We start from the raw sequence: 254900 nt of genomic DNA on the forward strand, positions 1-254900 counted from the left end.
TATTAATTTAAAAGGGTACTGTAATTCTATTCTATAAATCAAAAAACTTATTTAGTTGTTCAAATTGGTCTCTAAAATGCCTTAAAACGTCAGTATTGGACATCTATTTTTTTAATTTGAGGGCCCTCGGACACCCCTTTAGCTTGGGGGGGGGGATGTTCCAGACCCCCGGTCCCGATTTTTCCTTAAGAAAAGTTGGCAACCCTGGTCAGAGGTCGCTGGAAATATGCCCTTTATTTTAAATTTGTCTCTTAGGGTAGGATTATAGGAATGTAAGCCTGTAGGGAAAATATATAACACTAGAGCCAGGGTCACAATAATAATCTTTATTCATAAATGAAACTTGGGTACAATAAATGTTTACAAATTTTCTATTTATAAAACAGAATATTGAATTATTTTTTCTTATTTGTATACAATTCTAGAACTTCGTTACTTTGATAAAAATTTGTTTGAAGCCGGCAGATTCAAGTTTCCAAAAATTAATTCCTTGTCAGCGAAATATTCACTCATCAAATCACATCTAGATTCCTGATTGTAAAATGAATAAGAATGATAGGCCTAGAATATTGATCTCCAAATAAATTTAAATGACATTTTTTGTTATAAATTATTAAGTCTGAAGATTTTATCAATGCCAGATTTTTGGCAGAACTCAATATCTTTTAAATAATTTATAACGAAAAATGTCATTCAAATTTATTTAAAAGATATTGAGTTCTGCCAAAAATCTGGCATTGATAAAATCTTCAGACTCAGACAAGCCTAATTTAAAAAAATTGAAATTCTCAAATCAGAACTTCATTACATTTTTTATTGGTGCTTTTCACTCATTAATGTTTCTAGCAATTAAATGACTGATATTAACTCATATAACATGTTATTAGTAAAATAGCTTAATATTTACTGAGTTAATAGGCTACCCAATTACTTTCTACTCAATTTTGAAAAAGGATATCACATTCCCGATTATGAAAATAATTTTATATGAGATAGTTATAGATTTCCCTATGCTGTGCATGATCGTTGAATTCGTAAGTAGCCTACCTTCTTAAAAATATTTAAATACTAAATCTTAATAAATAAAATTAAATCCACTAGGCTATTCAATATAGTAGTTAGAAGTGTATACAAATAATATGGCCCCAGAAGAGAAATACTCGCTCTTAAAATGGGTTTTAAGATGTGATGAATTCAAACCTAAATAATACAAATAAATAACAAAACTATAATATTGTACTGTACATTATTAATATTTCAAGATCATAAATACCAGCATCTGATGAGAAGTTACCATTGTACAACTACAATAATATCACTATATTTATTCAGTCTTGAACAAAAATATTTAAGATAACACAATTATCTAAGTTACGATTCTATTTTTAAAAGAAATGACAATGGAGTTCCAGGTGGCGACACTTTTATAACATAATAGAGATTCAAAAATATCCATTATCAATGGAACTTATAAATTCCAAGCTAGGTACCACTATATTATGAGAGATATGTTTGTGGAAACAGTAAAAAGTTCACGATCTATCAATTGCCTATGAGTCCTATAAACGAGAATACTTTAGTGACATTGAATTTTGGCAATAGTTATGTTTAATAGTTTAGAAGTTAAATACTTTAACATTGAAGTGACATTGCAGAGGCTCCAAAATTATAAAATGATTATTCTATATATTATTATACATTGTTCAACACCAACTATGCCATGCTATTGTGATCAGTTTGCATTGATTCTGAACCAGAGTGCTTAGCCGTTCTTACACTTACCGACTATCGGCTGACACTCAGAGTAATTGTCCTCAGATTGACTGAGAATCAACTGTTGGTGAAAATTAATCAATTGGAGGACAATAATTCTGAGTGTTGGTCAATAAAAAATGTCGGCCGTCAATCGGTAAGCGTAAAACCGCCCATTGTCGTTACGAACTGTTCACAACAGACAAGATCCATTAAGATTTGAGTTCACTCATCAACTTGGATGAGATTTAATATCATGATTGACGGGTTCTTGAACTGCATCTCAATCGTGAGGAGAAACGTTTTTTAATACTCTATTAATAGCATTAGTCTAGTGTCACGTTTCTGAGCCATTTATCCTGTTATCGATTTCTTTATCAAATTTCGATGTTTCTAGATGCTCTTTTGGCGAATTTATGTCAACGTATGTGTAGCGAGCTGCCAATAATGTAAATAGTCCCATAACTAGTACCATTAAACCAGCGAACAGGAAAAATTCATTTGCCTGAAAAAAATTAAAACAGAGATAGGGATTAAAAATGGAAAGTTTCTATAAAATGGCATGATAGATATCACAGGTCACAGATGAGGTTTTTAATTCAATTGCTTCTTTCATCCCCCCTCCACAACACAATTACAAGACAGAAAGAAAATCTATCTGCTCGGATAAAGCAGAGAAGTCATGGGCATCATTTTTAGAGGAAACGTTTACAAGAGTTGCTTTATATTCCACATAATAATTTGAACTTGATACTTTTCTGTAATCCAAGGTGGTGATTGCCTATACCACGTTAATCTAACAGTGATTACTTTCCGTACTCTCTCAGGAAAAAGTAGTTCCTTGGTATTAAGTTTAGCGTAGACGGATAATAAAAGGTTACATAAACTACATATTTTCTCTTTGGTTTTAGGCAGTAGAATACTACTTTAGATAGTAGGTGGAATAAATATCAATTGATTTGAGTATAACTTACCCTGCTTTCAAGACCAATTTTAGCGACCAGGATTACAATGCAACTTCCCAAAGATGTTGTCAAAAGCCATGCAGCAGTCAAGACGGACTTCATTGCCTCTGGTGCCTGAATAACACGGATAAAGAAAATTATTGATAAAATTAATTTTCAATAATAAATTTCTGAATCAAGATACAATTTAAATCTATTTTTGATCAAGAAATCCTTTACAGTATGCTATATACGAGTATATCATCGATCCTAAAATAAGAGATATACTAGTAGATAAACTGTCAGTCCCGGCTGAAGTATATCATAGATCATATAATAAGAGATAATTCTAGTAGTTAAATTGTCGGTCCTGGCTGAAAAGACCCATTGACGGCTTGAATTATATATTCAGACGAGATGGGACCTTCCCGCAAGGGACTCTCTACCAACAAAAACCATACGAATCTACTTTTTCACAAGTAGATACTTAGATATTAAGTCAGTTTTCTTCAGCAGTCAGGACTATCAACAAAAATACGTAAATTCCTTTTCCCCGCCCTGTGTAAGTTGTTCATTCACTATAGAATGATTAATATTATAGTTTTTGAATTAATCGCTCAAGATGTATGTGATGAAACAAAACCTTTTCATTTCAGTTTACTAATTATAAAAAATCTTCACCTGAAGCCATTCTTGAATTTGTATGATGGTACTTGTGGATTTTTGAAAGTGGAAAATGTTGACAATTTCATCACTTAACCACTATCAGTGCCTATTAAAGTATCTGGTACTTGGTACCTGAGTACCTAAGATTACCTGAACTCTTGGTAATATAATCTATTATATTCAAGCACTATATTAATTAATTTTCATTTAAAAATTATTTTTAAATTACTGGCTTATAAACCTTATATGAAATTCAAATTGTGATAAAGATCTACTCTAAGAAGTTATTCCTATTCAATATAATTATTGAACTTATTTCAATATTATTTATGAATTATTTATTACCTGAGTGAATGCAAATTTCAGGCCTGTGATAGAGAACATGATTTCAGCAGCGGTTACAATGATATATTGGGGTATCTGCCAGAGAATGTGCACATTATTGGGCTCTGTGATTGTGATCAAACTCAGTTTCTGAAAAACAAAATGAATATCAGTCAATTGTTGTTGAATTAAAATATTCTTCTTCTGAAATTACAATGTACTCTCATGTTGAAAATAATATGAGTGCCTTGGTATAGTAAAGATGTTAGTACCCATTCAGGGGAAACTAATTTCTGTTTTTAATTCAGCGAAATTATAAACCCTTTGTCAAGAAGTTTTTGTCATCTTGGAACAACTATTGTTTTTCCGATTGTTTGCTGGTTCATGCACACTAAAGTATTTACTTATGCTTGTACTGTGATAATGAGATGGTAAAATAATCTAAAATTCGCTTGGTGAGAGTTAAGTCTAAATACTATTCCATCTTTAGACTATCAGAGTTTGTTAGCGCCTTATCTGTCTGTGATATCGCAGTCAAAATAATAAAATGAACTTCCTGAGACAAATGTATAAATAGTATATACGACAAATATGTATATATAACTAATTAAGTAACTGGGATAATTAAATCCACGCCAAATGTAAATGAACAATCAAAATAATAATTATCTGAGATAAATTTTGAATAAATAGATTATAGAATTTGAATAAATAATAATAGTTGGAGTTAGCTTGGCTCATTCATGGAAACTTGAGATTGGAATAATTTTCAAGAAGATATAAAAGTAATATCCTCATCAATGACAGAATGATGAAAATACTCAACATTGAAATACGTTCTCAAATACTTGAGAGTACCCCTGAGGACAATCTAACAAATCTAGCCTAATCTAGTACAATATTCCAATGAAATTGAAATTATTCATACTTACATATTGTCCATTTGTTTCAACCAATAGAAGAGAGTAGACACCCCCAGCATTCAAAGTTATATCTTCCAATTGCTTTCCAGCTACGTACACCTTGAAGCTGTAATGCAAAAATTTAGTTGAAAAAAAAACTTCGACAAAAAGTTGATCTTCAGTTATGGCCTAAAATTGTGAAATTCCATAGTGAAGTCTTTTTGAAAATAATGAATTCATTTTAGTTAGCATATAGATCTTCTAGCTGAGATATATGTCTGAACTCAGTATATATGTATCTAGGGGCTTTATACATTATGCATATTCTGTCTGGAAAGTAACGACAATTATACTTTTTCCGACGCCATTGTACATTCCAGAGTGATGCGGCGATGGGAGACTAGTTGTTTGGAGTATTGTGAACACAGTCGACTTCACGCCAGTTAGCTCCATCCTGCCGGAGAGTTGTTAGAGGCATTTTTGTGACGCGTCAGAGTTCAAAATACAGTGCTCACTCAAGCAACGCAGTTTGAAGAGGGCCCAGGCTTTCAAGGAAATGTTATCATTGGAGATGAGTCTTTGCGTGTTCGAGTACGAAACATTTCCATTCTTCAAAAGCATTTACTTTTCGTCGTTGTCACACTTCTTTCACGAGAGAGAGCCGCATTTTTAACGCTGACGCATCACAAAATGCCTGTAACAACTCTCTGGCAGGGTGGAGCCAACTGACGCGAAGTCGGCTTTGTTCACAATACCCTAAACTACTAGTTTCCTTCTTGCTTGAACGTATCACCTTCCTTATTTACTGAGGAGAAAGAGAGTGGGCGAAGAGAAATTCACAGGTGATCGGGTAAATATTTTTAAGTATGATGGTAAAACTGATCAGTCTGGGAGCCTCTGAAAACTAGGAGAGCGATCATTCTAATCCTAGCTGTCAGAGTGTTAACTGTTTCTTGACATTTTCTTTCAATTTCCAATAATTTTTTCGTTTGGGGGTACATTCTCATTCTCTCCAGGAGATTGATTGTCCAAGTGAATCGGACATCTTTTGAAGTTACTTTAAATGTAGGCTAAGAGTAATATTTAGGAGTAAAGTCCCCCTTTACAGTAATAGCTTTTGAGAATGGGATAGCTTTGTATTAATAAATGACGATTGATTCCCTCTATACTTTGGATCTTCAATACCCCTTTTGGGTGAGTATTTTTATTATTGTCATTGAATATAATTTATCATTTTTGATTTGTGTATGTTAATAATATTATTTCCTCATAGGAAGCGGTGAATTGTATTTATTTGATGATCTACCTAGATCATCAATTGAATACAATCCTATTAGATATTGGTAATTATTATGTTTCTAATTCTGTTGTAAATTTGTCATCAGGTTTCTGTATCGGGCTGAGAATTTCCATTGTAAAAGGGCCGGCGACTTCTTCCAACCATGGATGGAATCGTACGTCATTGAACGCTGATGAGGAGAGAACAAGACAAATCCCTTTTGGATCTGTCGCCACGACGCCTGAACATTCCTGGAGGACGACTAATCATCTTCACCCTTTATCCATCTCCGCCAGGGACTCCGGACATCGCGACGACAACTACAAGATGAGTACTTGATCTTTCCCCACCAGAATTCAATGTGTCCCTTAAATTTTGGTCTCTTAAAGATGTAAATTTGGTCTCTTAAAGACAAAGATAATCTTTAATTGAAGAAAGTATTTATTGTAAAGTGTTGTTTGAATTTAAATATTCAATATAGAGGCAATCAATCGTCAAATGATTTTTATTTCGGATTCCTCACCACTGGAATGGTACTAGAAATTTCACTAACCCCTCCACCATCGGGGTCTCGCATGATTTCCAAACTTAATTATAGTTGTCTGAGAATTTAGGTTCTCAAAAGACACTATAAAATTGGTTGCAGAGCGTGGTTAATTAGTGAATTTTCTGGTCCTATATTTTTGTGTTGGAATTGGAAATTTAAATTTGAAATGGGAAAATTGAATTCTGATGGAATATTATTAAATTAATGAAATTTTAAAGTGATTTAATGAGTAGCTGTTTCCAGACTATCAGGTTCCATTAATTTATCTAAAGTAGAAAAAATTTTAGTGATATTGAATTATCAAGCTTTTCAATTGTGTAGAAGTAATAAGTATTAATAATTAGTAGATTTGATTATAATAGGATAACATGGCGGTTACACTGGAGATAGTGAAAACGGCATTAACAAGTAACCGTGTAATTAATTCATTTTTGTCTCATAAAATTAACCCAGATGTATTAGTAAAAGATGAACTTCTGTTCGAATTGGAAATCCTAGGTTTAGATAGATCGGAAATGCAAAGTCAGACAGTTGATTGTCTGAGAACTTTGTTAGACAAAAGATCGCTGACCTCACTGAACGTAGACAAGTGTCTATGAAACGTTAAGATCTCATAGCACAATAAAGGAAATTAGCTCTCGAATTCTATATTTATTGGAAGAACTTGAATCAATGTCGGAACTGACTAGAAAAGAAATTGTGAAATTAGAATAGAAGACTCTTCATTTCATTTCAGTGATTGAACAATCTTTGAACGCCTTTCCAACAATAACATAAGATAGACAAGGAAAATCAATGACCTTGTTGTATGAAATGATAAATATGTTGCCTTCTATCATTGCTCGTACTGTAGATTTGCAAAGTAAACAAGTTAAGAGTAGGCCTCCTTCTCCAGCTAATATGAAATCTGCACGTATTGCATTCCCTTCTCATGACCACACAAAATGGGATGTACCACTCGGTTGGTTACCTCTAGCATTTAATTGTAGCTTCCATGAAAGTAGTAAGTATACTCCTTATGAGTTGATATTCAGGCATAAACCAACTCACCCATTCACGAATATATGGGTAATAGATGAAATACTGCCCAGAAATTCAGTGAAAATACGAGAAAAATTGTGGAAACAAGCTCATGAAAACCTCTTAAAATCGCAGAGTAAAGCGAAGGAAGATTTGACTACAAAGAAGTAGAATCCCTTTCAAAACTAATGATAGAGTTTTCCTAAAAGCTAATCCATTAGTAGAGCTGTTGATAAAATTTCGGCAAAGTTAGCACAAAGATGGTCTGGCCCATTCATAATAAAAGAATGGACTTCACCTGTATCTGTAAAGTTATTTTCCATGGATGGAAATACATTCATACGACGTGCACATGTATCACAATTGAAATTAGATAAGAGCATTATTACAGGAGACACATAAGAAATCAGGTGGACGCATCTGAATTTCGTGACTGTGGTATCATGTCTTTGAAGTTGTAATAATTGAAAGTCGACTATAAACAAGAGAGAAATTTCCTAGGTAGTAATATAAGTTCATGGCCATGATTATAGTGATAAGAATATTAGGAAGATATGGGTAAAATAGGATAAATAAGTAGAATTATTAAATTAAGCGTAATTGGAGTATAACCTTATATAATATCAAGTTTTTATATATAATCAATTAAACTATATCGTTGTGAATAAGGCATAATCAGTTTATTATTGTGTACTCAAGTATGATTATTCAGTTAGGTTGTAGTATTTTATTCAGGTACTATAGTGTTCATTGGCAATATAGAAATAGGATAGTAGTGTTAATGTGTAACTAGATTAAGTATTGAATGAAAAGCTTGATATATCGATAATTCTCAGAGTAGGCTAGTTCATTGTTCTAGTAAGGTTTCATGATGATTTTGTTGATATTATGATACCGTTAGATGAGTAATTTGTGTAATGTTGACTTCGAACGGCTAGCTCCGTTCAGAGAGAATAGGATCCAGACAGAGTCAATCCAATTTTCTCTGACTGCATTCGACGTAAGTTACTCTCGCACACTCTCTCTCACAACCTTCATGACTTGTAGTACGGTAGTAGTAAGTGTTGCTCGGAAAACCAGTCAACGACGCTAGATTGCGCTGGGCCCGCGCTTTTCTTCGTTCGACTGACTCCGAATGCTGTGGATTCTCCCCACACCCTTTCAATTGGCGCGCTCACCTTTCAAAATTTTGGTAGTTTTTTTCATTGGCGTCCAACTTCCTTTAAGGGGGGAGAATCTGTACCAAAATTTTGAGTTATTAAATGGAATTTATTCTATCTTAAGTTAGTAGTTTTCAGTTCCCATGAAGATAGTGAATTTATTCTTGTTCATTGGCAACTTAGCCAGCATTTCTAAAATCGTTATAATTATGATCAGAATCTTATTAAAGTCCTTGATTCCCACGATCCCACTTGGAATTATCTATTCTCACGACAGATCTAGACGCCAGAAGTATGCTGAATCAATCCCATAGTTCTAAACTTGCAAAAGGGAAATAACTTTTCTCTCCTAGTTTCCTTCTTGCTTGAACGTATCACCTTCCTTATTTACTGAGGAGAAAGAGAGTGGGCGAAGAGAAATTCACAGGCGATCGGGTAAATATTTTAAGTAATTATGGTAGAACTGATCAGTCTGGAAGCCTCTGAAAACTAGGAGAGCGATCATTCTAATTCCAGCTGTCAGAGTGTTAACTGTTTCTTGACATTTTCTTTCAATTTCCAATAATGTTTTCGTTTGGGGGTACATTCTCATTCTCTCCAGGAGATTGATTGTCCAAGTGAATCGGACATCTTTGAAGTTACTTTAAATGTAGGCTAAGAGTAATATTTAGGAGTAAAGTCCCCCTTTACAGTAATAGCTTTTGAGAAGGGATAGCTTTGTATTAATAAATGACGATTGATTCCCTCTATAATTGGATCTTCAATACCCCTTTTGGGTGAGTATTTTATTATTGTCATTGAATATACTTTATCATTATTTGTGAAGTGATTTATTTATGTTAATAATATTATTTATTTCCTCATAGGAAGCGGTGAATTGTATTTATTTGATGATCTACCTAGATCATCAATTGAATACAATCCTATTAGATATTGGTAATTATTATGTTTCTAATTCTGTTGTAAATTTGTCATCAGGTTTCTGTATCGGGCTGAGAATTTCCATTGTAAAAGGGCTGGCGACTTCTTCCAACCATGGATGGAATCGTACGTCATTGAACGCTGATGAGGAGAGAACAAGACTAACTCCCTTTTGGATCTGTCGCCACGACGCCTGAACATTCCTGGAGGACGACTAATCATCTTCACCCTTATCCATCTCCGCCAGGGACTCCGGACATCGCGACGACAACTACAAGATGAGTACTTGATCTTTCCCCACCAGAATTCAATGTGTCCCTTAAATTTTGGTCTCTTAAAGACGTAAATTTGGTCTCTTAAAGACAAAGATAATCTTTAATTGAAGAAAGTATTTATTGTAAAGTGTTGTTTGAATTTAAATATTTAATATAGAGGCAATCAATCGTCAAATGATTTTCATTTCGGATTCCTCACCACTGGAATGGTACTAGAAATTTCACTAACCCCTCCACCATCGGGGTCTCGCATGATTTCCAAACTTAATTATAGTTGTCTGAGAATTTAGGTTCTCAAAAGACACTATAAGAGTTAAGTCTAAATACTATTCCATCTTTAGACTATCAGAGTTTGTTAGCGCCTTATCTGTCTGTGATATTGCAGTCAAAATAATAAAATGAACTTCCTGAGACAAATGTATAAATAGGTAGTATATACGACAAATATGTATATATAAGTAATTAAGTAACTGGGATAATTAAATCCACGCCAAATGTAAATGAACAATCAAAATAATAATTATCTGAGATAAATTTTGAATAAATAGATTATAGAATTTGAATAAATAATAATAGTTGGAGGTAGCTTGGCTCATTCATGGAAACTTGAGATTGGAATAATTTTCAAGAAAATATAAAAGTAATATCCTCATCAATGACAGAATGATGAAGATACTCAACATTGAAATACGTTCTCAAATACTTGAGAGTACCCGTGAGGACAATCTAACAAATCTAGCCTAATCTAGTACAATATTCCAATGAAATTGAAATTATTCATACTTACATATTGTCCATTTGTTTCAACCAATAGAAGAGAGTAGACACCCCCAGCATTCAAAGTTATATCTTCCAATTGCTTTCCAGCTACGTACACCTTGAAGCTGTAATGCAAAAATTTAATTTAAAAAAAAAAACTTCGACAAAAAGTTGATCTTTAGTTATTGCCTAAAATAATTGTGAAATTCCATAGTGAAGTTTTTTTTCATAGTGAAAATAATGAATTCATTTTAGTTAGCATATAGATCTTCTAGCTGAGATATATGTCTGAACTCAGTATATGTATCTACGGGCTTTATACATGATGCATATTTTCTATGGAAAGTGATCATGATATTTTTCCTACAGATACCTAGAAAAGTGACCATTTCTGCACTGATTGCAGGCCGCAAAGAATCACTTTTCCACTCTAGTGCGCAAAGTATTACTTTGCGTATTCCAGATTTGCAGCATGACAACACAAAATAGGTAGTAGGTTATATGGAGCACCAGTGCAGGAAAATCAAAATTAAGTTGGTAACACTGACTGTGGTCCACGTTATAATATGGCAGTGGAGAACGGCGTTGCCTTGCCATTATGTGCCTACATTAATTTAATTATTTTTATTCAATATTAAATAAATTAAGGTTTTTATTGATAATAAAAATACACAGAAAAACATTTTACGGATTTCAGGTATTTTACCCATAATTACCCACTTTTCATATTCAATGGTAACTGTAGGAAAAATTAATGTGAAATATGTGCGCAAAGTTTGTTTGCTGCACTCAAGAAACCATTACTCAGTAAACGTTTCTTTTGGTGCAGCAAACTGTCACTTTGCACACTAGTTGCACAAATAACTATTTCCTACAGATACCTTGAAAAGTGGCCATTTCTGCACTGATTGCAGGCTGCAAAGAATCACTTTTCCGCTCTAGTGCGCAAAGTATTACTTTGCATACTCCAGATTTGCAGCATGACAACGCAAAATAGTTAGTAGGTTATATGGAGCACCAGTGCAGGAAAATAAAAATTAAGTTGGTAACAATGTCTGTGGTTAGATAAGAATCATCAATGGCTATATGGCTACATATTTATGATAGAATCCCAATCTAGAAATCCAAAACAATAATAATGTTTATCCAAATCATAATTAAATAATAACTTCTCATCATTTAATAATAAATAATGTTTCTTTTCTATTGACAGTAATAATTATTTCAACTCCAAGCAATGAGAATGTAGCAAACAGCATTATGAAATTCGAATTTTCAGGTTAAATAATTACCGTTCGAAATCCATGTCAATAAAATTAATAAAATAACATTGGAATATACTACAATAAAATATTTTCTGTTGTCTATGTTATTTTATAAACATTTTTTAGTTTACTCATAGTATTTTTCGGTAATTTTAGTTAACCATAAATATAAATATCTGAATAATGTTTCTAGCTGAATGAACCGAAGTTATATAGGTACGATTCTTCCCGCTAGGTCGCGCGCTTGTCGGTTCAGCCATCCCAATGAGCTGTTGGAATGTATTTTGAATGCAAATTTTTTGTTCTATCTGTATTTTTTTTGATTCTTGAATGAATAAAAATGAGAACTTTGGCTGAGACAACTTTTACAAGACAAACATTATCATCTGAAAACCATTGTAAAATCATCTGTGCCCATATGGAGCCATACCGAGTTTCAAAGCTTCATCTTAAATACATCTGGAATTAAAAAAATTAATATTGATCTTTAAATGGTGAAAAGTGGTCATGCATGCAGTACGAAAAAATTAATTTCTCTGTTATTCTTCGACCAATCTTAATAAATTAGGTATCATTGGAATCGTGAAAAAATTTGCTAACTTTTTTGTCTCTTGTAAATTTTTTGTAAAATGGACGGTTTCCGAGATATTCGCCATCAAAAATTTAAAATGGCCGCCATTTTGAAAAATTTCAACGAAAAATTTTTTTTTATTTTTTATAGTTGAGTCTTTATAGCATAAATATTCATGCCAAATTTCAGATCAATACAACATTTCGTTCTTGAGATAAAAATGTTTAAGTGAAAAAAACAAAATGGCAGCTATAAGGATAACCGCTGAGTTTTGGACACTTCAAATATGACATTTGTAGTCTCCTAGCATCCAGGTACAATACCCTAAAATTCTCGACACTACTTCTGAAACACCCTGTATATCCTACCGTGCTTATAATTAGCAGGTGTTTCAACAAAAACGAATTTGTAAAATAATCAATTATGATTTCAATATTTGAATATTATACACTTATTAAAAATGAAATCTGACGGCTAGATTTATCAAATTAAAAATTTGTCTTTGTAGAATATTTGATAATTATTTAAAAAAATAGTTTTGATTTTTTGTCAATATATTCATTCATTGTAAATTTACTTGAAAAAGTTGACTTGTTATGGAACTCATTCCACTTTTCATAATTTTTTTACATATACTTACTTGGGCGATTCTCCATTCAATTCCTTGACAGGAATAGCAATTTTGTCGCTTTCTAACTGAAGGGTTTCTGTTATTTCAGCATTAACCAAAGTGAGCTCAGTTGTTTCTGATACACTATAAAGAATCCTGAAAATTTGAACCAGCAATTTTGAAAAGTCATAAATCAATAGTAAGCTAATAATTATGCGAATGAGATTTAGGAAAGCTTAATCTTGAAGAAACATCAAGACAATAATACTGTTTTATACAATGATAAGAATACAATGCTAAGTTTTATACAATTTGTATGAATTTTTATACATCCGACCCCTATATGTTGTAAGCCTGACACTGTGTGGCATACCCGATATCCAGTACGGTGTACCGTATTATGTACTATAGTGAGGTCCACGTTATAATGGCAGTGTTTGATTAGCGATGGTATTGCTATCCTTGTCTATAATTCAACAAAGCGGATAGCGCTATCTCCTCGCTTTGCTCTGTTGCCAGATCGTCTTTTAACAATGTAGAATTAATAATTAGGTAATTGACAAAATATTTCATCTTAGTTATGAAAATTCATTATGAAAAACAACTTCTTCAGTTTTTAAATATCATAATTCAAAATTTTTGGTTTAGTCTTTAGTTTTGAAGTGGAAATTGGACTTTTTGAAGTGAAAGTGAAATCTTAACCTTATTCTTTTTTGAAACTTTTATTTGTAAAAATTTGGGAGAAGACAACAGGCATAGCCCAAAACTGTCTTCTCCCAAATTTTTACAAATAAAAGTTTCAAAAAAGAATAAGGTTAAGATTTCACTTTCACTTCAAAAAGTCCAATTTCCACTTCAAAACTAAAGACTATCATATTATATTTATTATAATTATGATCTGTAATGACAATGGAATAAATAAATAAATAATTTCTTGCTTAATAAAATATAATTTATCATTTTAAACGAGAATGAACAGTTGATATTACATCAATAAACCTGTATCAGCTACCGTCTATAGAAGGCATTGACAAGACAGAGGATTGGCAACGTTGATCTCCTATCTTTCTCCACTGCCATTATAACGTGGACCTCACAATAGAGTATACGAATATTTCATTTATGGTAGAGTAAAATTATTGTATCGATCATGTGCAATTGAACATACACCATGAATATATGAATAAATATAAAGGCGGAATGTTTGTACAGATAAATAGGAGATATTAAGGTACTTATTATCAGTAGAACAAATCAATTGAAATTATTGGTGTCTGAAAGAGATACCATGGTAGGTTCCTATTGAACGGTAAGTCTTTCAAACCAATACGTTTTGACGCTCACCTGACAATTGGATTGGACTTCTTCGATTTTTGTACCCTATCGTAGCCAGGAACCTGATAGAAATTGTAATTGGAATCATTCCTTTCGACTATTAGGTAGGACAGCGACTGAAAACAAAAAATACACCATTTTTGTACTTCCGATCAATTTCTTCCAAAACAGGCTCCATTTCGGCATAATTTCCACAAAATTTACTAGGAGAAAGAATTTTTAATAGATTGAATCATGATATGAATGAGGCTAGATATTTCTATACACACATAACGTTGTAAACAAACGTCTGCCACCGATTTCGATGTAATTCTTTACATTAGGCTTCTTCGGCTCTTACGTTAGGCTTCTCATTTTTTACATTGAATTTGTTGTGTATGTTTCTTTGTTCAAATAAACAACCAGTTCGTTGCAAATTTCGTTTATTGACCGAGCGAAGTGAGGTCTAAGATTCAAGTCTACGGTTTTGCATTTCTCTTTATGTTTATATGCTCCGCATTTACGGCGAAACGCAGCAATAGATTTTCATGAAATTCGACAGGTATGTTCCTTTTTGAATTTCGCATCGACGTATAAGGTTTTTTGAAATTTTGTAGTTTAAGGATAATATAAAAGGAAAAGGAGTCTCCTTCGAACGCCAATATTACCGTAGAAATCGGACTATAGAATTATTTATCATAAATAAGCTGTCGAGTGGATTATTAATTGCATGCAATAACGCATGCAATTAATATCTCAATGAAACTTGGTAAAAATCAGCTGTCGTGTGGACTATTAATTGCATTCAATGAGGCTTGCAATTAATAACTCGAAATAGCATAGTATTTTCTCCCGACTTTTCTGTGCTTTCTACTCGGTAAGCTTATAGTAGCATAGTTGTTGTTTACAACAAATTATTAGCGTTGTCGAGATAACAACCCAAACAGCCATTAATTGTTTACACACCAATATCTCGCCGACATGACAGGACAGGACATAATTTACTGACAGTATTAGAGGAGGCTGTGGTTTATAACTGCGCGAGGTCTACTGTTCACAGAACTACTAATCTACAGAACTACAGAATCTACATCAACAACATTATTAACTCCAATGTAGTAGGAAGGATGCTGCTCTTTGCGGACGATACAGCTGTCTACTTTGAGGGTGAAAGTTGGCAGGAAGTTTTCAAAACAGCATCCAGAGGTGTGCTGCAGCTGAAGGATTGGTTCGATGGAAATATTCTAAGCATGAACATCTCTAAAACTAAAGTAATGCCAGTTTACCTGCAAAAGAATAGAGCACCTCCCACTAATCTGAAGCTTAGACTGCACAATTGCTGTCGAGATGTGTCCAACATAGAATGTAGTTGTCAGACAATTGAAGCAGTCTCAGAGTATAAGTATTTGGGGATTATTGTAGACAGTAAGCTTAGCTGGCTTCCTCACGTGAACTACCTTAGACGGAAGTTGAGGAGCATGATATTATTAGCATGTCCTATTCCACCCTCTAGGTTTCCTAATAATTGAGTATTGCTACAACGCGGACTAGCTACAGTCGGATATGGGTCGGGGTCAGTAGCCGTACTGACAGGTGGAGTTACCGGACCTACACTTCTCCCTCTATCCTGATTCTTTACCCTCTGCTTCTTTCGCGAGATTTTTACTTTCAGGGGAAGAGTGTTTACCCGTGGCGTTACTGGCCGATTCGGCCCTCGGCCTTTGGAATACAAGGTGGGTGTTAAGGGATATCAAGACAACCCTACACAAGGGGACGGATCTGACTATCAGATCCCTACCAATAATTCTATTTATAAAGGTAGTACGCAATCTGAACCAACTGCGAATTGACGGCGAGCAAGCTGTACCTGCAAGCCCGGGATGTGGTTTTTCTATGGGGTTTAAGGTGAGAGCTATGTAGTAAAGGTATGACGGAACTATGGAGTTATTAGTAGTATTCAAGGTATAGTTAAATAGGGCACGGTATAGGGTGTAAGCTATAGAGAATAGGGTGCAGGGTATGAGGTATACGGTATAAGGTATAGGGAACAGAGAATCAATAATAAGATTATTATTCTCTACAGCAAATAAATATCTGCTCAATAATCCGCAATCTGAGAATTGCGCTCTAGCTCTCAGCAAGCTGGACCTGCTAGCTAAATACAGTATATCAATTTCAATTATGTGGTAATTAAAGTTTAGAGGATAAGGTTTTAGGTGTAGGATTTCTGAATCGCGAGCCTGCAGCTGCGAAAGGATTTTCAGCAATTCTGAAACTGCTAAATAGGATTTCCGCGCTAATCTGATGACTGCGCGCCGGTTATTAAGGGCCAATCTGTGACTGCCCTTGAGGTATGGGAATCACTCTCAATCGTCCGAAACGCTTTTAAATTAATAGTCAGTATGTCGACTATTATGAGAGGATAGAAAAGATTTTTCACAGACACAGTCTGTAGAATAATATCGGGAAGACAACAGTCTGTCGTTGTCAGGGTAGGAAAGGATTCTTCCAGGATTTTCCACAAGGAAAATATCGAGTCAGAGACTCCTAATTCAGAAAAAGATTTCAATAGACTTTTCCAAGTAATTGCCAGTCTAAGGACTACCACAAGATCGATCTCTAATTTGCAACTGAGATCACGGGAAAATTCGTGAATTTTCCACAGGGAAAACCAGCAAATAATATTTGCTATTGAAGAAGACAGGTTTCTAAGAATTTTAGAAAGGATTCGCGGGTCTGAGAACCCGCGACTAGGACGATCTCGAATCTGGAACTGAGATCAGGAAGGATTTTAACACAGGAAGAATTAAGAGAAAGAAAGAGAAAGGATGCCGCAGTCTAGAAACTTCGGCGAGGAAGTCCTCAAGCTGTACCTGAGAGCTAGAAGGATTTTAGAATAGGGAAAGTGAAGAGAAAGTAGGAGAAAGGATGTCGCAGTCTAGAAACTTCGACAAGGACGAACTCAAGCTGCACCTGAGTTCTCTAGGAAAAGGATTGGACTTTTCCTACTTGGAATTACAGCAAGTCAGAAACTGCTAAGCGAATTTAAAATACAGGGCCACTCTATAGTATGAAAACTAAGCAAGGAAAATTTACCATAAATGATAATAATCTCTCTACAAGGATAAAAATTATTCGAGAAAACTTTTCTCAACAGGAACAGGGATTTTCCCCCAAGAATAAAAATTAATTGAGTAAAACTATACTCAAAAAGGACAGGGATTTCCCTACAAGAGTAAAAATTCAATGGAGAAAAATTACTCTTTAAACTAAAGGCCACCTTACTACAGAGAAGGAAAAATATACGGACTACCAGTCCTGACATACGATTTACCTGAATCGACGTGGATACTGATACGGTGAATAGCGAACAGATTCCCACTTCCTGTATTATAATTAAAAACGTCGTGAAGCGACAGAGTTGAGGCTTAAGAATTAAGTACTCAAAAATAACCCGCTATAAGAGCCTAGTTAAATTCCCCACTCAACTATTTGTAGCACAAACTTGAGATCCCTTACAGGTTTCAAAACCAAGGATAACTCGTTCACCCCCAGTGATACGAATTTAGGAAAAAAATAACCAACAAGAAAGAAAATCCCCCAGGAGAATTCACCTTCAAATACAGTCGGCAATTCGACATACAATATTCCATTCACTAAAATACAGAATAGAATATTAACCCTCTAGTATACCACTATTAGGAGCGCCGCTCGGAACGCAGCCGTACACGAACCCGTTCACCGAACAACTGCTTCTCTCCCAGGTCTTCTTGAAGCTGCACCGGGTCGCTGAAAATTAGGAGGCCGGGGGAAAAGAGCTTCCCGACCAATGAGAGTCTGAAAAGACGATCACGCCACTGGTCATGTGACAGGGTTTGACTCAGCTGCTCCTGATGCTAAGGGTGCAGCTAATGATGACAATGATACTAATTGCTACACTAAATCAGGCCGGTAAACAATATTTCTATTCCAGAAATTTCATGAAGAACGATACCAACCCGACTCGGTAGCCGCTTATTGTTCTGATGATACGGATGCTGCTAATGCAATACAAAATAGAGAGTGGTAAACAAGATCTGGAAATATCTGGTTATGATGGATCCGCTACTGATGATGACAGCAGTTGACAGCGATGGTGATAATGCATATACACAACTACAAATCTAACAAAATATATCCGGCAGTCGATCCAATTCTAATTCTAAAACAGAATAAATTCGCTAATTTCACACTAGACGACGGCTCTCTATCCGTCACAAAAATTCACTTTGTGACAATATATGTATTCTCACGTTTAAAAGGAGTCCTCAACACCAAAGAACTAAGAATTGTTTATTTCGCATTTGTCCAATCAGTCCTGCTCTACGGGAAAAATGCCTGGGGAGGGGTATATGAGACACATTTAAAAAGCCTATCAGTCACACAGAGAGCTATTGTAAAAGCTGGGTTGGGCCTGGAGAGGAGGTACCCATCTGATATTGTTTACGATTCTCTTAAAGTATTTAATATTAGAAAGCTCCATATCAGGTCTATTCTTTTGTACGCATTTAAAAACAATATTACTTCTACCAACATCATAAATCATGAATATGCTACAAGAAGTGCCCTACGGCTACAGTCAGGACTGCCCAGGAACCTTCGCTCAGTGTGTGACAGGAACGTCTCCTACCTAATACATATCATTCTGAGGAATTGCCCTACAGGAATAAATAACCCTTTAGGTTATTCTGTATCACAATATAAAAGAGCCCTGGCTGATTGGCTATCTGGTCTAAGCCAGGGGGATTGCGGGCGTCTGCTTCGATCTGTTTATGTTTGACGTATCCTTGTGTGAATTGGATGGCTTTATGCATGGGGGAGCATTTTAATTAAAATCAAAAAATTAATAAATAAAAATAATAGCCTAATAATAAAAAATAAAATAAAAACAAGAAAAAAATATTTTAAAAAAATAATAAAAAAAATTTAAAAAAAACCCGCACATTCTATCAAGGCTTAGTTCATAATCATAAACTTTCTCAGTTGCATCATCTGTCGCTGGGTTCCGTTATGCATGAGGCTGTCCAGTTGGACCTGCACATAGATTATAATTATAGTTTCCTTAAAAAAATCTCTTAAACCTTAGTGAGTCCTTTAGCAGCTATCGTAGTGACTCCTGTAGTTCTCCTTCTCTTCTGTTATCCTCCGCGCGCGCGCGTGTGTGTACGTGTGTGTGTGTGTGTGTGTGTGTGTGTGTGTGTGTGTGTGTGTGTGTGTGTGTATGTGAGTTCTTGAATTTTAATTTACTAATTTTGTTTAAAGATAAAATTATATAATATGTGGATGGTTCTTATAATCATTGTTACTGAGTTATTAGTATCATTATTATTATAATCAATAAATTCAACTACTGATTTATAACAAGCTGTTTTCTATTAGGTAAGATTCGATGTATTCTCTTTTTTTATTTTTGCTAGTAACGTTTATATTATTGTATTACTTTATGATTGGCTACCTACTGTAACATCGACCCAAATACAGACCCTAGAGGTCCATATGGGCGATTATTGAAGTGATTGTAATACTTGTTTTTTTTTTGAATAAATAAATAATTTGAATTTGAATTTACTAGTTAATTTTCTTATTACACCATGACAAAAAATAGTACATATACGTACAACTATAGTATAGGTGTGTTGAAAAAAAAGCTTTTGAACTAAAAAAAGATCAGTACCTACCGATGACTCAGCAGCATGAATTTTCCTTCTGAGCACTTGGGGACTCTTTGAGCAGCTAATATCTATATTGACGTCATAATTGAGTGAAGTGATGACAGGAAAATGTTGAAGCTGAAACGCTTGCAGAGAATCAATCCTTGCATCCAGAAGCGAGCTGTTCTGTGAATGCAGAGTGACTGGGCAGTTCAAGCCATTGAATACACGTATCTGACCTTCGCCCTTTTCTGGAAGAATAGCATACGATTCCTGAAAGTCAAAAAGATTTCAGTTTCACTCAAATTTCAGCATTATTCATACAACACAGTTCCCAGTACACCATATTTTACTCAGTCACATCTAAAGAATATTCAAATGAAGTAAATAATGTAGGCACTTGAGTAGAAACACTTCACTTGGATATTTACTTGAAATCCGCCATTTTAGTATATTATATAACTGAATAACATTTCTGATTGGTGGTTAAAAAGCAACCTTTAGAACAAGCCCAAAATTATGTTCAATAACTTCTCGAAGTAACGAGTCCTCATCAACAAAACCAGCACTAGGTTCATGATTAGTAGTAAGGTTTTGTAAGGTTTCATACCTTGGTATCATACAAAGGTAGTCAGATTTTCATCAAGTCATACCTTGTTTTAGAAATAATTTCTGATTTTCATAGATTCCGGTCAAAATTTTGTATGACATGATAGTTAATCATTCAATTACAATACTATTCTTATAAGAAAGTGAAGGTATAATTCTTAAATATATTGAATATTGAAAGTTGTTCATATTGAGACTTCAACTACAACACATGATAAATCTATATTTTGTGGATAACTGAAACTCACAATCAGGTAACTTATCAGTAGTGGTTCTCAGTTCATTAACTTCGTCTCTAAACTTAATATTTTCTTCGTTAAAATGAATTATTTTTATATGCAAGTGATCATGGAATTAAACAGGAACATATTTGGAATGATTATTGATCTAATCCAGATATTATGATCATGAATTGGAAAATATATTCCAATTCTATAAGTGATCACTTGACAAAGGCTGTCATGAATGATTCTCTCAGAATCCTTTTCATACTCACTTCGAGCTTCAGTTCAATGACTCCGGATATTATGAAAGAAACAGCTATCAGCAATCCTCCCGCTATCATTCTCTGAAGAGGTTTATTCAATGCATTCATTTTGTTGAAAATAGGGTAGATGATGGCCTCGAACATTGGAATCATAAATAGTACCAGGAATGGGTTGACTATTTGCATTTGTTCAGGTTTTATGGTACCAAGCCATCCAAGAGATCCATCCATTTGTGTGGCTTGGAATGTCCATCTAGAGCCCTGTAATAAGAATAATTTTCAGATTTTTAATTAAAGAACATTGATATAGATTTCCGAATTTCAATTTTCATGTTTTCCATGAATTTTAGTCGAACAAGTAGGAATATAGACTGGAAACTACACTGTTCTCAATAATAATAATATTGTGAACATGATTTAGCATTCTCTATTGAAAAATAAATAATGTATTTGGAATAAAAATAGAGCAGCTCAATTTTTTTGACAAATTATTGAACAATTTGTTGTCAAAAAAATAAAATCCAACCAGGTATTTCAAATAATTATACTAATTATTACTACTATATTATGGGTTTGTTTTGTTGTTTTTCGAAGTTACAATGTAACTGTTAATAGAGCTGGAATCCTTCAAATTTTCCCATCAGTTGTTAACTTTGTCTTTTGATTAAATTCTCCCGACTTGGAATCAAACTGAAACAAAGTTACTTGGCATTGAATCACTGTCCTAGATTTGCTTAAACGATTTATTAGCAGGCCACATATGAATATGTAATAGGTCAACATGACAAAATTTAAATAATGACCGTGACAATGAAAAGTTTATTGACTCCCAAGAATTGAAAGGCTTCATTCATATTTATGTGAGTCAAAACTGATTCAGTTTGAGTACAGAACTGTACTTATAATTTTTTATTGAGTCTGCAAACTAGCAGAGCCGTGTTTCATCATGTATTCGTTTTTTGAATGTCTTTAATGACTCTATTCTCAATTGATGCTTCAATGAATATCATTTGTGTGTTCGAAGTTTGTAGATGAATAGAGTTGGCATACATATGTCGATAACTATAGCTTTCACGCATAATATGATTATTTTTAGAAGCTATTAACCTTAATCATTGGCTGATTCACTTACAAAGGGTGAGTGAGACACTGATTTTATTCATGAAAGATTTAACTAGAAACTTGCCTGTTGATCAAATAGTGCCCAGAACAATGGAAGAGGAATAAATAGAAGCAGCACCCGCAATACTGATTTAATGTCTTCGATTAAGGATCTATCAAATTTATTGTCTGCATAGTCCAGCCAATGTTCTTTCTTATTACATTTCCCAGAAGCTTTGTTTATTACTGCAGTCTGAAAACAAATTTGATTAGTTTGAAAGTACGTTCAGAATGGCTTTATAATAAGCTAAATATTTTAGATGTTCCAATACAATACTTTTTCTAGAATTTAAATCAACTGATGAAATTGATGAACATCAAACACATTGATCAACGAGTTCTTGAATTTTTATATCATGCGTGTATTTCGTTTCATAATTCACTTAATTTAATTTAATGAAATATAATTTCATTGTATTTGTATATAAAAAATAAATTTCGCATTAAATAGTACAATGAAGAAATTAAAATTAGTGTTAGCGGTTGATTTCAATTCTAAAAAGTATCAAAACACATTCTTTTATTGATAACTCAATAAGCTTTCTTTAGTTATTTTATCACTATCCACACACAATTATTTCATTTCATCTTGGGAGATAACTAATCTATATAATTTTCAATTCACTCATTCAATTGAAGTTGAGGTAATTTGAGTACAAAAAATATTCTGCTGAATAGACTGAGTAAGATCATGCTAAGATTAATTTGAAAATTAATTTACTTATTTACTTACATAGACACATTTCATAACATCGACAACGATATTTCCTTCAGGTTTCTTTATTACATAGAATCGCTTTCCAAAAACGAAAATAGCTGAAAAACGTACAAATATTAAACATTACATTTTAAATTCTTCTGCAATACCCGTAAATAACTATAGAAAAAATGAATTCATAAAAAGGTTCTCCTTCAATGAAATATTTCTATAAAGATGTATAAGGAACAAAGTCTACTCAAATTACTCTCTAAAGCAGTAAATTCATAAAATAATATACTAGAAAGTGAATTTCCGCACTTGATAATTTCCAAAGTAACAAAACATAGAAAAAGAGCCATAGAGGCATGGCTGAACTTGAATTATTTCCAATCGTTGACTTTTATATAATAGTCAATTTCATATTATAAATAACATGTTTGAACACTACATACACTAAATTCAAGTTTATATATTACTCTGATTAAGCTGATTTTACGACTCACACTGGCGCACAAGGAATCTTCCTTTTGCCGGTGTTCATGCCTCACCTACTGTACTCATGCATGTGAGCATAAATTAAATCTTCATTTAATAATAATTATTTATAATATCAAGTATTAGGATATCATTCCGTTATTATTTCTAATTAGATTTCTAATTAATGAACATTTCCTTAATTTTAATGTATGTATTTTAGTTAAGTGCAGTAGCATAATATTTATACACTTATTTATTTTTTGCATTTCGTTTTTTGGCAAAATAAAATTATTCATTCATTCAAATCTTTCTCAGTCTGATGGTGTGAAGCGCACATAAGCTCTAGGTTTGTGCGTTGGTAATGAAAAGGATGCTTATGAGAGATGGATGGACGAAGTTCCAGATGGCTTTCAAACAACGGGGAATTGATTTGCAAGTCATTCATGGATGGCCACATCTATCGGAAATACCAAACTCCCGTTGCTCTTACATTCTAATAAATCGGACGTCATGCTAACCGCATTCGAGTTATTTTAGATTTATTCAAAATTATTTATTTCAAAAAATGTCATCTCTTCCACGTACTTTGAACTGTTCAACAAGCGTGGAAAAATAGTTATTTGTTCACTGTCTATTCCGGGTGAAATATAATGCCGCATCCACATGTTGGCCCAATGCGTACGAATGAAGACCAGCGTCAGAGTGTGGATGGGTGGTTTGCCAGCGCTGGCATTCATTGGCCATCGCTCCATTTTTTGTCGAGCGAAGAGAGACCAGTGAAGGCCAACGCTGGCAAACCACCCATCCACACTATGTCAATCAATACGTGCTATTCCCTGCTTTGTCGTCTGCTTTGCTGGGTTTTCTGTGTAATTGATTAGCTGTAGGCCTAATTGTTATTAATTATTATTTTCATTGTTTTTTATTGTGTAATTTTAGTTGATATTTTTAATTTCTATGATGGAAATGCTTGCTACCAATGGCCTTGATGGGACATTGGTCACATTGCATTGTGGATGTCAAGACCAACGTATCAGTGTCCGTGTATTATTAGATCTCATGAGAAGAATATTTCCACTGAACATATCGGTTCTCATTTGAACTGGAGCCAGAAAACAAACTGGAGAAATCTCAAATGGTATTTCCAGTAGCCATCGCCATATAATGGAAATAGTCCTATTGAAACTAATAGGATGAATATTTTTGCTGAACCGTACACAGACATGATAAGACATGAAGCGGGGGTTATGTTACTGATATGTAGGAATCCACATACAGTTGTGAGGCCCATTGACGGGTCAAATAGTAAATTCAGACTAGGTGGAACCTTTATATGTTTTGTTAGTATAAACAAAATGTTAAAAAACACAACTGTTATGGTGTATGTTGTCTTTTTTCTTAAAAAAAGAGTACTGATATTTGTATTTGTATTTATGTTGTATGTTGTTTACCAGTTGCTAGGAGCATGAGCAACGCGGGAAGCGCAAAAGCGAGCGGATAGCAGGAATCTGCGCCGAGACAGTGCACGTTGAAGCGAAGAGTGGGCGTGACGTAGGTGGCGATCAGGCTGCCCGCGTTGATAGAGAAGTAGAAGAGGGAGAAGAAGCGTTGCAGCTGCTCCTCTTGCTCGGGAAGTTTGAATTGGTCGCCGCCAAACGCAGACACGCACGGCTTGATGCCTCCCGAGCCCACCGCTATCGACAGCAGACCCAGCAAGCTGAACAACCTGTGACATTCATTTATACAATTATTGAATATTACACAACTTTCAGAAAAGTACCACCGACTTAAGCCCAAAACGGTTCCGATTCTAATTTATACAAGAGTCCAAATGAAGCTAGGTATTTGAGGGAATTGAAGGATTTCATTCCTATCCTATCCATATAGCTTGAGAGGCATGCGTCTGCTATTGGATCAACGAGGATATTGAATTACAAGGATAGATTGAAAAGATTTTCAGACCTAACCATGAAGATGAAATTTCTGGTTAAGAAGATCTGGATAATTGATCATTTATTCATCGCCAAAAAATACAGATTAACTGGCTGTCAAATAGTATAAAGTGGACAATGGAGTATCTTTTTGTCATATTTTAATACTTACTGAAATTTCAGCCATTTTGGACGCGTAGTTTTTATGTTAGCCCACAGTCGTTTGAGCAAGTAGATGATGGATGTCGGTGCCGCGTCTGCTAACGTCAGACCAAAAGATGTTCAATTCCAACTCCTTGAAATTCCAATGATTTTTCAGTTATGGATGGTGGGAAACGCATCCAAATATCTATGTTGTAGAAAATTGGTGCCAGGGCCTGTGTTGTAGATTATTCGTGCCTTACTTACTTCGACTTACTTAAACCACTGTAACTTAAAATGAATATTACCGTACGCGTCCAAAATGGCTGAAAGTTTAGTGAGTAACTATTGAATATGACCAAAAAGATACTCCAAATCTTAGAATAGAATAGAATAGAATAAGTTTTAATGTAACCGCTTCTGAGGTCTTCAGAAGCATTACCTCCGTCACAATGTACAGCAAATGTCACACATACAATACAATAATTGAAAATATACTATTCTAAAAGAACTACAATATCATGATATATTAATATCATGTCCAAACAAAGAAAGATATTAAAAAATATATATTCAAATATAAGATATTCTGGTCTTGAAATATAATGCAGTCACACAAATAAAAACGAACAAACAGAAATGAAAAGTAGCAGTAGTTGATACAGTATTTACTTAATGTAGGTACCTCAACATAATATTAATAATTTTACAAAGTCCTAGCCAGTTCATAGAACTCCTGGAAAGTGTAAATGGGGTTACTGATTAGAAATATCTTCAGCCTCTGCTTGAAAACTAGATTTGGCAAACCTCTAAATTGTTCAGAGAGCATATTAAAAAGATTCACACCAATGAATAGAAATGTTTTTTGCGTGCTAGAATACTCGTAGCGGCTGGTGATCAAATTATTCCTGCCTCTAGTCTGATGCTCATGGGATACTCCGTGCTCAACAAAACCATTCAAATTCTCCCTCACATAGGTCAGACACTAAAGAACAAAAATAGAGGGAAATGTTAGTATTTCTAATTCTTTGAAGCTCTCTTTGCATTGAGCGCGTTTTGGCAGACCACAAATAAGCCTGATTGCCTTTCTTTGAATACGAAATAGTTTTGAGCTATATGCCTTTGACCTCCACAGTACAGCACCATAAGACAGGTGTGACTGAATGTGAGCAAAGTAAACTACCTTTAGAACATCAACACTGACACAAGTCCTTAACTTTCTTAATATAAATATTCCTCTATTAAGCTTTCCAGCAGTTTTATCAATGTGCCTGGACCAACTCAAACAGTTGTCCAGAGTGAATCCCAGAAATTTGGGTCCTTTTCCGCATCTACCACCATTAAAGAGATCTACCTTATATTAAAGAGAAGTTGTTATCTTAATGTGAGTTAGATACTTTTTTATGTTCTTTTTTGGTCGGAAACTTTTGATATTCCCTTGTATTATTTTCAGTACTGTACTCGATAGAATGATTACTATTATGTATTTATACAGCTCTCCTGTAGGCCTGTTGTGGTTTTATGCAAGGTCTAGTATTTTAAAAAAAGTTCTGGGAAATATGAATTTCCAAAACCCAATGCGATAGTGTTTCCCTACGTGTTTGTCTTTGTTTTCCCACTTTGTGAAATTATTTCTATAAAAAATACAGTACCAGTATTTATATCTTGAATTGACACCTAACAAGACAACTTTTCACTTACCGCATAGGCAGGCCAAAATATGGAGTGGACGAGAATGCAAGCAGGATATTTCCAAATGCATATACTATTGACAGGTAAGTGATAGTTCTGCAACGAATAAAAACGTGACAAAATTTATTGAATCAGATCAATTGATTGAGTTAGAAGGTCTACGAAGCATAAGAAAACTTCACAACAAGCTATTCAATCAAAATGGTCACACATTTAGAGTTAAACAGATTCAAACAAGTATTGAAGACACACTTTCTGATGAAATCTTATTACAAATTGAAAGATTTTTTTTTAAAACCCTTGACTAATCTTTGCTGACCTTTGCTGATCTTTGCTGATGAGTATTTTATTGCTCATCATATAATGTTGTCTTGATTGTATTAAATTGATTCTATCTTTGAATTATACAGAGTGTTTACGACGAACTGCCTACCAATACTAGGGCATTGTTCCTGGGTAAGAAACATATCTAAATATCATATTTAAATTGTTCGCAAGTCATTAGTTACTCACACAGCGGCCATTTTGCTTTTATCACTTTTTTCTAAATAATGATTAAACATACGGAACTGAAATTTTGCACGATTATTTATAATAACTATAGAAAGCTAGAAAAAAATTATGATAATTTTTCAAATTCATGAAACAAAATGGCGGTCATTTAAAATTTTGTTTCTTAAATAATTCAGAAACTGTTGGTTTTACAAAAACTTTACAAGAATAACTTTTTTTAGTACATTTAATTGCCTATCAATTGGTATAATATTTTTTAATATTGGACCAATATTGACTGAGATATGGCAGCCTTCGTGATAGGTGACACTGAAAGTTTGTTGCAGTGCAAACCAAGTCATGCTGATAGAGTCGCCTCAATGATGCAACAATCTCTATTTGCATTGCATGTTAATTGTAAGCGATTTTAGGTCATTTCAAACAATAAAATAACATTACATAACCCTCTAAACGTGGGTCACCAACCACTAAAGCTGCCATATCTCAGTTAATATTGGTCCAATCTTCAAGTTGCTTACACAGATTTGTAATAGGACTAATTCTATTTTGATGAAATTAACACAATATCAACTACTATTTATTTGTGAAAAAATTACAGATCATACAAAGATTACAAATATATGACACATTATATTGTATTATATATAATACTGTATATGAGAAGATAACATATTGTGTTTTAATTTCATTATGGGACAATTCTATAACAACTCTGATAACAGTGTTCAGAATTTTGTATATGAGCCAGCACAAGATATCAGTGGACTGCAATTCTTCACACATCTTTGAGTCACGTCTATCATTCTAATAATGAAACTGCCGTATCAATATTAACTAATATACTTGATAAGACATAGCAATTTTCAAATAATGTATCACAAGAAATGTGTAGTAAATGAAATCAAAATTGGTCATAAACTTACTTGAATTTCCCAATAAATGAGTCAGCTAGAATCGCACCGAATAGAGGAAAGAAATATGACATCATAATGAAGATGTGATAGATTATTGTGGACGTGTTGTGATCGTAGTTCAAGATCTGATGGAGGTAGAGGGAAAGGACAGCTGAAACAATATTAACATGATCAACGAAAACACAAAATAATTGAATTATCCTAACTCAATGCCTTCTACTTCATAATGAATAAATAGATTATGAGAAGATTGATTTGCTACTGGAATTACTTTGCTAATTGAATTTGTAACAATAAATTTTGAAATTATTAAAATCAATCAGAATCAGTCTTCATCATGCACTATCATGATTTAAACGTAGAAAAGATTAGGCCAATGATAATTTTATTCAGAAATTGATTGATGAGATGAATAGTAAAAGTAGGTATTGAAAAAAGTTAATACAATGAGTTGTTAGAGTAAACCGTGTAAATTAATATTCATTTTCTTTATAAGGACTAGTCGTATTTAAAAATCAAAGAACCCTTTTTCCAACTTAATTTTATTTCTCACTTGAAAATTACACTATAAGTAGAAACATAATTATTGTAAGAAATAAAATAAAGTTGAAAAAAAGTTTTTTTAAATTTTTAGTGTGAATTGGTGTACGGTAACGTACCAGAAGAACAAAATGAATATTTCTGTAATCAACTCACCTTTCATTCCATAGAATGTGAATCTTTCACAGAACTCATTTCCAATAATGAAAGCTACAGATTTGGGGTATGCAACATCCTGAAAACAAATTGAATGCTTATTAATTACTACAAAAGTTTGAGATAATCACATGCTTCCTCCAGAGCAATAAGGTAGACAAACTCAAATTGAATATGTAGAATCACTGATCAACAATATTGTCATATCATACAATCAAAAGAAAATTTCTGTTTCACCTCGACATGTACATCTATAGTATAAGTGTCTCAATAATACTCTTTCTTATAATTGCTTATATCTAATCTTTTTTGTTACGGAGTCAATTTCTCTGGTTTAAACTACTCAACTACAGTATTTTTAGTCAAAGCACTTTATTAAAATCCATCAAGTTAGATCACCTTTTCTGATTGTATTCTATGAATATTTCACCAATCACCATTATACAGTAAAGAGTAGATCAAGCTTCAGTCCACAATGTTCAGTCATGTCCATCAAGAAAACTGATAGCCTATATTTTTCCAAAATTATTCTCTAAAATAAATACTTCCTTGAATAAATTGACTGATGAAATTGGAGATACAGGAAAGGATTAAGTTGGTAGCCTATTCCCAAGACACGGAGAAACTCCCTCAAGAAAAACTATTCAGCATCATTATCTGTAAATCTGACGTTTCAACGTTTTTACTCATCCAATAGGCTGACCGTCTTGAAAAGCCTTTGGTTATTTCATATTCATTTGTAAAAATACTTTATTCGATTCCCAGTTCAAATGATTAAAAAACAGTATAATTCCTCAAAACCATTAACTTTGTTTCAGGAAATTGATATTTTCTTGTTGGCACAACCATTGCCAATTTTTAGCATTTTTCGAATAAGAATAATACATGGTTCAAAGCTTCAACCTATTTTTTCAATCACTATCATGTCAATCCTTCAATCAGTTTTCAGATGCATCTTTCTGCAAAACTTGAATTCAAACCTTGTTTTTAAGAGTCTTTATCAAGACAATAGTTGTTTCTGGATTATTGAATTTTAGACAATAAGAGAAGACTGAGCCAAACGATTCTTTGTGAAAAATGCGAAATAATATAATTCTTGGTAAATTGGACTAATGAGCATTTGATTGGGTCAAAGACGTCAGGCGTGACCTATTACTTCCATATTTTTCGCATCCAACAACTCGTAATTTGATACGATTGAATACAAGGTTACCACCCAACATGGTGAACTCAAAACTCTGAAATACAGGTACAAATTATTATGTGCGTAATCCTTGAATTTGACCTAGAAAATCGAATTTGTGCTTCGCTTCGCTGAATCTTCAAGATCAAGTGCGGTGAAATTAATGCAAATTACAACTTGTTCAGTGTATCGCATTAGAGTATTGATTAATCGTTCTGACTAACCCAAAGGATCGACATGAATTAAAGGCTCTGCAGCTCTATTCATGTAAGGAGGGAACTGGTTTTTTATTGTTCCCAAGGTGATGATAGCTTTTATTAGTTCATTTGCTTTGCAAAAATAAGCCCTACTATTAGGAGTGAAAAACACTAGGCACAAATTCAGTATATACCGAAACTCTATAATTCGTAGTTGTCGGGACCAGCGTTTACTACAGATTATGGAGGATAATAAATAAATATTTTATTGGACATAAATATAATTATGAATTATAAATATAATTCATAGTGGAGGAGGAGATTATGGATGTTGATGAAGCAATCTTGCAAATAATAATCATAGAATGCCAAGTATTGGAATAGCAATAAATAATAAAAATAATATGAAAATACTTATAAAGTTCAAATTTGAGATTTCAAATGGAAAATGTTCAAAATTATTGACAGATATTGAAATATTCAGAGAAAGCAATTTTTATTGTCCGAGTTCAAAACTTTTGATTGCATATCACTCATTTATAGTAGACTAGCACACAGCACTACTAATAAGTTACTAAAGTTCACATTAACGAATTCCTCACGCTGACATACAATTCTGTACTAAATTGAACCGAATACTTTGTAAATAGACAATAATTCTGTCTGGCAGTCTATGTAATTTCCGGTTGATGACCTTATGTCTGGAGAATTAGTGATAGCAAAGTAAACTGTAATTATCTTCCCCTTTCTTGGTGTATGAAAAAATTAATGTAATAGCTACATTGTAATATGGCCGAAACGTACTGTACTTGTTTTTATTGATTGGTCAATAGAAGTATTTCTATTAATCAACAAAGTACAAATATTGAGCTCTCGTATAAAAAACTACAAATTATAGAAGACGACCATAAAGGGGCGCTCGATTTTACTACGAGTTATTATCGAGGGGACCGAAATACATTGATTTACGAATTTTGGAGGTTTATCGAGGGACCGAGCTTCCACTAAGAATAATTATAGAGGTCCGAATTATCGAGGTTCCACTGAAGTGTGAAAATGAGAAGCCCTTCAAGTGGTTAGTGGTTAGTCCTTCAACCATATACAGTTGAACACCTCAACCATATACAGTTGAACACCTCTGTATAACGAAGTTGATTATCCCGAGAAAAAATTCGCTGCAGAGAGGTATTCGTTATTGAGAGGTTGCTCTGCAAAGAAAACTGCCACAATCTTATGGATCTTATAATATATCAAGGGCGGTAATTAATGATGTGGGCGGTAGATAGTGCCTTATTGGCCAAACATTCGAAGAATATACCACTCTCATCAACATTGAGATCGTCTTTCGGTTCATAATATTATATAAAACTTTTCTGAGAATATTTTCTTTCTAGAATTCACAAGAGGGTACATAACAACACTAGCACTTTCACTCCATATCACTTTTTGGACGATATCATGCCGTTTTTTGATTTTTTCTAACCAGTCGTTTGCCTTAGAGCTACTGTATCCCAATGATACTGAAATTTCTAAAGCCTTTGATTAAATTCCCTGACAATGGAAGATTTTTCTCGTTCATTACAGTCACCCATTTTATCACCGGTTATCAGTATCATCAAATATACAAATTTACAATGTTGCAATTCATTAGCAACACTTAGTTTTAGAATCTGACAACGATTTTTTAGAAATTGAATGAAACGGAGTACAGTAACTTAACCAGCAAAATTGAAATGAGTAACAAAAGCAAATGGTGGGAGGATGGAAAAATACAGCATTCCCGTTCCTTTATCTACGAATGGCGAGTTCTAACAATTGAAATGTGTGGCAAAAGCAAGGATAAGAAAGTCCAGTCGTTCAACTGTCTGGTCTACGAATGACAAGTTCTTGGAAGTCTATTTCCAGTAGCTTGCATTCAATTTGTGACATGTGTTTCATCCTCTACTGACTGTCTACCTACTGTTGATCCTCTTCCTACTTGAATTGCCATTCATTTCTAGTCCTATAGTCCATTATTATTGACCTTTCTTCTGAAACTAAAGAATTCTTTGAAAATGACTCTCTGCTGCTTCCTATACACACTACATTTTGTATGTTGAAGTCAAGAGAAAACTTTGTTGTTGAGAGGTCCGAAGTTCGTTAAATAGAGGTAAATAAGCAGCCAAAACTCTAAAATGTCATGGGACGAGGTAAAAATTCGTTGTGTAGAGGATTTTGTTAAGTGGAGGTTCGTTATAGAGAGGTTCGACTGTAGTAACTTTTTTGGAATCATATCCATACAAGGTCTGATCTTTGACCTTACAATAGCTTTACATTAAATGATTCAAAAACACCGCTACAGGCTATACCGGTACACTCTCACCTCTCAGCTTAGATATAAATGAGCTTACACCCATTCAGCATTAGACAAGAGCAAAAAACCAAAAAAAATATTCTTGTCTCTGTGGATGACCTCGATCGAGAACATTCAACTAGCTATTAATTTTTTTAAAACGTTTTACTTTCGGTCTTTCTGTTGCTATTCTCTCCAAGCGACCTAAGGAGACTACACCAGCATTGTTCTCTCTGCAAATTTCAAGTCGTGTTGGAATGCCGGCTCAATATACACCGCCAACTTGGACAAAAACAAAACAAACAAGATGACTGCGCCCTGTGCTATTTAACAGAGTCCATCACGATCTCAAAATACATCATTATTTGAACGTGAGATTTCATACGTGAGTCACTCGTATATGTTTTTAAGAATGTCAGGTGACGACAAAATAGTCTTTCATTATCAGATCCTCCGTTTGTTTATATGCTGTACCGGTAACGGTATTGAATAATCTGTAAGTCAAGTTCAAAAGTATATATATTTTTATGGTGCTTTCACATTCAGTGGAAAAAATAAATTATCTATCATAAAAAAATGTTATACAGGCTCCCTAGCCCTAGCTATTAATTTTCGCTGACTACGTGATGTCAACCCGGTAAAAACGTTTAATAACTACATTCATGTTTTATTATTCAATTTAAATATGAATTCAACTTATATATTAAGTGTGCACTCACATTTAGTGGAAAAAATGAATGATCTATCATCAAATATTATACAGAGTGTTTCAGAAGTAGTGTCGAACATTTTAGGGTATTGTTCCTAGATGATAGGAGTCTACAAATGTCGTATTTGAAGTGTCCAAAACTCAGCGGTTATCCTTATAGCTGCCATTTTGTTTTTTCACTCAAGAATTGTTATCTCAAGAACGAAATGATGTAGGCCTATTGATCTGCAATTTGGCATGAATATTTATGCTATAAAGACTCAACTTTAAAAAATAAAATAAAAAATTTCGATGCAAATTTTCAAAATGGCGGCCATTTTAAAATTTTTGATTGCAAATTTCACGAAAACCGTTCACTTTACAGAAAATTTACAAGAGACAAAAAAGTTAGCAAATTTTATCAAGATTTCAAGGATACCTCATTTATTAATATTGATCAATAACAGAGAAATTGATCATTTTCGTATTGCATGCATGATCATGAACAAACAAGATCATCTGAAAAACATTGTAAAATCAGCTGGATGGCTATATGGAGCCATACCGAGTTTTAAAGCTTCATCTTAAATACAATAATTGGAATTAGAAATTTTATATTGATGTTTAAATTGTGAAAAGTGGTCATGCATGCAATACGAAAATAATTAATTTCTCTGTTATTCTACGACCAATTTTAACAAATGAGGTATCCTTGAATTCTTGATAAAATTTGCTACCTTTTTTTTGTAAATTTTCTATAAAGTGAACGGTTTTCGTGAAATTTGCAATCAAAAATTTAAAATGGCCGCCATTTTGAAAATTTACATAGAAAATTTTTCATTTTATTTTTTAAAGTTGAGTCTTTATAGCATGAATATTCATGCCAAATTTCAGATCAAAATATCATTTCTTTCTTGAGATAAAAATTCCTAAGTGAAGAAGCAAAATGGCAGCTATAAGGATAACGGCTCAGTTTTGGACACTTCAAATAGGACATTTGTGGTCTCCTATCATCCAGGAACAATACCCTAAAATGTTCGACACTACTTCTGAAACACTCTGTATAGGCTCCCTAGCCCTAGCTACCAATTTTCGCTGACTACATGATGTCAAAACTGTAAGAACGTTAATCGTATCTACATTCGTGTTTGATTATTCGATTTAAATATGAATTCAACTTATATTTTATCGGAAGATGGCTTGAATTTGAGAGACAATAATAATATAATAGCAAGCAGTTTCGACTTTATATAACAAAACTCTAGTCAAAATATTGTACAAGTAGTACCTATAGCACCAAATCGTGTTAGTTGTGAAGTTGTAGATTACCATAGCTGACGTGACTATTAATTATCAAGGACATCAAACTTATCAATAGGTGTATATATGCTGTCAAAAATATCTGCTTCAATTTTCAACTTTAAAAATAACATCGATTTTCATTTTCATGGAATGATGATCTCAAAAATGAAAAATATTTTATTTCAGAGTGTTCTGTAATTTTATGACTGATGAATTTGAGGATAAAGAGAGGACACTTTCAAATGCCATGTGGCATGCATTGTAGAAAAGATAGGGTACAAAAAAACAGTCTATATAAACTCAATTTACAGGGATTTGTCATTTTTTCATGAAAGCTATTAAGGCTGTGCAAAGCCTAAAAATAAACTTATTACTGTATCAAAGTTTTTCGATTTGTATACTATCAAGCTATCAAAATGGAAGTTTTCTCAGGAAATCATTTTTTTCTGATCATTACTTTTTGAGATATGAGCGCCTAAAGTTTTAATTTTTGGGACAGAACATTTCAAATTCGGTAAGAGATAAATCCATGAGATTTAGAGGATAGATTCTTCATGGTATTGTTGATATAGTAAAATAAAAATTTTCTGAAACTATCAATTTTTGAGAAAGTTATTCAATTTACCAAAAATAACGTAGTTATTTTTGGTCATTTTTAGTAAATTGAATAACTTTCTCAAAAAATGATATTTTCAGAAAATTTTTATTTTACTAGATTAACTATACCATGAAGAATCTATCCTCGGAATCTCATGGATTTATCTCTTACCGAATTTGAATTGTTCTGTCCCAAAAATTTAAACATAAGGTGCTCATATCTCAAAAAGTAATGATCAGAGAAAAAATGTTTTCCTGAGAAAACTTCTTCATTTTGATAGCTTGATAGTATACTAATCGAAAAACTAATCGGAGAATCTATCCTCGGAATCTCATGGATTTATCTCTTACCGAATTTGAATTGTTCTGTCCCAAAAATTTAAACATTAGGTGCACATATCTCAAAAAGTAATGATCAGAGAAAAAATGTTTTCCTGAGAAAACTTCTTCATTTTGATAGCTTGATAGTATACTAATTGAAGAATCTATCCTCGGAATCTCATGGATTTATCTCTTACCGAATTTGAATTGTTCTGTCCCAAAAATTTAAACATTAGGTGCACATATCTCAAAAAGTAATGATCAGAGAAAAAATGTTTTCCTGAGAAAACTTCTTCATTTTGATAGCTTGATAGTATGCTAATCGAAGAATCTATCCTCGGAATCTCATGGATTTATCTCTTACCGAATTTTAATTGTTCTGTCCCAAAAATTTAAACATTAGGTGCACATATCTCAAAAAGTAATGATCAGAGAAAAAATGTTTTCCTGAGAAAACTTCTTCATTTTGATAGCTTGATAGTATACTAATCGAAAAACTAATCGAAGAATCTATCCTCCGAATCTCATGGATTTATCTCTTACCGAATTTGAATTGTTCTGTCCCAAAAATTTAAACATTAGGTGCACATATCTCAAAAAGTAATGATCAGAGAAAAAATGTTTTCCTGAGAAAACTTCTTCATTTTGATAGCTTGATAGTATACTAATCGAAGAATCTATCCTCGGAATCTCATGGATTTATCTCTTACCGAATTTGAATTGTTCTGTCCCAACAATTTAAACATTAGGTGCACATATCTCAAAAAGTAATGATCAGAGAAAAAATGTTTTCCTGAGAAAACTTCTTCATTTTGATAGCTTGATAGTATACTAATCGAAAAACTAATTGAAGAATCTATCATTGTAATATGGCCGTACAGTACTTGTTTTTATTGATTGGTCAATAGAAGTATTTCTATTAATCAACAAAGTAAAAATATTGAGCTCTCGTATGAAAAACTACAAATTATAGAAGACGACCATAAAGGGGCGATCGATTTTACTACGAGTTATCGAGGGGACCGAAATACATCGATTTACGAATTTTGGAGGTTTATCGAGGGACCGAGCTTCCACTAAGAATATTATAGAGGTCCGAATTATCGAGGTTCTACTGAAGTGTGAAAATGAGAAGCCCTTCAAGTCGTTAGTGGTTAGTCCTTCAACCATATATGTAGTAACTTTTTTGGAATCATATCCATACAAGGTCTGATCTTTGACCTTACAATAGCTTTAAATTACGTGGTTCAAAAGTACCGCTACAGGCTATATCGGTACACTCTCATCTCTCAGCTTAGATATAAATGAGCTTACACCCATTCAGCATTAGACATGAGCAAAAAACCAAAAACAATATTCTTGTCTCTGTGGATGACCTCGATCGAGAACATTCAACTAGCTATTAATTTTTTTAAAACGTTTTACTTTCGGTCTTTCAGTTGCTATTCTCTCCAAGCGACCTAAGGAGACTACACCAGCATTGTTCTCTCTGCAAATTTCAAGTCGTGTTGGAATGCCGGCTCAATATACACCGCCAACTTGGACAAAAACAAAACAAACAAGATGACTGCGCCCTGTGCTATTTAACAGAGTCCATCACGATCTCAAAATACATCATTATTTGAACGTGAGATTTCATACGTGAGTCACTCGTATATGTTTTTAAGAATGACAGGTGACGACAAATAGTCTTTCATTATCAGATCCTCCGTTTGTTTATATGATGTACCGGTAACGGTATTGAATAATCTGTAAGTCAAGTTCAAAAGTATATATATTTTCATGGTGCTTTCACATTCAGTGGAAAAAATAAATTATCTATCATCAAAAAATGTTATAGAGGCTCCCTAGCCCTAGCTATTAGTTTTCGCTGACTACGTGATGTCAACCCGGTAAGAACTAAGAACGTTAATAACTACATTCATGTTTTATTATTCAATTTAAATATGAATTTAACTTATATATTAAGTGTGCACTCACATTTAGAGGAAAAAATGAATGATCTATCATCAAATATTATACAGAGTGTTTCAGAAGTAGTGTCGAACATTTTAGGGTATTGTTCCTAGATGATAGGAGTCTACAAATGTCGTAGGCTATTTGAAGTGTCCAAAACTCAGCGGTTATCCTTATAGCTGCCATTTTGTTTTTTTCACTCAAGAATTGTTATCTCAAGAACGAAATGATGTAGGCCTATTGATCTGAAATTTGGCATGAATATTTATGCTATAAAGACTCAACTTTAAAAAATAAAATAATAAATTTCGATGCAAATTTTCAAAATGGCGGCCATTTTAAATTTTTGATTGCAAACTTCATGAAAACCGTTCACTTTACAGAAAATTTACAAGAGACAAAAAAGTTAGCAAATTTTATCAAGATTTCAAGGATACCTCATTATTTATTAATATTGATCAGAGAATAACAGAGAAATTGATCATTTTCGTATTGCATGCATGATCATGAACAAACAAATCATCTGAAAAACATTGTAAAATCAGCTGGATGGCTATATGGAGCCATACCGAGTTTTAAAGCTTCATCTTAAATACAATTGGAATTAAAAATTTTATATTGATGTTTAAATTGTGAAAAGTGGTCATGCATGCAATACGAAAATAATTAATTTCTCTGTTATTCTTTGACCAATCTTAACAAATGAGGTATACTTGAAATCTTGATAAAATTTGCTACCTTTTTTTTAAATTTTCTATAAAGTGAACGGTTTTCGTGAAATTTGCAATAAAAAATTTAAAATGGCCGCCATTTTGAAAATTTACATAAAAAATTTTTCATTTTATTTTTTAAAGTTGAGTCTTTATAGCATAAATATTCATGCCAAATTTCAGATCAATACATCATTTCTTTCTTGAGATAAAAATTCCTAAGTGAAGAAGCAAAATGGCAGCTGTAAGGATAACCGCTCAGTTTTGGACACTTCAAATAGGACATTTGTAGTCTCCTATCATCCAGGAGCAATACCCTAAAATGTTCGACACTACTTCTGAAACACTCTGTATAGGCTCCCTAGCCCTAGCTACCAATTTTCGCTGACTACATGATGTCAAAACGGTAAGAACGTTAATCGTATCTACATTCGTGTTTGATTATTCGATTTAAATATGAATTCAACTTATATTTTATCGGAAGATGGCTTGAATTTGAGAGACAATAATAATATAATAGCAAGCAGTTTCGACTTTATAGAACAAAACTCTAGTCAAAATATTGTACAATAGCTGTACAGTACCTATAGCACCAAATCGTGTTAGTTGTGAAGTTGTAGATTACCATAGCTGACGTGACCATTATCAAGGACATCAAACTTATCAATAGGTGTATATTGTATGCTGTCAAAAATATCTGCTTCAATTTTCAACTTTAAAAATAACATCGATTTTCATTTTCATGGAATGATGATCTCAAAAATGAAAAATATTTTATTTCAGAGTGTTTTGTAATTTTATGGCTGATGAATTTGAATTTAAGGATAAAGAGAGGACACTTTCAAATGCCATGTGGCATACATTGCAGAAAAGATAGGGTACAGAAAACAGTCTATATGAACTCAATCTACAGGCATTTGTCATTTTTTCATGAAAGCTATTAACTCAGTAAATATTATCAACTCAAGTTATGAAAAGATTCACTATAATATATTCTGCACCTTCGATTCAAGTAGACTTACTGCACTTTCTTAGTCTGAATGGAGATCCAAATCATTATTGTTAATAATTTGATTGTATGGTAAGGGATGTTGTGATATTTCTCTATAATTGGATGAATAAGATGTTGTCAATACGACTATATATGTTCAAAATCAATTTAAATTACAGAACCAGGTTCTAATAATTTTTCTCAGATTTCAATTGATTGTTATAATATTTCCATGTACTACATGCTTTTAATACGGAATTTTATTTAAATAGTATTTCAAATATTGAAATAATGCACTCAAGTCACAACAGCGACTTATCAGCGTCATGACAGCGTCACAACAGAGACGTCAGGGACACTGATATCACTTTGAGGTCATTATTATATGTATTAAGAGATTGAGAACTTCATATTTATTGGCCCATGCATCTGTGATGACATATAGACGTATAACTCATCAATCAACACATCTGCAAAGCCTTTGACGTTGGCGAATATTATGACGCCATCCTTTAATAGGCCTATTGACATTAGAATGTCACTGACTAAAAATGTGGTACCTGTAAACTTTAAAAGTAGTGGAATTTGATTCGAATTATAATTCCTAATAAAGCTGGAAAAATTTTAATTATTCGAAAGGCATACGGTAACCCATAAGAAGTCAAACGAAGATTTTTCGAAGGGATTGCTTGATATCACAAAATAATATTTATACAGTGTTTGAAATTACAAACAATTCAACTTAGGCCTACATATAGTATGAATATTCATGAAAATAACTTGAACAATAATAATTATTATGAGCGTAACAAGGCCAAAAGTGTGTCGATATTACTCAACAACAATAGAGAAGCAATAATTCTATTTCATTGTTTTTATTAATCCAAACAAGAAGAATTTGTTTAGCTCAAAAAGAGACCATAGAAGTTTGAAATCAGCAGAGAAATAAGTTTAGATAAACTGCAAAATTTTCACTAATACTTTGTTCTGTAAGTGATTCTAAGGCTTCGTTTCTGTTATCTATTTGGTTGAAAAATTGTATATCTGAATTAAATATATACTTCTCATGTCAAACGCAATAATTTCTAGTGTAGTTGATAGAGAGATTAACTTGAAGTTTTCCTCGGTTAGTTACTTCATTTTAAAAAACGGCAAATCAATGTCCGAAAGAAAATGTATAACGAGTTTCTTTTCTATCGTAAAATCTATAATTTACGAGATAAAAGCAAGAAGACGTAAGCTGGATTCAGAGAAACTTCATAAATCGTGCGATAAGCGGTTGAAATACTTTTAATCTACTGGTGAATGTGGTTGTAACGAATTTTTGTCATATGTCACTATATATGACAATATTTAATGATAATTCACCATAAGTATAATCTATCAGGAATTGCAATGAACTGAAATTAATATTTAAGTTCATTGGTACCTCTGGATAACCACATTTTCAAAGCGCATTATGTCTTGGGAGAAGCATCTTGATAGTCACTTTAATACCTGATGAGACATGTAGATTGTTAATAAATTACTTATATACTAGTCAGATTTCTATTGCTAATGATGAAAAGTGATTAAATTAGAACTGTTTGTGATGTCAAGCCATTCCAAAGTAATTGGATTTTGTCTAAGTAGTTGATGACAAGATTTTGTAAACAAGAGAAACTCTTTCAATTTAGCATGAATTGGGTTTTGGCGCTATTATCCCGGGTCCCGGAAAACCAATTACAAAAGCTAACTATAATAACTTAAACAGCTTGAATGGAAACTAAATGATTTTCCTTATTGAAGTTCTGGTTTGAACTTTAAAATAATCCACAAGGCTCAAAATGATGAGCCTTTCCTTTCAAAACACTGATAAGACGCACAGTATTGAAACATTAGAAAAAAATTATGAATAATTTTGTCATTTCAATTGATTTTACTAAAAACTGGACAGAGAATAACACTGGATCAATAATTTGTTGTATAGTCGACTATTATAGTATACATATCTGTATATGGTCAGCAGCAACAAAATAATTCGGTTATTGATTTCGATAGACTATTGATTTATATTATTGATATTATATTATTGATTTTTGAATCAATCAGAACGACTCACCTTCTCCAAATATTCCGATTTTTTCTTCACATTTTTGTCTGTCACATTCTTCCCAAGCAAAGATGTCAACTGTTCAGCATTTGCAGATGGAGGATGGTTCCGAGTTTCATTCATTTCAGTTGGTTCCATCTTAAAAATAAAAGCATTATAAATCTATAAAATACATGAATATAAATAATAATTGGTTCCTTGAACTAATTCTATGATTAGTAATATTAAAATGTCTGATATATTGGAAAGTATTAAATGACAGTTACATAAAAATATATGTGGTAACTAGGAATGATTCAAATCTGAAAAATGTTTTTACTGTATGTTGTAAAAAAGGGTGAATCTTGAAACACCTATTCAATAGATTTGTATAATTAGGGCCTAGCCACATGAAGTGTTTTCTCAGGCGTTTTTGCACTGGCGGCGGACTAGTCGGCAGAGCAGGCGAAGCTCTCTGATTGGCTGATTATTTATCAGCCGATTTCCGAACGCCAACCAGCCTGAAACACCTAAAAAACGCTTCATGTGGCTTAGCCCTCATTGTCCATAGTGGTTTATATTTCCGGTCATCAACTTTGAAGATCAAGGATCAGATAGATATTACTTTATATAAGCGTTATTTATTTTTTCTTATTGGCATGCTTCAGAAATTCAACTTAAGGGGCAGAGCTTTACACACTTAAAAATATCGGTCTTCAAAACATGTTCAATATAAATTTGATTTGAAGATTTTTTAAAATGATTCATAATAACTGCTGGTGACGAATAATGTCAGTTCATGTTTTTAATAAATTGAAGGTGGAGAATACCTACGTCAAATGGAAGTCAATTTGAATCAATTAATATTGGTTCCTTTGTAGAGTAGATTAGCTTTAAATATTGGTAAGACATAGGTTTAAATAATTATATTTGGTGGACTTTCCAATTGAAAGATTTCCTCAATAATAAGGTGACATAATTTAATTTTATTGAAGCAATTACCACATTTTATATTTAATAGATAGGACAATATTGGGAATTACTTTCTACAGTTTTCGAATACGAATTGAAAATCATTCAAGATCACAATAATTATAACTATTATGATCTATTATAATGTCCTCATATAAGTGTAATATATTATACATGACTATGTAAATAAACAAATAATTGCCCTATTTTTGATTTTATGATTGTTTTTTATTATTTCACGATCAAAGATACTAAACTACAGTTTCAGTTTTATAAAATATAGTACCAATAAGTAGATAGATAGTTCGTTATTGTAAGAGAGATAATCAAAGCAGTTCTTTTCGGACAATTGAATCATCACTATAGAGAAGACCATCGATGTCTTGTTCCAAAAATATATCTATTTGTATTATTTATTGATTGACATGATTTGAAATGAAGATGAAAAATTGAAACGCATTCAATTTTCCGACACGAAATGTGTAATGTTGCCTACACCATGTTTTGTAAACACTTCCATTGTCAATGTCCTTGAACCAAAAACCTAATTCAATCAATTTTGCATTAACTGTATTTTGTTGGATAGGTTAAGAAGTGAATACCGTAGTAGGCCTACAACACAATGATCTATTGATTAGGGTGTGACTCAAAATTTGATAGTTACATTTCTTCAGTATGTTCGTGGCAATGAACTTGAGAATAATATAATAAAATTTTGATGTCACACTGATGAAGGTGGAAGATTCAACTTTAGTTCATAATAAAACTTTTGGAAAATGGTTTTGATGCAATTTTTAAACAAGATTTAAATTTGGAATCAATATTACAGCAATGATAATAAATAAATTTGAGCTACTTTCTTGTAGACAGTGTATGATTTAGTGCGTAGGGACTATAGTCGAATGGTAGGGAGAGCTGTCAACAGCTGGGACCCTTAATAGTGGGAGAGAATCCAAGTAACAAGTTATACGGTCCGGACCTTAAGGTGAGTACAGATTTACGCGCCGCGAACATGAGCAATTCACTTTTAATTAGCTGATGCCAAGCTTTTTATATCTGTATCTTACCGTTTATGTAAAAATACAGATATAGTCAGCTGATTAAAAGTGAATTGCTCATGTTCACGGCGCGTATTATCTGTACGCACCTTTAGATAGCAGGCTTATAGGGATTTACATAGCAGGAAACTACAGATAGCACTCAAAGTTACAGTAGTTCACAAACTATTATCATGAAGAAATTCAATATAGCTCATATTGCTCTAGTTGATTATAGTTTCATGCATGTGGATGGAAAGTGTGACTGCTTATAGTTCATATCCTTGAACAATGCTCCAGCAGCTTTTTCTAGAGCATTCCCCAAAATTTTCCAATTCTGATCAACGGGAGTAGACAGGGACAGGGGAACACACCTCCCTGATGTTTGGAAAAAGGTTTTATCCCCCCCAAATTGTGAGTTCAAGTACTCGAGTAGAAATAGGTTTGGTTGGAATAGTGCTTTATTGGAGCCAAAACTAAAGCATTCTATCTTGTTATCTAATAATGAGTGGACCTACTACAAAATTATAATTTTTTAAACAATTGAATGACTAATGAAATTCTACTAAATTCCATTTTATTTATTATTTAATCAAAAGCCCGTAGACCTACACAATTTTTAGGGGAAAATCGAAGTAATAAGTGGCATAATGGAAACCAAAAAAACTTGAATGGAATGTTTGTCTTCAAGTGAAAATTGCGTGAAATTGAAGGTGCATTTTCAACATTTTCCGGGGTGGAACCCCCGTACCCCTTTTGGTGGGGGGTATTCTGTACTACTCACCCCCCCCCCCGGTGTCACCCCAAAGTTTAGGTACTTTCTACTCCAATACTATGAGCGCTATATTATGATTATCATTTTTCTGAATAACGCCACTGGTTCTTACCACATTTTCTAGCATATCGTTATAACACGTTTAGAAGTGTATGTTCTTCTGAATAACAAGCTAGGATACTGTAGCTTACTGTAACAGACGGACATTAATTTCGCTGCATCTGAATATCCTGTCTACATTTCCTGAGGGCAAGGAAGTAATCAACTTTGTCGTTATCTAAAAAAGTCTGTTAGTTTGAATTTACAACAAATTCTAAGGAAACTGCTGAAGCGATAACAGCCTCATGGAAGTGATTACTAATTGTTTAAAGTGGATGTTCAAAACTGAACTATATTATCATTCACGCAATCTGAATACGAAAAATACCATGAAATATGGTTCCCGCGTCATTGGAATCAACTGAAATAATTATGGAGTAATTAAAAAGTTTGAAACTATCTTCTTTTTTTCATACAGTAGTTTCAGTGAAGTACAGGCGACTTATGACCGCGCCTTAGAGGTGACTGTTTATATTATTGAAAAATCCTATGTTTAGCAATTCTTCATGGCCAAATTAATGGAGTAGTTTAATAATGGTTTCAATCAGAATTGTTCAATTATTATAATCACAAATTACAATACAAAGTGTTCCCTGGGAGAATAATAATTTTATCATGACGTTTGGTATGAATTATAAAAATAGGATTAAACGAAAAAAATGACAAAAATGTTGATCGAATATATTTATATTTATGGAGAGGAAATAGAAGACAATTTTATAAAAAATCATGATTCCACATTGCAAGATAAGTCAATTGAATATAACTATATAGATGTTTAGGCCTACATCTATAGCCTATACAGTAATTATTTTTCTCTATTTCTACCTACACTGTGATCATAATTGTTCTATTCACTTATCAAGTGATCAATTCAATCAAATTTCTATTTCTCGATAAATCTTGATAACTGATGACATGATTGGATCTTAATCTTGTTCATTTGTCATTATTCGTGTTATGTAAATCAACAACACAATTAAAAAGACTGGATTCAAGTTTAATTTCTTTACAGAAAATAGGCTATATAATTAAATAGAGGCCCAGTCAATATTTGATTAGAGTAGTTGTTGGAATGTAATTGAAAGAAAATTATCTTCAAATTGATTGAGTAAATGATTGTATAAGAGTAGCCTAACATTAATAATGGTTAAACAAAGTGACTGATTTCTTTTCAATAAAATTTAAAAGGTATAAAATTAATAATCTTGAAGGTAGCCTAGCTTATTTATTGAAACTTGGCTAAAATCTTTTTTTTTGCGTGAGAATATTAATTAAATGATTTTACACAATATTAATAATTCAAGTACATAGCCCTATTGAAATATTTTTCAAGATAAACAATATATTTATATTTTTTAATATTAGTTTTTGGAATACTGTTCAATTCTGATTGGTATTTAATTAAACTTGATTGGTCCTATATCTTTCGAGAAAAAGGGAGATCTTCCATACAAACTTATGGTCATAATAAGCTTTTTGTAGAGAACACTTTCAAGAAAGGGTGTCGGAAGTTCTCGATTATACTTCATAGTTGAAATATCGAGCACGCACCTGAACATCTCAACACGCTTACATTTATTTTGAAAAAGAATGTGTTCATCAGACCGAACACGAATTGGAAAAGTTTGATCAATAATGTCGAAACACTTTCCATATTCTTCGCACAAATGTGCATATTAAGCTGTATCTTTTCTATAGTATATACAAGTCCTTATTTCTTTGTAGCCTACGTAGCTTTGCTAAAACATTGCTTTTATTCTCTTACCTGAAAATTTGTTTTTCTGTGAATATTATTTCCTACCCTGATAGGAACCATCTTTCCATTTTTACACTATTTTTCACATCTTATAAATTCCTTCAAGTATTGAGAATAAGAAAAATAACAATTCAAATAATTTACTGTAGAATAAACCGATAAAAATCGATAAGTATTGAGAATTTAAAAGAGAGCAAATTAATTCATTTTATTTTTAAAAAATGCGATATGTAATTTATGTAAAAAGTGGCATTTGTTCAAAACTTTCTACCATAGCAGCAGGATTGATTAATAATGATATAAAAATGGTTTTAAACATTATTAAAATTCATTGACTGACAGTAAAGAGAATATTAGGCTAAAAGAAATATTTTGGAAATTCTTTACTGTACTATACCAAATTAGTGAAACCTTTCTTTCTTCAGTAAGCTTGGATGGAATATTAATTTCTCAATTCATTGAAAATCGTTAAAACTTTCAATATAAATAAAATAAAGTAGCCTACAAAATATTCTTTACACTCAAGTACTAAAAACCACGCAGGATTCAAAATTTCAATGTTCATTTGTAATTTCATACGATTGTTATCAAGACAAACATTATGACTATTCATCAAAATGAAATTGTGAATTTGTCATCAACATTATCATTATAATTTCCCAAGAGTTCATCATGCAGTATGTTAGGATTGCATTATGACCAAATTTTAATGTTGAACTATATTCTAATGAGAAACGAAATAGTATTTTCACAAGCTAGGTACTTAAAAAGGTGAAGACCACTAATTTAAAGAACTAATTGGAGAAATCGATCTTACCTTAAATGATTGCAGTGAACACGTGGGTAAGATGATCGGCTTGTGAGTCACAAATAGTTCACCATTCGGCTTTTCAACACAGACTGAAAAAAGAGGCTAAGAAGAGAGGAACAGGGCAAAGGGCTCGGCTAAACTTGATCGTGTATGAGGACATGCTCACTAAAAATAGGAAGCTCCGATAAATGCGTTGCAAGCGTAAGCAACGGAATCACCAACCCCCTAAACTACGATTGTTATCCTATGAGTAAGACCAAAGACAAAATAATATTTTATTCTTATAGTCAAGTATAAAGTCATGAAGAATAAATCTTTTCTCCATGGTATCACTGTTGCGTTTCTTCTCTGGGCAGGTTTCTAAATTGATTATTCAATTTAAAGAAATTAACTTTCCCTATTCGAACATTATCTTTACACATGAGTCATTAAATCTGCGAAAGTGTTTTGAATAATTGAAACTTGATAACTAAATTACAAATCACTGTAACACCTTTGGAAGGCATTCAATACTGGTTGACCTGTTCAAAATCAATTGAATAGTGCAATAAAACAATCAAAATTTACCTTCTTAGTCCACCACTTTCACTTTCATGAGAAGCATATTTTATAACAGTGTTAGGCTTCTTGAAAAATCAATTAAAATGCACAACTGGTATCGTATAACATATACTGTGCTGTTGTTGTTTGAGAAGAAAGTAAGGCTAGACGCCCACCAATTAGTCAAGACAAGACAAGACATGATCAGACACGTTTAGTCACAATACTTTACATAGTTGCTTATGAAGACATGTCTAATTGCAATGACTAATCGGTGTGAGTTGCGTCATAAGCAACTATGTGAAGTATTGTGACTAAACGTGTATGATCATGTCTTGCCTTGTCTTGACTAACTGGTCTGCGCCTAGCCTAAGTATGATAGTTCATCAAATTCACAAAAGCAGCAAGTACGTCACTGAAAATGATATTCTTTTTTGTGAAAGTATAATATATTTTGGTACAGTATAAGGGACTTGTCTATATTATTGACTATATAATTGACTATGTCTATATTATTGTATTTTCAAACTAGTAACAAAAGTTTATCACTTACGATACCGTACTAGAAAAGAAAATATTCAAAAGTTTTAACTGAAATAACTAATACCCTATGAAAATGTTTTTATCCGAGCAAAAATTGAAAATGCCTGTACATAAAACTGTAGGTGTTTCAATATAGCATTGCAAAAAATAAATACAGTGCATATGACCCTACATGGACCAGCAATTTCCAATTAATTTTTATCAAATAAAAATTGTAACACAAACTGTTTTAACAAATTTGTTTGAGTAGCTACCTTTCCCACCCTCAAACAAAAATTTCTCAGCCTTCCCCAAACTCTTAAAATATTTCTTGAATACACTACTGTAAAATTAATGATCTATAAAAATAAGAAGGTGTTATTGAATGACGAAATAGTAATTCGTATAATTTAACACAATAAGTTCGTAACAGGGTAGCTCCATTTACAGACTATTTTTTATTAATTCTGAGAGCCGTATCTTCATAGGACTTTGTATCAAATCTTTTGTATCAGAGGAGAGATTTCTTGTTTGGGAAGCCACGTTGTAACAGAAGGCTGATGCAACATCGACACTGACCTGCCTTACTCTCACTCTACTCTTACTAGATTCTAGTACTTAGAATCTAGAAATTACTCTATCAATGATTTTATTACTGTAAATATTGTAAATATATGACTGTACTTTTCCAAGTCCTAGAGCTGGACCCGGCTGACGTGATTTTTTTCTTTCAACAAAAATAAATTGACAAGGAAAAGGATTTGATAAAATAATAGGCCTAATTTATCGCTTTTTGATGAAATATAGAAATATTATAAGTTATTCTACCTTCACATCTCTTTCTTAACAGAGTCAGTTCCTCGGGAACCAATTTAACTTGATCCACATTTTTTTGAAATAAATAAGGATTTGAAGTAAAAGCTCCAATACTTCAGCATTTATCTCATGTAGGCCTATAACAGTTGATCTCTATGGTAGCAATCTTTGGAATGAAAACCATTAATTCTATAATAGTCCAGGCAATGAATGCTCAAAAAAGGGTATAGAGGGAAAAGTTGGGAAGACAATTTTTGACCCCGCAGTTCTGTTTAGGGTAGTAAGGAGGTAAACATATCAAAAGTCCCCACCCCTACCCCTTGTGTAAGGGGGTGGAGGTGGTTTGAAGGTACCATTTTTGGTTTCTCGCATAAATCAAAAACTATTTATCTTGAGGACTTGACTATCATATAACTAATTAAAGCTTACATAATTTCCTACAATATTAATTTTACAACTTTTTTTATATCTCCTCTAGTTTTCTAGAGATATCCGCTCTTGAAGGTGTGACATTTTTGAAAAAAACACACGTATGTCACCGATTTTTTTCTATTTTTGCTCTTATAACTTTTTAAAAATCGACGGGGAAAATACATGCTGATTATGAGCTTATGAGGCATCAAATTCTCTTCAATTTTATGTATAATTACATGCTTTTACGAATTTACCTACATCTTTTGTAACAGCTTTAGTGTTGAGTGTGAAATCTCCATTCCAAATCTCCAACAATAGACCAATTGACAAAGGTATTTGTAGGGAATGTTTAAAAAAAAAATTGACTTTGCAGCTTTGTTGAGACTAGTTAGGAAACATATCAAAAGTCCCCATTCCTAACTCATGTGCTAAGGGGATGAGGGTGGTTTAAGAGTTGCATTTTTCAGCGTTTTGCTCATACCTTTCACGATCATATCTTGAGAACAATTATGGGTTCAACCGACATAACTTAGAATTAAAAAAAAGAAGCTTGATAAATTTTCTACACTTTTTGTTCAATGGAATTTTGTGATATTTCAAAATCACTATTATTATTAAGGACAAAGCCTAGTTATAATAGAGCGATACGTAAAGTAACTCATTTATTGAATTATGTAATTTGTTGAAACACAATGCTTTCAAGTATTGAACATTCTCTAAGAACAAAAATTCAGTTGAATGTGTCAATATTGACCAACTGCTTTTATGTGATAAGACAACCGTTCTTTAGTAAACAGAATCAACTTCACTTGGATTTGATATTTTCCTGTTTCATTTTTACGTTTAGGTAACACAACTATATTAAAGCTTAGTACGGTATTATGATTCTGAGTAAGGAAAATACAACTTCAACTTTAGCTAGTTTAATTGAGAGATCAAATTGTAAGGAAAATTCTAGCCATTTCCAAAATGTATCAAGATTAATTATTAAGGTCATTGTTGTTTGAGTCAAAGGTGTTCGTAAGATCCTAAGCTCTAGTTGCGCAAGACTCGACAAGAGCCCCGCCCACGTATATAAAATTTCCTCAATTTCATTGTTAAAGCAGAATGTCACTGTCATCAAGTCTAACGATTTTTACATTATTTCGTGGCCTTGTCGTAGAGTGATAAATGCTCACGTTTATGTGTAAGTTAGGTCAGTGAATTCATTCTTAGTTTGAAACAAATGAATTTCCTTATCCTATGAATCGGAATACTTAGAACGTAATAATAATATTGATCCTATGTGTTATCACGTCATAAATCTCTAATAGTGGATAAATGACAAATGCTAAGTACACCCATTAGAAGGGTAACCGTATAAACCAGCTCTACTATTATCACCTGTTAATATCTTAAAAAAAATACTTCTCTGTGGTTAGGAGCCCACCTAAAACTCTCAAGTCAACAATGTATCCCTCATTCCTCAACAACCAGCGCTAGCACTCAGCTTCATGTGGGCATCACACAAAAATAAGAGGAGGCTAATAACATAATCTTGTATTTTGTGTAATATTGAGAACTTGTATTTTGTGAAATTTGATACATTTGCGAAGACTAAGTGGATTGCTCCAGTTCGACTACTTAGTAAAGAAGATAGAGTTACAATAATTACTAGCTGTAAATGGAAATCAATAATGCATTTGTCCCCTTCTTCTGAGTGTACGAATAATAAGACATGACAGGCCTTCTTCTGAGTATATTAAGAACAAGATATAGCACGTATTCTGTATTTTAATATGAGGTTCAATCAAAATGAGATTGAGGCTAAATGAAATTTATCGGTACTTTTTCAATCACCAAGATATTCATTTGAATAAAAAACCAATGTTTTATACAAATTAATGAAAACAACAAATTAATGAGTTCCAGAGGATGGTATCGGAGATATCGTTTCAAAGATAAGCCACACTGGCAATCAAAATCGAACAAGGTTTGTGAAATGAAAAATCAATTTCAGGAAAAATAAAATGATTTTTAATATTTAAGCTTTACAGTATAGCTGCCAATTTTTACACACTCATAATAAATGAGAGAGAAAATAAAGCAACTGCGTTTGAGAGGAAAGTACATGCTATAATGTATGATATCCTTCAATAAACACTGGAACAAGATATTAAAAATTCGACAAAAATAGTAGAAAATCAATGATGACGACAATGATGTAACGATATAACGATAATCTGTGAGCAAAATCAAGCTAGCACAACCACACATGTGTTGTATGACTGTACAATGATGGTTGAAGCAAGAGTGTCAAAAAACAAAAGTAACATTTTGGTAAGAGTCATCGAGTTAAACATGAACAACAAAATGTATAAAAACTTAACACACATCTCCTCCTAATGTGACCAAGCGTCGAATTGTCACTGCACTCTTCAAGAAGTTACCAAGGATAACAATGAAATAAATAATACAAAATCTGTAACATCCACATCCTGTAGATACAATCATTTGTAGTAAACCTTAAAATCTACCGGATCACTATACATTCCCGAAACATGATTTTAGCAGTCATTTCTCAACTCTTTTCTCTGGCAATCGTCAAGAATAAACACACGTTCCTGTGTTTCAAAAAGATCCATCAGTTCACAATTTTTTCCTGTACAAATCTATTATTTAAAAAACCTAACAATTTGTTAATACACATCCATTAGATATTTTATCGTCCCAAAGGGGAGCCACTGAAATTGAATGATGTTGGTACTGTTTGCTGAACGAAAGCGTATCCTGAAATAAGAAAAATAAATAGTTTAAAACCCCAACTTTAACAGATCTGGAAAGGATATTATATTCTACAACTTCTTGTTGATACATAACCGTATTTAGAATCTAGACTATCTTTAAAAAAGAAAGCCTATTGAAATTAGAAAAACATTTTTATTGGTTTCTTGTTACAATCTTATTTTAAACAGAGCGCGAATCCAAATAAGATTATAGAAATAATTAGAAATCAGTTATGGATAAATTGTAAAACAACCGTTCGTATACGATATAATTTATTTATAATCGTGACGAAGTTTAGCATTTAGATCTCCAGAGTTTTCTTCTCAGCATTTTAAAATCTTCAATGTTAGAATTAATCTAGGCTTGTTTAGCAGAATCTGAAATTAAGATTTTTCAAGTTAAATAGCAATTTTAATCATAATTTCAAGAATAGTTAAGAAGAAGAAAACAATATTATGTTTAGAGATCAAGTAGAATTTCGTTTTCTATAAAAATCAATAGAATATATCCAAACTCATAACTTATAATATCTATTTTGTAAGATATATTTTGAAATCTTTAGAAAAATTTTAAATAAAGATGATTAAAATATTTTTCAAACATTCATCACAAATATCCTGATATTGATCTAATGAATAAACTCTCATTTTCAAAAATTGTCTCGTCTTCCCCTGAACATCAAAACATTATAACAACCGGCATTTTCTCCAGTTAGCCTGCATCCATCTTAACATGAACGGCTGTCACTTCAACACCTTTCATCAAGCCTCGAAACTATCGTTGTAATATAAGCTCATAATAAATCAACACACATCCAACATATTTCGTATAATATATATTTGGACAGTATTTTTTTTGTGATAATTAAGAAATGTTAACAAACTGATAAGTAAGAAATAAACAAGTGAGAAAGTAAGAAAGAACAAAGTGATAAATAAGAAATGTTAACATCATTCAATTTGAACTCAAACAAAATAAGGGAGAAAATCAGTTTTGGGTTTATGTTGATTCTCTTCCAATCATTGATCTATACTCTGAAAACTGTGACACCAGACTTGAACCAGCCAGGTCACTCGCTATCATTTTTGATTTGATTTTGTGCTTGCGTATTCAACGCTCACATTCTAGAATCTAAATAAATAAATATAACTTAATAGTACATTAAATCCAATGGGCCATTCTATATATATTTAATGTTTCATTAGAGTTTTAGGTTATTTTTTAGGTTTCATTAGGTTTACTTTTTGTGTAGTTGAGAAGTTGATATTGTGGTAATTATTCATATTGAATGAAAGACTAAGAAATTGTCAAAAAAAACACTGTTGACCGGTTTCGGTTATTACACCATTGTCAATCTCTGATAAACTAAAACTAAATACAAGAGCAGCAGAATTTATACTAGTAGGCGAGTACTGCTATTGGTCGAGGGCATGAACGCCTGCCATTGGCCTAGCTAGACAGTCTCCTCCCCCCTCAACGGTGTGACAAAATGGCGGCTTAAGCAACAGAATCGCCATGATAATAAAATTTACTTTTTAGTACAAAATAAAAACCAAGAAAACAAATGTGGAAGATAATAATACAAATATGTAAATGGAAAAACTATTGACTAATGTATGCTTACATGTTTATGATAAAACTAAATTCGTAGTGTTGTACTGGTTGAAATGAATCTGGTCATTTTGACTTTTGGTCACTGACCATCTGGTCAGTGGTTTTTTGACAATTTCTTAGTCTTTTTCATTCAATATTCATTAGGTTTGGTCCTAGAAACCAATATAATTGTATTAAATAATTTATACACATACAGAATTTGATGGCAATTTCAATTCCATTCCGTTGAATCAGGAACAAAGAACTGTAGGACTACATATTTTTGGGATAGAAATATCCTTTGTTGTTCCTTTCCTCAATCATTCGTAAAATATGTGTAGGCCTCCATTGTTCATTATCGTATAATTTGTGTAGGCCTCTGTTAATCCTCTGCCAATTATTCGTATGATTTGTGTAGGCCTCTGTTGCTTCTTTCCCAATAAATTATTCATATAATTTGTGAAGCCCAATCATTGAACAAAAATGTTAATAAGTTGGATTGCACTCACCGCCACTCTGTCCTATCCTCTTGCTCTCGGCTGCTGCTTTCCTCTGATCGGCGAGAACGATCACTTCTTTGAGTGCCTCCTGTTGTTCAGCAGTCAAATGTCCGGTCAGTGCTGCGTACCATGCAGGGTCGTTCACTTGGAGAGCTGCAATAAGCCATGACAATAAATTATTAGTATTTCATGAAGCAACATTTCAAAAGCCGTACTAATAAAATTGAGCTGATTATTCACCTTCAGAAGATTTCTATAGATAAGATGAATGAATCAACTTTATAAGTTCTCAAGTTCAGTTTCCAGTTAATAAAATGCATTGTTTACCATATCAAGAAGGCTGAATTCTACAGAGAATTTTCTATTTCCTATTTGTTTACAACCCAGCAGTAAATTTAAATTTAGGTTGTATAGCTACTCATTGGCAGTCATTTGTCGTTCGTGATCTACGATCTACATAGCTTTACGGCAATGGAAGATAAAAAGCGATACAGAAATTTCTCTAATGATGAGATACAATAACTATTGAATTAAGTTAGTGCCATATTATTTTAGATTGTAAGAAAAGTGATGTTATGCATAAATCTACTATGGTTTCCCCCCGATAATTAAAACCTTCCAGATGCAAAATATCTCAGTGTTATTAAAAACATGTCTTCTGCTGAATGATCACTGTTCAAAGTTGTCTTTTATTTGATCAAATACTAAATTGGCAGTTGCATTACTCAAGCAAAAACGTTTGAAAAAGTCTTCATCATCCCAGAAATTGAAATGACTTGTTCTTTGCCTAATTTTACTCATTACCACCAATTCTTAATCGTCATCTCATCAATCTCATTGAAAACGTCTATCAATTCCTCTATAATAATTATTTTCATGATCAACTAATAATTCACTATAACCTGAATATGATTGTCTACAGCAGAATAAAAAACAATCGTCGAAAAATAATGTTTCTTCAGATGTTTCCGTATCAAATCTTCACGGATGTCAGTTAATCCATATTATTTGGTTTGCACCTCATGCTTTGTTAGTTTAAACTGATACTGTACAAACTAAATTTTACTTCAATCAAAAAATCCAGACTTGGTTTAAACTTCAAATTAAATTTACACTGTGCAAAAGGCCCTTACGCTGTAGAACTTCCTTGAATGCAACACGTACTTCTCATTAATCAAACAATTGGCGAAAAAAAACTTCAATAGCTTTATACGAGACATTTAAGAGCTATCATTTAATGATCTTTCTTGAACGCAACGTACTAATCAATTGGTTTTAAACAAGAAATGATAGTGACTATCAATATTATTCTGAAGAACCTCCTTGAATCAACCGCGATCAACTCATTAATGACTTTATATAAGAAATGATAGAATGGCTTTAAACAAGTAATGCAAAGTCTGACTAGCCTACATTTACTCTGAAGAACTTCCTTGAATGCGACTAACTATTCAATGGCTCAATACAAGAAATGCTAAGAGTGACTAGCCTTACTCTGGAGAGCCTCCGTGAAAGCAACCAACTCATAAATGTCTTTAAATACAATAAATAATAAGGCTAGGCGCACACCAGTTAGTCAAGACAAGACAAGACAAGACATGACCAGACACTTTCAGTCACAATACTTCACATAGTTGCTGCTTATGAAGACATGTCTAATTGCAATGACTAATCAGTGTGAGTTGCGTCATAAGTAACAATGTGAAGTATTGTGACTAAACGAGTCTGATCATGTCTTCTCTTGCCTTGACTAACTGGTGTACACCTAGCCTAAGAGTGACTAGTGGCTTTATTCAAGTAATGTTAAGAGTGACTATAGTGAGGTCCACATTATAATGGCAGTGAAGAAAGATAGGAGAAAAACGTTGCCAAGTCTCTCCATTTTGCCACTGACTGTACTACACAGCTGTTACTCAATATTTATCCCATTAAATTTGATCAAATAATAATAATTATCATTTCCTTAATAAAATAATCAATTTAATGTCAAATTAATCAAGAATATATATTGTTTCATAATTTGATTAAAAAATTTGCTTCCATAACTGAGATCAGATTTTATTTTTATACAAACCTGAAATGGCGGCTAATTTAAAAAGCTGTGATATACCTATCTGATTCAAAACAACAGAAATCAAGTTATTACGTAGGCATTCTATTCTAATTTCTTTTAAAAATAGAAATTTTATTAAAAATAATTTAAATGGAAATAGTTCTGAAACAACCTTTCAATATTATTTATACCGGTACGAGTAGGTCTAACCTATACGTGTAGCCTAACTAAAGCATGGATGGAGTCTAGGATGGTTAGTTATCAACTTTTATAATGTCAATCCAGGTATTTTAATTTGTGTTTCTCATACAGTAATGTCTAAAAATTATTCAATTGTTTTAAAAATACATTTTAAATCAATTATACGACTTGTTTACTAGAGTATTTTGATAGAATGGTGAAAAAAATGGCGGCTCAGAACTGTTTGTCTACTTTTGTACAGTAACTGTCAAAAGTAACAATAAAATATTCTGGCAAACAGACAACATTGCAAAGCTAGAGAGAGATAGCGTTATCTGTTTTGTTGTATGATAGAAAAGGACAGCAACAGTATTGTCAATTCTACACTGCCATTATAACGTGGACCTCACTATAGACCTAATCTGGAGAACGTCCTTGAGTGCGACGTACTAATTAATGACTTTATACAAGAAATGATAGTAAAAAAAGACTAAGAAATTGTCTCAGTTTGTAATACCGATAACATTTTTTTGATGATTCAATTCACATAAGGTGCATATCTTTTTCATTTAATATGAATAATTACCACAATATCAACTACTCAACTACACAAAAAATGATAGTCACTTATGAATCGATTATGAAGAAAGATGAGTGTATATCTATGTCGTGATGATCTATCACTTACTCTGGAGAACCTCCTTGAAAGCGACGTACTCATCAATGGCACAGTCATCGTCATCGAGGGGCGTGGTATAGCTCTCCAGCGCCGTCTCCTCGGTCGGCTCATAGTCGGCATCGTCATCGTCATCCTCGTCATCGTCGGGCAGGTCCTGAATGGTGGCCGTGATGCTGAACTGGCTGTTCTGCGCCTTCTTGCTCTTCGTCACCTGCGACTGCAGTGCTTGCAGGTAGTCTTGGTTTTCAAAGTCGATGTCGTCTTCGTCGCTCGACAGCACTTCTGAAAAATTAACAAGTTATCATCTTATACAGGATGTCCCACGAAAGGTGTAACAGCCGAAGACCATGGATTTTAAATTGAATATGCAACAAAAAATGTCCAGTAAAATTTTCTTATATCGACCTTAGTTTTCGAGATATATAGATTTTTCGATATTGAAAAAAAGTCAATAACTAGAAAACTATCAGTCAAAATCTCATTCCAAGAACATGGTTGGAAAGAGGAAGAAATTTCCAATAAGATTCATATAATTTGTTCCCTTGTTCAACATTATTCAACTTTTTATGAGCGTTCAAAGTTGAAAAAAGTACATTCGTCGAGTTCAAAGCCGAATTTCAAATAGTTTGAACACTCATAAAAAGTTCAAAAACGTGAAATAAAGGAACAAATTATAAGAATATTATTGGAAATTTCTTCCTCTTTCCAACTATGTCCTTGGAATGAGATTTTGACTAATAGTTTTCTAGTTATTGACGTTTTTCAAAAATATCGAAAAATCGAAATATCTCGAAAACTAAGGTCGACATAAGAAAATTTTACTGGACATTTATTGTTGCAAATTTAATTTAGAATCTATAGTCTTTGGCTGTTACGCCTTTCGTGGGACTCCCTGTATATTTCATGTCTATAATATCAATTGATTGGTAGTATAATGTATTATTATTAGCTGAACAAGTAAGTCCCTCTTATAGTTGAAATACCGATAACATTATTTTCTTGATTCAATTCACATAAGTTGCATATTAGATTCTGAAATTCTTAAATTATAAGTAACGTGTACAGATATAGCTTCAAATGGGGCTCTAAGGCAAAGTAAGAAGACAGTCTACTGTCTACTAACGTTGGCTCTAAGGCACTACCTCCTTAAACAAAGCTATAGTGCATGACCGGTGGTTGATGATAACGTCAGCACAGGTAGTACTACTACATCAATAAAAACACTAGCTGATATAAAACAACTGGAATCAACAACTTTTAATTGGTGTTGGAGCCCTACCTGTGCTGACGTCACCAGAATGCACTATGGCTTTGTTTACGGAGGTAGTGTCTAAGGTAACTTTATTTAGGCAAATATTCTATTATCATTATCAGTCGTAAAGCTCTCGAAGAAGAGATGGAATCACAAATCATTACTGTATGACATTAACACTAATTTACAAAGTTTCAAAATTGAATGTGCAAGTGCAAGCTTGGTTATGCATGACCAAGCGTGGAGATGAGAAACTAAATCTGGGAAGAGCAATAGGAATACTCTCACACTGAACGCGTGCACTTGCTGGTTGCGTTCAGTGTGAACAGTTACATGAAAGTTCAATGGCACTATCCAGATTTTATTTTTTTTTCGGCTCATGCGACGTTCAATAAAATATTGGACTGTTGAGATTAAATAAATATGAAATAAGTTTTTAATAGGTAGTTGAAAAAATGAAATAAATTTAATGTATCACACAAAATTGTTTCATGGTAACATTTTAGTTATCACAAATGCAGAGTTTGTATGAAATTTTATTTGGCATAGTGTCTGGCCAGAGGAGTCTCTACAACAGCATCTGGAATTTGTCTATGCAAAAATATAGTTCAGTCAAGCTATTCATTTATAATTATTGCATTTCATTTATAATGTTCATTTTGAGCGGAGATTTCTACAGTAATTTACCTTAGGTAAGACGTCAAATCAATCTTGAAAATATATTATTATGAATAAATAGCATTATTTAGATAGTTCTTTTCAACTAATTTATTCAAGGATCTTAAAGAATATCAATTACCTTCATCAATGTCAGACTCTTCTTCATCTTCCTCATCTTCATCCCCTTCTTGAGCTTTGGCTAGAAAAATAAACATTCAAAATTCAATACAAATAAATAGAATAAACTGAATGTATTATAAATAATTTCAAAATTTGTATAAGATGAAACCTCAATAAACTATACTGCCTCACAAACAAGACTGTTTTAGAGTGATTTAAAATAATAACATGAAATCAGGAAGAAGACAAACACAACAGAAAGGCCCGGTTGCACAAAAGCCGGTTAGGTTATATTTTAACCGCGGTTAATTTCATGAAAACCAATCAGAAAAGGCGTTTTTGAAAAGACGACTTCTGATTGGTTCTCGTGGAATTAATTAAGATTAAAACTTGACCGGCTTTTGTGCAACCGGCACAAAGTATACCGGCATAATATTCAAACATTCAATGAAGTTGTATTTTCTATTCATAGTGTATGTCAACGATGTCATCAAATATCATGGTATGTAGCCAAATATAATGGCATACTATCACTAAATATTATACAGTATTTCACACTAAATATAAATAAATTCAACTATTTTTGCGGCCTCTGCACAGCCAATATAGGAAGAATCATACAGAAAGAATAATTAAAAAAATTATACTGAAGTGAATAATTTCATAACTTGAAACTTTGGATACAAATAGCCGGTCAACATTGATCGACGGGCGTACATGGAAGAATAACTTTTACATTTACAACTTGAATCAAGAGATAATTTTCAACTTGAAACCTGTCTGGTATTGCATACATTATAATGCTGATAATTACCTGTGTAAGCTCTTTTAAGGCCATCGAAGAGAAGAATTAAAGAAGGAACTATTTCTGAGACGCATTCGTTAACAGCTTTTGGCCTTTGAGGCGACATTGTGAGTAATGTACATAGGCCAAGAACACACAGTTTCCTATCATGTAATCTGAAAAAGAAGAACGACTATGTTATTTAAGTGAATTTAATAAAGTGATAAGTGAAATAAAGTGAATCTAAAGGATGTTACATCTGTTAAATTACAATTGAAATATAGCCTATAAGGAGTAATTTTAAATATTGCGTTGGTGATACAAATGTACAGATAATTCATATCGTTTCTTGTCCATAAATATTATATTTAGGTAAAACATTCGCAATGGTAAAAGCTGAATAAATAATAATTTGCTACCAAAAAATTGATTGAAACATCTTTCCCAAACACAAAGACTTCACGAATCAACTTTTAGATCTAAATGATGAAAGATCTTCCATAACTCTACTATTCACGATGTACAAACGGTGATTGCCCAATATAAATTTAGCCCTAAAATAATGGTTTCTTCGAAAGCAATTCAATAACAACGAACAGCGCTCGCTACCTTGCTACCCCACAACAATTATCGCAAAAAAGCTATCGATTGTTTGCCGCATCTACATGTTGGCCCAATTAAGGCCAATGTCGTCCAGCGCCAGTTTGTGGATGGGTGGTTTGCCAGCGCTGGTGAAATCTTATGGAAGCAACCAATCTAGTTCTCACAGATATCAGAAGTAAACAAAGACATCAAGTTAACACATATACTTTTGTTTCGAGTAAGCTGCGGCGAATTTCTATCGCGTTGCGTATGTTGCATCATTGTATACATCAACAGTGGAAACCATACCAAGAAGCTATCCATCTGAATTTTTTGAATTGATTGCAATAACTTAGCTTCTTAACTTTGGGAAAACGTGATTAGCATACATACCCTAAAAAGCAGTCAGTGTCGTGAATCCACTGCTTGATGAAGTGCGACGCCAACGACTCGGTGGAGGGCACCGACAGCTGTAGTTTGTCCATGGTCTCGAAGAGCAGGTGGGGATTGTAGTAGAGCGCGGCAATCACCACCTGAAGGCACATCGTCCGCAACTCCGACGTCTTCACTTCTCGCATCAGCCTTTGCAGCACCAGCTCCACAAACGACGGAATACACTGAAAACATACAGCATATTCACTACCATATCCACTTTGCACAATTAAAATTCATTCATAACGTAAACAAAATTTGATTGAAATATAAAAAATCTAAAACAATAAGTGAACAAATCTAAACTTGCATTCTCTGAAGTTTATATTATAAACTTGTTTATTTGTTTTTGATATGAAGGCATTTTACATTTTCTTGTATTGAGCTTATTGAGAATAAAACTTCATTCATTCTGATACGATGAACTAACTCTTTATACCTGCAACGATTCCAAGTTGTCAAGAATACAATTTTATCTGATTGAAAGTTTCACAAAGTATAGTTGAGTCTATGAGTTAACTGGAATGAGTTAGTCAATTGTTATTGGTACTCAAGAAACAAACATTCATCCTAAATTAAATCTAAAGCACAGTGACCTTCATGTAATACCAAATCCTCCAGATTATGACTGTATCAACTTGAGTGGTGTAGTGGTGATGAATTAAATTGTAATGCCAAAGTAAGAGTTGCTACTTGCTAGGTTAATTTAATAAGTTTATGTATAAAACTATATACAAATATATAAATAACAAGCGCTTACATGGTAAAATTTTCAATTTTTAGGCTCAACATTTTCAAAAATTTAATTTTGAGCCTACAATTTTCAAGACATTCAAAATAATTTTTAAATATAGAATTCAATTTCCAAGTGTGATTTATTATTTACAGCTTTTCTCATAACCTTTTCAAATTTAAAATTACCAATTAAATGATAGTCAGTGTTTTGCAAGTGACAATTTTTGGTATGACAAATCTTTGATCAAATAATCGAAATAGATTCAAGAAATGAAGATGTCAACTATTAATTCTGTTTCCTCTTTCCATTTAGTTCTTTTCTATCAAATAAACTTGTAGTGAGAGTGAGTACCTGGTCAATGAGTCCCTTGCACTGCAGTATGATGACTTCGAGCAGCTTGGCGGCATGACACTCGGGGTCTTCGCCGGCGTCGGCGCTGAGTATCTGCTTGCACATGTTGAACATGGCCAGCAGGTAGTTCTCGTTGGACAGGAATGCCGGTGTGTCCACTGTCACGTAGTTGTGCAGCGCTGGCATCATGTCCGTGAAGTAATCCAAACCGTCTTTTTGGAACACCTACAAATCAAAATTCAACGTTAGTTTCAATGAATAATATCAGAACCGTATCTTTCTACAACCGCTGGTACAGTTCTTCTTTACGAACCGTAAACTCATCATAAAACAGCTGTTTTGTGAGGAGCGAGCAAGAATCTATTTTACGCTCTCCAGCTGTTTACGCTCGCTAACCGCCAGCGCATGCGCAGTAGGCTACATTTTTGTGTAAGTTAGATTTTAAGGTTATCATCATCCCAACTCAACAATGAATTCAGCAATGAACTTGAGCGATGACGAATTAAATATACTGTTTATTGTATTGGTATCCAATACTGCAGTTGTAGAAAAAATTTGAATGTAATTCGAGCGGGAAGCTTCTTTATCGCTCTCGTCAAAATTAACATGCTCCGCTACGCGTCGCGTGGTAACTATTTTGACTCGAGCGATAAAGTCACGTTTTACGCTCTTAATACATAAATAACTATTTTGGAACACCTACAAATTGAAACTTCAAGTAAGTTTCGAATAACAATTGAATAAAACATATTTGTTCAAGTTATTTAGTTCAAGTAAAGTAATAATATCGACTAAGTGAAACTAGTTGATTGGAGCTACATTTATGAACCTGCCAACAATTTTAATTGCCAATTAGTAGGAAGTATATATCTCGATTTGATTCAGTATTACAATACTTATTTATACTTCAAGTAGCAAAGTGAGATTTTAAAAAAAAGAACACTTTTGATGAAAATATTTTTCAAAATTGATGAAAATATTATTTCAAATTTCCCTTCATAGTATTGCTTGTTCAAACTTCAAACATAATCTAAAGGCCAAAGAACTAGTGCTTTGGAATTCTGTGTCAGTTTATTGTAAATGATGCCCATATGAGCATTTTGCTTGTGCGAGGGTGATCTGATGAGATTATCAAACGTTCATGCCTCCGACGGGATTCGAACCCACGACCAGGTAGCGCTAGCCGACTGAAGGATGTATTAGATGGACTTTAGACAGTAGGTGGAGGAAAAAGTATCGATCTATTCGAATCACTATTCCAATTCTACCAAAAAAAAATCAAAATTTTCAATATCTTTGCATATTTTCAGATATCTTAGATTTGATACTATACAGGAAATGTAAAATAAGTATGAGGCTTGCAAAACTTTTCTAGGTTTGAGAAAAAATGAGAAAAAGCTATAGTCAGGTCCACGTTATAATGGCAATGTTTAATTAGCAATAGTATTACTATTCTTGTCTATCATTCAACCAACCGGAGAGCGCTATCTCTTTCTCGCTTTGCTCTGTTGCCAGATTGTTTTTTTACAATGTAGAAATATAAGTAATTGACAAAATATTTAATCTTGATTATGAAAATTCATGACAAAATCATTGAAAAATATAATTGATTACTTTTAACGAGAATGAACAGTTAATATTAATCAATAAACCGGTATCAGTTACCCTCCATAGAAGGCATTGAGAAGACTGAGGATCGGAAACGCTGTTCTCCTATCTTTCTCCACTGCCATTATAACGTGGACCTCACTATGGTTCATCTCTCAAAACATGTCTCAAGATATTTATGATTCATGTTTATAGATAAAGGAACATTAAAAATTGTATGATAGTATGAGTGTTGTATGAGATACTTCTTGTCACATCGACAATAAATTTATGAAGAATCTTCTAATTCATTTTTGTTTGAACTGTCATTCGCGCTCAAATAATTAAATCTACATTTTAAGGGCATACTTTGACTAAACAAAACATTACATACCGTGTACATTAGTTCCAGAACTCTCCACATGTCGGGAGAAATTTTTTTACTAGTTAAATCACAGACTAGACAGAGAGCCTCCTCGTAGAATTCCATAACACTCTGGGAGAAAATGTGACCAACGACTTGAAGAACTGTGGGCTCGAGTTGTGCTATGATGTCGGGTTGTTCTTCCATAACAGTGAGTAGAGTTTCGATTGTGCTGAGCAGTCCCATGGCGGTGATCGCCTTCTCGTCACTTCCTTCGTCGGTTTCGATCACTTGACTGAACGTTGTCGCCTACAAAATACAATCAATATCAGTCATCAAGTCCAACACTCAGATAGGATAAAAGATAGGTTCTGAACTTTCTATGAATAGGAATTATGGTGTGTGCATAGTTTAAACACTGGTGTTGGAAATAGAATATTGTCAAGTACAACTTTTTTGATTGGAAGATGAATAAACTTTACTAGAAGAGTTTGAGTTTTAAAAGAAAACACAATTTCTAATCTTAATTATATCTGAAAATACTAAGCTTTTAGTTATTAGTAATTTATTAGTTGAATTTTTTTTTAACAAAATAAAATTTTAAAATTCATTACTCACCAGGTGTTGACAGATTTCTACAGCAATTGGAGTGAGTTGTTCACTGTATATACAAACAATTTTCTGCATGACACCAGTCAAGTCATCATTTTCAGTTTCACGAATTATCTTCAGCAGTTCCAATGTTATCGGTTTGATCTAGAATAAAAAAATTTGAATGATTAATAAGTGAATATATGTTTACTAATAATAGAATTAAGTTTGTTTTTCGGTTTAAAATTATTTCTTTGATATGTGAATCTTTTCTATTAAAGTAATAATAATGTGAAATATTTGTTCTATTTTTGGTTTTGAAGCGTCTTAATTTGAAAATCTACTTTGTGAACATATTATCAAGGATTGAAAATTTTGTGAAGTAAAGAACTAAACGATTTAACCTATTTCGGAATATGTATAACCCTATCTAAATTTGGGAGAGGTATAGCACAAGGTTACCTATTTTTCTCTCCCTGTCATTTTGATGATGTGCTTATTGGATGAATTAATAACAGCATTAAAATGATAGCTTCCTTGACTTTCAAGGCTTTCAGAAAGCAATTTCAATGGAAATATGATAAATTTAACCCTTAAAATGAAAATTGATTTGGTATTTGACGGGGCAAGCTTCATAGACCCTATTTGGTAGTCGGAGAGCAACATCTGAACGGCGATGGCCGCCTCGACCTTGACAGGCAGGTCTTGGTCGTTGAGCAGCGCGTTCACCGTTCGGCGGATCGCCTCCACCAGGATCTCCTCCTGCTTGAACTTGATCTCGCTGAAGTAGTGCAGCACCCAACAAGCCTGCAACATACATCACAATTAAACTAACATACTTTAGGTCTGTACAGAGGCGTTCACACTAGTCAAGTGAACTTGAGTTCAAGTTTTGTATAGAATTAATGTATTTTGCACACTTGTAGTTAAGTTTACAAGCTTAAATCCTCTCCTTCCTCAAGTTTTTTAGATGATGAACATGTTTGTCTTATGAATTCAACTTGAATTTTGAAGGTACAATCCAACCTACAAATGGAAAAATGAGAACATGAAAAAATAAAAACAGTTGTCAATGTAGAATGTATAAAAACAACTAAATGGAAAAGTAAGAAAGATACATTGAGATGAATTAGACTTTTCAATTCATAATCAGCCAATATACTTTTGAGGTTATGAAAACTTGCATCCAATTAAACTATACTGCTGACTTCTAGTTTTCAATATCACACATTTAATTAAAACTTAAAGAAACTTGAACTAAAGTAAACTTGTCTGATGTAAACCCTACTTTATGAAAAGTTCTGGAAATGGTATACTGAGAGTATGGAGATTGGAAGGATCCCCAGAGCCCCGGTAAATCTCTTGATTGACTTTTCTTTCTTCAAGGTTTAGACACAAATATATCTGTTCCGACAACAAACATACTACTCCTATCGCTTTCTAGGTTTGCCAATACTTCATTCTTCTGGTTTATAAGAGTAAATTCGGGGTTATTAAGCTACTCTTATAAACCAGAAGGATGAAGAAGTAATGTCAAACCTAGAAAGTGATGGGAGTAGAATGTTTGGAGTCGGAACAGGTATATTTGTGTCTAAATCTTGAATGAAGAAAACTCAAGAGTTTTACCGGCTTTTTTAGGGCCGGTTTCCGAGCTCGAGATCTATAAGTTCTGGACTTACAGAGTCCAAGACTTAGATAAGCCCTTGGGTCTAAATCGACTTTCTGAGTCACGATTTTATCTTCTAAACTCCGGGGTCTATTAAGTTTTCGACTTATTTGAGTCCGGGACTTTAACGCAGTAAACATGAGGGAAATTCACAATATTTTGCTGTTGTATTGTTGGCATTATAGCAAAACGAAAAAAGCTGATTGCAGCAGGATAATTCAAATGAGCATGCTCTCTAAATTATTTCGTAAAAATAAAAATACGTTTCCATTTCTTTGTAGGCCTATTCAAAGCAAAACCTAACTTTTTGAAAGATAGATGAATAAACATTTTATTTTACATTATGCTATTATTGATCCTAGCCATTGATTTTGGAATAAAAATCTCATTAGGCTATTGAGTTTGAAAACGTATGTTTTGAAAAAAATGGAATAATAATTTATTATTGTTATATTATTAATATATTGAATATGACATTGATTAAAAACATTCAGATTGGAATATAAATTCCAAGGCAAATCCTGGTATTATTTTTCTTGAACATTTTTAGGTTATGTCACAGACGTGAAATAAGGTTAGTTTTTTACGCATAATTCGAATACAATTTTATTCCAAAATAAACTTGCAAACTATAAATTATGAATTTAGATGGACTAATCCTAATAATTTAGGTATTCCATGACATTTATTTGGCTTTTTATCTACTCCAAAACAATAACTGAATTGTGTTTGCTCAGTTAAGTCTAGAACTTGAATTTAAACCCTACCCCAGTCGAGGGTTTAAAATCACGCTGTTTCAAGTCCTGGACTTAACGATTTTTGATAAATCCTTGACTCGGAAAGAGGCGAGAATCTAATTCAAGTCCTGGACTTATAAACCCTTCACTCAGAAAGCGAAATTGTAAACTCCAGGGTCTAACGTGATCTCTAAACTCCAGAGTCTATTCAAGTCCTCGACTACGTTAACGCTTTGACTCGGAAAGCCAATTTTCTGACTCCAGATTTTAAAGCCAGTTAAAGTCTAGAACTTAGCTAAATCCCGAGCTCGAAAACCGGCCCTTAGAGTCGGCATGGCAGAATCTCTCCGATTGGGTGGCCCTAGGTCAAGGCAAAACAGGAACGTTTCTTGGAATGGTGTTACAGTCAAATATGGTGACAGTCGTGTTGAATATGAAATCATTATTATTACAGGAAAAACTTTTTCTAATTGCACTGATTAGATAAGCACCGTCCTCTCGTTTCTCCGGTTGAAAACCCCTTATTTATCAAAGTCACATTAGTTAGATATATGACATGTGCAACTTTTATAAAATATTTTCGAACAACTATTTAAAAAGTTCACAACACATAGAATACGCTGTATGGGAAAATAAATATTTACCCTAGCTCGCATATGACCACGAGGGCTGTCGAACTCAGGAAAGACGTACTGGCACAACAATTTGTCCATTTGATCCTTGTACAGTTTCTTCTTCAATAGTACATCAGCCAATGCTCCAACCTGAAATTCCAACACAATTATGTTATTAGTTTTCAACTTTTTCAATCCATGTTTCTCAACTTATGCCGTTATAATTCATTGCAGGAACGGCAGATAACTACCAAGGTGTTGTGGTTAGTGTATCAGTAAAAATATACTGCGAAAATGAACCTAGTGAAAATATAAGTAGCATAATTCTATTGTATACGATTTATATTGTATACATCACAATAACTCTTCTGAAAAATATAACAATTGTTTCAAATAAAACAGGTTATTTTGGAATTAATGCTATTGCCTCAATATTATCACATTGTTTCTTAATCACATGGATAATTAGGGCTTAAATGAGAGCTTTTATAAACGTCCAAAATAAGCATTCATTCTTTATTTGGCAAAGTTAGGACTATCTAGACCTCTCTATCACTTAATACTCTAAACTCTCTACCACTCTAAGCACAATAATATCAAGCCAAGTGTCCTAAAAATTCATATTCACTTGAAATATATTTTACCATATGAAGAGCTCCATCCTTTTGACGAGGCTCAGCAATTGGTGCAGTCAGCACTTGCATTACCAAATGCATTGTCTTTTGTAGCATGTCTTTGCGCTTTTTACATGCAGAGTGCAACAACGTCTGTGCTGCCACCACTGGCGACACAAAATCTTCGAAAATATCTGCAAAACAACAGATAATTGCCAACAACAGCATATAATAAACTATGCTACAAAATAATTAGTGTAAAAATGGTGGATTGATAATGTTTGCGCTTCAATTAAGTCACTACATTGTTGAATTCTGACATAGAATTTTAAATTATTATTCGTCAACCATTTATTTCCTCTCCCCCCCCCCCCAAAAAAAATGTTTATTTCAACAATGTAGGAAAATGTTTGGAATTGCCAAACACTTCAGGAATTTTTTTATAAGTGAGGTTAAACTACACTTTTCAAAACTAAAAAATATTAGGTAATCAAGGTCCTCGTGCCATAACTATTTGAATGTACTTTTAAATTTACTACTTTATCCAAGTCACTAAGCAAGAAAATTATTTAGAAGTACAGTAAATTATGATTTTGAGCTTATATAATTTAATTACTGAGTTCCATAATATCTGACACGATTGTAATATCTTAAAATGATTGATCAATTGCTATGAAGCATAAATAATGGGACATATAAATTGATGCACATACCAAATTTGACACGGATGTATTCGTGGGGGTCCAAATTCCAAAGTTCTTCGTCAGCAGCTGAATACGACATCAAAGGGAAGAGAACTTCTTGAATGATTGCAAACATGTGTGGTTTTAGGAACTTCCATGAATGTGAGTGACTGACACTGAAACATTCAAAAGAATTCATTTTCAACTGTTTTACCCCACTGATTGATTGAAATTCAATTGATGGTGAAATTACAATATAAACTTTGCTTATCCAAGAGGAACAAGACTGGTAAAGAATTTTAAAAGAAATTCTAGGTCAGTAGCATATACTCCAAAAATGATAATTAAAATTAAAATGTTTTGAATGCATTCAAATCTGGATAATACATCAAAACTTTTTAAGGCTACTGTAATCAAGTATTACAAAAATTGAAAAAGCAAACTTCTATTTCTATGAAAATATCTATCTAAAAAGGAAGTTCGCAATGCTTTGTCTAATAATAGAATAAATTGTGAATAGTAATACAAGCTCCAACTTTTACCTAGAGTATTGATATCTATTGTCATGTAGCAAATAATACGTCAAAACAATAGTTAGAATTTCTACTCACGCGAGATGGATGTAATTCAATGTTTGTTGTAGAACTCTTGGTGAGACATACTGTTTTCTTCTATATTGATCCAAAATTTTCAATAACACTTCTAAAATTCCGCCTGAAAACGTTTTCAGATACCAATTGGCGAATTCTTCGTACTCCTTCACTACGTTTCCTGGACTGCCATACCTGTAAAGTAGTGCAAAAAGAAGTTTCATCAAAACAGTAGCTACTATGATGATTGAATCTTCATTTCATTTGAGTCAGTTTCTAAAATGTTCAACTAAAAAGTCCTACTAACTAAAAGTACGGATGGAATATCTCTTCTCAATTTGAGGATACATGTCATCCTCAACACTTGTACATCTACATTTGTGGAGCGCTTTCGGACGCCATATCTATCTCCTCATGTACATCTTCAACACAAGGTTGAATATGGACGACATATATCATCCTCAACACTTGTGTTAAAGATGTCTATAAGAAGATGAAAATGGCGTCCGAAAACTGTCCAAAAATGTGAGTAGAAAATAATAGCTTTCGATCATACAAATCAGACTTCTATGTCGTAACTTAACGCTGTTCGGTAAACTTTTTTTAAAATTTAAATTGGATAATATTTTTCAATATAATTGTTATGATCATTATGAGAGTGAGAAAAAGTGGCAACTGAAATTTTTATGTGGTCTAATAAGCCAGTTATGGGCCGTTGAAATGCTAACTCAGTTTTCTTTCCATATCATAAACGGTTTCGACTATATTAACAGAACTTCTCTTAAAAATAAAAAAAATATATTTCCAAACTGAAACATTTTATTCCCCATAAATAAAAAAGTAACATTTTTGTACATTCGATAACTTGTTTATTTTGGAATTAATCGCGAAAAAACGCATATTAGAACAAAGCCAATGGTATATATACTGAATAATACCAATACATACTGAATGTATAAAAAAAACGCCAATGGAAAATTCGAAACCGTTTATGATCTGGAAAGAAAACGGAGTTAGCACTTTCAACAACCCATAAGTCGCTTATTAGACCACTTAAAAATTTCAGTTGCCACTTTTTCTCACTCTTATAATGATAATCTTAACAATTATATTGGAAATGATTATTCAATTTAAATAAAAAAAGGTTACCAAACAGCCTTAAAGATGTATATGGAAAGATGGAAATGGCGACCGAAAACGCTCTACAAATGTGAGTGGAAAATAATAGCTTTCAATCATACAAATCAGACAGCTATGTCCCGTCTATGTCGTGGTTTAAGTATTGAAAAGTGATCATTAAGAAGCAGTTCTTAACGGAAAGTGAAATTGCGGTTGAAGCCAACTGACCGTTCGAACATCCTTTGTAGAATGTGTAGCGCCCACTTCTTGCACTTCCACCAGGGCAGGTCCTCGCGGTCCTCCTCATCCACCACGTTGGTCTGCTCGGGCACTGGCTGGTCGGCGATGGCGCGCACTATCTCCATCCACTGCGAGAACGTCTCCTTTGATATCAGGCTCAGGGCCAGCACGTACTGCAAGCAAACAAAATACACCGTTATTGAAAGTCGTGGATACATAGTCGTGATATAATCACTTTTAGGGCCGGTTTCCGAGCTTAGGATTTAGATAAGTTCTAGCATATAGAAACAATAGCATAATTAGATATCCCATGGTATAGGGCGTTTATGTCGCAATTTTTACTGTTATCTCAAGCCGATAATCCACGTAGTTCTTTCCCGTGAAGCTGTTACGCTGGTAGTCTCTCATATTGTGCCGTTCATACACTCTCACCCCGCCAAAACATAAAAAATCGACAGTAATCAGCTTGAGTTAACAGTAAAAGTTGCGACATAAAAGTCCTATACAATGGGACATCTACTTACGCTATTGTTCAAACAACTAGAGTCAGAAACTTGGCTTTCCGTAACGGGGCTTACTCGCAGTACAACGACTAACGATTTTCAAATTAAATTTCGAAAAACTAGAAATTGATCACAAAATAAAATACAGAAAATAGTGTTTCAGCTATTTTGAATTATTTAGGAATGTTTCATTTCGTCAAGGAAAAACATATCCAATAATAGAAATGAGAAAATAAAGATTTTCATAAAAACTGCGTCTTCCCAGTTTCGGAAAGTCAATTTTCTGACTCCAGCTGTTTAATAAAGTCTAGAACTTAGCTAAATCCCTAGCTCGGAAACCGGCCCTAAAATGCTCTTGAAACATAGCTAACAAATATAGGAAATGAATAAATTTTAGAATTTACCTGTAAAAATGAAAGAATTAATTCATTAAGGCTGTTTGGTACACTTTTTTTATTTATATTGGATAATCTTTTTCAATATAATCGTTAAGATCATTATAAGAGTGAGAAAAAATGACAACTGAAATTTTTAAGTGGTCTAATAAGCGAGTTATGGGTTGTTGAAGTGCTAACTCCGTTTTCTTTCCAGATCACAAACGGTTTCGAATTTTCCATTGGAGTTGTTTTTAATACATTCAGTAGGCTATATCATTGGCTTTGTTCTAATATGCGTTTTTTCGCGATTGATGCCAAAATAAACAAGTTATCGAATTTACAAAAAAATGTTAATTTTTTATTTATGAACGATATGGGGAATAAAATGTTTTAGTTTGGAAAGATACATTTTTTTATTTTTTAAGAGAAGTTCTGTTAATATATTGGAAACTGTTTATGATCTGGAAAGAAAACGGAGTTAGCACTTCAACAACCCATAACTCACTTATTAGACCACTTAAAAAAAATTCAGTTGCCATTTTTTCTCACTCTTATAGTGAACTTAACAATTATATTGAATAAGATTATCCAATTGAGAAAAAAAGTGTACCGTACAGCATTAAATAATGGTGTTGGTGTTCGATATCAATTCTTTTTCACAATCATTAAATAACATTTTTTCAAGCACTTTCTTATAGCAGTGACGATCGTTTCGACCTCAAGTCCGAGAGATATTCTTTTAACATGAAGTGGGGAAACAGATTTCTTTGCACAGTTTGTAGCATGGACTGAGTTGTAAAGAGGAGTAAGCATGCTTCGCACAATCAAATGCTGACACAAAAGTAGGGAGAATGCTGTTAGGAATGATCAGTGAAGCAAAGAGCATCGGGCCTCTCTGTCTTCGAGAGAGAGCCGTGTAAAAAGTAATATCTCTCGGACTTTAGTGTGGGCCATCGTCAGACCTCAGATGATTTGGTCTGAGTACAGAAATCTACTTAAATCTAATTAACGTGGTCTATAATGTAATACATAGGCAATCAACATACACTCTGCCATGAAAATACATGGATTCGGTTAACTTATTGATTTTTTTCATTTTTCATCTCTTCTTGTAATGAATTGAGGGTGGTTTCAAAACAGTACTTTATATTGATCAGCTGTGCTGAATAGTGAGTTGTGTTTTTTCTGGCTCTAAATTTTGTAAAATAACTCAAAAATTTTCCAATTAATGATGATTTGAGTGTGATATTTTTGTTTTTTATTCTGTTTTCAACCGTCAAAATTTAAAAATCTTAGTTTTCGTTGTTTTTGAGTGAAAATGGACTAAATTTTAGTAAAGTGAAATCATAACCCTATTTTATATATCTAAATTTGGGAAAGAAATAGTACAAGGAGTATCCTTAGTCTTTCTCTCTAGTCTTCTTTGTGAAAAATATAAATAAATAAATAATATTGTAAATCATCCAGGAACACAATTAAACAGTGAATAATAAGAGACAATCCCTCTTCTCTCTTCTCAAGAGAGAAAATCATTCCCTTTTCTCTCCTAGAATAGAAGAAAAAGATTAAAACTTGAATTCAGCAAACGTATTAGGGTTGCCCAACCTTACTGAAAATATGAAGGAAATTAAAAAAAAAATGGAAACGGTCATGATGTACTCACTTGAGTCAAGGCGAAGTAAATTTTTAAAATTTGTTTCTGGAGTGCAACAGATTGTTCAGATTGGTCGGGGAGGAGGCGGACACATAATTGGTAAATCATTGGTAGCAGCAAGTTCATAGCGTCATTCAGAGGACCACGTTCTTCCGATTTCTTGTACCTAAAAGAAGAGAAAAATTTATACGAATAATGTTAATAATAGAACTGGAAAGGACAGAAATACATCAAGAACAATAATCAAAACCAGTTTCAAGGCATATCAAAAAATGAAGTATAACTGAATTAACGGGAAATGAAAACGTGTCAAATTGAAACTACGAAGGAATGTAGGATTGGAACAGCTAAAAACCAGACTGGAGACTGGTTTCCAGCCTGGAAACCTATGAACTGGGAAATGAAAATGTGTCAAATTGAAAGTACGAAGGAATAATTTTTGAAAGTGTAAGTAGTACTAGATATTGTCATCATTTTTGTCAACTTGATATATAAGTTTGTGAAGCCTTCTACGGGATTTGAAAAAGGTCATTTGTAATTGAGCAAGTATTTCACTTGAGGAATTACTCATTGAATTTCAAAGATAAATTTACATTGACTCTGCTTTCTCTGATTACTTCCATTAATAATTAAATTCCAACCATCAATAAAAAGGATTTTCCTCACTATTGATAGGTTACTAAAATATTTACTATAATCAACATATTTAGGCTACTATTAGTAAAATATAAAAAAAATAACTAGTAAAATATATTGTTACTAGTAATATTTTTAGTAAAATACCTACTATTAATCAAATTTTAATCAATAGAGTAAATTCATAATTTATAATTGGATTTGCCCATGAATCAATCGATTTTGAGATTGCATTAGCTATTACAATTATAACATACACGTTTTTGAAGAATGGAGAAATACTGAACATTGAAAACGTGAGAAGGGTAACAAAGGGTTTCATTGGTAGCCTATATGTTTTATAGACAATGTTGTATTACATAAGAAATTTTGGATGAAAAAGTGAGAATAAGTAATGGACAAAAGAAACAATTATCATTTACATAATATTTCAACCATAATATAGTAAATATGTTTTCTGAATTACATTCTAACTAAAACATTAAGTTGTAGCTGTATTGTATAAGTAATACTTACTCATAAGTTTTGACCAATTGGTATAGGCACAACAACGCACCAGACCAGCCTGTAGCCTCTGGATTTTGTAAATATATACTAATTTTGTCAACTATTTGAGTCCAACGAGTTGGAAAGTCATGCTTCACTATGGTGCCCACACAAATGGACAACTGTATCCTGCACAAACAAAATTAATATTAGTTCATGGATTAGCTCAAGAATGTTGTCAACATAAAGATTCTCATTAAATAATAAAAGAAAAATGACACAACCCTCATTTCTAATTGCGGAATTTATGTTCAAATATCTAATACATGTCTAATAAACATGATACTGAAAAGTATTTTGTTCAACTACAGAATTTTGCTACAATATTTAATGGTTACAGTTTGTTCAATCTGCTGTCAACAAGTATTTTGTTGAATGAAAAAATATTTCTATAATATGTTTTCAACTAGTTAATATGGTGGTCAAATTACCAAAAGTCAACAGAGCCACGATAACATAAATTGCAGTTTCATGAAGTTCAATTTCGTTCAAGAAAATTTGAAGTAAATTTAAATTGATTAGAGTTATATGTAGCCTACTAGTAGCACGTGCAAGGAAATTTTGTACTAAGTAAGATGATATTAATTGGAGTTTTATGCACTATAACGTTTAAGGAAATTAGGTACGAAGTGATATGATACTTCCGTTTTATCGGGTTCTACTTTACAGTACTTATAAAATTATGAAATCATCTAAAAACTACAGTTAAAAAATATAGACGGTAAAAGTGATCCTGCTTTTCGATTGAAGCAACAATAGGTTCATAATTCAATACAGAACATTAAAGAGATTTATGCCTATAATATTAGAGAAATTATAACCAATTAGATATCTATTCAAGCGATTAGATCTGTCTGTTCAAGGTGATTAAGAGCTATAGACAGACCCAAGATGAAAAGCGACACCATCTGTCCCATTAAAACCCCACCAACACTTGAATTATTAAACTCAATTTTATATTTATCAACTCAACAACTCTATTTCTAAATCATGATTAATCAAATGAGTTTTTAATTTTATGATTGAATAAAAACTCTTTCGAGGTTGAGTGGTCGAGAGGACTTAAAAGTCCTAACTCCGCCAAATAAAGAATTTCATTAATTTCATTTCAATTCTCACTTTCTATATTATCTACTAATGCTAAGTCGATATTCTAATTTTTTTGAATTCACCTTCAATAAGAACTGAGAGAACAATATAGGTAATCTAAAATAGTTAGTTGTGTTTTTTCTGGCTCTAAATTTTGAAAAATCACTCAAAAATTTTCCAATTAATGGTGATTTGAGTGTGATATTTTTGTTTTTTATTCTGTTTTCAACCGTCAAAATTTAAAAATCTTAGTGTTCGTTGTTTTTGAGTGAAAATGGACTAAATTTTAGTAAAGTGAAATCATAACCCTATTTTGGACTTTAAAAATGTTATCTAAATTTTGGAGAGAAATAGTACAAGGAGTATCCTTAGTTTTTCTCTCCCAATCAGTGTTTCTTTGTAAAAAATATAAATAAATAAAATAAAAACATGGCGGTATTTTGTAAATAATTAGTAATATTGTAAAGAATTGATAGACTAGTTAAAATTGTGATCTGATCCACTTGATGAGTCCATAGAAATGGATAAATAAATATTTTATTGGTCATAAATTTATTTAAACCCCATAGACCTTGTCATTCATTCTGTAATACTGCCTTACAAACTAAATTAAGATTTGAAAGAACACAATAACTTGGATAATTTAGCCATTTACCTAATAAGTTCAGGAGAGTGGACAACAGCATCAACAATGGCGTCGCGAATCATCGCTCTGTCTTGCTCGTGCAGAGTGAACGGCAGAGGCTGTCCTTGTTCCACCTCCTTGTCAGCCCAATTTTGCATTATGAGATTCTTCAAATACACAGCACCTATACACACATAAAAAACTTTGCTAAAAAAGCTGACATTGGAAAGAGCAGTAGAAATGTCTCACTATAGCAAAGTGCTGATACTTCTGTAATTCTTTTAGAGAATTTAAAATATGCCATCTCTTAGTCCTATCATTTTTTTCCCATTACATCACACATACAATTCTATCAAACCTATCTTCCCTTCTATTTTCCTGATACCGTTTATACTCTTTCAATCTTCCCCTTTTTTACACCTCAGATCCCTAAATTATCATTTTTCAAATTAATTTAACAATTATTGTGTTATTTTTTGCTAGTATTCATTCGTATCATGTATTTTTCTTTGCATCTTGTACATGTGAAATGAATTTAGATAAAAAATAGTAGTCTACAGTAATTTGAAATTTATTCTATATCATTACTGTTAAATATAGTAAATTGAATTTTTTGTAATTTGCTTGGACTGATCTAGATTAGTATAGGCTAGAGTATTAGTATAGGATCTAGATGAGGAAAGATATTTTATATGTTATAAAGATATTTTTTATATTATGTTAAAACATTAATACTGTAATCCTAAAACCAAAATGGATATATATTCACAATTTTGCCATTTTCTTTATTTAATTACAAAAGATGTTATAAATATATTTATTATATTATGTTAAAACATTAATACTGTAATCCCAAAACCAAGATTGATATATTCACAATTTTGACATTTTCTTTATTTCATGACAAAGCTGATAAAACAGTTTCTTCTTCAGTAGACCATTGTCGAATGCAAAAATATGCTTCATGGCGATCCACATTTTGTTTATAAGTTATTGATTGCACAACCAACAGATAGCAGATTCATCACTTCCTCTCAAACAAAACTTATTATCATACTGAACACACTTGCTATTTTATATCCCGAAAACTGCTAGGAATTTGGAGTTCAACAGCACGATAGTCAAATTCCACATATTTGTCGCAAAAAGAATGTGGTTGAAGATAATTTCACACACATGTAACTAAACCTGTGATACCTACTGAATAATAATCATAAAACATTAACTTGATTATTAATGAAAAATTGATATTTCAATTATAATTCACAAATCTGTAGAAACTGTAAATCTGTGATACTGTAGAACTGATTGTCAACTAAAATAAAATATTATTTCGAATAATAACTACTAAAGTCATAATTTAGCTGTATGTAACTCAAATATAATATCAATTTTATTGGGTTATTTACCTGCTTGTCGAACAGGCATGTCGACATCTGCCATCACAACGACTTGAAGAAGTGATGGAGCAAATCCTATTATTTTGTGTACCTAAACAAAAGAAAAATATCGAAATTAACCCATATCTGTACATCAACAAAATAATATTCAAGTTCAAAATTTTAAACCAGATTTATTAGTTCAATACCTCTACAAATGAACTGTATTTGACAAATCGTGGAGGAGATCGTACGCATGCTTTGAATGTTTTATTGGTTTTGACATTAAGGGCCGTTTGCACAGTCAAAGCTCAAACTGAATTTAATCAGCTGGTGGTTAAACTCAAAATGAATCACATTATAACAAACGAGACTTGATACAGATTTAATCCAGTTTAAAATGAAATTTAGTTCAAACTCCACTGTGCAAACGGCCCTAAGGGTAGTTTGGAAAGTGTTAGTTTGAACGGAATCTTAATGTAAACAAAATTAAATCAATGTTATGTTTCGTTTGCTAAAATGAGATTTAATATTGAGATTTCAACCACCACTCATTTTAGTCCAAGTTTTCACTTTGCAAACGGCACTTAGTCTGTTTTCCAAGTGGATAGCCTACGACAATCTGCCATACAACAGATCCAACCAATTTCAAGAATGTGGGAACTATTTGCGCGTCCAAGTTGTATACAGTGTCACACTCATTCAATGCTTTGAGATCTGTTGTTTGTATTTGTTCGTCGAATTGTCCAACATAAACTCTTCCACCATCTCAAGTGTAGCTTGATTATCTAAAAGACGTAAACACAAGTTGTATATATTTCCAAGACGTTCCAACTAAAGCTGTTTCCATAAGATTATACAAAGATAATTATTACTCAAACGTCGATTGGAACGAGAAGTTAAAATTAGAGTAAGATGAGATGGAGTAGAGAGGGTTCAGAATTCTGCTATGAGACTAGCCTAAACAAAGATTCATATTCCAGCTCTTCTATGAATGTGAAAGAGCTATTAATAGAATAAAGTCTTCAATATAAGTGAAGATAGTAATTATGTATTAGGCCTACCTATATTTTCAAATAAAATGGTGTGGTAGTATAACAATGAGAGAGCTAAATGGAATGTTCCTTGAGGTGCAAAGACAGGGAAGAAGGATGGGGCCTTGAAGTCAACGAAGAATAAACAAAATTCATTAATTTTTTTTCATTATTTCTATTAAAACTAGTCACTAGGACTAACCATTAATTTTTCTCTCTTATTTCTTATCCTAACATATTAATTTCTATTGCTAAAGTCTTCCAGTGAAGCCTACAGTTCTAATCTATAATTTCTCTACTTTAAATTCTTTCGCTAAACATTTATTTAATTTATACTTTTTTTCACTTCACTAGCACTTCAACCTCCTTGTGAGTTCGGTGCTGTCTAGTAGTTGGATGACTTCGGTGTTGTCAATTCATGAAAATGACACCAAATTTGAATAGACTTTGAATGACTTTGCAGTAGATGGGTGGGCATTCAAAAATGAAAACAATTTTTCTTATCTGAGTGTAGATGTGAATAGCGCCAATAAAGTCAGCGAAGAAAAAAGAATCATGGCTGGGAATCGTGTCTATTACACAAATATCAAGCTCATAACCTCCAGAGCCATATCTAGAGTGACCAAATTGAATAGTACAAGTTATTCGTTTTTCTCTCCCGATATGTGCTTCATTTTTAAAGTGAATAAATAAATAAATGAAATTGTGCAGGACACTGATAAGACCTGTAGTACATATGGGGTGGAAACCTGGAGTATCACAATTGGGATGCATCCAAGCTCAGGATATTTGAAAGAAAGGTTGTAAGAAGAATCTATGGAGGTATTACTGTAATGAAGGAGGTGAATGGAGGCTGAGGACACACCGATAAATGAATCCTATATAGAGACCTTGTACGACACATAAACTACCAGAGGCTACTATGGATTTGACACCTAGAAAGAATGGCTCAACAGAGAATGCCATAAAAAAATGTGTAAGGGTAGATTGGAGGGAAGAAGACAAAGATGCAGACCAAGAAATCGTTGGCTGGATGAAGTGGAGGCAGATTGATGAGGGTCAGAGGTTGGAAACATAAAGCAGGTGACAGTTTGGCATGGAGGCAAATAGTTGAAGAGGCTGAAGCTCTCGCAGAGCTGTAATGCCGAAAGAAGATGAAGAAGTAGTTAGTATACCAATAATTGCATACTTTAGTACTTGTTCATTATTGAGAGACAATTTAAATCTGGTAATAAGTCAAGGCCTGATTCAAACAATTTGGTGTGTTATCGCCATTGTTATTGGTGTTGTAATCTAGTACCAATAATTTTGGATAAATAATTTGATAAACCAGGTAATAGTAGTTTGGAAGTAACACAAATATTGGGGTGTATAATCTGGGGTAATAGGTTGAGTTCAACGAATAATATTTACAAAATTTTATTAATTAACATGATCAAAACTCCGCTTGATAAAGTACTTTTGGGATAATCGGAGTAGCCTATACAGTATGTACGAAGCAAAGATTTTTCAGCATCTAGGCCTAGTCATTGAATTTATGTCTTGAGGTTCGAAAATAATGAAAAACATTATATTGATTAATATTACTATTCTCATTATCAAAACTATCATTCTCTTCGTCAGAAATACATAAACTTGATAAATTTCGCTTGATAAGTACTTTTGGAATAATCGAAGTAGCCTATATGTACGAAGCAAAGATTTTTCAGAATCTAGTCATTGAATTTATGTCTTGATGTTTGAAAATGATGGAAAACATTATAAAAATTACTATTACTATTCTCATTATCAAAGCAATCTTTCTCTTCGTCAGAAATACATAAAATTGATACATATTTTGGTTTAATAAATGAATATTGGTAATATATTAATTTATTAATAACGTGCGTTAATCCGCCATAGCAGTATTTAAAGCTGTTAAAACTCTTAAAACATCATCCTAAGACATCAAATTAATGGTAAATTGATTGGATTAAAATAATATTATAAAAATTCAATAGATTAACCCTTGATTACTGGCGCGGGGTGTTTTTAGAACCCCACAGTGGTAAATTGAGTATTGCTGACTGGCGTGATTTTTCTGCACTGTTGTGCTTCTCAGCTTCTCGCCATCCGTCAACACAGTTTTTGCCAGTTTTGCACTTACTGCACTTTGGAGCCTATTCTGGGGCTCGACTCTTCAACCTTCTGCCCAGGAAGCTAAAGACAATACAGGACTACAGTGTCTTTGCTAGAAGTCTGAAAAACTATCTAACCGTGAGGCCCTACTCTACACTGGCAGAGTACATAGATGACCACACATACCAGCATCTAGACAGTGAATTCCCAACGATTAAGAAGAAATCTGACAATTCCCAGGTCAACGACCATGGAGAAGACTACAACAAGTAACAAGTAAGTATGTTCGTTAGACAGTTGAAGCTGGGTTTACACCAAAGTTATCGAAAAATTTTAAATAACTTAATCCTCATAAATTCTATTAGATTGAACGAAAGTTGACAAATAAACCTACACATGTTCATCATGTGTATGATAAGTTATGTTTAATCTAATAGAATCTATAAGGATTGAGTTATCAACATTTTGTTAATAACTTTGTTCTAAACGCAGCTTGAGTGTATCTAGAATGACGCTAGACGCCCACATTTATAAGTGTTTTTATTTTGTAAGGTAAATTATGTTATTCGTCTTTGGTCATTACTAAAATTGGAAATGTTATTTATTACATAATATTCTAGGTACTGTTTTTAAAGTATTGAAAATGACTTTAGAAGATATGAATAAAGCTAGAATCAGCCAATATCTATTTGAAGATATGAGTGATGATGGAAACATAATGTTGAGCCAGAAACACTTGATAACATGCCAATTTCAGGTGTTGATCAATGTGTCAAGATTTCAGCAAATCTGGGCGAATAAAAATGATATAATCAAAATACTAGAAATATTATTTTCATTATTCTACATTAATCTTCAGTAAGGATCTTTATTTAAATGAGTTGAATTAATGTTCAACTTACTTTACCATTTTTAATTTTTATTCACAAACTAAATAGTATACAATTTTGTGTCCCATAACTTATTTTGAAATTTCAAAAATATAAAAATAAATATTGATAATTCTGGTATATTTAGTTCCTGTTATCGTGAAACAATACGAAACAGTTCAGAATTTGAGATAACACACCTTGTGTTACGGTAGGAGATTGATTTTTAAAAAGTTATAAAAGAAACCAATTAATGGGGGGCTACCGGACCACCAAGCAGTAATAGAAGTGAAGTGTAAGAAAAAACCGTACCAGTATTCAAGGGTTAACCAAATAAGAGTAGCTGTCTTCAAGTGATAAGGCCTGTTGGATTCTAGCATCTCTGAAAACTCTCAAGTTGTAATATCATAACTGCCAATTTGGTGCATGCTAACTGTTGAGATACAGCAAAATCTGTGGCTAAAGTGCACGTCCAGTGCCAACATACCTGTCATAAAATTTTTGGTTGGGATCGATTTAGTATGTTATTTTGAGCACAAAATCACAAAAATTAAACGGCGGTCACTATTGTTTTTAAAATAAACTAAGTTCAAAGTAGCACAACTTTACATTTATTCAACCTATAGGCCTAAGTAGCAACCATAAGTAGCTAAGGTTAGGAAAAGCTTTAGGTTAGGAAAAGTGATCCCAACCAAAAATTTGATGACAGGTATGTTGGCACTGGACGTGCACTTACACCAAATCTGTCATTTAGTGACATGCTGTAATCTAGTTTAGTAAGAATTTGATGTAGAGATACATTGAGATAGTTGGACTTTCAACCTAACCTTATAAAAACATAAATTTACCAACTTAATAGTGTTGAACTGATAACATAAAATATTTGAAAAGGAAGAAAAAAGGTGAAATGCTTTAAATTTTATTAAAATATCAAAATTCCTGTCGCAAAGTTCATAATACCGAATAGAACCGGAATTTATTACAGTACTATAGGCCTAGTAGTGGAATATGCTTTCATGTTTGACTTCTTGAATTGCATAAAACTTTATTTTAAATTTCAAAATTACTAATAAAATTGACGATCAATGATAAAAAGATAAATTTCAAGTAATTTGTCAAATAAAACAAAGCACACGATTCACATGTGGTGGGACACCCATAAATGTAAAGGGTTAATTCTTATGACAAGTGATTTTCAAAAACATCTTTTGTTTTATTGCATAATTTATGATGATATATATAATTTTTGGAGGAATAGCATGAAAAAAACACAATACATTAAATGTAAACGGTGAATGAACTGATAATCTAAATGATTAGCCACATGGTTAGACAAAATTCATGTAATTATGGCTGCTGCTCAGACTTTGAATTTACCTGGTTGAGTTGTTGTTCGGCTTGCTGTTGTTGATTGTGGTCGATTGTCGCTCTTAGAAAATCTATCAACTTTCTAGTCTCCATTTTTATATTTTTCCCTAACTCATGCAATTTATTAAAATAAATACAACTTTACCAGAATACAAAATAATGAAATACTACGGTATGGAGTTTGGAGTACGAAGAGTAGTAGAAGTCACGTGACCTGACAAATAACAATGGCGGGATTGCGGGATATGAGTTTGGAAAGAAAAGATGATTTAATATTCAGTTCCGTATTGTAAGAAATTATAATATGGAACAATCTCAATTTCATTCATTAAATACCAGTTTTTGAAATAATTCTTACTTATAACTGTAACATAATAAGACTTTCTCTCAGCGTGTCGTATCTGGAAGCATAATAAGTGAATCAGTCATTTCTACGTTGTGGTAGTTGATCGTCGCAAATAGTTTTGAAGGCATACCCACATTATAGAGTAAAAATAGTCCAGTCAAATGGTCGTTTTTCAGCAAACAGCCCCGAAAGAATTTTTCTCGACGGTTCTTTATGTATTTTGGGGCGCTGAACTCGAATCTAAAATTTGCTGACACGCCAGAGGGCGGCTTCACCCCCAAAACCCCCAAAATTTCAGACTTTTTTCAATTTTCTCATTTTATCTCGTGAACCTTGAGTTTCTCAAGAAAAATCATTCTCGACAAAACTGAAGAGAATAAAATTTCCAATAGATTGAGTGGTCGCGCAGGATTCTATCATATTATTTGGTTCCGGAGCAAAGAATTTTCAAAAAAGGGGTATTTTTCAAGGGGTTTTCAAAACTATACAAACTCACCACTTCTACCCTATACAACATGGATATTTTTCTAGTATAGACAAAAAACCACACATCACGTGAAAGAACAATTCATAATGAACAGGATTCCTTAGGAATTTTCGAATTTGATAGTGGTGGGAGGGGGGATATTCTGAAAAATCTAGAAGGAAAATAGAAATTTGGGCTTCCAAGTGCACGAGATTGATATTTTTAGAATCTATGTTCAAAATTTGGAGATCTAAATCATTCCCGTTTTTCCGGTATGCAATCCACAAGTTGACATGTTTTGATGCGAACAAACACAACCCCACTCTCTCTTATTATATAGAAGAAGAAGATATCTTACCTCTATTTCATTCATCCAAATAAAATGATAGTATATTACTGCAGATACTTTATCCAATTCTAGAAGCATAAACTGATTCTGTTTCATAAACTATTTGTTAAAACGTTCAGCACCATGGATATTGCCCAAGTAGTTCCAAAACTATCCACCAGGTTTTGTGATAAACGCAGTACTATGAGGTTTGAGGTTAGATTCTATTATACTCTGAAAATTGAATTTGAGTACCGTAGTTTATAATATCTTATTTGTATTTCATTCATCCAAATGAAATGATAGTATCTTATTGCAAAATACTTTATTCAATTCTAGAAGCATAAACTGATTCTGTTTCATAAACTATTTTGTAAACCCGTTCATATCAAATCAGAATCAGCTGTTATTCAAGGTCATTTTACAGCCCTAGGGCCGTAAAGTTTTACCGGCCTGGTCGGAAAACAATCACTTTCGGCCACCATATGACGCACGTAAACCAGCTCATTACATCCAAGTGTGGCGAAAAATATTTTTCCTACAGTTACGTTGAAAAGTGGCCATTGCTGCACTGATTACAGAACGCAAAGAATCACTTTTCCGCTCTAGTGCGGGAAAAATTTTTCTGCACTCCAGATTTGCAACATGGCAACGCAAAATACTCAGTAGGTTATATGGAGCAACAGTGCAGCAAAATCAAATGAAGTTGGTAACAGTGAGTGGGCTGCTATAGTGAGCAGAGGTGCAACCAAGCACAACGCGCTAATTATTACATTATTATATTATAACCAAGGACAACATTTTTATCAATTTGACAATAATTAAGGCTTTTATCAATAATAAAATTACACAGAAAAACATTTGATGCATTTCAGGCAATTTTACCCATAATTACCCACTTTTCATATTCATGGTAACTGTAGGAGAAACTTAATGTGAAATACGTGCGCAAAGTACCTCTGCTGCACTCAAGAAACCATTCCGCCCTCGCCTACGGCTCGGGCGTAAACGTTTCTTTCGGTGCAGCAAACTGTCACTTTGCGCACTAGTTGCACAAATAACTATTTCATTATAGTACCTTTTCAAGGCCTTCCTAACAAAAAAATACATATTTTGGCTAAAATCATCTCACGCGGGCTATTTTCCATGAGAATCACCCGTTAGATTTTTTTTTTATTCCAGTATTACCTAGTGGGGGGTACGTCAAGGATCAAAACTTTAAACACTTATAGCTTTTGACAGAATGATCAGATCTCCTCGTACTACAGCTCATTCTTCTCAGCTCGTCAAGGCGGTTTAAAATCAAGTATAAAAATTTGAATTTGATTAAAAAATACAAAAAATCCACTTTAAGTGTATTTTAGCCCCTATTTAAATACACAGAAAAATGGTCAATTTCTATATTCAAAACTGTGTATCTCGGTAACCCGAAATGATAAAAAATGGTACTTGGTCTTGATTTGAAGAACAGAATCTCCTCTTTCATGTGAGGTAAATGAATTTTGTGAAAATATAATCGTGAGGTAAGATACGTTTGATTCAAAAAATAAAGAAATTTGTGATATTTTCCTCATTTTCACAGTCTCGACAGTTTTTCTATAATAAACAGTCATGCAAGATGGATTTAAGGCAACTTAGCTTATAGACCATGTAAATCTCTTTCATTTGAGACCAATCGCAAGTTTCTATCATGTATCTTACTCGTTTTAGAGACTCTTGAATAACAGTAAAATTGCAGAAAAAATGAGAAAATGGAAATTATCATTTTTTCAATTAGCTGTAACTTTTGAACTGTACCGAAATCAGGAAAACGATTCATGGGAGCGGAAATAAGACAAAATTCTCTACAACCTTGACTACTTTTTCGATTTTTTATCTAAATTGTTACACAAGATGCATAACTTTGAATATACGAGACTGTGGAAATGATTAACATATCAAAATTTTTTTGCATATTCAAAGTTGCGTATCTTGTGAAATACTTTCTATAAAAATCGAAAAAGTAGTCAAGGTTGTAGAGAATTTTCTCCTCTTTCTGCTCCCATAAATCGTTTTCCTGATTTCAGTACCGTTCAAAAGTTACAGCTAATTGAAAAATTGATAATTTCCATTTTCTCATTTTTTCTGCGATTTTACTGTTATTCAAGAGTCTCTTTTGTGCAAACTTTGAGCTTTGGTATGTAGTGAGGGCCAAATTATAATTTCAGTATTCAATTAACATTGGTGCTCCTACCCTTGTCTTTCATTCGACAAAAAGTTACCAGGTTGTCTTTAACAATGTAGGAATATAATTAATCAACAATATTCAATCTCGATTATGAAAATTCATTCTGAAATAATTGATAAGGTGGTATAGCTTTTTTACTTCACTACCATCATTATTATGTTGACCTGACATATTCAACAAAAATATTGATTTCTGCAACACTTCAAAAAAACTTTTCGGATAACTAATTAATTGTCTACTCTTATTCGAGGAGTTTAAACTTTCATTTTTTTAATCAAAAAGACAGGATACGCTAAGAAGTGAGTTCAATGAAATGAATAACAGTTTACAGGTTTATCAGGTTTTCTGATAGTTGTCCAGTATCATCCCTTCCAGATTATAAGATATATTCAAATCTATAATCAGGAATATTACATTTTCTATTCATATAATACAAACAAATTCTTCGGAATTGAGAATTTTATTCGTCAAATTCCTTTGATTTGGCAAACCTGAATGCAAGATGAAAGGCGGGAGTTACAAAGCTTGAATTGTGTGAAATTAATGCTTGTCCTTGTCAGAGCGTCTGTGGTATTTTTTACTTTCCTTGCCCTATTACCATAGGTGAGGAAAGTATTGCTTTCCAAAAAAAATTAAGGTACCCCAATTTCAAGTTTTCTATACGTTTCAAAGTCCCCTGAGTCCAAAAACATGATTTTTGGGTGTTGATCTATGTGTGTGTGTATGTCTGAAAACACGATAGCTCCATTCTTAATTATTAACCGATTGACTTGAAATTTTAAACTCAAGGCCCTTATACCATGAGGATCCGACAATAAGGAATTCAATAAAATTCAATTCAAGATGGAGGAAAAAATGGCGGATGATTACTAAAAAACCATGTTTTTCACAGTTTTCTCGAAAACGGCTCTAACGATTTTCTTCAAATTTATAAGCCCTATCAACTGACTTGAGTCTCATTTCTGGGAAAATTGCAGGAGCTCCGTAATATTCTTGAGAAAAATGGTGGATAATCACTAAAAAACCATGCTTTTCACGGTTTTCTCGAAAACGGCTCTTAACGATTTTCTTCTAATTTATACCATGGATATAACTTAATTCATAAGCCCTATCGACTGACATGAGTCTCATTTCTGGGAAAATTGCAGGAACTCCGTAATATTCTTGAGAAAAATGGCGGATATAATTACTAAAAAACCATGTTTTTCACGATTTTCTCAAAAATGACTTGACCAATTTTATTCAAATTCAAACCCTGTATAGTTATTCATCAGCTCTATTAACTGGCATGAGTCTTCTTTCTGGGAAACTAATGGGGGGTCCACTCCATTTTTGAGAAATGGACTTTGTAACCTCCTTCTCGTGCATGAGGTAGGTAATTCAGTATATTCAGTCCATGACCGGCAGTCGCCAGACAGGCTTCGTCAAAATATAAAACAATCAATACACAAACAACTAGAGATGGCTGCAGATAGGTTGTTTCGTGTGGCTCTGTAGATGGACTGCCATAGTAAATCATGAAACAATCTCAAACTGGTCTACAAGTCCACTGGTCTCACCATCTCTCAATGAGTAGAGAGGGTAGTTGATGAGTTTTTCACGTACGGTACCAGCCTACAAAACTTCCCATACTCCAGCTCACGAACACAAATTGGCAGTCTGTTAAAGATTTTTAGCATCCGTAAGGGGTAGCATTCGTGTGCTTTCGATAGTCTGGAGTAGGGCAGACAGGTAGGTAGAGTAGAGGTAGGTAGGTAGATAGGAAGGTAGGTAGGTAGGTAGGTAGGGAGGAAGGTAGGAAGGTAGGTAGATCAGTTCATAAAAATAACACATAGTCGAGATATTTCATCTGTAGAACAGCTGTTTTGACGACTTTTAAAAAATATCATCGAATTTCACAATTTACACAATGGAAAAAGTACTCTGAAAACAATTATATAAGTATACACATACAGTAGTCTGATCGTAGTTTCAAATATGTTGCTGCCAATCGTCATTATGTTATTCCCCTAAATTATTCTCGTTTAAGAATGGGGCTTGCAGTTCAATGAGTGTGAGTTGAAAGTTGGGAAAGTTGTGTGAGTGCGCCACACCAGATTTTTTTAGTACGGAATAGCTTGTTCATACCATTTTTGTTTGGAACTATAAGTCTTTTCTAATAGAACTCCATCAGTCTTCTTCAATAAATATAAATCATTTAAATAGCTTTCAATTATTATAACGTGCTGTATATCCCACCTACATTCTATGAATGAATAAAGATTTTCCATTAGAAAATATAGAATACGGTGCATTATCCTTTTGAAGAGAAGCTTATAATACCTACTCAAACCCCATTTATGTTCTATAAGGACAAAGACTATCACTATTTGAAGAGTATGGTTAAGGAATCAATTTCATAGGTCTGCTAGGTCTAATATCAAAAAAGTATCTTACGGTACAGTATACCGTTTTAGAACAATGAGTTTGGCGATATATATCCCAAACGTACTAACTTAAGTCCTTGAAAATTGTTAGATTAGTACTCCAAAGCCTGTTAACTTTACTAATGTTATCACCCAAATCCGAATTAAGGAGAATTAGGGGTGTGGGGGTATGAAAGATCAAAGGGTGACCCGGGGGCCCTCCCCAAAAACTGTGAAAATATTATACCGTCAATTTGTTGCAATTTTACGCTATTTCCACTCAAAACTAGCATTCCCAGTCAGGTTCTATTGTGCTCATTAGAACCTTTATTATTCCAATTTTCCCTTGAAAATTTCATAGGCTCAAGCTTTTTTGTTTGAATAAAAAAAACAATATTTTGAAACAGTCATCCTTTTACTTTACTCCAACGTTTTTTTTTTGCCGGGGGATAAAACCATTATTCAAAGTATTGGTGGATGACCTTGTCTGCCGTGGAAACTACGCTCATTGATCATAACTGGGAAATTTTGGTGTTCTTCTCTAGAAAAAGCTGCTGGAGCATTGTATATGAGCTGTGGATATGAACTAGTAACTAAAAAAATCTGGTGTGGCGCACTCACACAACTTTCCTTGCCGTTATGAAAATTGATCTCCTGACGCTAGTGTTCCCGCGCATCTCAAGTCTACTGTTCAAAGATTTGAGCCAGCTGGTGACAGGGCAATAACGCTGGAGACACACGAAGTCTGCTATCTCTTCATAGTTAATCATTTATTAGAATCAACAGTTGCCAACAGTTTGCAATTGGATAATCACATTTTCTGGAATTTCGAGCTTATTTTTAATTTTAGGTGAAAATGTTACTGAACATTAATTGTAGAGATTCTCATGCCCAATCTATTCCACTCGAAATTTTCTGTTCAAATTGTATCTGAAGCCTGATAATTGATAATCTAAAATCAAACTTTGCATAGATGGGGCGGAGCTCCTGAGATTTTTACAGATATGGGACTTGTGGCAGTTGATAGAGCTTATCGATGACTATTTCAGGTATAACTTAATCAAAATAGTTGGAGCCGTTTTCGAGAAAATCGCGAAAACCCCTGTTTTTGACAACATTTTCGCCATTTTAGCCGCCATCTTGAATCGCATTTGATCGAAATTGTTCGTGTCGGATCCTTATATTGTAAGGACCCTACGTTCCAAATTTCAAGTCATTCTGTTAATTGGGAGATGAGATATCTTGTACACAGACGCACATACACTCATACACACACACACTCATACACACACACACATATAGACGAATAGCCCAAAATTAGCTAGAACTATCACATAATATGAGTGAGAAGAGTATGCTCGGCGGACTCCCTATACATGTTATAAACTTGAAAGAATTCTCAATTCATTCATTACCGGTACGTCACTGCTTTTGCACATGATGTAAAAGAATCTGAAAACAATAAAAATTAGCAATTTTTTGTGATATGTGATACGATAAGATACGAGGATACGGCTACGATAACACACATTCAATATAGTGAAGGGAATTGACAAATTGACATAACAAAAGTCCGGCGGTGAATGTATCACCAGCGTGGTGTGAGTGTGTGAGTGAGTCAGTGAACTCTCACGCTATTCATCCTTGTCTGTTGAGTTCTCGGTGTTGATTGTGTGGAGGGGGGCACTCTCAAGTCACGTGGTCTTTATCAACACAAAAGCTTTGAAAGGGAAACGCTTTTCGCTCAGTCTACTGTCTCTGTCTGTCTTGGAACTGTGCAACATCAACACCACGCCATTCCATCCATAGCTCTTCAGGAATAACCACGTGATGATCGTCTTCAGCTGTTCACCATTCAATTTATTTGTTCGTTACTTCTTCAGCTCAGCTGTTTAGTAGTTTTAGTTGAGTTTTAGTTTGGTACTTTGGTAGACTCTCAGTCAGTTTGAGTGTGTAGTGTTTGAAAGCGTGTCCATGAAGTAAACTGCGGTATTGTAACCGCTCACAATAACTGCGAAGATTCCTACAGTGTACAGTGTGCTACAGTAACTTTGTTGTTTTAGAATGCCAGAAACCGTTTCTTTGTTGAGAACTTGCGTTCATTCCTAGTTTATTTCGTTTTTCATAAATAAAATGCTATGGCGTTTGGCTTAGTTGTGCAAACAAAACTGTGCTGTTGATTACTTTATCAGCTCATAGAATAATTGCCAGAATTGCAGAGCAATTAGTATTCAACATCGTCTGATCAGTTTTTATTGGCATTCAAAATGAAGTTCGCCGAACATTTATCTGCTCACATAACTCCGGAATGGCGCAAGCAATACATAAATTACGAGGTAAATACTTTTTTATTCATGAATAAGAATTTATATGTTAATATAATTAATGATTACCGTATTATACCTGTTAGCTAGCTGTATGCCCACTGGACCGTAAAATCTACTAATACGGTATTTCAAAAGAACGACAAAATACGGTAAGTTTTTTTGCTTAATTATTGCCGATCTTTACGGTATTAAAAAATAATAATCTTTAAAATTTTAAGGTAAATTAATGGCTTACATTACGAAAATTTAATTGCAGATTTTCAACAGCAATTTTAAAGAAAATACTGGAAGCAACAAAATAGAGAAAGAGTTATAGCAGGGGTGACCAGATGCACCCTGACATTGGGAAAATTTAGCTGCCACCCCCCCCCCCCATTCGAACCAGAAACTCCCAAAACAGAAAAATGACAATTCAGTTTTTACGACAGTATTGGCAAATATCGACAAAATTGCCGGTGTTTACGAATCTGAGCTATATATTAAATAAAAAATCGGTCAATTCACGGCTTAAATTATGTTATATTGCAGGTGGAACCTTCCCGCAAGAGACCCCCTCCATAAAAAAAACCAATAACTTATTTTAAAAAACAATTATTATTCATAGTCATTAATATTTTCATCTGAGCGAGGCGGATTCGGGGTGGAGGAATACTAAGGAAGGCTATAGCTCCGCCTTGGATGCTTGGACGTCCAAACTATCTTAGATAAATAATACCAATGAATACTGCTATTTATTTATTAAAGCATTTAATAATTAAATATAGCCTATAATTTGAAGAATTGAAAAATATTTTTTATAGCCGGTGAACCTGCGACCCTATCAGCCCCCTTGACACAATTCTGGATTGGCCACTAATTGTTAACTGATGCTTAGATCCATGTTACAATAATGGGACACCAGATTGGGTCACAAAGTGTCCGAGTAAGTCGCGAGGCATTAGTTCTTATTATGCTCCTTAAACTAGGGACACCAGCTCAGACACCGTTTGGACACTTCTGGTGTCTGACTGGAGTTCTGATTTAATAGGATCCTTAGATGACACCTTCAAGGCGAACGCACACATCAAGACAGCAACAGACATACTGACGTGTGTGCGTTTCGAACATCTGAGGAGGGATTTTTCCTCCGTCTGTCTGCATACGTCCTTCTGCTGTTGTGTGCGTTTCCCTCTCATGATCGTGAAATTTTGATAATACTCATGACGGAAATGTTGAAAAATGTACTTCTTTGCACATAATAATCTCTCAAAATTACCACATTTTACGTGAATTACATTTATGTTATAGTAGCTGAAATTTATTGTATTTGTTCCCAAAATCCTCTTATAGCTAGCCTAAGTCCAACGCTTATAAGTGGGAAATGGGAAATATGAGGAAGAAAGTTGGACATCATACGTCTAATCTCAGTTATAGATACCAGCTTTACTACAGAGCCAATATAAATTATTGAATTTTTCCATTTTTTCATTTATATTTTGACACTTGAAAATGGCTTAATAAGCGGAAAAAAGGGAAGTCCTATAATACTAGTTGATTAAATACATATGGAATTGAATAGAAGTTTCCAACGAATACAGGAAACAGAGAAATACAATAAAAAACGTTTGAATTTCACTGTAATTACACGCCTAGAAGATAAAACATATATCTGATTGAAAGGACTTGTTTGAAACTAGATAGAATTACCATAAAGCTAAGAAAAACCAACAAAAATAATAATAAGATATTAATATATTATTTAGTTTTACGTAATTAAATATATTATTTTTTGCCATTCAATTCCTTGAACGGGATTTCGCTGTATTGAAGAGAAGACGTTTCTAAGTCGAAATTTAGAGGAAGGAAGAAAATACAAATGATGAAATGCTTACATTGTCTGGATTGATTGCAAAGTTTTATCAATAAAGCTGAGCAGTCAAGGCAACAGGAAACTATTCAAAGCTCAGCCAATACCCGTACCGATTGCTCACTGTGATATTCCAAACCAAATGCTATGAATTTATTTCAATTGCAGTTTAGGATCTTCTCAGTCATAACTTTTAGTATCGCTTCGTTTTCCTCCATAATGATAGGCCTACTGCCGAAAATAAACAGAAAATATTATTTTTTTCATGAAAAGTTTACAGTATCTTTTTCTACGAAACTGAAAATATGGCATTATCTGATAATACTGTCGAAAATAAACAGAGAAAATATTCTTTTTATTTTCTATGGACGGTTTTTAGTAAGGTATCCATTTCTACGAAACTATGTTTGGCAGAAAAGTATTTATGTCAACCTTGAAAACAAGACACTTGAATATAATGTTATACATATATGATTTATATACTAGAAGGAAACATTTTTATGTTAATGATGGTACCTACTTTATTGGAATATGAATAAATAACTAGTACCTTAATTATTACACTAGTACCGTACTCTCTTTATACAGTACTTTATACTTTTTATATTAACACAACTAGTTTCAGCACTCATGCTATTTTCAAGTGTCAAAATATTATCTTGTTAAGATTCCAGAAATTATAGAATAGTATCTAGCTAGTTATCTTAACATTTTCACTTACACTGGAAAATAAATTTTTATGTACGGTAAGTTACTAGTAGATGTCTGTCTTTCAAAAATGAACATTAAGATTTAGTAGAACATGTCTCCTAATCACGACGGATATCATTGAAGACATAAAAATAGTATCAGCTCTTCTCATTTAAAAGAAGAAAGAAAATGATTAGTTGGCAGAGAAGAAATGAGAGTGATAGACGATTTGTGGGAGAGTTCTGATAACGACAGATATGAGAAAGTAGTAAAAACGGTTGGAATCTGTGTCTGTTCATATCTTTTCAGATATAAGAATTTAGAAGCACAATGTTAAAATGCTAAATTCGAGATGATAGCTGTAACAGCCACTATAAAATCTTGAATGTTATGTCATTTCTTTATTTTATTTTAGGAGCCTTCTCAAAATAACACTTGAGTGTTATTCTGAGAAGGTATAAGTAAAGAAAGTAAGTATTCACTATCATTGTTGTTTGAAGAACCATATCACTATAGAGTTTAATTCAATGACTGTGATCGAATTCTTACTCTCTGAAATCTCTTTATAACTCTATATCCAAATATCAATGAATTGAAAGTAAAAATCCTCTTGAATGATATTAAATTATTGTTTCATCAAACTTTCTTTAAATCAATAATAAAGTTGAACAACCTTGCCTATAATCTGTCCAATAATCTGTGAAACTATATCCAATAATATTATAGTCAATGAGTTGAATGTACACTCTGAGATAAATTTAAAGATTATTGACTATTAGTCCTTGTTATTGACTAGTTGTAGGCGCAGAAATCTCTAACAGAGATATTAAATTTTGGGATAAATGACTGGAATTACAGTAACAATGATTTTTCACAGTTTCAATAATAATATTGGTACCGGTAGTCCATGGTGTTTGCATGTTCTTATGGCATATGTTTGCCTTGTTTGCTAATATATTTGATATGGGTGTTCACAATATAGGCTACCCCCTGATTATTTATTGATACAATCATAAATCATATTATAGTTATGACTGAGAGAGAGAAAATCTCTTATGTCTCCTCACCACCCCCCCAATTATTATCGATGTAAGTGAAGCGCTGCTTCCTTGTGGCAGTTCCATATGATGAATAAGGAAAGTAAAGAAAGTAAGTATTCACTATCATTGTTGTCTGAAGAACTATATCACTATAGAGTTTCATTCAATGACTATGGTCGAATTCTAAATTTCGGTAAATCAAATACTTGTTGATGGATAATGTCTTATTACACAGTTCTTGATATGCCACCCTTACGTTACTGTTACCTTTTTGATACGTCACCTCTCTGTTGTTGAATCACAGTATACATACAGTATAGAAACTTGGCTAGTACCATGTCGCAAAAATCCGCCATCTTGTCAGGAAGCGCCGCATTGTAATAGTATTGATGGTAAGTTCGGATCACTTTAATGATCAAATCAAATAAAATTTATTTATCCTTAATGATGGATACAAAGTTAGAAACTTAAGGTATAAAATACATAACATAATAGTTAGATATACAGTAGGTAGTATAAGTAAGATATATATTATATAAGGAAGGTCCCTGCAAGGTTAAGAAAACCTGAGCGCAGAGGCCGAGTGCTGAATTTTTTTATAAATTGATATGAAATATCAATATAAATATTGATCCGGATCAATTGATCTCGTTCACTGCTACGAGCCAATCAGAAGACCAGGATTGGAACTTCCCAAGGTCACGTGACGTGTCTAGTATTTGCGCCATGTAAAAAGCATTGGTTAGATAGGCGTTTTATTGACAGTTTCCATTCCGTACCTATTCTATGGTTGAATTTTTTACAACAGAATTTTGGGAATTTAGTAACTAAATGCGTCAGAATAGCGGTTTCTACACCTGCGTGAACTTTTCTCTAAATGATTTAGTTTTATTATCACCAATAAACTGAGAGGACTACGGAGAGTGCCTGCGTCACTGTTGAGACTCATCCACTTTCAAATAGGTAATACAAAACAGGTAGACTTTGCTGGTAGCTAGCTCTTGTACGTCACAAGCTGACTTTCAGTTACCCAATTACTGACGCAATTATTATAATATTCCAGTGGCCCTAAAGGCTCCTATATAGGAGCGTCAAACTATAGCTTTCCTTATCCAAATTACCGTAAATTATTTATTTTTGTTTGAGCTGCTTATAGTTTATAATGAAACTGTAAATTCTGATGTATCAGATCACTGAGGTGTGAAATGAGTTGGCGAACGCATTGATGCAGAGTGTTTAGAGCCTCAGGCGATGCATTACTAATTGTGTGCGTTAAGCCAATTTCTATGAGCTCAGGCTGGCTCATGTTATCTGTTCTCTATTTACACAGCCGCTTGCTATCATAATTTTCCATATACACTGAACTATGCAAGGTTGACCTTGAATTTGGAATTTTAAATGAACTGTAGCAATAATCGAGGCTGTTAAATTTCCATCTCCTTTGCTATTCTGGTACCAGAGAAAATTCTGTACGGTTAAAAGATAGAACTAAAACTTTTTCAACTAAAACTATTTTTCCAATATTGTTTTATTCTATGCTAGTAGCTATGCCATTTAGAACTGTGTGGATATGGGTTTAGAACACTGTATAGAGGTGGCTTACATGTGAAATTGAATATTTCAGCATAGGGGTGTAGGAACGTTATTTCATTGAGAATTAAGAAAGAATAGGGATTTTAATATTTGAGAATAGCAGACCTGCTGACCCCATTCAAAATAAGGTTCAACCAACTTTAAAATCTCAAACCATATTAGTCTCTTGCTCTGAAGGCATGATATAAATTAATTATTTCGAATTTCAATTACATAACCTTAGGTATTCAATACAATTAAATTTATTCACAACACACAAAAAACAATGAGGAAAGGCAATATACAACAAAAATATAACATTAACAATGATATTAACATATTAAAAGACAATATTGCTAAAATGATGTGTGCTGGAAGAAAGAGGGGGAAAATACATTGCCAACTATGGTTTCCATTGTATTAGTAAACATTCGAAGTAAGAGCTAATTTTGAAATGCATTACCAATTACTTATTAGGGTAAAATTGAAAATAAATAAACCCGATGTGGTAAAATTCTGTTCAGGAATTCTCGAATAGATTATTTTTATCATTAAAAACGAGAATAATTATTTCTCCAGCTTGATGTACAAAGTGCAGCATTTGTATTGGGAAATTTCGATTATTTAGATAGATATGGCATTATTTTCTGGAGATGGGCATTATATTTAGAAAATTTTGCTATCTTCTTTAAAAAATATTCTATGTTTGATTCAAGTTAGTTCGTTGATCACGATACTTCCAAATAATTTTGCCAAAAATAATAAAGATGAAGATGCAAAAACAGGACGCGAAAATGTCTTCTTAATAAAATGGTGTGACCTGATATTTGAGAAAATATGTAGGCTACCCTAATGAAAGTGATCATTATATAGGCTAATTCTTCATTATATAAATGAAAATATAAATCTCAGTACCCACTTTAAATTAAGATTTATATTTTTATTTATATTAAAAAGTAGTCCTTCATATATTTTATTTGATTTGCATTACAAAATATTTCAAAACTTTCTCCTCTCAGTGTTGCAGACCTTATACAGCACCAGTAATTTACTGTACCGTAAAACTGGCGCTTTAGTGAATTGCTCTAAATTGTAAAGCAGGCAACTCAATTATTGTAACCTACTGTGCGGAAGAACAGGCTCAGCAATTACGCTGGGCACTGAAGAGTTACCACATTGTAGAAATCCTGCTTTTTCATAGATGCTCATTGTATAACCAAAATAAGTGTTATTGGTAATTTTATTTGTCTAAAATTGCCTCATAGTACAGTAGTGTATAAAATCGAATGTTGGATACAATTATTATTCAAATTTGACGATATATTTTAAAATGATAAATATTTTGTCCTATTTCGAAAATGTCCTCACATGTTGGTCTCTCTTGTCACAACCTTGACACACCTTTCATTGTTTTGTGTCATGCAGTGTTGAAAAATCACTCTTTTTTACTGTTCCATACAATATACAGTGTATAATAAATGATCATCAAATGAAGTTCTACATCCCACTCTTGTGTACACTAGTCATAACTTACTATAATGTCAAGGAAGACAATTTCAACGTTTCAGCTGTCACTATTTTAAACAGAAATTAAAGTAGAAATTCTGTGTTCCATTCTTGTCCACACTAGACCTATCACACTGTATAATGTTGACACTGTATAATGTTGAAAGACAGAGTCAACTTTTTACTTGTCACAATAACAAATTGCAATTATTCACAGAGCATTTGCCAATGTCCATCCAGTTGACAAAACGAGCAAGGAGTATTCAGCTAAAAAAACACTGAGAGAATAGAATTGAGAGTTTCTCAATAGCAACAAATAATGTGTCCGGTATTTATGAATCGAGAATCAACAAGATTCGCTTGACCTTTGAACTTCGTCTTTACAGTGTTGATTACAACGAAACCGTCGACCGTCGTGTTACCATGGCATGTTTTATACCACGTTGTCCGTTTAGTGAAATTGATGATATATGCTATCTGCCACACACTCGTATCGTACTATACTATTGTGTTCAAGGATATAAAGCCTAACATTGATTCAACTATTAACTTGCTGGATTTTTTTCATTTGGTAGATCATAACGAAATGAATGTACATTTGATGTCCCGTGAAATATGAGATAATAATAATAATAATAATAATAATAATAATAATGATAATGATAATAATAATAATAATAATATAATAATAATAATAATAATAATAATAATAATAATAATAATAATGATTACTAGCCCACTAATGTAGAGATCACTTTCTAGGCTTTACAGACAACTAATATTATCGTTGTCAAGTAATAGGCCATGTTTGTCGAACACTAGATGATTATTCAATGTAAACATAGACTTATCATGTTATGATGCTCTGGTATTGAATGAAGATACATGTTTCTTATGACAAAAGTTACAATTTGTCAACTTATCATTTTTTAAATATTGAAATGCTTTGTGCAATTGTACAAGACATGCTTTATGTATTTGTACACAATGTGATAGATAAATAGAAAGTGGAAAATATTTTCTCTAGATGTGATGATACTTGAAAAACATATATATTTTGGGGTAGGTGAACGGTGAACCTTCGACCTCCTTAACCATCTCTTAACTCAATCCTTGGATCCACTACCTACTAATTTCGAATACCTGAGATTTCTAAAATATGGAATATGTTGATAATTGAATAACACAAAACAGAATGATGATTTACTCGAATACTCATATGGAATTGAATTGAACTAGTTGTCTCTATTTCGTTGATTTCTCTAAACGTTATTGATATGATTGTTGTTTTGCAGGAGATGAAAGCAATGATCTACATTGCTGTGGAGGAATCTCCATCAGCTGAATCAGCTGAACCAGAGGAGGTCAGACGACATTTTGCAAACTTCGATGAAATATTCTTTCACTATTGTGAGGATGAACTCAAAAAAATCAACACATTTTTCTCAGGTACTGTAAGGTCTATGATATTGGTGAAGAAATTAACAGTAGAATTGAACAGTAGATTCTAGATCGATGCTTTGTAGAATTATATTTTTTATAATGCATCATGCAAGGCTCTTAACTGATAAGACAAATGATTAACAGTTTCAGAGTCAGTGAAGATATTATTTTTTCCATGAGTTTTAATGAGACTACCCATTCTCGCTCGGCCGGGCTGAGTGGGAATGGTCCCATTAGAACTAATGGTAATTATATTTTCACTATTCCGGTCACTGACTCCGATACTAATGTGTGGGTATCCGTCTTTAGTGAATCTTACTTTATTGGTGCACATTTCATAGGAGGTCCTGGACAAAAAACATTTGTTACTGTGTGAGATGATTCTCATGACACGTAGAATATTGCTCGAACACATTGTTTTTATCATGTATTGGCTTGAAATTAAAGCTCGACATATAAGTAAAAATAAGGCATATATGACAAAAAAGATTGATTTGGCTTGACGCAAGAAATAGAGAAAAGTCTCTCAACTTCTAGTATATGAAATAATTATTGGATTTGATAATAATGAATGATGTAGTCTTGAAATCGATGCATGTTTTGATCAAATTTAGAAAGTAACAATTCAAATAGCTGACACTTCTTGTAATTAGATGTTGCGATTGATTAGAATGTTTATCATGGGGATTAATTTATAAATACTCTAATGTAGTTTGCTCCATAACATCATTAGAAGGCCTTGAACTTGGCGCTTTAGAATTTTTGTGGAGAATAACTTTTCATGGTTTTCAAGAGAGACTAAAGTATTACTGTGTATTGAGTCTATTGATGTCTACATTATTCTTACAGCATTCAGCTTCAAGGCAGGTAATAATGTAATAAAAATAACTTGTCTCGGATATAGAAGCTATATGGTAGCTTTTATCATAGAGAAAAGATCTCTTTTTAGAGGAATAGAAACGGTATGCAGAGAAATAGAGAAAACTTATCTCTTATTATTCTCTACTTCTGTGGTATCTATTCAAATATGATAAGATTGAATTATCATACAGTTGGCCAGCATTTGATATGTGGTCAAATGAACATTATTGAACATTGATATCCATTTCCCTATGTATTACGAATATCATGAATGACTTTGGCCTTTAAGTATTAAACTTATTATTGAACATTAATATACATTACCCCATGGATTATGAATGGTTTTTCCCAGTAAGTATTTAGCATAATATGACTGAAGCTATTTCTCATGAATGTCTTCAGTTAAGTAAACGGAACACGTGACGACATGCTTTTCAAAAAACTTTATTCAAGAAACAAACCGGCATAGAGACTGCCCAAAATACAGAAATGAGACGAAGAATCTTATTTACTAGGCCTATTATTCTAAGTGCTGTATCAGCTACTACACAATAACAATGGATATAACTTTTGACCAGTAAGTATTCAACATATTATCATTAAATATTGATGTAATAATCATTCCGTCATTGATAAAAACAATATAAAAGCATGTAGTACCGTTTTAATTAAAAAAAGTGAAATAAAGCTATTTTAACTTGAAAATGGCCAAGGTAGGCCGAAACTAGTCGTTGAAATGTTTTAAAGTTTTAAAATGTTTCAAATAAAAAGGGTACTAGGTGTTTTTATATTGTTTCTATTAATTTTACAAGTTAAGTGATTTCATTCCATCATGTACTTATCAAGAAAATAATACTCGGACATAATGTAATTCAAGTTTTTTTATTTTGTGTTAGAAAAGCTCGCGGAAGCTACTCGAAAGTTCGCCACCCTTCGAATGGAATTGTCCAACTCGTTGGAAGCAGGTCGCAAGGGCAAGACGAGCATCCTGTCCAGAAGCCGAGGCGATGTTCCGACCAGGAAGCTCCAGGAGCTCAAATTGGCCTTCAGCGAGTTCTATCTGAGTTTAATTCTACTCCAGAACTACCAGAATCTCAACTTCACTGGCTTTAGGAAAATTTTGAAAAAACATGATAAGGTATGATTTATTGTTTTGAACGAAACTTGGTTTATCAATACGCTTATTAAAAATAAAAATGACACACTGATAAGAAGGATGATTGATGGTTTTTGAGGTGGGGGAGTCGGTGATTGAATAAATTGATTTTAAGAATCGAAATCGAAAAACTGACTTGGTGATAAGTTGAACATGATTTAATAAATTGATTTTAAGAATCAAAATCGAAAAAGACTGACTTGTGGATAAGACTCGTCAATGTGATGAACATGTTAATGAATAATAATAGGCTATATTTTTTCATTGATATAACTAGTAATATCTGTAATATTGATAACAACATAGTAGAGTATGTCAAAGTAGGAAATTCGAAATTTTGAAGTGGCACTTGAGATTCCCGTCTTTATCTAGCAAACAATTCTTGTTAACTTTGTATACATTCTATTCTATTAGAAAATATTTGTAATTTCATTGTTAATGTAAAATATGCACAGCCCCGACTATTCTAGAAAAATCGTCTACTTCAATTATATTTTAAGTGAAAGAAAAAAATTATGTCGAATGATCTCATATCCTCCGAACTCGAAGGGCCGGGATAAACTAGAATCAACTCACCAGTTTAAAATGGTCGAAAAATTTAATTATCGATAATAAATGCTGGCCCAAGCAATTCATCCATCAATTCCATTAATTTATCACTTCATTCAAATTGTGCGACCTTTATTCAAAACCATGTTTAGGGATATGGCTGAACGTATCGTATCTCCTAATATAGATAAGATTGATTATTTGATTGATTATTTATTTCGTTTGCAAGGTCTGAAGAGACCCATTGTACAATAGAACAAAGAAAATACAAAGCATGTTATATAATTAATGAAACAAGAACAAAATACAAAGCAAGATAAATATAAGTATTACATTAGATATAGTTCGACACCTGAATTAATTGAACGTTCTTACAACTTTCACTAAGATTAACAATAAGATAATAAACGAGCAATTCATACTAGTATTCCAAGAGTCTTTTAAATTCGAAAAATCAACAATACGTAGTTTCCTTGATAATCCAGCTTCATTTGAAAATGGTTAATTAATTTTAGACAAGGGTGCTGAAAATAACCAATGATTCAAAATGATAATAGCGAAACTGCAAAAAAGATTGAAGAGAAGAAAAAATATAGAAGAATATAAACAAAAAATATTAGAAGAGAAGTTGATAGAATACATTGATGTAAATGAATTCATCACTGTTTTCAGAGATGTAGAATTGTTCCATAATGAAATAAGGACACAATATTTTGTCTCTTGAACAGATTGTTTTGTCTTATTGATTTTTCTATCAAACTTACGGTTTAATGCTGTAGCCTACATTCATACAATTAAACGACTCCCGATGATCCAATAAGCATGAACATTTGAGTATTGAATCGTAGCCAAGTACTGTAGGCTGAGGATCGTAACTTCAGTCCTATATCACTGCACCTGGTCGTGGGTTCGAGTCCCGCCCGGGGCATGGTTAATTATCTCATCACCCATGCTCAAACACGAATCTCTGGTGTTCATCATCCAGCAAAGAAAATAAATAGAAGCATCCTAGTAAATTGAGACAAAATACTGTGTCTCTTTTGCATGATGTCAGTAGAATATGCAATCCATTGATCAATATTTATATCGATAACTTATCAATAAAGGCCGCTATAACATGACACTTCAACATCCACAAACCGAATTCGGTTTAGTGTCATGTTATATCTCGCGGCATCTACAATTCAACTAATGTCTAAAATCCAACTGCTGCTCTTACTGTACAATAATTTTATTTATCTATTTGTACAAAATCAATTATCATAGACTGTGTGTATTGGATAGACCATATTTTTGTATTCACATTTTACATTTTGCAAAGTGTTGTACATTAGATAATAAGGGATGAAATAGATTAATAAATGAGTTAATTATTATTCCATATTTAACGTTATAATGAGATAATCATGATTAAGTAATAATACGTTCATGCATTTATTTATACTTCACTGCATTTTGTCTACTAGATTGTAATTTTATGGCGAATAAATTGAATTTGAGTCTAATAATGTTCGACTGCCACAGCTATTATCGGTGGACCTGGGAGCCAAGTTCAGAGCCGAACATGTGGAGCTGGCTCACTTCCACACGAACAAGGACATCGAACAGCTAATCAGCGAGACAGAGAACACGGTGACGCAGGACCTGGAGAGTGGCGACCGCCAGAAGGCCATGAAGCGACTGCGGGTTCCCCCCCTCGGCGAGCAGCAGAGCCCGTGGACCACGTTCAAAGTCGGCCTCTTCTCCGGGTCCTTCATTGTACTCTTCATAGCTGTCATACTGTCTGGTAAACATCACTCATTTAAGTCTTATGCCATTTTATTAGTTCAAAACAAAATTATAAAAAAATCCTATAAAATTTTTTTATTACAGTAGAACCTCTATAATTAGTAGTTGACGGGACCTAGTGCTTGCTACGAATTATAGAGTGTACGAATTAACGAGGCTTTGATGGAGGAGGAAGAAGAAGAGGATGAGGAGGGAGAGTCTGAAGGAGGTGGCGGAGGAGCCTAATAATTATAGATTGTGATGGAGAAATCATTCGAATTATAGACTGCAAAATATCATTATATCACTACGAATTATCGTAGTAAATCTTCATTTCTGATAGGTTTTCCTATATGATTTATCTAGTGGAATTTGAAATATTGTTTCCAATTGTATTAATAAATTAAGTTTAAAATTATCTTTTATTATATGTAATTGTATTTTGATTAAGAGTTTTATTTACTTATATTAATCTTATGTAATCTTATTACATAATATGTAATCTATTTTTTCTGTTTTATTATGTGAATTTTTCTTCTATTGTAAAGGGTTGTGTGGTAGAGAGGACCAGGAGTCCTAACTCCGCCCTAATAAAGGCATATAATCAATCAATAAATTATGGAGGATTACAAATGATATAGGTCTGAATTATCAAAGTTCTACTACATTTTTTTTTATTGAGTACGATGCCCACATCATGAGCTTTATGCTTGTACGTGGGTAACGGAAAGTGCGTTGGTGAATTGATGAGATGATCAAACGTCCATGCCATCGAATCCACAAACCAGGCGGTGATAGCAGATTGACGTTTCTAAGGCTCCTTACCACTAAACCAAGTATTTGGAATTATTTCTTATTCAATAATAATTATTGTACGAAAATCTAAATTAGCCTAAATGCTGTAATCATCACTTGTGCTTCTGGAAAAGTTGCGAAACAATATACACCGAACACTTTATATAGTAGAGGAGTAAAGAGTAAAGGGAGTTCGACTATACAACACACATTACCTGCCACTTTGCGAGCAATCATAGGTTGGGAATTCAGAACCTTCATAGAGAATATATTGTTAAATATTTGTGCATACTCCAGTGATGAATTTCAATAGATATAATTTAATTTTAGTTTACTTCAGTTCTATGTCTTTGTATAATAACTATTGGCTCATTTATTGACAAATCCAAATACCTCTTTTCCAGGTGGTCTTTCGATGAAATGACAATAATAGCAAACATAAACATGTATATTTGTTTCTAAATTTCTTTCATGGTTTTCATCCTAACTTGAACTATTGGTAAATAGTTAAAATTTATGGTTCACTTCTTCCATTTTCTATTGTGAAACATTTCATAAGTGAAAGTAGTAAACCATAAAATTAATCTATTATACAATAAAAGTTATAGTGTTAAATCGAAAGAAGTGGACCATAACGTGTATTCTACAATAAAAGTTCTATTATAAAAGTGAAAGAAGTGACCATAAAGTTGATTAATTTGGTCCAGTGTAAAAATGTTTTCGCCACACTTGGATGTAATGAGCTGGTTTACGTTCGTCATATGGAGGCCGAAAGTGATTGTTTTCCGACCAGGCCGGTAAAACTTTACGGCCCTAGGGCTGTAAAATGACCTTGAATAACAGCTGATCGTGTCCGATCTCACAAAAATCATAGAGAGATAATCTCATAACGACTGTAATAATCTATATAATTATGTATCGTGAATCGCGGCATTATGTCTATAATATATTTTATAAATTACTGTTTCATAATTAATATTTATTATTGTGTTTTTGATATCAAACAATGAATACAATGGCTGGATTGTCCATTGTCAGAAAGGTACGTATCGCAAGTATTTAAAAGTGAAGAATCGAATTTGAAATCAAAGTACAATAATTGTATCAATATTTAAAAGTGAGATAGAGTAATAATTGTTTCTTTTTTATTATCGAATTCCACTTCTTAATGCAATACAATCAACTATAATAACAAGAAAATACAGCAGAGATCTGAAGTTCAAGGTAAGCCTACTGGTGAAACTCAGCCTTGACTAAAAAATTCCTAGTAATTTTTCCGTAATTCATTATTAAAACTTTTAGATAATTTTTCTTTAATATTAACCATATAGGGAAAACATTAGGCCCACTCAAGATTGAATCTTCGAATGTTTTCTCTATGATTTCAGAGCAATATTTTGTTGTGAAAATGCCGGCAAACCGGCTTCAATTAATATGCCGCTATACACTATATTATAGTAGCCTACATACGTTACCTGACTTAATTCAGAGTGAAAATTTTATTGTGAAACAGATAATAATATTAATTTTAATAATACAGTATAAGTCATGAGCCAAAGTCTGTTGTACCTTTGACTATAAGAGAACCTTCTTCTATAGAAATAGAAAGAACAACCTTCTTTCTATAGTCAAAGGTTGTACGCTTTTTAGGAGTGAAGTAAACTTTTTTAGAAGTCTAGTTTACAGTATTACGTGTATGCTAAGTGTTATCAGTCAGGCCTTTACTTTCAACAATACTCTATGGCCGAGAGCGTAAAGGCGTTAGAACTCAAAGCTCAGTGAATAACAAACATGATGTAGGTTCGAATCTCGGTCAATGACATTTTTTTTTGTCGATGAATTTCGACTTTTATTAGCTATTTTTTATATTAGTTACCATAATTTAAATTTCAATCAATTTTTTAGATATATTTTGAGACAAAACTGTGAAATATGCAATTATATTAATTTTTTCATCACATTATTTCAAAATAGTAATGGAAATTCTATCCATCCATCTATCCATGAGATATTGCACCGGGCGCAAAGCGCGAGCTATAAAAATTCAAACAATTATTCGAAATATTAATAGTATAAAAATATGGTCACTATTGTAATTATTAATTAGTAATATTGAAATTAATTGACAGTAAAAGTTGTCATAACCAAGATTCAAACTATCAAAATAGGCTGTTTGAATTTTATTAATTTTTCAATTTCTTATAAATATTGGGAAGTTTTTTTTTTGGTGTGGCGAAAAATAGCGTTCGCAACACGGGCAAAAATGTTTTTTCCGGCTCTCGAACGCTTCAAGTTCTCGACTTCGTCTCGAACTTGAAAACCGCGATCTCGAGCCGGAAAACGTACATTTTCGACCCTAGGTGCGAAATATACTATTACATACAGTGGCCGTCATTACTACTACTACTTCTTGGCGCTACAGCTCATTCAGAGCCTTCACCTCCTCCAAAAAGCCTCTCCACTCGCCTCCTTCAGCAGCCTCAGATTTCCATCCCCTGACACCCACCTTCCTGATATCGTCCTCCACATCCTCCAGCCAACGCTTTCTCGGACGTCCTCTCAGCCTCCTCCCTCCTGGGTTGTTTCTGCAGACCTTCTTCACAATTCTTGAGTCACTCATCCTCTCAACAATTGTCCCAACCAACTCAAACGCCTCACTTCTATCTTGTAGTGACCGTTATTTTTTGCAAATCACATTAGTATTTGTGAGGATGGTTACAAGCTGTGTTACTTCATTGTGGTGCATGGGCTCGATTCTTATCACTGATGATGGCAATTTTTGTTAGCAGCAATCTTCCACGAGAGCACGTCGGACAACTTCATGACAGTGGCGCGGCTCTACCGCGGCCCTCTGCTGATCGTGCAGTTCCTCTTCCTGATCGGCATCAACGTCTACGGCTGGCGGTCGTCGGGAGTCAACCACGTCCTCATCTTCGAGCTAGATCCCCGCAACCATCTCTCCGAACAGCACCTCATGGAGTTGGCCGCCATTTTGGGTGTGGTGTGGACGCTCAGCCTGCTCAGTTTCCTGTACAGTCCTTCGCTGAGCATTCCGCCCTTCGTCAATCCGCTGTCACTCGTCTTCATCATGATTGTCTTCACCATGAATCCCATGCGAACGTTCCGACACGAGGCGCGATTCTGGCTGCTCAAGATATGCGTGAGTACTTTTTCAGTTCAGTCTCTTGGTTCATTAAAATTTAGAGGTCCTGTAATACAGGAAAGAGGCTACCACAACCTGAACTTAATTCAGTCAGTTAATAAACCTCGTCGTACTATCCATGTCTACAGTAGAGTCGCTCAAAGAAGTAACACGCCTCTAAGGAGTTCTCACTTACTGTATATAGATAGAAGTATAGGATCGTATTTACTGTCTTATATTATTGAGTGAAGTAACTGATTATAATTCAAGGTAGCCTTGTTCCTTTATCACAGGAATTGATAAACCTGTAAGCTGTAAACCTAATTGATAAGTCCTGTAAGCTGTAATACAGGAGAAATGTTACTTATAAGTCCTATAATACAGGAGAAACAGTATCACATACTCCCCCGTACTATTAAGGTCAAGCCACATGAGGCGTTGTTTCAGGCGCTTTCAGACGAGTCGGCAGACGTCCTTGTAATACAAGGGAAACAGGACGTCTTTAGAAGTTCTGCAAAACAAAGGAAATGTTACAATACGAAACATGGAAATGTTAAAATGTAGGCATGAAGTTATCACCTACTTTCCCGTACTATTAGTGTGTCAAGCCACACGAAGCGTTTTCAAACGAGTCGGCAGGACAGAAAGCTCTCCGATTGGATAGCTTTCTTTCCCGAACGCCAACTCAATCTGCCAATCTGATAGCTTCCTACCCTGTCGATTCATCTGAAAACGCCTGAAAAACGCTTTGTTTGGCTTGGTTCTAAATGTTTCTGAATAAATTTTTTCTAGTCCATCCATGCCTTTCTAAGCCTCAGGTTAGCCACTATCTTGACGTTTGACGATTCATGACTTGACGTCCATTTTTGACTGTATAACAATATTTTCTTTGTGTTGTATTCCTTGGACAAAAGTAGGCACTACTCTTCTTGGATGCGTGTCACTTCTTACAGCGGGCCGATTCTATAGTAAGGTCCACGTTATAATGACAATGGAGAAAGATAAGAGAACAGCGTTGCCGATTCTTTGCCTTGCCATTGCATTCTATAGAGGATGGCTGATAACGGTATATCTGATGTAATATTAAATATTGATGCTTGGATCATAGACAAGGATAGGAACACCAATGTTAATCACATACTACCATTATAACGTGGACTTCACTGTAGTGAAAGGTAGACTTATCCTAGTGTTTCGAGACTTCCACATATTTATGAGAGAAGCTTCAGTGTACTGACATGGGTATGTCAATGTCAAGAGTATTAGACACAATCAATCGAAATCTAATGGATGTAAAATAGCGTTTTCCTTCTGCATTACGACTACTATTACGTAAATCTGTATAAAACTTGTCCCAGATTACTAAAATAATCACAATCGGTTCATCGCAAATGTTGAATATTCAACTCTTTTGAAATTCCAAATGTTGAATATTGATCTCTTTTACAATAATTACAAATAAATTTTCCTACAATTGCAGGGTTTATTGGCTAGGTACAACAAATATATTTGATAATAATAATACTATATGAATAATTATTCTGTTTGTGTAGTATAAAAAATGTGAATATTTTCATATTATCCTTCTCCTGTACTTTTTGTATAGTAGTTCTATCTCTAGTATTGAATCTTAGGGCTGTGTGTTTGGTCAGACCTAATATCTCCAATTTTTGTTTTAAAAGGTCTCCTCTCACTTAGCTCCAATATTCGCTGAAATAAGTTCTATCTCCCAATGTTTAATTCAAGCTACGAATGTGAACAGGGCAGATTCGTTGCTTGGATTCAACATTGAGTTGGGAAGTATTTCAGCGTAGCGTAGCTGAGTGCGAAGAGAACCTTAATCTTGAATATTACAGGATCACTAACATACAATATCTTATCAAAAATAAAGGATAAAATTTTGTAACGAATTTTCATACTTCTTGCTTGTATATTATAGTTCATAGTAGAAGTTTTATATTGAGAGAAGATCTACTTGAAAATATATTTTTTCAAGCCACATTATTTCCAACGTAACTAGATTAATATTGTAATGATTTATTTCTCTAAAACTCAGAGATTATTATTCTTTTAATTGAGTGGTCTGACATATCAGTCGCGACGCCCCCTCATTTCTGACCGAAGACTCTGGTTGTATTTTTTGCAGAAATCGGAGAGAGCACTGTCATGCAATGAATTCTATATTTACAGGGAAGAATGATAGGAGCTCCTTTTTTCAGAGTTGAGTTCGCTGATTTCTGGCTGGCCGACCAACTCAACAGTCTGGCCACCGTATTTCTCGACCTCCACTTCCTAGTCTGCTTCTACTACACAAACAGTGACGTGCTCGAGTCTTCTGAAGGTAAATGACAATGCATGATTACAGTTTGTAGATACAATCAACAGAGTTTTCAGATATCTTAATAACATTTGGGTAAAATATGGATTTTTACTGACTATCAAACGAAACTTAAGATGCGATAAACACTTGCAGTACCTACAGTGACTAAAATAACTAGATTAATACTTTTATTTCAAGTCTTGATCGTTTTTGTTTCAAGTGTATTGCTGGGAGATCCAACAACTCTAGTCATTTAGGATTCAGACATGATCTACCCAAATCACCAATTGGGGACTGTTAGATAGAAATCGGAAAACTTCATTTTAATTTGTAAAACTTACACTGATTTAAAAACTAGTTGCAAAAAGGGTAAAGAAAATCCATCAATGATGATGGTTAGACAACGTGTAACAACATATCACTTACAGTTACTTAGCCTATAAAAACATCTCATTAAGAGAGAGAGAGAGAGAGAGAGAGAGAGGAGAGAGAGAGAGAGAGAGAGAGAGAGAGAGAAAGAAAGAAAGATCAACAAATACTCATAGAAACTTATTATTGAGAAAACTAGATTTAAACTAGATCTACCAATGACAGCTATGTCATTCCTGATATTATCGTGCTTGGTTAAGTGGTAGAGTGGACAGTACTGTCCAAACTTCACCACGTCAACAAATAAAAACGTCAGAAGTCTATCTATTATAGCTCCTCACTATGCTATGAAATAATCAAATAATCTCCTGTCCATTTAAAACGATATGTCCTGTGTAGAAGTTTTTTTTATTTTTTCTTCTTGACTCAGTTCCCATTTTGGCACTTTTTAGTTTGTGAAATACTTGTACCATATCTGATGAAGTTTCTTCAGAACGTGGAACAAGGTCCGTGAACAAATTAAAATTTAGGAGAAAACATTCCACATTCAACGTACAAATTAATGAATAATTAGTGATTGATGATTGATTTTGTCCAGTGCAAATGGTGGACTACTCGAGTGACTTCACGTACTTGTGGACCCGCAGCGTGGTGGGTTGCATTCCGGCGTGGATTCGCTTCGCACAGTGTCTGCGGCGTTACCGTGACTCCAAGGAGGCCTTCCCTCATCTTGTCAACGCCGGCAAATATTCCGTCACCTTCTTTGTCGTCGGATTCAACTTTATGATCCGCCTATCAGCAGGTAAAGCCAACCCTGCTTTCCTAAACATTTCTTATTTATGCTGGACAAGAATAGAATACTGTTGGTTCTTATGAAAGTGTTATAATACATCTTCATTCTGCCGATGAATGAACTCTGAATAGTATTAATAAGATAAGATAGTATTAATAAGTATTAATAGTATCTAATAGAACCAATATAGAGTATTATAATAATACCATATTCTATTCCAATATATAATGTATCCTCTAATAGTACAGTATTATATTTCTACAATTCAGAGCAGAAATTCATGGAAAGAAGGGCATTATAGTTGTAATTATTATCAGGAAGCAGTAATACGACAATATAACAATTTTTGCGTTTCATGTAGGACTACAACGTTCAATGATCTTCAAGATATTAAACTACCTGAATGAAAAGATTTTTCGCTTTTAAGGTTAATAATTTTATTGAGAGTATTTAAATAGTATTGCATTTTTCTCTGTCACAGGATACTGATAAAAGATTGTGTATCTTTGCCTCATTAATCTCTATTATTGTTTAGATAAGAAGTATTTATTTATACTATCAATATTTGTCATTGGAATTCATACTTGAGGCTTGAATTAATCCTCTGTCTGGTTTTTATCCTCTATTTCGAAAGTTGAAACAATTGTTTTCTAATAAAATTTGTTTGTATGACTTCATCACCCGTGTCAAGATATGAATACATTTTTGAAGTGCGTGTCTATTCGTTATCTATAATAGTCTCAAATTCGCAAATCGCCCATTCCATTTTCCAGTAGTTTACAGTGTTTAAAAGGGTCACAGTTGAATACTTGAAGAATACTTGAGAAGGAGATTAGATTCTTGTAATAGGAATATCCAAGTTTATGAATCTACCAATTTTCCGTACTCATTCTCTTACTTTTCCTTATTTACTCACTCATCTCCACTTATTTCTCATTTTGTGTAATATTTTACAAAATATCATCATCCAAGTGTATTAAACGCCTTTATATTAATTTAATGTTACTGACTTTTTTATTAATTTTCAGCTCAATACAAGGACAAATGGGAAAACCCTTACATGTACCTTTGGTTAGCAGCCTGCCTCATAAATTCCTTGTACACATATACGTGGGATATTCGCATGGATTGGGGTCTGTTCGACAGACATGCTGGAGAAAACAAATTTCTTAGAGAGGAAATCGTCTATTCAAGTACTGTAAGTTTGTGAATTATTTCTCAGAAATATTTTGTTGGGTTATTTTCTCATGAATGTTGCTCAGAAACTACGGTGACTCTCTGATTCAATTCAGAGGATGCATGCAATCTCATTTATTTCATATATTTTTGAAAGTAGTAGAAAATGATCACAATGTGCTCAATTTCTGAAATTACTCTCGTCCTTTTGTTTGTAATTATTTAGACTATATTACATGTATATTGTGTTGACATTTGTAATGTATTTATGATGTATATTGTTTGATGTTTATGACTTGTGCTAACTTAATATTGTATTATATACTATGCATAACATGATAAATAAAATTGAATTGAATTGATACTTCTTCTTGAGATAATATAAAATGATTGGATTTTTGCACCTCTACTCATACAATAACATGCATTATTAATAATATGTACTTTTGAAGATTTAATTATAAAACGAAGTTTTAGTTATAAAACGGTACACTTTTGTTTTTCAGGGGTTTTACTACTTTGCTATAATAGAAGACCTTGTTCTGAGATTTGCGTGGGCTTACTCGTTTATTCTGACTGAAATGGGACTCATCAACCCAGAAGTGATGCTTTCGCTAACCGCTCCTCTTGAGGTTTTCAGGTGAGAAAATTCGATTTTCCGTTTTCTTACTTTTAGTATTGACTCTGTGAATGGTAAAAATCAGTCTGATTCCAAGAGCACTACAATGATTGCATGTTATTGTGCGAAATATAGTTTTAAATTTTGGTTTAAAAAGGATATATATGATTTAAAACATTAAACGTATATGATGACTAATTAATTTCACTTTTACAGTATGGTACAGTAGGCCTACTCACATGTTAAGCTCGTTGAAGCACTGCGTACCAGCTTCAGAGTACAGGGTGGGAAGTTGGCCTCCCTTTATTCTTGAGAATCAAGCGCCCAGCTCGCTGAAGATGGGGCCCAGTGCCAGTGCCTTGAAACGCGTGTAAACTTAGCTCTCTATGTAAGATGTGTACTGTTTTAAAAAGGAAATTAGTCATTCATCAGATTATTGACTGATAATTTAAAATGGGATGAGCATTACGGAAGAAATTGGAAGAACTTATCTCTTAGAATGTTAGAATGAAAACTTTGGAAAAAATTGAAAGACTTCAAATCTTTGAATGGTCATGTTATTCGCTTTTTGTAAGTTTCTCTCAATTATTTCTCATTCCTCATTCCTCAAAACTCCGCAGTTTCCCCCATGATGTGGATCACTTAACACCCTTGTAACATTATAAGGGGATAATTTAAGTGATTTCATTCCATCTTTGTAACAAATTTAATTTGATAATATTGTTGTGTAGAGGTGACGAGTTGTAACATGAACCTTCGACTCCCACCACTTGTGACCCAACGGTGACTTTTTAAGGTGGTGGTAAGAGTGTAGTTAGTTTGTTATCGGCAGCCTGTACCCTCACTTCCAACATTCTCTCTACACTGGCCTTATGAATGCAGAGTGAGAGGGGAAGATGTGTGAGAGAGACATTCCCACCCCTACATCCCCACCAAGCCATCCACTCCTCCACTGTTTGAGGGGTTGAGGCTCATCTCGTGGCCTATAACAGGAGATAATTCATATAATTTCATCATTGTCACAAAGTTCATATGATAACATTGTTGTGTAGATCATTGTAGCAGGGGATAATTCATAAAATTTCATTATTATAGGAAGGTCTATTTGATAACACTGTTCTGTACTTCATTGTAACAGGCGATAATTCATATTAAAATTGAAATTATCTTTTCCTCCACCTACTGTCTAAAGTACTAACTTTACTCCCTGAAACATAATACTAAAGTGTCACTTTTTCGCTCTCGGGAGGAAAAAACAGGAAAACTCCCTAGGGAGTAAAAGTGACTCCATTTAAATAACATGGGAAGCATCTCTATTTTAAAACTTACATTGTAATAGGTTAGAAGGTCTAAGCTCAGATGAGAAAGCATAATAGAGGTGTCTGTCATTAAGTCAACTGAATTCAATACCACAACCAGAAATTTGATCAACTCATGAAATATATGAGTTTGTCTGATATTATATTCTTAATATTAGTAGACGATAAAAATTTATACAATTTTTTAAATATTTGATTCTATTCAAAATACCAGCCAACAAATATTTTGATCTGCAATTCAAATCTGAACCGCGTGATCTGGAGTCAGCCATTTTTGGTAGATGCCCAGCTGATATAATTGTTACAACTTTTGCCGATAGTTAGCGCAATCGGCAGTGCCAATCAGACGACCGGTTTTTAGGTTTCAGATTTTAGGTTATGTTGTTAGGAAACATTGTCACCAATACGTAAGTTATTAAAATGATATTATTTGCAGTTTCTATAAAAAAATGTAGATGGAGGAAAAATGTTGTGTACATCACGAGCGAAAAATACGTTTTCTCCCTCAGGAAAATTGTTGCCCTCGGCTTCGCCTCGGGCTTCGCCTCGGGCTTCAAACTTTTCCCTCAGGGAGAAAAAGTTGTACTTTTCACTCTAGATATACAAATAACTATTATTCTTCTTCTTAGAAAGTACAAACAATATACAATATGCATATACAAAACTTGAAGAAGGTTCCTCACATGGGCAAAGCTGTGTGCGAGGAACGAGTTCTCTACAATTCCATATACTTAAATATACAATGATAGATATGACCATGATACAACTCAATTGAAAACAAACAATTTCAACCACTAATAAGCACTAAACCATAACATATTACCAAAACAGAGCAATAATAATTATTAATTACAAGATATAGCCTATGACTTACAGACGCAAAATAATAATTAATGGTATTAGGATACTACAAGTAATTAAACCTAAAAGAGACATCCCAAACACACTCAAAATCCCTCAACACCGTACACATTAAATTTCTTATAAATTCATTTAAACTTCCCTATTTATATGTTTTATTTTCATTTTTTTTAAATATTCTCCATTAGTTTTTTATATTATTGTATACTTGCGATCTTATCACACTACTCGATCACTATCGATCAGAATAAATTGATACTGTATAATTCTCTATTTCCTCACGATTCACACTAATTATCCATTTGTTGACTATTTGCTTGAGGTGGCTTATTTTATTATTTTCGAGATTTTTTATAAATTATGGTAGCTTAGGCAAAAGCATATTGATTTTATATCATTTCATTATTTTAAGACGTTTTGTTTGTTGTTGGATAACACAGATTGTGTACATAGTTGTAACAGGGGATAGTTCATATCATTCTGTTATTGCAACGAAATTCAATTTATAAAACCTTTGTTCTAGGCGATTTATGTGGAATTTCTTCCGTCTTGAGAACGAGCATCTCAATAATTGCGGTAAGTTCCGTGCAGTGCGCGACATCTCAATCGCGCCGATCGACTCTAGTGATCACACGCAGATCATCCGCATGATGGACGACGAGAACGGAGTCATTAACCGCAAGCCACGCAAAAAGTCGCCAAAAAAGTCAACCAAAGAAGAAAAGCGAGCTCTGATCTCAAAAGATCCCGAAAACACCAGTCCTGACATCAGTTTCAGAATGTGAGCAGTGATATCTTTATGTTAATTAGTTTTAAGAAAGCTATGATAAAATAAGTTCCTCATAGGTGGGTTTTCAAAAGCAACCTGCCCTTATTAATGTTGTTAATAATGGTGCATACTGAAGCCAAATAATTGTTTACTTATTCCTTAATGTTTCGTAATACTGTATGGTGATGATTTTAACACTAAGTTGGAATTCTTACACATAATTAAGAGCAACGACAATCAATATTTATTTTTATGTAATTGTCACAGAAAATTACTAGTACCCTTTTTATATTTTTTCATATAAACACAACTAGTTTCGAGAACTTATGCCATTTTCAAGTGTCAAAATTGACACTTGAAAATGGCACAATTGCTCAAAACTAGTTGTGTTTACAAAAATATAAAAAGTTTACTAGTAATTTTCTATAATAATTAAACATTCAAGTAGCCCTATTTAAATTCTCTATAATTTTTATATATCAATTTGTATAATTCAAGTGGGGGTTCTAATGCGTAACTTACCATTTCTAAAAGGTACATATTATTTATTATTTATGCAGATAATATAATAAATAATTAATATATAATTATCTAATTTATTATATTCTATTATAATTATCTATATTATATTCTATTATATAATTATAATATATAATTATATATATTATATATAATTAATAATAAATAATTTATTATTTATGCATTATTTATAAAATCAGATAATATTAGATTTTAACAGAATTTTTGAAACATTATTTTTTTATGGAAAAATTCAAAGACTGTCATGGAATGAAACTAAGGTGCTAATCCATTCCGTTTTGTTGGAATTTTTGTGTCATGTATGTAGACAATGTAGAGGAGGCATAGCCCTTACTATTTCTAACACAAATTTTTAAAATCCTACTAGAAGTTACTGAATCTTCTAGCTCAAATTATTGAGCTCAAAAACACTGTTCATGATTGATTCGCAATTATAATAGCGCATGTTATTATAATCATACAAACATATTATCTTCAAAATTTATGCAGAAACTATCAGATAATATTAGATTTTAACAGAATTTTTGAAACATTATTTTTTTATGGAAAAATTCAAAGACTGTCATGAAACTAAGGTTCTAATCCATTCCGTTTTATTGGAATTTTTGTGTCATGTATGTAGACAATGTAGAGAAACTAAATTAGAATCGGATTAACCTGATAATTATAATGGTTTTATCACTTAACTCTATCAAATAGATTTATAATAATTATACACTTCAGTTGATTGAAATAGTTCCATCATTTAGTAAATAATATTAATACTTTTGATAGAATGTTATTATATGTTGTTTCCAGTAGTTATAATGCTCAGTTCTAAAGGTAGCTCCATGTTCTTTATCAATGGACAATGTTATTAGATAAATTCACTAAAATTAGGAATGGACTCGCCGCACTTAAATACAAATCTTGAATATTATAATATTATAGTATCTCTGATAGTGATCTATCTATTCTAGCTCAATAACATCAATCTTTCAAAGAGAATAATTTTACTAAATGCTTTCACCTTGCAATAATTCCGGCATGTAGCCTATTAGTAAACTTTGTTAGTCGTCAATTGTCCATTTTTTGTAAATCAATGAAATTTTTAACAATGTGTACTTATTTTGTACTTGGCCTAATATGAATGTAAAATCACTCGTTGCTTCTATTATTCATGTTTTATATCTATGTGTAGTTAGGTACTGTTGAACCTAATGGTTGCACTAAGACTAAAGAGTAAAAAATATTGAAATTTGAAATAACAATAAAAAATGTAATAGACTACTAGTTCAAAGTGAAAGTAATATTGATGTATTTGGTAGTTTTTAATGAATTATTTTTGGATTGTTGGTGCGATTCGCAACATAATTTTACATGCAACTTAATTTTTATTGAATGAATATATTTTATAGAACTTTTAAATCACACTCTCAAGCATTCCTAAATCAATGTATCTTCTACTTGTTATTTTTATATTCTGTTCAATATTTTTCACATTCATCTAAAATAAGATAAAACAAACAATTCATACTATCAAATAAACCATGAATGTTAGTCATACTTTTAGAGATATCAATTAAATAATAAGAAAACAAACAATTTATACTCTGAAATAAACCATGAATTATAGAAGTCATAAGTATAGAGATATCAATTCTCCACATATTTAATTTTCATCAATTATTTTGAATGTCTTCTTGATTTTAGTAGCTATCCGTTGAATTAAAATTGTATTTATATTATAGGTACTTATAAAAGGTACTTAGTACTTAGTTACTTAGATGATTCGTTTACCTACCATTTTTTGCCTTATGAAACAGGGGTGTCTTCAACTTATATGATGAAGATGTCTGAATATAGAACTAAGGTTATTCATTAATGGATTTATAAAGTTGTCAAGTCTTCTTTTAGTTTATAATGTAATTGGATAAGAAGTACCACACTTTCGAGAAAAAATAAATCCACTTCTGAAATTGACTTCTGTGAAGTACATTTCATATTCAAATATTTTATTTACTTAATGTATTCGAATTAATTCAAGTTATCAACAAGTTATACTGTACTTGTTTAAATTGGACTTGATAAAAATGTTAAATAATGAAAATGATCAAGATTATTAGTACGGTATCTCAATATTCTCAGATTAATATTAATAACGATTTGTTGTCAATAATTGAATATCAAGTTCCCCATAACATTTATCAACCTTCAATAATATTATTCATGAATTATGTTAAGAAAGAAAATCATTGTTCCCCATGTTATTATTATTAAAAGTATCATTTTGTAAATGGTTATCAATAAAATTTACAAAGAAACGCTTTTCTATATTATTTCACAATTTCCTCGGTATTCACAGTACGTTACTGTATGTTGAGTGTTATATTGTAATTCTTGAAATTTGTGGAAAAATAATCTATAAATATAATACCGGTACTGTAATTTATTAATGAGGCAAATTTTACATGGGAAATTTTAATTTTGCTACTTCCACACTACATTAGTGTTGATACTCATTGCCTTGTAATACTCAGGCTAGGTTGCACAAAAGCTTGTTAAATTTTAATCGTGATTAATTTCACGAGAAGGCGTTTTTCAAAGACGGCTTCTCTGATTTGTTCTCGTGGAAATAATCACGATTAAGATTTAATCGGCTTTTGTGCAACCAGTACTCATACTCATATTCGTGATAAGAAGAGTCTATATTTGTACACTATATGGATATATCTTTGCATAAAAAGATTACTATAATAAAACAAAATAAATGTTATAGCACCCTTTATTCAAGTGGGGGTTCTAATTACGTAACTCACCATTTCTAAAAGGTACCTACCTACTCCATAAGTTTTAATCAGAATAGTTGTCTTTAATTTCCAAATCATTACAAACTCTGATTTTGTTAAAAATTTAAATACACATACTGACAACTTATACTTGCATGTTTATTATTTTTAAACAACTTGATAATGAAAGAATTTTGAGCAGTTCGAAGATTTTATTCTTTGTAGTTCCCAAATGTTTTTCCAGCTCCAACGCTAGTAAATGATTATTTTTCAATATCATGAGAATTACTGCAAATTTTCAGTTGAAAGTTGAATTTAACTTATATGAATTTGCTTGCAATTTCTATTATATTATTCAATTTTATTATAAGATTTTACAATATTCCTATTCCATTGATTCATTCATTTCATTCAATGACAATAAAAGTAGTGAAAAATAGGCATAGCCCTTACTATTTCTAACACAAATTTTTAAAATCCTACTAGAAGTTACTGAATCTTCTAGCTCAAATTATTGAGCTCAAAAACACTGTTCATGATTGATTCGCAATTATAATAGCGCATGTTATTATAATCATACAAACATATTACCTTCAAAATTTATGCAGAAACTATCAGATAATATTAGATTTTAACAGAATTTTTGAAACATTATTTTTTTATGGAAAAATTCAAAGACTGTCATGAAACTAAGGTTCTAATCCATTCCGTTTTATTGGAATTTTTGTGTCATGTATGTAGACAATGTAGAGAAACTAAATTAGAATCGGATTAACCTGATAATTATAATGGTTTTATCACTTAACTCTATCAAATAGATTTATAATAATTATACACTTCAGTTGATTGAAATAGTTCCATCATTTAGTAAATAATATTAATACTTTTGATAGAATGTTATTATATGTTGTTTTCAGTAGTTATAATGCTCAGTTCTAAAGGTAGCTCTATGTTCTTCATCAATGTACAATGTTATTAGATAAATTCACTAAAATTAGGAATGGACTCGCCGCATTAAATACAAATCTTGAATATTATAATATTATAGTATCTCTGATAGTGATCTATCTAGTCTAGCTCAATAACATAAATCTTTCAAAGAGAATAATTCTACTAAATGCTTTCACCTTGCAATAATTCCGGCATGTAGCCTATTAGTAAACTTTGTTAGTCGTCAATTGTGCATTTTTTGTAAATCAATGAAATTTTTAACAATGTGTACTTATTTTGTACTTGGCCTAATATGAATGTAAAATCACTCGTTGCTTCTATTATTCATGTTTTATATCTATGTGTAGTTAGGTACTGTTGAACCTAATGGTTGCACTAAGACTAAAGAGTAAAAAATATTGAAATTTGAAATAACAATAAAAAATGTAATAGACTACTAGTTCAAAGTGAAAGTAATATTGATGTATTTGGTAGTTTTTAATGAATTATTTTTGGATTGTTGGTGCGATTCGCAACATAATTTTACATGCAACTTAATTTTTATTGAATGAATATATTTTATAGAACTTTTAAATCACACTCTCAAGCATTCCTAAATCAATGTATCTTCTACTTGTTATTTTTATATTCTGTTCAATATTTTTCACATTCATCTAAAATAAGATAAAACAAACAATTCATACTATCAAATAAACCATGAATGTTAGTCATACTTTTAGAGATATCAATTAAATAATAAGAAAACAAACAATTTATACTCTGAAATAAACCATGAATTATAGAAGTCATAAGTATAGAGATATCAATTCTCCACATATTTAATTTTCATCAATTATTTTGAATGTCTTCTTGATTTTAGTAGCTATCCGTTGAATTAAAATTGTATTTATATTATAGGTACTTATAAAAGGTACTTAGTACTTAGTTACTTAGATGATTCGTTTACCTACCATTTTTTGCCTTATGAAACAGGGGTGTCTTCAACTTATATGATGAAGATGTCTGAATATAGAACTAAGGTTATTCATTAATGGATTTATAAAGTTGTCAAGTCTTCTTTTAGTTTATAATGTAATTGGATAAGAAGTACCACACTTTCGAGAAAAAATAAATCCACTTCTGAAATTGACTTCTGTGAAGTACATTTCATATTCAAATATTTTATTTACTTAATGTATTCGAATTAATTCAAGTTATCAACAAGTTATACTTTATTTGTTTAAATAGGACTTGATAAAAATGTTAAATAATGAAATTGATCAAGATTATTAGTACGGTATCTCAATATTCTCAGATTAATATTAATAACGATTTGTTGTCAATAATTGAATATCAAGTTCCCCATAACATTTATCAACCTTCAATAATATTATTCATGAATTATGTTAAGAAAGAAAATCATTGTTCCCCATGTTATTATTATTAAAAGTATCATTTTGTAAATGGTTATCAATAAAATTTACAAAGAAACGCTTTTCTATATTATTTCACAATTTCCTCGGTATTCACAATACATAACTATGTTAAGTGTTATATTATAATTCTTGAAATTTGTGGGAAAATAATCTATAACTATAATACCGGTACCGTAATTTATTAATGAGGCAATTTTTACATGGAAAATTTTAATTGCTTCTTCCACACTACATTAGTGTTGATACTCATTGCCTTGTAATACTCAGGCTAGGTTGCACAAAAACTGGTTAAATTTTAATCGTGATTAATTTCACGAGAAGGCGTTTTTGAAAGACGGCTTCTCTGATTTGTTCTCGTGGAAATAATCACGATTAAGATTTAATCGGCTTTTGTGCAACCAGTACTCATACTCATATTCGTGATAAGAAGAGTCTATATTTGTACTCTATATGGATATATCTTTGCATAAAAAGATTACTATAATAAAACAAAATAAATCTTATAGCACCCTTTATTCTTTAAAAAACTTGTCAATAAGTGTTTTTCAAAGATTACTATATATGTTAGTATCCTGCATCTTGTGCAGGAAATAATTCTGGTGATTTTCGTTTTTCAAATTAGAATCTGTTGATTGGCATTATCAATACTGGTACGTACAGCAATATTTTTTTTTTACTTTTCATCAGGGATTGAAATTTGATTTGCGTTCATCGTTCAGGCACATCGCGACTGCAAATTATTTATAGATTTACAGAGTAGGGCTATCCGTGTGATTTTCCAGAAGTTTTTATGTTTGCAGTAATAATTCATACTTTTCAAGGTCGTCTATTGCTGTGAAATAACCCGCAATTTCGGTACATTACCTCTCAATAAAGTACAAGATACACATTATTTCCCAATTACGCGTCAAGGTCACATGTCCAACATGATGGGTTTTCGAGTTACAGGGCAAACTCAGTGCAATTTTCACAGGCGTTGTTGATATGAAATCTCACTAAGATTTGCTTCAAACTGTCGGCATCGTTTGAACGGGAAGCGTTGATGTTATTCATATAGAAATGCTGACAGTTGAAAATGAATGGCACTACGGCTATTCTGTTACCTATTTCAACTAGCCACAATTATTGTGCCATTTATTATAACAGATAAGCATCCGTCCAGTGAAAATTGTGCTCATCAATTCTGAGAACAATGTACGTAATTTATTGGATAACGCTATAAGATTGAAATGGAATTACAGAAATGAATAAGAAGAGGGATATAGCCTCGAATAATCAAGGAAATTATAGTTTATTAACCTTTTTGAGCTTGATATAATGGAGTAATTGATTTCTCATACACAATGACGCAGTGTTTTATATAGAAATTTCTCTGTTTGGTGAATATTCGTACTGATAATTTTGTATTATTCTACTCCGAAGTAGGCATATTTTATAATAATTATAAAATTATGAATTAGCATTTTAATCAAATAAATTATTATTAAAATTAATTTGATTATCAAACAATTATGGTTTGATAATCTCTTGAATAAAATGTGGAGTACTGCTATCTGGGACTCATTATAAGCCTGGGCCTGATTTATAAGGCCCCCTACTACACGGGCGTCTTAACGCGATGAATTGATTCCGCTCGTTAGCTGAATGAATTGTCTCTAAAGATGCGTTCAGATTTACGCGCCGCGAACATGAGCATTATTCACTTTTAATCGGCTGATGCCAAGCTTTTTATATTTGTATCTTACCGTTTCTGTAAAAAAAACAGATATAATCAGCTGATTAAAAGTGAATTACTCAACTCGCGGCGCGTATATCTGTACGCACCTTTATGATGTAAACTATTCGAGCGTATTAGACGTTCTCCAAAAGAGATCATGTATTCTGAAGCGAGATAAATTCAGCGCGACTAGAACGCCCGGTATAGTTGGGACCTTAACATGGGTACAGTGATAATCCTTTAAGTACATGCCGTCATAGAGAAAATATAGTATAAGGAGATATACCATGTTATAAGGCGTTTATGGTCCAAATTTCAGTGTTGATTCAAGCCGATAGTCCTAGTAGTTATTTTTCGAGAAGCTATATGACGCTGGTAGTCTCTCATACTGTGCAGTTCCTACACTCTTGCCCGGCCAAAACAGTGATAATAGACAGTAGTCGACAGTAATCGGCTTGGAATTTGGAACATAAACGACCTATACCATGGATATATTTTTGGTCTATCTTTTCTTTATATGATGCTGTGAAGTACCTGTATAGTAGACAATATGAATCGGCCTTGATGAACAATATACCGGGGCACCTTTCTTCACATCCGCCATAGTTTTATCAGGTTTTGGTTTCAATGACATCAAGCACATCTCAATCTACAAGATTTTTATTCAAAATTTTCAATTATCACTATATCCTAACTATATGGCTCGTTTAAAAACACATTTAATATCAATTCTGCGATATCTTATCATTTCATTTGGAGAAATAAATAGTTGTAAGTTGATTGCCGATTCACGGCTGTGAATGTATTGTCCAAGCCACATCAATATCACTTAGAAATTTCAACTTCATCCACAATCAAAATTTCATCAAAAACTAGAGGTCAGCACCAACAGAGATTTTCACTCAATACATCACAATGGAGCAAAACTAAATTACAAACATATAAGTACTGTTCTGTACAAAAATTATTATTATTGTACATTCAACATTGTATTTTCTAATAGCTCATCAACCAATCATTTCACTCGTATGGTTTCCACCCAAAGCCGATCTCAAACCTTCAATTCATGATTATTTTCAAATAATTCACAAAACATCACTCAACTAACAGGAAATCACAAGCACTAGAATTAATAACAATTTAAAGTTAGTATCCTAATTATAATGTATCTTACATATGCTTGTAATAATAATTATATATACAAAAATACACAGGCACACTCATTTTGCATGTTGCAGCTTCAAAAATATGCTCACAGATTTTCAAGACTCAAAAGCAATGACTCCTCATGAATTGGCTTCCCATAGCCTATATCCATTCTAAGATGATTATGATGGAGATAGAGCATTGATGTCCTTTTTCTTCAAACATAAATATTCCCGCTATGAGAATAATCATCATCATTCAGATTATATTCAGTTTTATTCAAATTGTTATTTGTTATATTCGTATAATTTATTATTTATTTTTATTGTTTATATTTAGTCAAATAGCCTAAACGTTTCAGTTTAATTCAGATTGTTATTTGTGATATTGATAATATGAAAAAACGAACATTCACATTCAATTTTGAAGTGGCTTTAATTTTAACCATAAAACGTTTTTTACTATGACCCTACATAGGAGGTACTCCTACGACGAAATGTGAAACAAATTGATAAAAAATATCGTGACTCATATTTTTGAAGCAACAATCATACTATCCAATTACAAACTATTATACTAGAAGTAACTCTTAGATATATTTTAAGGTTCAACAATCTCTCGCTCTTTTTACAATATTATGGAATGTAAGTTTATCAACTATAAACGTTTAACAATTAATGGAAGTTTTTACATTTTTGACATTTATCACAATGCTTGCCCCTTACTTGTAACAGGAGTTATTAATCTACAATACGCCTATAACAATCAAAAATATATGATTATTTAAGTTGGTAAGGCCAGTTGTAAGATAAATATACCCTTATCAATAATTAAACAATAAGCAACAATAATTCTCATAGTTTTTAATACTATTTTATTCATTAACGATCACAACCGCAATATTGCACTCGATCTCTTTCTCAAACAATAATATAACAATTTTCTAGATCATTAGATTCGTCACCAGAATTAATGAAACGATCGTTGAGCAGTGAGAATGACATTTTATGGGATGAACTGAATTTTGGCTCTCAATGATCCATTAGTCATCAATATTGCTTTCACCCATTTTAAAACTACCTACCTATCGTACAGTTTGGATGTAATAGCGAACAATTATGACATATATTTGAACAAATAAATATAGGTATATTGTTTTTATAGAATTGAATTGTTTTTACAGAAATAGATTATTAATATTTTCAAATGATCGACTCTTGTTTTTGAGAAGTATTTTAAAAAAATAGACGTTAGTTTATAAAATCACTTCAGATTCAATTTATTTGAAATATCACACCCTGATTCAATATTGATTGGCGCTTTACTTTACGTAACTTAATTAAACAACAATGAGAAGTCGTTGATAGCAAACTTCTCCGAGAGAGAGATTATAATAATTTGCAGCTACTGTAAAAGTAGGTAGAACAGCTAATCCGCTATCACTTATCCACTTATCGATAGGAAATGGCGAATTAAGTAAGATTGCTTGTTTTTGAAATTTGTTGACTGATTACTTTTACTACTAATTCCTCCGTCGTTCTGAAAAGCGGCGTATGCAAAATCTGGTTTGAAGCGGTTCCATAAGTGTGACAACAGGTTTTCAGAAGGATAGGATCCAACAGATTTCACGTCCATCAAGAGACAGAGACAAGTCCTCGCCGTGCTTGTATGTGCACCGTTACCGTTATGTAGACAATCTTACATCAGATTGATTCGATCAGGTGCGAGGTGCTCAACCTAAAATGTTTGTCAACACAACTTAGAAAGCGTCAAGTCAACGTGTTGTCGATTGTTTATTGATAAATAGGCAGTTGGTGAAAGGGTGTCATCGTTCTACTAGCAAAAAAATTCTATCATTTTTGAAATAGTGAAATGAGTTTCAATTGCTTGTCATTAATATTGTATATCAACTTCATTCATGAATTTATGTTAATATTTGAGAAATTGATATCGAAAAAAATATTTTAAAAACAGTTGGGTAGCCAATAATTTCCACTATTTACATTTGAAACAACAACCATTCAATCAAGAAAGTTGAAATGTTGACTTGTTAAAATTGGCTATTTAATAGTTGAAAGGTTTTTCTTATATGAAGAACGTTGTTTTCATACGTTACCGTACTCCACAACTTCAATATTTAGAGCTTATTGAATCTTCGAAAATTCAATGCAACCTTATAATCAATAATAAAGAACATAACAAAGGTTATATATATACTCTCTTCTGTAAGTGAGTAAGTCATATTAATAAAATATCAATTTGATAAAAGGCACATCTTTGAAAGACCATACTTTCACGAAAAGATATTTTGTGGAGAAATTCCACAAAAAAGTGCATTGCTGATGCCTACAGTTGTCCTCTAAACAATAAGGATTCCATCCTCAGCTATTAACAAACAACTATTGAACAAACATTCGATAAATGATTTGAGACGTTGCTTAAAATATATTCAATTTTGTACATTACCATCTCTAATTTTTTCGTCCATACTAAAAATGGTTCAGGGAAAATATCCCAAACAATTACAATTTAGAATGTTATGTGGTGAAGACTAGTGACTTGTCCGTCACTAATAGAACCAGACGATATTGAGCGTTTTTAGAGGCGACAACACAATCAGCCAACTGAGAGCTTCCTGCCCTGCCGACTCTAAAAACGCCTCAAGAACGCTTATTATCGTCTCATCCTAAGTCACTCAGTCACAGTGTCTCTTTTCAGTGAAAACATGAGATAATATATACATTTTTAAAATGTAATTAATGTATAAACTCGATTATTGTTTATGTATTTTGACTTTGACTTCTATAAGCCATTCTCAAATCTCAATGTATGCCTACATTCTTCATGATTGTAAAGAGTATCACAAAGTACTCTCTTTCGAGTACTTTCAACCAACAAAAATTGGAGATGGTCAGGTAGCAAGAAAAAAACAAGTAAAATTAGTTCGTACGGCAACTCAGGCTGCTTATCACTTATCTAGTCAACAATTATGATTGTTTGTTTGAACGGATAGTCACGAACAGTGATTATCAGAGAGTATAGAATGTAACATTCTATGTTCTTTCATAAATGTAACATAATTCTATGTTCTTTCAAGTTACATTCTATACTTTCTGGTGATAACATCCAACAGTAGTGATAACCAGAGAGTATAGAATGTAATATTCTATGTTCATTCATGTTACATTCTATTCTCTCTGGTGATAACATCCCACAGTAGTGTCCAACGTGTCAAGCACCGGGATAGAGACCGCAAGCACGGAAGCGGTCGGGTGTGTGACGCACGGTAGCGGCTAGATGTCCCCGCGAGGATGATCCTCAGAGATGTGTGATGATGATCTCATCGTCGATGTCGTCCTTCTCGTCATCGGTCTCCTCGACGACTGGCGGCGGCCTCGTGTTGTTCTCAGCTGCAGCCAGAGCCTTAGCGTCGGCCGCTGCTGCTGCTTTCTTCATGCGCAGCTTCTTCTGTTTGTGCAGGAACTCGACTATGCAGTAGCCGATCATTCCGATGACCAGCACCACGAACATGACGTAGAGCTTCATGCGCGCGCACAGGTGTGTGCTGTAGGCGTAGGCCACCACGAAGCCGGCGCTCTCCCACAGACGGTAGTTACTGAACGCCGCTTCCTTGTTGCGTCTGAACAGTGTTCCGTAGATACCTGCAAACACACAAATTACATAGGTTTAGAGAACAGAGAAAAATAGGAAACCTAAAACCGAAGATTTGAGAAGAACTAAAGAAAACAACTATTGTACAAAACTACTATTGTTGAAAACAACTAGTAGTACGGTTCCTACTAGACCGACTAGTGCAAGCACTGGAAAAATGAAAGATGGCTTGAAATCGACTTTAGAATAGTAAGTATCGTTTAATGTGGATGACTCATTCATGTACAATATACATTGTATGTATTGAATAAAGTGATTGATTGATTGACTAAGGAGAGGAGGAAGAATATTTCACAAGCGATACCGATTAAATGAAGATAAACAGAATTCTATGTTATTGAACCCTCAGAAGACTCTCTTTCTATCCGAAAATATGATCAATTTATTATCGGATATGTGTTCAGAATCAAGTGTTTTGTATATACCGGCGTAAACAAAAACTCATAGGCTATGAGATAGAGAAAAAAGGACTACTGTACTGAAACCACAGATTTGAGAATGGTTGGTTGAACGAAATTGACCGTTTTCATTCACACCGAATATGACCAATGAGAGACAATGAGTATATTCACGTTGGTGCTGATGCATTGTACAATGTAATGTGCTAAGAAGGCATGACAAGATACGGAAAATTCTATTCTATTCTCAACTGAAGCTGAATAAAGTTGGAAAATATTCCTTTTCTCTAATGCTTAAAACAGGGCATTGATGATGATCTTTCGATATCGTGAAAAAAACAGAAACAATAAAAATGCATGAATTGAGTTAGTGGAGATTCGGAGATACATATCTGTTCTCTAAAATATGAGAAAATAATCTCAAGTAACTATTCAAATTGAACATTCTATTGAATATGAGAAAACAATCTCAAGTAACTATCTAAATTGAGCATTTTATTGAATATTAAACCTTCAAATTAATACTATCAAATACTAGGCCTAAATCTGTAACAATACGACAATATAAGTTTATTCCCCAACAAAGTTAGTTCATATACAAATAACAGTAATAATTGTTGTTCCTGAATGTTACAAATAACGAACGAATCGTCAGAGGTCAAATAGCAGTGAATGTCCAAGTTGTCAGTCAGATGATGCATGATAGCCAACTGTGGGACCATTGCAGATTGCAGAATTGTGACCGAGTGTGTTTTATTTGGAAGATGGTAGTTTACAATAATTATTATAATAATGAGAGGTGCTCTGTAGCGTGGTTCCGGCTGTGAAGACCTTCAACTTCACTTAATAATAATTGAGTCATGTGATTTCATTGAGCGTTAAGTTGAGCGAGCGCTTTTCCGCACAAGGAAAGCACAGCAAATAGTATTCCATGATCGGGCACGAAAGGTAGAGGAAATAATTCATTTACTGTATTGAAATTCGGGACACATCATTTTTGATGAATAATTGACTTTTGATTTTTACGTTCATGATCTCCAGCAGGCCAATTAAGTTCATGAAAATTCCACAAAATCGTTTTTATACAAATCTTTTTCCACAAAAAGAAAAAATCTGGTGTGGTACTCTCACACAACTTTCCTTGCTCATTGATCTATAAGCCTCATCCTTAAAAGAGGATAATTTCGGGGTATAACATTATGCCGATTGGCGGCTAAATAATTAAAACTATGATTATACTATTGTTATTGTTTTCAGAGTACATTTTCCTTTGTTTGAATTATAAAATTTGAGGATTTTTTAAAAGTTGTCAAAACAGCTGTTCTACAAATAAAATATCGAATATGAATAAACTGCTCTACCTACCTACCTCACGCACGAGAAGGAGGTTACAAAGTAAATTTCTCAGGGATGGGGTGGACCCCCTGTTAGTTTCCCAGGGAGAAGACTCATGCCAGTTAATAGAGCTGATAAATGACTATGAATTTGAAAAAAACGGTCTAGTCATTTTTGAGAGAATCGTGATGGAAATTTAACAAAATTCATTCTTCTCAGGAATATTACGGAGCTCCTGCAATTTTCCCAGAAATGAGACTCATGTCAGTTGATAGGGCTTATAAATAGCTATCTAGGGTATAAATTTGAAGAAAATCGTTAGAGCCGTTTTCGAGAAAATCGTGAAAAATATGTTTTTTTAGCCATTATCCGCCATTTTGAATTGAATTTTATTGAATTTCTTATTGTCGGATCCTCATGATATAAGGACCTTAAGTTTAAAATTTCAAGTCAATCGGTTAATTAGGAATGGAGTACACACACACACACACACACACACACACACACACACACACACACACACACACACACACACACACCACACACACACACACACACACACAGACCAACGCCCAAAAATCATGTTTTTGGACTCAGGGGACCTTGAAACGTATAGAAAACATGAAATTAGGGTACTTTAAATTTTTTGGAAAGCAATACTTTCCTTACCTATGGTAATAGGGCAAGGAAAGTGAAAAATAAGTAAAAACATTAAAACAAAAAAAAATATTAGATCACAATAAAGTAGCAGAAGTGGATTTCGGAAAGGTGACTCAGCCAGTTCACTTGTCTCTACATGAAGAACTTTCACAACCTCAGTATTTTTGTATCAATTCGCTCCTAATAGTCGTTGGCGGTAAATTGCTAGGATCATGATTAACAATTCTCAGCAACATGAATATTGCAAGTAAATCCATGAGATTCTTAAAATGTGTTGAAATAGAAACTGAGAAACACGTGAAATTTATTGAATCTTATTTGGAATTATCCAGGATTCTTCAAGAATCGATCAAGTAGGAAGCATCAATATGTAGTACATCGAACCATGTAATTACTGGTGAGAGTTTTTTGTATTTAAAATTGCGTTCAATCAATCCGTATAGACGATTTACGAGCTAATTGATCTTCATAATATATCAGGCATAGCATATTACCTTGTTATACTGATAGCGAATCGTGATTATTAAACAAATTATTTAGCTCCATTCAAGGCGATTTCTATTATGCACGTGACTGAAAATATAAATACGATATCTGGTTTGAACCAGAATTTTATTTCCTCAGCTTTTGCTGAGTGCTTGGCATCAAATCAAACAAGTTACTTCCCAATGTTGACACCAGTGAGGATAGAATGTAGCATTCTATACTCTCTGGTTGACACGCCAGTCATATTATTGAATAATAAATTAATTTCTCTTAGAATAATGAGCTATTGTACCATGATTTTCATGACCTATTCAATAAGTACCTACCTCGATACTTTTATAATTTTTCAGAGATTCTGGAGCTGTTTATAGAACAGTTTCCATTTTCCAATCCATGTATGATGTAATTTATTATTATTTAACTGAGTTTGATGCTAATAAGCCATGGGAGCTACTAAATGACCTAGAAATTGACTCTAAATCCTATACTATTGAACGAGCAACTTCTGTTTATATGTTTGGATGTTTAGATGTTTATATGTTTGTATTTCACCGGATCTCGAAAACGGCTCTAACGATTCTCACGAAATTCAGAACATAGTAGGTTTATAATATAAAGATTCGATTGCACTAGGTCTCATCCCTGGAAAAACTCGCTGAAGGACATTAGAAGGATAATTATTATTCATCCTTGGAAAAACAGCTGATAATAATTATTTCGTCGTCTGTTGGTGATGGAAGTGAGTGAGCGAGTTCATGTGTGTGGGACTGTGTCAAAATTATGACTCAGCTGTTGAACTTTTGTAATCATTCAATCAGGTACTTAGTGCTGGTTGCCAAAAAGCCGGGTTATTTTCAATCCTGATTAATTCTAGTAGATCCATCTTTTTGAAATGGTCTTCTCTGATTTGGTTCACGTGAAGTTGATCAGGATTAAAATTTTACCGGATTTTGTGCAACTGGGCCTTTGTGAGGGAAATTTTTGCATTCCTCTGGGAATTATTTAATTTATTTATTTATTCGTGGATAGAATCACAAATCATATAAATATGATTAGGAAGGAACAACAGGCTTGGCCCAAATCTATTCCTTTCCTAAATTTTGATAAATTAATAAAATGTTCAAAAATAGGTTGTTTCTACTGTAAAACGTTCAAGTTCAATTTTCGACCAAAAATATATACAAGCTATACATTTTTAGTTTATAGAAATTAAAACACCAAACTATATACAAATATAACACTTAATTATCACTTCATATTGAATTAATCAAGTTATTTTATAAAATTTTGAACCCAAAAATACACAGAACTTCTCTCACTAAGCACAACTGTTATAAACTTTATAACAATCTCAATTTACTGTGATTAGATAGAACATTTCTGTATGAATTCTATTATAATTTCTTCTTTCGTAATAATTCTATTATGCTTTTGTACTCCAGAGCGAAGCTCGGTCCCCGATATTTCATATAAAATATACACTCTTAGTTGAAATATACTCTCAACATTCTCAACATAGTTCAACATTTGAACTATAGCATAGGTCAATAACTATTATAGTATTAGTATAGTTCATATAGCTATATAGTCTCAATATAGTTCAACAGATGAACTATACTCTCAACTGAAATCAATATCAACATTGATTCATGAAAATTCATCGAAGCATTCTACGTGAGAGTTACGTATTGACAGAGAGTAAATTTCATGAGAGTACACTTCGGCTTTTCTATTTATTCTGTAACTCTGTAACTGATGGTTTCACACATATATCAACAATTTCACAAAATATCCTGGATACTCAATTTCGATTAATCAAGATTAATAATTTAATTTCAGATTCAATCTGGATCGAACAATCTATTTAGGATTCAGTTGAACTTTGAACTAGACACATCGAATCTCAACCTAGAAGTTACCTGGAATAAGTTTACCTATCTATAGGACAGTATTAGGTGTTATATTAGTTGAAAAAAAATATCAAGAATTAGGTGGCTAATTATTAGGATGAGGCGCCGATAGTTGAAAATTAAAATTTGAAATTAGAATTCAGAGCGCAGGTCCACTAATTATGTATTGTTTGTAGATAAACTGATCAGCGGGTGATCGACTGGTCGATGCTGGAAGATATCAATTAAGATAGAGAGAGAAAGAGAGAAATAGAGAGAGATTGAGCGAGAGAAATATATATAGAGAGAGAGTGAGCGTGTGAGAGAAAGAGAGAGAGAGTGATAGTGAATGTGTGAGAGACAGAGAGAGAGAGTGAAACTATACTGATGAAGGGCGGTGTCGTCTGAGGTGTCTCCAGGCGGTTGAGTTCAATGACTCGACTTTGACGTTGAATCGACTGCTTGGCGGTCGCAAATAGCAACTGAATGACATCTTGTAGCTGAGTCCCAGCTTCCTTTCTTCACTTGCGATTTGCCATAAACCTGCAGATCTTGTCGATAGTTGAGAAGTAGTGCAACAAATGCACAAGTTCATAACTCTCCGGTAGGAGGAAACGTGTTGTCAAGTTACATCTCAACTCATGATTTAGCATGAAAAGTTGGCTAAGTCAAATCTTATACAGGAAGGAAAGACCGCATCCTGCGTCAAATGAAGATAAGTTTTAATCAATCTTACGATAATGTGGACCAATATACTGTCATTAGAAATTCAATAATTGAAATAATTACGGGACATCAAAACCGCAATCCTTTCAGTTTTTTGGGAGTATTTTCTTTTCTCATCCTAACCTTTGCCTTCCTACGAATCTGACTCAATCTGAGGTGGTAATGAATATAAACGAGACTATATCTACGAAATACCAAGATTGGCAATATTTTCTCTATGACTATTAAATCAGATACCTCTGTAATATAACTACCTGAAGAACCACCATACCAATGGATGATAACTACCACAATACACCATATAATTTATCATCACTACCACAAAAAAGATTGGTGAATTTCCATTTCTCTTCCTTTCAAATTTGCATAATTCCAGTAGATTGAAGAAGACGGTATGAATGATTAATTTCCATTTCTCTTGAGCTTAACGTCCAATATTATCAGTAGAAGAATCAAGGGATGATTTTGTCTATCTAAGCTACTATATCAAGGTCACCACTAGACCACTCAGTTTATAATAATTATTGCTTGCCACCGGTCCCTTCGTAAGAGAAACAAACTCATTTCCATAGTTTGAATTTATTTTTTCATTTTTGCCCATTTCCGATCTATTGTTGTCCATTCTCCGTATACTCATCCATTTCCAATAGTTGAAAATTCATTTCATCTTCACTTATCTCTTCTCTCCATTCATGAAATATCATCATAAAAATAGAAACGTTTATATTTATCATTCATCCCCTCTTCATCATCTATGCTTAAAATACTTTTAGAAAGTTGCCTTTGTAAATGAATAAATGAATGAATGAACGAATGAAAAATAAATAGATGAATTATTTAAAGATTGTAAGAGCAATGACTGACCGTTGACTTGCGTCTGCCAGACGGCATCGCCGACTCCCCAGAGGCCGGAGATGGTGAAGAAGATGTAGGGCTTGTCAGGGTGGGGTCGCCAGTTGAGCAGCACGAATATGAGGCAGGCGTGCACCACGGCACCCAGAGCCATCAGCGGGAAGCGGCCGACGAACTTCATCAGCGAACCGAACACCAGCGAACAGATCGCGTTCACCACTCCGAAGCAGATCATCACGTAGCCCACTGACGAAATGCCCATTGCGCACGAGATGTATGCCTGCAAAAACAATTTGTTATTCATTAATACAGAAAATAGAATCGATTTATTTGAATTTTGTTGTGAATTGAATTGAATGAATTTATTCAATGCCATAGAATAATACAACATGTTATAGAGTATAATACATACACAGGGTATAGCAACTACAAAAAATTCAAATTAATTAAATAAAGCAATACATAATAGTGGGAATTATCCCCATTTCTTTGATAAAACCATTATTACTATTACTAAATACTATTATTATTATTATAAACTATAGATCTATAATTAATATTATACGGAAATGTATTATTACGGTGAATGTGCAGCAATTTGTGAATGTGTTGTATTATTGTATTATGAATTATGTTGTATTATTCGAAGGCAGAATAAAGTTCATTTTCATTTAAAGAAAACCGGAGACTTAAAAATGGCATGAGTGCTGAAACTAGTAGAGTTGTAGAGTTAATGTAAAACAGTTTAATAGGGTACTATTTATTTCTAAAATAATCTAGATCAGAATCTAAGTAAAAATTTAAGTTATTTCTAAAATAATTTAGATCAGAATCTAAGTTTTTTCAACGAAGGATTTGACACTCCTGCGTTTGTAATCCAATAATTCTAGATACTAAGTGAATATTAGATAATTTAGTGATACTAATAATTAATGTAGTTATAGGATGTGTTGTAATAACTGTTTCTCCATGGTATTTAGAAAAAATACTAAATCAAACATCCACTTGACACTGGAAACATATTCTTTAGTGCCTGATGGAGAACTCCTTAATGGATGAAAATTAATTTTTGCAGTGTACAAACAGGAAATCTGTTTCCCAAGACTGAGAGATTGTATGAGAGGGAGTAACAGTGTAGGTATATAGGTGAGCAGCACCTGAACAGAGAGTATATACAACATAGATGTATCACCTGAACATATTATTTGTTGGTCCAGTCTATAGTGTACTATTTTCTTTGCCCAATCCTTGAGATAAACATCTTTCGAATACCAAATGAGAAATTGGGTCCAGATTTCGTCAGATTTTCAGTTTCCAAATGATATTTGTAAATTTTATTTTATGGAGTTCTGTCTGTAGAATGCTTGCATTGTTATTAGTTTCTTGACTAAGATACCCGAAATTTCTAAACTGAATTAAGTTTATACATTACATGGTTATTCTTACAAATTTTTACAATTATTCATTTCTAGAGCTTTTGTCTATAAAATAATGACAAGCTAGAAGTTGTGAATTGTACGAAAAATATTTTTTCCACTTGAGAGACCTGTCAATGAATTGTTTTGTTCTGTGGAGCAAAAATAACTACTTAGCCGAATAAAGTAACCGTCCGAATACTCCGGATACGACGTTAAATAATCCTGAAGGGATTTCCAAACGAAGCGCGAAAATAATTCAAGGACATTTCACACTGGACAGAGCGTCTTCAGAGCGTAAAGACAGCCGCAATACGTAATAATGGCGTACGCAGACAATGGATGACACCTCTGCTATGCAGCAAGCTGGAAATTAAAGAGTGCCGACCGATTGATGGTCTAATAACGATTGCCGTCCTTGACAAAGAGAGAGAATCGGGTCAGAAGATCGCGGTCTCTTTCCTGAAGAACGATTGAATGGCACAGCTCAGGTCGAAGCGAGCTCTTCACAAAGCACAAAGAAATGCTTTCGCTATTACGCTATACATGCAAAGTATGCGAACTTCAAGGTTCTGGTGAAACTTTCCTAAAAGGAACAGCTTCATCGACAGAATTGTTTCTCAAAAACCTCACCCAGTTTGTAAGTGATTATTCTAATGAAGAATGGTCTTTTGCCTGATGATATCACAGTCGAATAATGTTTACGGCTGAATTATGACAGTCGTAAGGCCCATTGACGGTTTAAATGATATATTCAGGCGGTGGGATCTTCCCGAAAGGGACTCCCCACCACAAATCCATACGAACTTACTTTATGGTATCTATCCTCTGAGTATGTCTACTTGATATTTTGGTTGAGTGTATGGTAGTTAGTCGGTGTGAGATGAGAATTTGATGATGAATTTGGTTGTTGTGTGATGAGATGATCAAACAACCATAACATTGGCGGGATTCGTACCCACGACCAGACGCAGCGATAGCAGAAGTTGCAACGTTCCAGACCTTGTGGTCACTTTATAAGATAGGAAAGGTGAACATATTCTCTCAAAATTGTCTTCTTATTATTGTCAATCTTCGCTTGTGTATGTATTAGGAAAGATGCATTGAAGTATTTATAGGTATTTATACATTGATAAATACAATATCATCCTGAACTAAAAATGATTGGGAAAGGAACAGCAACTATTCAAGATACTTCTTTAATACGTCGTGAATTTCTGCTTGTGCAGAAATACGTATTAGGAGAGCTGTATTGAAGAAAGATGCTAAATTCTGAACCAAGATACTATTTTTGGGATGTTCAAATACGTGACATTTCACAAGAATGGCATCGTTGTCAAATATGCTGAAGGCAAGCTAAATTTGTCTCAGGTAGAGGCGAAAAGACTCTTGGAGGCTCATTGATAAAACCACACAATAGTGGTCTGTATGAGCCGTGACGAATTCTCGGCACAAAAATCTACTCAAAGTGTTCTTTTAACATATCATTATCCATTATCGGCTGTTCCAAGGATCTCCGAATTTGAATCTATTATGTCTGTTATGGCGATGAACGCGTCTTCATATCTCAAATCTCTCTTCAAAGATGCGTATCGTGTATTGTGCATCGTACATCTCACTCCTTTTTTCAAGAATACTACTAAATCAATCAACTTCTAGACCATAAGTAGTGATTTAGTTATATTATAATACTTTATCTATTTATGTTACTTACTGTAATTTCAATTGTCATACTCCAAAGTCAAAGCAGAAATGCTCTCTATTCTTTAAAAACGCTAAAAAATATTTTACAATAAGATTTTGTAATCTCTCTTCGCTAATTCAGGGGAATTCCTCATATTTATTCTGTTTTGAATGAACTTATAGAAATTACCATTATTCTATCCAAATTTAGGAACATTCCTCTTAATTGATGTATATAGAATACTGTCAACCCTCTTGAATGCTACAAATTTCAATTTTATAGAAATGACTATATTCAAGTTTAGGAACATTCCTCATAATGTGTATAAGACCAAATGAATCCACTTGAAGGCCACTAAATGACATCAAGAAACCAATCGAATAAAGGTGGATTCAGTATTATTACAATTATATTGAACTCAGGCAGATCTCTTAAAAATTGGGACAAGAATTCGATTCAGCAATTGAAATTCTAATCTCTCACCAATAGAAATTGTCAATTTGTCAAGTTTCAAAAATTGTAATGAAGATGAATTCAATTGGTGCATATTGAGCGAGTAGAGATGGTAACGAAGAAATGAGCAAACTGCATGAATGATGATTTCAATTTTATCATTAAGGGTGGGCTGTAAGAATAGCTCTTTTTAACTGTAGAAAGATACGACTTCTGCAAGACGTGAGACGCCTCTTGTCATATGAAATGGTTGACTACAGCATGAAGATGTTAAGGATCAAAGACTTGCTAGAAAACTAAAACGCTGATCAAAAATGTTTTTGAAAGAAATTTGTAAATATAAATATTGTAAGTTTTTACCTGTGTGAAGTCAGCTCCAATGAAAGCCTGCTCCATTCCTATCCATACGGTGATAGGAATGAGCAACTGTTGGTAGGGCTTCTTCAGCTGATAGGCTGTTGCTGAAAGTAGCTGAATACCACTTAGTTCTGTACTGTCGTTTCTTCTCTGCTTCTCTCCATACCTGTGAAACATTAAATAAGAATTAATTATTCGATCAAAACATTAAAAAGCCATTGCAATATAGAGTACTGTAAAGAAGAATCGAGAATTAATATATTTTCACAAGAAACTCTAGACTCGACTATCAGTCAGTCAAATATCAAGGAGTTCACGAGGAAAGATTGAATAAATAGCACTATTGCTTTAATTAACTCTTTAAAACATTTTTTAAATCAAATGAAGTAAACATAAAACATAACAATAATATTTATCTGCAATATCAACAGCTGCTGGAACGATTATGAGGTCCAGATAGTATTTTTTGTTAGTGATATTTCTTGTCCTGGTAATCTTCAAGTCTTGTTATCATGAATCATAATCTAGATCAAACTGGAATTGATATGACGGAAGGAAAAGGGAGAATCCGTACATATACCTACTAGTGAAATCTTTGTATTGGCTATCTGAATATTGTACTGGTAGGAATCAGTGAAGTATTCTTGGAGATGATGAAATAAAGAGTGAAATCCTCCAATAGAACAACGAACTGTTTGTTCCCGGCCGTTGATATTTGGCGAGCTTAGACCAGAGAGTATAGGTCCTATACCATAGGATTATAGAATGTTTTAAATGTTATACTCTCTGGTTTAAACACGGTACTTTCATTGGTCAACAGATAACGGCCAATCGTAGGGCTTCACCCATACTATAATAATATTCTGCTGCTCAATGATCCAACTTTCAGTTTATGGAGTTGAAGGAGTTCTTAGGGAGTTGAAGGTACATTGTTATCTAACACTATTAAACAGCTTCTCTCACACTACTAGTTGGAAGTTGAGGAGAATCCAGTTTTAAACCAATCGTAGATTCATTAGAATCTTTAGATAGTAAAACAAGGAAATGTGGATTAGTGGAGGAGTTATGTTTTCCATTCATAAATCTCAATTCGCCAAAAGTCCTTCAATATAAAGTTGATTCCAGTATGTATGTTACAATAGTATTTTCCTATATTACCATGAGAATAATGTCATCGTACAATTCTCAATCTATGAATTTAAATTGATAATAATCAAAAATGTAGGATCATGAAATTAAATAAAAATGTTTTGGAATCCTTGTTGGAGACCTGGAGCTTGTTTCAAGCTCTCTGAGTAGCAATATCGTTTTAGAGGGCCCGATACATTGATGAATGTGAGTTCATGATATTGTTTGATACCTGTTGAGTGCTTATTATTTATTAGAGAATAAATACTAATCTCGTACCTTTGTAATTTCGATCTATTTCGCTAAAAACTTGTACGAGTTATTCACCTAGTATTCGTCTATTGAGCGGAAAACGAATGTTACACATGTATAGCACCTAAAATACCAAATAATTGTCTCTTGGATGTTTGTTGAAGCATGGAGCGACTTAGCGGTATCGACCGCCATTCCTTTGTTTTTCAGCAAATAGCAATGATTTTCGCGTATCTTTTGCCCAAGTCCCTAAGAAAAAACTCATAAATAAATGAAAGTTTCCGCTACGTTTGATACGACTTTAGAGAGAGAAAAAAAGAGAATCGATTTGCCGGTCCAATTGATACGAGACAGAGAGGCTATCGAGTTTCATTTTAATAATGTTTTGCCAGTCAGTCAGTTGGTTAGCAGTTTGGACAATACTGTGGCGTAGAGAAAATCGAGTCAGCCGTCAGTCACCCTTGGCTGCATCAGAATGTTACTTGCAATGCCGTTACCTGTGCTGTTAATTCAGAACTCAATTAGAGTCGAATTCCTATCCAGCATGCTGATTGGGCAACGTTAATCAATTACCATGAAAATTCTCTCTCATTCTCAAAGTTCACCGAGGAGAAAATGCTACGGAATTATCATAACCGTAACCGTCGGGAAATTGTTATCACTGAAATTATATGCAAGATGACTTTAAATTCAATGACCTTATCAATTGCGAGTAAATTCGTTTTCATTTGTACTTTCAATATTGAAAATTATGTTCACTGATTCAATTAGAAAGTTTTGAGGGTTTATTGGAGATCTTTATGAAAAATAATTCTATAAAATCATTCTAAGTAATAATTGATTTAATTAATGAAATAAAATCAATTTAATAATGTTGTTGAAAATCTGCACTCTGCATTTGTTGAAAATCACTGACAAAGTATCTTCAGGAACTTCATCGTCAGTATCCTCTTGCATCTTCAACCAATGACTACGCTTCTCCAGTCTAGTCTGATCATTTGTGAATTGCAATAAAGATTACTAGTTTATTTTCAAATCTTACTTGGTTTCTAATAGTTTAATAGAATAACAATAACTCCTCATCACAAACTGAAGGATCCAGTAAAAACTTATACAGGGTGGGTGAAAAGTCCAAGAACGTCTTAATATCTCATACACAAAGGTAATTTGACGGTGGGTGTGATTGGGAATCCCACTCAAATTGAAAATACTACTTCACTATGACTTTAAAAATCTGGTCCGCCATCTTGATTGAACGGTTTTACTAATGAATAGATAAGTTTGCTGGATGATACAAGGAGAGAATCGTTAAGTTTCAAATCATCTTGTTGTGAGAAGTGATAATTATTGTGAAATACTGTACTTGAATTTTGTTCGTTTAGTGGGATAGTGGGTTTAGTGGGCATATCAAGTGTGATATGCATTAGATACCAATTTATTGCCTGATGAGTGATGATAATTATTGAGCATTTTTCTCTACAAGAATCTTTGAGAAAATGAAGTTATTCAGAAGTATCCAAGTTTCAACAGAGATTCAAATCCAAGAACTCCAATTACTTCTATTACTTCAAGTAATTACTCCAAGTAATTCGCGAACGTCACGTAACGAAATTAATTACAAGTGTTGTAATTTGTAAATGTTGCACTCTAATTATTCGAAAGTGTAGCTATTTTCAAAACGAGTTGAAATGTCTCGCTGAAAAACCTGGAATATCCACATGAATGACCTTGAACTTCAATGATGAAACGTTTTCCCCGGTGAGATTAGTTCATGGATCACTGAATGCAAATAGCGGCCAATTTTCCATTCACTGATAGAAGAAGCGCACTGTATTTTTAGTTGATTCACTTCAAGAAGAAAGAGTGTTACCTAACAGATTAACTGCTTTTTGCAATAACAATCTTTTGCAAGCAGTGTCACAGATGATGCATGAAATCTAATAAATTATCGCATGGGGAAGATGAGCCTTTTCTCAGCTAAATGAGAGCTCATATAATAGGTGATTGTACCAAGTCATTCTCTTCACCTTTCATCATCATGAAACTTCGTTCAATCTATCCTGTTCTCGTTTCGTGAATGGATTTGAAAATGAACTTTCGACATTTTTAAAAATTCTAGTGATGTAAGTTTAACAATTATTTGTAATTGTTTAGATTATTTATATTAATTCCAACTGAATTCATAATATTGATTTCTGTCTCTTCCAATGTAATAATGAATTAATACAAATATGAGTTGATATTAGTATCATTCCAGCATCGGCGAAACACAGAGTGGTTCTTTCAGCTCCTCATTTATATGAAACTAATAAGACAATTTTGAATCATTATCATATTTAGTTTGGAAGGGAATTTACAATAGTCTCCTTCTAATTTTCTTGTTCCTTTCAGTATACAGTTTCATTCTCTATTTTTCATTGCTTTATGAACTTTCGTTCATTTAATCTCTTCATATTCTTTTCCTCCTTCATTTCCCTTATCTTCTCTCTCTCATTCTCCTTCCTTTTCTAAAAACTCCTTTCCTACTTTCTCTTCTCTTTTCTCTACTCATCGTGCTCTTTCTCCCTGCCATTCCCCTCTTCCTCCTCCTTCTCTTCTCCTCCATCTCCACCATCAATCCTTTCTCATTCTTCTTCTTTTCTTCTAACTCTCTCACTCCCTCCAAGAAAATTTCCCAAGAATGACTTATAGATAGTTCACATTCCATTTCACAACCAATCTTGCAGTGTACTCAATGATTATTCCAGCAATGATAAGCTTACCTATCAATTATTAGGTATGATCAGTAGGTGACACCTGTGATAATTGCAGGTGTAATATAGACGCAATTGGAAGAATCTCAACTGTTTCAGCAACACTGAACAAGTTGCTGATCTCAAAAGTAACTAATCTCAAATCTTTTAGCAACAATAATGTTCACCCACCAATTATGATGTGTGATCAGTAGGTGACACCTGTAGTAATTGCGTTTAATATATAGACGCAATTGCAAGTGGGAAGTGAACATAACGGTAAGTGAAGAGTGGAGTGGAGCCGATGGAATGTCTGTCAGTGTCTCCCTTGTCTGTCGCCTCATGAAAATAATATCAGACCGGGACATTTTGTGTTATCACAGGCCTATCATCCATCCAATAACTGTTACTTTCCACTGTTATTACACTGGAAACAGCGTTGATTGTGTTGGACAGGTAACGGATTGTTGACACGAATATATTGGATTACTATCGTAAGATCGGTGCCGGAATTAGAGGCAACAGCTGTGACCCGAATACTACTTATCAACTTATTGGACAGGCGAAATTCTGCAAAACTTTCCCGATAATAGTGAAATTTATCGAAGCATCACAGATTTTTCAAAAAGTGATAAATGTGCTTATTTGAATCATTTGAATCTTCAAACTCTTTCACAGTTTCTTCCAGCCTAAATAAAATTGCTGACTATCTTTTATGTTTTCAATTTGAATGGTATTCCATAACCAATTATAATTATAATAAAATTATCATGAACGTGCTATAGATTATGTATAATCAAATTCAAATTCAAATTGAGTTTATTCACAGAAATCATTACAAAAATACAGTACACATGTATAAATAATATAAATACTTGTGAATTTTCCCCACATAGACAAGTCTGTGTGTGGGGAAAGAGTTCTAATGAAAAACAACTTTGTACTAAAAAGAAAATTATAAATATGTACAATATAACTTGAAAAATAAAAGTTGATTAAATTTAGTGGAGAAAGTATATATGTTTTGAATTGAAGTAGAACAATATAACTATTATGGTATATAGCTTTAACATGGCACACAATATAAAATTCAGAACTTGAACAATGATAAATTATGAGCAATATATTGATGATATAATATAAATGATGATGAATACAATAAAAATATATACATAGTATCAAATCGGTAAGGGGAGTAGATGAGCTGATCAGCGATAGGCCTATCCCTGCCGGTTTCAAATAACCACATATTTAAAAATCGTTTGTATATGTTAAGGCTAAGGGGTTCTTTTTGCTTTATGTAGGCGGGTATATTTCTATAAAGAATGTGGCATATGTAATGACCAAGAAATGAATCAAGATATCATTTCAATAAAAATTCGATTTTCAAGATCATTATATCATCTCACTTTTTAACTTTCTCGAGAAATTAATCCAAATTATAGTACTGTTGTAGATAACTGATTACCCTTTGTTTCCTCTGCTTCCCCTATTTGTTTATTTTTTCTCATGAAAACATGACCACAACTGTTACTTATTTGCATGTAGCACTTACACTGTTTCATGAGTAAGAATCATTATGCTGACATGACGCAGCGTGATATCTCATCTACATGATCATCATACTTTCAATAAAGAGTATTATTCAAAGAATAACCTTCAATATAATATTTGAATCATGTGATCTATGAGCCTCAGGCTTTCTATCAATGAAAGTGACAGATTACGTCCTCGCGGCTCACCATCTCAGACAAACTCACTCAATGTAACCGAGCATGACATTTCATATCCTTTCGAAAGTTAACAGTGACAGCAGCTTTCGATCGTTGCGCAGGTCAGTTATCGCAGAGACGATTTGAAATGCAGGCAACATTTGTATTGCAATAACTGCTCCAGTAACACGTTCCTGTTGGAAACTAAGAGAGGGTTTGTTCATAAGTTGAGAAAGACATGAAGCACCATGTAAAGTCTCATCAGTTTCTGACAATCTAATTATTATTAAACGAAAATCCTAATTAAATGCTTTAAATCACCCCAAAGACTTCTGCTACTGCAAATATTGACAACAGGGATAACGGCCAGCCCTCCAGGGATAGTAGCGCTCATCGAATTTCCATCTAGCTGTTTACCCTGCTGTCAATATTTGCAGTAGCAGAAGTCTTCGGGGTGAATTACAGTATTTAATTTGGATTTCTGTTTAATAATAATACTTAACAGGGATAACAGCTAGATGGAGATTGGATGAAAGCTAACATAATTTATTCCTTACAATCTCCTGAAAGTTGCTAAAGTATCACCAAGGTGAGGATAGGTACTCCTACAAGTATCGTCAAGGTGGCGAAGTTCTCACTTATTAGTTTTTAGCAGTGAATGACCTTGTCGACTACTCATCACATGAGCGATGAAGGTTAATGATATCGAGGAGTCTTGTTCTTTATCTGAATGGAAGAGGCAAATCACTATCAAGGACCGTGTAAATGTACATGGCTTTCTATTTTCAGAAACAAAAGTACTTCAGAGCGTATGATTCCTTGAATTTCTCTCAGAATTTTGTGGCGGCTGGAAACTCTTTGAACACCCACAAACAGTTCTCTGAATCGATGGAAACACTATCAAGGTTAGTGTTTGATTTGCAAATCAGAACATTTCATTTTGCAAATCAACGTTTGATTTGCAAATCAGTACTGACACATAAATCGCTAAGTATCATTATTGAACGTTATCGTTAAATTGGATCGAGATCGAGTACTGAACAAGAATTGTTCTTGTTCGAACAATTGTTCTTGTACGATTATCCTTGTACAATGTTCAATGTTGAATTGTTCTTGTACAATTGTTCGAACTTGTTCTTGTTCGGTTTGTCTAACAAAAATATTTCACACAAACTACACTTTTCGATTAACTGAAAAAATGGCTATTCCCTATTTGAGCAATATAGAAATTTTAAAACATCTTTGATTCCCTGTATGATTGTCAATGATACTCAATGATTGTACCCAAGTAGTATAAGCAAAATGATAATATAGCGGCTAGGGAAGTAGTGAGAGTGTCCTACAATAGATTTCCAACAAATGCGAACCATTCAAGTTGACCGTATTGTTAATCATACAACGATTCCTTGATGTAATGTAAAAATTTGTGTATCTGGAGAAAATTGGATTGGCGAAAAGGTTGTAAAATTGAATCTGAGAGATAAATTATATTAGATCAAGATAGGCAAGCAACTAAGAAATAACATGTTTTACAAGAATTTAGCTGTTCAAGATGCTATACAAGAGTAATCCATTGAGAGATGGAGAAGATGCTCATCCTTCTTCCTTCCTGCTGTTGACAGGATGAAGAGGATTTGCACGGGATATGTCACGTGATGCGCCATAAACGCCACAGACGACTATTTTTACAGACAGTGCGCTGGGCATGGCTCGTATGAGAAATGACTCGAACGCTAGGATACCGGTTTAGCGTCTATAAAGAGAACTTGTAACAAATCGAAAAAAGATGGTTCAGCCCCGTGAAGAGATCAGCGATCTGTACAAGGCGTGCGGAAGGATGAGAGAAAGACATAACAGGAAAGAGGAGAGAGAGTGAACGGGTAAGAGAGGGAAAAGGGAGAGAGAGAAAAAGAGAGAGATAGAAAGAATAAACACGAATGAGAGTGATCAAAGTGTGGGTGTATTGAAGAGAATGAAAAACCGAATTTGGGTGTGGTTAGACACAATAAAGGAGAGGTGAAGGTCGTCATAAGAAGACGAGAAGAAAAAGAGGATATGGAGAACGGTGGAGACTGGAAGATTCTCACTATAATGTATTAATAAAGTATGCAAAAATGAAGGAGAAGTAAAGTAAACGGCTGAGTGTGAAGCTTGAATGAAAGATATCATGTTATCAACGGTAATCTCTCATGCTTAGCGAGTTTAAAAATGTTAAACATTATAGAGGGTTTCTTTCGTTCATTAGGGCTGAAGCATAGAAGAAGCGAGAAACGAAAATCGTGATGAAAGATATTCGATAGCAGAAATTCATTAAAGTTTCGTTCAGTTATCAAGTAGTAGGAGATACAAGAAACATTCAAGGTAGAACAAGCGAACATATAGTGCAAACAAATGTACATACACCATAATATCTTGTACTGTGTGCTCACAGGATAGAATACAGGAGAAAGAATAGATAAAGCACTCAAAAATCTTATTTCGCAACAAGTATTTTGAATAATGTAGTTGTCTGCTGAGCTGTGGCTGTGGGCGAATACAAACACATTTGGTAGAAGAATTAATGGTACAAATAAATCAAATTCAGAATGATAAATTGTAGAAGAGATGGGTATTCATGATAGAAGATATTTGTGGTAAGGTAGGTTGTAAACACACAGCTGGTCGATAAACTCGGACCAGTTCCAGAGTCAGAGACAGCCAAGCATTCAGGAAATAAGACCTAGACCAAGGTTGTTGAGCGTTCGTTACACTATCGCTGTTACCGAATCGACTTCTTGCTGGCTTGCAGGCGTCGTGACTGCTTCCATTCGAAAGTACATGTTTTATTTTCCGATGCAGGGTGAAGGTATGGAGCCAACTCGCCATTATTGCTAACGTAAGGTATTATTTGAGAATACAATCTTCAGCTAGAATTGGAATTCATCGTGATAACCAAGAGATTGAGCTAGTATTATGATGATTTGCGGACTGAAGCACATTGAAAATGTACTGGGAAAACTCCTTAGGGATTCAAGATGACTAGGGAGATTACAAAACATCATAACAACGATTACAGGAGTTTAAGTTTGATGGAGATTTGAACGCCACATGGATTTATTTTCTTGAAAGAATGACTCTATATTATGAATTATCTATTCGTGATGGCTATCATTACTTCCCTGACGTGGAGAAACAATTTTAATTGATACTAAATATTTATCCTAAATGGATACATTTTTTGAGGGAATTCAAATGGGATATCACTAAATCACCTTACCAACGTACTCTACTAAGCGTATCAATATCATGATAGATAGGGCAAAACATGTAGCTGGAATTTGCGATGGAATTACAGTATTATAATAGATAGCATATAATAATAGATAGAGCAAAATATGTAGCTGAAATTTTCGATGGTATGCCAAGTCGCCAAATCTTTCCTTTTCCAAATTCTTCTCTCTCTTTTCTACCTGCTCACATATAACTGCACAAACGCTTACCAATTATTACGAGTTTAGTTTGTATAGGTGAATCCCTCAAGCCTTTCCTTGTCTGGGCTTTTCAAATGTTTCATGTGAAGCTGTAAAACAATGAAATCTCTTCATCTAATCGATAAAATTAAGTTGTATATAAGATGTGCCTTACATACAACTCAGGTTTGCCGATATGGTGAGGAGATATCATTGAAATAGAGGTGCTGAATTATCCTCTCTCATACAATATCTTGATTGTTCATTTTCCTTTCTAAGCTATATGTACTAGTTGGAGCATTTTGATACCATATTTGTCCTAAAAGTAACAGTTACTAGCTGGTATCAATGTTCGGTCCATATCTGCAAGCCTTTTCGAGAATCGAACCGAAGGTGACTGGTCGACTAAATAGCAATCAACAGTCTGGAAAAAAGAAAAGGACAGAAGATCACGTTGCAGGTGAGTGCCATTCCCTTCCCTTCCCTGCCCTTCTCCACCCCACCGCGCCTTCCTCGGTAAACAACAGACAGTCTTCTAAATATCTTCAACGGACTCGCATGTATTGGAATTGGCAGTCTGCCAGCATAACATTACCACAGGGCGTTTACATCTTGCTGAACCGTTTTTCTTGCGAATGAAAAAGTTGCTCCTTGATGGGATTTGCATCGGAATTCTGCATTAGTATATTTAGAGAATTTTGAGAGATAGGAAGAGAATTTAGAATTTATGTTTCACGGTATATAAATGAAATTGAAACCTTCAGTGGATACTGGATTCTGCTTCTGAGTGAGAAGCCTTCACCCTATTTCATGATTCCTCAATTTTCTCTGAACATTTTATCACCTATAAGTTCTCTGAATCCGTTGATGTGCAAAACACAATAAATCTTTCAACTCTCATGAAGTTATCTATCTTTTCAATAGCAGTATAAAAAATAAAAAGAGAAATGGAACTGACGAGACAATTTATTTGTCTGATACATATAATTTCATTAAGCTGATGGCATTTTTGATAATTGTCTATTGAATGGACTTTCTAAAACTTTGATCCATTGTATAGCTCAACATCTGATTTCCAAAATATATCTTTCCTTAGTTCCAGATTGGGAGCAATATTGGCATCAATCATATACTCCATTGCGACTGCAGAGTTGACACCTCAAGGTGTTCAAAGATCATTGAAAATATCTATAACTCATAGAATGAGGTACCCAAACCTTGGCATTTGTCGCGCATCTTCCATTTGTGCAACAATAAAAAACATCAACATGTGTGACCAGATTGTTCGGGCAAAAAACAAAACGAGGATGAGCTTATGAAAAACAAGATTCTAGCCTAGGTCATGATAGTGGTTCAGATGTAAACACAATATTTTAGAACAGGATATTATAATTCCATATTTCCGCATTACATAAATATTGGATTATTCGCCAACCGATGTAAATATACGTTCTTGACACATTTAAGATGTTCAATTTCGGAACGCAGTTTGAGTATTCGAAATGAAGAAGCAGCAAAACAACAGCTTAGCTGTAAGGACGACTGGATTTCGCTTCGCAATTCTTCAATGAACTTGATTGCATCATTGTCTGCATTTTTCAGCGCCTAAGTGAAATCTTGGAAGATTACCGAACAGGTGATGATTGAAGAACTTAAAAATGCGTTTTTAGGTTACTATCAATCCCCGATTAATTTGGGGGACAGGGGAAAACTCCCTTTTTATGAAGTAATTTTCCCAATTTGAAAATTAAGCAATTAAACATTTGTTACTTTTTGGAGGAATTGTAAACTCCACTCTGACACATACAATTCAATATTTTCTTCTTTGTTATTTTTTTAATAAGAATCTAAAGTTAAGAACAAATAACAAGATTTGAAACAAAAACAAAATATAGTACAAAAACTACAATGGAGTTTTCGAGTCTCATTGATTGTTTGTTTGCCTGTTGGAGATGAAAAAACAAATTAGGTGGAAAAACAAGCCGACGAATTAGATTAGCTACGATGAGCTATTGATAAAACCAGCGTGACGAATAGCATTATCAATAAGAGTACAACAATAGAGGTCTAACTGAAGAGCAGCAAGCTCGATGGAACAATAATTGGCCGAAGAATGGTAGGTGCGCAAAAAGAGCAGAAGGAGGACCTTGCGAAGAACGAGTCAGGATTTTCGCTCGCGGGATGAGACCTCCCTCTACTCACGGCGCAACGGGGAAGGATGGGTGGGGAACCGCATTGAACTGGTTTGAACCGGTGATCGTATTGGGTACGCAACACATTGCTCCGGCAGTAGCCGCCACGCTACAACCACCGCTTCTGAAGAGTGGTTCCCAACCACAACTGACACTAACTTAAGGCTTCAACCAGCAGCCACGCGATCTCCTCAGCTGACATGTGATGCCTGGATGATGATGAGGCACTATTAAAATGACAATTAACATTCGATCGAGATCAGAAAGTATAGAATGTACAATCGAGATCAGCTGACATGACGGAATGTGCCTGCAGATCGAGTACATACAGACCTCTTTGCAGAATCTTGGACAAAGGCACCTGTTGAGATGCCTGTGGCAGTTCCACTAGATCCGGCTTCTGCAGATTTCCATCTGTCTAATTTTGAGAACAAATTGAGTGCCCTGATAAATGTGAAACATGCAATAGTATCTTAGCATTGAGTGGATTTTCTGATCCTAAGCATCGGAAGATCTGTGTGTTGTCTACTTCTTCATAATGTGAGGCTCATTACGATGACATTTTCTTGAACCTCTCTCTTGACATTCTTTTTGTTTCATTTTCATGGTTGGTAAGAGTGGCAACACGAAGGTAACAAAATAAGGTCATAGTTGAAAAGGATGCAAATTTTCAAAATGCAATCAAAATTATTAGTTTTATGAACAGACATCTCAAAAATATGAGGGATTTTAATGCAGTAGCCTGTAATTTTGAAAGTGGCAATGGAGCTATTTCTACACTGAATTGAAAAATTGCTGTATTACTCGATAATATATTCTTAGTGGTGACGTTTAGTTTTAATATAAGACAATATAGTGATTGAGTAATTATAGGAGTACATTATATCCCACCATAAATAGCATTTATTTGCCAGGTTCCTCATACCTGATCAATTGTGAATTCAAGAAGAGATTCAGGCAACAAATTGAGAACTTCACTTACCATTCATCTTCAATTATTGTGATGCAATGTTCACAGTAAGTCGTGGTCAAATGCAAATGCCTGATGCCTGAAGCTGTCAGGCTTCTAAATATTTGATCACTACCTCACCAATCTCTAAATTCATCTCCTCCTAATTAGCTGTTGTTGTTAGCTGAGACTCGAGCAACAATACATTGTTTAGTAACAATGAGTTTAATTTGTTGTTTCGTGAATTCAGCACCTGTATTGTTCAGTTCTATTGATTTGACCAGTTCTCATTTGACCATGATTTTGAAATTTCTCTCTCAGCCAGCAATCATAAATTCCACTTTTACTATCAGCAAAAAATGCTTGGCCGTTTCCATTTGTACTTATCGATTATTTGATTTCCAGCTTACTACTAAGCCATTCATTATTGCTCATGAAAGTGCTGCTGATTGCAAGCGTTTCCTACCCAAGTCACGAGAATATCAAAGGCGGTCGTGATACACCTGATGTAATAAAGCTCTCAGCTTGAATCTTTCAGTCAAATCAAGTCACGATGTATTTTTTTTGTTACTTAAAACTTGATACAGTAAACTATCTTGAAGATCACTTCGACCTACTTAGCAGCCGACTACAACAGAATCGAAATCTGTAATATTGTAATAATCGTATGTTCCTGTCCATGGTCATACACTTTCAAATTCGAACACATTCTGTCGTTTCCATAACCTTTAACAATAACCATTCACTTTTCCACCAATTGCATCCTTGCAGGCATGTAGACAAGTAATGTATTAACAGAAGCCAAAGTTGAAATCTATAACATGTGCAAGTTTCAAAATAAGAAGTTGTATGTAAATGAAATAGATTGCATGACTGTGTAAGCAAAGGTTGCTACAGAGATTTCTTCAAAGTATAGACCATCATTTATAATTTTATATCATCATTTGAATCAATCTATATCTGGAACAATTGATACATATGTATACTTTGGAGACTATCCGATTTGATTCTCGATCTTATCTAATTATTCAAAGTTCCGGTTTGTGAACTCGAGTCTTGAGCAATTATTACATATACATGTATTTAGAGTAATAAGCAGATTTGGAAAGTTTCCACCTAGTTGGAAGTCAGTGTAATTTAATAGTCTGACATTTAAAATTTGTGGATCACCAGTTCCAGAAACAAGTGAAAATTGTATTCATATATTGTATGCTATAACATTGATGCTATTCGCGAAAATTCACTATTAGTCAAATGTAATAATAATGCTCGTATGGTAGTATATGTTAATAATGCTCCGAATGACATGACTGTCATGAATGGAGACTTGGACAAGTTACAGTTCATGAACTACGGTAATAATTGATCTGCTTTCGAATAAATATATCGATGATAATATCGATAATATACATCTATAGAGTTATTAAAAAGTAACTCGAAATACGCAAAGTGTCCAGTTTTCTACTAACGATAAGAAACAGTTGTTAATATTACAGCTTTTGTGTGATAATGAATTCGACTATTCAGAAATCTAATTGTGTATTCGCTAAAAGTAAGTGCTGCAGGATAAGCATTGTCACTAGACACGGCTCTTATGACTATATTTGGTATATTTGGGGTTGTCTAGTCTCGACCAATGACAGTCGAGCTCATCCTTCATTGGACAATAGCTGGTGGCCAATCATAGGGCTACATCCACACTGTATAAATTTCTCCTCAATGTTTAGGCTTTAATTCTACTAGAAATATAGTATAACAACCGAAACTAGAACCTTGAATTGTTTCAATAAAGACGTTCTCATTAATATGGATATCTACCACAATATAATCTCTACAATAACATTTTACTCGAATATGGAGCTGCTTGGAGATAATTATCATGATCGATATCTACAATCAAAAATACTAAACGAGGATTAAAACTGGACGATTATTCAACTTGGATGATCCTTGATCAACTATGGATCAGCAACAACTCTTGTGAAGCATAAACTTTCAAGGGGAATTAAGTCATAACTAAATCGAATCGTGAGATAATCAGTGAGGATAGCAAGTTTCTTGAGCGTCTCAATAAATTTGTTCAACTTGAATTTTTACACAAATGAATTCTAATAACCTGAAAACCTTCTGCATTGAACTTCAACTTTGACCCTCTCTAGAGTTTCCAGCTAATAAATAAATCGGATATGATGATAATTATTATTAGTTGATATTGCAGATATATAATTTATTGCCTGCATGTAGACTTGTATTGATTGAAAGCCTTTATTGATTAATCATTTAGAACAGCCTGAAGCTGAAGGCTACTTATTCAAGAATATAATGTGAGGAAGCATCTGACAAGTTTTCAATAACTTGAAAAGGATGCGGTCATAAGCGACTAAAACGTTCATACGAGCATCATCGAATACATTCATGATTTGTTGTTTCAACCGAGTACCGAAGAGCCGAGTAGTTCCGAATACATTTCGACTTTCACAAAAGAGGATTCAACAAGTTTTGGTTTGGACAGTATAGTATAATTGGAAATTGGACAGTTTTGGGCATGAGCCTGTTGAGCCTTTCCTCATGTTAAGTATTTGTACACAATGTGATAAATAAATAAATAAATTAACGTCTATTGGCTTGTCGAGTCTTTATATTATTGGAATACAATTTCTCATAAATTATAATCAGAGGAGTCGGCTCTCCAAGTGGTCACCCTGTGGTCCAGCAACGGGAGAAGCTGGAGGATATTCATGTTCCAAATTCAATTGCTAACCCTAGTCGATAGGCTTTTAAATCAAGCCGATAGTCCAAGTAATTCTTCTTCGTGAAGCTATGTGACATTCGGAGTCTCTCATAGTGTGCCGTTCTTACTCTCTCACCGGCCAAAACAGTAATAATAGACAGAATGAATAGAATTGCTGCTTTATTATTCAAGTTAACACAATAAAATATATATTGTTATAGATGAGGCCTTCAGAGGGGTGGCAGAGGCGAGGGGCTTCTAGAAACCCACAACAAAATGTTATAAAAACACACATTTACGGCTTGATTAGACAATAATAATAGACAGTAATCGGCTTCAGTTAACAAGGAATCCTCTTGAAATTTGAAACATAAACAACCTATACCATGAATATCTTCCCATGCTAGTTTTTTCCTATGGTACAGTAGACAGTCAGAATGAAGTGTCAATAGAAGTGTGTGAATGAAATGTTGGAATAGTTTACCTGGAGAGAGGATCGATGAATAGTGCGACCATGGCGACAGCAATGAAGATGCAGCAGAGATAGATGGAGCTGATGGTGTAGATCTCGGAGTCGGGAGGCCTCTCGAGGTTGTCATTGCCGTGACTGCCCCCGATCACGCAGAAGTTGGATCCGCAGTGACGCAGCTTTTCCTCGTTGAAGGTGGTGTTGCCGTGGCCCCCACCGCCCCCGCCGTGCGCCCCCGATGATAGAACTGAAAAAAGAAAAAAATCCTCCAGTAAGAGCTGTGAAATAGTGGGGGTGATTTATGTTATTTTTTGCAATTGTATAAACAAGATACCAGAGACCATAGATATTACGTAAATAAATACCATAGACCAAATGGAAAGAAATGAGAGATTGTATTTGTTGAAATGATAATGATAATGAAGTTTTGGATGTGTAGCTCTCAACGAATTTCCTTCTAGCTGTTTACCCTGTTGTCATTAGTATTGCGGTAGCAAAAGTCTTCGGGGTGGTTGAGACAGCATCTAATTTGGATTTTCATTTGATGATGATGATTGTATAATGGAATTTCTTTTCCCCTACCTTCTCACCTATGTGGTGCTACGTATTACGATATTACGAGATGCTATATGCTTCCGATATTTGAGGTTATTATATTAATGTAATACGAGAAGAAGAATTTCAAGAAAATGTCTAGAGTTTCTTATATCTATTGAACATCATCATTATTGTAAACAATAATTCTTGGAAAATATATTGTATTCTGACTCAGCATCATGTAAAAAGGTAAATTTGAAAAAAATTGTAACTGAAATTGGCCCAAAACTGCCCCTATTTTCAGTTTTATAAAACAATTTGAGATACTGGTTTAGGTTGTTATACCATCATCAATATATGAAAAAGTGACAGCTTAATCAATAAGCAGCAGAATATAATATAGTTTGGATGATGATCTACGCTTGGCCATTAGTTGTTGGGCATTGACCAATGATGTTTGAGCTCTACTGTCATTGGCCGAGAATAGATACTCTTAAGTATTCAGAATATATGGTCATGAGAATCGTTAAACAACAGTTAAACAAAACTAAATAAGCAATATGAGAAAGAATGAAAGAATTTACAAATATGAATAACGAGTTGACTGTAATGAGAAGTTCCTGAACAGAAATAGTTGAATTCAAGATATAGGAAGAGTTGAAGCAAATATGAATGAGCTACTCAATTTTTCGAGTTTTATTCACTCTCAACACATTGCTCATGCATAAATTCTATATAGACTTTGAATAAGTTCTGTAGCCATAAACTAGTTAATTTAAAGTAATTGATATAATTATTTCTCGTGATGGAAAACAGCAGAGAAACAAAGTTGAGAAGCAAGCATAGACCAGGAATCAATTGATATGTCCAATGAGTAAGACAAATTATTCACCATAAACTTAAATAATTATACTGGATAGTTGAATTAATGTCTATATGCTAATTACGTATTCTTGACAAGTAGAATGAGGTATAGTTTTTTGCTACACATTACCAGTTCTAGACTCCGCAATCTTTATAACTGTTAAAAGTTGTTATGCGGTTAAAAATGTTCTGACCTTATTTTTCATGTAATATTTTGCATTAATTTACCTCATTTGGAGAGCATTCGCAATAAATAATGTCTACCTTCCCATTCCGCTGAATAATTAGTGTCAACTCTTACTCTCAAACAACGGTGTTAAGTTGACAGATGAATAATTTATTAATGTTATCTTTTTTTAATCTCTTGTTTTTCGTTAACGTTCTCAAAAGGCGCCAATTCTTAATCAATCATTCTATTCTTACCTGTTGCATATTTTATCAATAATGTTTACCTACCACCAAATCTTAGCTTCAAGCTAGTTCATTGAGATGATTATGATGAATTAATAATTATTACAGAAGGTTATAAATTCAAATCATTCCAAATCCAAATAAAAAACATTTCAACATTGATAATTTTCAAGTTGATAACTTATTCAGATTTTATAGATTTGTTGTGAAATGCACCTCGACAAGTCATATACTGAGGATGGCACTTATATGAGCTCAATAAATTCATCCTCTAGAATAAGTGGACCTAAATACTGAATTCCAGTAAGCAAAAATGTACAAGTAACTAGTTTGACTCGGAAGCTGGTTAGTGAGGTGTTTGCAATATGAAGCTTCGTCTACAATTTCCATTCTTACGATGCAATTTGGAATTGAACTCAGTGGCTGGCTGTATTTTGCATAAAATTACCGCCATTTACAGTAAACGAAGATCGAGGAAGCATTGGCGGCCGGAACAAGCCAATGAGCCTTGAAGGACGAGCATTTGGACAATTTGGTTCGGACAATCGCTCCTAAATTTTTAGCTTCTGGCAATAATAATCAATTGCATCTGGGCAGACGGATGTGCAGACCAATAATACATCTCTCAATCCAATATCCTTCATCCTTGTGCTTTAGTATAGGATAAATTGAGGAAGAAGCAATTCGAATTCCCGCTAATATGATTTCACCCGAAATTATTTTAGATGATTAGATTCCACCAAGTATTTAATGTACAAGCTATACTGTATCTCAATTTCAAACCTTGAGAGAGACCACGATTTTGTTGGAAATCAGTGTTCCAGTAATCGGAATAACTTGCCTAGTCTCATCATTAGTAGGAAAAACCCATGAAAAATTAAGTTTTTGATAGATTTGATGTTTTTTCAACTAGATTTAATGGAATTTATACCGTTACTGGAGACTATACTACCGCAACTGTTTGAACTTGAACGTTATCCATTGACAAACCGCAAAGTTCATCATGTGTTGTTGATTCTCTTGCGGTTTCAACAAATTAACCGAGTGATCCTATCCAATAACGAACCCAATGTACCCAGAACCTGTATTCTAGGTTCCTTGTAACGAACCGTTCGAACGCTTATGTTTAGATATGACGAACTCTACTTGACATTTTCCAATTGGAATGAAAGCTATAGTAGTAGTGGAATTAAGTTCTGATAAAATCACTCATTCTTGTCTTATCAGAAATTTCGGCACATAAGGATGTTACAGAGACTGTATATTCACTATTTATTTATAGTCACTGTAAAGGATGTTAAGCATACGCATCAAATTTACTATCATTTATGTAGTGTTGACATTTCAGATTTTCATACAGTTCTCCTGTAATAGGTACATACAGAACATACAGTTCTCATCATTATGTAAAAGATGCACTCTTCATGCTCTCTCATATTTTGAATATGCTGGAATTATCTCACAATATACGATTATAATTGAATTATCTCGTATATCATTATCTTGTCATATTCTATTCTGCAAACCTAATATAGTTTTTTTATGATGTTGAATGTTTTTGAATTGATCAACATACTCAGAATATGTATTTGTATTCCTTTTCTTCCAACATGAGCGTTTTGCTTGTTCGGCCATGGCATGAGTGCGTAGGTGTTTAATGAGATAATCATAATTAGTCAGGGAATATAAAGTATAAATCACTAGTAGCCCCACTATCTTGTAAATCATAACTATATCAACTACTTGTGAAATATGAAGTATAAATAACCTGTAGCCCCACAACTATGATGTGTAACTTGTAAAGCTAGTATAGTAAACGGTTTTGTGATGCGGTGGCTAACTAGAAGTATCTCGGAATCAACACAAGATTTATTAATTAAACTATAATTCGTTCCCATTGTCAGCTCTCCACCTTCACACACTGAGCTGTGTGAAGATTTTCGCTTTTGTTGAAGCAGCGAGGCCACATGTGAGCTTATCACTCGAGGTCGTAATGAAGAGACACTCTGCAATAGGAGAAGAAGATAGTAGCGCAATTACCCGCGTAATTTGATTGCAGTGATGTAAGGCTGGGCCATCAACATTATCAATTAAGTTGCATCAAGTAAACATGTACATCTGTCATATATACAGATATTAGGAGGATATTGTTTGGATCTGGATGCCTAATGCTTTGAGGATCCAATACTGGTTACTAATGAGGTAACTGATTTAGCCAAAGTATGTTCAGCATATATATTTTCAATGCTTGAGTGTATAAGAAAGCACAAGGGTAGCCTAAGCAGGTTCAGGTCGTGATAAGAAGTTTGGAGAAGGCCATAGAAGGAAGACGGGTCAACCTTGTTTATTTATTTATTTATCCAATATGTAGTTTCCAGTTACCTAACCTCGTACAAGTTGAATTTAGTAGGTAGGAAGTGTTTGCATTAGTAGTGTGGGCTGGAATGCAATACGCGAATCTTCAAGAAAGTCCGAGAGAGAGAAAGGGAGTGAGAGAGATGAAATCTTTTCTTAAGAATGAAAGTAGCTGTAAATTAGCGGTGATACACTATATCACGCGGTCACCAAACCGCGGTGGTTTTGATGCAGTAGGTAGGCTACTGAACTGTTTTGCATGATTTACTATTCATTAATTCATAGACACGTACGATAAGATTGTGTAATTGAGCAGCTATAGAATGATTTATTCCATCGAGAATTCTACCTATCTAATTGAGAGAAGTGAATGAGTTTAGTTCATAGCATTATTATTGGTATCTGAGGTTAACAATGAGCAAACTGAATCAAATTTGTAATAAAGTGGGACAATCAGCTATCTCATGGAACATCTTATTGTAGAGAAAAAAAATAAAAACAATATAAAACGTGTAGTACCCTTTTATCAAAACATTTTAAACAAGTATATTAAACAAGTTTTTAAAATGTTTTAAGAAAAGGGTACTACAAGTTTTATATTTATTTATTAATTTGAATAAAGTAGCCCATATAAGTGAAGTGATTTTAGAGAAAACATTCTATAGCTTGATGATATTACCAGGAGAAAAGTTCTGATTTTGATAGTGTCTCCCAAATGGAGGGTGTCAGAGCGATCTCTTCCCCTGATGAATCTCTATTAAACCTTATTTATCTATAGAATACGACTTTGTAAAACGTACAGTATATTGTCGATTTCATGTAATATTTTCTCAACACTGCGTAACATAATATTAAATGGATCTCCCACAAATTGATGCTGATCTGAAATATTGTTTGAAAGTGTGCAGTAATAGGCTATTGTCTAATTATCATTAAAAATTGTCACTACACCCAGTGATAATATTGATGGTTTATAGTTATGACTTCAAAAAAGGTAAATAGTGAGTCACTCCATGATTCCTATCCATCATCATATATATCAACAATTACATTATTCCACAATATTCTAATCCTCCCGTGTCAAATATTATCAATTTATTCTTCTTGATGATGAGATACGGTTAGCTAGATAGCTATATATGTGCATTTAATGCATTGAATTGCATTGGATTAGTTTTAACACCTCAGTATCAATTTTATCAATTTATATTCTTCCCGCTGTTGACCTATTCTTGGCTATATATGTGCATCAAATGCATTAAATTGCATTAGGTTAACAAGCAGAGGCAGTCATTATCATATCGTTGTTAATAATCTACATCTGCAACACCATTACCGGCAATAGTTAAGTGGAATGTCCTTGTTCCGGGTAATAGTTTGCGAGGAGTTTGCAAATGAATGCCACTGTGGATCAGCACTGCCATTCTGCCTTGCTGTTGTCTTGTTTTGACTGGAAAGTAGGGAAAGGTCAGAGATTGACCTGCAGGTGACTTTCTCTTGTGACTGCAGTGCAGTGCGACGATGCCAATGCATCGAATTCTTAATAAATACTGTACACTTTACAAACTTCCTCAGTTCCACACTTCACCGTAGGTGTTTACATACTTTGTACCAGCGGCACTGACTCTTACTTCCATGTTCACATGTACTTTATACCCGTTGCACTGTCTCTTCTAGACTTCCAGAGAGCATAGAATGTACCACCAAAGAGGAAAGAATACTCGTTTGATATTCGTTTGTCTCTGGTAGGACCTATCTATATCTTCCATTCTTCTTCTTCTTCTTCTTTTCTTCTTCTTCTTCTTCTTCTTCTTCTTCTTCTTCTTCTTCTTCTTCTTCTTCTTCTTGTTCTTTCCAGGATTAGGCGTACACACATGTTCCGGTTTCAAAGGATATAACTACTTATCTTACCATATTTTTAGAGGTCTGTCAATATCCCTTCTACCGTAGGGTCTATATTTCAAGACAGCCTTTGGAATCGTAGTATCTGGCATTCGTTCCACATGGTTTTTCCAGTTCAATCTGTTTATTTCAAGTTGTGCAGCTAATGCTGATATTCCTAACTCATTTCCAATGTCATCATTGCGGAATATGTCTAACTTTGTGCAACCTTTCACACTTCGAAGAAAACGCATCTCTGCTGCTTGAACTCTGCTTAATGTTTTCTTCTTGCTCACCCAAGTTTCTGCTCCATACAATAATGTTGGTACCGCCATCACTTTATAGAATTTTAATTATGTCTCCTTCCTTGTCCTGTTTTTCAATCGCCGTTTTATTGTACCACATATATGTAGAAACTTATTCAGTTTCAGATCCACATCTTTATCAAATCCACATGTGATCTCAACACCCAGGTACTTGAAATAGGACACTTGTTCCAGTAAAGCGTCATCTAGCATTATTTTGGTTCTGACAGGTGATTTGCCGCAGAATGCCATTGTTTTGGTTTTGAGATAAACAAATTATACCTCTTTGAAATGTTATTCAGAACATGCATTCCCTTCTGCAAGCTGTCTTCAAAGTTCTGTGAAATAACAAGGTCATCTGCAAACATTAAAATCATTGCATATCTTGTCAGATTCAATCGTATTCCAGGAGGAGGAAATGGATTCCATGGAATCGTCTTCCATTCTACTGTTACATTCTATTGAAGAATATCTATACATACATGTATAAAAGTTTAGTGGAATCATAACCCTATTTCAGACTTTTATAATGTTATCTAAATTTAGGAGAGAAATAGTACAAGGAGTATCCTTAGTTTTCCTCTCCCGATCAGTGCTTCCTTGTGAAAATTATAAATAAATAAAATAGATTGATGGAATGGATTGCTCATTCTATGATTCTATCTACTATCTATTCTATGATTCTATCTATTTACTATCTGTAAACTTCAGCAAACTGCATACTGCATCGGCACTTCCTATGTCATTACGTCGTTCAGGTGTTTCCTCTTTGAATATAGATAGCATTTGAGCAGTGAATGCCTGCAGCAATCGCGTAAATCTGATCGCCAAATGACGATTAATAGTTTCAACATCTCAAGTCGAACTGGTCTATTTTCATATTTTCTGTTCGATGCCTCAGGCAGTATGGATCGAATTAGACTTAGAAGTTTCTGAGGGAAGAATATTTGCATGCACACTAAACTGGGCTGGAGAATACAAGATAATACAGAAGTAGGAACAGGATAGAAATAGGATAGGAATAGGTGAATAGTGAATAAAGGTAGTAAATGATCTAGTCTAAGCCTTTTAACTTTGTAGGCTACTCTTAATATAATACGATATAACACAGAATTGTCTTCTTCTTTTTTTTCTTCTTCTTCTTCTTCTTCTTCTTCTTCTTCAAGGCTGTGCAAAGGCTAAAAATAAACTTTTTCGTTTTGTATATCACTAAGCTATCAAAATGAAAAAGTTTTCTCAGGAAAACATTTTTTTTTCTGATCATTACTTTTTGAGATATGAGCGCCTAAAGTTTAAATTTTGGGACAGAACATTTTAAATTCGGTAAGAGATAAATCCATGAGATTTAGAGGATAGATTCTTCATGGTATTGTTGATCTAGTAGAACAAATATTTTCTGAAAAAATATCAATTTTTAAGATAGTTATCCAATTTGCTAAAAATAACCAGAAATAACTTTTAGTTGAGTTATTTTTGGTAAATTAAATAACTTTTTCAAAAATTGATATTTTCAGAAAATTTTTGTTTTACTAGATCAACAATACCATGAAGAATCCATCCACTAAATTTCATGGATTTATATCTTACCGAATTTGATTTGATGGTCTGTCCCAAAAATTCAAACTTCAGGCGCTCATATCTTAAAAAGTAATGATTGGAAAAAAATGTTTCCCTGAGAAAACCTCTCCATTTTGATAGCTTGATGATATACCATTCGAAAAACTTTAAAAAATATCACGAGTAAAAAGCTTATCTTTAGCCTTTGCACAGCCTTAAGAACATCACATATTAAAAATGTTGAGGCAACACATAACTTGAATATCCCTCCAATTTATTATTGCAGATTAAACTGAGGATAATCCATCATTTTCAATCCACCATTTTGTGAACCTATCAATTACCACCATCCATCGATTAAATAATATGTGTGAGAATTCAGATTTTATATATCTTATATGACTCACATTGGCTGTTCCAAATGAGAAAATTGCACCTAATTATCAGTATTCCTTCACACATTGACGTTAATTGGACAGTAAATAGTTGTCAAACAACCAAAATTAGCAGAATGTTGTTCATAATTACTATTTACAAGGTAGCTGTCAAAATCAATTCCGTTCCATATACAACAAACTTTCTTTAGTGTTGTACGTTCGTTCTACAATGTTGATTTGATTTCTCATAAATTATCTACTATCTTATAAACCTAGAGTGTAATTTCTCCCTCATACTTTCGGAATTGATGGATAATATACATTCTCATGAACATATATTTCTAATGTTCCTAGCACACATACAGTAAATATGATACTCTATTCATTTTATCCTTGTACATAATAATTATTATTCATCAATCATATATTTCGAAATAGTTATTTACATTCATGCATATTTAATTTCCATAAGTACATGTTATTCATTATCAAAATTTGGGAACAGAATAGTTTTGGGCCATGCCTGTTGTTCTTTCCCTATCACATTTATATGATTTGTAATTGTATACACAGAAAATAAATAATATTTGAATAATTTATTCATTTATTTTTGATCATACTGAAAAAAATACGAGAAATCAGTGAAATTGATGAGCTAGTATTTGGTGAGAGAATATTGAAGAAATAATTGTTAAATGATAATGATTCACTAATGAGAATGTTTCAAGGGAAATTTGGTGATATGACAGAACAATGTATGATTTTTTGTGCCAAAAATTGGCGACGAAATTTTCATGACACCGTTCAACTGTTTTATGGCGAGAGTTGGAATTAATAATCCAGTCAGGTGCCATTTTTGTGCCATATATGACAGAACAAAAGAACTATTTGGAATGCAACAAGTGTGTGACTATTTACATTGTCGAGACACAGGTGACAAGGAACGTGATCTATTTCTCTGTTTCTCTTTAGGACTCAATGGCTGTTAAGATATTGTTGTACAATATTTATCGATGTGATTAATTAGTGTGTTGCACTGTGTTAGTTGTACGCGTCCTGCCATTGTTCAAGTACCGTAGCAAGCACCTGGAGGAACTGTAGCAAGACTTATTGTATTGACCAAGGTTGAGGTGAGGAAAAGCGAAGCATTACTCATGGCTCCTCTGAATGACCTGAGTCATCTGACCTCAGTTGAATGAACTTTTTAGGGAATTGGGATAGTTTTTTTTACTGCGGACGATACCCACATGCAGCGTTAGTAGACAGAAACTAACTCTGACCCACATGAACTTGTGAGTGAGTGATTCGATGAGATGTCATAGTAGTATCATTGATTACTTAGGTAATTTTGAATTAGAGTAAATTCAAGATGAGACCAGAATTTAAGTTATGTTGATTATTGGAAAAAATTTGTTGAATTGGAAATACTGTATTTTGATATTAATATTAATAATGATAGAGTTGAATAGTATAATTACTAATTTAGAGAATATAGGAATGAAATAAAGTTCTGAGAGAAGACTATTGTTGTGATTGAACTAATATAGAGAAGAATATCGAGATGTGCATGGTACAATGAAAAATAAATTAGAAAGAGATAGGAAGTATGGTGGGCAATTGTTTGAAAATAACAGTAACATATTGAATGGTTGTATTGTATAAATTTAGGTGCTCATAGTTTGGAAAAAATCAATTTATCGAGACATATCTGGAGTTCTCAGATAGTAATGTAGGATATAATTGATCATTAAATGATCAATCGACGTTGAACATTCAGATTTTAAGGAGAATGAATTCTTTGGCAGTTTATGATAATTAATATTTAGACAATGATATTATTGATCATGAAATTTTTCTGCATGAATAAGGCGAGTGGTGCCTTCAGAATAATTCCGAATTCATCTATATTCATGAAAATGAATTCTAATTACAATTTGAAAACGTCCAAACTGGAAGTACCTAAAGAACGGTATTTTCAATGGAGATCATAAACTTGGTATGTTGACAAGCATTATCGAACATCAAAACATTTTTCAAGTAGTGGTGTTAGTCTCAATAAATGAATGAGAGGCTTTTGATCTATATAAAATGCCAACCAAGCTTATTTATTGGTCTCAATTAATTCTACAAGCAGAATGATTCTATCAATTACGATAAAAATACCGTAAACTTCTTCAACTCCTTCAATTGTAAAAGGATGTACTAATCACGGTTGTTTACATCCTGTGAGCAAAAAAACCCTTCTATTACTAGGTCACTTCCTTTGACATATTTCATTGATATTCCCTGAACTTCGGAAGTAGTGAACTGTACTTGTACCAATTACCAAATCAATATCGAGAAATCTTTAACGCATAATAGTTGTTCTACAAGGTGATTGCAAAAGTTATTGTAACAGTTTTATAAAGGTCATCATAGACTTCTGCAGTAATGATACCTGCATAATGTTGTGAGTAGAGATGATTCAAGATTTGAGACGGACTTTTTTGCTTGAGATCCCCCTCCCCCCTCTCCCCCCTCGTCCATCCCTCCTCCCCTTCCCCCGCCTGTAGGGCGGGGGGTGTTCTAAAAATAGATTTCCCCCTCCCCCTGTCCAGTGGAGGTGAGGGGGAGTGAGTGAGAGGGAGATATATCTTTCTCTCTTTCTAAATCCCCTTCCCCCTGTCCAGTGGAGGTGAGGGGGAGAGAGTGAGAGGGAGATATATCTTTCTCTCTCTTTCTAAAAATAGATTTCCCCTTCCCCCTGTCCAGTGGAGGTGAGGGGGAGTGAGTGAGAGGGAGATATATCTTTCTCTCTCCAGGTGAGGGAAAAAAAAATTTCCCTTTTAGGAGGAAAAATTCCCTCTCTGTCTACTGTCAAATTGAAGTGAATTCAGATTTCTAAATCGGACAGCGTTCTGTAGTCTCTAGCTAGTGTTTAACACCTCATGATACGCATACCTAGTTTCCTCTCTGAAAGCACTGCATCGACTGAGTCTGATCGTGAACTTGGCAACTGCGCTTCTTTCTACGACTTTTCATCACTGTAATTGGCTGATCCCTCCCAATTTCTCCGCTGCCCATATCCATCTAGTCGGAGGTTGTTTTAAATCTACTATGAGTGTGAAAAGACCTTAATTCCCTAATTAAGTTTGTAGAGTAAGTAATTATGTACTTAGAGTAATTAGTACTTAATTTTTTCTAAGTGATTAATTTTGTAAGTTTGTAGAGTAATGTTGTTGAACTTTTCCGTAATTGAAGAGACTTGAAATGAAGAATTAATATTTTTTATTAAAATAAGGTGGATTTTACGACAATATCTCAAGTCTCTTCAATTAATTCCCTAAAATTTTAATTATTGAATTTTCTGAATAAACTTTGTGCTGTACCAACAATGTATTCACAATTTGACTAAATTTGTGAATTTCTCGTCCCATGCAGCTCTAATATAATGAAGATTTTCTGAATAAACTATATGTTGTACCCACAACCAGGGGATTATTATTATTCATTCGTTCATAATTCTAGATCATAGATACAGAGAATGAAAACAAAAACGTTGTTAATTATTATTGATGAAGCGTGACTCACCAAGTGACGAGATGAGGTTGCCCCACAGCTCGGCCGTCTGCCAGGCAAGGAAGAAGAAGCCGAAGAAGCGGACGACAATGCCGTCGACGGGCTGGTCGGTGAGTTTGGCGTAAACGCCTCCGACCTGCGTCAGGTAGGTAGCTTTGGCGGCCCACATGGGAGCGGCACCCAGACCTAGCAGGACTCCTGCCGGCACGAGGGTGTAGAACCTGGGGTAGAATTGGGCGCCGATATAGGGCGCATAGCACAGCATCGAGAAGCACAGGGTCCACTTCACCGTCAGCCGCTTGATCAGGAAGGTCGGCACGAATATGCAGGACACCACAAGCGCTGCGTAGATCGCGCTCAATGACACTGTGCCTAGGCCTTCCCGCGCGTTTATCGAGCTCTGTAGGTTGGCTGTGCCCTGGTCAACAGAATTTGATAGATAAAAAGTCTTCAATCTATAGGGAACATGAGAAAAGAAGAACTTGAGATTTGACAAGAAAGAAGAGAGAAGAATGATGAATGTAATCGTTTTTAGGATAGGTACCGGTGTATTTGGTATTTGCATGCTTTCGTATTTTGATGAGATTTGACATGAAAGAAGAGGAAGGGATGATAAATGGAATTGTTTTTAGGATAGGTACCGGTATGATATTTGAATGTTTTGGTATTTATCAATAATAAAAAGAAGAAGATATACTTGTATCAAAATTCGGAAAGGGATCAGTTTTGGGCTCGGCCTGTTGGTTCTTTTCTGATCATGTGCATGACATCACTATGTCAGAGCATAAACTTCTAGCATTTCTAAACTCATATCAGACTTCTAAAAAAGCGAATAAAGTAAGTTATCCATAGCAAATTAAAATCATCGGATTCTAACATATAAATAAAAATGTTAATGTTAAACAGAATTTATTTCCAAAATAGTTCAATTATTCGAATTGGGAACAAGAATGTTTCATGAACAGTTTCCTTCAATAAAAGTTCTAAATTAAGTATGATACAATTTATATTCAGTTATGCGTGATGATAGTATCAATCATACTAACTACTATTCTCAGCCTGTAATTTACTTCTAGTAATTTAGACTAGAAAAATTCTGTTGATAATTGGTGCTAGGTTCATATTATTAATCTATTATTATGCTATAATAATATGAGTTTAATATCAGAGAGTTTTTATAATTGAGGATGATTATTGAAATTATTTATATGAAAATGAATAACAGTTGAGAGAACTATAAGCATGAACAGTTGAGAGTTTTTATATTTCAAGATGATTATTAGAATTATATATAAGAAAACGTTCAAAAATCAGTTAGAAATTCTGATATTCCATGAGTATTTGATCTACCTGAAAGGCGGTGAACTGGACCATGAACGCCAAGCTGACAGCTGCGATGTTCTTGAGAATGCGCCACTTCTCGCCTCTGGACAGCTTGACCTTGCCCTTGGAGGTGGGGTCCTCGTCCACTGAGCCTGGGGGCGGTTTGTTCACCACCCCCACCGCGTCACCATCGTCCTTGAAGGCCTCGTTGGCGTAGCCGCCCCCAACCGACACCGTGTACACCGCCACATCGTCATCCGCGCCTCCTCCGCCTCCCTTCTTGCCGCCTCCGCCACCTCGCTCGTCGCACGACGCAACCATCCTCCTCTGGCCCAGCTCTGTCCACGAAACGGCTGTAACAATCGAATTAATGCTGCTATTAGTAAACTAATAATAATACTTTTCACTGACCTCCTACTTGTATACAAATTAAAAATAATTTAGCAATATTAGTATTTTTGTTTTGACAGGAGTTTATATCTTTATTTCACTGAGTTGTGTGTTTTTTTGTCCAAATAATATATGATTTGATTTGATATTATAATATTATAGTTAATTATTTATTAATTTATCAAAATCAGGGAGAGAAGCAGTTATGAGTTTATCCTGATGATTCTTTCCTAATCATTAATTTGATGTTGTCATTGCGGAATATAATAAATAAATATTTATTCAATAATATTCATATACATGGTTAAGTGGCAGAGTGAACATTACTATCCTAATTTCGCCAAGTCATCAAATAAATAGTCATTCATTTTTATTTTATTTCCAAAATCGGGGAGAGAAACAGTCATGGGTTTATCCTGTTGACCCTGTCTCCCAATCATGAATTTGATGTTTTAATTGCGGAATGAAATGAATAAATAGATAATAGTTATTCAATAATATTCATATACTATGAATTGTAAAACTCATCTTAAAATGAGTTTTAAATAAAACTCATCTTTAAATTGAAAACTGATAGAGTGGACATTACTGCCCAAACTTCGCCACGTCGTCAGTCATTCTATTCTATACCAATAGGTTCTTGGAGTAAAATACGATGTATAGGGTTCTAGGAGTATTCACAAAATGCCTTGCAGAAGTTTCATATTGTAAGAAATTGAATAATTTGGATGTTAGAATTTGTGAAACCGGTGATGATTTGCATGGAGGCATCAAATATCCAGCATTTGTGGCCACAGCAATGAAAAAACAGTTCTTTTTCAAAATAAAGAATGTAACTTCAGTACAAAACTATTATAGGACAGGTAGACTGGAGGCAAGAGTATTTCATCTTATTATTCTAGAGCAAATTATGATAATTTTAATGAGAAACGTTTGAGCTTGAGATATAGATGGTTCACTATCTTGTTGTGTGTACTCTCAATGAATTTTATGAAAGAAGGTGAAGAATATTCTTCTCGAATTGTATTAACACATCATTCAAAAGCTCAGACTATGACATCACCTATTCATGAGAAAAATCAACACTGAATATTCGTTTAATCTAACAATGAAATGAATAGAAAACTACAAGCTGAACCATTGAAGTCGGCAAACATTGGAATTTATTAGCATTTTGTACGCTAACATCTTGTTTTCCTCCCATAACATAACGAATCTTCCATTTGAAAAGAATATTGATTATTCGATTGTATTCATATAGGAATGTAACGGAAAAATCACGCAAAACTGTTGTGTCAAGGTGGTTTTTTTGTGAAGGGGGAGCCCATCTAAAAATCTAGTAGAGAACATCATTCATGATTCCATTTCCAGAATATGAAAGGTTTGATGAATGAAATGTATAGTAATGAAAATGAATAGTACGGTTTGATGGATGAATTTGGAGATCTATTCTCCTTTCAGCACTAGAACTCATTGGTCAAGTACAAAACGGTTGAAAAAGATCGGCTTAGTTTCAAGTATGAGTTAAATGGAGAATTCAGTGAAAAACAATGAGCATTTGCATAACATGGTAGAATATATTTTTAGCGTAAATGTTAGTAATCAATCTATTGAATTAATTTGAAACTAGAGAGATCTCATGCACATACTCTGCATACTTCGAAAAAATTCTCTCAGCCATCCTCTCTTTTCAACTACATCTTGACAAATTACAATCCGGCTCACTACCCTACATTGGAATAAAAATGGAAGAATGATTTAATGATCAACCATTTATAGTTCAGTAGAGTTCATGCGAAACAATGGACAGTTACTAAAACAATACCGAGTAATAATATTATTATTGTCTATTCAAAAAGATAAAGTTCTGTATTACGTCATAGGTAGCATAGGCTACTCAAAGTGAAGACTATAACGGTTCTGGCAAGACTGATGCAGTCATGTAGACAATATTAAGGACATCTTATTATACGGATTGAAGAATCAGACTATAATCCACATTATTTACTCATGAGTATTAGGTAGGCTGTTTTTTTATTCTTGTAGTCTAGTAGGGTAGTGCACTACAGATAATGTATTTCGTACATAAGTGATGAGGAATTATACAGTGGTTGAATTATTTTGCAAAAGAGAACTTTTTATTATATTCGGTTGAGGAATTTGAATTGAAAACTGAAATGATTAGTGTGAGCTTGATGGAGAAGTATGTTCAATATTTCAGTTTTGTACAAGTGAAGGTTCACACTGATGTCTAGGGAAGAAGTCAATGAAAAATTCTCACTTCCGTCAGGAACTCCCCACCAATAAAAGTTTCACGAATATATTTAACGAAGAGATGATCCCAAAACCTCAAGCATCGTCAAGCGACCTCAAGCCGATCCTCAAACGATCTTCTACTAATAAAATAAATTTCCCATCAAATAATTGGATATGAAATTATTCAGCAAGGAAATATTATTGTGGGATTGTGTTCAAATGAGAATGAACCTACAATTCTATCATACCGGATGATACTTTAATTTGAGGAGCGTGAGTTGCTGAGTGATTCTAAAAATAATCTACAAAGCTTTGACAATAATTGTGGGATTCCACTTGCAAAGATTCTACTATCCGATTTCTTTTTTCGTTTTTGGTTGGGGTAGAATTGGTTGGCTGGTGCATTGTTCCAGCACACAGGAATGTTGCAAATTAAAGCACAGGTTTGGCCTTGATAGAGGATGCTGCACGTTGAGATAACCTGGGATTATCTCGTAGATGGATCGTTATTTTCCGCCGATGTCTCACTGAGATGTGACCGGTAATTGCGGTAATTTTGAGCGCAGAAGGAGGAGGGGGGGGCCGTGGTACGATGCTGCGGAATCAGACTTAATCCAGGAGATGAGACTATGCGGCAAAACAAAACAAGGCGTTTATTGTGGCATCTTGATTGTAAGGATGAACTGTGAGTGCAAGAAGAAGAAAAATAAGACAAGAAAAGAGGAAAACGATGAAAGAAAAGAGAAATGAGAGGAAGAAGGAGAAAAAGGATAAAGAGGAAAAGAAGAGGAAGGAGAAAGTGGAAAGGAGGAAGAGGAAATAAGAAGGTGAAAGAGAAGAGAAAGGAGAAGAAGAAGGGGAAGGTGAAAGAGAAGGAGAAGTGAAATGTGGAAGGTGAAGGAGAAGATGAGAAAAAGCAAGATGAAGAAGGTGATGAAAGAGAAGGAGAAGAAGAAGATGATGGTAGAGAAGGAGAAGAAGAAGAAGAAGAAGGAGAAGAAGAAGGAGAAGAGAGAAGATAGAAGAGAAGAAGAAGGAGAAGAAGAAGAAGAAGAAGAAGAAGAAAAAGAAATAAGGTGAAGGAGAAGGAGAAAAGAAGAAGATGAACGAGAAGAAGAAGAGGGTGGAAGAGAAGGGTAAGGAGAAGGGGAGAATTAAGAAGTAGAAGATAAAGACAGGAGTAGAGTAAGTCAGGAAAAGAATAAGACAGGAAAAAAAGAAGGAGAAGAAGATGACAGGAAAAAATGAGAAGGAGAAGAAGAAAAAGAAGAAGAGAGAGAATAAAAAAGAATAAGACAGGAAAAAATAAGAAGGAGAAGAAAAAGGAGAATAAAAAGAGAAAGAATAATAAAAAGAAGAGGAATGAGAAGAAAACAAGAGAAGAAGAAGGAAATGGAGTTGTATGAAGATGGCCTGCAATGTTTGAATCTGAACAGCGACAGGTGAATCTGGTCATTAAGTTGAGAGAAGACAGCAGACAGGCTAGAATCAGCTGATGTCAGACTGTCTGTCTGAGGCTGCGCGAGACTCATTCGCATTCGCAACAATATTTATGTAGCACGGCCTTGCAGTGCTAAGGTAGAGGCCGCGGTGAAATTTTTTCAGCACTCTTCACTACCACCTCTTGCACCGTCCCACTTCATCTCTTTCGCGTCTCTTCTTGTCTCCCTTCTCCTTTACTATCATTCAACTCCCCTCCAATAAATCCTAATCATCTCAACTTATTTCTTCTCTTTCCTCCCTTTTTCTCCTTTAATACAATTTATTAATTCTTCACCATTAAATCCCAATCATATAAACTTAATGAATTCTCCTCCTTGTTGTGTTTCTCTCGTCTCACAGCTCTATCTAGAATTTCTTTCACTGTCTTCACATCACCTTCAACAGGTTTTTCGATTTTCTCTTCTTTTCATGTTTCTTCCGAATTACTCGATCCCTCCTGAATCCTCCATCCACTATCCCATCTTCCCTCTCGGTTTTCTCATTCTCCTCTACTTGTTTTGTTTTCCTTTTCTTATCATGACGGTCTTGAATCTTCAGTATTCTGCTGTTTCCCGATTCATTTTTACCTTCTTCTCCATCTGATTTCACTCCTTCCTTTCTCATCTTCCAATATATTTCTTCTTTTTCTTCTGCGCTAGCCTCTTTATTTTTCACGCTTAGTTCCCATTTTCATACTGCATACTCCCTCTGTTTTCTTGTATGATTGGAAACAATAAGTTTTTTGTTCTCATTCTACCTCCACATATATATTTCCTATTTTATTCATACAATCCAGCTCATCGTAAGATTGATTCACAGTATTCATTTCAATTGAATATTATATCCTATTATGCAGATCCCATTCTTTCTCCACACTTTTATTTTCTTCGAATTTGTCTAATTTACCCCAAACCAGCACATAATGATAACTACACATGTCTAGTAGACATAATTACTACTACTATTGTAGTAGTACTACAGTACATGTTCTACATATCTAGTAGACTACTACTACTCTAAACTACTCATGTATCCTTTCAACAACTTGCATGTATCTTCATCTCCACCTTCTGATAGTTCAACGTCTTATCAGCTCATCTTTGTGTGTGACGGATTCCATACTAAAAGATGCCAGTAACATCTAGGTTAAAGGTTATTTCCAGCCAAGAGAACACGCGAAGTCAAAAGCCGAGACTGTAAGCGAAGCAGCTGTGGTATTATTTATTCGCGGATTATTTTGCAATACAGTCTAGGCCAGGGTTACTGCTCACTCATGCTTGTCCCACGTGAAGAATCGTTTCAAAATAAGGACGACAATGCTAAGGAGAAGCTTTCAAGTCAAGTCGAAAATTCAAATAGTATTCAAAGGTATGTTAGGTATAAAGGTATTCAAAGGTATAAAGGGTAAGGTATGTTGGTAAATAAGTGGTGGTATATTGGCTGGATTTGAAAACTCTCCATTTGTCAACAATGAAAACCAGAGCTCCTAGTGATCTCGCTATACAAAGAGACGAGAAGGAAAGTATTGAGATACCGTAATATTGAAAAGAGAAGAAGAAAATCCCGATTTATGAGAAGGTATTGAGAAGAATGTGGAAGTACAATTTATTTATTCATTCATATAATGGGTAGATGTGAACATTGTAGCCTACGTGCGATTTAATGTTTCAATGCAGTAGGCCTACTACAATAATTAATATAAATTAGTAATGGTCTGAATACGGTGACTGTAACAAACTAATGAATCTGAACTCAAGTTAAAAGGGATATCAGTTTCCTTTCCCAGAGATTTTTGCAATAATGACACGAATATTTTTCGTAGTTGATCAGATCTCCAAACAAGAATAGCTTATTGATTACCTCTACAAGTTTTTTTCGTTTCTTATGATTGAGATAATCGATAAAAAAAAGTTTATGAGAGTGTGTGTAATTAAGCTTATTCAAAGCCAATTTAGAATGTGAAGAAAGTTAATGGATTGAAGAGTGAGGAAAAGAGTGTTGAGACGACGTTGAATAAAGTGGCCCAGCAACTAAAATCAGTCTTTCAGTTTCAAACGTTGACAAACCAGCAAATAAATCGTTGAGGAGACAATGCAATGTGAATGGAACTGGAATAAAGAGCAGAAGTGTAAAATTCCAGCCAGCTGTTGCATAACTGTTACTTCCCAATCACTAGGCTAATTCTGTGTTAATGCTCACAACTTTCTTTCCTAGTTATTACTCAACGGTTTGGTTCGTAAATTTCGAATGAGCGATAAATTTGCAACTTTCATTTGACAATGTAAACAATCGAAAGGTTTCTATCAAACGAACAGGCGTTTGACAGACCTCTACTGAGTGATTTATTACATGGTTGGAACAATATGGGCGAGCTATGCTCAACCACGGAATAAGTATAAAGTAGTGTTTCTTTCCTCTGTGGCTCAACTATTGAACTAGAATCTATTAGCCAAAATATTCTATAGTCAAAACTGAATAATCCTGAACCATGTTTGTGTTCATGTCTATATAGTATTGCTATTATAGAAATGTTTTGGAAGTTTGCCTGTAATTTTGACTTCTTTTCATAATAAGTTAAATTTACAAGAAAAAGGTACTAAATTCAGGCCAGGATAAGGATGTTAATTCTCTGATAGTGTTCAATATTAAATCAACCTTTTATTGATTTAGTCTAGTTGTAAAAAGCACAGATCGCTTTCTCTGTCATCCTGATCCCACATACAGATTTAAGATTCAACTTTGAATTATTGTGACACTATTCTATATTATGTGATTTACAATTCGATGAATGAAGAATTGATTAAATGAAAGATTCGTCAATTTAAGGAAAAATGGACAATAATTATGGTTTTGTGTAGTTGCTCTTTAGTGAATAACATTATATTTGATTTGAGCTTGATCTGGGATGATTATGCTCCTAAAATTTCATAAGTAAGAACACAAAACTTTGCTCCACCTATTTCTGCATTCAAATGAATAACTCTCATAGGATACAATGATTCTAATACATTCTGAAATGAGGATTTACGATTTTTGAACTTCCTCAAAATTGAACGAACCTCGGGTGAAACCATTCCTTTATTAATATTGGGTTTATTTTGCACCTTACTCAATCTAATTCTTTTTGGTTGTAGTATGAGAAGTTACTCAAGGATCCGCATTAGCACTATGAGTTCTCATCATAGGAGAGTATTGTTGATTGAAATAGGACATATGACAATACAGTAGCTGGGTGTTTGATCAGCTGGTTAATTGACAATAACACGACCGACAGAGTCACAGAGTTTCTATGAATAGTATTGACAGATGTCAAAGACATAGCCTAACAAATTTCCGTTGAGCACGTTTTGGTATTGAGCTAGATTATAGCTATAAGAAGGTATACAGTTGAAACTGATGCATTTGATATCGATGGTAACACCCGTTGAAGGATCAGGACAAGATAACCTGCTTTTTAGTAGTTCTATTAAATACCGATTCCATAAACTTTAAGAATCCTACGATTTTCCTACTATGAATTTCGAAAAATGTGCCCAAATTGAACAATTATGAAAATTTGTCCACCATAAACGAGGGAGATAAATCACATAAATTATATTTCAGGATTCCACTGAGGATTGGAGAAGATATGAAGCTGTATTTCAATTCAAGAATGCAGTTTGGGTCAAAGTACGACTTGGCTACTTTGTTATCTTTCACTGTAAATAGTCAAGTAACAACTAGGATCCAAGCAACCGATGCCAAAATCTGTATTTATGAACGAAAATTGAGAATTACCATTGTTTTCAGTAACTAGAAACAGGAACCAATCAAACAATTCTAGGTTCAAATGTAGGTGATTTTACAATATTCTAATTAGTTCCAGATCGTTCTTGGATAAGAATGTTCTTAGAATAGTTAATAAATGCAGTCTTGAAGGCCTGACCACACAGAGAGAAACCTGCAATATCAGAGAGCGATCTCTGAGGATCGCAGATCGATATCTGTGTGGCCAGTCCCTGAATTTATCAATATTCTCAAATTTAAAATCTTTATTTAAAAAATCAATAAACAAACCCATACATCCCAAAAAACAATATATCAATATTGTTAAATATCAAGTTTTGACAATGGGAAAACGTATTATTGATAGGATTGAGCTAGGTTAAAGCACAGTAAAAAGGAGAAAAACTGTGTTTTCTTTCCTAAGTGGTTAAAGGTATTCAACCGAAAAATGAGTGAAGTTTTTTGTAATAAAGACCCCAGAGATGAAGAGGGTTCAACGACCTCCAGCCAGTCAGCCCTACGGGTGTTGTGGTGCTCTGTTCGGGAACAAACCTGAGACGTGCACCAAAAACTCGTACTCAAAAAGTTTCTCCAGTGCGTAAATCTGCGCCCTGTCAACGCAACAAGCAGGCAACAGGCAACGGTCGGTTGTCGCTTGCAAATTTATGTAGGTCGGTAAGACGAACGGCGCACATGCAGAAGGCTCCGACCGGTTAGCGGATCCTAACCAATGGACCCGCTGGCAGAGGGAGAGGGCATGATGGACTTGGTGGCTGAGGGAGTGAGAGAGAGAATGAGAGATAATGATGAACCTAGTGGCAGAGGGAGTGAGAGAGAGTGTTTGGTAATGATGGACTTGGATGAAGAGTGAGTGAGAGGGTGTGAGAGGATCAGGTGGTAGCGGAGTGAGAGAGGGTGTGAGGGATCAAGATTTATTAGCAATTCAAATCTTCACTTTCACACACATGGCCCAACATTGGAAAAATAACTGAAACAGCGCTCGGTTTCACGTGTCAGTCGTGCAAAATACTGGTCGGCCCCAAACGCCTTTCGGGGATTGGTTAAGGGCAGCAACACACAGCTTGGTTTGTCCTCATAGTTTGCTTATTCATATTGGCAGACTAAAGCTTGTCAATATATTCGCTCTAGTTCGAACTGAGCTGAAAACTGAGTTCAAACTGATATAGGAAATTAGTTCTACTCTACAACGTTTTCTTACTGCGTAGCATGCTCACATAGGTTTTTATCCTTTGTGCGTGGGGAAGGGGATGAGATGATAAGATGATCAAGCAGACAAGCTGGTGTACTAGCAGACTGAAGAAGGTAACGTCTTCAACACTGCTAGCCTGGCTATTTCTACATATTATTTCTAGTACTATCAATTACAACAAATAAAAATTTGAAGAAAAGTTGAACGAATGAAAAGTGTTCGATGTTTCTTTGTTCGCATAATTTTGTTTCCTCTATTAGAATACAGGATTGTCAATGTGCTAATTTGTTATATCAAATCCAGAAATCCTCTTCATAGACTTAGTTTAGTCACACGTCAAGAAAAAGAAAGAAGAATTGGATTTCAAATACTCGAAAATATACTGGTTATTGGGGAGAAATTCAAGCCTTTCAACCTACAATAAATCACTATTGTATAGACAAATTCTTCGGCCTGTGTGGTTGTATGGCATCCAGCTGTGGGGCTGTGCAAGAAAAAGTAACATCAACACCATCCAGAAATTCCAGAACAAGGTTTTGAGGAATGCTGTCAATGCTCCATACTTTATCAGAAACTCGGATCTCCACAGGGACCTGCAGATGGAAGAAGTCGATGTAATGATCACAAAGGCTGCCAGAAACCATGAAGAGACTCTACATAATCATCAAAACATCCAAGCTCTGCACCTCATTGACAACTCCAATACAGTGAGAAGACTGGAAAGGAAGAAGCCTACAGATCTCGTTTAAATGTAGCAAGAGTGATACTGAAAGAAACAGTGCATGGGCATTGCTCACTTAGGCTGTGAAGGAGTGAATACCCCTTTTGTGTCAAACTTAAACGTATTAATTCAAGGTAGAATTGAACTGTTCATTAACCAAAGTGTTAGATTGCAGTCAAATTACAATAAAAAAATAGACTTAGTTATTTTTTGAAATTCAACTTCCAGTATCTCTCATTATAAATATTGAAGATATTCTTCAAAACTTACTGATTGATTGAAGAATTGAAATGAACTGCTGGCTAATCAATCATCAAAGAATACAGAAGTCTCATGTCATCGAAAAACATTGCAATGAACCAATACATCCAAGTACCCACGTGACGAAAGCTATGCTTCTCTGCTAAACATAGGAAATTAAATAAAAATTTTTATTGTTAGGCAGAGTTGAGACTACTCAACTTTAAAAAGGAGCCAACTCAACAATAAATCGGCTACTGCTGAGTTCTCCACACCAAATTATCTTTTAATAAACTAAAATTTATTTTTTTAACGTAATTTTAAGAGAAGTGCACTCTCCAATAGGGCTTATGCCTGGGTTCGCCCATCTTTATTTCCTTTTATGTTCTTGTCCTCTAAAGCAAAACAAATAATGTTAAAATAAGTTGTTTTTCAAACTGAATTTTCATTAGTATTTTTATTTTGTATTTTTTGCCGGTACAATGTTTTGTAATAATACTATGTTGTGCGGAATAAATTAATTTTTGAATTGAAAAAAATGTTACTACGATATTTGCCACTGATACAACCGGCTCGATTGCAAGCCTGTTTCCATCTGGAGGAGCGCTGGCATAATAGAGCATTGAAAATTTGGCAAGTGATTAAGAGAGGCAAGTGTGACTGATGACTCATCATGTCACACCAATAGCCCGATCTCATTCAAAGCAAAGCATAGCATACATCACACTTTCACCTGAAGTTTATCACAGCGAGAGAGTTCACCGCTTTCTTACCTATCGACAATTTCGTTCCACTACTGGAAAAACAGTTTTGTTTACAGGAAAAGCCCTCGCTGTGATTTACAATTGAGCTTGTAGTGGTGGCATATTTATTTTCAGTATATTAAACTCAGGCTGCGTTGAAGGATATCAATGATATTATGAAGTGATCAGAAAAAACTTGAAGTGTATTAACAAATTATAATAACAGCCTATTTTCCTTACAGCTATCGTAACAATCGAAAACGAATGTAATAGAATATTATGCCTAGTTCAGTTCTCACTTCTCAGGGCTGGTATAATGTGTTATATTGTATTGATTTTGATTCTGAAAACTCTTTGAATCCTATACTTCTCAAATTCTCAGGCTAGAATAGTAATAGTAAAAATCTGGTGTGGTACACTCACACCACTTTCCTTGCTCATTGATCTATAAGCCTCATTAATGAGGATAATTTAGGGAATAACATTATACCGATTGGCGGCTAAATAATTACAACTACGATTATACTATTGTGATTGTGTTCAGAGTACATTTTCCTTTGTTTGAATTATGAAATTTGAGGATTTTTTAAAAGTTGCCAAAACGGCTGTTCTACAAATAAAATATCGACATGTGTTCTTTTGAATAAACTGCTCTACCTACCTACCTCACGCACGAGAAGGAGGTTACCAAGTAAATTTCTCAAGGATGGGGTGGACCCCCTGTTAATTTCTCAGGGGAGAGACTCATGCCAGTTAATAGAGCTGATATAAATAACTATACAGGGTATGAATTTGAAAAAAAATCAGTCAAGTCATTTTTGAGAAAATCGTGATAGAAATTTAACAAACTTCATTCTTCTCAGGTATATTACGGAGCTCCTGCAATTTTCCCAGAAATGAGACTAATGTCAGTTGATAGGGCTTATAAATAGCTAACTAGAGTATAAATTTGAAGAAAATCGTTAGAGCCGTTTTCGAAAAAACCGTGAAAAACATGATTTTTAGCCATCCGCCATTTTCCGCCATTTTGAATTGAATTTTATTGAATTTCTTACTGTCGGATCCTCATGGTATAAGAACCTTAAGTTTAAAATTTCAAGTCAATCGGATAATTAGGAATGGAGTTATCGTGTTCACACACACACAGACCAACACCCAAAAATCATGTTTTTGGACTCAGGGGACCTTGAAACGTATAGAAAACATGAAATTGGGGTACCTTAAATTTTTTTTGTAAAGCAATACTTTCCTTACCTATGGTAATAGGGCAAGGAAAGTAATAATATCAAGTGACCTGGCTGGCTCAGGTCTGGTGCCAGAGTTTTCAGGTCGCACCTGATCAGTTCCAAGGTCTTTGACCATGATTTCGGCGTGGTTTAATAACGAATTGGCTAGAATTTAGCATGAGTTCAGCAAATTAGAGATCAATTAATCAATCAAATTCGTCTGTAGAATGAATACAGCAATGATTTATACAATTATAAATACTAGTCTTAATATCTTATCATTGGGAATGGAAAATCAACCGTAATCTGTTGAAAAACTCCATTTTCATTATGTATTCCAAAATGTATCTATACTTGTTTATATGAGTATCATATATGTTATATGTATCATATATGAGTATCATTGTTCACATATGCTTTACATATACATATATTCATTGTTCACATATGTATCTATACTTGTTCATATACGCTTGATTACCTAATGATGAAATGATTGGTTCTGATTATCATCCCATATTTTAAAACTGTAATTTTAGTTTTTTTGATGCAAAATTCAAAGGGAAGAGGCTCTTCATAGTAAAATACATAGTGGAAATTCATTATGGCTTTCCATGAATTTTTCCCCGATTGATTGTGCATCAAATGAAAATTTAATCATCAAACGAATAATTTATTCAAGGTATGAAAATCATAGTGTTCTTGAAATGATCATCTGCGAAAAGACAGCCAGATCGCTTGATTACCTAATGATGAAATGATTGGTTCTGATTATCATCCCATATTTTAAAACTGTAATTTTAGTTTACTACTATGCTATTGTCTCTGGGGAAATACATAGCTTACTCTTCATATGTCAAGGATCATTGTTGGAACAATATTGGAGCTCAATTACTTGCTTATGTAAGAATTACGTACTTGTTAAAGAAGTAGATTCATTAATTTTGAAGTGAAGATTATGAACTATTTTTACGTCCATGATTACAAAGCTGAATGTTCTTCCTTCGGAGATTGAAGTCTTTGAATAATCTCTGTTGCTTTGCAGAGTTTCGACAGCCCATGAATGACAGTAAAAAGGTGAATTAACATACTATATAATAAAAATACAAGACAATGGATTGTACACTGTATAATGAAGAATACAAGGACAATAAGGAAGATACCATAGAAGGATGTACCATAGATCATGGAATTGTGTCAGAAGATACCTGATAATTGTAACTTTTGGATGACAATTTTGATGTAATATTATTGATTCTATTCTTAGTAACGAATTTAAATACTACATGTCCGATATGAGGCTATATAAAATGATATTGGTTATCGGATATCAGATATTAATATTGTATATCAGATACTGGTTTTTATATAAATATATCTCAATATATTTACAAATTATATAGTTGCAAATTTATATTTATGAAGAACTCTTTCATAGAATTTTCACTTGATGGATTTTTAGATAAATTAGACACTATTTATTAGATACAATAATATTCCACTCATTATAGATCACAAAAAATTGATATCTGATTGTAGATTCCTTCACAAAAATCATGAATCCTCAATATTGTTATGAATAAAAAATAAGATTTCCAGATGAAATAAAATATCAACTCTCATGTTCTCAAAGTCTCAATACTAAGAAATGCAATGTCCGTGTAATTGCAGAAGAGGCAATATAGCTGGATGTACACAGACAATATAATTCAGAAGCTCGTTTGCACTGGTAATCAGATAAAATCGAAATTTTCTCCAGTGAAACGAGAGTAGTGTTAGTCGGTAGAAGGTTTTCACCATAGCTGGATTAATCGGTGCAGAACAGGAGTGAGAGAATATTCATATTGAAAATAAGAGGAATGTACTAAATGTTTGGTGCTGAGATGAGAATATCGGCAAATGTGAGGACAAGCTGAACGTAAATGAAATCAAATCGGAGTATAAGATGCTGGGATATGAGAAAACAAGATAATCAGAATGAACTTGAAAAAATCAAAGTATTTTATCAATGAGACTGGATGGAATAAAACTAATTGGTCATAGTTCTAATCTGCTCCGATCTAACAGTCAGAATAAGAGCGGAATGTAAAAATGAAAAAAAAAATATTTACTAGGCGGAGTTAGGACTTTTAAGTCCTCTCTACCACTCAACCTCGAACCCAACAATATTATGGATTGAGTAGAATATGGTAACTCAAAATTGAATCAAATACTTTCTAGATCAAATAAATTTCTAAATCAAATCCCATTTCGTGTAAACAAACGATGAATATTATCATAAGGCAGATCGGTTTTGAAGGTAAGGCTGACTCAATTTTCTACCTGTAGGCCTACTCTTATACACTCTGTTTCATTACATCAGAATGATCAACAGCGCTCGTGTCTTTGTCTAATCGACAGTAAAGTTTTATGATCAATAAATAGTAGTTTTCATGCTCATCTGTCATCAAAGCAAACTCTCCTACTGTATTTTGAAACGGTGATCATTAACATACAGGGGATAAACTCCTTAGTATGGAATATAATGAAAACTAGTTTGAGCTGGTTTCAATTCCACACATAATTTATTTAAATATTCGCTTTCAATATTAAATGGATGTGAATACCATGTAATGGTATTGTAAAAATGTATCAGACCATGTAAACATGTACCATGTAATGGTTACCATAAATCAAATGTATCAGAACAATGAAGACACCTTATATCTCTTTTTTTGGAACTGAAGTATGCTGCTGAATATCATGAGAGAAACGTATCATAATCATGAATGTGTGTTCAAATTTAGAATAATTGTAAAGCTCTCACACTTTCTGAATTTTTGTGGAGGTGATGTTGTGCAGTGGATATTCATATTGAATGGAAACGAGTTCATATGTCACCAAAACCGCAATTTCATAAGGACAATTTGAGTTACTAGTTTCGGTTGATCATGACCTCGAATTATTTTCAAAACAATGATTATGATATCGAGTAGTTTTCATTCATTAAATATCTAACATCACCTACTCAAAAATACAGAAGTTATGAGAGCTTTAAAATGATTCTAAATTATTTGAACACACATTTATGGTAATGCTACTAGTACAAAACTTTTCGATCCGTGGAAGACATCGGTTGTATTCATTTCCAGGTCAAGCAACAGAAGAAGAGCTATTTCGTAAGTCGGTGGAGATTTCTGTCAGGTTTCGTAAACTACAGTCGTAAACTTTATCGTTACCATAAATTTATGCCCCTAGCTGGTCGGCTTTGCTAATTTCATTTCGCTATAATTTGAGAGAGTGAATGAGATAAAAAGTATAGTATTTTGTACAGGCTTTGTTCTGAGACGTAATGAAAAACAACTACTCTGACACGTTCAAGCCATTATGAAGATAACAAGATTTACAATATTCCAAGTAATATTAGTTCGGTTACGAAGCAACACTAAGAATGCTCAATATATTCCCTCAGAGAGGGAATGGAGAGTCAATCATGAACACTGATTTCACGCCTAATTGGAGCATTGTCAGTTTCATTTAAACATTCCTGTCATATCTTAAAATACCTGGTGACCATAAATGCTAATTAAAGTAGAATTAGATCATGCTGATGAATAAGTCTAGTTTAGTTTTCTTTTGATAATTTGGAATGAACTTGATTGTATAATGTGAATATAAAATTGTATAATCAAATATAAAATTTTATCTCTTATACACCATTCTCTGATCTGACACAATTTAGGATTGGAAAAATATTATCATGATATATATCATGGTGCGAACAATAGTACTCTCAATGTTATATATGATGTACTTGTACTTGTTCCAAGGTCTAACGGAATGGAAGTATCTAAATTGACATGATCACCAAGATTCATAATAGGATTCCATAACCACTTCTTTCAACTATTGCATGAATCTATAACTTATTGAACGATCACATAGAATTTATTAGTTTCATGAGAAAAAGGGAAATGTTGGGGTTTCCATTAAATAAAATCAAGCGTTATAACTTTTTATTTCAGGTAGATGATTTTGGAATGTTTTACTGATTTTTGTGATTTTGCATTTCTTAACTGCTGTAAAAAGCAATAACTATCCGTACGTCTGTGATTGAAGTTGATTGTTATGTCTATAAAACTGATTGATGGTCTAGCTACTTAAATGCAAAGAGATGGGCTATAAAACAGTATTGTCAATAGACGATGGTGGATAATGGATTAGAAGGCGTTTTGAATGGATTCCTGTACGTTTCTTTTGACATTGACTTGGAGCTGTTATCTCAGTATACAGAGAATGATATGGATGTGAAATATTCTAGATAAAAAATTGAGGATGAGGATATTGAGTAGATAGGAACTACCTGATGTATAAGAAGCAGTGTACCCAAGCTTGTAGCAAATAACATAATGCTCAATTTTTTCGTCCACTTTCAAGAAGGGTGGGGATTGAACGGACTGGAATTCATGGGGAGAATATTTATTCTGGAAAATATGGAGCTGTATGTGCAGTATTCAATTTCTGACTCCTAGCATAGAATAAAACAATCTTAGGCTACGTACTAAGCACCGTATAGGTTTTCTCTGCTCCTAGATAAAAAGTTGGGGTAAGAATGTCGTGTAGATAAGAATTTCCCAATATATGAGAAGCGAAGAGCACAAGGCTTTTATAAGAAATATGATACAAGATTCGCTGTCCATTTTTAAGAAGGGTGAAGAATGAAAGGGGGTGATATTCATTGACACAATAACTGATTTTAAAGATGTGGAATCAAACATAGTTCTACATGGACCTTAGAATCTAAATTTCATAAAGATTCTTCGGAAACAGATTGCGAGTATTCTGTAATGTGTCTGAATTCAATATAATATATTGGAATTGGCAATGTTATCTATTGAAGGAATAGATGCTATAGCTAGATTACCAGGAGACAAAGTACAAAGTACTTAGCTAGATTACCAGGAGATACAAAGTATAAAGTACTGACTCCCATTTTGGAAAACATTGTCAACAATGAAAACGAGAGATCGTCTTTCTTCACCAGCAGAATTTGAATGCGTAAATAGATGTTGACCCAAATCATCTTATTTTGTGAAGGGAAGACTGTCAGGCTTTTGATTTGAAATTGAAATGTATCCTTCACAATCTACTTTTTATATTTTATGATGAAAATAGTTTTCACTCCTTGAGAATAATATCGTGAGTTTGATCTCATAAGATTTCCAAAATATACTTGTTGAGATATTACAAGAAAATAATGTAATTTGATTAGAAATAATTACCAGAGACTGTGGAGAGTCGCCTGAGAACGGTGTTATTGTTGAAGCTCGAAGCACTCGACATTATGAAGTTTGTAACTTTACTTTTTCCAGAAACAAACTAGCTTTGGTCAATCCTATTCTATTCCACAACTTTGAACTTTATTCCATTTGAATTGAGTGGAAATTGGTAGATCAAAACTAAAAGCTTTTTATTTTATAAAAATTAAACTGAAAATCATTAAATGCTTATGATTGTCTCATGTGCAATTATTTTACTATCTTCTTCACTTGGAATGTACTTGCTTCCTCATGGATATTGGGTAAATATTTTGCTTCAGTTGGTTTCTGAAGGTATTTGAGGTAATTGAGACACGTTCTTGAAACAGATGACCAGTCTCAGACAAAACGACAATATTGACGTTTAAAAACACGTATAACTCAAATTAGTGTTATGTAGATGGGTTCAAGATCATTGACATAACTGATACAAACTGTGAAAATTCCTTTATCAATGTTCAAGACTAGACATGGTTCAATATTGAAGGATTTCAAATTTTAGAACAAAATATTTATGATGTGTAGAATAGGTCAAACGTATTGGGTTAGGATACAGTTTTGTACTTTGAATGAAAATAATTGTCGGTGCATATTCAAACTCTCTCAGCTGACGTATATTGCAATGTACCCAGGAGAGTATGAAAGCCACCTCTGGAGTCTCCTAGCTTGGAACGCATTAAATAATGCAAAATAATTCGAAGGGATATCGTGCATTGAACTAACTGAACTATAGTAAACACGGCCAGCGCTCCTTTCAATTATGAAATAATTCTATTATGGTTTATGTATAACTATGAAAACTCTAACAATGATATGATTTATTGGTAAAACTAGTTCATTCCAATAATTATTGAATTCTAGAAATTAGACCTATGTGGAATTCCTTTCTATCTCATAAACTGGCACTGACTGATTATTCCATCTCAACCTCGTAAGTTGAAGACTGAGAGTGAATGCAATATTGACATGTTAATTTATTGAACTGAATTGGAGGAATGAAAATCTTTAAAGGAACCTGTTTTTCTGTTTATCGATAAGGACTTCACAAGAACTTTTTGAAACAAACATATTCATTTCGCAGAAAACAGATAAAGTCAAAACAAGGACTAAAAGTTGTCCCCATCCAGGAAAACTCTCGTCTTCCAGTTCAGAAAAAGAGCATTATATGTCGAGAGTCAAATGGAAATCAAAGATCCTGAATTCACAACAGTTGTTTACTGAATTTTATCAATTCTAGGGGAATCTACCAATTTATTTTCAAATCACAGGTCCTTAATTTATTCGCAATAGTTGTTTACTCAATTTTATCAATTCTCAGAAATTCCACCTGTCTATTTTTTATTCCTGGAATCACAGGAATCGATTGAATGTTTTCTGAAATTGATTGACCTTCGATCGATATAGACACACATCAACAGAACTCTATTAGAACATCTCTGAGTTCTTCCAGAGAAATCATTAAATTGCTTGCTTGCTACGGCAGCGAAGCTGCTTCGATGGCAAATATTGAGATCAGAGAATCTGAATAATTTCATAGAGTTCTTGAATAACTTCAATAGTTAATTTTGAAAAAAATGAGTTGTATTCGAGTGAATAAATACAAAAAACCTTCAATTCGAGCTAGATAGTTTTCCATGTTGATCCATTTATCAACTTGACTGTCCTTCACTCAGGTGATTATGAGAGAAAATACTATTAAAATCATTGTTAATTATCATATTTTATTAACTGTGTTTTCCTAGAAAAATCCTTTAAAATTGATCTTCCCAATTTCTGCACGATTCTGTCATAGTTGGCTGCTACATATGATATAAAATGTCTTTACACTAGTCCTATCCCATATTTTAAATGATGTAGTCGAGCATAATATAAAATATTTCGCACTTTATTAACGGCTAGGAGCAAACTGTTTTTAGAAGCGAATAGACCACATATAAAAGAATGTTGAGATGAACGAATTCAAATAAGCAGAGATGAACGATATTAATACTCTTGTACTAATATCTAATACAGTAATACTAAACTAGTACTTATCTTTTCTCTGACATAAGGTACGTGATCACTGCCCATCTATAGTGATATTCACCTCAAACTGTCAGCATCTTTTATATTAATAGCATAAATGCTTTCCAATCAATCAATACTGACAGCATGAAGTGAATCAGGCTATGGAGACAACACTAGTTTTGACTGCAGTGCCGTCAGAAATCCTCATATAAATAGTATCAATGCTTCTCATTCAATCAATGCTGACAGTTTTAAGTGAATCTAGCTATAGAAACTACCAATTTCGATGCTAGGGCCGTCAGAAATCCTCATATAAATTGCATCAATATTTCCAATTCAATCAATGCTGACAGTTTGAAATGAATCTAGCTATGGAGACAGCACGAGTTTCGCCGTGAATTCTGTCTCAAACTCGCCGTGCTATAATTCAACATAGATTACGTCAAGGCCATGTGCCATCTGACAACGTGCCATGTCATCGTGAGACACCTCTTCACTCGCATCACATCAAGCACATTGTTTTCAATTTGTTGCGGTTCATTATGGAGTAGACTACTTCTAGCGATTTGCAACAAAATTCCCCTACGAAAAAGTGTCTAGTGCGAAACGCAAAAACACACTACGTGCGAATATGAGGGTAATTTGGGGGAGCAGCACATAAAAACGCGGCATCAAATAAGTGAGCGTAGGATTTTGACGAGTTACGCGAGCCTACTAGAAAAACTACTGTCATCTAATGATAGCTTCTGAACAGAGAATATAGAATGTACGTAACGTTCGGCTTCCAAAAGATTGGTCTCATTTTTTCACGGCGATTCTGAGATGTTTGCTTGTATAATGAGATGAATGATAGAATAGAAATGTTATATAATAGAATTCAGAGTTCTTGATGATCTCTGAAAAATAGGTGAAAAGTAAATATTATTGATGGATTCTGTATAAATGTTGATCATCTTATTTGCGAAACAAGTATTTGTTTTTTGTTGTAGCTTTTGTAATCCGTGTTTATCGGTTTTCTAAATAGTAATTTTTTTATTCTTTTTCTAATTATCTATCCATTTGGTCAGAGAAAACCTATTCAAGGTTTATTCGTTGAAGGTTTTAAGATTGTTGATTGTATGATTGGGTTTTGTTAGTAATTAAGTTTCTCTCCATTTGTTAAAAACATCGTTGAATGGTTGGTTAACATGATTTGAGACAAAATTAGGAAATAGAATAAGTTTTGGGCAATAACATGTTTTTTATTTTTCGATTATTGTATTGTTTGCTCTATCAAATAATGAATAAATGATAATATTTGGAATTTATAGGCGTGTCTAGTCTCGAACAATGATTGTAAAGCCAACCTCAATTATATGATCAACAACTAACAGCCAATAATAGGGCTTCACCCATACCATAATTATATTCTGCTACTCATGGTTCAAGGTTAAAGTTTACTAGAGACTGATAATGTTGTGATAACTAAAACTAGTAGCCTATCTCAAATTGTTTTAATAAATTGGTGATTTTGTCAATATCAAGTCGTTTTCATTTAAATAAAAATAGAAGAATACTCACGTACGAATATGACTCAGGAATACAATGAACTTTCTGTTCAGTAAGATGTACTCACCTGTAAAATAATAGAAAAATGAATATCAAATAGGAATAAATAAAGATGAATGACAAGTAGTGTTAATTCTGAGAAAATAAATTATTCTTGTCTCCATCGCATCAAATTGATCTTGATACCAATTAATGGCAGCGATCAATATTATCAATCATGTTCATATACAACCAGAGATTGTAGAATGTAACTGTAAATTACTGTTTAAATATTGTTTTTATATGAGCGACAACATTGATTATCTTAATTTTTGACAATATAATCCAATAATGAACATGAATACTGTCGGTCCTGGCTGAAGTATGACAGTCGTAAGGCCCATTGACGGCTTAAATGATATATTCAGGCGAGGGGAACTTCCGTCAGGAACTCCCCACAAATAAAAGCCATACGAATATTATTAATAATGATACAGTGGCCTAACAATACAGCCAATTCTCTAATGAAGAATTCATTAAGAATCTTCAATCTTGCCATTTCAAATGGGAAACTTATTCACTGAACAGTAGTGATTAAGAAACTAAGTGCTGAACAGTAGTGATTGAAGAAAAAAATATAGAACTACAAGATTCAAAACATGAAAGAACGGAGCAATGCTTGCTTGCTCGACCTCACAATTGTAACGAAAAACATTCAAAAATATGCCGTACAGAAAAAATAAACCAGTTTAAAATTGAATGTGGAGAACACCCAAATAAATCTAATCATAATTGAATTTGTTGCCAAGGAGAGGCTAGCAATTTACTCATCACTCAGGTGACTGTTTCTTTTTCAACGATAGACAAATGAATCTTTTCAAACATCAGAACAATATCTATTCCCATGATGATTATCATCCGTGACGATGACCATGTGTTTGTTTAGCTTCAACGTTTCTCTGATTTATCATTATCTGCAATGATTGTTGTCATGAGGAATCCTTATTTTGATTAATCCGGCTACAAGCTGGCTACAAAATGGTGACTCTGACCAGTAATCTATGTTATCTGCCTTGAGTTGCGTGTTAACTTTAAAATCAACCCATTTGTTGAACACTAATTGAAAGTTGCAGGAAGGTCAAAGCAAGAACGGGGGTATTCTAATGCGCACTAAAATGTCCACTACATGATAATTCTTGCTATAAATAAGTAGCCTCTCATCAATTATATTGTAGGTATGAGAATGTAAGTCGATTTTCATTTTTCTCCATGTTTTCTATTGGTGGTGAATGAATGTTATCACACGCTTGTGTATGCTTGCTCTATGATGTTGTTAACATGAGGTAACATGTCGTTAACATGATGTTGTAACATCAGGGTAATTGCTCTGAATCCTCCTATTTTTATTGTATTTGTATAGTATATGAATCAAAATTCGTTCAAACAGGCACAGCCCAAAACTGCTCCTCCCCCAATCAATATATAGTATTATATATAATTGAATCAATTCTCTACTTGTCTATTCCGAATCATTTTGGTGCATTATGAACAGCCATCCGAAGTTATAGTACTGTTTAATGGAAATAATGAAATGAATTCCTAACCAAACTAATGATTACAATTACAACCCCGTAACAAAATAGTTAAAAACGTCGATAGAATCATTTTGCGTTGAATAGTATACAATGTGAACAAACTATTTTATACATTCAAAATTCAAATTTAAACTATTTATTTGAAATTTCATTCGTTTACAATATTATTTACAACATTTAAAGAATTTTTGCATTGTCACAATTCAACATAAATATCATTATATCACCCAGAGTGGAGAGTTTCTTTAATTCAATAGAAAATATGAAATGTTGATATGATTTATGAAGGTTTATCCCTCCTTGAAAAGGAGTGTTTTGATTTAAATGACTTGGTGGGTTGTAATGAGACTAATGGTGATTGAGAATATCACAATTAAATGTCCAAAAGAGGGGAACTCTTCATCTCCATTCTAGTTTCCAGTGATTATCATCGTCGTTGAGAGTCAATGATGGACCATTTTGAATGTGGATCAAGCACAACCAACAATAAGCATGGTTATTTTAAGCAGAAGCTCTAATAAAAATTGAATAATTGAGAGCTGAAGAATGATTAATTGGTAAGTTATGGAACATCACACACACACAGGTTTTGTAACACACGATCACAACTGTTCAAATAAATTCCACTGTCAAATTAATGCCGAAAACTTAATTGTTTATACGTTGTTACGTATAATTTACTTTTTACGAAACAGGTGATCGATTGCAAACAACACATCTTCATCATTTACCATAATAGAAAAACTGTATTATGTGAGACTCACCTTGAACAGTTGATAGCCCAATAATAATAGTCCTTACAAATGTGTTACTTCTAATTCTGCCAGAGCACTAATTAACGATTCTGACAAAGCTCACGTCTTTTAAAATCAAAGAGTTTGCAATACACAGTATTTCCACTTGAATGAAAAGGTCACAACTTGTTAGAAGAGATGATACTCCAGGCACTACCTATAGAATATCACTAGCGCGAATTCAAAGCAGTTTTACGTAGTCATTTGAGCGGGATCAGAAGCTTATCCATGCAAATCAATGATGTACGTTTGATTAGATCACACAATTGAAAGCTTTCCTTGATTTGATATCACGTTATCTAGCACAATTCAATAGTAGGTCATAAATTAAAATTTCTTAGTGGCTAATTACTAGTTTTTGGTAGAAAAATACAACTTGAAAGACATGGAGATCAAGAAATTAAATACGATAGTTGATATCACAAGTGGACCTACAGCATGAAATAAACAACCGTATAAGTTTTCTCTGGCTTAAGTTACCGGTAACTATTGAACAGTTTCCACGAGACGATGGTTTAACAATAATTGAACGTCAGTCTGGTAACTAGCCTAGCGAATTATTCTGACCGTCCGTGAAACCGAGGTGATACGAACGGCGTCCACTCAGCTACCAAACAGCCAACTACCAACTGCCAACTGAGCCATCGCACTTCTTGTAGCTGACTTTTACTTGTGTTGACTTTCTACAATACAACAATAGGCCAGCAGCTAGGACAAGAATTACAGTTAGTTTCTATTCAAATGCTGCCAAACCGATTCGGGGTGGAAGAGTTTGTACGTCATAGTGCAATTGCATAGACGTCTGCACGATAGATTCTGGATAAAAGGGTGATTTCTGTTTCCACCTGAATTGGCAGTGACGTACATCAATATCTATATCTGTAACTTTGTGACAACTATGAAAATCAAAGGGTGAAGACAAATTGTTATAATTTTAAATTGGTATGCAATCATTCGATATTGACGTCACGAAGGGTTGAGCACGAATTATGATTTGAAAATGCAATTAATTCCTAATAACGTAATGAATGATATAAAATTAACGTCACTTATTAGGGATGACTTTTCTTGGAATTGTGATAGCTGTCAATGAGTGCACGTTAGATTAATCATGATTATTAATGATGCCATTGCTGGAAAAACTTTTGTGTCCCACACTGTCCAAAACACTATTCAACTATTTTTTGGATAAACTTTCGGAAAATACAAAAACTTTTATCAATTGCTCCAAATGATCCACTATGAAGAAATGAGATAATATTGACACGATGTCTTATATTAGACGAGAATAAGTAGTATCTATCAGTTGACAATGCTCCATAATGCGATTGTAATATAGTCTATTTATAAGAAAAATTAAGAGCAACCGTTCTAAGAGACCAATCGTCCAAGACTAATCGTTCTTCTCTTTCCTAAATAGTTCTGAAAAAATGTTTTTTAATATTCAATTGCTTTTATTATTATGAAATTTGTAAAAGCGAAGCTTTTTTCTGGTAATTTGTTGATATTTTTAATGTATAACACTAATGAAGTCTTCATCTGAATAGATTACAGTTTTGTTAATTTATTCACTGTCCTAAATTGCTGATGAGAGAATTGTGATATTCTTCACCTTTGATGAGATTTCCAAATACCGTTCAACACTTTTGAGAGGTACAATTTTAATGCAGGTTGTACAAGTGTTTATCAACCAATTAACAAATCAAAATAATTATCAGTTCTCAGATTGTATAGAGCTTTGATTATCTCCAGCCCAGTAGATCATCTCTACAGTCAACCGCATTAAAATAGTCCGATGGAAATTGGAACAGATAAGTTCCAATTCCAATACCTTCTCAACCCCCCTCGCACCAATATACATTGGTAATTCATTAGGTTATTACTAGTAGATCTGTGAACAGTAGACCTCACGGTTTTCTCATCCACAAGTAGTGTCATCTGTTCTAGTTGATTCACTTGAATCACAATATTCACAGTTGAATCACTATTAAAACCTGCCATTTGTTTTCTCCAAGATCAAAAAACTCACTTATGTTTATAAACTCAGTTCACGTTTGAATTTGTATCCCATATGAAAATTTATCCAGTTCCGTGATAATCTTTCCATCTGATAAAAATATTTCTCAACTATTTTAGAATTATTTTTTTCCAATCAAGAATATTATTATTCCTTCAGCATTATTCAGATCATTTAATCATTTTTTCTCAATCACCTATTAAATTTGTTTTTCAAATGTGAGAATATTGATACTGATGAGCACAAATCATAAAAAATATTGAAACCCTACTTTATAGAAAATAGACACGGCCAGTCATCTGTGTAATGCATGTATAATCCACTTGTCAGCTGATTGATTATGAATCTATAGTCTGATTACTCCTATCTTCAAAGTAGATCACATAATTATATAGTAAGTGATATCAGAGTATAGAGGAATTCCTTTTCTTTTCATTTATCCTTAAAATGCAAAATTTCAAAAAACCTTGTATATACATCGGCGCGCAGTTGAAAAAGGAATATTCCTACCAAATCTCATGGAATTCTATCAACGCGTTTGGCCGTAATCGCGTTACGTACAGACAGACAAAAGAAAATCCGAATTAAAACATAGACTCACTACGTTCGGTCAATAAAAATATTGATTAATAATCAGCTGTGGTGAAAGTTCATCAACTATTATTTGACAAAGTACCAATTTCCATAGGATTATTTTCGTGCGGTTGACCATTTATAGTGGATATATTGCAGCAGATCCTAGTTCCAGTAGTCTAATATAACTGCATATTGAATTTGATAGATTTTCTCAGTGGGGAATGGCCTCACCCCCTAAATTTAGAGAAATTAAGCTTTCCCCTCCCCTCATGAATTGAGAACCCAAAAAGTATGCAAACCACCACCTCTTTGGGCACCCTTGATTTTCTCATGACAATTTATATTTCCATATCAGTCAGGATAATTTTTATAAGGAAGAAGACGTGAGAGCAACTAACTCAAACAACTATGACACTGTAGTCAACAAATTAAATTCCTGTCATCCTTGTTATCAAAAATATGCAATGTTTAGTACTGTTATAATAACAATGTCCAAAATATTATCAAATGAACAGATAAAATGCAATACGGAATAGATAATTAGGGATTATAGCTACTAATACAAACAAACGAGATACAATGAGTCAATCTGATCGTGATAAGGATTTTATTTGAGGGTAGCTAATTTTGATAATAGACTTTGATTTAGATTTTAGAAAGTACGCAGTTTATTGAACTACCAATATCCAAATCAATGTCATGACCGATAATGAACTCAAAGTATAGTGATGTCCACGTTATAATAGCAGTGGAGAAAGATAGGAGAACAACGTTGCCGATCCTCTGTCTTGTCAATGCCTTCTATAGACGGTAGCTGATACAGGTTTATTGATGTAATATCAACGGCTAATTCTCGTTTAAAATAATCAATTTTATTTAATTAAGTAAGAACTTAGATTTCTATTCATGATGAATTTTCATGATTAAGATGGAATTTTCTGCTAATTAATTATTAATTCTACATTGTTAAAAGACGATATGGCAACAGAGCGAAGCGGGAAAGAGATAGCGCTATCCGCTTTGTTGAATGATAGACAAGGATAGCAATACCAAAGCTGATCAAACTTTATAACGTGGACCTCACTTTAGCCTAGAGTATTTCAGTTAGCATTATATTGTTAGCAGTTATACAGTTAGTAGTAGTCGCACTAATTGATCGATGATCAACAATGAACCATTATCAGTTGATATAAATGCTACACGTATTCTAGAATTGGAAAGAATTATTCTCCTGATGAGTGTGGGGCTTATCATGTCTATCAGATTTTTGAAATTATTGTAGGGTACATTACAATATTGACGCTGGATATGAAACATCCCACTTATCTGACTACATTTACACAAAGGTAGTATAGTATTATTCATTTAATTTCAGAGATAACTCACAGAGAAGAAATTCTTTCACCTTTGTGGATAACAGCTCATCCTGACTGTACTTCTCTTGTCGATCTCTCGAAAAAAGTTGAATTTAATCACAATCTATCCGTATAATTGTGAATTTGTGATCTATAACCTTCATAACTACTATGTCATAGATAAAAATAAATTCGCTTATTAGTCATTTTTACACATGGTGTGGTGGGGTTTCCAGGAAAACGACATGATAAAAAATTAGTGTCTTGAAATACTAGTGTAGTTTTAACTACTGGAGTAGCTAATAGTATCAGTCATGATAGTAGTAACGTCATTAACCAAATTAATATTGCCTTATCAATTTTATTACATAGTCGGGATACGAATATCCTCAAAGCCTAAGCGGAAAACTACATAGCCAACATTACCATCCAGTGGAACATGATACTCATATCATTAATGATGCATGATTAATCTTCACCAATGCTTTCACACTGATAATGATGTTTAGGATTTAGTGAGCTTGAAATATGGTGACTTTCCAATAAGACGTTGAGATATTTCATTGAGTTATCTAATTAAGATGCTTTTTATCCTGGTCGACTAATTCGAAGAGATTGAAACATTAAAATGGATGTTTCCATTGAAAAGGTTTTCTCTTGAATGCGGAAACACTGAACGAGATACAAGAATCAAGAATGTTCGTCACATTGAAAAATTTTAATTGTTCCAGGATAAATTTGTTGAGGTCTTGTGCAATCCAATATACGTGCGGATAAGACGAGATGAGACGGGACATCCTCGGAAAAAACGGCTCCATCCAATGCAAAAAGTAAGTAGTAAGTAAGGGATAGAATATTCCAAAACAGTGTACACTTCAGCCAGGGTTTCTCGATTCCGAATGTGGAATAAAAAAGAAGAGAAACATCCGATGGTCTCTGTATTGGAAGCAGTTCAACACATAATTATACAGAAGTAAACAATATCAGTCACACTCCATTGGAACCGAATATTGGACAGGGCCGGATTTAGAAATTCAGCCACCACTAGGCGGTCAAGGCCCAATATTTTTCCGCCCCGACTCTAGTTAGAGAGTCCATTGCTCAAAAAATCCATAGCATAATCCATAATTGCTTGAATCCATATATCACGATGCAATACCATAAGTAATTTGTTAAAAGAATATACAAATTCGTTAGCTTCCAGAATTTTAGAGAAAAATACTCCTAGCGGAGAAAGGCAGAACAAACTCAAGCGATGAGCAGTCTAATTAGACAATGACTTGCATGTGACATTATCAAGCTGCTTGCTTCCTATTGGTAATTAGTTGTAAGAGTAAAATAGCGATCAATGAACTAATCGACCAATCAGACAGCTTCTTGGTTTTGGAGGTGAGATAATGTGACTAACTCAGCTACTCCTATATCAAGTGAATGTTATTGTACTATCTTACCATCTACTTAGAAGTGTATTCAACGATAAGATAGAAATAGAAGGGATATTATTTATTCATTCCAAGAACAACCGAACTACACAAATTTTAATTCCATTCACAAGTTCAAATGGGAAGCTGGGCTGAGAGCTGAGAGACTTTCTTTTCACCAATGTATCTCTGTGTTTCTTGAGCATCTTGTCAGATTTTCCAAGTAGACTTTCGATGGTTGGATAATAATATTATGAAAGATTTCTATGTCTGAAAAAAAACTTGGATTGATACTGCAATAATTCTCGATTCTTATTATATTCTGTCAATCATCTCTCCATATGGAAAATGATATTTTCTTGTCAATTTAAAGAGACGGAGAAGAGTTTTGCGACCCTGAGAGCTACATCATATAGTTTGGAAGCTTCCAGTTGCAGGTGTTTCCTGACTTAATCACATGTGGGTGTCTATATTTATCTATTAATCCATTTATTCCATTGACAATCATAAATCATTATTACAATATACTCGTAATATGATTGGGAGAAGACAACAGGCATAGCCCAAAACTGTCTTTCTCCCAAATTTTGATGAATAAAAGTTTCGAAAAAAGAATGAGGTTATGATTTCACTTTGAAGTCTAATTTTCCAAATATATCGATGGATGTTACTGCAAAGGAAGCACATTGAAATGAAAAATTCAGGATTTTACTGCACACTTAGTAAGCCAATATTTCTACCTACTAGAAAAATCTGATTAAAGCAGAGATTATAGATTATTCTAGAGTATGGAGTATCAAATGCAATACTCTCTTGATTGAAGTTGGCCTAGCTAGTATAAATTATGGTATAATATTTATGTACACATTAGCAATAACCAAATCATGAACTTCCACTTACGACCCTAAAGGGAGTTTGTTTGGTATAGAGAGACTATTCGCAGTTGTGAAACAACATTTTCTTCTTCATGAAATCAGAGTGATTTATGCCATTAATGTTGAAACGTTTATATCCTAAGTGTTTTAGTATTCTGAGCAGGAACCGAACGAACTGTCATTTCAACTGCGATCGCGCAATGTAATCCAGGACATTTTTTTCAACCTGAGAGCGGTGAACTTTCTTCAGCGTCAAATAATATTGAAGCAGTTTCCTTCCGCTGTGGCGGAGCGAGCTCTTATGACACAAACAAGTTGGACACGGCTAATGGCTCATGACAAACGAATAAATTAACTCCATATTGAAAGGAATTATTCACTCCCATGTTTCTTGAACACATGGGCGACGACTGTAGAAGAGGATGCAACGGTTCAAAACCTTTAAACATTTGTTGAGGCTCTTCTCAAGGAGGATACAATTATATTTTTCTATGCTGTTGCAAAACAATATGATTGAAATATGAACACACATATATCGTCAAATTCTACAGTTTACAATATGATTGAGTTTAATAGCTACAATATCGGGGCCCCGAGCTTCGCTCGTTATTTATTTATTGATAAACAGAACACAATTCTTCAAAATTATTGGGGAAGGACTAACAGGCACAGCCCAAAACTGTTTCGTCTCCGAATTTCGATGTATACACCATAAATGGTCCAAAAAGTAGGTTATGTTCCATACACTTGAATTCAGGTCGAATATTAAAAGACAGAAAAGATCTAATAAATTTTTTTACAAACCAAATTGATTAACAAAATAGCACTCACTAATCGCTTGAAACTGTAAAATAATGATCAACTTTGAATATTATGATATACCATGTCATGTCAACAAATGAACAAATCAGATTATTTTGATCAGGTCTATTAAAATTTCTATATTTCACGCGAGATACGGTAAGCTGATTTGATTACACAGCTGATCTCCCACACAGGCACACGCATCTTCTGTTATCGACGAAATTATCATCTGTTTTTCCAAGGATGAATTTCCTTTTCAAGGAAGGACTTTTCCCAAGGATGAGACCTAGTGCAATCAAATTTTTATATAATAAAACTACAATGTTCCAAATTTCATGTAAATCGTAAGAGCCGTTTTCGAGAACCGTTGAACATAAATAACCAGCTAATATAAAAATATATACAGAAATTGCTCGCTCAATATAATAGGATTTAATTGCATGATTTTCCAATAAGATTTCAAAACTCACGTTTATCAGTGCTTTAGATATTAGAAATGAGAAATTGGTGTGGAATATGCCATAATGACAATGCATAATGTGAATAATAAATAAATAGGCTGGATTTTCCTCAACCATTTTCTTGAATATTCCATATCTCTCATTTAATTTTATCATATCCCATTACCAATCAATGTAAGTTCCATATTACAGGTAAAGGGAATCTAAATACGAGTATTGTTGACAATTACTTAATGTTGATTGGAACATTCAGACGCTTATTTATGGAATATCTTTGTCATTTGATGTAGAAAACTCATACCGGATTTATACTTTCTTACATCTGAAAACTATGATAATTACAAACAATTGAAATCCTCCATTCTCTGTAATTTATCATGATAAATATACAATATCCATTATCACAAATTAATTGCCTTATCAGTGCCAGGAGTATCGCATATTAGAAAGTACATGAAAGAATCCAACCCATAAACTATAATAGTAGCCTTGCAATCTATAACTCTTTGTCTGAAACCTGATACAGATTAGAATGTACCAATAATGTATTGCTTACAACACAAGTTGTTTATTATTATTATTGATGTCATAAATATTTTCTCGTTTCACAAACACAAGCGCACGCTAATTAATTAATATAGACGTTGGATTTGAATGTATCATTCTTTCACTCGCTCTCACCCTCTAAATCAATCAGAAGAGCTCTCTCTCACTCTCTTATCAGCTGATAGCGTTCGTTTAGTTAGTGGACTCCAGCTTCTTTCGCTACCTGAACGACTTTCAGACTGATTTCCAGTTGTAACTGGATCCAACTGGAATACAATACATTACAGTACCTGTACCTATTTATTCTCTATATTCATATAGTATGCATGTATAGTATATATGTAACGGAGAGTGCATACATTCCAGCTCTGTTGTAAACAGGAAACCTGTGCTCTTGTACTCGAGACGAGATTATTATTTACTTTTTATTCCTCATTCACGTGTTAGATTATGTATTTATATAGTCGCACGCTAGCGATGAATTAATTATTTATTGTTCATGACATCTGTTATGGGCGTTTCCTTGTTCATGAACCTGAGCTCGCGAGGCATTTATCGATAGTAAAGTGATTTATTTAACTGAAGGCCAACATTGCAACTGATCCTAGTAGACTACAAAGGATACCTGCGTCAGTAGGATGTCTTCTTATAAATGTCAACATGTTTGTTTTTGGGAATCGCTATTGATATGTCAAACTAACGGAAAAATATTGAGAAATTGATGAGGAGCTGCTTGACCAAAATGATGAATACTGTAAAATGTGAATTGTTATTTTGTGAGCCATTATTACTTAGACTCAATCAAACCTTTGAAGAGAAGTGACATGATGAAACGATGTGCATAATGATGAGAAAGAAGACGATGGAAGATTGAAGTCCATTCGTATAGAGTTTATTATTGTAGTGGTGTATCATAATAAATTGGTACAATATTGATTTTAGCATTTTCTTGATGTTTTGTTTTTGCTGTGAGTGATGCCCACTTGAGTCCTAAGCTTATGAGTGGGTAATGAGGCGGATGAATGGACCTACAGTTTTAGGTGGGTTCAGAACCACCGGGAAGCGATTTTACAACTCATGAATCAGATTCAGAGGAGTTGGCTCGAGCGGTCTCCCTTCCAAAGGGAGTAGCTGGCGCATGAATATTAACTTATCTAAGCGATAGCTCATCAGCTGGACTACTGGGTCAAATTTCTCGCTGGTATTATATATGTAATTGTATATGTATATTCATTTGTTTTTGTAAATAAACTCCTCTGGATGCAGTTTATTGGCAGTCGGAGAAATTATTTTTTCAATAATAATTATTCCACTTTCTTTGCAATCACGTGGCCTATACATTTCCAATTTGTGTGTTTTTGTTTTTTTAATAAATTTGAAAAATTTCCGTCACTGGAAAAAATATCCTCATCAAACAAAAAGGTCTTCGGGGTGATTTGCAGCATTTATTTAGGATTTTCGTTGAATAATAATTATATATTAATTAGCATTTGAATAAATGCATTCTCTATTTAATTCCATATGTAACTAGTTGGCCGCTATGGCTTCGTATACAATGAGCGCTGCTATCCAGAGATTGTCAGTTTGATGTAAGGGCAAGCATTCCTGACTAGCAATTGGGAGGTACCGGGTTCGATTCCCGGGCTGGCAACTAATTTTTGGATAATAGTTCTCATCGAATTTCCATCTAGCTGTTAGCCCTGTTGTCAATGTCTGCAGTAGCAGAGGTCTTCGGGGTGATTTGCAGCATTTATTTAGGATTTCGTTCAATAATAATTATGAACATATTACTATTTGCATTAGGTGGATTAGTATCAACCTAATTAGAGTTGAACAAAGACACAAGACATAGAAGAAAATTGCCTATCCAATGATTTATCTAATCAATTTCAGCCCGAAAGAAAATATGTTAGCTATCCACTTCAAACTGTGAGTATTGGTTGAATGACAAGCATTGATGTAATTTATAAGGAATTGTGACTGTTTAAACTGAATCTCGTTATAGCTGCCTAATCAAGCATCCTGTTGACTATATATAGTATAATAATAATCTATACTAATATACTGTATAGATAATCCTGATGCATGTAGCGCGACTTGCAAGTTCTTTTGAGAGAGGCAGATTGATTGGCAAATGGCAACGTTGCACTTTCAGTGCCCTAGGCGCTAGGTAACACCTTCGACAAATCAGTATCGATCTTTTATTTCGCCAGCTACTTTCTTCTCTCAGCTCATTCAACCTGCATAGAAAAATATTAGCCAGCGAACATTGTGAAATGTATAAGGTGTTCTAATGCATCACTCGTGTCTGAAATGAAAGTGAAAAGTACAACACTGATAAGTCAGCAACAGAACATTGCTTTCATGCTTTGTGGCTACGCATCCAATCATAGAGGAAGTCTACTTTTTCAGATCAGGCGATAGGAGAGGAGTCTGGTTAGATTATTTCAATATTCATCAAAATATCAAAAATATTATATGTAGCATATAGCAATCTTGAAAAATTGAAAAAATGTCTTGTAATCTACCTAGATAACTCTGTGTTATTAATATCAGCTTGCACTAGAATGGACAAAATCATTTTTCTCTTGAATTATCTCTTGAATATCTTTGAATATCTTTGAATAATAATATCGAGCGACCTGGCTGGCTCAGGTCTGGTGTCAAAGTTTTCAAGTCGCTACTGATCAATTTCAGGGCCTCTGATATGACCCAACGACTACTTTTATACAGCCGGGACCGACGACAGAAAACGTGTCCATCCAAATAAACATAGTCGATTTCTTGTACAAGACCTAAATTCCATGATAATTATGAATTGAATAGTTTGATACTTTTCGTACATAAATTTATTTCATTATACATACATGTTTGATAGTAGTCGAGTTACATTGTAACATGAATACATAGTAGTCGAGTAGAGTAATACAATCATTTGTGTTATACCGATCTCCATTTATACATGTCTCTGAGTGAAATGAAAAGCAGTTTTCCAATTTGAAGTATCTGAAAATGTGTTCACTATGATTGCTCTAAAAATGGAAATTAGCGGAAATGTAGTTGAACAATACACCAGTTACATTTTACTTCCTGTAGAACTATCATCATCATCATAGTCTCCACTAATTGGTCGTTGATAAAGAATATTCATGAGCGAAGAAATCTGTCTACAAGTTGTGTTGCAATTTCTTGATTTTTTTAGATAGCTGTCCGATTCAGAAGAAACGAAGCATGAATCCTGAGAGATTGAAGAAATGTACTTGTAATCCTCTTAGTTATTCTAGTGTGAGAGGGTGTCTATCTCTTACATTGAATATTGTACGAATTAATTCAAGGTTTTTTGGCAATATCAATACAATTATGCTATTTTTCAGTGTGAAATCAGTGTAGATTTTTCAGATTTGACTTATTTGATCAGTAATTTGGAAAATTACTATTCCTATTGACTGTTTCTGGGTGAGTCAACCACATTGTAACCGACTCTCAAAGAAGTTTCAAATGAGGTGAATATGAAATAGATAAGGAGGTAGATGGTAAAATAAGTGGTTGTTGATCTTTCATAATACAAGATGGAAAATTCAATAATGATGATAAATTAAAATTTTCAGAACTCTAACATTTAAAAATTTGAACTTCATAGGTTTCTACTCAACCACGCCTAGAGATACATTAACATCGTCGCTGAAGGTTCAGGAGTAAATTTTCTTGCGATCATCAGTACTAAAAAATTATATGTTTGAGCTGAAGAAGTAATTTTATAGAGCTCAATGTAATCAAAATAAAAAAGGTCTTCCCAGAAATAGCCAAAAAACACCCAATAGTAAAGTAGCTGTCATAGATTGTGATACTCTAATGATATTTTAATGATTATCCTTCTCGAATGAAACTTGATGTGCGAAGTAGCATTCCAGCGAAGGTAAACTGGTGCAACTACATTAGTGGACTTTTTATTGTCAGTAGATTAAATGGAACTTCTTTATAATAGAAACATAGATTTCTTCTGTGTGGATGAATCCCCTATCAGATTATGTTATTTGAGTCTCTCAAGATCATAATATTATAGCAGGTCTATACTGTAGTTTTCATGATATTTTTCCTATTAACTATTTACAATAAGCGTTTCCATGATATTTTTCCTATTAACTATTTACAATAAGCGTTTCCATGATATTTTTTCTATGAACTATTTACAATAAGCGTTTCTATGCAGTTTCCATGATATTTTTCCTATGATCTATTTTCAATAAGCCGATTTCCAGGTTCCAGCTCTACAAGAGCCGCCGCATTAATGTATGGAATAGCATTTGAACTAATGTAATAAAGATATCTCACTTGTCTATCTATTTGATTAGTGTGATATCGATATTGGGTTTTAGGGAAGAGCTGATGTAAATAATTACATTTGATAAAGTTTTCAGCTCTTCTCTTCCATTGAACATAATCCTGGTGAGGAGTGAGAGGGGAACCATTGATATATTATGAGGGTGGTATCATGAAGTAATTTAGAAATGTTCTTTTCAATTGTCATAGATGAGTGGAACACTACTAACTCTATAGGGCTACTGAAATTATTGAGACGCAATGAAAGTTATCGAGTACCCTTTTTATTTTATCAAATCACATCTAGTTCCAACTGATTAGAGCCATTTTCAAGTGTGAAGGGGTATTTTGAGCGTATTAATTCATTCACACTTGAAAATGGCATCCAATGAGTAAGAACTAGTTGTGATATGATGAAATAAAAGAGGTACTTGATAACTTTTATTGTGTTTGATGAGTGGAAGAAATATATTGTGATTCATAATAAATATAAAACACATAACACATAAAACATGTGTAGCAAGGGAAGTCCAATAGCTAAGGGGAGATGTGAGATAGTGTATTTCACAGTATTAGCATATTACGAGTTACAGCATTGTACAAAAATGTTGATTTATTTATTTATCCATTTTTTTATTTATTCATTCAGAATTACACAACTTTCAGAAGAGTAACACAGGCTTACGTCCAAAACGGTACCAAATCTAATTTATACAACAGTAGCATGTCCATTTGCTTCTTCTCTGAAGGGGGATAATTATCAAGCAAACATTTTTGACACCTGAAACTCCAGGTATTCTCATCCATACTAAATCTTTCAGACAAAGGAAAGACCTTGATTATTTAACTTAATTCAACAGCTCGGTCCGTTATAAAAGTTTCTAGTTTCACTTGTCTTGTATTCATCTTTACATTACAATGTGCCGGTCAGTGCTCACAACTCGGGTGTATCTTTTGAGCATAACCCGAGCACATCTCTCCTCTCTAGTTTATCTACTCGTGAAACATTGACCCCTGAATACTCAAACTAAGTTTGGAAGCAAGCTTCATTTCATCACCGAAATGTATGCTACTATACAGAGTCGCTATCAATATTTTATAACTTTTGGAGTTTCCTTTCATTTCCAATCATGGGTAGATGAAACGATCTACCAAGAGGAAGAGAGAGAATATAAAGTACATTTTTGGAATGGAGAATATGTAGCTATTGATATGGAGTAAGACACTATTATTAAATGACAATCAGCATTCACTGACTATATCATACTAAGACCTTATATTGATGGATACATTGTTCCTGCAAAATTGGAAATTGAATTGAAATTGATTTATTGCAAAAGAGAACCATTTAGTATGATACACAGTATAAATAGAAGGAATCAGGAAATTTTAAGATACATAATTATAGAAGTACAGAATACTGCAGAAAGAACAATATACAAATAAATATGAAACTAGTGAAGTATTATCCTTCTGCACTGCCAAGAAAAGGAAAACCTTGTGTGTTGGCGTTGAGACGCAAGATGACACCCTCTTTTCACAATATGGACTTTTTTAAGAAAAGATCAAAGAATGAAAAACTTGAAAAAGAAAACAACAATGTTCAATGAAAGTATAGAGAAAAAAAATTAGATATCTGTAATCTCTGATGAAAGTAAAACTCAGAAAGCAGCAAAGTGGATACATTACATTGGATTACATCGAATAATTATGAAAGTGAGTGTTAAACTCCCAATTTTTAAGTTTTGGTAGAATTCCTACATTATCATTATTCCGAAGAGTGTTTATAATCCATTATTATCCTAAAACACTTGGAAGTTGTATACAAAATATAGCCGATATAGTTTCTTGTTCGAAAATAGAACAAAATACTCCACTTCATCACTCCTAAATTGATTGGCTCAATAATTTACAATTACGGTGGACTATTTATGCGGTATATTATGTGGAAATAGAAGTTGTGGCTATTTGCACGACTCACGTATTCGCAACGTTCCTGTGGAGGCCACATTTGCCATAACTTGGCCAGTTGGCTATTACTACTCGCCTCATACTGTCAGCATTGTTTTAACGGGATGCGTTTCTGTTAATTTATAAGTAAAACTGACAGTATAAAGTAAATCCCACTATAGAGAAAGGAAAGAGAAGGTCTCGCCTAATAAGTAAATCACGATCATGTCTGCTGGTAATAATGTACCGGAACACACACACACCTACATTAATTTTGCGTTTTTTCACGCTGATGTTTTTTAATTAGTTGCGGATCCACAAATTAATCGGATAGTTAAATGGTAAACAGTGATGCTAAACGGTATTGTTCATTCAATCGAACTCGGAAAGCGTAGTAAATGAGATAATGGGTATTTTGAGCGTATTAATTCATTACTCGAACTACTCGCTTTAAAACAGGTTGGTTGTAAGTGAGGTTTTTTGGACTCTGAATTCTCTACTGATAAGCAGAAAAGTATCAAATGGTTCAAAAAATATGATAAATAAATCAATCCTCTCTGAATTCCAATCAAGAGAAAATAATTGCGATTTCAAATTCAAATTTATTTATTCCACACTCATAACTACATTATACGTACATGAATCAAACAAAGCTCAACATGACAATACAATCCAACCAAAGTGTAATAATAATAAACGGTAAGTGAAAAAACCACTGGCATAAGATGACCCTTGTTCGCCAGTGGGCGAACATTATTATTTGACATGTTAACACTTAAATGCACCCCCACATGAAGTCAAACTGCTATTTTTCAGTTGAAATCGAGATTTGGAGGTGCGGGAACTATAAAAGTTTGTCTTCAAATTTTAGTATCATTTTAATCCTTATCTGTGCACCAATAAAATCTGACATCAAGTTCAAGCTAAACTGACAAATGCAGCCGGTAGTATTCAAAACTTGGCATGGTATTCATGAGAGGTACTATGAAAAATTACTAAAGTTGATCATTTTTCTGAAAAGAGAATTCATTATTATAGTTCTTATCAGTATCGTTTTTTATTTTATTTATTAGAAACACTCAAGTGTGTATAACAATTTGGAATTTGAATATTATTGCTACTTATTTTTTATTTTGGGAGGTTAAGAGCATATAGTGAGGTCCACGTTGTAATGGCAGTGAAGAAAGATAGGAGAACAACGTAGTCGATCCTCTGTCTTGTCAATGCCTTTTATAATAGACGATAGCTGATACAGATTTTTCGATGTAATATTGATTGTTCATTCTCGTTTGAAATAATTAATTATGTTTTATTTAGCAAGAAATTATATTTTTCAATAATTTCAAAATGAGTTTTCATAATTAAGATGAAATATTTTGTTAATTAATTATTAATTCTACAATGTTAAAAGACGATCTGGCAACAGAGCAAAGCGAGAGAGAGATTGCGTTATTCGCTTCGCTGAATGATAGACAAGGATAGCAATGCCATTGCAAATCAAACATTGCCATCATAACGTGGACCTTACTAGAGTACCCCTCCCGTACTCATGGTAAACTGGGAAAGTTTTTTTATTGCGGATGATGCCCAAATGAGCGTCTTGCTTGTGCGTAGTAAAGGGGAATCAAGTTGTTGAATTGTTGAAATGATCAAACATCCATGTTATTGGTGGGATTCGAACCCACAAACCAGGTGGTGCTAGCAGACCGAAGTTTCTAACGCTCCTTACTACATGACAATTCGGCCAGCCAATAGAATAGGAGTGGTTCACAGCTTGTGCCACTTCTCAATATTGAGAATGACTGACTTACATCACTCTTTTGAGAAATAATGTATGATTGTGATCTTTTATTGCAGGCCATAACCCGAATACATCCCATTTATTTACTTTATGGGACAATGCAAACGTGATCACATCGTGTTTCAATGTTTGTGTCTTTGAATTCATAAACCTAAACGACCTCTCAAATTATATTAACGGATTTTGAACATTTCAGTTCAAGTCGAAAACCATCTACACAGTTCAAGACTAGTCATCTTTTACTACAATTTATTATTTCAAGTACGATTATTATTTCATAGCGAAGTCATATATTCAACTTATTGTGAAATATGAATTTTTTGATCTACTGTCAGTCTAGACTATTTATGAATCATGTTGACTTGAGTATTTCTAACAATTTTAATTCTTCCACGTGTATTTGTTCATTGAGAATAAGTCAATGATGTTTCATTGATTTCATCCATGAAATGTACAATTGAAATCATGCCTTACAAAACGAAACGAAAACCAATATGGGTGAATGACAAGACTATATCTCAGAGATAAAGTTTAATTAAAGTTTGAAAACCTATGATACACTCTTTCAAATATAAGAAAACCCATTCCACTACACAAGCGAGATATTAGGGAATGGCTACCAATTTCTCATCTTCAAGGTAGCTAGATTCTTTCCTTGAGAATTTCCAGAAAATATCTGGTTACTGTATGAATTATAATCTCATAATGAAGTGGAATTCCACAAAGATGAAAATAATTTCAATATCAATAAAGCAATTTTTATAAAGCTCCAGTAGCAAGGTAATCAGAACAGTTTTTTGACAGTAAGATGATGTAGTTTTTCCTGCGTTTTCTCATTGAAACTTTAAAGGTTCACGAAGTTCGTCTTCTCGCCGCTTTGAGCGCTGCATATTTTGCCAAAAGATTCTTTCAAGGTCGCGTTCAGGATTCAGTTATACTACACGCATCACACCAATCACTGTCGTCTGTACGAAGTATTAAATAATCTCAAACTCTTTTCATCAATGACATGAAGAATATAATTCATATTGTTTTGTTGTTGTATGATAGTTTGAAAATTGATTTTAAAAGATTAAGGACTTGATCTCAATGAAGTGGACTGTGAACTTACTTATTGTGAAGAATGTTGAATGAAGAACTCGTAAACTATAACGTTTTTAGTATTGTTAACCTACGTGGAAAATGCATTATTGATTGATTCAGAATTACAATATGAAAACTCCCCAAGATTAGAAAATTGAATTAATATAACATTGTCAATAGAACCATATTGGAATGCTCTGAGCTAAAACTTGAACAATCTTTCTATACTGTAATTTATTATTATTCTCACTGATTTATAAGAGAATAATAATTTCTAAGAGGATTTATAATCCTCTCACTGTTCTGATGAATCTCTTGCATGAAACAAATTTTTATATTTTTAATTTTCCTCTATTTGAGTAATGAGTAAGATGTACTCACTGTCAAATAAGAGGTCAAGTACACCATGCAGATATATCAATGAACTGCAGCCTATTCAATCTGTTACAAATAATGAATAACCAAGAGGTAAATGTGGTCAACCATTATGGAAAAATATCACAACATCACTCAACTATGATGCCAATGTTATTGAATGAAATAAGAGTGATTCAAAGTTCTTCCATGTGATCCAATGCTATGCTAAAGGACACAGCTCTTCTCATTCCATCTCAACTGAATTAATAAGAAATCAACCGGAGTCACCTAAATATTTCACTCAAATCAAACCAATTTCCTCATGCTTTCAATTATTCATGTCTAGCTAAAATGCTAAAGCTCAGGCACCTGTGGTGAGAATAATGGTAACCATTTACAAGATGAATATTCCTTCAATACTGATGTACTCTGGTTCTTGTTCATGAGATGAATAGCTCTTCAATACTTAGGTTCTTGTTGGAGCAAGGATTCATCTCGAATTCTCATTTACATTGAAGCCGGTTAAAATCAATTTGCAAAAGCGATTATAACGCCGACAAAGTCCATTCTGATAGAATCTGGTATATACGAGTAGGAATATATCTATATTTTATAGCAGCTATATGATATAAAATAAGTTTGCACTTTCTCTGGGAGTGGTCGCTTTCTGACCACTAACCCCTCCCCTGTCCCCCTCCCCCACCAAGCAACTAACCTGCCCCCTCATAATAATTCCAGTGCCTTCTAGAAAAGCGATGACCCCACTCAATAGCAACATGCTGGCCGTATCAAAGGAAGCACTGTGTACAATTTTGTTTGAATGTGGAACCAAGTTAGTGAAGTATTGAAAAGTCGCACATAACCTTTATTTGGACAATTTATTTTATGAAATTGGGATGAAAAGAAGTTTTGAACTGTAGTCTGTTTCTTTGTCCTTAAGTTGATTGTAAATGATGAATAAATAAATTCTCAAACTTGTTTGTAGCGAAATTTCCTACTGTACTCTTCATTCAAGAAGTACAAAGTACTAATACTTTCATGATGATATGAAATAACATAATAAAATAATATAAAATCGAAGTAATTCATTTCATGAGATTCTGATAATGTAACGTACAGCCGACAAAATAGGTATCAATTCCATGAAAAATAGAATTGCGATTCTAAAACTTGAACTTACTTTGTTACTTCCATTCTCTCTCAACGTTGCATAGCTCTAAATATCATAGATTGTGTTATGAAATTTTGAAGTATAAATCAAGTTATACTATTGAACTTTATTGTAAGATTTAGGATATAGATTGAATAATAATAATAATAAAATTTCAATAGTACAGTACATGACTATTGATTCTAGAATCAGTGTGACACTTCTAACGGATAGAATACAGTGATTATTATTAAGTAAATGTTTCAAATAGTTGCCCAATCTTACAAATACGATTTTTACAATTACAATTTCACATAACCCATTTTTTGACTATTTCTATCTAAATTTGGGAAAGGAACAGTTTTGGGCTTTAAGCCTGTTGTTCCTTTCCCAATCAAAGAATGATATTGTATCGATCAATGTATAAATAAATAAATAAAAGGAAGTTTGTTCCATGCATGGAAATTCAATTTACAAATAGCACATAAGTAAATATTCTACATAATGAGAAACTGAATCAATAATTGTTATATTCTAGTTTCAGAACTAATCTTAACGTCTACCTCGTGCGTATAGCTTCCCTACACCTCTCTCACGATAAAAGATTATTCTTCGTGATGAAGTGGTAATTGATTACACTTGTTCAACGAAAATAATTTCAAACGTCTTTTTAACATCCTAATTAGTTTTCTGTAGATCAACACTAATTGCTTTAATGCTAATCTAATGCATATTCATTATCACACTTCACTTACGCTCATGACATAACCGATAAATAATCTCTTTCTCAAATCATTATTCCATGCAAATAAACTGATATTATTCTTTAATTAGATCTATTAACAGATCGTGAACTAATAATCGATATATTACTTCATGTAGATGAATGAGTATTATTTCAAATTAAGATCTTTTAACAATATCGTGATGTGATAATAATGAAAATGCTGGAAAAAGTATCACTTTGAATGTTAATTCTAATGATTTTATTAATAAATACTTGGTGAGACATTATTGAGTTGTTATCCAGCCTGCTGATAAGTGACAATCGTGTTCTCTCCAAGAGAAAAAATAGCAATTTCTTGAATTGAATAGCGAAAATAGAATAGTATGTGTGTCCGTGTCGTGCTATCATTTAGCATCACGTGATGAAGGGTAATATCTGTTATTACCCTTCTATTGCTGCTTTGCAACATTAGCCATTAGAGTAGTCTTGATAATGGAGTGAAATTAGGGAAGAGAACAGTTTTGGGCTTTAAGTCTTTTGTTCCAATCATCCATAATGTGCAAAGAATGATTCTGTATAAATAAATAGAAATAATAATATAGCTATTGGATTTTTAATAAAGATGAATTCCCATTCACGAATTGCTTCTCATGTTTTGAACAACAGCCTAAAATGAGAATTCTAAAATCAGCAAAAAATTAATTAAATTGGGAAACTTTCAAATCGATGTTTTTTAGCGGAAAAATGAAAATTCGAGCAAATAAATATTTTCAAGGACGGCAGTAAGGAAGTTTTCCAGAACTAATCAAGAATTTTAGTTAACAGAGTTCTATTTCCTCAAGAGTTTCCTGGTTTGAACCTGAAGATAGGCTTGAATAACTGACTTGGTATGTGTAACAAGTGGCAGATGGAATGTTGATTAGAAAGAGTTTTGTACGGTGAGAGCTTTTTTCCAGAAACGAATGTAGCAATTACTTCAGAGACTATGAATTTATTCAATTGCACAAGATTTTGTAAACCTAGCTAGAGAAAGAAAATATATTCCTGGCAAAAATATTCCTAGTAATGAATTTGGATTGATATGAGGTACAAAATTACTGAAGCGACAGAGTAATTTCTGTAGAGTGATTTTTCATTCCAAATAGGATCCCTAATGAAACCTACTATCAAATTATTCTTGTGAGAGAAATATTTAGCTTTTTCCATAATTTTCACCAACTCTGTAAATAATTTAAAGTTGCTGGTTTCAAAGATTACAATACAACAGTAAATGAGCGAGTTCTCCAACCCAGGGGGTCACTAGTTTAGTAATTAGGAAGGAATAACATATAATTGTTATGAGAGTATTCCATGAGATGTGAGAAAGTAATATTTCAGATTCATGCTTATATCACGGCTAAAAACATGCTAGATACAATGATGGAAATGATACATTGTCTACAACACGTACAGATAACTTTGCACCTGTCTCTAGGATAAATTATATTTATTCGTGGCTGAGTTAGCTTGAAAATCAATCATTCGGAATCGATAATCCGTTATCTTGAATGATAGAGATTGTTGTTTGATAATCCGATAAATTGATAAATCCGATTGTATTTTGTTCATCTTTTCTCCTACTAGTGGCTAACTTTTATAGATGGAATAGTGTGGTAATAATTCGTTTTATGGAAGACGTTGGATGGATGTGTGATGAGTGATAAAATGATTGAGAGTGCACATGTGAACACGGGGCAGGATAGGCATACACCCAGTCACCAACACAGTATTCACATTGCATCCCATACCATGGAATCACATATCAAGAGAGCTTGCACTCAAGAGATCGTTACAAACACTCGATACATTACAAACATTACAACACCATTATTCGAATCAATTAAAATAATAGTTAATGAACCACTTCAATTAGATCACTTAATTCAGTGATGACACGACAATGAATTAATAAGTCATCACTACTATTATTATCATAATTCTTACAACCAAGCTCTAACCAGCTATCAAGCCATATTTTCCTTCTTAATTTCACAACAAAAGCGTGTTTTGAAGACTGAGATTGACTTTTGTAGCTTTTTAATGTCACAGTACCATATCACTATTCAAAATCAAATCCAGGAGTAGACTGAAAAATGCATGACTTACTGCTCATTTTTGATTAATTATCCTAGACTTTTTTTAGAATTTTTATACTTTCGAAATAGATGATCAGATAACTAATAATTGATTGATTCAATGGGAAGCATATTAATTTGGTTTGATGTTGAAAATCGATCGAAGAGTCACGTATCACGTAGTAGAAACAATGGAATAACAACGAAGATCACTGGATTGGTTCGAACAAAGGATCAACTTGAATAGCAGAACACTGAATTATGAGAACAGCAGGAAGTAAATGGATTAATGTAGGAGAAGATAGATAGAAGAGTAGATTATGGATGATTACAGGGCCTGCAGACATCAAAGATCTACTTCATGAGTTAACGGATCTGAAGGAGTTGGAGTATTGAACCCTAAAAATCTCTTGAATTGACTCAGCGAAAATATGTGCTATTATGAAAATTACTCTGTTGAAAGTAAGGAGAAACTATAAAACAATCTCAAATATAGAATATAATTCTTCCTATTATTCACTGCTTCAATTTTCTCATATACATATTATTCAACTTTCCTCATTTTTTTGGTATTGGACAAATCAATACAAATTTTATTTATTTAGTTACCCTATTCATTGGGTGAAAGATCACAATATCAGAATGAAAAAAAGGCGCTAGCCGAAAACTTCTTGTGTTTCTAAATTTTGTGCAATAATATGTTCAAAGTAGGGCTGAGTTCACATCACAACAATTTTAAAATTATCAAATTCTAAGAAGATAGATATTGAATAACTATTCTGAATAATATTGTTCGATAACTGAGTTTCAAGAGAATATTTAGGTTGAGGGAATTAATTATTTATCGAATCATGTAATTAATACAATGGAAAGCAAAGGACTAGTCCACAACATTACATATCCCTCATTTCAATGGATTTTGTAAAATTGTGTGTAATTGAATCGATAAATTAATTTTGGAAAATATTGTCTAAATGAAAGTTGTAAAAGTATTATTGAATTACCAGAAGAATATTATATTATACAAGGAGTGTTACCAGGATCAGGCAAAGGACAAGAAATTAGGAACTTAGCTATCCTGATCTCAACTTGAAATTGACTTCAGCCTACTTGGTAAATTTTCTTTAGTAAAACATTTTCTGCTCTTCAAAATGAAACCTCTCATAGCCTACCGTACTATAAAGAACGTGGACGGCATTTGTCATTGTCAGGCCCATTATTCATTATTTGGCAGCTATTCTGGTAGCAATATTTCAATAGCATTCAGGCACATTGTTTGTAAACAAAATAGCCTTTAAATAATTCTCTCACTGGACTCTTTGAATAAAGTCATGTGCTGTGACGTTTGCTTATGAAAGCATCGTTGCTAAATGAATGCTGAATGAAAATATTTCTCATAGCAGTTAATAGTTCCATACACGTAGCGTGCAAGGATTATGATTCACGTGTCGATTGTCTCCACACATACGAATCGAATGCTGATAACCTCTGAATGATCGGAAAAGAATTTGATGAGCAAAATAAGCAATTCAATGATAGATGAGAGGTGATTGATTTCAACAGATTCGGTTTTTGACTAGACTAGATTGGGCTAGACTAGATTCGTTTTCTATAGACTAGATAATTTTGCTAGATCTCAGAATGTGAGAATTCAGTTGAAATGTCTTGGAATTAGCAAAGAGCGGATTAAATATTATAATTGTGTCCAGCGAGCAAGTTCTACTTTTGCTGGAGGTAATTTTCATTTTCATTATATGGTTCATACTGTGTATTAGAATAGTTAATTCTTATTATACTGTATCGTGTATCGTGTGTAAACTAATAAAAATTAGTAAGTTTATTGACCTAATTATGATGATAATATGATCATACATAAACATGACTAGTTTTATTGTACACGAGATAATTGTTATACTGATTTTATTATTTATTCAATATTAGATATTCTACTTATTATATCATCTAATATTATATTGCTGGTATTTATTTGCAATAAATTAATCCAAGTTTCAATTTTTTCATGAGTCGGGACTCTTAGGTAGCTCAGTATTTTATTCTCATAAGAAAGGTTGTAACTGTTAGAATGGATGATCCGTCATCATTAATCTTTAAAATTATCTCAGGACTCTTTCAATCGAAAAGTTTTTCAAATTCCGATTTGAACCAAAGTTGATAAATACTTTCTCAGCTACGGATTGCTATTTTATAAGCTTCAGTTACGGATAGTTACTTTAATTAGTTCAAGTTTTGTGTTATTGATGTTTGATATTCACTTCTATTCAACGAAGGGGGTTCGAAAAATATTTTTATTTTAGGAATGGTTATTATTATTACTACAAGCTTTTACGGGAGATTTCCTCTTTCTAAATCTTCTCCTTAATACTGTATTTGAGGACATTCAAAAATGTCATATTTGGAGGACGTAAAACTCAAGGCAATCTGTATCTGCAATCTCAATCAATCAATCAAAATAAATCAACATTTTTATTCGCAATTGAAACAATTGAGGGTCCTGCCAAATCTGTTTGAAATTGAGATAATTAATAGTGTGCAGGTAATTACAGCATTTGTGAAATTGATGTATGACTTCTGTTTGATATTCAACGTAGGGGATTCGAAAAATATGTTTTTTCTATTAGGGACGGAATAATCCATACACAGCACAATGAAGTACACATTCGAAACACCAAAACCTCTCATTCACATAAACAGATGAAACAAAGCTTACCTTTTGAATGAGTAGTAGTAACCTACGATCACAACAACTGAGTGTCCGATATTATTGGGCGATGCAAAATTGTAAGATCATAAAACTGTGGAAGCAACCAGACACACGCGATAGAGTGGGTGGAAATAGGAACACATGCAGTCAGTCCTTGACTTGCGATTGAAATTGACCAGGTCCGGAGCACAGAGAGGAGGTTAACCGATTGTCACACCATAATCGAGTGCAGATGAGTGCTGCAGAACGTCGACGCGACCGCGAAGGACGATGACTCCAGACCACCACGACTGAGTTCAGCGTTCAGCGTTCAACGTTCGGCACTGTTGTTGTTCAGCTGACACATCTCCGCTCGCGGTCCACTGTTCGAGTCTCGGCGGCCGGCTCTCAACAGATACTGGCCGCACCAGGCTTCACCCCCCTACCCACCACTAATAAAACCACGTGACTCCCCACCCCAGCCTCCGGAGGACCTGTTGGCTGATGGTACACCTACCGCTATACTATCCGTGTTGTGCCTGCGCCTCTCTAATCTAATCCTTTCTATCAAGGTCTCCGAGTCACCCTTTTGCAGCTGATACATTATCTCCTTCACTTCTGCTGAAGCCACCCGATTTGCGATAGGGTTACAATCAATAAAAATGCTTTTAAAAACATGTACTATAGAATGAATAAAAATAGTTATAGTTTAGTTCATAGTTACAGTTTTTTCGATAGTATGTAGTAGGCCTATTTTCTCTATGATTGTACGTGAAAATACAGGTCCTTCTTAAGGATAATCTGATAACTGAATTGTACAATATACGCAAAAGACTGGTTAAGAAAAACATGGTGAACTGGTTGAATTTATTGTATAACATTTTTTTTGTCATAGAATGGTTTACATTGATTCAAAAATATTGATGAATCCTTCCATATTTGCACTGAATTGTGAAATATTCATTTAGCTACTCCGAAACGGAAATTCCTCATTTTGTGATACATTGACCTGAGAATAAGCAATATAGTAGAGGAAAGATAGCATAGTAGCTTATGCTATCTTTTCTCCATGGCAATTCATTCATTAACTATTGGTGAGGGGGGTAAAATTTTCAAGTTTTAATGGTTTTCCTGTAGCCCCCAGTGTAGTCTATCCTCTAACTGAATACGAGTTCACTTTTAGCGGGGGAAAAGCAGTATCGGCTGTGGATTTTTTGTCATTTGCAGATTCAATATGATATCGATTTTCACATTTACAGCGTTTCTAGAAGAGATATAGAGAGCGGAATTAACATGGGCTTGCTTTTCGACAGTTGAATGAATTATTTTCAATAATTTGTTCATTTTAATGATGCTGTATGTAGTGTAATCAAAGTCTGATAAGTATGATTAATGGATGAAGAAGTTTGATCTCCAGAAAGATGTTCTATGATCATAAAAGGGGATAATATAGATGGTTTTCCAACATAAAATTTGAAGTATTAACTTTTTTATTTATCAAGAAATAAAAAATCGAAGTCAAATCTGAATCAAGTATCTATGAAAATTGAGAGTACCACATGTTGCTGTCTTATGTGGTAAACTCCTTATAGTCTTGATTATTTGTCTTTTATTAACATTGACACCATAAAGTATCATCTGCTTTTTTAAACTCTACAGTTACTGGTATCAAATACTAATCAACATTCAGTAGATGTGTCTCCCACATCTATTTACTCTTTGAAAGCTATGAGATTCATCTATGAGATCTACGCATTTCTCGATCTTTACCAAGAAATATATCGACTCCAATGATAGATAATTCTCAATGGAAATAATTAAATAAAACTGTAAACATCGACGGAATATTCCGTAAATGAGAATACTAGAAGGATCATTTTAAAAATAAACTTCAAGCCTACTTTGGTAGCGTTTGTTGTCTATTTGGAGTGAATGATAAAGATCAATTCCATGCACATTATAATTATGTAATAATGAGATTCTCCATTCAACTCGAAGTGGACTGAATGGTTTTCCAACTGTTCATTGAACTCAGTTGCATTATATTGTAATCAAAATCATATTGGAAAACTATATTCTATTGTCATGAATTTGACCACATAAGCAGAAAATTTGTGGTCAATTTTATGATCTTTATCAGATTGGCTGACTCAACAAATACGTGAATCTTTTCAAAAGATGAGGTCAGTGATTTGAAAAGGAAATCTCTCCCAATCATTTAAAATTCTCCAAATTCTTGAGAGATGATGGCTTCTTTAAATAATCCGTTGATGATAGATTTTCTCATTATGGTAAAAATATGAGGAAGTTGCTGCTTGTTTTCAGGTTCATAAAAATCTTGTCAATGGAGTTCATGGCAATTTTCACTCGTATTATTTTTGTCAAAGTTTTTCTCTGAATGACACTACTTTGTGTATTTTTATGCAAAAATTTCCATATTAACCGGTGATTTTGTCGCGGCCGATTTCATAGTCTTAACCTTGAAAAGTTATTATTATGCGGTTAGTTAAATTATGCCGAGCTATTCTTTGTAAGCAAACAATTCGAAAGACACTGAAGAAATGGAACAATGTAGTAAATCTCCTCTACCTTATTGAAAGATTTTCTAAAGCTCCAGCTAAGATGATTCACAATCCTTGCTAACCATACACTACTTTTCGTAGTGGGTCTTGAAGTTGAAATGGAAATTGAGTTGTCATAAAAGTTTCTTCAGCATTGGCAGTTGGATGAATTATTCTTGAGCGATGAAAATATTGTATACAATCTTTTAGCATTGGTTTTAGACTCAATATTGAACCTACTTTCGGGAAATTTTAGTTTTATCACTGACAATAATGATAAAAGCTCAATCAATGTATCAATTGATCTCTGTTATTATAACACAATACTTCAAGTTCTCTTTGTGGGGGGTGATTGGAAAATTTTGATAAATTCCTTGAATTATTTTCAGCCTACCAGTTTCATCAGCAGAAAAACTTCAAATTAAAGGAACAATTCAGATGAAACACTTGAGATCGGCATGAGAAATAGAATTGCTATTGGATGTGGCTTATTCTTTAAATAATTTGTAGAACGTTTTATGAGCTTTAAAGTATAGCTATGAAATGTTAAGCTACAAAATATCAGGATGTTACAACATATCACCATGAGCATTCTTAATTTCAATTTCTTTTTGGAAAGCTCTTGAATCAGAACATCCACCAAAAGTCATTTGATATACTATAAATGTCGGATTTAGCACCCCTGAGTTAGAATTTCTTTTCTGCTTTAGTTACTCTCCCAAAACATTCATTCATAATAATCTATAGAAGGCCTATTATGTTAATTGCTTGAACACCATATTACGATGCAACTTCATAATTATTGTAATTTCAAAAAATATATAGGCCTACTGGTTTGTTCACTTTGATTAATTTAGAGAAAAATAATGCTAGCGGAGAAAGTCAGAACTAGCTCGAGACACCGTAAAATATGGGAATGGCTTATGGAATAAGCCACACCCCAAATTGAACAAGCATTCTCAAGCTGTTTGCTTCCTATTGGTAGTGAGCTTTGAAGGTGTAATGTCGTCGAATCAACTCGTCGACCAATCAGACAGCTCCTTGGATTTGGAGCCGAGGACTACTAACTAATTCAGCCGCTTCAATCTGATGTTATATGTTTTGAAGGGATGGATCCAAAGATCCAAAAGTTCAAAGAACCTCACACGTCAACCGAAGCTTATTGTGTGTATCTGATGTTATAACACTGAGATATGTATTCAAGTATCAGATTCCGATCAACGTAAAGGGTAAATCATTGATTTCAAGAACGAATGAACTATAAAATTCTCAATTTGATTCACAAGTTCAGCCGAGAAGTGGGTCTGATAGTTCAAAAATTCTCTTTTCTCCAAATTATCTTAAGGTTTCTAAGCATTTTATCAAGTTTTCTAATTGGAAATCTGGCCCTGAATGTGAGATGTTAGATATGAATGTTGTTGAAGTTTTCCACATTATTTCCATCTCAATTAAGAAAAAATACTAAAATACAACATTTTCTTGTATTTTTTCAAAATATCTTAATAATCTATAAAATGTTCTAACCTCAAATCTATTTTAATGAATTCCCTGCAAAAATCCCAATGAGATTTAGCCAATTTAGTAGTCACTAAAAGTAGTAAAAAAATTGAATATGAGAATTGAAGAGTATTGAGTGTGCAATTTTTTTTATTTTCCCAAATATCCCGAACAATTTTGAGTTTAGGCTATCAAGTGACTGAACATTTTTCCTTTAGATTTATGATTCTACAAAATTCAATAGTTTAGAATAACTATTAATCATCATGAAAACAAGTTAACCTTTTTTAAAGCAAAAAATTTGCATTTTTCTGCACATTTTTTGCAATATTTCAAAAACTACTGAATTATGAACCTTAAATTAGTTTCATTGGATTCCTCGTCAAATTTTACATAAGATTGCACTAGTTTAAAACATATTGTAGCCATGAAAAAATTATTAAAAATAGAACTTGATATAAAAATTTTGAACTTTCCGCCATGTTTTTTCAGCTAATCCTTGGAAATCGACAACAATGTTATACATGGTTGATCTCGTATTGACCTCCTCTATCGATCTATGTAGGTCTCAATGCTAGATTCCGCGGCCCATAAACTAAAGTGCCCCCCAATAAGCTTCGGTTGACGTGTGAGGTTCTTTGAACCTTTGGATCTTTGAATCCATCCCTTCAAAACATATAACATCAGATTGAAGCGGCTGAATTAGTTAGTAGTCCTCGGCTCCTAAAGTAGTCCAATCAACGTAAAGGGTAAATCATTGATTTCAAGAACGAATGAACTATAATATTCTTGATTTGATTCACAAGTTCAGCCGAGAAGTGGGTCTGATAGTTCAAAAATTCTCTTTTCTCCAAATTATCTTAAGGTTTCTAAGCATTTTATCAAGTTTTCTAATTTGAAATCTGGCCCTGAATGTGAGATGTTAGATATGAATGTTGTTGAAGTTTTCCACATTATTTCTATCTCAATTGAGAAAGAAAATACTGAAATACAATAATTTTCTCACAATAATCATCTCGTGTGAAAGGTTATTATTTCAGTATAGTCTGCGATTTTGCAGTGATTTTTGAGTTTGAGAATTTCAAATGAGAAGGTGGTTGAATAAAGTTTGAAAGTCTTCATTTATGGATATTACTGACCCAAAGATTCCAGAGTTTGCCCCAAGTTGACCATCATTAATTGCAAACCGTAATGAGTTGTTGAAGGCGTTATAAATTATGCTGTCTGAATGTTGAAAAATGGTTTACCAAAACTTATTTAGTCCAATAAACTTCGAAATCGGAATATCCTATTAGCCTGATTTCTTTCAGTCAATTCATAAAATATGCTTAGTTATGGCTATTTATTTTTATTTCCAGTAGGGTTTTCTCTCAATTGTCGTGCCCCTCCTGGGAGATTGAGTCATATTGCAGGGCCTACTGGGTCTAGTGGGGAACCCAGCCCTGTTAATCATTGTCAAGGTGAATTTACCCTTTACAACACTAAATCATTTTTCCCTTTCGAAATACAAGTAGTATTCCATTCGAAGTACGAATAATTTTACACTGCAAGTCATTGCAATTATAAAAAAAAGAACACGTATTTCTCACTCCTCAATTATCCATCCAATATACATCATCAAGAACTGATCCAATCCAGAACTCAAACAGTAGTTGTAATCTATTATTTTTAACCGTATAAATCATTCAAGTATGAAAACATATCAATGTTAAACTTCGCATCGATTGAAAACTGTTTCTACAGGAAAATCAAACAGTTCTAATCAATTGTTGTTTATTACCGCATGTCATTGCAGAATGAAAGTGGGGGATGACCCAAATCCTACATGCAAAATCCGTTTGGAGATGTGGTCCATCTCACATTCCATGCAGAGGGTGGGGCTGAGCACCTAGAGAGATTCACTTCAAACTGACACCATTGGTTGAATGGGGAGCATTGATGTTAATCGTAAGAAATGCTGACAGGTTTGAAGTGGTAAATATCCCACTATATCAGATATGCGTGATGCTGCAACCACAAAAAAAGAAATAATATTGATAATTTGAAATAATTTTTTAACAAGATATTCTGGTAGACAGTTAATAATTATACGAAATTTGAAGATTGCTTGAGTGAGGCTGTTCAGTCTTGTCAGTAAACAAACGAATCATGTGAGAGCCACACATACACACGCACTCGCGCGCACGCGCGCACATATCTCCCCAACTTCACGGACGATTCTCATTTGATATGAGAGGAAAAACAAGCAAGATGCGGACAATTATGTGTGTAAAAAAGCCACCGAAGGATATCGCCAGTTTCCTGTTCATTGTTTTCTGTTTGGGTGAGAATTTCGCTGTGGCCGACCTTGGCTTTGCAACATTGCGATTAAAAATTTCTGTGTAATGGCAAGTGTGCTGAACTTATTTGCCATGGAGCTCCTCACAGAGGATTACAGACAAATAAACATTCGCGAAAATCAAGCATGGACATCTACTATTGCAGAAGAGCTTTGAATCGATTACTAAACATTGTAAGGACAGTTTGAATATGAGTATTGATTCTGCACAAGAAAATAGCCTACCTCATCTTGGAAATATACAAGTTAGCAATGTTATTGTTCGAGGGAAAAAACGGATATTCCATCATATTCACATCCATTATAGTAATATTTAGAATGATTTGTATTATTTATGTCCTTTCTACAATTGAAAATCTATCCCCTTGAATCTGTGGAATTTGGAGTGGAATGTCTAAAGGTGCGTACAGATATACGCGCCGCGAAAATGAGCCATTCACTTCTAATCAGCTGAATATATCTGTATTTTCACAGAAGCGGTAAGATACAGATATAAGAAGCTTGGCATCAGCTGATTAAAAGTGAATTGCTCATGTTCACCTTAAAGGTGCGTACAGATATACGCGCCGCGAACATGAGCAATTCACTTCTAATCAGCTGATGCCATGCTTTTCATATCTGTATCTTACCGTTTCTGTAAAAATACAGATATAATCAGCTGATTAAAAGTGAATTGCTCATGTTCGCGGCGCGTATATCTGTATACGCATCTTTAAAATGAATGACGCATTACTGTATCTAACGGGTTAGAGGGTAACTGCAATAGAAATTTGATACATTTATGATAGTTTTATTTCAAGATTGCAGTTCAAATTTCATTCGAATTATCCAGTACAATGATTGGAAATTTTCTTTTTCCTTCGATCACCTTCAATTCTGCACATTAAGGGCCGGTTTCCGAGCTCGGGATTTGGCTAAGTTCTTGACTTTGAACAGCTGGAATCAGAAAATTGGCTTTCCGAAACGAGGCGTAGTCGTTGTCATTGTCATAGTCACGATTGAATTGAATTTCAAAAACTAAAAAATTTAACACAAAATGAAATAAAGAGAAAATAGTGTTGAGTTTCAGTTATTTTAAATTATTTAGGAGTGTTTAATTTTGTCAAGGAAAATCGTTTCCAATTACAGAAATGTGAAAATAAAGATTGTTATAAAAACTGCGACTACGCCTCGTTTCAGAAAGCCAATTTTCTGACTCCAGCTGTTTTAAGCTGATTCCAGCTGTTTAAGTCTAGAACTTAGCTAAATCCCGAGCTCGGAAGCCGGCCCTAAGAGAAAAGTTCTCAGAGAATTCTTTTGAAAGTTATAAAGATCTCCAATATCCACTCAACTGACACTGTCGTCATTGTGTCTTATCTGTGAAAGGGTGGGTACTTTGTGTTGCAATTTTACGTTCCTAAAGTTTTTTTCAGGACGCTTGTATTTTATGAGCTCAAAGCCATAAGTAACTCAGTCAGACAGATCTGTTGTGAAAAGCAGATAAGATAAGGAGGAACTTACTGTATTCAACTGAAGAAATAGTGCGAAAATGATTTATACCTTGAACTGCACACACAATATTATCTGTGGAAGCAACTCAGTAAAGTATGTTCTATTTCTTTAAAACTTGACATGTTTCTTTTTATCTCTATTGTCTAAGGTCATAATATAAAAAGCATGCCCTGAGATACAGACAATTGGTGAAGACTTGAGTTGATAGACTCTATTCATCTCGTTGGCCTATTTCTGTGAGATCAAAAATCAGAGGTACTGCATGAAACGACTAAAATGAGAAAATTAGTACAAATTTGCAGTTTAAGAGTATCCACTCTCATCATCCTTAAAAATTCCTATCGAAGAAAGTTTTCATCATGAACGTATTAGCAGAGGGGGGAAATTGTAGCCCATCACATGATAATAGCTGGTTTCTGATTTCATTGCTGATTTCTGCAGCAACTTTGAGAAAGTTTCATTAATATGAAAGTATCAAAAGAAAATATGTATTACTATTTTATCATATATGAGGATCGTACATTCTCGGTCCACCGTAAAAACATGGATGAATTTCATATTTGACCACTTCGTTCAAATGTTATTCAACATCACTCACATACATCTATTTAAACCATATATTTCCGGCCTGGATTCGAATGATTTAGAGGTCATGCTTCAACAACAACATGCGATTTCAGGATATTTTCATCAAATTCTTTTGAATAATGATTGAAACATGGAAAAATATCGTGTAGTTATATGTGATTGATTGCTTCCTCATCTGGAGGAAAATAACGATTCACTCGAGGCTTTCTATTCAGATGTTACAATGGAAATCGAAAATCTATGTATTTCAAATATAATATAGAAATTTCATTCAATGTCGAATAAATCATGACCAAGTTCAAAGTTTCTTTTTTAATTTATCCACGTTTGTATTAGAATTGCATAACTTTTTCATTATAATACTCTAATGTGTAGATCCTGATCCTTGAAACCATTCATTCATACTCATACATTCACATTGTAGTCCAGTCACTATATACATTGGTGCATGCAATTTATATTGCAGTTTTGATTTTTAATATATTATTTGGGTACATAAGAGAAGTTCAGAACCAATTTCTTCATGCAAAATTTCCTTGTGCTAGATACAGGGTGGCCCAAAAACCTCGTATTTTCGGCTCATTTTCCAGTTTTCAGCTATTTCTGCCAAATCTCGTGATCGGACAAAAAATTTACTTCCGCCTTTTTTTAGATCAAAAAATTCTGAATAAAATGAGATCATTCGGAACTCTTTATCTCCAATGAGTACTGAGTTATGATTTTTCAAAAATGAGTGAAATTTGAAGGAAAAATCAATTTTGATGAATTTTAGTTTTTGATCAACAATATTTTCCGATTGTTAACATTTAGATGTATAATTCAAAATTCCTCTGGGCGTATTTTTGTGCTCTACAATCTGAGATCAGGGAGAGCGCTCTATCTCAAATAGATTTCCAGGTACACCTGACAACAATGCTCCTTGTATTGTGAAAAACACCTAATTTTCAGCTTCAATCATCATCACCAACTACATTGTCCTCACATTGATATTTCGCACAATGACATGACTTCATGAGATCATGTTCTATGAGAATCACCCGCTAGATGCACTTCATTTCAGTATTTCCCAGTGGAGAGGCGCGCTTAAGGACACCTCAAGGATCAAAATTTCAAACACCTATAACTTTTGACACAATGCTCAGATTCCATCGTACTACACGAGAGCAAATTTTTCTGTCCGATTATGAGATTTGGCAGAAATAGCTGAAAACTGGAAAATGAGCCGAAAATACGAGGTTTTTGGGCCACCCTGTATCTAGCACAAGGAAATTTTGGATGAAGAAATTGGAGAAATTGGAGAATCTGGACTTCTCTTATGTACCCAAATAATATATTAAAAAATCAGAACTAAAATATAAATTGCAAGCACACCCCCTTTTTTATGTCTATATTGACTGGACTATTGGTAACCTGACTGAATATACTAGATACTATAGGAAGAGCTGCATATTGCCAACAAAGATTCAGTTTTACCAGGTAGGTCCACAAAATATTTAAGTTACAAAAGATAATAAAAACATCATTACAAGAAGAAAGGCTGAAGTAGAAGATATCCAAGATGGAAGAGAATTATAATATTTTTCGGTCCCCAGTTTTCCATTTGGACGTTCAACACTCGGAACTCAATAAGAAAATTAAAATCTATAGTCAATAGTCCAATTCTATCTTCATGACATAAACTATTCAGTCAGTCATGTACAATTTATTACACTTATGTGAGAAGGCACAACTGGCTATGAATAAACTATTTAGGTTCCAAAAGATCAAAGAGCTTCATGACAAGAAGAAAATCTAAAGCAGGAGAGATCAAAGAGGAAAATTAATTATAATAGAGCTGGATTCTCAGTATTCCATATGGACGTTCTAAACTCGAAAATCGCTAAAAAATGGAGAACTATAGTCAATAGTCAAATTCTCCATTTCTAGAATAGCTTTGGATGATATAAAATAGAACTTCCTTTTATTCATCATCTGTATGTGAGAGCCTAGATTAAACAGGTATTTGGTAAGAGATTTTGAGATTTATGAGGGCAGCAAGAAAATTTGTTTCATTGAGAAGAAAATCAATGAATAAGTATTACATATGGCCAAAACTGTTGATATCCTGAATTCCAGGAGAAAGAAAATAATAATATCCTTTGTGTAAATTCATTTTTGCAATAGTATAATAGTATTCATAACATTAAAAACGAGTTCATATCAAAATATCACAGAATAAAAATTCATTATAAATATTGAATAGAAAATATTCAATATAAATATTTTTCCACGAACAATTGATTGTCATAATTCATTGCTATTTATCTTGAAATTTCTTGGAAATATGCGAAAGTAGTACGGTACATTGTGTTCACTTCTATTGTTTGGACCATGATGAGGAAGAACCAACGATTGATGCGGAGACCTCCATATCGAGAGCCCGCTTCTCATTATGTCACAACATGTAATCAGAGGGGATTTTCAGTTTGGGTTTGTTGCTGTGTCCGATTACCAGCTATCAATGATTGTAATTGACGTGGGCCTAATTGCTTGCAACTAGTCGAACAATACCGATAGGAGCCCACTTCATTGGCACTGAGTCTACACAAACTTTCCAACATTTGTGTTGAAACGAATTGCGCAAATTCACCGCAGATAGCCAAATGATGCGGTCAATGAACTTTTCATGCGAATTGAAAGGTATATTCAACATTTATTTGTGGCCAGGTATTCATAAGTGATAACTCCTCATAGCTCCAACCTTGATTTGATAATCAGACCCCCAAGATGGGCAATCTATATAATAAGAGAGAGTAGGTTTTGTTTGTTCGTGTGTTCGTTTGTTCGCATCAAAACATGTCAAATTGTCGATTGCATACCGGAATGATTTAGATCTCCAAATTTTGCACATAGATTCTAAAAATATCAATCTCGTGCACCTGGAAGCCCAAATTTTAACTTTCCTTCTAGATTTTTCAAAAAAAAAATTTTTTTCTAGATTTTTGTTTAAATTTCATTAATGGTACATTCGATTTCATTAAAAATCACCAAATCATATGGTCGAAATTAAAAAGGGAACATTTGTTTCTATATTGCTTTCTACCAGAAAAACATAGTTTTGAAACTTCGTTTTCCTAATGCAATGTTTAGGCCTACACGTGGCATGAATTATTAATTTTCAGCTAGAACAGTTTTTGAGACAAAGTGCTAAATAAACGTCTACAATTTCATCAATGCTGTATCGACAATATGAAAACGCATGCAGTTAATATGTCTTTGAATGAAGGTGTTGTTATTTACATAAAGAAATTATATTCTTCCATTTTTATTTAATTGAAATTTTGAAATTATTCGAGCCCTGATAGAATGACTGACTCACTGTACAGTCAGTCGAAAATTTTAATATTGGAATGAGGGGTATTTTGGCAAGCTGAGCAAAAAAATAAGGTCATAATTATGCACCTTTTCATTATATCTTCAAATGAAAAATGAGTTTTGTGGGTTGTCAAAACTCCCTCTGAAAGGGAAACTATTTAACTTATTCTATATTTTAGTAAAATAACAATGATCATCCATCTATGTATCATCTTCTATACTATAATAAAGGAAAGAACTGGATTATAAACGTAGCCTATACAGGTGTAAAGTATAAGGAAATTATGTTTGACGCATTATCACGTCAGAACTACTGGACTGATTTACTTGAAATTTTGCATATAGATTCTTGCTTAACCGAGGGTGGTTATAGACCAATTTTAAATTCTTCAAGATTTGATTACATCAAGTTTTCAGTTTGTCAAGTTTTCAATCATTTGTTATGCTTCCAGTTTGTATGGAAGCAGCAGAAGATTTCTCTTAAGAGGGAAATTAGAAGATAGGTATGATAGGTAGGGGATCCTTTTCGAATAATAAAAACAGGTTTTCCGTCACACCCAAATTTTTTTCGCCATTTTGAATCCAACTTCTTTTTTTAATTGAAAGGTGGTCATACTGATTTACTTGAAATGCAGCATATAAATTATTAATCAACCGAGGATTCTTATTGGCCTATTTTGAATTCTTCTAGATTTCATTACGTCAAGTTTTAAGAAAGTCCTTGCGAAGCACGGGTTACCTGCTAGTAATATATATATATATATTATATATATATATATATTATATATATATATATGTTATAACAACCATAACATATTATGTTTCATATTTCCTTTAGAATTACATGGAATAGAGTCTGAACTCTGACTCGAATCAAGAGTTCCTTCTGGAGGGAGGGGAAGGTTGATGCAGAATGATTGAAACTCTTGTGGGATGGTTACCAAATCCAAAAAACGTCAAACAAAATGATAGATCAGTCGTTTTATCATTGTCACAGTATTATACGCTTATTATTACAACCTGAAATCTCAATCAATTGTTATCATTCTTCTTCTTCTTCTTCTTCTCTTCTTCTTCTTCTTCTTCTTCTTCTTCTTCTTCTTCTTCTTCTTTTCTTCTTCTTCTTTCTTCTTCTTCTTCTTCTTCTTCTTCTTCTTTCTTCTTCTTTCTTCTTCTTCTTCTTCTCTTCTTCTTCTTCTTCTTCTTCTTCTTCTTCTTCTTCTTTCCAGGATTAGGCATACACACCTTTTCAAAGGATCATCCGATTTCAAAGGATATAACTACTTATATTATCATCTTTTCAGAGGTTTTCCAATATTCCTTCTACCATATTCTATATTATTCTCATGACAGCTTTCAGAATTCTAGTATCTGTCATTCGTTCAACAAGGTTTATCTAGTTTAATCTGTTTATTTCATCAATTGATATCATTAAGTAGTTGCTCCTGATATAGAGATTTCCCTCCACTTGTAACTGATATAATATATAAGAAGAAAAATTCAGGGAATTAATACCGTAACACTTCAGTTATCTCCCCAAATAACTACTCCCAAGTATGAATGGCGAATTAAATATCCACTATGAGTTTACGACCAGCTTCATCCTAATAATCTTAATAAAATTTCGCCCTAGTACAATATTCCCAGTCTGGTTCAGTGCTCAAAAAGTTGCCCAATTATTGAAATTGTTGAGGAACAGTGGAAAAGAAGACATCCTTATAGTCAAGCTATTCTGATAATTGCACCATTCGTAATAATGAGCTGTGAAATAACAAAGATGAATATCAAACTGGCTGTCAGTTGGCGGTGAAGGCGAAGGAGAAGATTGTTTGGCAAAGGTCGCATCATGAAATATTGAAATTACACTTTTTGTCTTTGGGAAAACCACTATGAAAATACAATGCCTGCTGCCGGAAGCTTCATGGGACGATATTGTTCACGAGGTGTGTAATAACTGAGTAGTCTAGGAATTGTTGGGATGGAATAGATGTTGAAATTTACAAAAAAATACAATAATTGGAAGACAAAACAGACAAATCTTCTCATGTGATCATCAAAGGTGATGATTTGCATCGATCAAATTGGATTATTATGAATAATCAATAAATTATTCATCTACTGAATTATGTTCCGTATCAATTTTCACAGTTTTTACCAAGAGATTTCCAACACATCTAGATATTTTTCACGATAATTACCTTGTTATCTCAAACTAATAAGCTATTTATTGTTTCCTCTTAGATTCAAAGATAAGCTATTTTGATTGAATTTTTAGTTTTGGATTTATTGATTTGGAAACATATATCTGCCTACGCTAGAAAAGAAGATGAATTTTATAATACTTCAAGTGAGAAAATTATTCTAATCCAAGAAAAATTATGCAAACTTCATACAATATTTGAGAGAAACAAAATTTGAGGTTTGGTCATTTAGGATTGCATCATGCATTTTAAGTTATTAACTGCCTTTTAATAATGCGTCAAAGAGAATACAGAGGTAAATCAGAATTTCGCGGAACACAGGTTGATTTCAACTTTTAAAATGTTCCTCGATCCTTCTGGAATTATCCGACTTTGAAGTGGATCCAGAACTGGAATTATCTATTCTTCATCAAATTCCGTTTCTCTCGAATATTGTTACCTGTTTGCAAAATTTTTCTTGGATTTAAATACGTATCATCTAACAAGAAAATAGATAACTTTGAATGGATGCAGGGGTTTTTGCTTTGGTATTATTCAAATAATTCAAATATTGATGCTTTTGCTGTTTAAAACTTGTAAAAAATGAAACCAATATTGGGTGACAATACCCTTCTTGTAAGAACAGATTTAAATCATGCTTGCAAAGATAACAAATGTGCTGTCAAAACATTAGCGGAATTGTTCACGACTCTGGTTCTTCCTGATGGATAATGTCGGCGAAATATTCATGGACCAAAGGCTACAAAGAGCTTCGAACACGGAGACAGGATACTGATGAATGAAGATATATCCACATTAGAACAAGACTAATGTAGAATGTAAAACCGCCAAGGACTGCCAATTGCAAGACAATATAATCTAGTCACAATACAAAACTGATTGCTCCTGACTAAAAATGACATGCTTCGAAAGTTTTGCAAAAATGTTCTATTGTTTTGAAACACACTCACTCACTTCTCTACTCTTCACATAAATAAATGTAGTCAAAACTTCAAATTCGAACTGTATGGGACGTAGACTACAAATTTCTGTGATTAATGCACTTTTTTGTAGACAGGGTTGGTTTGTTGACATTTTTACTCTAAGCTGTGTTTGAATTTAGAATACGTGCAAATTATAGTGGAATACCATAATTAATTTTATGCATGTAATGAACATGTTTTTCAATCTTCATCCACTTCATGATTTTCAACCAACTTACTGGCCAATATAGGAAAATGGATAAAATATTAATTTGTAAACCCTTATATAATATATGAGAGCTTCTACAGAATTTTGAAGAGCCTCTCCATTCTGTGAACTTATTCATACCGAGAAATATCACATGTCTAAACTAAATTGCTCTCGATTTGAATTCGATAATCATACTATGGATTCCATTAGTTATGGAAGATTTCGGATTATAAGGATTTTAACATTATTTTTTATAGAACTGTATTCATAGTTCAGTTCAAGTTTATGTTCACAAAATGCCAGCTGAAAAATGATGATTGAATCCGTCCTTCAGCTTGATTATAATATTTTTTGCTGAGAGAGATGCTCATATATGAGCCCTTCACTTGCTGGAGTTTACCATTTTTACGAGCGATTTTCTCTCTATTATATAATATATATCAGTGAAGTTTTCAAATAGTTTAAAGGGCATACTCATAGTACACTATTTAAATTGAATTCTTAATACTGGAGGCAAAATATAATTCAAAACAGACCATCATTATTAGCATTCTACTATGAACTATGAGAGTGTAAAATTATTAGTAAGTAGTGAGTCAAGTCTCTTTGGAGACTTGAAACTACATATCCATCAGTTGTTATGATACATTGCCAGATACTCATCAGATGAAAAAAATAGAATAGAATGACTTCTCCATAAGATGGGATAAAGAAGGATTTCCCAAGTGTGAATAATTACAATAGAAACATGGATGAAAGTTGATTCTTACCTGAAGGATGAGGTTGAATCACCAAAATCACGTGGCACTAGTTATTGATTGATTAATCCGTCAAGTAGATGATGAAGAGATAAAACAACTGACTGACTTAACCAACTTGATATCGGCCCAACTACACTGGTAGACTAAACTGACTTCTAGTAGTCCGATTGATATCAGTTATTTTTCAAGAGCAATGATGGGGATTTGACCTACACTCACGTTATTGCCAAGAGACATGTAGTGTCATTCCCCCTCCCCACCTGTCATGTCACCTTTCATCCAGCCTGGCGCAGATTAAACAATCGTGAATTAAATTTTTAATGAGCCATGAAATGACCGGGTGCCAAAAAACAGACTGGATGTAATTTCTTGTCGGAGGTAACTGGTAGGCTTCAGGAATAATAAGAGCTCAATTGCTAACTCAATGACTGGAATGTTGTGGTCTCACCACAACCAAATACTTTCCTCTTCATCCTTGTTGGGTGTAAGAGTGCCGCACGTTGAAGTAAAATGCATAAAAAGTATTTACATTTTTTTGGCGCTCAGAGAGAGAAGTAGAAAAACCAAAGACATGAAAATGATAATTTCTAGAAAAACCTTCTAGATTTGGATTGAATCCCGTAGATAAGGTGAAATTTGTTAGATCAATATAGGCTCGGATATAATATAAATGAAATATAAATCTTAGTACCCTTTCAAATTATTTTATCACAACATATTTCGGACATTAATGCCATTTTCAAGTCTTGAAAAAAGACAGGGATATAATTAGGACTTACACTAGACTCGTAATCCAGAGGCCCGGGTTCAAATCACGGCCAGCGCAAGATCAGGCCCACGCCCATCTCAGGCCTCTCCTGTGTTTCGGATGGGCACGTTATACCGTCAGTCCCGGCTGACTGAAAAGCAGTCGTTGGGTCATGTCAGAGGCCCTGAAATTAATCAGTTGCGACCTGACACCAGACCTGAGCCAGCCAGGTTACTCGATAATATTATTATTATTACTAGACACATAAATTATGTAGAATTTCTCTGTATTGAACAATTTGTGGAATAGCCATTGGGAGCTATCATTGGTTAAGTTCTTGTTCCGAACTCGTTTGATTACTGGTAACTCTGGTAGGTTTAGAAATTTGTTTAAAGTATTCTTCCAAAAGGAGGAAACAATAATTCTTTGTTTCTTTGTCACAGTGGCATTGACTTCGAAGAGTAAGGAAGGGGGGTGCAAATCTCTCCACCTCGCGGGAGAGAGTTAGTCTGTTGTAAGGAGAAATACATAGAAATTGTATTTGAGATCAGAGCTACAATTTGTATGAGGAGAACGACAATAAATGAGCCATTGAACTTCTACTTAGAAAACTTAATTCAAGCTCACACCCAATTCTGGGATTACCCTTGCCGCCAATATGTTCATAGCAGTATATGAATAGATTATTAGGAAGGTATTTTTAAACTGAAAAATTGCATAGCGTGCCTTGAATTGACGTCATTCCATCCCTTGGAGCATTACAGAGCACTATTTTACACGAAGACTGAGGGTAGGCCTCAAGGGGATGTCTGAACACTTACTTCCTGAAATTGAATTAATTAGCTTGAAATTGAACTTGATAAAAAATCAAGTAATCACTATTTCTAAATAAAAATTCGTCACTTCAATTCCACCAACACAAAGAGAACTAATCTGAAATATACGCCAATAATTTTCCTTTTAAACCTTATGAAATGAGTTAAACTTTTTTGGTCACTTCTTCCATTTCTTCCCATCACAAGTGTGCCTTTATTAAGAGTGCCTAAAATTCATTGTCTATTGTAGAAATTACACTGTAGAGAGACTATACATTTGAATACAGAACATTTAATACCTGAATAGTGAATACAGACTCAATACAGTAATCAGATACTCAATAGATAAGTTACAAATGTGTGTACTTGTTGCTCCCGTTTTCTATGATATGTGATGATATGAATATTATAGCTCTATCTGCTTGTGTTGATTATGTAATTTTAATATTCAAACATATATTTCAAAGATTTTGAGCAACCTTGAACACTCATATTTTAAAATGTTATTTCTTTCAAATAAATCTTTTAATTAAATGAGACATTTCATAAATACAAAACTACGACAGCTACATGAAAATGGAATGATTGATATTTTCATTACTCCTTGTTCCGTGTACTAGAATCTAGGATGAACATCACTTGAATGAAGGGAGAAGGGAGTGTATTACGACCACGAGTTTGCTTGCATTGTAGGCTACTATTTGCACTAATGCAATATGAATATGCACTAGCAGGCTACTATGGCAGACTAAGGCCAATTCATTACTAACATAACACAAGAGTGTCTACGTTGCGAAGCTATAATAATGTATTATTATGGATATTCACGGTGGACTCAGTCATTTGGAAACATCACAGAGCACTCTTACATAAGTTAAGGTCTTGCCGTGGACTCTATTGTGGCTTATCCATGCATTCACTCACTCCCAGGAAATGTAATGAACATTTTCCAACGTCTGTGACAGGTTATTTCCATGATTGATTGCTGCTCTTCAATCATTCCAATATTCCTAGAGTCAAGATTCTTAGAGTAGACAGTGTTTTCCGTACATATTTCAGTACAGAATATAATGTTGCGCAATTCTCTCATAATATTGTTCTACCTTATCTACTACTTGAAAAATTCCACGCTGATCCATATTATTGTTCACCTTCAAATAACATAAATATTTACCATTGATTCCTGATAATCTATAAAAAAATTTATTAATCTATATAAATAATATATCAAAAGTAAATTATATACATGGGAGGTTATTTTGTTTGCAGATGATGCATTGATATTTTTGAAAGGGCCAAGCTGGGTTGAAGTTAAGGAGAATGCTCAAAATGACCTTTTTCACATAAAAACATGGCTTGATCAGAATACATTGACAATGAACACCACGAAAACGAAATTTATGCCAATATCATTGAGACCAACGACCGATTACAATTTATCAAGTTTGAAAGTTCACTGCTGTGGGGATTTTCTCAGTGTTACATGTGGGTGTTCTTGTATTGAAATGGTCACTTCCTACAAGTATTTGGGAGTTTTTTTCGACCATAGGATGAGGTGGTCTGCTAACATTGAATACATAAAAAAAAGACTTAGAAAAAATATATATGCATTTAGAATGATGAGTGATGTACTGGATAAGAGAGAGATTAGAATGGCATACTTTGCATATGTCCAGTCCCTTTTGGAGTTTGGTATAGTTGCATGGGGTGGTGCTTGCAAGACGGTACTTCAGCCACTCTTTATTGTCCAGAAAGCCATTTTGAAAGTAGCTCTAAAAAAAAATCCTCGTTTCTCAACTAACATTCTCTTTGAGGAGAGTGAGGTCCTGACTGTAAGACAGCTCTTCATTAAAAACATTTTAATACATTTATTCTCCAACATGAACATTCTTGGGCCCATTACACATATGCATCAAACGCGGTATGCTGTTAACACTGGTATTACAGCTATACCCCTCCAGAGATCCCTTACACAAACAAATTCCTTCTATATTTCACATGTTCTGTACCGTAACTTGGCTCGTCACTTCCCACACCACATAGTATATCAGGACGTCTCAAAATCCTTATTTAAATTGAAATTGAAAAAATAAATAAATAAATAAATAAATAAATAAATAAATAAATAAATAAATAAATAAATAAATAAATAAATAAATAAATAAATAAATAAATAAATAAATAAATAAATAAATAAATAAATAAATAAATAAATAAATAAATAATCATTTTATTTGTAAACGAGCATGTTATGCACATACAAATAGAGTTGCTATCTGATTAGAGCCCATAAACAACAAAATTATTCATAGTGATCACAATAACAATACTATAGGTACAAAGTTTATAATATAATATGAGAATAATAGGCCTTTAACATTACAAATAGAAACTTTACAAAAACATAAGAAGAATAACCAACAATAATTATTAGTTCTTAATCAATCATCGAGCAATATCAACAACAAAGTCTATAATTTTATTAAAATGTGCTTTACGCTGTACATACACTCTAAACTTATACTTATTTATACATCAATATTATCCTGTAGTTTCCAGAATTAAATTTCGAATATTCATAGCGTTAATCATGTAATTGTAAATATCCCTCATTTTATTTGCTGTTATATTTGAGAGAAGAACTAGAGTTTTATCTTCAGGATTGACTATGTTTCTTACATATTTGGCCAAGAACTGTTGTCTCAAATCAATATACATCGGGCAACGTACCAGGACATGAGTGGGTGTTTCATCTTCTCGCATGTTACAAAGTGGACAATACTCCATACTGTCTATGTATATACCCCTGTTCTCTAAATAAAGATAAATTCCGGATTTCGATGCCATACGTAATTGTGTGACTAATCTTATACATTTAAACGCTGATCTTATTTGAAGCTGGTCGCCTAGAGCAAAATTGGGATTTAAAGCCTGGTAGAAAGGGAAAGAAATGGAGTTGAATGCTTCCTGTTTGTCTGCCTCGAACAATATTGCACCATGTCTACTAACTATATCCCATTTCATCCTACCAAGCCGTGTCAACCAATTCTCCGCCTGATTCCAATCAGTATTGACATAAGCAAGAGTTAAATGATGTTTCACCAAATTCACCCAGTTGAGAGTATTTCTGTTTTGATAGAGCTGACTGTCTGACAAAAGCATGAGCTTCTTAAAACAAATTTTGGGGTACCTGTTTTCTGGCATGCCTAATATTTTTATCAGCCACGTTAAAGTTTTAAACATAATCAAATTAACCAGTTTAACCCTTCCTGTTTCTAAACGTAGTGCCCAGCTCGGTGTACGTCTACTCAAAAACAACATTCTCTTGAAAAATCCAAGTTGAACTCTCTCCACCTGCTCAGCACAAGCCAACCCCCACACTTCAGTACCATATAACGCCGTTGGAAGAACAACTGATTCAAATAATCTTATCTTGCTATCCCAAGTATCCGAGCGAGATTTTCTGAGAACCTGTAACATTACTTCACTGACCCCCTTAGATTTAGTTAATACAGATGAGCAGTGTGTATTAAAACGGCCTGAGGAACTGAATTCAACACCCAAATATTTATATGTATTGCATACTTCAATTTCTTCTTCCTTATAATAGAATGATCTATTCCTTCTCAACCTGCCCTTATGAAAAGGGATTATCTTCGTTTTAGAAATGTTAACTTTCAATTTCAGAGATTCACAATAATCTTCTAAGCATTTAATTTTGTTTCGCATGTCGGAAGGACAATCTGCTAGGATGACGACGTCATCCGCATACAGAAGAATTAGAATATCAGTAACTCCATCTATGTATATTCCAGATAGACCTCTAGCTCTGAAAAATTCCTCAATATCTGAAATATACAATGAGAAGAGAAGCGGGCTAATCGAGTCCCCCTGCAATACGCCCTTACCTACTGGGATGGATGCATTCATATGGACCAGCTCTGCTCTACGATAAAGCTCGCTAAGAAATCTTACAATCTTACTACTAACTCCCACGTTTCCCAGCTTGTACCATAAACTAAAATGGGGTACACCGTCGAACGCAGCCTCATAATCCACAAATAGTGCATAGATGGGTTTATGTCGCAATTCTACATGTTGAAATATTATTGAATGTAAAACAAATATGTTATCCATGCAGCTGCGATCCTTTCTAAACCCACTTTGTCCTTCTGGGAGAACTCTGCTATTCTCTGCCCACCTCGATAAACGAATCTCAACTATTCTCGTTAGAATTTTTACAATTGTATTAACTAGGGCGATTATCCTATAGTTACTTGGCTCATTCGGATCTCCTTTTTTATGTAACACGAACATTAATACTTTGCACCACTCGTTTGGGATAATTTGACCATTGAAAACCTTATTGAGTAAATTCAACAAATAAATCTTCCAGCAATCTGGTAATGCTTTATAGAATTCATTAGTTACATTATCAGAACCAGGGGCTTTCCTATCTTTTAAACTACTCAATACATAATTCAATTCCACCATACCGATATCTGCATCGAGTGTTGGGTGGGTTGCATCTATAAAAATTGGAGGCGTAACAAATTCAGAAGTATATCTATTGATTAAGAACTCAACCCAAACTTCACTGCTGACCCAGATGTAATCAATTGTACTTTTTCCATTATTGTTAATAAACGTATAATTGCCAGGAGAATCGCTTTTTGATCTTCCATTCAATAAAATGAAAAGTTTCTCATCCATAAAATCTAAAAGCTTTTTTCCAACAGTATTTACAATTTTATCACATGATTGTCGATATGGTAGTAAGTTAGAAAATGTTAATATATTATCATCTATACATTGATCCAGTTCACCTAATCTACAATTAAAATCCCCTCCAATAATTACAGGGAAACTTCTTATCAAATCACTATTGTTTTCTATAAAAGTGTATAATGAATTCAAATCTGCACTTAAATTTTGCGTTCTAAGATAAACAAGACCTACGATTACTGTAAATTGTTCAAGTGATAGCTTCAAAAAAATAAATGAATCTGAGATTTCTATTACGGTAATGTGAAACATTTTCTAACCATAACCAAAAGACCCCCTTTAGCTCTACCCATGATATTCTCTTTAACAGCCATTCGTTGTATTATATTATAACTTGGGAATTTATTTGTAATATCCAACTCATTACATGACCACGTTTCACTTATACCTATGATATTAAATCTGTTAAATGTTCTTATCTGTTCAGAATCAGAATTGATAACATTTCCGAAGCCATAACAGTTCCAAAAAACAATATTAAAAGCGTCAGTGTTACCTGAGAGATTGGTGTTATCCTTCACATCACTACTGGATCTCTCCTGCTATAATTTTCTTTTAGCTTTCGGGTTATTCGTTGGAATTTGATTATTTTTCACTCTACTCCTGGTCACAGTACCCGTCTCCAACCACTGCATCAGATTAGCTGTTTTATTGGCCGCACCTCGCGGACGGCTTACACTCGCCGACGCGACAGTCGAATACGTTCTCTGTTGATCACGCAATTCTCCAGACTCGCCCGCCGTTTCTCCAGCCTGCGTGTTGATACCTGCTCCGTCCTGACTGGAAACTAGTTGCTGGACTCGTGAAGAGTTTTCTTCAACCAAATGATTCTGAATTTCAGCCTGGCATTGTTCTTCGTCTCTAGTTGCGGAAATGTTGTTGTCTAATCCAATTTCTACTTGATTGGTATCGGATACTTGATTGGTGAATCTCTCGCTACTCTCCTGGATCCATTCTTCTTTGCTGTAAGACCTTCCATTCACTAATAACCTGTCGACTCTCAGGAAAGCTCTCAATCCGTTGTTTCTGGCCTCCATCATTAGTGGTTTGAGCTCCTCTCTAGTATTTCTTGTACTCTCTGCATAATCTTCAGCTATTCTGACTGGTGTACCTCTCAGAGTTCGTGCCGAATTGAAGACTTCCATTTTCTTTTTCCAGCTAAGAAATTTGACGATTATCGGTCTATTCCTGCCTCTTCTACCAAGCCGATGTGCTCTTTCGATGTCGTATGAATTGAGTCCGACTTTCATCACATCAACAATGAGGTTTCCCACGATGTTTTCAGTTTTTTCCCAGCTTTCCCTAGAATCCTCTTGAATATTGAAGAATATTAGATTATTACGCCTAGATTGATTTTCTAGACGGACAATCTTAGCTGATAGTTCCAAATTGTCTTGTTCAAGTTCATAACAACGATTTTCAAATTTCTTTAGTTTAACGTCCACTAATTTTTTCAATTCATTCACTGATGAGAGTATATCACGTTTTACGATGTCTAGTTTACCTTGCATTAAAGAGTCCATTCTTTTAATGATAAGTTCCAAGGAAATATCTTGTTCATTTTCTGGTGAATTCATGATGTAACACTTGACACAAAATGTTTCACTGATTTAAACACTAACAAAACAAAACTACGAAAATTTACGAAATAAATACTTCCGAACAACAGGAATAGACTGTAAATGCAGGCACGCCAGCGATAAGAGAGCTCGACAAAAACCAACCGTCCGGCTCGGCAGCCAGATAGCAACCCATCATTCAATATTAACCTTTTTATTATTTTTTGAGCTATCCAATATCCTCTGTACGTAATAATAATATTTAAATAGGATTCTGAATGCAGCAAAATTAGTGTTTCCTTCTTTCTAACAAACTTATAATATGCAACTCTGGTTGCGCACAGCATTTTTTGCCCATGCAGACCATTTTCTAAGATTTACTTGGCTTACTGTATTCATGAGGTTGATTTTATTCTTTGTTGTTGTTTTATATTGATAATGAGTACATACGATTATTACTTTGTATGTAAAGTGCATTTTTTGAAATAAATATCTTTTGTCTGTCTGTCTGTCATAGATCCGATATATAGATCAGAAGCTTGACTGAGAATGATTGTAATCAAAATTTAAGAGTTTATTTCTAAACTGCATGGATAATAGATGAACTATCATAATCCTACTTTCTCTCTTTATTACTTAATTAAACGGTATTATAAGATATTGAGAATTGGTCAATTGATAGCTTGTCATAATACCATTAAGTAAAGATTCACTTAGTACTATCAAACATACTGAATTTACAGGATTGTCAATTTTGATGAATGCCATAGCACAAAAATATTTGTCCAGATTAGGAATCAAACCTCTCTCTGACAAGTCAATTGACAGCTAATCAGAGAAGTAGACCCTTTATCATATGTATATTGTTGAGTAATGATATTCATAGATACAGTCATTAACTTCTTATTATGTTGCCGCAGCATTCGAAGTATCGCAGCAAAGGTCCCCACAATGGTAGCACTAAGAATATTTTTAAATATTTGATTCGTCATACTAATTATGATTTTAGAACTCACTTGAATTTCAATCAATAACCTAAGAAGCTAACGTTAGAGATTCAAATTCAGGATGACCATCATGAGTTCATTCCAAAAATAAAATCTTTCAAGACTAGAAAACTGATTAATTGCACAAACGAAATAATATGTGTTCCAAATCTTCGTTAGAATCTTTAGAAAAATAAATGAAAATGATTCTTATTGTATAAATATAGCTGTTGATTAGTACAAGTAGTGCATTACTTATCTACATATACTACAATATAAAGAAAAGAAGTGATCAGCCTCCTTCTTTATCCATTATTTAAACAAAAGTAGATAGACCCGATCTAATGAATAGCTGTTAATTTTTATCTCGCAGAAGATCATCAATAACCGGCCGAAATACAAACGACGGCATAATTAAGGTGCGTGGTAAGCACAGGTATAAATTTTCTTGACCTTGCAAACATTCTCAAACATTGCATTGTTTCATAACAATATGATTGTTCGCCTTTGCGCTATTGGCTGAATTTTAAATGGGAGTGTATTTCATTCATAAATTCAGTTTCTCCGACTGTGTGTTGTAATGACAAATTTGTACTAACAACCATATGGCACCATTGTTATTCGCCTGTTTCCGGAGTTAGCAGAGTATGAGATTATTTTGTGCAAATTGTGATAATGATCCGTTCACTGCTAGAATTTGTTCGAATAAGTTTTGAGTATATAGTGGGTGTTTATGTTCTCCAACTATAGAAGAACCTCGTAAACTTCTACTACACAGATAACCATGCATCCAAGTCGATATACTAACACATATACATACATGCATACATACACACATACTCACACATCTATATCCACACTATTACTGATCAGATCCCAGATGAAGAAACATAATATTGGATATCAATTGATCAATTATTCTAGTTATTGGGGATAATTGGTTGTTAATTTTATTTTTGAAGATTCAAATCCATTTTTTCATTTGATCTTCCATGAATTACAATTGGAGCAATGAATGGATGAATAAGAAATGAATATTCAATTGTCACAACTTCTCAGTTGCTGATAGACCCTCTGGATTCTTTATTCTTACAAAAAAACATGTCATAACAATTACCGAAAGAGAAGAAATAAGGTTGCCTTGAAGTTTTTAATTGATATTATTATATTATGATTGAAGATTGAAAGTATCGATAGAATAATTCTATTTTGTACATTATGGCACTCACGAAGAAAGTAGCAGGTTGGGTGAGAATATCAAAATGATAATTATTCCATTTTCCAGTGAAAACAACTTGATATTGGCAAAAACACTAATTTATTCAAAACATTCGAGATACTAGATTCAGTTGTTTATCAATCATTGAGCAGCAGAATATATATTGGGGATGAAGCCCTACGATTGGCATTAACTGTACACCAATGGAGGTCGAGCTCTACTGTCATTGGCCGGGACTAGCCTAAGTATTCCATTATGGTACCTTGAGATTTTTATCCAATAAGAGTATTTACCACAAAATTTCCTTCACAACAACGCAAAATTATTTCATTCTTCTCTATATGAGATAATGAAATGAAACAAACCAATATTGAGAGAATACATTGACACTTGATATAAATCACTTGTTCATTGAGGAACTATGATTCAGGAATTCATATCCGATAGGAATTGATTATCCAATTCAAATACGATACAAACCATTTTATTCTTCTTTTATATAAGATTGAAATATCAAGGAAAAACGTTGAAGCCTGGAACAGTGGCGTAACGTTTCCAAACCGGCCCCCCCGCGAAAAAAATTCCGGGCCCTAAAATGTTTTTTTCTAAAAACATACCACCTTTCTCCAGCCCCCTTTTTCCTTAATCCCAAGCATTAAACTCTAATGTGAACGTACATCTTTCATGAGTGAATTACATAGCTTAGTTAAAATAATAAAACTTGTTTTACTCGATTGAATTCTACAATTCAAGTCAAGAATTATGTTTTAAGCTACAAATATAGAATCCAACCTTTAGAGCTAGAACTTGAGTTAGTAAGTAGTATCTAGTCTTAAAATCCATGAATTATTTAAATAATAAAGATAATAATTTATAAAAACCTTTGATTTGATATCTCCCACAAGCTTCCAAGTTCTGCAATCGCTGCTTTCTGGGTACAGTAGCACCTTAGTTCTTTCTTCCACATGTCTATTTTCTCACATGTTTCTATTCTGATTTCTTGTTCGCGCACTTGAAGAAGTTTAAGTTTTAGGTTTTAGTAAGAACTTTAAATTTTTTAAGGTTTAATGAAACCTGTCATTTCCCACAATAAAACTTCTGCTTTTCTATCAAAAGTTTTAGGCCTATTTAATTTTTCTTTTTAAAGTATGCAATAATATATAATTATCATTTCGGGCCCTAACCCGGGCCCCCTAGACCGGGTAATTTCATTTTTTCAGAAAACCTATATTAGCCTACATATTATCCGGGCCCTAGCCCGGGCCCCCCCGGGCTGCGGGGGCAGTGGGGGTGTACGTTACGCCACTGGCCTGGAATAATTTACTTGGTCATTGAAGAACATCAATTTTTGTATGGACAATGTTTATCCCAGTAATAAGAGGTGGAAGTGATGACTTATGATATGTTCAGGTGCTTGTAAAGTGGTGGCTTGAACTACTTGAGATAATATTTTGAATTAAACCTCTTCGACGTCATCTTATTTCATTAAAACAACTCGAGGAAGACCACTAAAATCGCCCATTATTTTATTGTTTGTGATTTTAATGACTGTTTACAACACTCCTCTGTGCCGACTTTCCTATTGAAAAACTTTCGAAGGAGACGAAATTACTTGTTTACTACATTATGATTCCCTGCAATGTTGTTTTGTTGATCAGGTACATCACAGATGCTTCCCATGATTCTGTAGGAAGAGGAATCGAAGAGACAGGGCAGAGCAGAGCAGAGCGTCTGATTTCACTGTGATTACAGCTTGTCAAGCAGACAACTCAGGCATTCCAGCTGCTGATTACAACAATAAGGATTACAATCTGGCGCGGAAAATAAACGCAAAACACAGAACAGGACGAACGTCTTCGTCTTCAAAATGGAATAAAAAATGACGCTGCAATTAAAGCACACTTTCCCGTGGCGCGGCGTGATTTCAAGGTCTCTCGTTTTGACGAACGTTTTCACGGTCGACAATGAATTGCTGCTGCAGACGAAAACGGGAAGTGAAGAATACACCGTCCGTCCGCCCGTCCGTCCGTTATGCAACAAATTCGCTAACAAATGGATAAACACATCCTGACCAACAGACAGTGATAACAGCAACGCGCAATTAATTTTCGCCAGAACAAAGAGCTTTATCGGATTGGGATGCGCCATTTTCATTCAACTGGGTGCTAATTATTAGCTTAGGTTGATCCTGATGTAGACAAGTTGGCCCATAATTTGAATTCATTAAGGAGTACTTGTACTTCTTCTATTTCTTGTCGAAGAATAGGAAATCAAGACATTATAACCCTCAATGAATAAATTATTGAAACTTGAGCCCTATGAAAGCTGTGCTAGCCTACAATAATTCTGGAGGTAAAGTAATTCATATAGTTTTAAAATAATGTACTAGGAGAAGAATGGAGGTATGCTCACCTCCACTGTATTTTGCATTTCTATGTATAATGATAATTATGTTATGAATAGAAAGAAAAATAAAAATCTCAGTACCCTTTTTGAATTATTTTTTATTTTCTTTCTATTCATATTACAAGTAGCCCTATCCTATAGAAAAGAGATAAATAATTATGTTATATATCATGACATTGTGGGTCTGGAGTAGGCCTATACGCTTAAAAGGTAGAAAGAACAACACTTCAGAGGAAGCAGGTTCTCTCCTCCAATTGCACGTAATGTGATTTTGCTAAACTTCTCAATTTTTTTTCAAAATGAATTCATGAGATTCCAATCTGATATTCAAGTCTAAAAGACCAGTTCAAATAATACACCATGATTCAAACTTTAGACGTTTTGTGTGATTGGTACTGAATGATATACGAGCGTGAGCGGAAAGGTTTCCTTTGTGAAGTACACTTTTCATACGAGTAGGCAATGTACTAGTGATTAATTATGTTTTTTGAGCTGACACCTTCACAAACGGAGAAATAATACCTTTTTTCTGGACTATACTCTTAAAAAGTACAAGACATACAGCCCTATTTAAGAGACTCACATCAAAAAGTCAGCTTTTCTTATAAATTACATGAGTTCTTCTGATCCTGACAGTTTTGAAGTGAATACTACATATTACTATAGAAGTAACATTTCTACAGAAGTACGAGTACAAATTCAATAATGAAAGACAAAAAGATTGGTTAAGTCTTGGATAACTCACATATCAACAACCAGCAGCTTGCTACTCACCATCTATGTCTTCTGAAAAAAGAAAAGTTTCATGAAGCATATAATGTCATTAATTAATGACTGTGATGTTTTAAGATTGTGTTTTCCTAGGAGTTAGTCAATCTGAGTCTATTCAAGTCAAGTCAAAGTAAGTATGAGTGAATTTTCACATAATAATTTCCTAGGAAAGAGAAAATCTTGGTCAAGTGACGTTAAGCATGAAAATACTTGTAATTTATTTTTAACAATAACTTAATGCTCCTCCAAAACTATTCAGTAGCCGTTAGATTCTGATACTGATAGATGTAGAAATGCAAATTGAAAAACCTTCTGACTTATTAGGAAGCCATCGGAATCCAAATTTGGTACTATTATCCTATCCACTTTACGGTACAATCCACAAGCGAATTAATCCCAAGAACGTTGAGGCTGTTGGAATCAATTAATCGTAATTGCTAATCCATTAGGCCTTCGAGTGCATTCAAGAATGGCGCAACGAACACATGTTTCCAAATTTAGATACATTAAATAGTTGTAAAAATTAATTGACGTTTAGTAAAACCTTCTAGTGTATGGAATGAGACGATGGAGAGATGACCGTATCTGTAGGAGAGTACCAGTAGTCAAGGCGACTCACCTTGCTTACAGCAAGGTGAAATTTTTTCGTGGACACAGAATATTTTGTTGCCGTCTCTGCCGTCTTCTGGAAGAGGTCGGTTTGCTGTAAAGTGTTGAAGAAGAAGCATCGTGACTCGTGCGTGGAATTATTGTCACGGCCAGCTTCATTGAATTAGGGCTGGCTGTTGTTTTCACTACCAGTCTGAACTAGTGTAAATCGATAATGTATAGATTCATCTGGAAATATCCAAATATATTGACCCAACTATCAGATCTTGATGTTGCAACATCCATATAAGTTTTAACTCAACTAAACTGTTAAAATCTCTCTTGGTCGAGATTTCTGAGGTGAAGTCGATGGAAACCAGTAATGATTATCATTTTGGAGTGAAACTTGATCCAAACCCAAGCTTTATTACATTTTCAAGAGAAATTCTATTACGAACTTATATTTCAGGAATTTCTGAGTTATTGCAGCGGGAAAGAAATAGTATGTGGTTCAAGGTTTTCCAGTTACTAGAACTCCATGATGAAACTTTCCAAGTTTCCTTCATAATTACCATATTTCTGCATGAAGCATATGAGGCTAAAACTTTCAATGAATGGTTGTTTTAATACCTTACTTTTCAATGTTTAATTTCGAATAGCTCATATTATATCGATCAATGTATCGTACAATCAAAACTGAATTATTTCGATATTTTCGATAGATATATTGAGTCGATTGAGAGGAGCATCCTTCATTGATTCTATTTCACAATATGATCCAGTTTTTTCGATAGTGTGCTTTGAATAAACGATTCACCCTGGAATGTTTCATCATTACGAGCTTTTTTCATGCTCATCCAAATGTATGACAAGTAATAGAAATAATCAGGGGTGACTTCCCCTCGAGCCCATGGACGCACCTCACACAAATTTGGAGAAAATTCAGATTTTACCCTCCTCCTATACAAAAGATTTTCGTCAATAATCATTTGAAACATTGCTGGACCTGACCTTTTTTTGGGACCTCTCAAAATTTAATTTTAAACCCTCTCCCAAAAATCTCGAGGATGCAGTCTGAGTCCAAAACCCCACTCCTGTGGGCACATGTGAAATAATATTTTGATTAATCGACTTAATCGAGAATCTCTTAACTCTATCTAATTAAAATTGCTGGATCTATGAACAGACTACAGTTTTATCATTACAAGTTTTTATTCATTCTCATCCTAATGTATGCGAAGTAATAGAACAAATTAAGATTCACAGCAAGGTATCCTTAATCGTGAACTTCTTAACTCCAAGTGAATTTGCTAAATCTCTGAACAGACTCCAGCCTTGCATTCGCAAACTGATTTCTCAAACCAGAGTAATCGACCAACACTCCAAATCGAGCAGGAATGATGTGACCGTGAATGAGCAGTTGATCTGTATTAGTATATACGAAATAGATATCTGTATTGGTGTATATAATACGGAAGAATCCGACTCACGTGGTTGGTGAGATCTGGAATGTGAGTGAGGTGGTAAACATTGTGAACGCCAAGGTTTTTCATGTACTACAAAATGCGAGCAGAAAGTAGGCGGAGAGCCATCAAGAGCTAATGCTCTTGTCAGGTCAAGCTATCGCTTTCTGGTTTTGCATAGCTTGGCTGAACTCGTTAAGACTTGAACTATACTCTACCATAAAGTATAGTGATATCGAGTGGAATCATAGTGGGAACAATAAGCAGGAGGGTGGAACCGCAACCCGCAACCCGCCAGCTCAGTTCATCACCGTATTATCCAGCTGCGATCTTAATGGCTGTCTTGATTAATGCTCCATTCCAATTCAGATTTAGATGCGCAGATCTCTTTCTGTGTACACTCTACATACGGATCAACACCCCCTTCACAGTCAAGGTCGAGCTTTACATTTGAATATTAAACTACATTGTCAGTATTTTGCTATGAAAACACTACGAAAAAAACACTCCAATTGAAAACTATCGACCATCCCAGGGAAAGAGAAGTTTTCGATATGTATGTTTGTTTCTATTCTTATACTCTTTTATCATCATGTAGAGTTCATGTAGAGTTCATTGTGAATGATCTATTAAATAAATATTGAAGTTGAGACATGATCAAAATGCGTTTTCAAACATATCTGTTGATGGTTTAAACCAATTTATTATTGTACTTAGTTTAGTTCTTAGTCTTCATCATCGTGTAGAATTCATTGTGAATGATTATTCAAATAAAATATGATTAAAATACGTTTTTAAAAATCTGTTGTTGGTTTGAACAATTTTTTATTGCGATGATGCCCACATAAGCTTTTCGCCTGTGCGTGGGTGATTTGATGAAACGATCGAACGTCCTTGACACCAGCGGGATTCGAACCCATAAACCAAGCGGTGCTAGGAGACTGAAGTTTGTAGCATTCCAGACCACTTTACCAACCTGGCCGGTAGTCAACATTATGTAATCGACTATATATGAAGAAAAATCATGATTTAATATTAAAAGATAGTGGTATCTCAAACAAAACAAGTGACTTATTTCATCTTTTAGAAACAAATAATAATTCTTATTATGTATCTTGTATTAAGTCTTTTTCACTTTTCATCATTATTTCAACGGTTCAGAATAAATCGATTTGAAATGGATCGAAAGTCGCTAAAAATCTAAAGAAAAGAAAATCAAAATCTGTTGAAGATTTGGTCAGCATGGTGTTTCTGGGAAATTAGATTCATCAATCATCATGGAAAATTTTGATTTCCATATTGAATTTCTCAATAGGCTAATGACAATATTATTGGTTATCTTATTGCCAATCTCTTGCCTGTGTGTGAGTGGTGCTGAAGTATGAATTTACTCGGAACATGGGCTATTGACCAAGCTCTCTGAATACAAGTGGAACTTATTGGAATCTCGAACAACTTTAGAGGTCGTTGAAAAAGTCAGCGCCCAACGAATGCCCAGCCTACTATACGTGGTAATGCATCCAAGACAGCTTCAGAAGTATATCCAAACCGAACCTTTTGTTGTAGTAACCGCTTTTGTTGGCGACTTGTCCAATGCAAAAGCAAAACCTACGTCATCCATTACAAAAGAGATCTGAGTCGACTGCAAGAACCGAGAACCATTAGAGTCCTTATGATCATTTCGAATTATCATTTATCTATTTTTATGAGACGCAGACGTAACTACAATAACAAAGACAGCACTACGAGTAACACCCGGATCTTGGGAGTTGCCCATTTTTTACTCTGCCACTCGCATTTAAGATGATATTGTTTTTTCGCCTTCAACATCACACGGCGGGTCAGCTGTCCATTTTGAAAAGTGCCTCACTTTCATGATGATGACTGCTGGCATACAAAGGCGCGTCCATTAATTTCAAGTTGGTTAAGATCAAGGTTGCTGCATGCTGCAGTAGTATAATGATGATGACAGAAATAGATTAGACGCTTTCAAAGCACAATGAGAGGCTTATATTATCAAATCTTTTGAGATGAGAAATTGCGATCATGAATTTCATGATGCAACTTGTGAATTTTTCAGCCATTGGTTTGAGACATTTTTCATGATGTGGTTTTTCATGATTTACAGCAGGGGTCTCCAACCTTTTTTATCCAAGGGCCACATTGTTAATTCTTGGGAGGCTTAGAGGGCCAATAACAAGGATGTACGTGGAGTTTGACTTGTGGGGACACACACGATGGGGAATTTGGGGGGTGTAGAATCATTATATTTCCATTAAAATAATATGAGGGTTTAATTAAAACACAGGAAGAAACAAACCAATTCATTTCATTTCATTTTAGTACAAAGTCCAATTTTTTGAGCATAAAAAGGTCATAAGAAAACTCGACAATGCATACATTTAGCAATTTAAACAAAATAATAATAACTTCTTTTAATAGTAAAATGAAAACTTGACAATACGCGCCAAGGGTGGTTATTTTGGTCTAGTCCCTGTACATTTAGGGGGACACAGACAGTTCGCGTGCACGTGCACAGGGACATGTACAGTCCGTGAAGACCATTTGCTAATATCTCGCAATGGTTGATCGCTGCTTGTTTACAGCTCATTTTACACTTATTAAGAAATGGAGTGGCTAGTAAGAGAAGAGTACTGAACTCACAGTTTCATATATTTTTTTAAATCTGTTGCAATAACTCTCGGCGGGCCGGACAAAATCCATCCGCGGGCCGGATGTGGCCCGCGGGCCGTAGGTTGGAGAGCCCTGATTTACAGCAAGGGTGTTGAGATAGTAAGAGCACGGAGTGAAGAATACTATTATAGTCATAGAGTAGAACAATCTTATAAGTTCTATAAAAAAACGCTATAGTGTTTCCTTCTTCAGTAGTAAGAGCTGAATGTAAAAGCTCCTTATCATGAGTAAATTCATCCCTTCTTGCGAAGCCAGAAAGTGAGTAAATTGTATTACTTGAAGAGAAATACTTTATACAAGATGAGGAGTCATATCTGATATCTGTCAATATCTGAGATTCAACAAGTAGCGTTCCATGTTCAATCATGGGAAATAAATTATTAATGACTATGGTAATCAATTTATTCTATTTTGATATCCCAATTTTTGTCTATAGATGTTTGGAGTGCCAATAATTGTTGATTATTCGGACGAGAAGATAATATTTATGCTATTCAAGACAAGACAAGTAGGCACAATTCAATGGAATTGAGACAAGGTATTGGTAATTCAATTGAACGGTAAATTAATGATATGGTAACAAACTTATTGTTCAGCTCAATGGAATTTACTGTATCTGTACTGAACCAGTAGATTTTCATAAACTCTTTCTCTTTTATCTCCTTGTTTCGTAATTAAATTTGGAGTCGAGCCGATCCACCTGCCGTTAAAACTTCCTGTCACGAATGGGTTTTAGCTGAATTACATTGTAAAATCTTTTTATGGAATGAAATTTAAGTCAATGAACTCATCCCGTTTTTTGCAAAATGGGCATTAGAAACAAGGCTCACAATAACATTGCCAAATATGAATCGTTAATGAATTCAGAGACATTTCTGTCGACCAAACAGGTTCTAAAAGCTTCCTATATATTCGCTCTCAAATAAATTAATCCGCGTCTTCTCAAGCAAGCAATTATAGCCAAGCCATTCCCCGAGATGAATAATAAAAATAAATCTAATTTACAGATATCCAGGCAGCCCGTGTGCTTTGAAATGTTGATTCAGTCCATAAACTTGTTTAGCTGAAACGAGCGTTTAGAATATTATTTTCGACCATATGGACAAGTTTTCGGCCTATGTCATTATAATTGGCGAAATATTATAACGGAATCTACTTTGCTTTTACTTTTTATGCTGTAAGTAACGGTTGTTTGCTCTTCAAACTTTTTTATAAACCCATTTGACTTTAATTAACATAAGATAACACAATGAATATCCCGAATCTATCTAGCGAATAGACGTTTTCATCACTCTATAGTAATAATCTTTACTTGTAACTCTCCTTGTATATAGACTTTTTATTACTATACGGTAATAATATTTATTCAATTCTCCTTGTGTATAGGATATATACCTGAAAATCTACAAACTCAATTCACGTTAATGCATAATATTTGAATTGATAAACAGCGACATGACTTATATTATGACTTAACAATTCAAATTTGTGTCTGAAGCCAGACTTTCTCAACTCGTCCACTGTTGAGGTCGCTAAGCAGTGAAATAAGTCGCAGACGTCTTCACACTCATCAATTTCAGGGTTGCATTTCAGCCTAGAAGCTAAGTACATCTTCTGACGACCTTACTGACGACTTTGCTAGTTGTTTTTGTTTTGTTCAGCCAGACAGTCACCTAAGCCGATCTTGGACATTTGGTCGATCTTTGGCAAATAACAGACCTTTGGCAAGCAACACAAGCTCCTTGGACAAATCCACACAAATAGACTTGGGCATTATTGACAGTGAAAGTGATTGTAATCACTTGAGGACGCATGCGTGTGAGGACACAGTATGTCGAAACTTGATAAGAATTATAATTCCTTGTTAGATAGATAATACTCAGACATTTAATAATTCTATCATTTCTAGTTCCAAACCGAGAATAGCTTGTATATTCTGTCACATTCACATTTTATATGTGAATAATAATAAGGTAATAATTATATACTATTTCCCAATTTCAACAATTAATAAATATTGCTAGTCCGGTGGCAAGTGTATTCCAGAGAGGCTCCTAGTATCGATGTTTGTAGCAAAACTGATATTATTGTTCGTTGCAGCACCATTACAATTAGGCAAGTCGGCCACATACTTATATCAATACGTAGAGAAAAGATTAACTAGATATAGCATAAGAAGATATTCCATGGCATTTTAGGTCATTTATGTTCCAAATTTGAAGCCGATTTTTTGTTAACTCATGCTAATTACTGACGACTACTGTCTATTATTACTGTTCAGCCCCTTTTTATACCATAGGATATCTTCTTATGCAATTTTTCCTCTATGCTTATAATTTGTTCCAAACTGGAATTGATGAGAAGTGTATGATCGGAACAGTCACAGAACTGCGAATTTATTGAGCTCTCCTGGTCTAATGCACGAGTCTGATTACAAGGAAATGAATAACTTTAAAACAATATGACTGCAAAATTCAAAGGCCTCCTTTCTAAGCCTATAACGCGCTAGATTATATTATGCTCTTCCCACTAGAATGATCATAATAACACTACAGTGATAAAATTGGCCTACTCATTTTCAAGCATTGAAAAGTAGAAGTGAAAAATAAAATCAATCCAGTTCGAAGGCCGCAGTTATAAGGGAATGTCACAGAAGTCCTATAGTTATTTCATCCGTTGCCATTCGTGAGCTATCCGTACATTTCATATTATTTCAATCAGGCTTTTTTGCGAATGACAAACATGCAAGCAGCTGGTAATGATAGTTGAGGCTTCCAGCATCCATTCGACAAAACAAGGATGACGTCCGAATGAAATGACAATGAGACGCGTCCTGGGTCACAGCTGAAATGAAATGGAAAAATTATCGGGAAACGGGCGATTAGAGGAAGGAAACAGAGAGGTCAGCAATGACCAACGACAACGCAGCTCTGTCTCTGTCATCTGTATGTAATAATAATAGCTCTGTCTCTGTCATTATGGGCCTAGGACTCGTCCATTATTATATTATTGTTGTTGCGGAATACTTTTTATTGTTTACTGTGCGTGTAAACTGTGAATAAAAGAATGGAGGAAGTTCGTCCAAAAATTCAAGCACAACCGATGTGACAGTTAGGAACTTGACTGTAAAATGGGTGTTTGGGTTTTATCGAATACTTGATTTCAAATAAGTAGCATTGAATTTGACTAATAAATAGAACATTCAATTTGACGACTCGCAATAACCTTTCATTCAGGCCTAGTTTGAGCACCCATGCATTTTCACCAAAGTATTTTATTCAACTGTTCAAATTTCAATACTTGAGTTTCATCGATTGAAGGATTTATTAGAGATCCTACTAAGATCTCATTTACTTGAAAATGCGGCACTCTATCGTGCATTATTTTGGTTTGACCTCACCTTAAATCACTACTAAAATCGTCAAAAATGTTTGAAAGCTCTTACAATTTATTGTGCCGAGGGTAGAGCGGCATGCTGCCAAATGACTAATTCACAGCCAAATTACTGCCAATATTTCTATGTAAAGATCAACATTGTGTTTTAAGTACATGGAACCCGTCAGAGAAAGTTTTCAAGCTTTTTCTAATGCTGAATTGTGGGGAGAGGTAGCAAAGATTGTCAGGGAGGTAGGATGGATTAATCAGTATTACTTTATGGATGGGTGAGAGAATTGAGAGAGGATGAAAGAAATGATTAATGAAGGGAAAAGTGAATTAGTTCTAGTTCTAGAAGAGTTCTGAAGCTCAATTGAGCTTCAGTTAGAGACAGATTCAGATGGCTGAGAAATTAAACTAATATTTCAAGTTCCACCAATCAAATCAACTGTTTATGGAATTGTTATAGAATCGAGAAAAACTAATAGGGAAATTCAGCTTTTATTCCTTGAAAATAGATCGATATTGTTCATTGCTCTTTGCAGCTGATATTGATGAGAATGAAGGAACAAAGTCTTATCAGACTCTGAATCTCCAACTACTCTCCCACCTCAATGCCATTCGGCAGCATGTGTTTCTTGGAACATCGTGTATCAGGTTATTCGAATGTTTGTTTTCCGCGAAACATCCACTACCACATTTTATCATAGACGAGAAAATCGTGAACCGGACATAAAAATGTGGAAATCACCTTGACCGTTCAACCTTCGATGCTCACTCCATCACCTTCTAGAACGAGTACATTCAATGAATGAATCTTTCCATAATAATAATTATGAATTCATCCACCGTAAATTTGGAACGGACAGGCTCAATCTATTACGTGAATAGTTGCTCAAAGAGGCATCGATTGCTTCTCCCTTGCTACTCTGCTCTCTTCTATCTATAGTTAGATTTCCTCTAAATTGTCGGCATTTGTGAGATGGGAAGCATTGGTGTATATTCATGAGAATGCTGACATTTTTCACTATAACCGACAAGGCTGACCGGTGTAGTTTAGTAGTTGACAATGTTATCAAGCGATCACCGACCGTGCGAATCAACGCTTCCTTGTTTACATTAGTTTTTCGACTTATCAACAACTATAGTTCATCCACTAAAAAGTGGAGAGCTTCATTATAATAAAGTGGACATTGAAATAGATTTGACCTTGAACAATGATTCCCAGAGAACTTAACATGAATGGGGATGATTAACATCAAACTAGGGAGTCTCAGAGGTGAGGATCATATGATTTGATTTGGAAAAATGAACAGTTGTCGTGATTCGTACATCTCTATCAGTACAACAAATTCCAAACATTGTACAGGAACCTGTAAAATGTATTCATAGTGAGTACCTATACTAAGCTATTTTATTGATGAAGCTGATTTCTCCATCCCGAAATAAAGAAAATGAGGTGTACCTACTAAGCTTTTTTATTGTTAAAGCTGATTTCCCCATCCCAAAATAATGTCTGAAAATGAGGAGAAAACAGAATCCTCATAGAATAACAACAAAAAATGGAATTGAAAGACATTTTTCAATTTCAATTTCAATTTTCTCAATAGTTCCAGATTTATCAAAAAACCTGTAAAATGTATTCACAGTACCGTAAGTAGGCCTACTAATATTTTTTAGTAATTTATAGCTGATTCCTCCGTCCCAAAATAATGTCGGAAAATGAGGATAAAACAAAATCCTAAATAAAATAACAACAAAAAATGGAATTGGAAGACATTTTCACAATAATTCCAGATCTATCAAATACAGTATTATGGCAACTACTTCCAGCTAACAAACAACGTTATCCACTCAGCCATTCAAATGAAGGACAACATGGCGAATTTATTCAAGTAAGCTTTCGATGAGTAGAAAATGTTGAATTCAAATGTCAAACATCAAGCTGAAATAATGTCATACATGCTCTAAGCAAACCATTTGGCCAGTCAACGCAGATAAAGGATTGTACTCGAATGGAGAGAAGAAAAATCAGTTCATTGAGACAGCCCACCTACTATGATATTTGGATTGGCCTTTTGGAATATAAATGTATTCTGTCTATTTTTGAGCTTGTGTTACGTCATGTTTTGAATAAGAACTTATACTAATTAGTATAATTATTTCAAAATATACTTTCGAGTTTCGATTGAGATAGATCTGTATAACAGAGTATAACTTTAGACTTTGATAGACTAAAATAGACTATAGTGGAGTATAGTAGGTCTACTGTGTATAGTATAGGATACATGGAATATAGTATCACTTTTGCTTATTTATACTATTCCACAATGCAATATTGATGAGCCAACACTCTAAAACTTCAAGTTTTCCTCCATCTTAATCCTTGAATCAATATTACCAGAAACTAACAAACTGTGTAGATTTTATTATATTGTAGATCTCGATATTGACAAATATATAACTATTCACGAGAGGAAAGAGGAGCGTTTTCTTAGGAAAACATTCTTTCCGATCATCACTTTTTGAGATATGAGCGCCTAAAGTTAAGATTTTTGGGACAGAACATTTCAAATTTGGTGAGAGATGAATCCATGAAATTTAGAGGATGAACTCTTCATGGTACTGTTGATAGAATAAAACAAATATTTTTCAAAACTTTCAATTTTTGAGAAAGTTATTCAATTTACAAAAAATGACCAAAAATAAGTCAACTAATAATGGTTATTTTTGGTGAATTCAATATCTTTCTCAAAAATTGATATTTTTAGGAAATTTTTGTTTTATTCAATCTACAATACCGTGAAGAATTCTCCTACCGAATTTGAAATGTTCTGTCCCAAAAATTTAAACTTCAGGCGCTCATATCTCAAAAAGTAATGATCGAAAAAAAATGTTTTCCTGACAAAACTACTTTATTTTGATAGCTTGATAGTATACAAATCGAAAAAATTTGAAAAGTATCACCAGTAGA

General features: G+C 33.7%; 4 protein-coding genes across 7 annotated transcripts; 1 reads left to right on the plus strand and 3 right to left on the minus strand.

Moving 5' to 3' along the window:
- Positions 1-305: 305 nt before the first annotated feature.
- On the minus strand, positions 306-47283 carry LOC111057267 (peptide transporter family 1). Its single transcript, XM_039431485.1, has 18 exons — positions 47128-47283; positions 41699-41827; positions 29321-29399; positions 28634-28775; positions 27207-27293; positions 24885-25159; positions 22990-23072; positions 22282-22449; positions 21105-21356; positions 20027-20272; positions 14340-14446; positions 13026-13151; positions 10543-10674; positions 6986-7007; positions 4619-4777; positions 3708-3836; positions 2727-2831; positions 306-2257 (listed from the first exon to the last, which is right to left on the minus strand). The coding sequence occupies exons 2-18, from the start codon at positions 41825-41827 to the stop codon at positions 2090-2092; spliced, it is 2409 nt and encodes an 802-aa protein (XP_039287419.1). The 5' UTR covers positions 47128-47283; the 3' UTR covers positions 306-2089.
- A 4123-nt stretch (positions 47284-51406) lies between these two features.
- LOC111057269 (importin-7) lies at positions 51407-83357 on the minus strand. The gene is made up of 20 exons (XM_039431241.1): positions 83114-83357; positions 77746-77827; positions 76367-76520; positions 74593-74751; positions 73450-73606; positions 70895-71079; positions 69569-69742; positions 68988-69133; positions 68305-68468; positions 67691-67810; positions 65235-65450; positions 64671-64808; positions 64083-64361; positions 62102-62326; positions 60976-61199; positions 60031-60176; positions 59236-59295; positions 57194-57463; positions 54282-54425; positions 51407-52182 (listed from the first exon to the last, which is right to left on the minus strand). The coding sequence occupies exons 1-20, from the start codon at positions 83195-83197 to the stop codon at positions 52115-52117; spliced, it is 3195 nt and encodes a 1064-aa protein (XP_039287175.1). The 5' UTR covers positions 83198-83357; the 3' UTR covers positions 51407-52114.
- A 7276-nt stretch (positions 83358-90633) lies between these two features.
- On the plus strand, positions 90634-115893 carry LOC111053123 (xenotropic and polytropic retrovirus receptor 1 homolog). Of its 2 annotated transcripts, none has more exons than XM_039431242.1 (10): positions 90634-91212; positions 99153-99306; positions 101058-101299; positions 103391-103652; positions 107215-107588; positions 109761-109911; positions 110858-111061; positions 112081-112250; positions 112735-112868; positions 115551-115893. In XM_039431242.1, the coding sequence occupies exons 1-10, from the start codon at positions 91144-91146 to the stop codon at positions 115810-115812; spliced, it is 2022 nt and encodes a 673-aa protein (XP_039287176.1). In that variant the 5' UTR covers positions 90634-91143; the 3' UTR covers positions 115813-115893. The 2 variants fall into 2 exon arrangements, with proteins under 2 accessions (XP_039287176.1, XP_039287177.1); XM_039431243.1 differs by having other exon boundaries at positions 107218-107588.
- A 7938-nt stretch (positions 115894-123831) lies between these two features.
- LOC111053121 (UNC93-like protein) lies at positions 123832-230547 on the minus strand. 3 transcript variants are annotated; one of them, XM_039431246.1, is made up of 7 exons: positions 230527-230547; positions 167070-167395; positions 165732-166137; positions 153890-154121; positions 138264-138426; positions 134364-134631; positions 123832-127995 (listed from the first exon to the last, which is right to left on the minus strand). In XM_039431246.1, the coding sequence occupies exons 2-7, from the start codon at positions 167361-167363 to the stop codon at positions 127652-127654; spliced, it is 1707 nt and encodes a 568-aa protein (XP_039287180.1). In that variant the 5' UTR covers positions 167364-167395; positions 230527-230547; the 3' UTR covers positions 123832-127651. The 3 variants fall into 3 exon arrangements, with proteins under 3 accessions (XP_039287180.1, XP_039287179.1, XP_039287178.1); XM_039431245.1 differs by lacking the exon at positions 230527-230547 and adding an exon at positions 214581-214977; XM_039431244.1 differs by lacking the exon at positions 230527-230547 and adding an exon at positions 184337-184953.
- Between the last annotated feature and the right edge of the window lie 24353 nt (positions 230548-254900).

This window comes from Nilaparvata lugens, chromosome 6 (genome assembly GCF_014356525.2).
Source record: "Nilaparvata lugens isolate BPH chromosome 6, ASM1435652v1, whole genome shotgun sequence".
Lineage (NCBI taxonomy): Eukaryota > Metazoa > Arthropoda > Insecta > Hemiptera > Delphacidae > Nilaparvata > Nilaparvata lugens.

Excerpts from the sequence above, each read along its gene's own strand:
- LOC111053123 (XM_039431242.1), top strand. The coding sequence starts at position 91,144 with ATGAAGTTCGCCGAACATTTATCTGCTCACATAACTCCGGAATGGCGC. Across the intron at positions 109,912-110,857 it reads CGTGCTCGAGTCTTCTGAAG|TGCAAATGGTGGACTACTCG; the intron begins GTAAATGACAAT and ends GATTTTGTCCAG. Across the intron at positions 112,869-115,550 it reads GCTCCTCTTGAGGTTTTCAG|GCGATTTATGTGGAATTTCT; the intron begins GTGAGAAAATTC and ends CCTTTGTTCTAG.
- LOC111057267 (XM_039431485.1), bottom strand. The coding sequence starts at position 41,827 with ATGGAACCAACTGAAATGAATGAAACTCGGAACCATCCTCCATCTGCA. Across the intron at positions 29,400-41,698 it reads AATCGGAATATTTGGAGAAG|GATGTTGCATACCCCAAATC; the intron begins GTGAGTCGTTCT and ends ATTTGTTTTCAG. Across the intron at positions 3,837-4,618 it reads TTGAAACAAATGGACAATAT|AAACTGAGTTTGATCACAAT; the intron begins GTAAGTATGAAT and ends TTTGTTTTTCAG.
- LOC111057269 (XM_039431241.1), bottom strand. The coding sequence starts at position 83,197 with ATGGAGACTAGAAAGTTGATAGATTTTCTAAGAGCGACAATCGACCAC. Across the intron at positions 65,451-67,690 it reads GTGGTCATATGCGAGCTAGG|GCTTGTTGGGTGCTGCACTA; the intron begins GTAAATATTTAT and ends TGTATGTTGCAG. Across the intron at positions 61,200-62,101 it reads GCAAGGGACTCATTGACCAG|TGTATTCCGTCGTTTGTGGA; the intron begins GTACTCACTCTC and ends GTATGTTTTCAG.
- LOC111053121 (XM_039431244.1), bottom strand. The coding sequence starts at position 184,397 with ATGTCGAGTGCTTCGAGCTTCAACAATAACACCGTTCTCAGGCGACTC. Across the intron at positions 167,396-184,336 it reads GCGACTCTCCACAGTCTCTG|CCGTTTCGTGGACAGAGCTG; the intron begins GTAATTATTTCT and ends CGATTGTTACAG. Across the intron at positions 154,122-165,731 it reads CAACCTCATCTCGTCACTTG|TTCTATCATCGGGGGCGCAC; the intron begins GTGAGTCACGCT and ends TTCTTTTTTCAG.